Here is a 247,050-nt window from a genome sequence, read left to right on the forward strand (position 1 = left end):
TACACCTGTAGAACAGAGAAATGCATCACCAGATCCTTGTCCTCACTCTTGACCAAAGGACCTTAATAGGAATAAGTGTGGAAGATGAAAGACAACACACTTAAACATCTCTGCATCTGCAAATACACAGTGTACATTCCTAATCTTTAATGGTGATACATTCTGAGAAATTTCCGCTTCATTTTTTTTAATATCCAAAATACATTTTCCCTTCAGAATGCTTTCTTTTCAGTTGCACATTTAAATAACCTCTGTTTCTTTCATAAGTTTTGCTGCAGATAGTGAAGATTGTTTTCTTAAAAGATTTGCAAACGGTTATTGTAATCTCTGTGCCTCTGTGCGTGGAACAAAAGAAAGAACATGCAAATTTAGGGGCAGGGAAGGACCTAAAAGAAATTATAACATTATTATCTTCTTCTGTGTTACTCAGCAGTAATGCACTATCCATCAGTTCTCAGGCTAGATCAGTTCCTGTGTTTTTAAAGTATCAGATAGTTTACTAAATAGTTTATATATGAAGACATCAGGAATACTGAGGTCTTTTTGATGGTTTAAGAAAACTGCAGCCTCTATCTTCATAGGTGCAAAATATAATCAGAAATGCAAGTCATTGTGCTTCTTGGCAGAATGTATGACATGTTTCCATACATCTAAATGCACAGTGGAGAAAACAGGATGGTGATCTAGCAACAGTGATTGTGCAGGTAGAGAGATAATACAAACAGAAATTTATTTACCTGGAGGGTTCTTCTCCATGATACCTCATAGCCAGCTCCCCTGTGTTCCCTTCACTGCCCATCTGTGGCTCTGAATTTGTGAGAGTTATCCAAGCACGTAAGCCACTTCAGGATTTATTTTCTGTATTACTATCTTTCAAGGCTTGTGTTTATACGTAAGAAAATGTTATGTATGTTTTGTGACAGAACTTGAACCCTGCAATATAGTGATAGAAGTGAGGAATTTGGTCTCTCACTGTTTTTTTTTAACCTTTTAAAAAACTGAAATATCAGAACCTCTGTTATGTCCTCCAGTATGAAGGAGGAACACCTTATCTTGTAGAGTGCCCAGTTCAAACATTTAATCAGTAATGTCATTTTCTTCCAGTGTTAGGTCATGAAACATATTTCAGCATGAATTTTTAATTGGCAAGTTTTCATTGATATACTTACTGCAAACCATGAAGTATTGAAGAGACAACAGCAAGGACTGAGACAGGGGAATAGCTTTTTTCCTCCTTCTTTTCGAAACTGCTACTGGTTCTGTAAAAATTCTGTTGGAGACACTGCATTGTCCTATGCTCCCTAAATGAAATTACCTTCTTTCAGCTACTCTTTCTCAAGGAAATACTGTCTTCTAGTGTTCAGTAAGAACATGAAATTATCTTTTTTGTGTTTTACATAACATTTTCTCTGCCCCAAGTCTTGCCTACCCTACTATCCAGAAAACCCAACACTATGACATGCATATCCCCCTCAAAACAGATAAAGATCTGAGGATAAACCTTGCCGCATGCAGGGCAGTTGTTTGTCAGCATTACAAATGCTCACAGAAAGCTCTCTCTAACTCTGTGTAAGAGCAGTGAAACTATTTTCCTTAGCCTTGTCAAGAATTAGGTCATGTCTGTTGTCTTTACCAGAATCAAAAAAGGAAATGTTTCCTAACATAGGAAAATTTTCATCACAAACGATGTGACTTCCAACATCCCTAATAGACAAAGAAATACCTGAGGTAAGAGCAAATAAAAAGAAATGCAGACAGCTACCTTAGCAACTCTCTCACACATATTTGATAACACTTCAGATTTGATAATATTTCTGTCTCCTGTCAAGAGCTTAAGTCTCTGGACTCCAAGGGGGAAAAAAATGTGCATTTTACTAAATGGCTGTGATATAGTGCTGAGCATCACTGATCTAAGTGTTATAATCAGATGTATGTTTTTATAATGATATATTACTGTGTTCTAGTAGCTGATGAGGTGTTTTCAGTGATATTCAATAGAGAAGAGGCTATTTTATGCCCATCTTTTAAAAAGGCCAGAAGAACTGTCCAGGGAACTATAAGGTCCAGGGAACTATAATGTCTTGGAGACATCACCTAGATCCATGTCCAGTGATGGGTCCAAGAAGGTTGTTGACAGATTAGAGAGTGCCCAGCAGAGTGCTGTGAGGGGCCTTAAAGCACCTGACCAGAGAGGAGGGATTGACGGAGCTGGGCTCTTCTCATTTGGAGACAAGACCAAAGGAGAAGAGGAAGTGGAATTGTGTCCCTAGTTTCTTGGGGGACCAAACAAAGAAACTGGAATTTAAACTCCACAGAAAATGGATCCTGGTATTGGTAAATGACAGAACAATTGGCAGTACCCATAAATTGCAATTTGAGAGGTGCAGATTGGATACTAGGAAAATCTTCATTGCAGCACTAGAACAGGTTGCCAATGTGGCTGTAAAAATCTGTCCCTAGAGGTTTTCAGACATGGCTAGAAAAAGCCATACCTGACCTTATCTAGACTTGGACGAGTCTTTCTTCAAGAAGGATGCTGGACTTGATGACCTCCAGAAGTGTTTTCCAACCATCATTTCTATGAGAACAAAAGTGTAAGAAGGTGCAATAGGTATCTGTTGTGTTCCCAAGTTTTGTAAACAGTATCTGGTATGGTTCATGCTATTTTCTACAAGATTTGGTAGAAATTCTGCTTCAAGCACTCTGTAAACACATCAGAAGATGGTGTCTACCATAATCGGAGTGAGGAAGCATGCACAGATCAAAAGACCAGAATACTTTCAGCTTTTTCTCTAGGGATCCTGCTTTAAAAGACCATTCCCTTTAAACAGATATCCAGCCTAGATGGCATCATGTATTATAAGTAACCAGCTTGGATTTACAGTGGAGAAAGGAAGGGAGCTTTGAAAGGTTTCTACTCTGTGAGGAGTGACCTCTAAGGAACAGAGCTCAGTATAATTTGGCCTTTCCCTCTCTAATTGATGACTTTCCTACTATGAGAGAAATCTATAGCCATTAGCAAGACTGTCATGACTGATTGCAAAGATCAGCTGCTCTGTTCACTGAACCATGTTTTACTTTTAATTCACAGAGGCTATTTTGTTAATAAGAATTTGCCAGTATAATAAACTAACTCCAGCATTTCTCTTTCTAACTGCTAAGGTGTTGTGATAATGTGTTTCAAATCAGGTTCCCTGAGCTGTATTTTCTGTCTCACTGAAAGGCCCACCTTAAACATAGACAAAACCTAAGCAGAAAGTATCAAAGAACATGGTTATGACTTATTTCCAGCATAATAATCAAGACTTGACACGCTATTAAAAACTCATTAAAATAAGATGACTGTGGTAAGAGCCACCTAACAATACCACATGATCCATTTACAAGTATAATCTTAAAAGAAGAGTAAAAAAAGAGAAAATTGCAAATTAAAGTATTTGGCAGATGGATGTATACAGATGTCTTATTTCAGATATTCTTAGTCATGGCAAAAACACAGGAATGCAGCCCGAATCCACTTTTCGGTACTTGAGTAGAAAAGAGTCATCAGAGCAAGTCTCTTTCCATTTTGAGTAGAGGAGCAAATTATTCATAGCATCAACAGCATTCTAAAATAAAATGAAACTCTAAAACATATTTTCACATTGGATTGGGAAATTTCAGAAGTATACCTAATAAGTAGAAGACCGTACCAATTTCTGACAAGTGAATTTCCTTTCTTTGACAAGATAGTAATGGCATCTATCTTTGTCATCTTCAGTTCACTCCTCCAGCTCGGTCACAGATTCAGAGATGCACCTTGTCACAGTTCCTATCTCTGGTGACCCTCTCTAGCTCCTGACTGTTTTTTGTTGTTGTTTTCAGTATTCTCTTGGTACCCATCCCCCTTCTTTCATTTAGCAATCGTCGCTCTATATCTAGCACATCACAGCTTCTCCTCTTAAAACGACCTGGATCACCCCTTCTCTTCAAGCATCTGTACTACATATTTTCACTCGCTGTCTCACGGGCTGTGGTTGTTCCTCCCTCCAGGGCCCAAGACCTCTCCAGTTGCCTTCCCCTCTGCTGAAACAGACCTCACACACTCTCTAACACCTTCTTCCCAGCCAAGCCTCGCAACTGGTCATCTTCTCATATCCTCTTTGTGTCTCTCACTGTCCTCAAGACCACTGACACCTTAGCTTCCCTGGCCTTGTCCACTCCTTGTTCTCCTCTTGCTGCTCTTCCAGTACAGGAAGAACAACTTCTGTTACAAGCAGCCACTGGGTTTTGCATATTCTTTTAAACAAGGAATTTTTCTAAATTCCTAATTTTCAATTTCTTCTGTCTTAATGTTGTAGAGTTGTTTCTAACTGGTTAATGTAGATTGTCTGTTGTCATGAATGGCAGAAGGAAGAACTGAAGACTCTGGCAACAGTGGTAATTTTGCAATCAATAAAATGCATGTTTTGCTCAGCCACCAGTTTTATCTTTCATAATTTACCTTCTGTCTCAGAAAAATGCTCAGCCAGTAGCTTTCATCCAGTTTTCATTGTTTGCTCCTTAATATTCTCTGCATCATGAGTAGCATCTCTGAGGCCATTCATTTCTCTACCTGCTTCCAGGACATGATTAGAAGCTATGCACTTATCTGAACTTGATGCAGATAGGGACAGAAATTCATTCCTCTGCTTAGGTACTTTTTTCTTTTCTGTTCTCAGTGTATAGATGGGAACAGCAGTTTGTACAGACATCCCCACTGATACAGTGGGAAAGTACTGGGAAGGAGATCCTGTTGTACATGTATTTTCAGAGCCACATGTCATTCTGTCATACAAACCAGTGTCCCACGCCTGGCGATTTTTGGAATGTACCAGATGCTGCAGACGAGACCTCTCTGATGTCCCTCAGTAAGTGATATAAGACATCATGGTCCAGCTGGCAGACCCCAGGCTGAATCCTGGCTGCAGGCTGGCTCTGTCTGCAGCAGGGACGTGGAAAGGATGGCAGGTGCTGCGCCAGGAAGCCCCTTGATGGCAGTAGCAACAAGTCGTATTTTTGGGCTGCATCCATGTGGACTCCCCTTCACAAACACCTTGTTACTACTGCTGAAGTGGTGACTGAGCATCCAGAAGCTTGTTCTTCATGATAAAGGAGTAGCCTTCTGTAGCTGTGAATGAGGATACAAAAAAGTTTTACACGGCTTCTTGAAACCAGGATCAGATTTAGACTAGCCCGGACACTGGTACGGATTAAAGTAGTCTCTGGGATGGTTCAGATAATGTAGTGCTTGTTCTTCATTCTGCCACTTTCATGAGGAGTGGGATGGGGAGACATTTTTTTTTGCTCTAGAGCCAGAAGGGATCATGTTGCCTGCAACAGGGAATTTGCAGCTTCAGTACAAGGCATGTGGTGCGCCCTGTGCTACATCTGCTTACTCTCCCAGCAGCATCCTCAGGCTGGGACTGAGCCACTGGTATAAAGCTCTCGCCGTGGCAGACAGGAGGAGGTTCACCAGGGTTGTGGCAGTGGAGCCATGCTGACCTCCATCAAGGTGAACGTGGCCCTGCGGAGGTGTAGGAACTAGTATGGCTAGAATGAGGAAATATCAGCACACAAAGGGTAAATAGGAGAAATAGCAGTTCAGTGCAGAGTAATAAAGACAAACTGTATTCCATTTTCTTCTTCTGCATTTTTGGTTTGGTTTTTTTTTTTTTTTTTGCTTCTTTATGGTGTGTTTGCTGTTTAGTGATTTTATGAGCAGCCCTCAAAGGTTTATAATACTCTGTTTTTTTCCGGTGTGGGTGGATCTATTTCCACTTCATTTTGAATGTTTCCTTTTTATCACAAATGCCACTGAGCTGTGCACGAAGTTTAAGCTCTGTGCAAATCCCTCAGATATACCAGAACAACTTGTTTGTTTAAAGTGAAATCCCTGAGAACTCTGCAAGGTGGAAATCTTTGTAGAGTGAGGTCTTTGCTCTGTATTTCTTGTAGGGATGGGGAAAACACCATCAGCTCTGACTAGCAAACAGCAAATATAGAACGAATGGCCTGAGACTTATCTTTCAAACCCTAGGAACTCATGCTGACTATAAAGACACCTTGGACTGGACTCCAGGAGGAGGGTAGAGTTGCTAGGTGAAGGGAAAGAAGAAGACAAAGATGAGCACTACAAACTCCTTGTCACTGAATGTCAACTTTGTCTTTCTACCTAGAACATAGTACCCTAGGGGTACATAGAAGCTATTTCCAGAATTGAACCAGGTCTGGTTCCAGACTAGCCTTGTTCTTGTAGACCAGTTTGAGGGCTGATTCAGGTAATGTGGCTGGGAAGTTTCAGTTTCCGAAGCCAAGAGATGCTGTGCAGAGGTGGCACATATAAACTCTTTATTCATTAGTGTTGGTGTCGAGCTTGCTGCAATAAAAAGAAAAGCTGCTGAGGTAAAATTGAACACAGAAGCTTTGTTGTTGCCTTCAATACAGTCAGGATTTCATTTGGTCTGAATTGGTCATCTGTGTATTAGAGGAATATTACCAAAAAAATTCCTGTGCACAGCAACTGAGATTGCTGTTTATTGTTAGGGTGCTGATATATACCTTATTGTACAGAAGGGATACAAATCCACCTATTACACCCAACAGTATCAATAACAATTGATTGGGCAGTGCACAGTTTCATATCACAGAGTCCCTGATCTTATATACAATTGAGTGTGACATTCTTCCTCTACTTCCATCTTCAGGAAACTCCTGGAAGACTTTCAGTTCTGATGGTTAGTCTCCCTTCTCTATTTCCACCACTTTTATTTGTGACTAATTTATACCTACCCATTCTTACATTAAGACTACCTTTCAGTTTAAGTAATTCTTCCCCCCACCGTGCTACAGACATCTCCTATGCTTGTTAGGCTCGTGATCTGGCTTCTCTATCCTTCTGGTCATCCTGCCTTTTGTTCCATTCAGAGTTGCTTATTCTTGAACATGGTGGCAAATTATACGCTTTTTCCTAGTGCTTTCTATCATGATACAAATACTTGCACATACATCTAGCCTTGCACTAGATCCGTTTCAAATTAAATACCCCCATAGTTGCTCCGCTCCAGCAATTTATCCCTTACCCTGTAACACTCATTTATGTTCACACCATGGAAATCCTAAGTGGGTAGTCCTGACTACAAAGGGTTAGAGCAGGCTGGATCAAGTTGGGAGAGGGGTGCAGCAAAGTACATTATACCAGAGCAACAGTGCTGATGATAGCCAGGTTGTCCATCAATATTCAGCTGCCCCTTTCTCTCGGTAGGCATGCTGATGCATCCTGAAACTTCACTGGTACGTGTCACTCCAGTTTCTCATGGTCAGCCTGTGATTATTTGGCTTTTCCTTTCCAGTGTTTTCAAAAGGAAGAGTGTATGGATAGCAAAAAAAAAAAAAAAAAAACAAAACTTTTTTCAGTTTTGTCACACTTTATATAAGAATATTGCCAAAAACTTTATCTTCCTCCTCCCACTTCTTGTCTGGCAAGCTGGTTTCTAGCTCTTCTAATGTCAAGGACCAAAATTCTGTAGAGTATGTTTAATCAATATAATATCCTTGCATCTTACTGGCTTTTGTCTGTGAACTTCCATGTGTCTTTCATGTGTTTTTTAGAAGAATGAATTATATTATTTTTTCAACTAGTCAAAAGTATTGAAGCTGTAAGGCTTCTGCTTCTCAAGTCACAAAAGTGTAGCAGCTGATCTATAAAGCAATGCTTGCCTTTTTCCCTCTTGGCTCTTGTTTTCTGTTACTGGCAGGTCTTCTAAATCATTTTTGAAAATAAGATAAGACCTATTAAAAGATAATATTAAATATCCCTCACTTTAGCTTTCATAGTTTTTCAGTGAGAGGAAAAAGGATAACCAGATTCCTTTGTTTGTGGCCAGACCTGTTTTCCTTGACTGGGATTTCTGAAAGAAGAGGCAATAAAGCCTTTATTTTGCATCTATATCAGCTGACTGGAAATTTGACAGTGGCATCAGTTGCAAGGAGAGAAAGTGAGAACAATAACTTGTACACATTAGGAGCTGTCTCATTTCTAGACCTCCTTGAGGAACTGTCTGTGTTGGCAAGAGGTTATGAGGTCCTAATATCAATGCCATAAAGGTAACATGAGCTAGGAATGGTATGTTAAATTAGACAGGAACAAACTAGCTAGGATCACATAAATAGACTAAGGTAGAATCGATTGTATAAACAAGGAGAGATTAAGTTAGGAGTACTGAATTAGGTGGACTAGATAGCTCTGAGAGAGGTATTTCTGAGTAGTTTGGGGGATATTCAACAGTTCTTAGAAAGTTAACAAAAGAAATCTTTCACTCTGAATTGCTAAGGTGATACAGCCATTTCAAAGACTAATGAAATCCTAGAATAGGCAAGGGAAAGCATTTTCAGTAAAGGAAGACCGTTAAAGACGCTCTAGAAAGCTCTAAAGAAATCTTGTCTGATGGATACCATACTTGCCATTTTAAAAATTATTTCAGTCTGAAAAAAATGAAGAGAAAAACAAGCTTGGAGAGGAGGGAAATTCCAAGTCTTGTTTATTGGAAGCTAGAATTGCCTTTTATTCACTGTAGTAGTGGAAATAAATATCAACCAGCAGAATAAGGGAGCAGGATCTTTGAAGAAATATATGTATCTTATATAGGACAACAACACAGAGACTGTCTTAGGTCACCTGGGAGATTCAACCTAATATTTCTGATATATTTGATTAAAAAAAAAAAAAAAAAAGGACATGTTTTTCATGGAGATGAGCATTTTCCATGACCACAAAATTTGAAATAGTCATATGCTGAACTATAATGAAAACTTACTGGAGGGGGTAGTCAGGATTTGGCCCAAGTTAAACAGAAGATACTCAACACCTCACAGAGTTAGACACACCATCACAATCTAACATGGGTCATAGCTAGGTTCTTTTGCTAACATTTTTTTTTTTTCAGGAATTCACAGGTTTATTTGGTGGACATTTTCATCAGTCATACTCTTAACCAAAAGAATGTCATTTTTTATTAATATCTGAACTTTTCCCTGAAGCTAATTTCCTTGGTTCAACAATTTTGATGATTTTTTTTAATGAAGAAAAATTAAAGAACAAAGCTGGAAGAAATAAGGTAAATAAATACATTATACTAGCCATGAGTTCCTGTATTTTTTATAAACCTTGTTATGAACAAGGGTTAACACACTCAGCTCAATGCAGCATGTGTTCACCGAAATCTAACTGAATCATTGGAAGCTAGCACTTCCACGGCTGCTGATGTTGGCACTAATGCACTTTGTGTTAGTTTGCCTTTGCCACAGCTGGAAATCTTGATTCACAGACATGAAAAGAATCAAATTGATTTCCCTCCTTTTCTTCCTTTCATTCCTTCCTTCTTTCTTTCCTTCCTACTTATATGCCCATCTGCATCACAGTGTAAAATTGTAGACCAGCAGAAAAATTTTGGCTGTGGAACAGGAGACATACAGAGCATTGCACATAAAATTAGACAATCAGTTGTTAATCCATTGTGAATATGGAGGCCAGATTGAATGGTATGTCTACACAGAGGACTGAGAGACTATGCATCCAGTATTTAGAGTCTCTGGGGGTGATACCGAAACGGCTGACTTCTCAGCATCTGAATACCAGACCTCAACAAAGCATTTAAGCTTTATGCTTTTTCCTGAAATAAATTAGGCACCTAAATAAAAGTTAAGACTACAGATGTTGTATTGAATCTGGGCCATGGTGTACTTTTTTCCTTTATCCTCAGTATTGATGAGGGTGACTGAGCAGAAGGCTCTCACTGAGATCTTTTCCAGTCCCATCAAATGTTTGAAGAAACATTGAAAACTACTGTACAATAGAAAACTACTGTAGAATCAGTTCTTATTAGTCTCTGTTTGAGGATAAAATGGGGGAAGGACAGCTAGGGGAGGATGAAAGAGAAAAATAACAAACACGGAGCCTTTGCAGGTTGAATGAGATGGACATATGGAAGGATGTTTGCAATACCTATAATCAAGCTAAATACAAAATGTCAAAGGAAAAGATATTTGCTGTTCTACAGATAAAAAGACCATCTTCTTTTATTCAGGTGTGTGTAATGACAGTAATAATAATAATTTGACACACATTATGGCAAGGACATTTTCCGTACTGTGACGCCGTTATTTTGTTCACATCATATCTGTTGCCAGCCACAGAATTTAAGTGTACCTATCCTATAGTTCCAGCTCATGCTAATACTAGACAGAAGACATCTCCAGAGCAGAAAATCTATGCTTCCCTAGCTCCCTGTTTTCTGGCAGGAATCCCTTTTCCCTTCTGCGAGGACCAAAGGGGGAGAAGCTGTGGGCACCCATCTGACATCCCTTCTGATGGAGGGAGAGGGGAGCTATGCTTCCAGGATCCAGGACCAAGATTCATTTAACATCTCTCTGGCAGGCTCTGGGTAACCAGAACTCCTTCACATGAAACTACCACTTTTGCTTATTTTAAGGAATATTCAACACTGACAGTGACCTAGCCCCAAGTTTGTTACTTTTGCTTTAAAAATCTCACAGTTTACAGAGATTATAACTTCTGCTCCATTCATGATATGGATATTTGTCATACTGATGTGGCAGACAAGTGTGTGTTCTTTTTGACTTGATCAGGTAAAGATTTATCTTAGGCTTATGAGAAAGCCACAGTGTAAAGATGTATCCTAAATCTATTTCTCAGCTTTATCTTGGCCCAGCATATGGCAGTGTACTTTTAGATTGGTTAATCAGAATTCTTCAGGCATTTTGTCCTGTCTAATACCAAAATCATTAATCTTATGTCTGTAAGATACTCTGCAGATCAGTTGTCACTGGGCACACATTACCTATATGACTGTCTGAATTTAGTGAGCAATAACAGTGCATTAATTTAATTTGCAAGATCTTTTTCCAGACATATATTTATCTCATCTGATCTGTTTCTTGCTGAGCTTTTCCAATACTAGGAATTTCATAGACAATAATTATATCTCCTTTTTTTGGTAGGAAAATTTAAAGTATGAATATTAAGATCCAAATTATCCTGAAGATTGGGATCAAAGTTACACTCTGAAAAACAAAATAAAATTTCACCTTTCTGCCAAAAAAGCAGGTATTTCAATAGCCTTCTTAATTAGAAATAATTTACTAAGATAGTAAATTATGGATTAATTCACATATACATTCCTCCTGCCAAATTGGTATATGCATAGCTATGCACATTTTCACATACCTATATAAAGCATGCACCTACATGAGGGTGCAGGTGTGTGGGAGCAGTAGAATCTGGACATATTATCTAACATTTTAAGCTGAACAGAAGCAAGCTTTCTACCTTGTAAATGTCTTAAAATTTGTATTCTGTAAACATTGCATTGATCTATCAACCAGTCTGCAAATATTTCACCTAAACTTTCCCGCAGAAACCTTGAACGCCCTCCAGCAGTATCAGGTTTGATAACTGAATTTGTGGCTCACTGCTAAGGTGAATTGTGCACCTTGAAGCTCCTCCCCAGGCTCAGGGCTTCCTGATCACAGAAAGGTGCTCGTTGGAAACAAAGAGGGTAACAGCACACACACGCTCATAGCTTCTCATATTAAGTCGTTCCTCTCAATTTATTGATTTTAGGCTGACTTCTAAGGCGAGAAGCCAAATGAAGTAATCCTGTAACATTGCCTTAGCTAAAATCCAGCCAGACACAGGATAAAAAATCAAAAGTTGCTGAGATCAGCCTAATGTGTTAAATTGTGTTGGATAAACTCATGTGTCTTCCTACTTGCAGAAAGTCCATTATAATGCTGATGGGCAGGACCAGATCATAACTGTTATTATTCCCTATACATCAGGTAGGAATGAGACTGAGGAATTGTGTTTCCTGTATAGAGGACTGGAAGGATTCTGCAATGAATATGATTACTGAGTAAAAGGGTAAAGTGGCCTTTATACCTCCCCTGATCCAAAACATGCTATAAGTTCACACCTCAAGACACTTTCTAAAAGACTGTGGCCCTTTACCACAAATAGCTTATAAATGCACTTCTAGTGTCTGAATTTCAGAGTCACCACGAGTCCACTAGAAGTCAAGAGGCTCCATGGTATTCAGCTCCTCTGAAAGTCTGGGCATAGTTTTCAATGGTGCTTTGTAGAAAGGGTAGATAGGAAAACAAGTAGAAATATTACACAAATTATGATTGTACACACAAACCCACCTTTACATATCCAAGTACTTTCCTTTATATATCCAAGCATGCTCAAATTTTGTAAATTAACAAAATGGATTTCCTTTAAAAGACTGTCATACTTTCTTCAGCTTGCTAAATTAAACCCAGCCTAGTAAGAGCAAGGTAATTATCTCTATCAAAAGGTATTAAATTTAAAAAGAACTGAATCAGACACTCTTAGATTAATGTGGAAATGCTTATAATCTTTGCTTAATCATAAAGCCAAAATAAGAAGATCAGTGTTGATGTTCATCCCTCAAAGTGTATCTGTAACAATTGAAAAGCAAAGAATCGGTGTGATCTAAAACAGTTTGTATCATGTAGCTGCCATCCATCATTTGCCAAATACACTGGCAATTTAACCATCATATATTGATCCCAAATAAGTAGCTACATATAAAAAAAGATGTCCTTTCAGGGAACTCTGCAATGAACTTCAGTGAAATAGTTGTTTAGTCCTTTGCTGAAATGAATCTTGTAAAAAACAATTCAAGCATAGACTGTCTTAAAATGCCAAGTAAACAAATGTAATAGTTTAGTTTCAAAAAGATCTGTTTTGCTAAATGCAAGTTCATGATTAAGTTAAAAAATCAGGAGGGAAAACATCATGGCAAAGGAACTGTGTGTATAAAATATAGTAGGTATGTCAATGTGTGGTTAATTACATGCCAATATAATGTAGCCAGTGTATGATTAATTACATTACTTACTACAGTTCTTACATTCCTGCAATAAATTTAAGTTTCTAATTATTCTATTAGGTAAATCATTTTCAATAATCCTGACAAAAGAAGCAAATTCTTATTTTGATTACATTGTAATCAGTCTAATGATATTTCCTTTTCACATCATTAAGCAATAATTTATGGAGTGGTGCAAATAATTAAGATTAATTCTAGGAATATCAAAACCATTTACCTTTTTTGAACATGATCCACATTTTTGTGTCCTGGAAGCAGTGAAGTGAATTTCTGTCTCATCTCTTAAACATAATTTTTAATGTGATTTTCGGTTATACCTCCTTTTATGTTCCCCATACACCTCCTCCAGAGTTACGCTGACAGCAAGATTGCTGAGAATTCACCTTTATGAATGAGAACTAATGCCATGGGCTACCAAGAAAACTGGGTGAAAACAATACTCTTAGGAAACTGATCTTTACTCACAGTCTATGGACTGGAAACAAAAAACGCTTCTATCACAGCATGGGACTGAATACGTGGAGTCTGGACAAAGTAATGGGGATTGAGTCTAACCTCTGTACATGCAGCCCTGGCTGGCTGACCCATTTCAGAAGTCCAGGCTGAGGAAAGGTTACATGCAAACTAATGTTGTTTAAGGAATAATGTTCAAGGAAAACGTCAATATACACAGGGTAAAAAAATGTAAAGAAGAATCTGAAAGACCTGCAGCCACTGCAGTTTGTAATTTACATGTTTCCTCAGGGACGTTTTTCAAGGGTTGTGATGGTGTGCTCTCCCTCCTCCCCACCATGACCTTTATTTCCCATAACCCTGCTCACCTGAAAACCACCGGCGGTGGTTGTGATGGCTGTGCCTGGTTGGAATGGCTGCATCCAGCTGAGAGTGGATTCGAGGGAGACAGATAACAACACAGTAGCCAAGGGCTAGCTGAGGAGGCACCAACCAAAATACAGCTGGTATGCAAATACGACTATCAGCCCATCATCATACTCCATAAATATGATCAAGGGCCCGGGAAGCCTGTCATGTGAGGAAAGGCTGAGAGCACTGGGTTTGTTCAGCCTTGAGAAGAGAAGGCTTAGGGGAGACCTTATCACCACGTCCCAGTATTTGAAGGGTGGCTAGAAAGAAGATGGAGACTCCCTTTTTACAAGGAGTCCCATGGAAAAGATGAGGGGTAATGGGTACAAGTTACTCCTGGGGAGATTCCAGCTGGGCACAAGAGGAAAATTTTTCACAATGAGAACAATCAGCCACAGGAATAATCTCCCCAGGGAAGTGGTGGATTCCCCAACCAACATTGGACACTTTTAAGATTCAGCTGGACAGGGTGCTGGGCCATCTTGTCTAGACTGTGCTCTTGCCAAGAAAGGTTCGACCAGATGATCCTTGAGGTCCCTTACAACCTGGTATTCTATGATTCTATGATAAACAGTGGACAGCCCAGGTTCCATTGAGCTCTCCTGCATGGCAGTGGGCTGCATGCCAGGATCTCACCTTGAGTAGGGACACCTCTCAAAGTTACTCCTTGACATTGAGAGAATCTTTATTACATCAGATACTCAGTAAGTGAATTGGGAATAAGAGTGCTGAAATTTTGAAATCTTAACATATTTGATTACGCATATGTAAACCTTTAGACATAAACCGTTGACCAAGTCAGGAATGAAGTCTGGATCCATCTGCACCTAAACTCCCCTCTGAGAAGGAGTTTAGAATGCAAGGAGGTCCTTTCTAAACCTCATGACTCAACGGGAGGGTGTCCCTGACAGTTTTCTCTGACCCTGTCCTCTATGCAGTAAATACTCAAGTGTACCTTGCCATTAACTCTTGTTAAACCACTGTAGTATTTACCATTAAACTTTGTTAATTCACTGTCTTAATAAAACATATTGTTGTTTTCCTCTTGTGAGTGAAGTGCATCACTCCATCATGACAAAAGTAGAAGTAATGTCTAGAAACATTTTGACTATGTAAGGAAAAATCCCTGAAGCTGCTTGCAAGAGGAAAGATACAACATCCAGTAAGTGCAGCTCATTTCATCCCGGCAGGAGTGTAGGTTGCCCCTTTTGCTCCCGTAGGATGTTTCCCCTGCAGTGTGCTCTTCTGGTGAGCACCGTGAATCAGCAGTCGAGACATATGTGCTGGTGTGAGTTGTTATGCTCTTTTTGAGAGATACAGTTGGGTACTCCTGGAAATGCTCTTCAACACAGAATGGCAGAATGTCTGGAAGCAGAAGGGACCTCCAGAGATTGTCTGGTCCAGCTGCCCTTTTGGCTTTGCACTTTTAACAGTCACCATACACACTACTTGTATCTGTAGCACACTTCTAGTACCTATTAATAATTTAGCTATCTTTTATAAACTATTTATAAATAAAGTCCTAGTACAAAGCGTACCCAAAAATCCAGCTTTTCCCTTACTGGAAGCACAGCTCTAAGAACATGGCCCCAGAGGTAGATACAGAGCACCTGGGTCTTGGGCTCAAAGCAGGGGCAAGTGAAAGACCCTTCAACAAACCCAAATGAACTGGAAGACTCAACCACTGATCTCAGCAGGATGAAAGCCTGGCAATAGAGCACATCCACTGCACAGTCTAACTAACCCACAGTACAAGATTAATATTTTACTAGTGAATTTAACTGAATATTATGCTTAACTGACTTTACTCTACAGAAACACATTAGAGTGGTGTTTCGTGTTCACAGTTAAAATAAAGGCACTTTTAAGATTTCTAGGTTGCCTATTTTGTGCCCTGATACTGTTTGTTTAAAATTTTGGCAATACCAAAAATATATTTATTGATATTTATTGATTTAATTTCATTTTACATCACTGAAGACCCCATCTGTTACAGTCTGGTTTTAAATCTCCTGCACTTGGAGTATAGAGGAGCAGAGATATGTGATAATGGATGGCTCTGAAGACTGCAGTTTCCTAGGGTTACATATTTCATGCTTTCTATGTCCCATGGCATCTCCCCAGGGATGGTGTGGTAGAACATTGTTTCCCTAAAAGAAGCACTGCAGATGGATATTTGGACCTCATTCTGCTGGAATCATAGTTTCTATTCGTTCAAAATAAAACATTTTATTTGTTCTGATTACTACTGAAGTGTACTTTAGTGGTTTACTTACCCTTTTAATAGGCAAGAGTTTAATCTTTTAGCAAGAAAGGAAGCCTGGCATTTGTTCCAAAGTGAATGCTCATGCATTGGTACGTACAGCAAAATAAGACTCCACCGCCCTCAACTTTTCTTCCTGTTTAATCATTCTTCCACACAGGGAGTGCTAGGGTAGGATTAACTTCCAAAAGTTATAAGCTAATGAGAGAATTGACAGCAAGCATGTTTGCTATGTTTATTTGGATTTATACAGCTGTATCTGAGAATCCTATAACTTAGTGATTGCATTTTTGCAAGAGGCATAAATGATTTTTGAATTCATTTTCTGTAGCTTTCACTGAATAGGAAAAGAATATAGCACACATTTTTTTTCCCAATCTCACCAACCATTCCGTTTACTTAAATTGCACATCATAAGTATCATCTCCACTCAGACTCCACAGTTCCCTGGCATCCTTCATTCACCTTCTCACTTTGTTATCTCTTATGCAAGGCATCACGGAAATAGAAATGTCCTCCAGGCTTTGGGCTGATACATGCAGTCATTGCTCTTAGATGGATGTGTGTCAGTTTAGAGTGAGAGTCTTCCTGTCTTAACAGAGAGCGCTCCAAAATATCACAGTTTCTTGAGAGATCTTAAGTTATTCTTCCACTTACAGTTGTACAAAACAATTATGGGAGACAAAAGGGTAACCAGTTTTTTTCTCTCTGTCCACACCTGTCCCCAGACGACAATTATTCCATGGCAGGGAGAGGTCAGTTAGAGGAAAACAGGGAAACTTCAGCAGGACAAGCCACAGACCTACTCTTGGAGGTAGCATCAGTAATAGTAGTTGTAGAGATCTGTGTAATGATAATGCCCCAAAACTAACCTGGAACATGAACCATCATGCTGATAACTTTGTAACGCTCAGTGGAGACAGGCTGTGCCTCAGACCTTAAACTCAATATAGAAGATACAGTCGATGGGAGTATTATTGTGTGGGGTGCTGAGAGTCGGAGCATGCCTAATACCTTTGTTCAATATAACCAAAAATGTAAAAGATCTCCTTCCCTTCTTTCAGGAAGATAACTGATTTTAGCATGGGAACTCCTTGGAAAAAGCTGAAGGGTTTGAAAAACATGAAATAACAGTATTACTTTTTTCCTTAACAGGATGTCAATGCTAAAGCTGTAATTCTTATATTTAGTTAAGCAAGAGTCTTGCATGTGACATGGTAACAGGAGAGGCGTATTAACTCATAAAGTTGAAAGAAACAGCTACCATTTGTCATAATGTATTTTTCCTTTTTTTTTTTCACATGCCTTAAATATTAACTAAAAAAGTTTGTAGAAATCCTAGAACAGCTGTGATTAAGTTTATATATTTTACAAGCAACAGAGGCTAATTATTTCAGCCATAGTTTCTTCTCAACTGAACTAAACTAATAAATCAACTGAAATCATCCTCCCAATATATTTCTGTTCAGTATATTTTCTTTTAAAGGATGATTATTGCAGTTCCTGTGTAAGTAGAGGATGGAAGTGAGACTTCTAATATTTTATGTCTTCCAACCTCAGTTGTTAGTTTCTAACTGACTTACAAGAAAGCACTAGAGAGGTCTGTTACAGCCACACCAAAGAGATTGTTTAGACTGATGTAGCAACCAATTGAAAATTTCCATTACATCTTCAGTTTCTCTTGATTTAATTTCACTCGACACTGCTGAGGGGAAGAACTGGCTTCTTAATAAACTAACTGTGAATCTTTTCTTCTTCTACTAAGGAAACACTACTGAAGCTGCTCTGCTTTGCATAAAATATTTAAATATTCCCAAAAAAATAATTGGGACCCAAGCCTACATGGTCAATGTTAACCATTGGATCAAGGAGTCATTCTGATGCTCTCTTGCCAAATGAAGATTTATAAACTTAAATGAAGTGGCTCAGTTTTGGCAAAACAAGATGAATTCCACCTAAGAACAGCCAGTGGTTCAATGGTTAGGCGCTGCCCTGAGAGGGAAGAAACTGCACCTAGTCCTTGCTCCAGAGAGATTTGGACCCTGGTAATTAGGCATATAACCAGCTCAACACTACGCACACATGGGTTATTATACAGCTCTCTGGGGTCAAAACTTTAGGTGGTAACTGATTTAGGGTACCGACAATTACATTTTGTACTTAAAAGCATATCATCAATGCCATCTATTAGAAAGTTAAGTCCTTAGGCAAATGAATATCTCTTGTCTTAATCCTTTACATGCGATACATTGTTCAATGGATCTAACGTTTAAAATTGAGGTCACCTGCCATTTGGTTCCTGGGTCTGTTACTGGTCTGTTTTTTGAGCTTCATCCAGTAATTCAGTTTTTCAGCCAGCAGAATAGATATGGTGCTATTTTTCATATTCATCCATTTCTGAAGGCTAAAGTACATCTAAACACTAAAGATGGTGTTCATAAACTACAAACCCTCAGGCTTTTAATAAACCCTAAAGTTTCTGAAAGACATTTTGAGCATACAAAGTACAACTTTAGCTTCAATAAACACAGAATTACTATCGAAAAGTCTGCAGAGAGTGAACTTTTCATATCCATTCTCTAATCTGCACTATTTTAATTCCAAAGATGTAGAATACACCAAGCACCATGCCAAACTAATTTGTCTTGAACAAAATAGAGGCACATTGCTTGGGGAAACTTTCATTAAAATAGTTTTCATTGTACCTGCTTCTTTAGGTACCTCGTACATAATCCAACTTGGTATTTTGCAACTAAATTATTTAATGCAGTAACTTTCCTTCTTCTCTCCTCCTGTCAGTCAAACCATATTACAAAACTGTCTTCTACACTCAGCCAGACATCATGCTGTAAAGTGCTCACTTTTCTCTTAAAAAATATATATGACATGCAACCCACTGCTCTGTACAGTCTGTCATCAAATCAACTGTGTGGCATAATCCCCACCCTGCTATGTCAGAAAGGTAGCATGTATTCAGCTGTCTATCACTTCTTTATGCTCGTTAAACCTTTGATGAAGTCAGTGAGCCAAAATAGAATGTGAAAAACAGATGATCCTTTGAAAGGTTTATGAAGGGGTACTCAGACATGCAGTCATTTAAAGAAAAGTACAGTATGTAACCATGAAAGGAAGAACAGGTATCACAGAAGGCCATGTTATTTTTAGCTTCAATTCCAATTAAAATAACAATCTACAGTTTTGGTTATATGTTAATGAAAATAACTTCTCTGGTGATTCATGACAACTTTACTGTAAGCTTTATGCAGATGAATGAATTTGAAACAACTAGAACATTGTTTTTCTACTAATTCATTTAAGACTTATAGAGTAAGACAGACAACTCTGCCCTTCTTATCAGCTGGAGGAAGACAGCAACATGCCATCTTGGCTTTCGTCATTAAATTATACATATATACCATCTATTGATTACATATACAATTTTATATGTCTCTATGAATGCACCCCTTAGACCTATGTCTACAGTTATTGCACACATTCAAAAATACAAAAATACAAACCCAATATCATAACAAAGACTGATTTTCACTATTTAAGAGTCACGGCATGATGCCTTAGTGAAAATTATTTAATGTAACTGAGGGAAGTTTGATACTCCTAAATGCTGAAGAAAAATCCCCAAATCATGACATTTCTTAAACATTCAATGGCTTTTTGACTTATTTAAAATTATATATATTGTGTGCTCCTTGATTTGAGTCTCCAGATACACGTTTTACATGGCTTTAGCCATGTTTCTCTGCAGCCCTGAGGACTAGCCAATTTCCTTCCTTATAATGAAATCTGAAACGCATTAATTTCATGACTGCAATAGTTGTCATAAACATACACAGTTGGTGAGGCTGCCAACAAAATCTTGACAACTGGCCATACTGGCACAGCCCAGTTTGCTCAGAGTGGACTAATGGGCCAGCTGTGGGCCTCCTACATCTTCACAGGCAGAAGCAGCAAAACCCTCCCTTCAACCAATTCTCCCACTTGGGTTTTGTTTTGGTATCACACCTCCAGTCAACTTGTTAATCAGTGTTAGACAGTGAGTAGGAAGTGGTAGGAAGTGGTACCTTCCTTCCAGCAGGAAGTAGTTCCTTGAGATACACAGCAGCAACAGCTTTAAAAATGCTTGACATGGATACTTGCAATAAGAAGTGAGTATGGCATGTTCTCCTGATACTTGCCGAATGTCGGTATTTTAAGAAGCAGTAACTTTAAGCCACTAGAAAATTGAGACATTATGCTTTAACTATCTACAGTTACGTTTAGGATTCAGAAAAGAAGATGCAATCAAGAGTCATCTTCTGTCTTTCCTACTTAAAGAGCCTTTGCTAGTTGAGAGGAGATGTCATCGTCACCTTTTGACTTAAATATACTTTTGCCACAAAATGAATTACACACAAATTAGTGTCCATCAAAATACAAATACAGGTAACCACTTGTGAGTTGAGTATAATATACAGATTTTAAAAATAGCAGCTACATTAGGATTGAAGAAGACATAGAGATTCCATGAATACATGCATGGTTAAATCTATGTACAGTCTTTGACAATGTATCTTTGGTAGCAAGCAGGGAAGATTGGAGATTTGCTTCAAAAACACACTTCTGTTCTAAACTAAAGTGCTGGAGGAACTCCCTTTGTCTCTTTTGCATAAGGACCTCAGCAGTCCTTATCCATAAGGATTAAAGGAGGTGATCAGCATGTTAGAGAAGGAAAAAAGGAAGATGCATTTACTGCCTACCCTACTGGCTACCTTCAGGCAAGTAATAAGCAACAAGTGAAAAACAGTTTTGAAGATGGATGACACTTTCTCTGAAATAGCTGTTTCTTCCTCCAGCAATGGCTGCATTCTCATGGAGAGCTCGCTGTCACTGGTTTTCTCCTATATCAGTAATGGGTTGTTGTTCTGCAGAAGTTGTACTCCACAGATGTTACAGCAGCCAAAATATTGAATTACGTCATGTGTATTACATCTTTTTCTTAGGCAGCAGGAAGAAGACAAAAGTACCTCTTTTTATGCTGCTAATTATGTGCATGTATACAGACAGGAATAGTCAGTGGAGTATGAGGAAGATATAATAAATAAAAACAAAGAAGTGTGTCTAGTATTCTTGTCCCTCTGTTACGAGTTTGGTATGAAATCAACAACTGTACAGTCTGATATGCTATTTGTGAAAGTCATCACTATTCTACAATTCAGATAAATATAATTAATTGCTTTAGACTTTCATTTGTTTTACCTCTGTATTGCTACCACCTAATGCAATCAGAGAGATGGTTGCAGACTCACAGATGAGGAAGGTCCACCCACTGCCTCGAAGTCAGGATGAACTATCCTTATGCTATTTGTAGCACATCTGTCTGCTGAGTACTTCTCATGGTGGGGATTCCTCCACCTTCCCAGGATACCCACTCCAATGCTCTGCTATCTTTGCTAGTAGAAAGGCTTAACGTGTATGACAAGTCTTCTCTGTTGCAATTTAAGCCCATCATTTTGTGTCCTGTCCTTAGCAGACACAAAAAACTGTTTATTTTCCTCCTAATTACTGCAGATTCTTATATATTTAAAGATTGTTTTCACACCCTTTCCTCTATTTTCACTTCCATTCAATCACTCCTGACAAAAATATACTCTCTAGGCCTCTGATCAGCTTCCCAGAAAGATCTTGCCTAGATTTCATACAACTAGCCTATGGGTTTCTTGAAATTTGGACACTCAGCAATGTGTAGTGGTTTTCACTAAAATCTCAGCATGTGCTGAATAGAGTAGGATTCTTTCACATGCTACATAAATTATATCCCCAGCTATACATTACCTTGTGGTGTTTGCCTTGCTCACTACAATATGACATTGGTGATCCACGTTTGCCTGGGAGCCAGAATAAGCTGCAGATCCTTTCTCTAGAAAAATGCCATTTAATTTAGTGAATGATACTAACCTTTCACAGCAAAACTTCAGGTAATAATAAATTGAAACTGACCTCTGCTTGGACCTAAAAATTTGTATGTGGAATTTTGTATGCATATCACTTACATGTTTCCACTGACTTCTGAATGGCAGTATTTCCGAACAAACATTTCTGCTTGAAGTTTTGCTTCTACAGACCTAGAATCTGTGTTAAGGCCTTTTTGAAAACCTGAATTTCAACACTGAAAATCTTGCATGGGAAGTACCGAGCCACAAACCTGGGCCTGTGAAAGTAGGCATTTCAAAGCTGATTGCAATGAAGGTGATACATGAGGAAGGCATGAAGGCAGAGAGAAAATGGCATGCAACTAGAAGTGGATAAATGGGTTCAGTTTAAACAAAGTTGTTACTAAAAGAAAACCAAAATTAAACATGCTGAAGGCTCAGAAAAGGATCATGTGCAGCTTTCCAGCTTGTTACTCTTGTGTCAGCAGTTTTTTCTTTTGGAGAGGTCTGCTCTTCCTGCTGCCATCAGGTACCTTGTAGATACTGCAGAGATGTGCAAATAACATCAACAGCAACTTGAGCAGAAGCATTCTGAGAGCCCTACAGGTCTGGCAAGAGGGCTGATCAGAGTCATGAATGAGGGGCTCTGCTCTCAATACACTTTGCTTACAAATTATGTGCTGGTGACAGATTTGGGCCCAAACAAATTCCCCATTGACTGACTGGTGGCAATTATAACCAACGTGCAAATTTTTCTATTGATTTTCACTTCTGTGGCTTTAATACTTGAGTGTAATCCCAGGGTCATCTCAGCAAAAGGGTCTGGGTCAGATCCCAGAATCTACACCTGTTTTTTCATTCAGTCCTACTGCTTCTGTAGGAATAAAAGACTGGAAACAAACTGCATAGAAATTGAATAAGAAACTTAATGTGTGGCTTCTCGTTAGAGAAATTTTATAGCATGAAGATTCATTTGTTTCTAAAAATGTTTAGTTATTCAAATGGTAAGGGATAAATACATTAGTCTGTGGCAGCTAAGGAAATTTCTGCAAGGTATATCTCATTGATACAGGCTTTTCCTCCTGTTCTAAGTCAATACCAGTTAAAGCTAAAATACAATTATGAAAAAATATGACATGATTCTACCCTGCATTTACAGCTACATATATGGAAGGAGAACTTAACTTCAGTAGTTAATAGAAAAAATTCCTGAGCAATAATTTAATTAATTGCATTTCAGAAAAAAAGTCTGATTAATCTTTTTCTTGTGCTTGTAGAAATGATAAATAAATAATCCAAGGATTAAAGTCTGAAGACAACAGAGCTGTTTATCTGAGAATTGAGAGCATCACTGGGAATTAAGTGAATAATTCTAATAAGACCCCTGACTGCAGAACTGTTGTTATAGTGCTCCACAAATATACCATCTCTGTAAAAATACTGAATTTTTACTCTGTAAATATTCCTTATGAATGGTCCCTTCTACTAAAAATTTTCTCCAGCCTTAGCATCACACCTTCTTGTTAGCCTTACCAAGGGGCATAAAGCCCTCTAATTCAGTTCAAGCATTACCAAAAGTTGTCACACTAAAGCTTAAAGATGAAAAATGTGTTTAATTGTCACATTTTCAGGGCTGAGCTGTGCAGAGCCAGAGGCAGATAAGTCCCTGGCAGCTTTAGGGAGTACAAGAGACTGAAATTTAAATTTCCAGAAGAAATCCAGCTGAAGGCAGGCTTTCTGTACTGAGTGGGGCAGTCAGACTGCGGGAGCAAGCTGGCAGCCTGTCTCCTGTAAGCCCTGGCTGTCAGGCATCCATCTGCCCCCGCTCTGTGCCAGCTCTGCTCTCGACGTCTGCTTGTGCCAGTGGGTGGGTGTTGCAGGCTACAGCCCACAGACACTCCCGGGCATGATGCAAAGGCATGTGGCCCTGTGTGCAAAAACTAGTAGCATGTGTTGACATCTGTCAATGACCATCAAGGATAAGGAGCTTCCATGGGTCTCGCCAAATTCAGTGCAACGGGCCATAATGTGAAGCTGGAATGTCACGATTGTCAAGACCTGGCAGTAAGTAGAAGATACTGGTGTCTCACTCCAGCCCTTTAAACCTGCGTCCAAATTTCTCCATGCATTACTTCAAATACAATTTCTTTCCCCCTCTCAAAACCTTTCAGATCGTGTTCCCATCCAACCTCACATTCCTCATTTAGAGCTGAGGTGTTGATTGCCACCTCTGACCAGCCCCTGACAGGATTGCCATCTCCAACATCTCCAGTTACATTTCCATAAAAGCATTTTCACACCTTTCCCCTTGCTGCTTCTCACTTTTAGAAGGCACTCCCCCTAAACACAAACACAGATATGTCATTCTTCCCCTTTATCTCCCTATTTAAAATTTTTGTCTAGATGACAACAGGGCAGTTAGCAACAGTTACGCTACTAGCATGCTGCTGGCTATCAGGGTGGCTGATCTGAAAACATTTTTTCTCATGTCATTTCTCCTTTTTTTTTCTCCATCTGCCCAGGCACATCATGCATTGCCTGATGCTGTAGATCTCAAGCATAAGCTGCTGGAGATAGGAAACACCCCCCCTCCCTCCTTTTCTTTAGGTTTTATTCTGTGACTAACACAGTCAGATCTCTAGTCTTAACCTTTGCTACCTCCTTTGCTACCCAAATATAAATGACTGTGTTTAGAGAATCCTTAAAAATGTGCCTAATATTGAAATAGTGCTTTCCTTCACAGCAACAAAGAAATTGGCAGATCTCCTTCTCCTTTCAGATTAGCTATATTATCCCTCTCATAAGAGATGACAGTGAGGTACAAAAGAAGGTAAACCCATCAATATTTAGCCCACACACCAACACTGTAAGGGAGACTTGTCACAGTACTAAAGATTTCTGCCTTGTAGGAATTTAATTATGTCTTGCTTGTTTCATGGAAACTATAATCTAGATACAGAGCCACATAACTGATAAACATAACTCAATATTTGGCATGTTATGAACAACCATATTTCAGAGGAAATTATTTGAATTCATTTATATAGATCATAAGCCTTAAACTAAATTGCAGCCATGAATTTTGGCTCAGCAGAGTTCTCTGAACTGTTATAGCGAAGTCTGAGATAAGGTCTGGGCGGGTTTATACTTCCAGAAAACAGAGTGAAATTTCTCTTTCTTCTTATAATGTCAACCTTACCACTGTACATTTCAGCCTATTTTTAATTATAAATCTCATTTTTCTGTAGACTTGGACTAAGTGACAAAGAAAAGTACTTCAGGTTCAAAGGAATTGCCACAGGTTGGGAGCAAATGATAAACAGTTTTGTTCAGTTATTTTATTCATGTACAAGAAAACAAACAGATTAAGACTGACTTGGGAATGTCTTCACTTTCTATGTAAAATTAAAATGTAACTGCTTCACACTTTTTTTCAACCACTCAAGGTATTTTCTGATGAAGAACATCAAACTCCAATTTTCATAAGCAAATACAATGGTAACTTTTAATTGTAGAAAGTACAGCTTTCTTTTTTTTTCCAGAATCCTTACAAGGAAAGTATCCTTGAGTCTCTCTAGTTGATAAATGAATACTGAATTTAGCTTACTGTACCTCAGCAGAGAAAAACACATGATGTGAAAATCTCAAAAATAGTACTAAATTTTCAAATCAAATATAGACATAACAGTTTCCCACCAACAGATGCTCTAGATTAATATTTGAATCCCATGCTGATCTTGATTATTGACAATTTCACAAGCAAAGCAATAAAAGCCCAACCTAGATTTGAAACTGTTGCTTTTATCAAATATCTAACATCTCATGCAGCGTTAGATCACGGGAAGAAAAAGGAATTACACTGTAGAGACACAAACTAGTGCAGAAGTCAGTGCTACTTTGCTTAAAGTGACTGTACCACCAAGGAATTTACCATGTGTTTCAGTCAGTCAGTTATTTTACTTTTTAAATACTTGTGGGTTTCTCCATACCTCTGTGCAAATAAAAACCACTTTATTCTTAAATATCATATGATATTAAAATGACTTTTAAATTACAGAAATTTGCTGGATCATTTTCCCAAATTCATCTGAGCTACACTCAATTCTGAACTTTCAAGGAAACAGAAAAGTGACTTTTGTCATCTTTACTTTCTCTCCTTTGTTGCATCTCTGGCAGTTGCATGAGCGTCTTTTGAGATCCTGTTCATTTCAAGGTGCTTCAGGTTTCATCTGTGCTATCTTTGTTTGTCTCCAGCAATTATAGACTTATCAAGTTGATGAAAAATAATTAAAAGGAAGACTTTGTTCCACTCTATTAAGGAGTTTTCAACATACCTGATACAAGTTATGTAGTGAGAAAAGCTATATAATCATGCAAGTAATTGTTCCATTTCCTCGCATAAATTATACATAAATGTTTTTTTACCAAGAGAAAGGGATGGTCATCTATTCACTGAGACACAAGGCATTTAGATGTGAAAATGTATACTTAATTAGGATTACGACTTAAAATTACAAAAGCCAAGATATTCAAATAGTTGATATACAGTCTAACCCACCTGCTGGTCTTTTCTTATGTGATCAAGCCCCAAAAAAAACCATTATTAGCTTTTCGTTTCTGGCATTCATTGGTTTATTATCTCCCTGAAAAGGCAATATACATTGTTTAGCTTTAGAATTAAATTACACAGAATCACTTGTCTTCTTTCTCCACATTTTCTCATGCTAGGTCTTAAGACTGCCAGACTTGCACTCGGGAGAGAGTGGAGACTGTGGTGAGTGTCTGAATGCTGAAACTTTGAGGAGGTGGTTACCCGATGGCATCCATACTGGTCAGACACGGTGGTTATGATGGCATGGTAGAAAGGTATTCACGCCAGTGAGACCGCAAAGCTGTAACATAGGCTAGAAATCAGTTCTTGTGCTGACAGCTGCTCACCAAAATTCACCTTCTCTTGCAGAATCCTTCATTCTAGTACTTAACTATTCTGAATCCACATTTTAGAAGTTCTTGTGAATCCTCGTCCCAGTGCCTTACCTGAGAGGAAGCTAAAAAAAAAAAAAAAAGCAACTAAAAAGAAAAATAACCACAAGGAACTGCTCAGATTCCTGCCAAGAGCACACAAGTACACTTTATTTTCTACTCCATAAGACACTGCAGTTCTTTTACAGACAGAGGAATCTCATCATTTTGTACTTCATTATTCATATCTTGGGTGAGCCACACAATCCAGGCAGAAGTTAACAAGTTCTTCCCACATCCATTAAAAAAAATTAACAGCAGAAGCTAAGGGGATGGTTTATTTCCAGTAAATCGTGGGTTTTACAGAAAGAAAATCTTCTGCTTTCACTTGTCTGCAAATAATTAAAATTAAAACTGAATTGCCAGCATTAATTAAAGCTAATTCCCAGATTCCACTGTACTTCAAGATAACTATACCATTACATTGCTCAAAAATGCACTTTATTTTCAGAGGAGCAGGAGGTATAATGCCACCAATAAAATTTCTGTGAAGCTTTGAATCTTCCCCTTCCATGGGGAAGTATGCAAACAGATGAGTGAAATGGAAATTGTTATATAAAAACTGAATCAGCCAGAAAGAATAAATTGCTTTTTTTTTTTTTTTTCTAATTCATCAGCTTGAGATGATACTAATATGGAATCAAATCAAGTCTGTGCTATGAACAGAACTAAGGATCAACATGGTATCTCCTTCAGGATGGACTTATTTTCAGCACTTTCAGTTTAAATAATTCTTTCCATTCATAGAATCCAATGTTAGTATAAATCAACTTTTTTGAGTAGTAACTAAGTGGGAAAAAAATCGTGTATGGCAGATACATGATTAAATTAAATATATGAGCATTTTTTTTCAGATATTTAAATCAGGTTCTGAAGAACAGCTTCATGTTTGTTCTTGTTAATTCATTTATAACTCATAGCAGCCTTGGCCTAGACTAAGAATGCCAAAAACTGAAAATTAAACTGCATAACATTATATAAAGTAACAGATGGGAAAAGGAGTGGTTTAAACAGAAAGCTAAATCCCACTGATGGAAATTAAGCACAAGGCAAGGAACAAAGAGAAATTTATTCAAAGGACTAAGTCCAGCAACTGAATGGCAAGAAACTCATAAATATCATTCTGTACAACATTAAGGACATCTGGTTTACTATAATTGTTACAAACCTCCAGGTTTAGTGCAAGTCATTCTTTTTATGTAGAAGGCCATCATCCTAATCAACAAAGGAACAGCACTGCAAGCATGGGAGCACACCCAAAGATTTTGTGGAGTTTGAAATCTGGTGGGCTTTTTGCATGTTTGGAGAAGTTTAATCACTAATGAATATTCTGGCTGTTGCTTTTCATCCAACTGCTGCCTGTGGTCATACTTTCAAATAGCAGATTTTGTGTCAGATTCTTAGTCCTGCAACAAATGAATACAGAGATGGATCTAGGCATAAGATACTCACTTTTTATTTGTGAAAGATACTTTATGAAAACTTCTTTTAAACTGAATCTGTTGTTAAGGGTATGTTACAGGAGAGACTGACCTCTACTTTCTCATGTGATCCTTTCTTCTACCTCTACTCAGATTTCCTGGTCTGGTGCTTTCTCCCCGTGTGGTCTGCATCCAGGCAGGGTGGTCAACAGCTGAGCTGTAGCCACCTAGGAGAAAAACACAGGTTTTCCTGAAGAGAGGAGCTCCCTGCTGCATGGTGTGCGCCTTCCAATCTGCCCTTGGGGAAAGGGAGCAAGAGCCACAAGACAGCAGATCACCGCTACACAGATTCCTAATTCAGGCCCTCGAGACTGAAAACCTGACCACTGCATCCACCCGGCCCAAATGTCCAGCTTTTCCCTCCAGATACCTGTGTGGGGTAAGGATGGGGCACGCCTGGGCCAGGCCCTGGTGTGCGGTTGATATATGCACTCTGATCCAGGATCCCAAAAGCACTTCCAGATATCACAGTACAGTTTTGAAGTCAGTGGTGCCTGTTCTAGTGGTCTCTTGGCTGTTTTAGCAAACGCTGGACAGAAACACCTAGCGCAGCTGGTAGGGCCAAGCCCTGTTTTCTGCCCCCAGCACTGAGCTGACCTCCTGCACTGCAAGAATCCGGTTTAGTGAAGCGTTGAGGTATAAAAATGGGCTCACACAAAAGTCATTATTCCTGCATATTTTATGGGCACTTTACACTTTCCTGTACTTATTTTGATATATATCGTAAATTAAATCTGGCAATAAAGTGGAAAGCATAAGTGATTATCTTGCCTCCAACTGGATAAGTAGGGGAACATGAACCGAACAAGCTGTATGGAGGACATAAAGGGAAAACTGGTGATTCAGAGTAAGCCTAATTCATCACAGGCATGTGTGGAATTGTCTGCTGTTCCAGCATTTAATTAGGAATCGTGTGCAGGAAAACAAATTTTAAAATATTCTTAAGCCAATCCTTCAGAAGACAGGAATATCAATGTAAAAACGTCTTTAAATGTTTTAACATTTAACTTTAATGTGCAATTTAGGAGACAAAATGAAGCAATTTACACTGAAATTTTGTGACAGTTACACACAGTAATTCAAAATAGAACTATGGCATTAACTTTCTGGTTCTGAATAAAGTTACAATGTAGTTAGCAACCACCAGCCAGCTTCCTATCTTATTGGAAGTTCTTTGAACATATCCAGGTTAAACTATATGACACAGCTGGTCTGATAAACTTTCAAAGGCTTTCCTTAGCCTGGAATATATCAGGAAAAGTACAAGGACAGCTTCTCATCACCAAAAATCATTTATTACTTTTTGTTCCAACCAAAGGAAGATGCGACTGTTCTGAAAAAAAAAAAAAAAAAAAAGGCTGACATTTTATTTTAAAGAAGGTTTGATTTGAAAGTGTCCTTGTTTTAACTTATTTACCTAAACCAAACTAAATACCTTTTCAGCTGTTTTAAATACCTCAAGCCCTGCTTCAAATCCTTTTGCTGGCTTTCTTTCATCTGCCACTTTCAATTTTATCTCTGCAGATGAAACCCTACTCCCTCAGCACACCTCCACATGTTCTCTTCAGTGAGGACGAGAATCCACCTTTAACCCTGGCTGGGTGGCCTAATTCTTTCCACAGAGTATTTACTACTAATGTATCAACCCAGCTTCTGTACTTCTCTCACCCTATATGTGCTGACCATACTCCTCCCTCTCTTTCTAGTTTATTGTTTCTCCAACAGATGGTCTTTCCTTCGCATCTGTCCAAAGAATAAAACCAAGCAGGATTCTGATAATCACTTTTATTAGAATCACTACTGATTTTATATGGTTACATCTATTCCTTACATTTAATCTTTTTAGACTGTAAAAACGCTGAATCTCTTTGTCCACAAAGCTCTTAAACCCATGGGTCAGACAGGAGCAATTGGTTGCATTTCTCATGCTATGAGGCAGCTTTGGGCACTGATGATCCAGCCATACATCAAATATCCCAATTTCTGTTGGCATCAGCCACAGCTTCCTGATCTTTCACAGTTGCACAGTGGATTTACATCAAAAGATCATCTGCAAATTAATGCTTCCTATTTTCTATGGCAGAAGCTTGTTGAAGTCACCTTTTGACATGGAAAACAGATCCTGGACATCACTGAAAACAGTCATTGCATTTTAGGATCTCATGAAAGTATCACACCTGCCCAGGCTCAGACAGGTCCATTGAACACTGAGCACCCTGTAAGGACCCCTAAGATATGATGCTGGCAAAAGACAACCAAAACTTTCTCACATTCCAAATAACTGTAATTCAGAAGATCTTCAAGCATCAGTCCAACAGGCACATGCTACTTTGTCAACAAATGAGAATTTTCCTTGCTACTGTGCTCCAATTTTCTGACGTACTATGCAAGGTACATCAACGTTGACAGTTCTCTACTTGCTCTTCACAACATGAACTAAGCTCTTTCCAGACTTTGATCCAAAAAGTTGAGGCTGAGAGTTGAGTTCACTTATGCAAGGAACTAGTCTGCCAACACTGTTCCAGTCAAAACCAGGACTACATCAGTTATTTTACCATATCTAGTCATTTTAGCAGGTAGACACTGTTCCAGTCTATCTCAGTATTCAAAGCAATTTGACTTTGCCTACTGACAGTTTCACAGCTAATTTTAGAAAATGTGTGCTGACAGGTGATTTATTCTTGCATGCGACTGAATAACCTAACCTTTTACTTGAAAGAATTTGTAGATTGTTCATAAGGAATACATTTCCTATATCATCAGTAATAACACATTTTTCTCCTCCGTACTTGGGCTTCAACTTACAGTGAATGTGTTTCTCAGTTGAATCTTTTGTTTGTTGGTCTCTGTGAGACTTCACAGATTGAACTAGTCTTGCTATGAGGTGAGCCACTTGTCATTTCAAATACCAAACAATTGTTTTTCTAAATAACATGAGTATTTCTTGTTATTTAGCATTTTCCATTTAAGAGTAGTTAAAACCCAGTCAAAACATCACGGTTGTGTGTTATTTTTGTTCTCCTCATACTCAGTGCACAACTAGTAACACTTTTAGTGATGAACATCTTCCACAGCCACAAACTCTTTGCTCACACTGGCTGAGGTTCTTCTGCCTTTCCTTGTTAGGGCACTGTAGAGTGGTGTGGCAGCATGCAGTGCATTGCTCCTGCCCAGCTTTCTGAGGACTTTTGTCCTTTCAGGGGTTTACATGTTTCCCTCTGAAGCTATATCTCATATGAAATATCCCTCAGGAAGCTGCTGCAGGGACTCCCAGAAGTTTTTCTCTTGGTGGACATCTTGTTGCCTACCTCCTTTTCTAATGTGGTCTCCAGAAGATATCCATTGTGATCGTGCTATTGCATTAGCCATGACATTGAATCTGCGTCAAGTTAAGCCAAATCTCTGTGACAACAAAATTGGAATGTAGTTTAGATTCTGGACAGCATGTAAAGGGGCGAGGGGGGAACCAAACAAAAAGCCGTGTAAGATGTGTAGGTACATGGTGCAGCTATGCCAAGGGTGGGTGGCAGCTGAAGATGGTGGGGAAAAAAATAGTGTCAGGTGGCTTGGGTGAGGGAGTCCATTTTCATTTCTTGATTGAAAATCCTTGCAGCTGAATAAGGTCTATTCTTGAAAGTATTTCCATGTCCAGTAAAAAATGAGAAAAAAAGTATCTCTCTGTGTTATTCTGGTCCCTGTATTAACCTTCTAAAATGAGTTTTTCAAAATACCATACTTCTAAATGAGAATAAGGTGTAGCAGAATAAAAGGGCATCCTCTGTGACAGAGGGAGAATGTAATGCAAAAGAATTTATCAATGCAAATAGCAGCATTGACAGCGATTTTTTTTTTTTATAAAAAGCACATATATTCATATACATATATTAAAAAAAAAAAAAGCACAGGAAAGTTTAAAACCCTGAATACCAACAACCTTATCTAACAAATAAGTTTTATTTGCTATTCAGAGTGTCTTTTAGGGATTCTTCAAAACTGCCAGAGATAAACAGTTAGTTCTATTGGCAAGTACCATGTAAATATACGTGCAATACAAACTGTGAAAACAGCTAATCCAAATGACATCTACTTCCCATTTTTGACAAGTACCCAGATTGGCAAATACTGTAAAGACCAAGGAGGCAGATAATGTTTAAGATTATGTTGTCTCTGTGTGTGCACAGATTTTCCTCTTTGGTCCCAACAGATTTCCTACAAATCTCAATTTTAAAACATTTCTGGTAATGAATCATATGCTAAAATTCCCCTATAAATCTTAAAGCTATAAAGCAGCAAACCCAGTCTGGCACAGTGAATCATAATACTTATGTCTGAAGAGATAACTCACAAAAAGAGATATATAAAATTCAGAATCACAAAAGTTACAAAAGTAAAACTCCTGACATTTCTGCCTCCTGCTTCTCCAACTGCTCCAAGTGCAAAATGATTTAAGGTCAAGTCCTCACTAGGCAAAGCAGTGTATGATTAGTGTAGTGTGAAAACCTCTATCCTTACTACTACAGAACCCATTTAATGTGAAAAAAAACTAAAAACGTCAGTAATCCCAGTTGTACCAGAGAGAGAACAATTAATTCTAAGGAAGTTCAGTGCTGAATGGTTCTGTTATAAAGATGATAATATTTTCCACAACAGAAGCAATGCTTACCTGGATCAGTTCATTATCACCCTTATCCGCTACTTCAAACCTCTCATTATTTGCCTTCAAATATTACAATTTATTTTCAGCCAACTAGAAATTAACTTCAGACTAGTTCTTGCAGACAGTAAATACATTTTAAAAAATATATATTTGCCAATGAAAGTCTCAAAAACGTGAAAGCCATGTTTATTCTGAAGGCTCACAAAGGAACCACTTTTGCTAATTTATTCTTCCTGTATTGTTAGCTAAGATGGCTTCATTGGAATTTTGCCTTCTGTGAGCTCTGTGCCCTCTATTCTTTTGTGCTTCGTGGAGACTGAGTGGATGTAAAGAAAGTGCACAGCCCCTGGGTGAGTGCTTACATACTATAGCAGTACCTGTGAGGGAAGCAATGAACTATGTCTGCTGGCTTCCCTAGAGTCTGATACAGAAGCCATTGATTTCTTTACACCAGTAGTGAGTGGTGTTTTGGGCAGAAAAATAAATTCTTCAGCTTTGTGATTTAGGAGTGAAACAAGCTTTATGAAGGTCTTAGTCCATGCTTGAGATTTATCCTCATTTTTTTTTCCACTCTGAATTTTCTGGAACTTCAGTATTTGCGAACAAAATTCTGATCCCCTCCTGATCTGTTGTGAATTATCCATAATTTGCTGGAGTGCTACAGAGAGGATCCTGGTCATTTTTGCACCTCTGTCTCTGCCAAGAGCTGGGGAGAAGGGCTCTGGCTCCGGCTTTTCCTGGCAGATTACAACCATCTCCCTGTTCAATCACCAGTTTGAGATGCACTGGAACAACTGAGCTGTATCCTCCACCAAGTCTGCTGGCTTGCTACTTCACACACATCAACACTCAGGTGCTGCCTGAAAGACGACACACCCAAGTTTAGGACCTTCATTTACATTCTCCAAGAGTCATACGCTGTTTCAGACCTGTGCACTAGCATCTCTGGCTTTTACAAGTAAATAAAGGAATGCTGAAGCCTAGCCCCAGCAAACCCATAATACTCATAGTCCTCAGTAAAGGTACCAGCATGTTTCAAAGGACCTGCTTCTTCAAACCCTTTCCTGTCTTGTTATGGTCCACATCCTACAGTAAGAATGAGCAGCAATAACACCCTCATTTCAATCGCTGCACAGGGGATGGTCTCGTTGGCAAACCATTTTTGCAACAAAATGTGAGATAATTGGACTAAAGAAGCAGTGTAATTGAAACACTAAAAAAAAAGTGGTGTGATGCTTACACCATTAAATAATTCCATACAATTTGGAGATAATTCATTATCTCTATAATGTTTTTTCAAAGGGAATAGATGAAATGACACGTCCAGAAGCTTATTTTTCCTTATATGATCAGTAGACTCTGGGATTTTTCTTTGGTTTTTAGCTTTATAAGTGAGAAATCAGGATACTTTAATAAAACTTGACATTATATCTAAGTGAAGAATGATTTTACTTTAAAGATGAACCTGAAACCTTTTTCTACTACACAAATCACTATAGTTTAGCAAATCTATCTTTTCTGTGGAGTGATCAGAGAGTCAAGCTCATTTGTAAAATAATCCTGGGAAAAAGAGGAATCCCAGAGGCTTAAATCGTTTTTTCCTTAACTTCATGGGGAGCTGGACCAAGCCCCATCCTAGGTGAGCCGTGGAAGCAGACCCTACTTGCACACTTGTGCCTCCAGAAGCAGCTTGCGGTGACCTTCTCAATGAAACAGATTCAATACCTTGAGTATCACAGCAGTGACTTGAGCACAGAGAAATCTTGGATGTAGCTGGAGATACTTTGACAATATGTTAGTGACGGTTGTGCAAAGCACCTCTGGGGAATTGTCTTTCAGTAGGTGTTGTTTAGGTTCATGTAGTGATATTCATTAAATGCTCTGAACATTTTTAAAGGGCCAACGTTTTTCTTGTTGTTTTGTCTTGCTTTCACAAGATTAATTACTAGCTACTTGTTAGAGTATATATGCTAACCTGTTGGACTGGCAGCAGTGTACGAGGGGAGTCTGCTGTGAATGGCTAAACGAGCACTTTCCCAGACTGTAGAGTGCAAAATGGAAGTAAATTGTGTCTGCAGTAAACGTGCCCTCTGACATACCAAACACCTTCAAATTGATGAATTCTGCTTGATTTCTTTTCCTGTGCTGCCACTTCAGAAAAGGTGGATGGTAATTAAGGCAAAATCTAAGCAGAAATAGGCCTGTGCTGACTCAATACTGCTCCACTCTCAAAACCTTGTGGCTGTATGTCCTGGTTTCAGCTGGGACAGTTAGTTTTCTTCCTAATAGCTGATACAGTGCTGTCTTTTGGATTCAGTGTGAGAATAATGTTGATAACAAACTGATGCTTTAGTTGCTGCTGAGTAGTGCTTACCCTAAGTTAAGGATTTTTCAGTTTCCCGTGCTCTGCCAGCGAGCCGGTGCACAAGGAGCTGGAGGGGAGCACGGCCGGGACAGCTGGCCCGAACTGGGCAAAGGGATATTCCATACCATAGGGTGTCATGCTCAGTATAGAAACTGGGGGGAGTTGATGGGAAGGTGTCAATTGCTGCTCAGGGACTGTCTGGACATCGGTCAGCAGTGGTGAGCACTGTGTATCACTTGGTTTTCTAGGGGTTTATTTCTCTCTCTTTTTGTTGTTTTCCTTTTCATTACTATTATTATTATTATATTTTATTTCATTTCAATTACTAAACTGTTCTTATCTTAGCCCACAAGTTTTACATTTTTTTCACTGTGATTGGCACTGCCATTAAGTCATCATACTGTCTTAGAAAAGGGAAAACACCAAACTTCAGAAGAAATACAATAGATGTTACTATGAAATAATAATTTTTGCTAGAACAGAAGTTTGAAGATGTCTGAATTCAACTGAGGCTGCAGCTCATACACAGTATCCACATTTGATTATTTCAATCAGACAAAGACCTTCTGTTAGTGAACTTGCACTGGAAATAGTTAATTACCATCCTGCCACCCATATGTCCTCTTTTGCACTATTCTATATAGAAATTTTGCAAGGAGCAGGCTTTGCTTTGACCTAGAGACTGACATTTGTGTAACGTGTACACGTTACCTGTCATTTCTGTTTGCAAGGCCACAGCGGAGAGTGGAAATAAATTCCTAAGCTTCCAACATAAAGTTCTAATACAAACCTCCATGGATGCTGAAGTTCTATTCTTTACAAATTATATTTCAGAGATTAGAGCAGATATTTTACTTTATTAGAACTCGGCAGAAATAAGAAAAGAAGTAAAATGATACAATCCACTAAACAGGTTTTTTTGAGTCCTGCTTCTTTCGTAGTGTCACTAGCTTCATCTACTCCTGAGAGCCTGTGGATGCCATAAATGCTTCATAGGTACTGATAATTTCCTTCAGAATTACACAATAATCACAGTACCTTTTCTATGACTTCGAATACTTTTATCTGAATACTATTAATTGTTGTATAATTATTTTTTTTATTGACAAGGTTTTTGTCTAGGTAAGAATCAACACCTTGTATTAGTAAATAATCAGACTACTCAACTGCATTGACTAAACTAACTCTTTGACTTTTTTACTAAGTGTTTGTATGTAGAATCTTGGCCCTTTACATTCTTTGTTGTTATATTTTTTTTTAATTACTAAACTACATATGTGTGTATGTATGTGTGTATTTCTGCCCATAACTTTAACCAATTAGAATTGCCACAACTAATAGACAGTCTGCAGTGATGGCCCACACAAAGGAAACAGACATCAGTTATACATCATAAAAGCAGTCACTTGAAAAAACTTACAACAATCAAAGGACAGATCAACCACAGACCAAATTAAGCTCCTAGGAATGGTCAATCCAGGCAAACCAGTGGCATTAGCTATCCCTAACGTGGTCTTGGAAGAAGTTAGACAAACCAGAACGAAAGCTGTGGCATTCCTGGCAATGGGAAGGGGATGTTAACAATATGTCACTTCCTCCACAGGAGTCACTGGAGATGGATCGATGTGGTCCTTGCAGAGCCATCAGCAGCATCCCCGTGTGAACACGGACTTGGCAGGCACTTTCTGAAAAACAGTTTTCAGGGGAAAATCATGTAAACAGGAAAACGAGAACCAAGTAGGGCAGAAGAGATGTTTTCAAGACCCTTTGTCCTAGACCAAAATTTACTCATTTGAAATGTTTCATAAGTATTGACACCCCACTCCCCCAAGAAAAAAACAAGCACACAGCAACAACTGCCTGAACAGTGGTCTTTCTAGAAGCAGCTTAATTACAGCAACTTTTGATTAATGTCATAAATAGCAACTCTGACAGAATCAATGGTTGCTAGAGTTTCTTCTGTGTATTTTACATATAGAATAAGCTCTCTAACACAAACCTCAGTGAGAGCCTGTTGCTGAAATCAATCTTCCCAGTTAAAAAAACGTGGTCAGGTGTGAGAAGAGAAAAACAAAATGCTTACTATACCGTTGTGTTTCACCTGGTGGAGAAACTCTTTACAGACTCCACTGGCAGGCAATTTCTGGCCAAGGATTTTTACTGACAGCCAGTACATTTATCAATTGCCCCTGTGTGAAGACCAACAAAAGATATAACAGCAGACTACTCAGTACATAGCCTGGGGATCTATCTGGGTGCTTAAAATCTAGTACAGGAGTTTGGAAAGGATTTCTCAGGGCCCTTGGCTGCCTCTGGTGCCGTGGGACTGTGCCCTGCCATGGTGGCCTTGCCCGGCCCGGCCTTCCCCTGCCCGCCATGCCGTGTGCCCGGCCCGGCCTTCCCCTGCCCGCCATGCCGTGTGACCGGCCCGGCCTTCCCCTGCCCGCCATGCCGTGTGACCGGCCCGGCCTTCCCCTGCCCGCCATGCCGTGTGCCCAGCCAGGCCTTCCCGTGCCCGCCATGCCGTGTGCCCAGCCAGGCCTTCCCCTGCCCGCCATGCCGTGTGCCCAGCCCGGCCTTCCCCTGCCCGCCTGCCCTCACTTCCCGGCTCCCCTTCCCCTGGGGAGCAGCCTGGCTCTTGCTGCTCCCCAGCAGAATTGTGTATGAGATGATTTTAAAACATTCCTTTAAAAGTCAAAGCACTTTCAACCAGCTGAACATGTTACATGGTAATGCGCTATTTCTCAGCCCTTGGTTCAAGGCCAGACAGTACATTTTACGGTCACTGTGGGAAAAGGAGCAAGAATTTTTTTCCTGCTTTTTTCCTGCTCTGCTTTGCTCTGTAAGCAGAGCAATTACTGTCACACACCAGAGAAGACTTTCCAGCCATGGAAAGTCTTACAGGAGAAATGTTGAGGAAGAAAATGCCTCTAGTGTATTCTGCTGGAGGGTTGCTTTCTGCTCGCTGCACTGCCAAGGCAGATGATTGACCCTTCATGAAAGGCAATACAGCACTGAACTCCAGATGTGGCAGCTGGAAGGACACGATAACTTTCATGACATTCACATCTTATCAAATAACTTACCCTCAGAAATCAAAACCGTCCCCCTATCTCCAGTGGAAACATGATACCAGGCCTGGCCATACCTACCTCAAGGAGGTCCAAATATAGGAGGAAAAAAAGTATGGTGGTGAAATGGTGAAAAAAGTCCTAAAGATGTTTCTACGAAATCCCTTAAATGCTCAAGATATGTTAGGTTTCTGATGGCAGCTATCCACGTCCAGATGAAGTAGAAGTGCAACTGCTAGAATATCAGGACTGTGTGATTTACAAAATGGTTTCTGGGATGTTCCAGCCTTGTGCTCGATACTGGTTCGCTGCCTATTTCCTGGCCAAAGAGCAGTGCTCAGGGCAACATTTAATTTGTTTTTCTGAGGGCTTCTTACCATGGGACCATGACAACTCTTAATTAGGAGGTTTTTCAGTGGTTTTTGTTCAAAGCCACTGTCAAAATATCTCAGCATTGCTCTCTATACTAAGAATTTCAAACCGCTTAGCGAACTCTAGCAGCACCCATCCCTTCCAATAACCCAGTTTGGCAGAATCATATTTTCTCCTTCTTCTCTAACTGTGCAATTCACACATACCCACGGACTTGCCTTCCCTCAAAACCTCCTGGTGTGAAGGCTGGATTCAGTCCAGAAGCAACGGGATAAGGAAGAGCTACTGACCAAAGTGCAATTTTTCTCCAAGTTTTTCATGCCCTGTAAGTCCACACTGAGACTATGTATTCTGTTATTTTGTAAAGAACAGCACCAGAGGTAGTGGGATAACGGCAAGAGGAGAGGAAAGGCAGGCGAGGGCAGTGGTGCAACTAGGACTGATGCAATGAGTCCTAGCTCCTGCCTTCCCTTTCTGACTCCAGACACCGCCTCAAAACCTCTGAGGCAGTAGGAAAAATGAAGTCCAGCAGTAATTTGCAAGGGAAATACAATTAGTGCATAAAGATTATTTCACTAAATAATCCCTTTTGCTCCATCACAATTGTGCCTTCCCTGACTGCTGCTGAGAAGGATTGTAAACTCCACAGGAAACAGGCTGAAAACTGCCACTGAGTTACTCGATGGCTGTTTTTTCTGCACAGAAGCTCTGTTGGAGAACTGTGCCTTTGGAATAAAGTCGGGCATGCACAGCTACCACTCTTTTAACCTTTCAGAGAGGCTGTGGAGAAGGAAGGGCTACCGGTAGTACACTCAAGCACTTTTCTGCCTCCCAGAGATACTGAGGACATTTTCGGTTGGTGGTGGTGGTTTATTTTTGTTGTTCTGTTGTTTGGTTTGTTTTTTTTTTTTTTCCCAAAACTAAATTGCAGATTAATTTTAACTCCTTTATTTTGAGCTGGTAGTTTAATCACAGTTTACCTAACCTCGCCATCTAGTGCCTGAGCCCACAACACTTGCTAACAGCAACAAAAGCCTAGGGAGACCCTAGAGGGTAAGACATTTAACAAAGAAAATATTATATCAAATCTGTGTTGTTTTAAGATAAGTTTGTTCTTGAGTTTATTGGCATAACTCCCCAGTTATTCCACTAGTTTTGTTGGATCCCTTGTTCTAGAGTCAGTATTGATTTTGGAGAATTAAAATAATTGAACCTCATGTCTAGTGCAAGTAAAGTTTCAAAATTTGTATGGGAATTCAAAATGTTTTAAGGGAATGTTTCAAGAAGTGACTATGTTCTTGCAAAGAGGTTGATGATAATGGCTTTCTTCACACTACAGGTAGCAAAGACATGATTATTTTTGTGTTGATAATCCTTTTTCACAGAAACATTGGAAGAATCTTGGAAGAAGCTGTCTGAATAAGTTAATTTGCAGATATTATCATTATAAATACCTGTTCAGATGTCCCTTATAGGATGCTACATACTAACTCTTCCTGTGACTGGCGTCTGAATCTGGGTATTCTCCAGCAGCACTGCAAGTTTTCCAGTGTGGCTTTTTGAATGATCAGTTTAGCTTATAAGAACTTTCAGAGTAAGATCTGTTAAATCAGATACATGAGTATTGATTTATCATAGCTACCTACCACCTCTTCTTCTGCTGAAACACTGAAATAGATGCACTTTAGAGGAGAAAAACAGATTACAAATTCCAGCAGAAAGAACATCAAACCAGGAGATAAGTTGTCCTCAGACACAGGAGTACAACTGTGCTTGTCACAAAACCTTAGTATTTAGTATATTTTCTAATGTTTTATGTTTGCTTAAACTTTTTATTTATTTAAATCTTTGTATTTTAAAACTGTATATTTATTTAATCCTTATAATTTAGCATATTTATTTTTTGAGTGTAAGGCACAAAAACTTAGTATTTCTGAGCTGCAATGAAAACTATTCCACTTTGTTACATGTTTTCCATCACAACTAAAGTAAAACATATGATTGACCATGTAGTCCCTTCCTACAACCCAATGTCAAAGAATCCATCCATCCATCCATCCATCCATCCAGCCAGCCAGCCAGCCAGCCAGCCATCCCTCCATCCCTCCCTCCAACCATGCAATCACAGGTCCCTGGAAGAGTGAGTTAACCCTCTCACTGGTTTCATGTCCTGAATCTTTTACCTGGAAGGGCTCAGATACACTAAATTACAGGTAGTGATAAAACCATAAGGGCAAATAACATAAACGCCCCACAAAACTGCTTGAGGAAAGACTGGCAACAGTGACTATGTGAATTCATCCATTCTCACCTACAGTAAATGTGAGATTCATAAGAGGAAGAAAGAGAGAAAAAAAGAGTGAGGAGCCGGTTGCACCCTTGCGCGCTCTGCCGGGTACGGAAGCATACTCAAGCAGTTACCAGGGAACCATTAGAGTACTGTAGATCCATGTTTTAGCTTGGTTTATGGTTACTGCTCGCGTAAGCAAGCCATAAGATAAATAGACCTGGTGTTTAGTCAATGAAAATTATTTGCAACCAGTGGGAGGTAAACAAAGGGCCCTGGGCTTTGCCTATACCTTGGACTAGGACTCTAAAGCCCTTTGCTTTCTTACAGAACATGGTATCAAAAGGCTTTCCATAGGACAATTAATTCATAAGAGTTAACTTCTGTGGACCTAAAATTGCTTGAAATAAAATCCTCTCACCAAGGATGGACACCATTTGTCAACAGAAGTGTTGATTAATGACCAGTTTCAATCAAATATTTAAGCCATTCTTGTCTAAACTGCATAAAGATAGAAAAAGAATTATTAAAAAAGCTCTATGTGTTTCTTGGCAACGGATTATTTGGTTTGGCAGAGTGAAATGCATTTTCATAGGACCTCTGATGGAGCTTAGCAGGAAGGTAATACACGCAAAAGTCATTTGACTTGGCAGTATGAACTAAATGGTTGCAGAGTGATGAATGATAACACTACATTAATTTTCATATTTATATTACTTGTATAGTACCTTTTAAAAATAATAGCACTTTAAGATTTTCCACAACAGAATTCTAAGAACTTAGGGTACCTGTGGAAACACAGTCCAGTGCGGTAACAAACTGTTTAATGGGGACTTACACCTGAGAGGAGCCAGCCTTCCCCCAGACTGTAAGATACAATTTGCTTTTTAATGCCATGAAATTCTGGGAGGCTACAGGGAACAAATGTATATTGCCTCTGTATTCTCTTCTCCCAAATGGTGAATTAATAAATTGTAAATAATCTTGCAAATGTTACAAACAGTAGAGTTTAGTGCATTTACTATGGTATCGATACAGTAATTGTATGGTAGAGTATGGCAACGAATCCATGACATAATCATGGCTATAAACATTGTGTGATCACAGACACAACTATACACATGACCAAATCAGAAGATCTTTGAAAACAGAGCATTAATTATTAATATATACTCCAAATAAGTAATTTTCAGGTATTTTAATATAAATATTGGTGGTGCTATAAGGCTAACGATCGCCCACATTTATCAGCAGCTCATTCCAAGAGCATGGAACTTTGGAAAAAATCAAATTTTTCATTACAGAGGGAGACTCAACACTAGAGGCTCCTCATGTCTCCCCCCAAAAATGTACCTTAACAAATAGATATCACACATTACAAGGACAGACAACAGCTGAAACTATATGCTATATCAGTTTTTCAGATTTTGTAAATTTTGACTGGAGATGTTCACTGAACAGAACCTCTGTGCAAACAGTTCTTGTGAACTACACAAATGAGAGATGCATGCTGAACAGATAAGAATAAAAGACACTACAGATTAAAAAAGAAAAATGAAACAAAAACAAACTTAAAAAAAAAAAAAAAAAAAAGGATACCTCTCATCTGACTTCAGGAATCTGCTTATTAGATCAGCTAGACAGTTCTAGCAATGAAAAGCCAAAAAACCATAAGCAACTTCTCTGGTTGCTGAAATTTTAGGCTCAGGTCTGCTGCTGAGGTCAATTTGCCTCAACTGGGTGACTCAAGTGAGGAACTGCCTCCTATCAGACCAGCCAGTCTCTTCCACTTAATAACAGCTCTGCTGCCAAAGTATTTTGTATTCTTAAACCCATCAGCAATTTTTGCAGAGGAGAGGTCAGACCCCCTGGATTCCAGCAACCCCTCCAGTGTGATTTTAACAGTGCATACAGGGTGCAGGAGCACAGCCCAAGGAGAGGGGAGGCAGCAGGTGCTGTGCTGAGACACAGAGCACTGCAACTCCTCGGCAGAGCTCTGGCAGGAGAAATCGATTCTGGGCTCCTAGGGCAAACTGAAAATGGCCAGAAATACATTTGGGGTCAATCCCAGTGTTTCCCTCTGACTGAAAACAAGTATTTCACAACATCCTTTATACTTCGTGTTTCACTATTCCCTCATTTTTCTTTACATATTTGAATAAAGCAGACAAATTTGGTCTCCAAACAGTTTTTTACATAAAAAATTTTTATAGATAAAATGTCTAAAGAAATATTTTTATGTCCTCTTTTTGGTCTTATTGCATATTGGTTTGAAGGAGCTCAGAATTGCATTTTGGTAATGGGTTGACCTTGGCTGGATGCCAGGTGCCCACCAAAGCTGCTCTATCACTCCCCTCCTCAGCTGGACTGGAGAGGAAAAATATAACGAAAACTCATGGGTGTCAGGATGAGGGCAGGGAGAGATTGCTCACCAATTACTGTCACAGGCAAAACACTTGACTTGGGGAAATTAATTTAATTTATTACCAATCAAAGCAGAGTAGGTTAACGAGAAATAAAAACTAAATCTAAAACCATCTTTCCCTCAAACCCTCTCTTCTTCCCAGGCTTAAGTTCTCTCCCAATTTTCTGTACCTCCTCCCCCCAAGCAGTGCAGGAGGGACGGGGAATGGGGGTTTTGGTTAGTTCACCACATGTTGTTTCAGCCACTCCTTCCTCCTCAGGGGGAGGACTCCTCACGCTCCTCCCCTGGTCCAGCGTGGGGTTCCTCCTTCAGGACACAGTCCTCCGTGAACTTTTCCAATCTGAGCACTTCCCATGGGCTGCAGTTTTTCACAAACTGCTCCAGTGGGGTTTCCCATGGGATCACAAGCCCTGGCAGCAAACCAGCTCCAGCGTGGGCTCCATTCTCCACAGATCCTGCCAGGAGCCTGCTCCAGCGTGGGCTTCCCACGGGGTCACAGCCTCCTTCGGGCACCCACCTGCTCTGGTGTGGGGTCCTCCATGGGCCGCGGGTGGGGATCTGCCCCACCGTTAACCTCCACGGGCCGCAGGTGGGGATCTGCCCCACCGTTAACCTCCGTGGGCCGCAGGGGCACAGCCTGCCTCACCGTGGGCTTCCCCACGGGCTGCAGGGGAACCTCTGCTCTGGCGCCTGGAGCACCTCCTGCCCCTCCTCCTTCACTGGCCTTGGGGCTGCAGAGCTGTTGCTCTCACATATTCTCACTTCTCTCTCCCGGCTGCTGTTGTGCAATGTTTTGGGTTTTTTTCCCTTTCTTAAATATGTTATCCCAGAGGCGCTACCACTGTCGCTGATGGGCTTGTCCTCGGCCAGTGGTGGGTCTGTCTCGGAGCCGGCTGGCACTGACTCTGTCAGACATGGGAGAAGTTTCTGGCATCTTCTCACAGAAGCCACCTCTGTGGTCCCTCTGATACCAAAGCCATGCCATGCAAACCTAATACAGTTAATCTTTACATCTAAAACTTTTTCACCAAGCTTGTGAAAACTAGTCTAATTTGTGCAATAATGTTGATTTTCTATAAACACATAATTTAAAATTTAAACTTTAAAAATTTAGATTATTTTCTACTATGTAAAAGAGGATAGTGATGCTTTCTCCACCAGAGAAACCAAAATACAGTTTGTGTATTATTTAAATTAATAACAAATTACATAACTAGTAGAAATCATATTATGTTACAGTTTGGGAAGAAAGCAGGAAATACTGAAACCTCGGGGGAAATACGGATTGCAGAATGTAATTAGTCATATTAGTTTCTGGCCAAAAGATTAGATTTTATATCTATACACTTATTAAAAGTTTTATTAAGTGATAGCAACTGGCAAAGACTTTATAATTGTATCCAAAAGACAGCAATAAAGATGTTTGATTGTTGCATAATATTTTATACCATGCACTGCATTTTCTGAAGTGCTGATGAGACTTTATGATGGGTCTCAAGTCAGGTCTCAGAAGATAAAGCATCTTTTGAAAATCCAGGATCCTTGATCCACTCTGTTCTCCAGCAATAGTCTGACTGATTTGTAGTATTTAATGTGGATATGTGACTAACTCACAGCAAGAAAACAGGAGCCTTGTCCTTAAAAAAAAAAAAAAAAAAAAAAAAAAAAAAAAAAAAGAAAGAAAAAGGAATATTGTTCAAAACTGGCTTTCAGTGAAGATGGACAAGACTCTACAACTGTTTATACTCAGTGCCACTCACTGCTTCTCCAAGAACTTCATTCCAGCTGAGTGTAACAAACCACCGGAGAAGAAAACCTTGCAGATAGTATTTAGATATCGCCTGTACTGAAGTTGTACTGAAGTGCAGCCCTCTTCTCCTGAAGGGAAACTTTCACACCTGTGCCTGGGCAGACTGCATCAGGCAACATGCATTCACAATCCAGCTGCACAGGGCAGCAGGAATTTCTTGTCTTGTGCTGGAAGGGCGTTCAGACACAGCACAGAGCTACCAAAACCCCTTGGCCGCCGGTGGAGGTGCAAAGGTCCTGGACACATCTTGGAAATATTTCTCAGTCTGCTCCCCCAAGCAGGGATGGGGAGCACTGGGAGAGTTCACAACAGAGCTGGCAAACAGCTTACACTCACAGAAGTTTATCAGAATTCATTTTTTTCTGAATTTTGCACTGATAGATTTCTCAATTTTCATTTATCCTAGTAGATTAAGACCTAGTCTCAAGCAAATGTTTTCTGCTGGAACAGATTCTGGGAAGATAAACTCACTGTATGAGTACTGGTAGGCATGCCCTGCACAGCAAAGGACTCTCGTTTTTTCCTTATCCAACGACTACGGTTCCATTTATCTGCTGAATCTTCATTAGACCTGGATGAGACTGCTTTACAGACTTTTATTTGTTTGGAAACATAGATGTTGATACATCTAACCAGCTTTATTTTTCTTCCAGTATTTGCTCCTGATTCTTTTACAAATTTTTCTTCAAACTAAATTAAATGTATTAAATGCAAAGGCAAACTGTGTAACCGATGTAATTGCTATTTTTAGCTGTACTATGAAGAAATACACACTGTCAGTGTTGTCAATATTAAAAACATACATACGATTGTGTCTATTGAAAAGAAATCCATTGCAAACATATTAATGGTGTTTTAAGTTTCGCAGGGCTAAACACCAAAATGTATAAGACTAGTTTAGATATTTAGACACTGATGCATTGTCTTGTCTTTTTTTTTTTTTTTCAAAAATAAAATGAAAAGAACAGCCAGCCTGAATAAATGCAAAATAATGAGCGTCCCACCAGAATTTCTTAAGAAGCTCTTCTATAGAATAATCAGATTTTCTTCATCTATTTGAAGAAAGTAAAATTCTCCCCATGTGAGCAGAATATTAGGGGGATTTTAGTCAGTATTAGAGTTTCCAAAGAAATTACCCAGACCAGCTATCCCTGATGAATAACTCCAACTTTTCCATAAATTTGGACCAAAATCCACAGTTAATTGTCACCACTTCCCCAACTCATAGCTCTGGGCAGCTGTACTTAAATGTACTAATTTGAGCAAACTCCACTACAGTATTTTAAGAAGAAAGGTGTGGGGTTTTTCCCTCCGTTGACAGGTTATTTTAAGGTGTCAATTCAAATTTTTGGCACTGACATCAAATCTTTCTGCAGAAAAGCTGTTCCTATTCTCCACAGGGCTGTTAAATGTAGAAACAATAGACTTCATTCTCCACTAACTGTAATTTTTCCACTACCCTATTACTATAATTTTCCACCATACTCTTGACAGCCTTGTTAGCTCTGCCTTACCAGAGGAAAGGGGTCTATTTATTTGTTTTGTCTTGATGACATTTTCATCACGAAGGAGGAGGCTGCCTTTGGTACCCACAGCTTGCTTTGCAGCAGAAAGGAGAGGAGCAGTAGCCATGGCTGTGCTGTGAACACATATATAGCTCACAGCTGTATATTTCATGGAAAGAATAAATCTAATAACAGTAGTAATAATAATAATAATGACCATGATGTGTGCAGTGACATTTTACAATGCAGGAAGTTTTTCAGACCGACTTGGACTCTAAGCATGCCCATGTGACACTAAAAAATGCCCCTGAATGGTCCCTATCAGATAAAGTCTTATGAAGATGAATAAGGACCCGTACCTCTTTTCATAAAGACTGCTGTCTCACTGCCACAAATTCCTCTATTTCAGTGTGTCTCTTTGTACAATAAGGTGCTGCTAAATGGCCGTCACGCTTCATAGGCTCAGAAAAGTGAGAGTAATGTATCAGTATAAAGCAATTCACTAGGAAAACGCACACCGCAACAAACCTGTCCTTCATCTGTCAGTGCCTCTCTCCTTCTTAGTCCCTCACCCCAAGGACTGAACTGCAGTGGTATTTCAGGTAATCCCAGCCGGAGCAAAGCACTTGGGGAAGGTGAATACTTCTGACTTGAGCTGCACAGTGTCCAGGCTCTATGTCCAGCAACATTTCCTGTGCAGTCTAAATTATTCCTATCATGTCAGCTCAGGACATTGTGAGAGCAAAATATTTAGAAACGGGGTGTCATGTCAAGCTTACCATCATAAACATTTGGGAGGAGGGAGCCAACTCTGCTTTGTTTAGTCAGGAATGAACCTGCCATTTGGGATTTTAAAACCAGTTAATCATGGCTCAAATCAGTTTTGATCAGTAAGCAAATGTTTATTTCTGTTCCATCCCTTGTATTACTTCTATAAAAGCAGGAGGCAGATTTTTAAGGTGATTTTTGTCGGTTGGATGTTTGGTTTCTAGAGCTATTGCCTTCCAAAGACAGCTGTCTTAGAGGTCCACGTGTGCTGACAAAGGAGAGCACAGTGAAACCCCCAGGCTGTGAACTGCTACGTCTGTCCCAGGGAGGTGGTTGCTCTCGTAATGGAGCAGAAGATCATTCTACCATTGTTTTCCCCAGATTTCCAGTCTCAGCGAAAGCTTTGAAATGCAGCCCTAAAAGAGGAGATCCCTCAGCGGAACGCATTGAGAGATATTACAAGAGAGGCTGGACTGTTTTAGCCTTAGATCCCTCAGCACAGCAGTTTGAAGGGTATTTGCTGAACTTTCTACAACCAGGAGCTCACAGCTAGTTCTTGTGGAAGGAGAAGGTTTTAATGTGCTTTCTTGCCCTTACAAATGCATAGGATTCGGAGCAGCTGGTAGGATTAAACACTTACCATTCCTTTCCTGCTACACCAACAGTTTTTGCCATCTGTATGTGAGCTGCCTTAGCTTTATAACATTCAGTATTATAATTGTTTCTGGGACATGAAAGATGAGTGAAATGTTAGGCTTTATAAATGAGCACTTTCCAAATCACAGTGCCATGAAGCAGTTACATTAGCTAACTGGAAGAAAAAAAAAAAAAAAAAAAAAAAAAAAGAAAAAAAAAAAAAAGGAATGGAAGAGATACCAGTTCAGAAGTTCAGGTGAACTTAAAAATGAGAGTAAATGAGTGAAAACCAGATCATACATTTATGCTGCAAATGTGTCATTATGTTCTGTTGAACCAGCACTTCAGTGGGACAAAAGGCTCAAAACAGTGCTAAAAAGCCCCAGAAGAACCCCAAATCTGTTCCAGACTCAGTTTATACCCATCCTGAGCCTCATGAGTTTCCCTGAACAACTAGTGCAGGACCTCATTGAGTGGGCAGCTGCTTTGGAGGTCCTGCAATGGTGAAAGCCTGTTAGCCCACCTTGCAAATCAGCTGTCACTGGAAATAGCTGTGTGGAGGGGCCAACGGGTGACAGCTCCACAGAAACAGGTTTGCAGTGCTAGGGGAGGATGGGAGTACTCAGTTTTGACTTGCATTTATAGTTTGGCACCACTGGCTTGAAGTCAGTCAGCTCCCTGACTCCTAGGGCTTTGAAAAAAACATGCAAAATTGTGGGGTAGTTAGTAAGACTGCTGGGAGAAGTCATGCTGTCAGAACCTTTGAACAGGTTCATCTGTTTTTCTTTTCTCACTCTTCTTCCTGCTTTAAAAAGGTTTATGACAAACGGAGGATGATACTCTTTTGCCTACTGTGGGATCCCACGCATTGAAGCTGCAACTCAATTATCTGTGAAGCTTTTCAGAAATCTTCAGCGCTGCAGCAAAATTTAGCATGGATTAGCTTCCAACTGGGCAAATAATAGAAGTTTTGTTCCTTTATATATGGGAGAACAAATACATGGATATTTCTACATAAAATAGTAGCAATTTCTTTTCTGTGTATAAATAATTGGTGATAACTTGATGTAGGGGAAGGAGCTAATGATTCTGCAACTTAGCACTGTACCTACAGCACTATGCCTAATCTTTTGGCTTCGTTCGTGTATTTAGCCTTACTCCTTCAACCTTGAACCCCTTCTGTTTGTGGAGAACACGGTCTAGAAGAGCAGCAAAGTGACTACAGTGAGCATTTTCATCTGGACTCTCATTTCTAGGTTGCTGCAACATTTGCAGCACCGTAATGTTAAAGAGAAAAACAAAGGCCTGAGGTTAAATTCCATGGCCTGTTTCAGTCTTTTTAAATTACTGCAGATCAAAAACCCTACATAACCACTCTGAATTACACTGGAAGTGTGAAAAAACAGCTACTGCCTTCCCCAGAAGTTTAAAGTAATGCCTGTAATGGTTTCACAGCTTTTTGGCTTAGGCTGAACATGTTTAAAATGACAATTATGCAGCTCTAGCCCAGCAGCCATCTTGCACAGAGCCCTTCTGGGAACTTCATGGTAACCTTGAGGGCATGCTCCTTTTCTGAGAGAAAAAGACCACCATTCCAGGTCCTGAGTACCAAAGCATTTTTATCTCCCTGAGGATCCTAGAGGACAAATTGCCCATTGCAGTCAGCTGGGTCTTGGAGTAGATCAGGATCTGGGCAGGGGCCTGGCAGGTCCAACAGCTTACAGCTGAGCAAGGAGGTGAGCAGGACCCTGCACTGAGCTGCTTTGCTCCTCAAGAAAAAGAAGTCACAGAAGTGTATTTCTTATTGCACTTGGGGGATATATGATGGATGTAAGCTGTTGAAAGCTCTGTCAGGTAAGGGAATACCATATTTATGTGACCTTTTTTTTTGAGTTAGCTTTGGCAATCCTTGTTGTATACTAATATACTTTAAGTATCCTTGACTTCTTGTGATGACTGGGTTTTACTGGTGCTCTAATTTCTGCATGTATTGCTTTACCAGCATTTCAGTTCTCATTAATATTGCCAGTGAAGAGCATTTTAAGTGATGTTTTGGTTCATGATATGGTCAAACTGGTGGTTAAATTCTGCTTGCAGAAATCTTGTCGATGAAGGTGATGAGGGAGGGGAGAAAAACAGAGCTTGTTTGTAATTGAGTCGTTTGAGCATAAGGTACTGGTAGTTTACTTGCTATGTAAACTGAGAAATATGAATGTAGCTGAGAAAGATGGAATGGCCGTGCTCTCATTTTTTTTTTCTTTCACGGTTGTACTTTTTAAGCTGTTTTCCTGAGATTTTATGCTTGCACCTGAAAGGCTGGGCTCTGGTGTGAGAGGTAGCTATAGGGAGAAATAAGTCTGAAATAGTCCCATACTATCCTCCTCTGTCAACATCTAGGGGTTCTTTCAGTAGGTGCAGAGAGTTCTACTGCTGGGAAGGAGAGCAGAAGAGAAAATGGTCCACTCTGATTTTTTGTCTTAAGGGGGAGAAATGCTGTGGAAAAACAAAGCACCTGTGCAGAGACGGGGGGGAGAAGGAGGGGAAAGTAGGGAGTGAAACAATTCATATATTTAGATTCTGAGATATGGAAATGAATGATATTCCCTGACACCCTAGTTGATACTAACACAGTGGTAGCTGATTAGAAGAGGAAGCGTTTATGTTAATGATCTTATTTTGTGATTCAATTTTCTTTCAACTTCTACCATCTGTTCTAAAATACATGTTTCTGTTAGGACACTAATAAGTACACACAGTTTAATGCTGTGTGCTAGTCATCAGTAGCTCTCACTGATTTAAATGCAAATTGTCTTTTGCCTGAATCTGGTCTGCTAGATCTGGTCTCTGAATTACTGTTTCTAGGAAATGCTGAAGAGGGGGAAATTCTAATGGAAGGATATGTCCACATGTGCCTTGTGCTCCATTTGGAAATGGTCTGTCAAAATGTAGCTGAACTTTGTAATGTTTGGAAATGTGTTTTGGGCTGGGAGACCCATTTATAGCAGGTAAATGTCTGACTTTCTTCATTAGCTGCTGTATTGCAGCCTTCATGATTAAAGGTGGCACTGTTTGGGCATTTCCTTTGGCTATAAGGGAAATTCATCTGGCTATAACTAAATACAAGTCTTCCAAAATGGGAAGTTAATTTGTTGGTGTAGTGTGAAGTTTCGTCCCAAGCAAGGAAGAAAATCAGTGGTTTTGAACAGTTTAATGAAGCTCTTATTAAAGGGGTGATGGTGAATGCTTTGCATTAAGGAACTGTGTGAAACTTTTAATCCCTAAAACCTCCAAGGCCTAGTCTGATAGTGGAAGTTTTCAGCAACATCACACCCCTTCCTTCAAACCTGGGTGTTTAGTATTTCGTGTAAGACTTTTCTGCTCCTCAATAAAAGAGCTTGTGTGAATGTGTTTGTGTGTGTAAAGCATTTATTTATGCAGCTGTTCAGACTGATGGCATGAAATAGGCAGAGGAAAGGAGAAAGTGTGGGATCCTCAGCTCAGCCACAAAATGAAAAAATATATTTTTTTTGTAGCCATGTGGATCACCATCGATTTCCTGCCAGAGCCCATGAAAAGCACAAACACAGTCAAAAGTTGAATTTGGCTGGCTCTTAGGGATCTGTATGACTCATGTCTGCTAAAATTAGCTAAGCTTAATTTATAACTTGTTGCTCAGTAAACACAAAAAAAAAAAAAAAAAAAGACCAATCAGGCGCTAAGGGATGGTGTTGGTTTTGTTTTCTCCAAGACAAACTTGAAAATTAATACCAATTACTGGTATTTCCAATAATGTCACAAGATGAACTGCGGACAAGTGAGCTGCAGTATTTTGTATCTCTCTCATAGCCTCACTGCTGCTAAGCAATGTGTGAAAACATACAAATCTTAAATAGAAGTTAGTGCTGCAGATTGGACTCCCACTAGAAAACATCTTTTTGTTTTCTACAGATGCTGGCCAGTGTAAAAATGGGAGTTAATGTCAACCTTGCCATTTAAGCTTTGTCTTAGTGCCAGAGATGCTATAATTATGATTAGTTTAACCAACTTTAACAAATGTCAATAAATATATATTTTTAATGTTAGGATCTTTATTGTAGTTGTTTTCACGTGCAGCCTTTCTTTCTTTGAAGATGGCCATTGAGATGATAGTTTTTTCATCTGAAAAGGCTGCTGCACTAGCCAGGAATGCTAGAACAATTTTGTGCTGCTGAAAAGTAGACACATCTTCGCAAAATGGGAATTCTTTTTCTAAAAACGTGACCCTCAACTCAATTTTAACTTATTTGATTTCGTAGATGGACATTAATACTAAGTAGATGAAGAATCCCTCTGGATTTGCATTTTTATATCTTTTTAGCACCAAAACATTCATCATGACTAAGTTCATTTTTAGTGTAGTAATAAAACTTAATCATAAATGACTGGTTTTAATTCTGAATGTTATAAATCATATATAAGTTTTACGTCTTAAAAAATCTTATTTGTGAAGAGGATTAGATGGGCTCTTCTAATCCTCATTCCATTTCATCTGTTTTATTAATAAACTATAAATACTCATTCTTATTATTCACGCTTCCCATGGGCCTGACCCCAAGAGATGCTGAGTACCTGGGCCCACATGAACCACCATTGACGTCCTGCTCCAGCGTCACTCCCGCTTTCTCAGCAGCCCACTTCAGCCAAAGCTGTTCTGTCCTCTCTTGTCCTGGCTTTGGATATATGCAATTGTTTTTTTTTCCAAGCAGGCTACCAGCACTTGGCAGCTCTTTAGATGTCTGTGCATGAAAAGGATGGTGTAGCTGCAGCAGATTCCACAGGACATCAAGCTTGCAGAGGCATGCCTGTACTTAAATTTCTGTGTTGTGTATCCCAGTGGGCCTGACGTGTGCAAGTAATTGTGTGGCTCAGGAGGTATTATATTACATGAAGTAAGATAAAAAATGCAGGTGTTTGTGTTTTGCTGCAGTTTATGCTGGTGGTCACAGGTGGGGAGGAGGGAATGCTTGCGTGCAGGAGAGAATGGGGCACATTAACACCAGTTACGTGCAGTGTAACTACAGCTAAAATTTGTCCACTTGAGGTGTCATCAGGCCCCTACTATTTGATAATATCCGAAGTTGGTGAAATTGGTGAGAATTCTGCACTTGCATTTGGCATAGTCAGGGTTTTTAAATCATTACTAATAATGGCACTATGAGGTAAGAGAGACTTGAAATGGATTCAGGGGGAGGAATAGAGGAACAGGACAATATATTGGGGGCACCTAGTGCAAATGGGACGGTGATGGCATAAAATTACTACTACTGCCTCTGCAATACGTTCATGCAGTCAACAGGAGGACAGAAACAAGCTGAACAGCATATTTCAGGTAACTCCATCCAAGCAGTTTTCCTTTTACTGCTTTTTACAGTCCTACAGTGCAGTGCTATGCCGATAATTGAGATTGGTAGCAGGTCTCCTGGAACAGAGGTGCCTCAGCAGTTATCCTGGACAGCTCAGCAGTTTTCCTGGGGCCTGCAAGGAGCAGGCTATGAGCCAGATGTGACTCCTTTGGTAGCAGCAGTATACCCCAGACCCTGGGGAGTTTCTGACTGTAAAGACGAGGGCACATCCAGTCGTAGAGTGGGGAAGTTTGAGGAAGTCCTGGAGGAAGAGGATGGCTGGACACTGTTTGCACTGAAGAGTAGTTTGCCTAATATACCGTTATCCCTGGTCTGTTCTCTAGTTGTCCCTGAGAAAGTGGGAGCCATTGCTTGAGATGAGATGGACAGCATTGCATGAGATGTTCTGGTGATGGCCGACTGCTCTTTCTTGGGAATAAACTGGAGATAGTCATAGGCTTGGTAAGTCTGAAGCGGTGCCCTTATTGACCGAGGCAGGTCAAGTGAGATGGGACAGGGACAATCTGTTCATGGGTCTCTGCTGCTACGTTTGACAGATGGCTCTACTCAGACAACTCGTAAAGACAAATACAGGTGGTCTTGGGGAGGTGGGAGGAAGACTAAATGGTTGAAAAACACTCAGCGAGTCCTGTGTTCATCAAACCATGCGATTTTTAACTTTTAACAACCATCTGAAAGAAAACACTGAAACTTGCAGAAACCCTAAAAATCATGGACTTATGGCAATATCACCAAACTCCTGAGACAGACCCCTCAAATAGCACTAAAACAATATACAGCATGCTTTGTAGGTCTTGTTAAAAATTTGTTTGTCTTCTGATTTTTGAGACACCAGAGTTCCCCTGAGCCATGCTTACGAGTTTGTCTTTCTATCTAGTATCAGTAGAAAAACATCACTTAATCAGTGATACTTTTTTTTTTTTAGCTCCAGCAGCTGGAGCTCAAAGTGAACCCCACAACAAAAAGTTTCAACAAACTGATGCAAGCTGGTGGTGTTGGGGTTTGAAAAAGTGATAAATGCATTGGATAATACAAAGGTTCGTTCTTTCTTTTACTAAAGTGTGTGTGTGTGTGTGTGTTGGGGGGGGAGAGAGATTATTTCCTGTGAACTTCAGTGAATAATCCACTGTGTAACTCAGAGAGTGGTGTCAGGAAAAGCACAGGAGTAAAATAGGCCATGAGTAAACATTGGTTGAAAAATGCGAGGAAGGCCCTAACTCAGATGAGCAAAGCTCTGAGACAAGCCTTTGTCACCGAAACAGGAGCAGCGGTGGTCTTCTAAGAGGAAGGTGATTTGGCTTAATGGAGGGAACGGAGTTGGGGGTTCCACATCCTCCATGAATGTCTTAAGAGGGTTCCTGGTCTTCTTAAAAAGAGAAACTTCTACTGTGGCAAGCTCCCCAGTGGTGCTTATTTGAAAAGAGCAAAGCGTTTCTAAAGCACGTCCAAAATGTTTTAACTTTAAATATCTCATTTTAACTCCACAGTAAGAGACTGTGAAATTTTATTTGAGATGTAAACCAATAATGATGAATACAGTGCTTAAATATGTAACCAATAAAAAGACCTAATTATCTGTGTTAGATTGAGTCTTTTCTTAGAGTTTCACAGACCACGCTGGGATGCTGGCCAGGCATGATTTCAGGAGATGTAAAAAGGACCAAAGAAAAGTAATTTGAACTTGTTTAATTCTAGCTTGTGGCTTTGTTCTGTGTTTAAAACATTAAACACTTCACAGTTTTGTTTTGTTTTTTTTTTTCTTTTTTCCTCTTTTATGGACATCTCAAATATTCTTTGATATAACTAGTGAGAGAAGAAACAGCGTTTGAACCATGCCCTCTAAATGTAGACTTATGCAATAGTTTCCTACAAATTGTAGTGTAGTAAAACACAATTAATATTTTGGTGTGACTCACAGGTGACCTTTCCCAGTCTCCAGCAGCAGGTTTGCTCTCACAGATGTTCTGCTCTGAAAAGCTGATGTGTGTACTGGGTGTACTAAAATGAAAAATACAAGCCGATTTCTCCCCTACCCCCAGTTCTCACTGAGCCAGTTATTATGAAAAATGGTACAGGTCTTCAGACACTCAGGGTTGAGGTGTGCTGCTTGCTGGTGTGCCAGCCTACTTGCACCTTTCTACTTTTCTGCATCATGTCCTTTGCTGGAAACCAGTCTCTTCCAACACAGACACCACTACCACTGTATTACCTTCTCACCCCTCCCCGAGCTATAAGATAGGCATGCAATTGGTAACTTTTGGGATACGTTAATTTGGAGGAGTACATAGATGTGATTTTACATGCTGTCTTGATTTTAAGGATCATGAGCCTTGTTTTAATTCAAGCCAGGTTAAGGTTAAAGCAAACAAAAATATGTTTTAAGTGGAATTCAGACAGAAAGAGCTTACAAAGGTTTCTGAAGACACAGGATAGAAGGGAGGGGAAAATGCATGCAGTCAAGATGTTACACAATTAAATCTTTAAAGGCTTCTCTTCCCGCATCCCAGTGAGGGGCAGACTTACCTGACATGAATTGCTGGGACTCCCACTGTGCTCTTTTCCCTTAGGCAGCACCCACGGGAGGTGTGCTTGGATGGGGAGCAGGGGGATGCCTGATAGTTTCCCATTCTTTAGGTTCACGGCTTGATGGGCGTGTAAGGGTGTCCTTCAATATCAGGCCTTTCTGTTCTCACAAATGTTATATTTCCCAAAGGAGTTACCCCCTGGAAATGCTGGTGACACTGGGCATGGTGAGGCATTACCATCTTCCCCCCAGGCACCTAATGGATTTCGTTTGGCTTACCCCATGTGCTTTCTAGTTCCATGGCCTCATTCGAGTTGGATGGGACCTCTGCAGGTCTGTAGTCCAACCCTTGCTCCAGCAAGATCAATATCGAAGTCAGATCAGGCACTGGGGATCTTGTCCAGGAAGGGTTTGAGTATCTGCAGGGGCAGAGATTTGACATCCTCTCCAGGCATCCTTTTGTACTGCTTAATCACCTGCATTTGGGGGGGCGGAAGGGAAAGAAATAAAAGTTAGTTGGAATTTCCTTTGCTCCTACCCATGACCGTTGTTTCTTGCACTTTCAAGTGTGCACCCCCAAGAAGGATCTGTCTGTCTTCCATCCAGCCCTCCCCGTTCCAGGGACAGTGGTCACCAGCCATCAGATCCTCCCTCCGCCCGCACTCCTGGGCGCGCTCGGCCCCTCTGCGCTCCTCGTGCCTCGTGTGCTCCAGCTCTCGACCGTCACGGTAGCCCTCCACTGAGCTCGCTCTCTCCTGCGCTGCTGAAAGTAGCCAGACCCTGTTCCAGGTGGGACTTTGAGTGACGTGTCGCAGGGAAAAAATACTTCACTTAACCTGATGGTTAAATCTTACATAAGCCTATACCTGGCTAGCCTTCCTCACCCCGAGGATGCACCGCTGACCTGTCTGCCTGCCTGCGCTCTTCTGCGGAGCAGGTCCCCAGCAAATCCTGTGCTGAAAGCACAGCCAGCATGCTGCAGCTGCCCATTAGGACACCGTTTGCCTTCCAGTTTGTCACATAATCCTGTTCCCCACGTGCTGAATTCTATTTTGCATGAACCACGTTTTCATCAGTCACGTACTATGTTGCTGTGTAGATAAGATTAGTGCCTACCTCTTGCGAAGGATGACACTTGACAGTAAAAAAGTACTCCAGCATGATACTGGATGACTGAGCTCCTCCATCCTCTTACTGGTGTGCTATGTGTAAATAATATGCATTTGACATAGTATTCTTGTATACACTGGTTTGATTACATTCCCTCAGTAGATCAAAAAGCTGTGACTTAATCCTTTTCCTAATGTAGCAAACACTTGACATTGCTGAAGCCGAGTACTATTTATAGGTTGTTTAACTATTTAATTCTGAACCCATGGTGACTAATGATAACAAAAAATGATACTGTACAACCGTCAAGTATTTTTAAATACTCTCTGGTAGGTCTCTCCTAACACCTTACTTGGGTTACTTTTTTTCATGAAATAAGGAGGGGGAAAAGTTTTACATTCTTTCCCTTCTTTTTGTGTGTGGGTGTGTGTGTGTGGGGGGGGGGGGGGGTGTAGCAGAAACCACCAAAGACCATATTTCTAATGCAATGCCTCTTTAAAAAAATATTGCATAATAAAATTTCAACATTGAATCATCAGCTCACTGAAGTCAATGGGATCTTTGCCAGCAATTTTCTTGCTGAGCTTCATTTACACCTTTTTTCCACTGAGGGAAGAAGGTTGAATGTTGAATCAGTCAGAAATGTGATCATGTTGTCTGTAGGGAATTCAGTTTGTTATAATTCAGTGAAATTCTTCCCTGAGCCAGAACCAAGTCTCTGTCTGTCTCACCTCCTGTTTTCAACCCTATCTTTAGCCTATTTGAATTGCATAAATAGATGGAAGTTGTGCAGGTGTAATACCAGGGAACACCTCCACAGTGGCAATATTACTTACACTACAAGATGCTTTAACCAGCAAATGTGGTGGTCACCACTGGGATGTAGCCACCAGGCTGGAAGGACCTTTTTCAATTTCCTTAAGAAGTTAGTGAGGGGCAGGAGGTAGAGAAATACCACAGGATGGACCCAGCCACAGAAAGCAATGTTACCTCCCTTCGTTGCCCCTTGCATCCAATGAGTAAACTCCTCCACGCCATGGTGACAGCTGTCCTCTTCCACAGCCAGAGGTACTTCAAGCCTGAGAAGTGGGGAAAGGAAAAGAAGTAGGGATGGGCTTTACACCTTAGGGTGCAACAGCTTGGTTAGGTCTCCAGTAAATCCATTTATGGCAGACTAAACATGTAGGAGGAGGGGAGGCAAATTATTAAGGGCACAGAGCTAGAACTTGCCAACATTACTCGCCTCAAAAGGCTGAATTTGCAGTACCTACGCTAAAACTTCTCAATCAAAATTTCTGGGCTTGTTTAAGCATTCAGGCTGAAATTTGAGGAGCAAGAGAAGTGGGAGATGGTGCCGTTGGGAGCTGCTTCATTCTCCTTGCCCGGCACAAGCTGGGACTCTGAGCCCAAGTGTGCCCCACGTCACCCACACCTGCCTTGTTTTTCACATCACAGGCTACTGCAGGATTATAGTTCATCTGTCTGGGCCAATTAAGCCAGATAATTAAAATGGCCTTTTTTTTTTTTTTTTTTTTTTCCTCTGTCAGATTAATCTTTTTAGCCATAGAATTATGACTTTTTTAAATCATCTTTTGAAAACTCATTTTCTGTGCCTGTGTTTTGAGACCCCAGTTCAAAATAACAGCAGTGTAACCCAAAAAAAAAAAAAAAAAAAAAGCCAAGCTGTTCCTGCTGGAGAGAAGACAGATAGACAGATAAGTTATTCAAAACATAGTAAGAACTGATAGGATCTGGCTGCCTTAGTGACTTCAAAGGCAGTCTTAATTTCTTTTAAAACTGGCAGTTAGCCAAATCCCTACCTTTTGAGTGTGCTGAAATTATTGTATGGCTGGAAGGGGAGGTTTCGCATATTTACAGCCCATTGTTTGCCCTTGGCTGCCTCGGGGGACCTGGCAACGTCAGCACGCCCTGGTCAGGGAGCAGCATCCCTTCTCCGTGCCCGGGTTTCATCTGTGAAGGTTAGGATATTGCTGGCACTGTCCTGTTCCTCAGCTTTCTCTATTAAACTTGTCTTCAACAGCAGCAAAAAAAAATTCTTGCTTCTTTCCCCTTTGCCTGTTCTCTAGCCTGCCTGGATATTTCAGGGTATGAAAACATAAGCATATGTCTGAGGTTTATTAGGCGTGAGCACCTTTCAAATCAGCTGTTATTTTAAACATTGGATGCTGATTTTTGGCTGTGGAGGTATTACAGTGAACACAGGCTCTGGTCCATCACAGCTGAACAAAGCCAAAGCAGACTCGAGGCTGATTTTGTCGTCCTTCTGTGATACACATTCACTTGTAAAAACCGATGAATTAGTTGCAGTACAGAGGCTTCATCTAGTGAAAATCTATTCTGAAAAGTTGTTATCGCAGTGAGTGTCTTTGATTATGATAGCATGAATAAGTGCTTTGGGGAGAAAAAAAAAAAAGGAATATTAAATAAGAAACTCATATTCACATGAGGATCAGTTTCTTGAAAGCCTCAAATTCTTCAGTTATTATCAGGTATTGCAAAGTTGGAGATAAAAGATAAAAGTAATCAACTTTAAAAACATTAGAATATCTTTCATTCCATGAGGCTGAAAGTTAATTTAATAATCAGAGACTTCATTGTCTTGGTAATTTAAATTAATATTAGTTGTCTTGTCATCATAGGCTGATATGAATAATGACTGTTACATATTGTTCTCAGCCTGGTACCTTGCATGTACAAGGATTCATTGTGATACCACCACATTTCATCTTTCATGTAACTGCTGCTATTAGTGCTATTGCTGAGCTCAGCTGCCTTCAAAGCCTAACTTGAGTTACTGACTTTATTTCCCTGATTTCCACTGGGGTTTAGTCCAATAGGGATAGAGCAGTCATATCAGAAATTCAGTTTAATAATAACAACATCTTGAAAGCAGTGTTGGATGAGAAGTAGAAGATGGGGTTTTCCCTTGTCAGGCTTGCGCTTGTGTTCCTTCCAGCCGAGGTGTAACGTGCCTTTCCAGTGCAAGTCAGCATGTGGTGTGAAACCTCTAGCATCAGAAAAAACAGGACTAGAAATTTCTAGAAGAACCTACCACAGAAATCACAACCAAGCCTCTCTTTTTTTTTTTTTTTTTTTTCCACCGTGTTGCAGTTTAATTGTTCAAGACTTTAAGATCTGATTCAGATAGGATTTGGTTAAGAACTGGCTTTAACGTTTTGATGGAATGTTTAAGAAATCAGTGTCTTCATTTTGCTCTCCAAAATTTTGATATGTATCTACCAGAAAATAAACTTGTCAGTGCTTTAAAAAAAAAAAAAAAAAAAAAAAAAAAGGCAATCTCCTTCACCAGTTAATCAACATTCTGTGAATTAAAAAGTTTTTATCAAGATTTATCTCTTGATGCCTTATTAAATTAGTGATTAGCCAAATATTCGTATTTAGCTTTCATGATTTTTCCTCAAACATTTGTCCCTCCAGAACCACAATCCCTTTGATGCTTTTATCTGAGCTTCATGTAAATGTCTTTGTTTTGGATTATTTTTCCCCAGAAGTAATAGATTTCATATTTTAAAGCCAAAAAATGATGTTACTGTTTGTCCTGGAACTGTACGTTTTTCTCATCGATGACTGGAAAGTTTCCAGGTTGAGGACACTTTGTAACTCTAACAATCCATTTGTTTTCTCAAGTAGGTTAGGACTTTAGACGTGTGCTGGCAAATACATGCACCAAATATTTATTTCTGGTTTGGGTTGGTGTTTGCTTTAAATGTTACTTGTTTACAGACCTTTTTGTTCTCCGCTCCTAACTTAGCAGAACAATTACAGAGGCTGATTTTCCTTGAGGGCTGGTAAGGGCTTTGCAGGCCCTTTGCTATCTCCTTCAGGAGGGGATCTGGGATTATCCCAGCTCCACAGCACCCTGCCTTTCCTGTAGTCAGATGTTTGAAATGTCTCTCTTCCCTTCTTTGAACTTGGTCCATCAGGGACTGTGTCTAACCAGGGCCTAACCTAAGGCTTCCAGGCATTGGGGGGCATCAGACAAGTCCAAAAAGATCGGAAGCTAAAGATGAGTGAAAACGTCGAGGCAAACAAATGCGTGTCTTAATATGTATTGACTTGTTAATTTGTACATTAAAAATGGAAGTCCAATTCTGACTAATTGAACATCATGCAGGAATGTACATAAATTAACGTGGAGATAGATAGCTCTGCTGCTCTTCCCTGGGCTAATCGAGAGACTGGCAGAGGCATTTACAATGTGGCGGGGATAACTCAGGCATGTGAAACTGCGGGTTGGAAGGGACATCCGCTGGGAAGGAAGGGAAAGCTTGCCCTCTTCCACAAACAAGAAAGATCCTGCCCTACTGTCATAACCCTGTGTCTGCTTTTGAAAAACTTCGATTGAATGCCTCTTAGGCTCTGATCATACAGGAACGAAGTTTACAACAGCAAAACTAAACCGGTTTATCCTGTTACAAATTCTGTTAGGATAGATGACCCTTCATAAAAATAGTTCTCTGGAGAAGGGATTCCCAATGTGCTGCAAGAGCTTTTTGATGAGAGCAGCTACCATGGGTACTGTGGAAATCCGGGGTTAGCGGATGCAGCCTGGCAGCGTTAGCAGTGACCTGGGCTTGTGCAGTTTGTGTCTTTCTCCATCTCTAGCTTGAAATCTCATTTCAGAAAGTTGTTCTTTGCTTTGGGGATTTTTACCCCATATACCTCTGTCACCTGGAGACCAACTTAACTATGAACTTCCTCTGTACTTTGCTTCTAATTTCCTCTTGCGGTCCCCTAGTTAATTTTCAGTAGAAATTCTGGCTGCCGTGGTCTGAGTTCATTTTATATATCCTCCTCTCCCTCTATCTCCAAGAACTGACAAGATAATGAACAATGCAAGTTCATCAGGTGCTTAGTGAATTGTGTTTGCACACTTGAAATGATTCTACAATGATACTGTACTACCACAGTACCTGTTTATGAGATATTTTAACATAAAATACATGCAATGATCATTTGGGACCATTTTTCCACTGAGTAGGTATCTTCTTGACAAAGAATTAGAGATGTGGTGGATGCATCGAACTCTCCCTTTGTAAAACATTATCTGTAGAAGATTAATCATCATGAAAAGAACCGATATTATACTTGATACTTAACAGAAGTCTGTAATATAAGCTTTCAACAGCATTCTGTTGCAGGCTCTGTTAAGGCTATGAGAAAACATAACCAGTGACAGACTCAGCTGAGCTGGCAGGAGCCTGTGTGCTAGTGATGCTGAATCCATACTCAAAGGGATATTCTGGTACCTTATCTGAAAAGCACCCTTGAAGATGGACATAGTCTGTTTGGAAATAGCCTGGAAACACACAAGAGGAGAATATTTTGATACTAAACAGTGTAACTCAGAGCCGTCAGCGTTGTTCTAAGTAAAAGAATCAGAACAGATATGCTTGAGCGGTGTGCTGGATTTTGGATTTCTTTTTAAGGAAAAAACAATGTAGAGCTGATGAGGAAAAAGCAGCAAACAGCTTTCACTTAAATACAGTAGTAGACTAAAGCCTATTGTGGAAGGATAACCGATGACCAAGGTCGGGTTCGGTGGGGCTCTGAGCAATCTGATGCAGTTGAAGATGTCCCTGCTCATTGAAGGGGAGCTGGACTAGGTGACCTTTAAAGGTCCCTTCCAAGCCAAAGTATTTTACGACATAGAAAAATATTTGAGGAAGGAAAAACACCAAGCAACATTCACAAACTTATGAAGTAGCAATGAAGCGATGAGAATCTAAAGAGAGCTGATGAGAAAGGCAGAACGCTTTGAGATACAGCTTGCTGAACTGTCTTGGAAATTAGGCCAAAAAGAGCAAATATACAGTGAAAATGCTGATCGTAATTCACTTTCAGGAGCTGTAAAACATTTGAGTCTTATCTGTGCTGACTAAGATTGTTTGGGTAGGATATTCTCATTTATAGTCAAACATCTGCTTATCCTAGCATTACAAATCCTAATAATCCAACAAGTTTTAGAAAAGTTATGGAACAGTTATCCATGTAATGCAATTAAAAATGTCTACTGATACTTAGATCTTTATCCCTACTTTTCTCAGCTCTTCAACTCCCTCCCATGCAACAGTAATTAAAATTGCCTCTTTTTTTTTTTTTTAATGAACTGTTAAACTGCCAAGAATAAATTTAATTTAAAGTGGAATTTTAAAAATGTTTCCCAAAAATCTTTTATAAATTGTTTCATAAACTTTCAAACAAGGTATGGACATGAAGCTTCCTTGAGTTATGCTGGTTCTCCTCTTCAGGCTGCTAGTACATTCTTCCTTGGTTAAATGCCTCTCCTCTCTCTGCTGGCTCCTGTTTGACAAACGGTGCACTAGGATGTGAGCACAGAAAACAGGAATCTCTACTCTGGCTGGCAAAAAGAAGAAAAGGGAAAGAAAAAAAAAAATAAAAACCAAAAAGCTTTTAAATTACTGCTGGCTAGCTTGTAATAATAAGGGTGTTGAAAGCCTGGGGGAGTGTCCAATCAGGTTGTCCTCTGCATTGAAGGCTACCACTGTGCAGAAATTTCTAACATCTTGACAGTTCAACAGGTATGCACTTCTTCCTGAAGCAGAAAAGCTGCAGAACTAGTACAGAGCAAGGAAGGGACGTGGAAGGCTTAGCACCAAAGTATGCAAAATTGGTTTTTAAATTTTTCTTCCCCTAATACAGTATTCTCCCTGTCCCAGTGGATTGCTGAAAATTTAAGGAAGAATAGCTTAGAAAAAGTCAAGTCATACTTACACAGGAGAACAGCTTCTTTCCATCATGAAATACTGATAAATCATGCAATTGAAATAGATTTAACAAACACAAATCCAATATGAAATGGAAAAACTGGCTTTTCTGTCAAATTTTATTGGGGTTTGAAATATGGGGGAAGAATGCAGGAAGCTGAGCTTCCAAAAGACCATAGCATTAATCCATTAGCTAGCTTTGTACAGAAGCATTTGAGAGCTCACTAAATGCCTGCCCTAACTGGTGCAGTATGCACTACACATCCCTTACCCCTAGCACTGGAAGAGCCTAAAGCAGCATGAGTAGAATTGTGTACAAAAATGACAAGATCTGTTGCTCTTAAAGAATTCCTGTTCTACTTTAGGATGAAAATATTTCACGTGAGGTTAGATTTTTAAAATACATGTATGAGCCCAGATGATCTCTGGAAGACTTTCCCCGACAGACAGACATACCGTGTGTGCTTCTGTGAACGCTTGTACCCGTATTTGCCCCTGCACCCTCCAAGGAGAGAACTGAGCTCCAGCTCCTCTCCGGAGCTCGAGATCTGCAGGGCACCAGCAGCCCAGCTCTGGGGGGGCCCTGTGAACTGGGGGCCGTGTCCCCCCTCCAGGTCAGATAAACCAAAACCCGGGGAGTGAGCTCTGCTGACGCACAGCTCTCACCGTTTCAGCTGTGGAACAGGACCAGCTCGTGAGCTCTGTTGTGCAGGTTCACCAGAGCTAAACAGAGCTGAACCCCACACGCCTCACAGCTCGCTGGAGTCCTCCTGTAGCATTAGTCAGTTGTTAGTGAAATATTAGGCAAGCTTCACATGGGATTGTGAAAGAGAAGCTGGAAAATACATCTGATAGTTATTAATAGAGACAAGCTGTTACCAGTGTGTAAAGCTGGTAGCTAGCTTTGAAAATTTCTTGAGCTCAAAGCAAGAGAAGATATCAAGAGCTTAGGAAACACCCTCCGTATGTGGGAGAAATCAAGTATTTTTGCAATAAAGTACCATATCTGTTTAAGGTTAGGAAACCCCGATCCAATTTATGTTGCAAGATTTGGTACCTTGTGGACTTTGATGCCTTTGGGGAAGATGTGCTTTCATCTGCTGTTATTTGGGCTTGCTCCAGGGGCATGTAATGAAATTGAGTGATATGTTTGGACTGTTAGACAAACTGGGTGATATGACTCTTTCCTCTGGTCTTAATCTTCCACTTTCGTAGCTTAAATCCTTGATGAGGATGAATGGATAAAATAAATGTGATTTCATGGTAGCTGAAACCCATGTGCTTTTTTTAAGGGAAATATGTAGTGACAGTTTCAACAAAATATATGCCTCGGTGTTAAGAGTTCAGGTAGCTTTCTCTCACGTATGTTGCTTTAGATAATGGAGGTGGGCTTTTGGGGGGTAGGGGTTGCCTTTTTTACCTTTCTGTTTCAGTTAAAAAACCACAAACAAACCTTTACTCACTGTTTCTATGATCATAGTTTTCACTGTAAGACTTCATGTGTGAAAGCTGCTCACCACCCCTCCTTAGAAAGCTAGTGCTACAAATGAGCTGTCATCCATTCTCTGATGTATCTCTATTCCATGTATAAAAATAGTATATTAGAAACCAAACATCTCCTTGGATTCCATGAAGAATGTGAGCTTTAGCTGCAGCTGTCTACGACAGAACTGAAATTGGGCACTCAGACCTTGTCATGTTGTCCTCAAAATATGTGTCATCCTGTAGGCATCTTGAGTTTTTTGTTGTTTTGGGTTGCTGTTTTAACGCACTCAAGCCCTCCTTTGCTATTTATGTTTCTGAGGCATCTCCTCAGACAGAACCACTTAATTCCTGAAAGATCATGACAGCTTCCTGCCCTGAGCTCAGACAGACCTTCCCAATAGATGTTATTCTGCCTAATCTTTCTGAGCCTGTTTATGCTACAGGTGCATATATTAAAGTACATACCCACAACCAGCACAATGATCCTTCTCACTGAGGGGGGGGGGCGGGGGGGGGAAAGAGAAGCCTTTTCTCTCATTACTCTGAATCCAACCTACTACTCTGTCTTCTCTAGGAGTGTGTTGCAAATACTAAGTTTTGCCTGTGAAAAGCTCCTGGGAAATGGGAAGAATCATTCTTCCCCTCCCTTGCTGTTCAATCTATCGAGCAGAGCGAGGGAGGCATCAGGATTTGGGCTGGAAGGGCCCTGTTGCTGCAGGGACCGGGCGAGGCACTCAGCACAGGGAGAGAGGGGAGGGAGGGTCCCACGTGCTGCCTCGGGAATGGTTGCCCACCTCGGGACAGCCCAGGATCCAGGAGCTAAGTCCTCAAACATGAGAGACAGTAATCCGTTTTGGCAGGAAGGAATGAAGGACTGAGATGGAAGCACACATCCAGGGAAAAATAGGAACTTCCAGGACCATTCTTTTTTAACTAGTGATTTGTTTTCGTCTTCTTTAGAGTAACATCATCAGTATTGCAGCCCAGAGGTAGGCTCCTAAATCATAAAGGGGTAATACTTAAGATGCCTCATTCTGTTGTATTTCCTGTTGATTTGATAAGCTTCCTTTGCTCAGAGCTATTTTATCACTTGAAATGTTTTGACTTCTCCTAAACAACTGTGTAACTCCGTGAATACCATTCTTGACATTCTGGTCTTTTTCTCTTTGCTTACACATAGCCATTTCTAGCTTGGACAAGGATGCTTTGACTCAGTATTTGGTTTTCATACACTAGCGAATACTTCCCTCTGCAGGAAACTCTAAGTCAATAGCAGCCCTAGCCTCTGGCAATGTGAAAAAAATGTTCAGGGCCTGAAGTGGGGTAGCTCAGATACAGAAATGGGTACTTGTTTCTTGGCAAGCTGCCCCTAGGATTATGTTAATGTTTTATGCTAAGTTTTCCATCAAGGTATTTCCATTGACTTTCACATTGATTCTGTTTTTCTTTTTCCCCAGTGGATTTTGACAGCACATAAATAATCTTCCATTATCCATGCAGAATATTCTAACACTGGTGCTTACATATATTACCCTCCTTGGATTGTCAAAGGAGAGAGGGTCATCTTTCATGTCAGTCATACCCTGCCCTGGCTTTCTAAATGAATTTGACTTCCTACCTATCCTGAACTGGAGCAAACAGACCAGCCGCCGTGAGCTACCCTCTGCCTTTGCCAATGCCTCTGGTTCCTGCACTGCTTAACTTCAATTTCTGATTGTGCCAATTATTGCGTGACAGTCAAACTTTCCCCTCCCCATCTAAAAATCACAATATTATGTCTTCTTTCTGAAGCACCACAGGTTTTAAAATGCAGAGTACAATCACTACTGTTTGATCTCCAAGCCAGTACTGCACTCCGTGGTTATTACCCTGGATTATTCACCTCTTTCAAGTCTAAAGCTTTTGCCTGTTGGCTTAGTTAAAAGCATTGCTGCATTCTCACAACAACACAAGACTGGAACAATCTTGGTTTTGCAGGATTCTTTTTGAAGGTATTTAAGCGTCCTTGTACTTCAAGCAGTACGTAAGATTTTCTTTCAATTCCCATGAGCAGGTATTTGCATTCTAAAGTCCTAACAATTTCACCTGGTTCAACAGTGGCCGCATCATTTGATTGTTCTATGGCTGTTATTTACATTTTTGGAGACAGAAAAGCTCCTTTTCAAGTAAAGGACCAGCCTCACAGAAATTAAGCCCTTCTGCAGGAAGGCCAGAGCTGCGTCAGATGGCTGGAACACCATTTAAACAAAAATGAAGCCATTACTCAGGTACATTTAAATAATTCTTGTCAATTAATGCTTCCCCCCCCGTAGTTTGTCAGTGCCTGGAAAAGGCCTGCCCTCAGCCCCTGCCTGGTGGCCTGAGTGCTGCTTTCACGTGGCAACCAGGCTCTGCCCCTGGAGCAGGGTGTTAGTCCTGCGGTGCGGAGGGCAAGGCTTCTTACCCTTCCCAACTCCCAAACGGAGTCGTTTTACCCTTCCCGACTCCCAGGCGGAGGAGCTCAGCCCCAGACGCTGCGGCACAATGCTGTCGCATCGTGGCGCCTCGGAACAGCTTCGTTAGCATGGTGGGAAAACTCTGAGGGGTCAAGGAGCTTTGACTGACTGCTTTAAACCTTTTCTTAGCAGTTCTGGGGCCTATTAGGGCTCTCTCTAACTGCAGGAAAAGTTATATTTAAGACTGCTGGATCTTTACCTGTTTTCCTTCCTCTGGTTAGACCATGAAGAGATGCTAAACTGATCATTCTGTTAGCACAGCTGCTGTGCATAAGAAATTAACTTGAAAGGCTTCTTGGGGATTGCTTTTACCTCAAGAGTATATGTTAACCTAGTAACTCCCAGCAGGTTTGCTTTTTAATACCATTTCCTATTTCAAAAAAATTCCCATTAATTTAGTAACTCTTGTTAGTCATCTTACACAGGACACAAGGTCTCCATGATAAACAGCTTTAGTTCTCCCTATCCCATCTACTGGGGTTTTTTTCCCTGAAAAAACAGGGGTTGGAAGCCCACAGCATGCTTGCTCAGTAACACTGCCTTTACCATCTGTCACCAACCACAAGTTGTAACATTTAAACAAAAATAAAAACAAGCAAGCAGATAACAAAAGGTAACTAAGAATAAGGACCACCTTTTCTTATTTAGGGAAAGTTTTTAATGCAGTGAGTTTAACACAAAGGAACAAAACTTTGTTTCACTAAAGTCAGTGACTTCTACTTTCAGCACTTTTAGTTTCTACAGCAATTATAGAACAGGATGGCATACGGATTCACCTTTTTCAGTTATACAACAGTACTGTCAAAAATATGCAACACCATGTTCTCCCTTTGACACAACATTTTTAGAAGAAATACACGTTTCATTTTTAGAAGAAATACACGTTTCAGGGTTTTTTAAAAGGTTAATAAGCTCCAGTGAGACTTTTATAAGTATGAAAAATATGCTTGCAATCCTGCAGATTGATTAGAGATTTCTAATGATGTGTTCTAAATAAACTTCAAAACCCCTGAATTATAGCTACTGAGTGCTACTGCTGCTTCAGCTGCTTATTCCTCACATCTTTGTTCTTACCTGCAAAACAAAGACCCCATCCTGTCTGAGGGTTGTATTTGTATTTAGCTTACCTCCACCCAGCACTCCTTATATCCCAATGTTTGATCAAGGATTTGTACAGTCACACTTGTTGGGAATGCTGAAAATAACTGCCAAGGTACATGCTCATGATAATAATGATGGGAGTTGCTACTTTGCAGCAAAACTGCTTTTTGCACAAGACTGCTTCAAAGATGGGAGCACAGTCAGAAATCTGAACAAGAAGGATGTTACATACCTGAAAAATACAATCCCATGGCTTTCTCCAGCACTGGTCAGTACCGCCCTTTGCCTGCTGGGTAAGTCAGCTCTCCTACAGGTATTCACCTTAATGCTATGCACTCTGTCTGCCACAGTTCCCTTAAGTGGCTAGCAATAGCAGTTCTACCTTGGTTTGCTAGGCCCAGATTTCCATCAGAAGTATGACAGAATATTATTTTATCAAATTGTTCTTGCACGTGCAAAGTCTACCGTATTTTCAAGGCGTCATTAAAGGTGTCTACATAAAAAACTTGTAATAAGTAAGTCTTAATTGTGACACCTGGAAAATAAAAATAAAGCTCACTTCAGCAGTCTGTAGACTAGAATTCTCAGGCTGCCAAGCACAAATACCTTTAAATTAAATGCCCCATACCTTATCAGCATTCTACTGTATTATTCCATCTCAAACACCAATTTTTGTCTTGGCTTCAGGGACCACTTAGTTTACCCATGAAGTAAAGCAAGCCTCCCCTTTCCTCCCAACAGAGTTTCTTCAGAAATCCTAACAGTCTAACAATTTTCAAATGTGATAGAGGCTACTAAGCAAACTTGCTTTTTAAAGATGTGTCTTGGTTTGGGCTGAAATAGAGTTAATATTCCCTTTCAGGGACTAGATGAGTGCTGTGTTTTGGATTTAGCTTTGGGTTTGGTATGGGAAGAATGCTGGTAGCACACTGGTGTTTTCAGCTGCTGCCGAGACTTCAAGGACTCTCCGACTGCCCGTGTCCTGCCCGTGCGCCAGGGCACAGGGAGCAGGGAGGGAGCACGGCCACAGCACCCGACCCAAATTGGCCAGTGAAATATTCCATAGCATGGAACGTCATGCTCACTGTACAGAGGAGGGGTGGCTGGGGAGGGGCTCTCTCTCTCTCTCTCTCTCTCTCTCTCTCTCTCTCACTTCTGGGATTGCGACTGTGGGATCTTGGTATCTCGGGGTCGCCGGCCGGGAACGGGCTGGGGGTTGCTCAGCGGGTGGGGAGCAGTTACGCTGTACATTGCCTGTTTATATATTTCTTTTTGTTTTCCCCCCATCATCGTTATTGGTCTCGTTTTATTGCCATTATTAAACTGTTCTTATCTCAGCCTGCGAGTCTCCCCTCCCCCCTCTGCTCCCCTCCCCCATTCCCAGGTGGGGGGGGAAGGGAGGGTGACCACCTGGGGGGGTTGGCTGCCCACCAGGCCCAAACCACAAGATGACCTTTCCTTTTTCAAGGTTTCACTGAGCCACTTAATTACCCTTCCTCTTGTTCACCAAAGCACCTGCAAGGCGCCTCTGGCCAAAGCTTCCTACTAGAGAAAGCAAAGTGAATCCTGCAAGGTAAGTTTGTGAAGGTACCATGTGTAAAGTAAGTACTTTTTTTTTTTTTTTAAAACACACACCCAATACTAACAGCATAAATTTAATGTAAATGTTAATTCAAGTACAGAAGTGAAACACATGATTTCAACATTAAAAATTACAACACTTAGAACTACTAGGTAGCTAATATCAAATGCAAATAAAATTAAACTGCTGTAACTACATCTGAATTAACAGCAAAAAAGACAATTTAATATGGTGATGAAACACATTGAACTAAAAATATATGATGGATCACAAGAGCTGACCGCTTTTAAGAAAAATTATTCAACTTTCTATCTTTCCATTATATTGTTTTCTGTCTACATAATATTCCTTTTTCACAAGCATTTTTCAGACAAAACAGCTTACAAGCACTACTTGCATAGGTGAGGCCCTTATATTCTTAATATATGCCACGTGTCCTATTCCTTGACCAGGAACGGAAACTATATACCAAATTGAAAAGGAAGATGATCTACTGTATTATTTTCAGATTTTTAAAATGAAAAAAAGGCCTTTATTTTTTGTCATTCAATAAATAAAGCACTTTACGGAATAATGCTAAATACTCACAATAAAAACAAAGATGTCTCATTCAAAACGAATTACATACACCCAATTTAAAAAATTTAAAACTATTTTCAGTTTAATGCTAAACAATGTTTTTTAAGAAGAAGATGGCCTGAGTAGAAAGTGAGCAAGCTGCTGGATAGCTACCCCAGGCAAGACGTGCTGCTTACAGGGACAGTCTGGATTAGAGCAAGGCCTCTGAACTTGGAAGCACGCATGTCCCAACAGAGAGGTGCTAGCAACAAGAAACACAACTGAGCGAGCTGTACATAAAAGTACATGCAGTTTGTATGTGTCAAAACAATTTTTTCCCCTTTTTTCTTCTCAAAGAAGTGTCTGAAGTACTTAACCTCAATGTTATGACTGCAGCCACGCATCTCGTGTAGCCTGATGGTACTCTGACATAGAGCCCTTCCAAATACCACTCCTCCACCGATGTAATGCTATCCCAGAAGCAAAGATTTCATTGGGCATCTTCTTCCTATAAAATTCTGCATCAGGTTACATAAACAAATCTGAGCGTGGTATTTAAATTCCACATTATGGATGTTTATGTATGAAAAGGCAGGGTTTCTAGGGGGGGGTGTTTTCGGGTTTTTGTTGGTTTGTTTATTTCTTTAATGCTTGCTTAAGATTTATTACTTACAACAGAAGCTATAAAAATTCTGCACGAAGCTCAAAATACGAGAGTAGGAATTGTAGCAAATTATTTCAACACTAAAAATAAGCTACTGTTGTATAAACTATTACAGGTAATAAAACTTTTAAACAAAATATCTTTTCAAAACAAATTTAATCACGCTAACCTCAACCATTTAACATTTAATTTCACTAATCTTTAAAGTGACATGTTTAATACACACATGTGCTTTGAATAATTATTCATCAATAAACATGTAATGTGAATTTCCAGTAATTATGTATCCATGTGGTGTTCTTTTTTCCCTTTTGTGGCAAGATCCAAAGCAACAAATTCCAAACTTCTTCAGGGAAATTCAAGCCAAATAGGGTATACAGTTGGCTGCAGAAAAAGAGGGGGAAGGGGGGAAGAAACAGACTTTTGATTTCAGCAAACATACTGCATTACCTATTCCAACACAGACTTAACTATTAACAGAATTTAAGATAATGATGTAATGAAAGCAATCACAGTCTTATGCCAATGCTGCATTCATCCCTTTCCTCTGCACTCCTAATACTAACTTAAATCATTAAGGAATTTAGTCAACACTTCAAGCAACATCAGAAAGGACCTACTAAAAAAAGAGAAATTAAAAATTAGAACTTAATCTCAAGAGATTTTTCCTAAGAGCCTTATACTTTTTAAAAAAGCATTCTTCAGTACTGAACATATATATATAGGCTGAGAAAATATTTATTTTTAACCAAAATTTAATAGTTTGTGTTCAGTGGAAGTAAAACAAAGGGTCATTATTGTAGAGATGACAGCTTTAATGTGATTATTAGATCACTGTTCTGAGTTGTTGTTATATATAACAACTTAATACATCATACATATCATAGTAGCAGCCTTTCATATTGCATACTTAACACTTTAGATCCCAGTGTACTATTAACCAAGTTCTGTCCCACATACACTGCATGAACAAAATCCAACTTCATTGCTGTCATCAATGGACTAGAAATGGGCCCTAAATTCAGACCTGTTCTGAAGTGACCGACTCTACTCAAGTCAGCCAAGTTACTTCATGGATAAACACAGTCCAACATTTCTTACTTATTTTTCTCCAATTTCTCCTACACAGATCCAGATTTACAAATTTATGTTCCCTGTTTGTAAGCAACAGCAACAGAAAAGTAACTGAATCCTCAGAACAAATCCTGGCTAACTCAGATTAGAAACTTCCAGCAGTAAGGTTAACACTGAGTATAGATTTAATGCTATTTTCAAACTGCCTTATAAACTTTTAAAAATCAATCTCATAACATTCAGAGAAGATGGTAATCCCCATTTTAAAAAAATGAGGCCTCAGAAGTGACAGACATCCACACTTAAATTCATCCACAATAGCATATTTGAAAAAAGAGAACATTTACCCTTGTAGAATAAAATGCAGAAATTAAAAATAACGCTTTTTTGCAAATCAGAGGAGACATTACTCTTTTACATGAAACTAACTACCCAAAGAAACAGCCCACGTCACTAGTGTAGTAACTACTCCACTGCTGAACATAAATTTAACACCAAGTTGGAAATGCAAGTAATTCAGAAATGACTGAATGTCTCAGTCATTTTCAGAGTGAAAAACATAACCTTCCCTTGTGCTGCACAATCCACATGAACTGGGTGATTCACCAGCTGGTCTACAGCAGTAGAGCTATGGTGGTCTTTGGAATAAATAAATAAAATAATAATAATAAAAAAAAAAAAAGACTGGACATACTATTTTTACAAGCCTTCTCAGAGGTGTGGATGTGGGCAAATGACTTTGAGACCAATTTTTCCAAGAAACAGCACAGCGAAGATAACGTCTTTGAGGGGGTAAAAACCTACACCAAATACAAACCCAGGAGGTTTACTTACCTCTACTATCCCACTATGCTGCATTCAGGGACAGCAAAGTTATATATGCTTGCTCGGGGGCTGTGATAAAAACCATTATGTGTAAGTCATCAGATAAATATTTAAGATTTCTAAATTCATAGTATTAAGGAACATCTTATACTACATTCTGAGCTCTTCTAAAAATCACTAAAAAACCAACACACACTCAATCACAAGTTATCATCTGTACTTGCTAAACAAAGCCAGCAATTTCTGTATTTATTTAAATTTCTTACATTTTGTACCTGGCTGTTGCTTGTTCCAACAGCAATATAGTTAATTTTGATAAATCAAACCAAGGCAGTGTTGAAGTAAAGAAAACCCTAAAACGAAACAGTAAAATAAAAACATTTCAACTGAACTTTGAGTTTAATGTCTGAAGTCTAAGACAGCAGTCCACTCATACATGTGTTCCAAATCCGAGACGCTGAGTACACACTCTTGTACTACTTTATGTAAGTTTTACCCTTGACTTGTAAATTGCTACTGTATGCAGTACTTAAGCAGCTCAAACAAGTGAATGCATAGTAGTAGGATACAATAATTGCTCTGCCTGTTTCAGTAGTTTACTATAAACATTCTACGTGGGTAAACTGGAATTAATTTGTTACATGCTATAGTTAGTTCTTAAAATGTTTTTCCTTGTTTCAGAAATTTATTGGTCTATTTTCTTCTAAATTCTTTCTGCTAAATACTTTTAAATACTCTCTTCTACCTAAAAATTAATTTCTTAAATTGTGTCTCAATGAGATGCCACATGGAATAGCATGTGTGAGTGAACAAAGAATACCCTGTTGTGGAATACATGTCTAAAACCTGGCAGATCCCCAAAACTGAGGAAACTTCACCAAAACTTCTTCCTCATCACCCTTAAGTCAGACTCAGGAGGGAGAGAACTCCCTAGGACTCAGCCTTTGCTACAGAGGGTGTTATCTTAAGGCCTAGAAAAAGGTTCTGACATCTTCTGTTACCTCCTTAAACCAGTGGAATTCCACCTGCAGTAACTGAAAACAAAACAAAAACCCAAAACCCCAACCATTCTCTGAATGGTTCCCTTTTCTAAGCTTCAGATGTTTACTCTTACTGAAGAAAGGAAGGTGGAAGTTCTCCTACAATTCAGCACACATCTATGCAACTTCGAGTTCTCTTCTGCCTACGCTTTGAAGTCATCTGGATGAGCCAGCTTGATTCCATAAGCTACAAAGCTACACTACTGATGCAAACGACCTGAATGATAAATAATGCCTCCTATTGTGGGATTGACTAGGCACTAACACTGCTTCTGGACCAGAGGTGGAACGTAGAGCCTGTGTTAATTAGCACAACTCTACAGTCTCCAAACGGGAGCTGCCTCGCATCTAGTCAGCATCAAGGACAGGCAATATGTTTTTTTAACTGGATACCACATTTAACAGCCAAGCATCATTTTGCAAACAGCACTAAGGTGTTGTGTAACTTCTAAAGACACAGACTTATTTGTGTCAAAATGAGATTCAAATTAATGGAAAAGGTACTGATTTTTTCTATGGGATATTCAGGTTTTTTCCTATTCTGGATCCCTACCCCCAGCTCCCATCCCCCAGTATTCACATTCTGTAACTTCAACATGTAGCTCTGCCCCTTCTCACAAAACATACCAACATGCAACATCCATGTATTTAAACAAGCCTGAATTTTTTCAATCCCTTGACACATTCATGATTTATCTAATAAGATTAAAATGTAGCTTATTCATCTTTTAGTGAAGTCATAGCTTTCTGTATTTCCTCCAAGCATCATTTTCAAAATATTCAGGTGACACCAAGTGGTTAATTGTTGTACTGCTGTCTGTTCAGGACTACTGACTGTATGCAGTAGCAACCAAGTATTCTGTTATGTGAAAGTAAATACAGAAATATGTATCACCAAAAAAAAGCCAGCAGAGTGCTTTGATATTATTAACTGTAACAGTCCAATTTTAAAATTCTATCAAAGCAGCCCTTTCTCACTTACCTTAGTCTGCTTATATGCTTTAAAAATACTTACGCACATAATCAAAAATTAAATAGGCAAAAAAATTAAGTTACTGTAAGAAAAGCTACTTACCAGAAGGAATTATTCCCTGTGTCATCTTTAAATACTCATGCTTATAGTAAGTTGCTTCCAAGAAGAAACACAGACTTTTCTCAAAATCACCGCTGCTTATTAAAAAACCAAAACAAACCAACAAAAAAAACACAAATCCCACAACACATGCATCCATACAGCATCATTAAACAAACCATACAAAAGACACTTCAGTGAGAAGGAGGGATTCTCTGGCACAACTAGCAACTCTTCTTTAGTTGTAGATGCCTCTTTCAACATAGTGTTGGAACAAAAATAACTTCTGTAGATAGGGAAAAGAAAATCTGGTTCTAGGCTCCTTATGGCTATGCTTCAGTATCACAATACCAACACCAAAAAGAGGGTGTTTATCAACATGAAGGAGGTGTATCTTTCAAAAGTCTGCCATGTATGTGTGCCTTGAAAGAGGGTTTTGCACGCGCTGTACAGGGCCAAATCCTCAGAAACAAGAATCCACAGAAGCCATCAAAAGTTTTATAGTTCAAAGACAACAAGACAATATTACTAGCACCAGGCCATTAGGTGGACAGCTTTTAAAAAAACAAACCTGGGATTTAGGAATTCTGCTAAGAATTCACATTAATTGTAATCATATGGCACACAGCGTGCTAGAAAGCTTTAAAACACTGTTAATTTAAATTTACCTTAAAATGTTTTCCATAGAGCACTCTTAACTATAACTGGAGAGATAATCTCAACACATACTTTCTTAATATTTTTTAAACTTATTTGCATTCTGCACTTGACCACAGATGTGAATAATCATTCTTAGTCTATTTTTTTCTAATTGTTTTGGCAATTATTTCCCATAGAAGTATAGGAGAAAAAATATTATCACTAGATAATTCTATCTCTTAGCCACAAAAGGGGCAGGTATGCATGGTCAGGTATAGAACTTGAAGCTGTCTTCATTCTTTAAAGGAGAGCCTCACACCACTATTTCGAGTTTAACATCCTTTTTATCTTTTGTGTTCAAGAAGACATGGGTTATAAAGGTAGGGCCCTAATTTTTATAGCTAGAAAAATTGGAAACCGACGCTCAACCAGCAAAACGCTGCCCATTGTGTGTACAAAACCAGGCATAGATAAAATAAATAAATCTCATCACTTTGAACACCTGAAAATATCACCTTCTGGAGATGACCTACTAATGCAAACCAAACATCACTGCTAAAGTGGAGACAATGTATAAGGCTTTTCATTTTGGAGAGTCTTCTTCCTCTAAGACCTCTTGGTCATGCAAAATCAAAACAAAGGAGAAGCAAGATTCGAAGCAAGAAGAAAAAGCTTGTTTACATTTCAGTCATGCATTTAAAAAAAAGGCATCATAGTCCAAGCCTGAAATAAGTCTGCTACAAACTCATCCAAAAGAAAAATCTCACCACAGCCTAAGTATCAAGAAACTTCCAGAACAAATGCTAAGTATCAGTATGAGGAAGAGAAGGATGGGAACGCTATTTTAACAATTTTCTATCAGCAGTAGCTTTTCCAATCCACCAAAACTAGAATAGGTGAGGGAAAAAAAAAAAAAAAATAGAAGGGGAAAAAAAAATAAAGAAGGGAATATAATGGAACAGAAAATTCTTTTTTAAAGCATTTCTCAGGAACAGAAGCAGTCATCACTAACACAGGACTCCAATTACCTTTCAGTTACTATTTCTGCTTCTATTTCCCTGAAAATTTAGTTTCACTGAGCCAAAATTAAGAAGTAAAAGCATTTTAATAAACACTTCTTTATCTGTTCTCATTTCTCCTCCTTACATTCCTGAAGCAGAATCAAGCTCTAAATCTTGTGGATGCAGTCCTGAGCTCTGTATGCATGCACTGCTAACCAGAAGAGGATTATTTACTGTATTATACGATCTCACTGTGCTTGTATCCAGAGCTGACTCTACTGCATCACCAAGTCTGATGCCTCAGACACTGCCTGGCTCAAACACAGTAGGCACTATCCCCAGAGAATGCCACTCCTCTCATGCCTCAAAGCCCATCGCTTAAGGAGGCTGATATTCTAAACTAGAATGTGAAAAAACACAGTAGTCTATTAATAAACAGAAATAACATTAATTGAAGCACCACCTGTTTGAATTTCCTAGACATTATAAGAAACTTGGAAAGAACTTGCCTACCACCACTCCAAAAACAAAAATACTCCCTCCCAAACAACTTTGGCATTGCTCCCATTATTAATAAAAACCAAAAAACCCCACAAACCAAACAAGAAGAAAACCCACAAGCCAAAAAACCCCCAACTGTCTACACACAATCAGATAAGAAATTAGTTTGTACTATCTGAACAAGCCTATCCTCCCCAATGTAATTCTTCACAGGAAGAAAAATTAAGAAAAAAACCCCTAAACCTCTGGCTCTAAGACTCATTAGAAACATTTTTTGTAGTGACAGAAAGATATTTATGATGTTCTACAAAAGACTAGGAAGAATTCATTTCATGATACAGCATCTACTAATCTAGTCATGCTGAAAGAAACCATGCAACAAACACACAAGAACATTACTCAGCAGAACAGAGAAATTATGTGATCGTTCATAATACTTGCAAAATTATAAAGATCAGTCCTATCTCAATCTTCAAATACACCAGGATGTAAAGACCAGAAAAAGAGCTAACCAAGCAGAAAAGAAATCGTTCAAAAGAACAAGTGGAATAGATTATACAAAGCTTTCCCTGTAAGTATGAACAGTTTTCAAACCATCATGGTACAGCTCTGTAACAGCCTTCACATCTGAGTACCAAAGAGCCAAAATTCTGATTTCTTTAAGGATGAAGTTTGATCTGATGATGAACAACCTGGCACTAGAAATCAGTTCTGTGTTCTGAATGTTCTGAAAAATGCTGGGCAGGAACTAGATGGCAAAAGTGCTACGCTTTGTATTATTTAAGTATTTCACATTATAAAGCAACAGGGATAACACAGAACTGCAGTGATCTGTCATCTTAGTTATAAAAATATTTTACCATAGCTTTTTATAATATAATAACTTCCATTTTCTAGTAGTTGCATTATAATTTTAAGAAATGGAGTATATATAAGTGAATATGCTACACTCAGAAAGTAATTAATAACTGTATCCGTATTTTCTCCCATTTTCTGGTTAAGAAAAATGACAGCACTCTTTAACTAAAGAGAATACATGTAGAATCATGTAATGACACTCTGATATAGCCTTCAGAATATCTATAAAGAGGAATAAAAAAAGCTTCCCGAACCCACTTATTTATCTGAACATGGATCTACCACTTCTTTTTCTCTGACAATAAATCAAGAACACAGCCTTTCAAATAAATTTTCAGCACCATAATCATTATGCAGATGACCTTATACATAAGTCAATTTACACATCATCTAGTTGTTCTTCATAAATCACTACAGTAGATAAACCTAATAAAAAATAGCTCTAGCACTGCACTGTATAGATGCTCACAGTGTTTCATCAGTGCTCTCACCTGATCATCCAGATGCAGATGACTATACAAGAAACAATCCTTCTGTAGACTAACTTACACTTTATATAAAGATAACACACAGAAACCAAGATATATACACAAAGCACAATCTTAAACTTTTCTAGCTTCAGTTCTTAAGAACTAATTGAAAGTGTTTATGCTTACCTAGATGCAGAAGTGTGAACTGTGCTGCCAACTCCTTTGCACCTTCTACTGTTGTACAGAGTTTGTCTGGCATGAAATAACTCTGGGAACCATCTGCAATACTAGGAATGAGCACCTTGTACACCAAAAGTATTTTCCCATCCTGACTTGTGGTTGAATATAAATAGTATTCTGGCGGTGCCCAGTTATTTTTATTGCAAAAATAATCCAGGTGCATTGCTGCAGAACTGAAGTGACTGGATTTTAAAGAATACATGCTAATTGGAGTAAGCTTTATTCCTGGGAAAAACGGGTATGTGCACCTTTCAACTTCAGGGGGGCCTGGGCTGTGCTGACCATTAAGACGAACCGAAAGGCTTGCTGGTTTCCCTAAAGATTTTTGATGGCCATCTCCTTTGTTGGGGAACCCTAGCAGATTTTCAGAACCAGGACTTAAGTAACCATTAAAATGTTGCTTCCAAGCACTTTCTTTGTTAACTGGCTTAGCCAGTGTTACCTCAATACTGGCTCCATCAATGCACTTTCCATTCATTATAGACATAGCAGTAACTGCATCTTCGCGGTGGAAAAAATGAACGAAAGCATAGTCTCTCAGCTTCTTTACACGTTCAACTACTCCTGGCTTGAACTTGTTGAATTCAGCTTTAATTGTGTCCTCTGTAGTAGATATCATTAAATTTCTTACATATAATACTTTAACTCTCTGCATTGTTTCTTCATCAACTTCTTTCTCAGGATCTGCCCAGTCTACCTGAATAGTATGACCCCAGAGCTGGAATGTTCCTACAGCAAAGAAGCATTACATCAATAAGAAATATGCAAAGGAAGACAAAATCATTCTTACTGACTACCTCTACAAAAAGCAAATATGATGCATGTCACGTGAAATGGGGTTTTGTTGCCTGCATCTACTCAAGCAAAATATGTAAAATACTGCTACCCAAAATTATTACAGAAGACTCTGAAAAAATGCAAAGATTCAAAATCTGTACCCTTAGACTTCACTGAGCACCATAAGCTGCCAAAAGACTTCATGGGACATGCATATATAAAGCAACCATAAGCAACACAGTATTTTACTACTTAGTAAACACAGCCTTTTTAGCACTACCACTTTAAAAAGTAAGGTCACCACCTGGAAAAAGTCATCTGAATGTATATGCACTAGCCCAAGCCTTACTTTACATTGCAGCAGACACCAAAATCATAAACTAAAAAAAAAAAAAAAACAAAAAACACCACCTTGTTACTCATTTCAAGCCGATATTTTGCATGTCACCCGACTAGTCTATTTTACATTCAGTGATGTGGCCATCTTTCTCCCATTACTTTGCAAGGCCTATGTAAGTCTTAGGTAACATTCCTTCCTAACACTCTAGCAGCAATTAATGTGAGACTTGCCTACATCTTAGCCTTAATAAATACACAGTTTTGTCATTCATTTCAGTAATGCCCATGCTATATTACCTATTTTAATGACTTTGCTCCTCCAACTATATTATTTAATTTCTTCCCTATTTAATTTCTCTTCTAGAATTTCCCTTTTAAACTGTACTTATTCCCTCCTCTTTCAGTTTCTTTAACCCCTTCTACTTTCCCTCCCTCAAAATATATAAAATAAGGTGCAAAGAAAAAGTAATCTTCTACTTAAGCTCTTAAAATTATTTTCTAGTAAAAGATCAAGGAACTACTTTCAAACATTTTTAAAATATGAAACATCAATAACATCACTCATGACACTCAAAATAAGGAACGCATTCCAAGTGTCATGTTTTTCAAGCTCAGCTTTAAGAGATTTCATGTGCAGGGACCAGTGCATGCCAATGAAAACTGGATGTGTGCCCAAGCAAACACATATGTTTATTAAAAAGATGTCTGCTCTTTCCTTCTCAGAACTGCTTAAATTTCAGCTTAAAACAAAAAAACAAAACCAAAATTAAAAACAAACAAACGAACAAACAAAAAATCCCAATTCATGAACTTCACACACACACCCACCCCCCACAAATCCTCTTCAGCTGAAAGGCACTACTGCAGTTTTCTAACTCTCAAAATACCTTAAAGAAAGGAAAATAGGGACAATCCACCACCCCACTTCCTGCAAAATGGAGAAAGACACTCCCCAAAAAACTCAATTTAATTACAAATAGGTTTACCTGGGATTAGCCGCCTTCTAGCCATCGCAGCTGCTCTGTGAGATTCATATTCTACAAAAGCAAAGCCACGATTTTTAGTTTTATCAGTGGCATTTGGATAAACAATGACATCCACCACTCCTTCTGTAACTTTTTTCATTTCATTTAGTATTTCTTCTTTCTTCTTTTCTTTTGGAATTGCTCCAATAAATAGTCTGCAGTTGTCCAAGCTTACGCAGACACCAATAAATTTCCCTGGACGAATTTCGTAATTATTAAGAATCTTGATGGCTAGCTGGGCTTCCTCTTTGGTAGTATACATCACAAAAGCATAGCCTCGATTCTCACCACTGAATTCCATCATCAGCCTGAACTCATAGATCTTCCCGGCTCTCTCGAAAACGGGAACTAACTCATCTTCATACATATCACGAGGAATCTTACCCACAAAAACTTCACATCCACGAGGTGGTGGAGGACCTTCCCAACCTGAAAATAAATTATCCAACAACAATCTTAGTACAAATGCCAGACAGGCACACTCCTCTCCCCAACATAATTTGGAGGTGGGAGTTATTTATTTTTAGTCTTAATTTAAAACTAGCATATTGTCATCCAGTAATTAGTTCTTATTTTTGTTATGTTTAAATAAAAAAATACCATAATCATGTTTTGCCCCTTATAATTATATGTCAGCAATTAATACAACTGATAAGTGATAACTGAGAAACAACATAAGCTGTATTTTTTACTCTACCATTTTAAAGTTGCAAATGTTTCTCTGCATTTCTTGCCCATATTTTAGAAAATTTGGTCAGGGTCTCAGTGCAGATTTATTTTCTTCCTTGACATCATTCAAAAGGTCCAAACATTTTGCTTCCACCTTCTCCATTCATCCACTAAAATAGGACTCCCTGTGGAAGGTGGGATATGGAGTCATCCTATCCTCAACAGTCAAAAAGACTAAACTTTTCCTCTAAAAACAGACCACAGGTTTCATGGACTGGAGCTGGATTGTAGGAAAAAAAGAAATTAAAAAAAAAAAAATTCCACAGAACAGGTGAGTCCCTAGTTCCTATCTGAAAGTTACAGGAAGATCCATGCTTCTGTCCTTAAGCAAAGGACATTCATACACTCTTTTATATCTCTGCCAGATACGCTGAAAGGTATGTTCAACATGTAAAAATCCATATATGCATTTAAAAATATGGAGTTATGGTCTGCACTACATTTTCCCAAAATATGCTTTAAAAAAAAAAAAAAAAAAAAAAAAACAACAACAAAAAAAAACCCACACCACAACCAAACAAGTCAGACAAATCAGGCAGAAGTTTTAAAGGCCGACAACCAGTTAAATCGTAACTAACAGCTTTTTCTAAAGCTTTGACATGAAAGGTTGTCTGCAGGAGAGCGAGCAAGGAATACAAAGCTGGTAGAAAAAAATAATACAAAATATGGTAAGTACTAGTATGAAATGACAAAGTATAAGGAGACAAGGTGAAAAAAAATTGCTATTGACAAGTTAAAACAAGAACATAAATATTTTACTTTGGCTTCAAGTTCAGAATAAATTATATTTAGGTGATTTTGTAATTAACGTAATTTTTTTTCCTTCATGTAAGTATCAAAGGGCACGTAATCTACTTGTGAAAAAACCTTTAACAGAATTGGGAAATTTTTGCCTTCTCACAGAATTGATTTTCATCTGTGAACTGTACACTAAGAACTACATGGTACACATGGAAGCTACCAAGGGATCAGAATTGACATGCATTTGAAGCCACATTGCCATGGCTTAACTAGGAAAAAGTCTGGCTCTGTTCCACAAAGCATTCAACATCTTCACCATTCTCAGCTTTATAAACATTTATGACTACTTCAGCTGAGATCTGACAGGACATGGCAATAACACAGTTTGCACGCTAGCGCTGCCGTCACTCACACTGTGGCAGTCAGTTGCCCACATAAAAAAGCACAGACCAACAGTACACCATTGAGGAGCTCAAAGACAAAAGCAACTGCACAGGACAAGAAGGGAAGAGGGACTGGTAACTGATTAAAGTGACTCTCAGTAAGTAAACGCCACCTACCATGCAAAAAGCCACCCTTCTAATTTTAAAACTGCATACTAACTTATCATTACAGCACATCACTGCCAACTGCAAGTAAGTTATGACTCCTGATTTAGAGAAAACCTGGTCTGGGCCACATTTGCCAATGAGCGACATGTATTTAATAGAGCAAACATGGAAACAGTTAACCAAAAGCACCATCCCTCAAGTAGTTACCAAGTGACCACAGAGTTTCCTTGACTGGGTACTTGATTTATCATCTAAGGTCTAGTCAAGCGGTCCGTGCAGCGGGTGGGAACTGGCTGACAGGCACCACCCAGAGGGTGGTAGGAAATAGCTCCTTTTCAAACTGGCACCCTGTCCCATGCGGGGTCCCCCAAGGATCCACGTTGAACCCAACACCGGTTAATATCTCCATAAGTGATCTGGAAGATGGGATCAAGTGTGCCCTGGTGGGGTTTGCTGACGCTACCAAACTGAGTGGGGGAGTGGACACTTTGGAAGGGAGAGCCACCCTGCAGGAAGACCTGGATGGGCTGGAACACTGGGCTAACGAGAACCTTATAAAGTCCAAGGACAAGTGTAAGGTCTTGCACCTGGGAAAACATAATCCAGGAGCGCAGCACAGGCTGGGATCTGCCTGGCCGGGGAGCAGCTCTGTGGAAAGGGACAACGAGCTCAACATGAGTGACCAGCACGCTGCAGCGGCAAAGCCAGCCAACGGGATGCTGGGCTGTATCAACAAGGGCATCACCAGCAGAGATAAGAAACCATCAACCCACTGCACTCAGAGCTTGTCAGGCCACCCCTGGAATCCTGTGTTCGGTTTGGTCCCTGCTACACAAAAAAGCCGAGGACAGGCCAGAGAGGGCCAGAGGAGGATCACAAAGATGACCAAGGGCCCGGGAAGCCTGTCATGTGAGGAAAGGCTGAGAGCACTGGGTTTGTTCAGCCTTGAGAAGAGAAGGCTTAGGGGAGACCTTATCACCACGTCCCAGTATTTGAAGGGTGGCTAGAAAGAAGATGGAGACTCCTTCTTTACAAGGAGTCCCATGGAAAAGATGAGGGGTAATGGCTACAAGTTATTCCTGGGGAAATTCCGATTGGACCCAAGAGGAAAATTTTTCACAATGAGAACAATCAGCCACAGGAATAATCTCCCCAGGGAAGTGGTGGATTCCCCAGCGCTGGACAGGGTGCTGGGCCATCTTGTATTCTACGATTGATTCTATGATCACTGGATGATAGATTATAGGATTATTTTTTTGCAGCAGTTCAAGGAATGAAACTTCAATTCACATTATAGTTAAAATCCTCTCACTGTTAGTGAGGTCTATGCCATCTCAAATTTTCTTCCCTGTAATTCTAATGACTTACATGCCTAATGACATCATTATGTCTGCAGCAATATAAGCAAAGGACCCAAACAAAGCACTGAAAATTCTTTTTTTTGACTTTTTTTTTTTTTCCACACTACACTCTACAGATACATTTCCCTCAAGTGGCATAAACTCAACAAAAACTGTGCCACTGCCAATTGAGGTGGAAAAAAAAAAAAAAGTCAATTCTCAGGGTAATTTTGAGCCTTGCTCTGGATAACGTGCCAGTCAGGTAAACACGATGGTAACAGTAAAACAGAGCTGACAGTAAGACTCACTTGGCAGCAACACAAGTTTATAGAAACCACATCTTAAACAAGCAAAACTGGCAGTGAAACTCTTAATTTACAAACAGTTATTGCAATTTCTTTCAAGACATCTCAAATATTCAAGTCTCACCTGGCCTAGAAAACCATTTATAGTAGTAACTTTGGGTAATTTCCAGCCTAAGCAAGTATGAAAATACATGAAGATTTAAAGGAGAGGTATATAATTAATGTCAGTAAACAGATTTATGGAAGATACACCTTGTCAAACACATCCAGTTTCAGAAAAAATTAACAAATTTCATTAATGAAAGTAATTTTACCAGTACACTTAATCCTGCCTAATGTTCTAATTAGAAATCATAACAGAAAAAAAATATTAAATAATTTCAGAACTGGCTGAGCCCTCAGGAAGGTCAGTGACACCCTGCAGTTCTTTTTCCAGTTCCACTTTCAAAGTAATTTCACAGGGCTTCCTCTGGCTGTTTTACATAGGCTAGTAAAAGTATGTACAGAATTTTAGACAGTAAAAACTTCTGAAGTAATTTTGATGCAGCTGTATCTTAAACTACCTGTAACAATAAGCAATACAGTTCATGCTTACGAGCCTGACTTAAAGATACAGGATCACAGGCCACAAGTGAGAACAAACTGAAAAAGCAGCACAAAGATCTTTCCTTCTTTCCGTTTGTGTAAGTGCATAATCTGACTCAAAAAGAAGAGTTACTGTACTCCATGTGATACAACCAGGCCTAATGGCAAAATTCTTCTACACTGCTGATGTCAACAACACTGGAAAAACTATTCAAAAATAAAAGAAATGCTCATAAAGATTTAAGGCATTTGATTCATTTCATCAGAATAACAAGAAACGTTAAAATAGAGATAACCGACACAGCATTATTACAAGAATTAAAGGTATTAGATCTTTCCTCAAGAAAACTAAAAAAAAACCTACTTCAGACTGGAAATAAAGCCCAAACTCAGCAGGAAAGATGCTAACTATTTTAACAAGCTAAGTGTAGGAGTAGATAATCCCACCTTTTAAAGTTCTCAAAACCAAACCCACATACTTTTCTGAAAATGTGCTTTCATCAAAAAAAGTCATCAGGCTCAACACAATAATAACTGAGCATGAAGTAAATGCGTAAGATGCACAGAAGTTCAAACTAAATGATCTAGAAGCCACTTATTAAAATATTATTGAGGAGAACAAAATGACATTTTGGTAGGGAAAAAACCCCAACATAAAAGTTAACTCTTGAATAGGGGAATAACGACAAGACAATTAGGAAGAAAAGTATGTATCTACTGAAATATTCTTCCTCTGTTCAAGCATCTTCACTCAAAACAATAATGAATTCCAATCATTTGGGTTTTATCCATTTATTTCATAAATTTTTGGCCTTTGCAGCACAAGACAAACCCACTAGTTTCCAGCATTTGTATAAGCATGGATTAAAGTCAAATGATCTTGCAATATCTGTCCTACTTAAAACTAAGTCATTTAAATTTATTTTGGAAAGCAGATTTGAAGTGCTGAACAAAGGCTTTTCCTGCCACTACCTGTGAGAATTACTCGTTTTCTATAAACTAAATCTGCACCAGTTTCAGCAAAAGTATTGTAGCAGGGGATAGGGCTATTTCAAGAGATTTATTATTGCTAAGTTACTTAATCATGGTATCAGACTTGGTTTTGAAATAGTATTTAATACACAATAAAAAATTAAGTCTTACAACGTAGTAACATCCTGAAAAATGCTTACTAAATCAAATAGTCACTGCTTCCAAATTGCAATGTACATATTCCATATGCCGCAGGACTTAATTATACTTTTTTTTGTCATTAACTGTAGTGAAAATATAATTGGGCATATAGAAAAACATTTCAGTGACAAAGTAGTTTTCACTGCAGCTATAACTTCCCAGTTCAAGTGTGCAAGTCTCCCATTTACACTGTGACAATACATCCCAAACCACCATAAATTAAGCAAGATGATGACTGTAGTTTTTATAGCATCAATACAATCTGTCATTCTCTGAGATTTTTATCAACTGTTATTTTCTGTTTACACATGGATGCATACTCAACAATTTCTGTTTGAAAGAACAGTAACACATGAATAATAAACTCTGACTGTTGTACTTTACTGTTAAAAACATATCCAGTGGATGAGCTCCAGTAGCTCATCATTTATCAATTTTTATTCTCTGAATAGTTGGGGCGGGTATGTTAGATATGAAGTACAGATTAGTCAACTCTGAAAACAAAATGAGTTTGATTACCTTCACTGGTGCTATCTCAGAGGCCAGAGGTGTGTTAAAAAAAAAAACAAAAACAAAACAAAAAAAAAAAAAAAAAAAAAAAAACTTAGCCAATGCATGCAGCAAGACAAGAAATAAAGCAGGTTACACCTGCTGTTACCAATTTGGTTTTCCCTTCTGTGCCACTACATGTTTTCAAGAGTGTTCTCAGTCATACGGAACACACTCAGTATTTTCAGCTCCACATTTGTTTTGCTGCTTTTAGAGCTGCGACTTCTTAAACCCACCAAGAGTAAATGTTCAATGTAGTCCAGCACAAGAGACCTTAAACTGCTGGAAACTGTAAAGCGTATCAGGACCCTGTATATGTTCATTTTTCTTACACTCTTTCCCTAAGCATCTCCTACTGGTCACTGTCAAGATACAGGATATGAGACTACACAGACTTTCAGTCTGATCCAATATAGCTCTCCTTACAGAAAAAAAACTCCAACTTCATAATCTCAAAAGAAAACCTTACCTGGTGGAGGACCACCAAATTTTCTTTGCCCATTTTCTTGAACCATGCTGTATCCAGTCTTCTCCATCAGGGCCAGTAAAGCAGCCTCATTCTGAGTGCCACTTCGCATTTTGCCACATCCGTTTGCTGCAGCTTTATTTTCCTCGTGCATGTCTGCAATAGCTTCAACAAAACATGACAGATATTTCAAGATAATTCTAAGTTGTTACACATATACAGAAGCTACCAAAACACTGAAAAGCAACTTACTGAAGCGTAAAGCTTCAATCCTACATCCAACTACTATCATCTACATATTTGTCTTCAGAACAGTCTGTAGCTGTGATAATCTTGAACTTCAACCAGCAACTGTATATTCTATATTCAAACTTTCATAAGCAGTATCACAACTATTTTCTAAGTATGCTGCCCTTCAAATACAATAATGAATTCTTTCATAAACCACATTATCACAGTAGTGCAGAGACCTATATGCTACTTGAAGTGACAAATTCTACTTCCTTATTACTACATTTGATAGAAATAGCAGTGATTTTAAAACTGCATTTTAGTACAAAAATCTTAAGAAATACATTAAATCCATGCCTAATTAACAGAAAAAATTCCAATAATTCATGAACAAAAGTAACTTAATTAAAACCAATATGTAATATATCTAGGCAGAACTGTCTGGCAAAACTACAGGGTTGAAATAATCCCACCTCCGGGGTCCTTATTTTCATTATTTTATCCATTTTCACAATCTCCAAAACTAAAAAGGTTTATCAGTATGACTCTTGATGCTACTTCCCTGGCATGCCAAGATCTCATACAACAGCTTTATGTTTCTGTCATCCAGATGATGGGAAATAATCATACCAAGGAACACATCTGGCAATTACCAACTTTACTAGTCAAACCCCTAAAAAAATTAACTTTCACATCAGATTTTTTTCACTGCCTCTTTTTCCTTCCCCAATTTATGTCTTCTTTCCCCAAGATGTTATGTCTGCAATACTTAGACAAGAAATCCTCTTCAACATTTAAATACTCTGTCCAAATGGTACGTTCAATGTGCTGTAACACTCATTCTCCAAAAGAAACGCTGCCAAAAAAATCACCACCAGAAAAATAAGCTACAACTCCTGTTTGTTCTTTAATGTCCCCTATATTTTCAGCTTGCTTTATCTTCAGGATCAGGCGCCAATAAATAAAGTCCTGAGACATCAGCAGTTTATTTTTTCCAAATACAAGTTAAAACCAGCTTAAATTTCACACAAATGTTTCTTGTTAACCCACTATTATTTGCTGAACAATGAGGCTTCCCAGTTAAGGCTTCAATTAATAAAGTATCTGGAAAGCAGAGAATAAAGGAAACTAAGTCAAGGACAGTAAAGAGTGCATAAGCATTCATGTGTCTGTCTCTTCATCAGACTTCCACTACTCAAGGTACCAAGAAACCAATTATCTCAAGGAAAAAAAAAAAAAAATCTGTAAAACTCAAACTTGGTTGCACTGAACTGAACAATGCCAAAAGGGAGGGAAGAAGAGTTCAAAATCAGTTACAATTGCATCCTTTTTCTACAGTCTGAAGCTTCTCCTCTTCAGTTTGTCATTTCTGGTGCTTTTGTACTAACTAAATTATTACTTCTAGTTTGACTATCCAAATGAGCACCATTACATGTACAATATTTTACCCGACATTATTTACATTTATCTACATTATATTTTTTACCTGACAGTTGACTATGCAACCCTCCACCACTAGCAGAAACAATTAGCAAAAAAAAGCCATACATAGTAATGTATCAAATGTTACCCCACCTTTCTTTATATATGAAGGTTTTTAGATGATTGCTGGTCACACTAAGCAAGTTTTTGTCTCCATGCTATCCCCATGGTTGCTAGCCCTTTTATTCTTCACTTACACATTCCACTGAACACTACCCCATTATCTCTAACTAAAATGACTCTGTATAAATTGAAGTTTTTTAGAGGATTATACAGCGTATTTATGGAGCGATTAAGCCTCTTACACTGCCACATTTAGGCATGTTAAGCAATTATATTACTGTCCAGAGGTGGACTTCCTCCCCCTCTCCCGTAACAGCTTAGTCATTTCAAATGTGCTTTGAATCAAAGTAATAATTAAACTATTCTTCAGTGCATTCTTTTCACAACAGCCTTCATGCGACATTATAACAGACACTACACATCCCTTGATTAGAATGGTGATCGAATAAATACAACTGCAATTTCTTCCATCCCAGAAAAATACTTTTGGTGGAGATACATATGTATTTTTTCTATCAAGTTGGTGTTCATTTTGGAGCAGAAATCCGTGCAAGCAACCACTCCGGGGAATTTTATGTAATACCCATCACTGATTGTTAAAAAAACAACCCCTAAACAACTGCTGGCTTCATCAAAATGGGATTCCATAAAAGAAGCAGAGTAAAGCAGAAAAAAAATCCCCCCACAGGCAACAGCAGTAACAGCATGACCCCCCTCTGCTACAAATGGTGTTCCATCTCCTTTCAGCAAGGTTTCATGGCCTACAAACTACACGGAGATTATGTTATCAGGAAAACTCTCGGCAGTTTCAGGCCTAACAAGGTGTGGAAAGGCAACAATGAAGTTGGGGCAAGGGAGAGATAAATGAATTTTCCCTTTGTCTCACTGAGTTCGACCATCCAGCCGAGACGAACGGCATCTTTAAGCGCAGGAAGGGGACACGAGATGAAAATCGTGGGTTGATGAGGGCGCCCGCAGTGCTCCCAGAGGTGAGAAAGCACCGAGGAGCTAGGACAAGCGGCCAGCAGAGGAAGCAAGTGCACCAGGGTCAGGCCTCGGGGCGAAAACGCCACCTGAGGAGACCAGACGTCATGTAGGGCAGGGAAAGGAAAGAGAGAAGTACAGCAGTCCCAGAAATACCCTGCGCTACTCCCGCCGACTTGCGCGCTGAGGGCGGCTGCCGCGGACCCCTCTCCTCGCGGCTCCTTCCCCACACGCCCTCGTCCTCGACGCCGCCTCCGCTCTTCCCCACGGCACGGCGAGGGCCCGGGCCCGGCCCCGAACCCGAACCCGCTGCCGCTCCCAGGGAGGCGAAGGCCGCAGCAAAACCCCCCGCGAAGACCCCGTGGCCCGCAAGGAACAGTCACGGCCGGCCCCGCAGCCACAGTTTTCCCTCGCTCTGCCCCCGCCTAGCCAATCACGGAGCGGGCAGGGCGGGCACGGGCATAATCGACAGGCGGCGACAGCCAATCACAGCGAGGAAAAGGGCGGTGCCCGGCACGCGAGCGCTTTTAAAGCAGGCGACCGTTAGGTGGAAGGATACCGTCGGCGCGCGCGCGCGTCTGCGAGGGACGGCGGCAGGGCGCGTGCTGGCGGCGCCGCGTGGTCGCCCTGAGGGGGCCGAGAGCGGGGCCCCTTGCGCTTCGCCCTTACCTTGTGAGGGCCTAGCTGGTATCTTTAGTGACTTTCGGCTGCGGCTCGCTCTTACGTGGAGCGTTTGGGCCTCTGAGGCTGTGTGCCGGTCGGTCGGCGCGCGCTTGTGCTTTGGGGAGCGTTTGGTGTCGTGCAGGCCCTTGTTGGTCAGCAATAGCGAAGTGAAATACGCCTGTTTTCAATCCCTGTTATTATAATTACTATTTCAGTCTCCTGGAAATGAATCGCGTTAGCTGAACAGCTACATGCGCTTCTGATGCTTTTGGGCTTCAGGCCGTGCAGTTCCAAGCACTGCTCCTGATCTCCACCCTGAACTCCTCGGGGGTCACGGCGGCGCAGCTGCAGCATGGCACTCCGATAGGCACGTGTCAAATGTACCAGGGTCAGTACAGAGTATGGGACTAGGTTGCAAGTTCTGCAATTTGTTGTTAACGAAATGGTGTGGCCCATCTAGCAAATGATAGTCTCTCAAAGCCAAAATACTTTCACCAAATACTTTCCCTCCCTTTTCCTAAGACTTAAATGCTCAACTGTACTTATTAATAAAGCAGAGAATCAAGAAATTTTAACCAGGGGGCATGCAAATTCATCTTCCTCATATATTCCAGACCTTTTATCAATATAGTTTTAAATACATACTGCCATAAAATTGTCACGAGGTCATATTAGGCATTTACCTATTCAAGTTTGCTTGACTAATGGTGTATTTTACAAATGGTGTTTCCATTTGAAAATTCTGAATACCAAAGCTATTGCTTTCAAAATTAAATGTCACTACCTTTTCAGGTATCTGCTTGTTTTTACACCACATCTAAATCAGTCACAAAACTCTAGTAGGAATGGATTTGAGGTGTATCAAGTTCAATAAAGTTTGGGGCATTCTGACTGCAGCTCCGTGGCGCTGTTACCTTGGAGACTGCTCACTCTCTGGCAGAAAACTCCATGTGTCAGTTGTTACTGCTGGTGAAAAGTGCTGAAAGAACGCAGACAATCTCTTCTAAGTGGAAAAGAAAAACAAAACAAAACAACACAAACATAAACAAACAAAAAAACACCAAAACCCACAAACCACGACTCCTCAACATTTTCTTTGTATTGTATGCAAGTGACATCTTACTAGACGGGTTACTGTGTACAGCCATTTCTGGAGTACAAATGACTGCTTGCTGCTCTAGGATAGAGGGGCTGAACAGCTGCTCAGCTGGAAATGTTAACCAGTTCCAGCACTTAATAGCAGGAGGTCTCAAGGAAAACATACAAATTTGCCATCAGGTTTTTCACTCTATGGTATGACATAAATAAAAGAGAAAATCAAAATAACCAAAAAGTATTTAATGTATACATTATTATCTCTTATTCAACATCAGAGTCAGACATAGGAACTAAAGACTTAATTTGTTTTCTCGCTGACCTCTGCCTCTCTAAAAGAAATTTAATGATCCTTTCCTTCCTTTGTTTCCCCACATGCTAACTGGGTATCAGAGTTCTCACTACCCCCTTGCCCACAGCTGCTAGCTGCTGTTTTTTGACAGTCTTAATTGTTCAGTATAATTAGGTTTTACTAAGAACAACTGTTTCTAACCAGCATTTGTCTTGGATTTTGCTGGGGCTCGTGATAAAGTCTGAGCTGAATAGTTTGATTTCTTTTCTAATAAGGCAAGATTTACATCTGTTAACTTCAGGTCTTCAAAAAAGAGTTTGCACACCTGAAAGCTTCTCATGGCTAAATCAGAACTAGTTATTCACCTTGGCACTCTCTGAAATGTTACTTTTCTTTTATTATAACAAGCAGAATCCTCACCGAGCAAACCCTTCTGCCATTTTGAAAAGTTAGGTTTAGTTCCTTTTAACCTTTAAAGCAACGTGTAATTCTATCAAGTTGTAACAGTTGTAGGGGGGGAGCTGCCTCTCCCCTCCTCCAGGTAGGCGCTGCTCCCAGTGAATTCCACCTTGTTTTACTTTCTTCCCCTTTCTCTCACATAGTACGTGATGGCATTGTGCATTCAGAAGACAGAGCTCACTCATCTATCAGTAGCCATCGGTAAGCGTGGTAGAAGGGCAATTAACATTTTAATTCCCATTTCTAGTAGTGACAACCATTCACAGCAAAGGGACAGTTTCTCACAACTGTGATTTCTTTCTCTCTCCCCATACATATATAAATACCACTCATCCAAATCAATGCCATGTTTTAATACACTTATTTTTAATGAAGATTTATGAAAGGATGTGAAAGAAGACTAGGCCCAGAACAATGTTATTTATCAGAGTATTTAGTTTCTTGATGCTTTATTGAATCAGTACGTTAGTACGTAACTGTTTAACTTTAAAACCTGATAAATAGAAACGTATTTTAGAACTATTTTACAAGAGGTACAGCCTAATTTACAAAAAGCATTTGGCACAAATTCTGGTTAGAAAATTACTTTAAATTGCAAATAATATGCTGTTTGCCCTAAAGCTTTATACAGTTCCTATTAACACTGAGTTAGTTTTCTCACGAATGTCTTTTTGAAACTGTCACAAATCTGATGGATGAGGAATGAGGGCAGAGTCCTGCCAAGATTATAACATTTATTCCTTCAGCTAAATTTAAAAATGTGAAAGAGGTCTTTTTCTTACGCATTTTATTTTATAGCACTGCACCAGACGGTTGCTTTTCCTTTCCTTCTACTTTATTTTAGGTAGCTCTAACACAGAAGCCCTTGATGTTTTTAAACTTCTGTTTCGTTGGAATGCTAGCAAGCCCCAGCATATATATTCCTGGAGTGGGCTATTACCGCGGTTGTAATATACTTTTAATAGAAGCATAAGCTTTTTTTGTCAGTGTAAAGTTTACTATGGCCTGGAGGGGGAAAAGAGGGTATGTAATATTTCTGCACTCTGACAAGTTGATATGTAGGTAGTGGAAATACTTTAAAAGGAAGCAGACATCCTTTGAAGTTTAGACAAAGGTCTCTGTAGAAAACCTAGACATAATGTGATTGTAAATCTAATTATAGTAAGCTGTTTAGAAAGACTTTATTTCGGTCAATCAGTCCATTTTATTTTGAGTTTCATTTTATGAATTAGCTGCAATGCCTGTTCAGTAAGATCCTCCTGACAAGGCATCCTAGTGCCTAAAGGGTCTTTTTTCTTGAGTGGTGCCATTCGCTCTCGTTCAGCTTTCTGCCTTAAAAGAGTAGGAATTTTTTTTAATTATAAGATTACAAAATCTGATATTGCAAGAATAAGCACTTGGGGGAACAGGATATTAATTGTATAGAAAACATACAGAATTGCTTCATTTTTTTTGTAAACCACTTTGAGACACACGTGCCACGTGATTTTAACATGAAGATAGGCAATGAATATGAGAAAATGGATCCTGAAGCACGTTCTGTCTTCACTTAGATGAGTACGAATATCAGCAATTTCACTTATATAAATTGAATTAAATCCACTTTAAACCAATATTGCTGAGTGCAGAGTGATGTAAAGTGCACATAACGAATTGTATCTCTTCGCTTGGTTTTCCCCTCATTACCTCCAGAACTATTACTTTCTGCTCCAAGTCTCACTCTAAAAACCGGGACCCCTTGGGACAGAGCCGTACCTTTAATCACTGAGCGAAACGTTTTTTTTTCTGTCAATCCAGCTAACCCCCAGAGGGAAGGCGCAGATGGGGACGGCTGAAAATAAGTAACACTGCAGAGGGTTGGTGGAAGAAGAAGTGAATGTCAGGAAATAGAAGGGAAGAAAGGACGGGAAGGAGGGAAGGGCCAGTGAATTCCACCTTGTTTTACTTTCTTCCCCTTTCTCTCACATAGTACTTGGTGGCATTGTGCATTCAGAAGACAGAGCTCACTCATCTATCAGTAGCCATCGGTAAGCGTGGTAGAAGGGCAATTAACATTTTAATGTGAAGGGTCCTGCCCTGCAGTATTGCGGCCTTTTGGTGCTCCGCTGTTACAGAACGTTCTCCTGTCTGCTTTTTAGGCAGACGTTTTAAATGAACCCTGAAATGGCAGTATATCCTCCGCGCATCTGTGCAGCAGCAACTGAAGAGGTGTGGTGGTTTTGGTGCTTCTGAAAGTGGCTGCTGCCCCAACAACCTCGAAACCAAAGTTTTCTTTCCACAAGGATGTGAAGCACAAAGAACTTCCTTTCGTCACACCGCTGGTGTCTCAGTCCTCTCCGGAGGGCTCAGAAAGATCGGAGACCGTCCCCTCTCAATCACTGCTGAGTTTTATTTCTCTGCAAACATCGTCAGAAAATACCTGAATTGATGGTAGCTTCTCTGAAAGTCTTAGAGCATTTTTCAGTATTGGAACCAAACGGGCATCAGACATCAAACTGTAAAATCTTTGGTCATACATGAACTGACCTAGACATTAACTGGAAGTTTCCCAGGGAGGCTAACGATTTTTATATCACATTACCTTTTGAATATTTATTCATTCTGAAAATAAATTACATTGAGTGCAGCAGTGTAGAACAAGATAAGATTTTTACTTTATCTAGATTTAAATATTTAAAAGAGTCCTTTCTTTAGGCTGTTTGTACTTGGCTTTGAATTCCAGCTTATTCTGAGAATCCTAAAAGGCATCAATTTATCAAGCTCACGTCCTTCTAATTTACAACCCAGCTGCTCTGAGCTGCTAACTAGCTTTTAAGTCAAGAAACTCTGGACTGCCAATGCCAATTATGGTTAAGCAACTTACGATGCTTCCGTGTAGTTTTCTTTATATTTTCCCTGAGGCTTTAAGGATATAGTGCTATGCTTGGAGACACAATGAAGAAAGTCTGAAGCAATTTAACCTGTGTTTTTGTGAGGATTTTTTTTCTTTATTTCTCTCTATATACATATATATATGTGTGTATATTACACACACATAGAATGCCATGACATCTTTGGGGGGGTTTATGGTATTCATTAAGTACGGCTAACAGAACGGTTTTTAAATGCTTTTGTGTATCTAGATATTGTCTTTCCTACAAAGCCCAGTGACAACTAAAACTGCGATGAAACTAAACCAAGAACCACTACATTATGGGCAACTGTAAACAAAATCAGTTACACAGTTTAACTGTTCCTTCTTGATTTCTGGTTAGATGTTACAACAGTGAAACAGGAATTCAGAATCAACATTTCTAAACCTTCTGAGAAGTTATGTCAACTTAGTAAATATCAGATTTACCCATTCTTTAAATTCAAGTTTCACAGTTAACTTCCCCATTTGCTGGAGATGCTGCTTTTCCTAATATGAGAGAGCCACTAGGTGGGAGTATGTTATCTTAAAACAAGGTTTGTCAACCCCAGCTGTTTTTATTTTGAAGGCGCTCTGCACCTCCCTTTTCCCAGCACCCAGGAGATGCAGCAACACCATCCACACCATGTCAGGTTGGTGATCGATTTGGGATTTTTCGATGCTCGTGTCCACACTGGACACTGGAGAGACGCTGCCCGCCTTCCTGCTCCTTTAGCCCTGGAGGACTCAAGCTGGGGCAAGCAAAGGCAAAGGCTTACCAGAATTTCCACCCTTCAAAAAGTGGATCTGTTACCCAAACAAGGAGCACAAGCACTCTGCATAAGCTAGTTACATAAATAAGCCCCAAGAACCCAGGCTAAAATAGATTAAATATATTCAGATGATCACTTTGCTAACAGAAGAGCTAATAATTGGAACATCAACAAAAAAAAAGTCTTGTTAAAATACATCAAAAGCCAGGCATTTGCCAGAGAGAGAACTGGCAGATGATACAGAAATGGCCTCTTCAGGAATTAGGCTATAGAAAAAAAAAATATCTTTTTGTAGCAATATTCAACATGAAAGTGATACAGAAGTTTTCAATGCTAATTCTTTTTTACAGGCAACAGAGCCTTACAGTAGTCATAACCTGAGGGGTCAATAAAAGGCATTTTAGGACAGATGAATAAACTCAAAGTAACAAACTGACAAGACTGGGTGTATTCAAGTCTAAAGAAATTCCAGGATATTATTGGACTTGGAGGTGTAATGTGTAATAAATTTCTGAGGGCAGCATGGTAGTAGAAAGATGGTGCCAAATGGAGCCACTTTCCAAAGAATTTCTGTGCAAATTTGTGGAGACTGAAAAAACTCTGACTTCTCCATCAGGAATATCTGAGTTGTAAGACAGTTAAGTGGAAAAAATGAACACAAAATGATTATTCATTGTTCCCTGTAGTACAAGAAGGGGAGGGACAGCTAATGTAATCATCAGGCAGCCAATTTAAAATAAAGTGCTTTTTCATATGTCATAATTAATCTTGCCATAGAACCTTTCAGACAGATAAGGCCAGACAGATAAGCTAAAAAAGGAGCAAGACAAGTTCATGTAGGGTAAGGGCATTAAACATGATGAAATGAATGCAGGCTTTAAAGCTGGAAGTTTGTGAATTGTTGCTTACAGAAATTTTTGGGAACGTATCCAGACTCTGTCTGTACCTGTCCCCTGTCCCCAAGTGCTCACTGTTGCTCAGTGATGGAGAATGATACGGAGCTAAACTGACCTTTGTATATTGCCAGGTTCATTCCTGGGTTCCTGTGATGCTGAAAAATTTGGCTCTAGTCTATAAGCTGAAGGCTCTCAAAGGTAGTTAGGTTGTTAACAGCGTCTGGTTGTCTTGCTGCAGCTCTGGATTGAGAGTCCAGTTTTTCTAAAGATTAATTGGAGTAGTTGTGTTCAGAGAAAAATCTCTCAGAAGCCAGCTGAAGAGTGCATTGCCTAGACCAGCAAAAAAACTAGGTGGAAGCACTGGTATCAGTGCAGAAGCCACCATCTGTAAGCAGCTGTCTGAATAGATTTGAAAAACTACCAAAAAAAAAAAAAAAAAAAGCTACACAATTTATGACCTGTAAGATTCTGCAAGTTGTAATTTTGTGTAAAGTTCATAGTCATCAGGGGTTTGTTTCTGAACATTGTTATTAAATTTCCACAGGTACAAGATTTTGGTGTGGTCAGGGAATGGGTGGGAATACTTCATGCCTAATCTTGCTCTCTATGAAGACAGTGACAAAGCTCCTGTTGATTTTAGTTGGAAGAAACATACCCAATGATGCTCTTGCAATAAAGAAGACTGGAGTACTATGTACTCAACAGTAGATCTGGTGAATTACTGAGAACCTGTCCTAATGGGGTAATTTTAAAATATGCAGTACTAGTAAAGTGATTTTTTTTAAAAAAGTAACTTCTCTTACTATTTTTTTTTATTAGGATCAAATGTTTTTTTATATAGACAGATGTCTTGCTCACATCCCGTGTTCTCTTCCTGCTCAATTATATGGTGAGCTCACAATTTATGTCACAAATCCAGTGTCTTTCCCATAAGAACAGACTCCTGTTGCAAGCACAAATTTGTATTTAATTGCAGGATTGAGTACTGTCTGTAAGAGAGCTTTTAACACAAACGTTCCCCAAATGCAAACTAGAAAGTTACTGAGGGAAAGTAACTGGTTTGGGTGGATATTTTCAGTTTGCTTGTTAAAAAAACTCTTTGCAAGTCATAAAAACCTCATTATAATTTTGAAACACATTACATGACTATGCATCAGGTCTACTGCCTGTGTAACTCTCAATGTTTTAATAGTATTAGAGTTACTGGAATTGCTCAAAGACATCAGAAATAGAAACACTCTGTTCCTCACTGGAATTTCAGTTCATTGGCCAAGCAGAATTGCGGCTTTCTCCAGGCAAGGTTTTGAAAAGACATTATTCCCAGTCTACACCCTGTCTGTCAATACATGATCAAATTGTCATTCTAAAATAGTTAGAACAGAGTAGTTCTTTCTTACAGTGTGACCCAACCTACTTGCTGTCAGAAATTGTGAGTAATAACTAAAGGAAAATAAAAAGCTGTCTACCGTGCGACTGTCAGTGCTAAATGGCTGATGTACTGGGCGAAGAGGTGTTACTTTTGCCTCCATTTGTCGAGGCCACGTCCTAGCTTATCACACATTTGGGTTTCCAGAGGAGCTGAGTTTTGTGCACGTTCCGAGCCTGATGGAAGACTGAGGAATGGGACGTGGAGACATGACCGTGGACATCATGGGCCACATCTTCGTGTATACTTGAGGCATTGCAGCCTTACGCACTTGCCAGCCGGAGGTGATTCTCAGCCCTGAGCGAGGCCTTCAGGCTTCTTTCTCTTCCAAAGCTTGGCGAGAGTTAGGTACTTGGCACAGACCCCTTACGAACTGGCAAAGCTGGAACCTGTGTAAAGTAACCCATGAATAAAACGAGGCTTGGGATGGAATTTAAACAGTCTGGGGTATATCTGCCTGATTCAGAGCTCTTGCTCCGGGTTCTTGGTATGACTGCAAACCCGGACGGGATCACGAGGTGCTACCTGTTCAGGCTCCAGAAGCAGCAGAGCCGGGATAGCATGATGCTGAACCCAACAGCCTTCCTCCCCTAGGGCTAAACGCGGGTCTGCGTTTGTCACAGCTGTGCTGCTTCTGGTTCTGGAAGCAACCAAGTCAGGGCTGGCTCCAGGCTACTGACACAGTGCACCACCACCTTGTTCAGACAGACTCCGAATGAACGTGGTTGAAACCCGGTGCCTCCCTCCTCCTGAGCGTTCACTCCGTGCAATCTTGTCTGCAAACAAAAATAGCAAAGCTTTGTTTAGGATCTACCGCTAATCTTTCTGCCAGGGTGGCAGGAGACCTCTCGTTATCTTCACACCCACATTTCTTCACTTCTGATGAGAATTAATTACTAACTTTTTACCTACTGGGCAGCCGTAGCAGACCCTCCCCTCCCTGCGTTTCTGTGCAGTACTAAATGGAAATGTGCGGGTGCTTTCTGCAAAATTGCAAGGAACGCAGGTGTGAATCTGAGGCAGGCCTAAGACTGTACAGAAGCAGAAGATAAGGTGGCTTGGCAAGTTTGGCAGAGCAAAACCCTTCATTTGCATGGATCCTTAATTATGTAAAACAGTATACCTCCTTGCTCTCACAGAAAACTCTGGTTTCACAGGCAGGGAAGTTCCCTTCTGGTGAGGAACCGTGCATTTTATTTATTTTGGATTTCCAATGCAAGGAACCCACAACCTTATGCAAATATTAACCAAGTCTTGCAGCTGGCCAGAAAATGTGATTATTGTCACAGTTATAGAAATGGGAATTAAAAAAGAGAATCTGTAGGCAGTAGTTAGAGAGGCACAGCAGGTACCTGCTTTAAGCAAGTTTTTGCTTTAACTAAAACGACATTGCAGCAAAGAAGCAAACCTTTGATCTAAACTGGTAGTCTCTCCCTTATTTTTACCAGAAAGTTTCCTGAATGGCTGCACTTTGTGTTGTGTCAAAGTCAGAAATGTTCCCCTGTTAGCATTTCTAGCTGCATCTAGGGATCTGGTTCCCACTCAGAACCTCGCTGGGCCCATAGACCATCAAAAGTGACACCCCGCTTGGAGGGGGAAAATACATGGAGCCCAGAGAGAGCCTGTTCCAACACAGAGTGGCCAGAGAGCCATTTTATCCTTCTAACTCAAAGCCATGGGTGTTGCCCAACTTGATAAAAAAAATTCAATAATCTGTCCTAACCATGAGATAAAATTAGAAAAGGTGAAGGGTAGCTACCTCAGCCTTACCCAAAGCCTGGTGAGTCTTCTGCAGGACGCACTGAGAAGGTGCTAGGAACAGGTCTCCCAAATGCTGTAACCATCACATTTTTGTACTCTTTATAAATGGTATTGCTGTTTCCATTCAAAGCGCTGCTCAATCAGGAAGGGATTCGAGGTTCTGGGTAACAAACGGGGATGTCTGCCTTAAAATTCTGGCCAGGTTAATCAGCTAAACAAGGTCACAGATGGGATCTGCGCGTTTGCACGTGGTCTGGCTGGCTGCTGTTTGCGGGGTGCCCCTTGCAGCCCCTGGTAGCCAGTGCTCCCTCGGAGCGTGCCTTGGGGCAGGGCAGCGGGAGCGGGAGGGGTAGCCACCAGAGGAGAACCTGCGTGGTAGTGGTCAGGTTGTTCAGCTGTATACGCAGTCAGAAGATGGCCCCCAGCCCATTTTATTGACCAGGTTAGATTACAGCCTGTGGCATTAATGGCATACCTCTCAATTTAAGGGAAGGCAAGTTAATGCATTTAATCTCAGCCCTAATATGCAACCCCGTCTCAAGCCCCCTAAACTCCAGCCAGGGACAGGAGAGCAGACACATTCCTGTGCCCAGTGTGCCCAACTAAGCAGCATCTGAGTCTTCACGGGCACACACCTCTGTGTTCACTGACCGGTCCTTCAGCACACTTAGTGTGCCCTGCCCTTGCCAGTAAAATAAACCTATGTTATCCGCCTCCGGCACTTTCACTGCCTCATTCAGACCAAGCACCTAGTTATAGACGTCGTGATGTAGTTGTAGGGGACTCAGCAGCTGATTTGCTCCAAGTCACACTGTCACAGAGCAGCTACTGACTGTTTTCCAATTCACAAACACGCTACAGAGAAGAGGCAGCTACTAAAATAAGGTCACAGGGCCAAAGTTCCCTAATAAACAGGGAAAACATTCAAAAGCTACAGAACATCTTACAGAAAGTTTTCTACCCTGTGAGACACAGAAACAGTAAACATAAATCACCAGTTTTGTCACAGACAGAACTGCAGTACTGCAATCAATGTAATTCTGATCTCCTAAAGGCCACTTCCCCGCCCCCCCCCCCCTTTCCCACAGCCTCTGAGCACTCAGGACCATAGCCTAAAAGCTCCCTCGACCACAAAACACAGCACAGAATCGATTCTTAAAAAAATACACCAAAAATAGCCCTCAAATACTTGTAGTGATCTATTCCTGCAGCAGAGGAGATCATAGTTTAATTTTACCAGCACAGAGTTCTGACAGGTTTCTGTAAGGCTTACAGCAGAGTGCAGTGCGCTACGGCAAAGAGCCTCGAAACTATGAAGCTTTTGTATCTTCATTTCCCATCAGTAAGCCCATTCATGACAGGTCAGTGCTCAGAGGAATCAGGTCCTAAGTTAGGACAAAGCATAAGCAGCAAATGGCTCCTAGAGGCACCTGAGAACTTTAATTTTTGTTTTACTTCAGGGATAAAGGAGGTGCTAACTAATGACTGTCCTAACACAGTTCTGTATCATTCAGTGGTGTGTGACGCTTTATTTAAAGTGAGAACATGCAATAAATAATACACCACCATATCATTTCTAGACATCACAGTTCTAATGTTTCTTGTTGCTGCAGCTTGCTTTCTAAAACCTGTCTGGACGACGTCAAGTCACACACAAGTTTAATTCCCTCTCCCCCACCCCCTCAGACTTTAACAAGTATTGCTATGATTTTGTTTTCATTAAAAGCCTTAATGGTATTTATATGTAGCATTCTCCTTCAACACAGGAGGACCCAAAGGTGAAATCAAGCAGCAGATGACTATTCACCACAAAATGAGTAATCATTTATGTTCCAAGATAAAATAAATACAAACAGAAAGCTCACTGTTCTAATGTCTTCATTTAGCCACTTTTTTTTTTTTTTTTTTCTCCTTTTAAATACAGGTTTTGTAAAAACATTTCGAGCCTTGTGAATGTTCATTTTATTTTTGTTTTCTTTGGAAAGCCTGAAGTGAAACATCCATCCTTTCAACTTGATGTCTTCGCTACTTGCCTTTCCCGGTGTCAGACGGGTGATGGTTATACTCCTCCATTACATATGCTGGTTTAACCACACATCTTTTCAGAACAGCCCCACCACTAAAACGAGCTGCAGCTCTAGATTTACACTCCCCATCACCATCACTTACAGCTACCGATGAACAATTTCACTTCTAAGCACATACGCTTCCAAACAGCTGAACTGCTCCACAGTTTTCTGTGTTTTTCTTATTATAACTAGCTCCTTCAATTCAATGGCATCACAGTTGAGCTCAAGTCTGAAATGCAATGCTCCACCTAGGGCAAGTGCTTATTTTTACTCAAGTAATTACAGAAAAAAAAAAAAGTCGACACTGACATTTACCAAAATATTTCAGAGCACAACCACCACCCGCTGAGCTGAACATGAGAATTCATGCCTGCTAGTCTTGTTTTTCCCCTCTGACTGATTTGACTCATGCCTGACTTTAACAAAATTTCCAGATCTCTGCTAGAATTATAGTTGGTAGGAAAAACTCCTGAACATGTAGCTGAATTTCTGTTCCCATGCCCACATTATTGCTGGTCTGTGATGGAAGGATACAGCAGGACGTTCTAGACCATTCCATAGTATTTCATAAGCTTAAAACCTCACATGTTGAAGGAAAATTCTATACGAATACAGCCAGACGTCTGCAAGGGACTGATTTTGTTTCTTTCATAGACACCTATGAAAATCCCAGTTTAGGTCCCCCAGTCTAACCTGGATGCTTCTTGCTCAGCAGCATTAGCGAGGCGGGAGCACTGCTCCTTTGATACTGAAGCTAGAGCGGGAACATTTCTCTGCCTTCCAACAATCCCGCTTATGATTTGGTTACTGGTCATGACCCCATTGTTTATTGTATAAGCGAATCGTAAGAATTACTGGAATTCTTATAAATCCCCAGTAAATAAAGGGGAAAAGAAAAGCCCACCTGTAATCAGACACCGCGTAACTGCATGTTAATGGACTGTTCAGTGCCCTACTGGGATATGTTAGAGAAATGCTATAGCATTATACTCAATTTCAAGAGGCCCGTAGATGTTTTTAAATGAATAAATTCTATTTATATAATTACAGTAATGACTACAGTTCATACCTTACACACAGCAAGTAAAAAAACCACACTGGAATTTATGTAAATATTACTAACGCATACACTATGAAAAAGCAATTCATGTTAATTAAAAAACACCTTAATTTTAAAAGTTTACCAGAAACAGTTACACCGAGCGTTGCAATCTTTGAAGGCCGAACAGAAGTTGTTTACAAGGATCCAACAGTAATGGATATCCAGCTGCTTGGAGCTGGGCTGCGGACTGAACGTGTACTGAACGCGGGGCTGAAATCCCCTCTCAGCCGGTGGCAGCAAGAGTCATGCCGCGGTTTCCTACGAGCCTGGAATTTCACCCCAGTCTTTACATTCTTCATCGGTTATAGTGGAGCAGCCAGAAGAAGAAAGATGATTAGAGAGCAGCCAAGGAGACTCACAGTTCAAGAATTCAGTCTTGAAGCAGCTGTAAGGTCTAGGTGAAGGAGAAGGGGGGTTATAGCACAGTTAAAATGAGTCTCTCTGAAAATGAGGAAAGTGGCCACTTCAGTAGCAGAGCAGGTGACAAGATACTGAACACTGCTCGTAGAAAGTTGTAAATCTGAGGTTCAGTCCTTAGCGAAGACACCATCGTATTCGCCTTTGACTAGAAAGGAAAGCAAGCGTAGCACGTGAACCTGCAAGTGCACGTATCATGTGCAAGGCATTCCAGGAGCTGAACAATTTCTCTGCACATATCAAGACATAGCTAAGAAAAAAAAAAAAAAAAAAACAAAAAAAAAAACAACAACAAAAAAAAAAAAAAAAAAAAAAAAAAACAACACAAAACAGCAAAGGTTTTTAGCACTTAAACAATTAGCTAGGTGAACTCGATTTCAAATCCAACTTTTCACGTTCTTGATAAACAGAAAGGCCTCGACATCAAAGATGAAACATTTTTAGCACCAACTGCTGGCTTGCAAGTGAATAATTATTTGCAAGAGATGAATATAGAAAGACATGTCGTCTTTCACCGAGAGGCACCTTGTTTTAAGGCAATATTCAAAACGACAATACAGCCATCACAGAAATTGCTCCAGTGGTCCCTGATGCTTTATGGCATCCACACAGGTCCCGTTGCTGCGGGAAGGTAGGTGCTAAATTGATATCTCTCCTCCTCCCTGCCACATGCCCTAGAATGCTGGAAATTTCCGATGTTTGTATGTCACTAGTTGTCCTAAAGCAAGCTAGTTTCTTCCTGTATCCCCCGAAACCCTCTGTAGCCATTTATATTAGCCATACTAACCGCTATCAGTAGAAGGGAAAACGCTGAGGAACTGCCATCTTGCCTTACCACTAACCCGATGAAAAACTTGTTCAATATGGTAGCAAGTGTTTACACAATTAATACAAACGGCGAGATTTGTGAACGTTTCCCAGAAGGGGAGTGACTGTAGCTTATCCGGCCAGATGAGCTCCTGCAGCACACAGCGCCCAGCCTAGGGTTGGTTTTTCTTCTTTGCTACCAAAAAGAGTCAGCTTGCTTACTCGTGTCTCCACTAAAGAATATTTTAGGAGCAGAGACAGTAACTTCTGAATATACACTATATCTATCAAAGAAAGAGGTTAAGTAGTTTGTTCTCAGTGTCCATCGGTTTGGGGAACTCCATCATCCATTTTTATTAGTAATTACGGCACCTGGGTACGCAGCTAAGAAATTGAAGAACGTGAAGGATATTACCAGGATCACTTAATGGCTAAAGGCAAGGAGCAGAACTGCATCACAACCCTACTTTTTCATGATTTAAAGGCGTGTTAAAATGTACCAACTGAGATTTTCAGGAAATCTGTTATTTGGCTTACACAGTAAGCTACGCCTTATGCGCTGTGTTCTAGACAGAGTTGTATTTAAAAACGGCACACAAGGTTAAGGAGCTGTACACGACGCCGATGAGTAACCTGTGCTTTCATAAATAGAGCAGTGTACATCCTATATACAGACGCCGGCCGCGAGCCTCCGGGGAGGCTGTCAGCCGGCCATCCACAGAAAGAAGGGGATAAAGATAGTGGGGAGCGTGGTGGAGGGTGCCAAGCCGAGGCAGACTATGGACGCTAATCCCACCAGCACTGAAGCAAGAACGCTCCTCTGGTCCCGAATAATCATCTTCACAGTCTCACAGAACTGAAAGAGAAAAGAAAGAAAAGGGAAAAAAAAAAAAAAAAAAAAAAAAAAAAAAAAAAAAAAGGAAGAGGTGAGGGTTGAAGAGGAAGGGTGTAACGAGCCAGGAGGAGCCCGCGCTCTCCGTTCCAGCCCAGCGGTTCCCACCCGGGCCCCCCCGCAGGTGAGGAGCGGAGCGGCTCCGGCCCGCAGCCCCGGCCCCGCCAGCACCCCGGGCCCGCTGGGGGGGGGGGGGGGGGGTGTTGGTTTAGGATCCTATTAACCCCCTTGCGAAGGGAGCTTCGCTCGCCTCGCCACTCGAAGCCAACCGCGGCCGGGCCACCCGCCCCGTCCGCGCAGCTCCGCGGCGGCGGCGGCTGACCTAGTTTCGGGGAGCGGAGCGGAGCGCCCGCCGGGGCCCCGGGGCACGGGGGGGGGGGGGGGGGGGCAGCACCGGCGGCCCGCCCGTACCTTGTCGGTCTGGAAGCTGACGGGGGCTCCGTAGCGGCAGTAGGTGACGAAGTGCTCGCAGTTGTTCCAGAGCAGGCTGTAGGCCGTGGCGCCCACCAGCTTCTCCGCCCGGCGGGCCGCCTCCTCGCTGCCCAGCACCTGGTCCTCGAAGAGCCGGTCCAGGTGGTTGACCAGGATGCTGCCGCCGTAGGCGAAGTCCTCCACCGTGTCCACGCGGATGCTGGCCGTCTTGGTGATGACGCCCAGGATGAGCCGCTTGTTGGTCACCACTCGCTGGATCTGCCGGCGGTCGCCGGTGAGGGCGGGCAGGATGTCGGGCATCAGGTGGGCGACGCGGTTGTCGCCCAGGTAGATGCCGAAGTGGATGAAGAGGGTGCGGGGCACCTCCAGCAGGTCGCCCCGCTTGAAGCAGCTGGTGTCGTAGCAGCCGGGGGCCGGCGGTTCCCCGCCGGAGCCCGCGGGCAGGGGCCGGACGTGGACCAGGAGCAGCAGCTTCTCCAGCAGCAGCGAGGCCGCCTGCGGCACCGGGTTCTTCATGGCGGGAGGGGGTGAAGGGGAGGGGGGGAAGGGGAAGGGAAAGGGGAGGGGGGGGGGAAGCCCTGGCTGCCGCCGAGCTGCCCCCGCCGCCCCGGCTCCGCTTTTCTAGGCTACCGGGCGGGGCGGGGCGGGGCGGGCCCCCGGGCCGGCCCACCGGCTGAGCGGCGTGCGGGGAGCGCCCGCCCCGAGCCGGCCCGGCTGCCCTCCGCCCGGGTAGAAAAAAAAAAGCAAGAAGAAGTGCGTTCGGAGCCCTCCGTCTGCCCCGGGGAGATATATGTGTGTGTGGGGGTGTGTGTTCCCGGGACAGCAGCCCCCTCCGTTCGCCTTCCCCAGCCCGCCCCGCAAACCGCGAAGCGGGGAAGGGGCGCCCGGCTCGGAGCCCGGGAGGGGTTGGGGGGGTTGGGGGGGCTGCCGGGGGGCTCGCTCGGCGGCGGGAGAGGAGAGGGGAGCGGAGCGGTGGCCCTTGAGCGCACCTGCCTTCCGCGGGAGAGAACGGGTCGCCGGGGGAGAGAGGGGAGTCACATCTCTAAATTAACTCGCCCGAAAGGTCCGCCGGCTAAGAAAGAGCGGGAAAAGGCGGAGATGCATTCCCCTGCGTTGTGTCTCATGCTAATCCATTATGTAAATGCGTAAAGCCTGGCAACGGAGCCCACAAAAGAGCAGCCCTGTCAGGTTAACAAAGCCGCCCCGTCTGCGGCTAGTAATTTTCAGTAGCCGAGCAAATTCCTGCGGGACGGCGGGATGATGGATGGGACAGACATTCATTTTACCTGGAAGATGACAGGGCCCGCTGAGTGGCAGGGGAGGAGGTCGCCCGCCTGTCCCTTCCCCCCCCCCCCCCCCCCGGTCCCCGCCTCGCCCCGACTTTTGTTCGCGCCGCTCCCGCGCCCGCTGCGGGGGAGGGACACGGCCCGACTTTCGCTTCTGTGAGAAACTCCGAGTGGGCAGGGGAGGTGGGAGAAGGAAGCAATGCTGGAGGAGCAGCAGTTTGTTAGAGCATCTTCCCCCCAGCCCCAGGCGCTAAAGGTGCCAGTTTGCCTGAGGTATTCTGGAGGTTGGGGACATGCAGGCAAACGCTGCAACCTACGCGCTGCCAAGCACAAAAAAAAAAAAAAAAAAAAAAAAAAAAGGAAAGAGGAGGAGCGCTACTATCCTTGGTGCCTCTCCCCAAGCAAACAGTGTTGAAACAGCAAGTTATTTTTTCCTCCTCAGTCACTTCAAACCCGAGAGCCTGTGGATCAAGAATAAAATCCCTAGCAGGCCACCCTCGAGCTGTGGAACCCCTGTGGTCACACCAGCAAAAAAAGAGAAAAGGTTCACCATCCCTTTTTGTTCCATCAAGGAACAGCTCTGATATGAGTAAAGGCAAAGGGGAGGTGAAGGACGCAGCAGGTGACCACCACACATACCAAACCGAAGTTCAGGCAGGTTTTTGTGCACAGGAAAGTTGAGGTTTCGAGGGCCCAAAGGAAGTTTTCCGCTCCTCAGTGAAGAAAATACTTCAGGGGAGCGGATTACCTCACTGCTTGCCAACAAAAAATGATGCTTGGTGTTGCCCTCCTGCTTCCTCCGGCTCAGGGCAGAGCGCAGCTTCCTGGGGAACTGAAGCTTGTCCTCATCTTGCTTCATCTGCAAAGAGAGAGGCCCACCATACCCTCGTGCTTGGTCACTGATTGCAGGCCAGAGCCCCAGAACTTCTTACCAGAACGATCAGGCATTTGGGATTTTCTCTGGAGAGTTTCAGCCAAATTTTTACACAACAGAGGCTTAGCCCTCTCGTGCCCCCTACTTCAAATCGAGTCGCTTACAAAAGAGAAAATACCTTCTGCACGTGGCTTATGATGCTGGCAGGAACCTTGTGTATTAGCCACCAGCCACACAATTACATAATTTTCAAATCCAGGTGTTTAAATGTGTTTGGAATGTTTGAAGCTTTTGCTACTAGTAAATAAAAATGGGGGGGGGAGGAGGGGGAGCTTTTCTCATTTCTAACTGGTGCATTATTTTTAAGGGACAGGAGACAAAGAAAAGATTAAAACCCCTCATGATGATACAGGGTCTCACCTGTTCAGCGATTATCACAGCAGCTGGGCCAGAGCTGGAGCACTGTGCCGCAGTCCGATGACTTTATCAGTCTCCACAGAAAGTCCTGGCACAGAAATGTTCCCGTCTCCCTCCTGTGAGGGTCAGCACTGGTCCTGCCCTCTGCTGCCATCTCACAACTCCCCCGCCCCTTCCCCTGGGCTGTCAAGGGAGCGTCTGGATGGTCTTTGTTGAAATAAGGTGAGAGAGATGCTTCAGTCCTACAGTTCAGATTTCTTTCCCCTGCCCAAAAGGAGAGAGATTCAGCTGAACTCCCTGGCAGAAACATTTCCCAACAGGATCTTTTACTTGGAGGCATCCCTTGTTTGCTTTCTTAATGCCAGTTAGCTTTAATCCCAAAATCACCAGGGTCCATTTCAAGTAAATCCAGAAAGGAAACCAGGATGAAACCGAAGAAGAGGAAAACTCAAAAGTCTTAACTGCTTGAGAGGGTTTCAAAGAAACAAGGTGAGAGGTGTGACATTTCTGCAGTGTAATTTCCTCATACCTGAGGCAGTAGCGAGCCTCCTCTCTCCCTGCCCCCCCAAACCGCTCGCTCACTCTCAGGCCCGCAAACCCCAACCCCACCAAGCACCGAACAGCAGCCAGGTCTGCGAAACAGCTTTGCTCCTCCAGCCAGCACTCACACCCAGCTGCAGCGAGTGGAATCCACCCAGGTAATGCATCGCCACTACCTTGCAACTGCCGGGAGCAGTACTGTGTGCAAAGCGCTTCATACAACCTATCAAAGTAATTTCTGAATGAAACCATTCAGATTCTTGCAAGGCAACCCACAACCTAACATTTTCTGCTTTCAAACCCTAAAGGCTGCACTCCTATTACTTTCAAATTGCTGTGATGCAAAACAAATTTAAAGGTATACTTAATTTTACCTGATCCGAAGGGGGAAAAAAAAAACCCCGTGTTTCAGTGGAAAAATGGCTTCTTTGGAGATGACCAAACTGAAAATACACTTTGTGCCTCAAAAACTCTGGCACATCCTTTATCTTGGGTCGCTTCTGTAGAGTAGCTTTTGAACCTTTAATACAAATAATGCAGTGGGAAGATCACTTTGAAATATTGGCAAAGTATTTGTTTGGATTGTTAGCTGCTATAGAATAAATGTTAAACCCCATGTTTTATTTTTCAAGAGCTAGGGGAGATGCAGTAAGAAAGCTGTGAGAGGTAAGATAATACAGCCTTTGTTTTGTAGGGCAGAGGAGCCACAGCACAAAAACTTCCCAGGTAAGAGGTGTGAGCCAGTTTCCCTTACACTGGAACTCATATATTAGATGGAACCTTATTTTATATCCCAGGCTTTACTATTTCCATCCCGCCCTCACAGCTAACACAGCAGGGAAAAAGCAGGAAAGGAAGGGTAAATTCTTGCCTCTATGAGGAACAGCCTTGGTTTAACAAGCAGGCAAAATGCATTTTTTAACTGACTGAAGTTACACCAGTGCTGACTGCATATACGTTCACCTTCGAATACAATTTACATTTTGCCAAACCTTTCTCAATTACTCCAGTCTCGATGAAGAAACAAATGCAGCTTTTAACAAGCTTTCATGTCAGCTGGGATTGCTAGAATAACTACAGGTTCCTGAATTCAAAACATGTTAAGGAGGTCAAGGACAATGAAGTCTTTGGATAGAGATTTTTGGAGGCTATAATTCACAAGAAAAGTATCTGAAAAGCAATGCCACTCGGTTTAAGCTGGTGTACTGAAAGAAATAATGGACAGAAAACATGTTTTGGAAGGATGGTTTTACAGCATCCAAAAGGGCAATTCCAGATTTAAAAAATAATGCCTTTGTATTCCCATATCCAATCCCTTTGAACACTGTACCATTCTTTTCAGCAGATTACAGCTTCCATTGTAGAGCTGTAACTGACCAGCTCTCTAGAAAACAGTATCGTTTACTTTTTCAGTTTTTGTATTTAACAAAGAGTAGGGACAGAACAGACAAAATCTGAAGGAAGAAGGGAACCAGCAAGACAATGCACAAAACTGCAGACAACCAAAACAACCCCAAAACAAAGAACCTCTGAACTAAGTATCACCCTCTTACAGAAGAAGAGAGAACATAAATGACTAAAACGCATTTATAAATGTTCACTTTTATTCAAAAATTATTGCATACACATTTACAGAGTTGCTTAAGCAGCATATTGAGTGAACTGCAAGTATTTACTGTAGCCTTTTTATTCTTGTAGGTTTGCAACTGGAGTCTATCACTTTTTTGTTTATTTCCTTTCAATACCTTTGTTTTGCTAAACTAATAGGCTTCAAAATTATTAACAAGAGTTTTCTAATGAACAATGACTGTAAACATAATAAAATCAGCATGCCGTTTTCCCTTTGAAGTTATTAAGTTGGAATATTTTTCTGCAATGAAGTAATGACTCATTTTTTACAACTAGACTGAATCATGCTGTATACACAGGTAGTACTTACGATGGATAGATGGATAAAGCATTCACTTATGATACCTTCAATTCAAATGAACAAAACCACAGAAAAGCAATTCATTGTATAGTCCTTATTAGCAAACAAGAGGCTAGGAAATTAGTAACAGTGGGAGCACAGACTTCAACTTAGGAACAACTAACAGTTTCAGTGACAATTAAAAAAACCCTTATCATTTTATCTGGTGTTAGTAATGTGTCATTTTGTCAGCACTAAACAATGCAGTCTCCCCAAAATAAAGGAAAATATTAATTTCTGAATATAAAATGCCTGAACATGCAGAAAGTTATTTCTGTGGCTTCTGCAGAGGAAATACAGACAGTTACTGGGCCAGAATTTCTGCCTTGATATTGTCCCAGGAAGTATGATATGGATTTATGAGTCTCTGCTTAATCAGGTGAAGAAGTTTAGGAGTATCCTAATTTGAACATGCTAGTCATATTGTGCAGGACGGGAGATGGGCAGGTGGTAGCTGGGAGTCAGAAGAGAGATGGAGCAAACTGCATTCACCATGGTATTCCTTCACAGCAGGAGACAGACCTTTCTGTGGCAAGTTTGTGGACCCTTCTGTGGGAAGGGCAATGCAAACAACAGTCAAATGAACTTAATCCAAGAGGGACTCTGCTGCACAAAATGAGGACGTAACAGCCCTGAGACAGACTGAGGTATCTCTCCCACCATCCAGCCCCGCTTCGTCCCTGCCAGGTCTGCACCCCCACAGGAGAGTGAGCAGGCAGACTAGCTCACAGCACTCTCCTTTCCTCATCTTCAAATTTATTCCCATGCCAAGATCTGCAATGTGCTATTAGCCAGTGCTCTCAACCAATGGATTAATTAGTAAGAGATGTTGGAAACTGTAATAATAAAATCTGTCATTAACTGGACAAAGTGCTGGAGGTTTGGTGGACCACCACCAAAGGTCAACATTTACAACCAGTCATTCTGTAACAGCAACAATTATTACTTTTCTTTATTGCCCAACAGGGAAAGCAGTTCCCCAGTACCAGGCAGTGCTGAGTTCACAGCAATGCACAGCAGGTTACCCAGCCTCACTCCATGCACAGGACAAACACAGCTGACTGGAGCTCTACTGTATCGGTCCATTGAATTTTCAAATAAAGACTGAGAGAAGGTAAAGCTAGATGGACTGAATGGGAGGTTAATTTCCATCTTGAAACAAAGATTATCTTGTCTCATAATTAAATGTTAGGTTGCAATTTGATTAATTCTATTTTACAGGAAATAAATTAATTCTTCATCCAATGTATTATCTAAACAGGAAATGTTATCAGTCACAGGCAAAGCTATTAGTCTGGTATTACTCAAAACATTTGCTTATCTGTGCCATATAGCTAAGCCTCAGAGATAACCGTCACTAATTTCTACTCTGACTTTAAAAAAAAAAAAAAAAAAAAGACCTCACTCAAGAAGCCAGTTCTTGTTTACAACATGTTTTTATACCACTCAGTGTTAAAAGCATATGTATTAAACACCTGTTACTCTATCAGTGATTTTAAGTCGGGAACATTTTTAATCTGGAAATCCAACAGCATCTGTCCAAGTGCTTTGCCCTGTAAGAAAAAAAAAAAAAAAAAAAAAGCAACAAACCAACATTTCATTTTACTACCTAAACATACCACCTTTATAAATTAAGTTCTTAAAAATGGTTTGAGGGTACTTTTCCTATAACCAGTGTAAAAACTCAGTATGCTTTGTAAGTTTTATGAGTATTTATCTCTACATATAAAGTTTAGGTGAGTTTTATCAAGCCTTGGATTGTAGGTAATCCAAAATTGTATTTACCTTTTCCAGCTATTTGGCTTTCTCACTTGTGAATGTATATAAATAAGTAAAACTACACAGTTCAGTTTCAGCTGCTTGAAAACTCAACAGATTGAAGAGGTTCTTTAATTTAGTATCTAGTGCTGAAATTATTTTATTTTTTGTTAAATTCTGCTGATTAATACATAGCATCTCATTTTGTGAACAGTCTTCCTGACTATGCTGAGATTATTTGTACACATATGCATTTCTCAGCCTGTGGTGGCAGAACTGTGCTTTGCTGTAGCCATAGAATTGCCACATTAAGGGATCTCATCTTCAGGTTTAGATGTTTCAAATACTCAAATGGTAGACTTGCAAAAAAATGTAAACGTTAGTTTCAGATTCATCAAATCAAAATATCTCATATCCATCTATTTTTCTCTTTCAGATTTATATCAATTATCAGTATTTTAACTATAGGAGTCATAGGCTAAGATAGAGGAGTTGTACAGTTAATGGTTCATGTACATACCAGGAAACACTTAATCAGAATTGTCTGCTAAATCTGCATTCTCCAAAACACTGACAGCCTTTCTGAGACGTTAATTTTGCTAGTGCATCTAGAAACACAGGTAGCACATCATAAAGACCATAACTGTTTTGAAGACTCTCTTAATAGTTTCTTGTACACATCTTTTTCACCAAATATTCTAACTCAACTTTCTACTTCCCTATATTGTTTTCAAACGTTAGAACAATTAATTTGCTAATGTATATTAACAGGAAATGAAGAGGAACTAAAGAATCAAAACCAAACGCTTACACTTCCAGCCCAAAAGCTGGTTATAGAGAGACTGTGTAATACAAAGTTATAAGAGATAACTACATAAAATTCAATGCTTTGACACATGCCTGTGGGTCACTTCTTAGGGATGCTATGCCACCACCACCAAGGGAATTCTTCAGAACAAAATTTAATCCATGGATTCCTGGCAACTCGTATCTGTAAAACAAAATCTACTCATAGTTTCTCAGGACATTTTGCAAGAAACACTTGCACAGAACATCAAGCAAAAGACAGTGTGCAAAAATGTCATGCTTCTGACGGCATCCCAGTGCTGAGTCAAGCCTAAAAGTTAACTGAACATTAACCCACAGCCTTCCCTGCCTTCTTGTTCCTTCTCCTTGTTCTGAGTCAACAGTCCTTAATAGTTTTAAAGTAGGAGCATGAAGTAATCATTCACCTCTTACTCAACTTCAAAACTCACTCAATTTCTAGTAAGGTTGTTTTCTACATTTTTTTTTTTCCCTAAGAGTTAAAGCCCATATAGAAAGCTCTGTAGGCAAGAGGTTCAAGATCCAATACGAACTCAGGAGAACACAGTGGACAGAGGAAGGCATTTTTAATATCTCCTAGTTCTGATACTGAAAAATACAATCACTTAATTCCTGGAAGTCACTTTTACTAACAAGGGCTGCCAGCTAATTGGGAAGGCATCCTCTTTATTGCTGAGAAATAACTATGAGTCACTAGGTCAAACTTATAACCAAGTACTGATAATTCTATAACACATCAAAAGTAGAGCTACATTTCAACGTGTTCTTGGAGTCATGTACTTTGTTCAGATAAAATTTTATTTTAGTCTGACAGGCCTATTTTTCTGTTCCATTGCCACTGTAAGCATTTTTCCATCCTTGCTTTTGACTGCTGCAGTTCCAATTTGGAAACTTTTGTAGAAGTTTGGCAAATGGCTCTGTGGTTTCCTAACAAAGTTGTTTCAAATTCCATAAATAGGTCTACAGTGTATTTCCATGTGCCACTCCTTGCACAGTTTTTCAGTGTTTTGTCATCATCCTTGTATTATTCTTTTCTTTGTTTTTGCTTTCTTCCAATCTTTTCCTTAGTCTAAGGACTCAATAGCTTTCCTTTTTTTTTTTTTCCATAGGAAAGGATTTAATCAGAACATCAGTAAGACACGAGGAATAACAGAGAAAGACAACATCCAGTTCTTGTTCTGTCTCCAGATATCTGACTGCTTTAATTTAAATCACATTCCCTCCAACACCACCTATTTTTCTTTAGTCACCTATCTGATCTTCCTGTGTTTGGGACATTCTTCAAATCTGTCCTCTGAAATTACTGGAAGTTCTTGTAGTGCTCTTCTACTGCTGATTTTGTCACTCTGAGGTTTGTCTTTTTCAGCTCCTTTTTAGCATTGTGAAAGTTATGGCTGTTGATGATATTCACAGCTCTGTATGCCCTTGTATCTTGGGTATATGATTCAAACCCTTCATGGAAGGAGATGATACTGCTGAGTTGCCTGGTGAACACTTTAGTTCTTGTTATGCTCTTGCAAGTAGTAGTGATGGAGTATCTGCGCCTGTCTCCCAGGCAAAGAGTTCTCACTCTTTCATTACCACACTCTGCTTTAGTATTATCAGTTGTTATTAAGAAAACTGGTGGTAGCATTCTGTTGACCTCCCTTGAAAACCAGGTGCCAGGTAACATTATAATGCTTAAAGGCAAATTCATTGGGAAGGCAGGAAAATTTGATCAATCCAATAGTGCTCTACTAGACAAGAGAAATATGAAGAATAAAGCAATTTCCACAGTAAGTCATCTACATAATCTACTAATTTTCACAACATAATCAACTACATAACAGGATCAGAGGACCCCACAAAATTTTAAACTAAAAAACTCTTTATAAATTACCAATAACCATACACCATGAGAGCTAGAGGTCTACCAAAACAATACATTGTAAATTTTACTCTGAAAAACTGGCAGAGACTTCCAGGCAGCAAGCGATTTCACTACTGGCAGATCTCTCCACAAGAACTAGACTAATGGAATATGTATTCCAGAAACTAATACTTCAGCTCTCAAAAGAACTTTCATGAAAATCAATCATTTAAACAAATCAGGAGAGAAATTGAAGACAGTACAAAAGCAGAAGCAAATGACAAAAGGAGTGGAAGAATTTAATTTCATTTTCTGCAGTAATTTTGGCAGAGGGAATACGTAATACAAGCAACAGATTTTAATTTGGAACAGTACAGAATGGCACATTCGCTTCAAGTACTTTGAGGAAATATTTACAGTGAGATACTCTAGCTAAAACTAGGATTACGAAACAATATACAAAGGTCAGCATTTTCAATATTTGAAGGCCTGTTTGAAGCATCTGAGCATCCAAAATATTTCCATACAAAAAAATGCACTCCCACAATAAAAAAAAGAAAAACCACTATAACCATCATAATAGTCTTAAGCAGTAACAATACATTAACCAAAACATTGGCATGCATTTACCCAGCATAATTAAACAATTTAATTAACTCAGATCTAAAGGAAGAAAATATTATCCAATTGTACAATTCAATCTCAAGTTTTAAAAGTTGCTTTTAAAAAGCACAGAAAACAAATAAACCCTTCAAAGAATATTAAGTCTGTGACAGAAACCAGTAAAACAAGGAAAATTCACTGTTCTAGCTGAACCCTTATGTTTATGCACAATGGGGTGCCTGCTTAACTACTTCCTTTAAAGTGCTGTCCGTACATATTCAAAGAAGTCAGGTTTCCCTGTGAATTTCCTATTAAAATGCAGGAAAATTATAATGGTGCAAAAGACATTTAATGCATTTAAATCAAAAAGAGGATTCCTCCTATCAGAGGAAAGCAGGAACCGAGTCCATAGGCTTAAAGAAGTGTTCGCATAGGAGATACACTATAGAGAAGTAATTTTGCTTCCCCTATAATAAAAAGACATACAAAAAAAAAAAACCAACACAATTTAAAAGCATCAGTATCCACATGTCTTTTTCTTCAGCTCTTCGTGAAAATATCCCACAAGAAGAAATCAGCTGTCAGTTTTATTTCTGAGAATTGGGATACTCAAAACATAAAGAAGATAACCGTATTTCAGAAGATGAAAACAGCAAATTCTCACAGGTTAATTTCACTATCCTACTTAAATGACTGACCTAATAGTACTAAATGAAAAGTTTCTTATTCCACGTTTTAAGATTATCAGATGTGTTAAGAATGTACTCTACATAAAGGGGGAAACAATCACACAGGTTTGGGGTTTTGGGATATGGAGGGGATGGGTGTGAAAGACCATCATTTGTTACTATGTTACTTGAAAGTCTGGAAGTCTGAGTTTTCAGTGTTCTCTATCAAAATAATCCCACCTTTTATCTGTTTAGTACACCTATTTAATAGCTTTAATGAAGAAGAACAAACAGCAACTGGCTGACAATCTCTGTTCTGTACTGAAGCAGAGCCATAGTTGGTGTGATTTCTGTAGCAAGTATAATACATATCTTTTAATCACTTATAATTTAAATAAAGGAAATGGAGAAGAACAAGAGTAAGACAGCTCTTTTTATGACAGTTAAAACAACAAAAAAAAGTAATTTAAAAAGAAATGTTACCGTCTGAAGCACATGAGCATAACCCTTATAATCCTAAGTATTTCCACAAAAGGATTTCTTCTTTGTCCCCAGTAGTTTTTCAATTCACTCAGAGCTCCATTATCACATCATTAAAGGAAGCCAAACTCAGGAACAGATAATCTAATTAATCAAAATAAATTGGCTTCATCCAGACACAGCAAATTTCAACTTGTATTTATGAATATAAACAGGATTAAGGAACAACAATCAATCAGTTTCCAGAAGTATCATTAGGAGGCATGACATTTTTGATTTCTTCCCTTCTCTGCTCTGTTTCAGAGGAAATTCAATTACATTTCTTGTTATCATAGTTTTAGATTCACAGATTTGTTAGCACTTACAAAACAGTGGGTGAGATCTGTACTGAGCTGCTTATGAAGACAAAGAACAGCACTTAAAACTCAAAGATCAGGGGTTAAAATAACTCCAAGCTCTGAGTTTTGAGCAGCACCTTTCTGACTCAAGGTCTTTGAACTAGCAAAAAGACACTTAACAGTTTATCCATTACCTATGGAAATACATCATGAATTTGGCAGTATCTCCATGCTTGAAGAATTATTGACTTTGTATCAAAACAAGTTTTAGAAGACTGAATGGTTTGTTGCAATATTAAGTTTTTGTTTTTACGGCGAGAAAAAGGTTTAAAAATCTGTTGACTGTTTTATTGGACATCCTTAGGAGAATAAGCCCTACTACCTCAAGCTACAAGAAGAGTCTATATCTCACTTGTCAATCCCCAGGAAACACCCTGAGCATCAGCCAAAGATACCATGAAAACAAAAACATTACATATGCTGCCTGCTGGCAGAGGATATTCTTTTGTAGATGAAAACCAGGTAAAAGTGTCCTGTTTAGGATGTATTCTCTTTCCCGTTTTAATAAAAAGAGAAATTAGCTGTTTTTTTTTTTTTCTTTAAATTCTGGCTTGGTATATGTGGCAAAAAAAAGTGGGTGAGAGTGGGGTACTCCAAGGAATACTCTCACTAAAATGAGTGAGCTTCCTAAAGATTAAAATGTTTTGCAGAGCTAGGGATAGGATGAGGCATATTTCTCATAGCTGACCAGGTAAGTTTGGGCTCCAGTCTGTACTGGCTGCATGAATGTCTTTCAGGTGTTGTTATAAAGATTTCAAACTCCCAGTCCTGCCGTGGCTCTGAGGCCTGGGAAGCTTCAGTTGCTAAGGCTCCTGCAGTCTCCAGATGGTTCAAAACCAAAGTAAAGATACATTTCTCAAACGACATTAGTAGTTATTTCTATTCTGTAGTGACATTCTGTACTGGGACAAAACAAAGAAACAGCTCCAACACTAATATGCTAATTTGGGGAATTTAAATGCCTCCACTAAAAGGATTCACTGCCTTTGTCCAGCTTCAGGAGAGGCCCAAGCTCATTTTCTTTCTCAAAGGCTATTGCTTAGGTTGTTATTTAAAAAGGGAAAGAAAGATACGTAAAAATTATTCGAAGGCAATACACACAGGTTTGCAATATTTATGTAAACATACTCTAAGATAACTTCTGATACCATCATGTATCTACCATACAACTGTGGACTGAGCAGCAAGCTACTCACCTTGTTACTAGTTCTTCTTCAGGTTTTTCTTGCTCTAAAAGGTGTTGGAAGTACTTCTCCAGGGCTTGAGCAGTTAAAGTTTTCTTTAGGTATGGATAGTAGAGGGGATGCCGTGCTATCACACCTGTTAGGTATAACTGGTGTTAGTTAGAATAGGAGCTGTTAAAAACAATTTGTACTTATCCTTTCAAAACTGATTGGAGATCCTCCTAACTGAAACTGTACACATGGATCCTCTTTAATGAGCTCCTGAATAAAAAAACCATAGCATAACAGCTTTCCCTCTGTCAGTAGAGAGGGAGTGTGGAGCATGGCATGAAAGAATGCTCCCAGACTAAGTGATTATTGGACTTTTTTTGGCTGTAAACAGTCCCTGCCACTGAAAGACACCTGAAGAACAGCAATGTTGCAACAAACAACCCACAGGCAGTTCTCTTCCCTCTAAATGGTTTGCAAGACTCAGACAAGTAACCGTAATTGACCATAACAAGGCATGATCAGTGACCGAAGGTTTGGTCCTTGCTCCACTCCTTGCATGAGATTCTGACCTAAGTGTGAGAAATCACAATTACATTTTTATTGCTGTAAATATGCTTTCATAAGCTTCAGATAACTTTATGCTGAAGCTGTGGTTCCACAGCAGGATCAGGAAAGCATATTTGTGTCACAGGCATCTTTTTATCTCTGGACTTCAAAGCTAAATTAACCTTAGAGGTCAAGTTTGTTGCTGTTATTGTTGTTCCTTAATACAGCAGTAGTGTCTTTGTAATTAAGGAACTCTATTAGCTGTGCATCATTCATGATTTGGCAATGCAACGTTGCAAGGGTGGTCAACCACGGGGGAAGGGGGGTGGGAAGAAAAGAAACAAGAAAAAAGGAAAAAGAGACAAAAAAAAAAAATAAAAAAAAAAAAAAAATCAGCATTCCTTCATTCTTCAACCCCCAAAACAATTTCTCAAACAGAACAAGAAAACTATATTCCTAAATATAAATGAACAAAATTCACATCAGTTTTAGCATGACAGCTAATAGCAAATCAAATCCCAAACGCACCTTTAATTCATACTGAGCTTTGAACACCACACGCTCTCATCTTCCAACAAGTAAGAGAGCCAATTGTTGCATGCAGAAGTAAGGAATAGAAGGAATTATTCAACAATGCAAGAAGCAGCACAATCAATGTAAAGAGACTGCAGACTGAAATACACCATTGGGATAAACAATATAATAAAAACACTCTTACATGCAAGAACAACTTCAGTATTTCCTAACGCTGTCAATGTTTTAGGCATATACATGTTACAAAATTCACGTATGGAAATATTATACATGATCAGACAACTAAGAGATTATATTACACAACACATACACATGAAGGAATAGTGACTAATGTGCAAAGGAAACCTTAAAAAAAGCATTTCTTAACTTTGGGGAGCTCGACTTTGCAACCCTAAGCAAAGACCTTTTTTAGTAATATGACATGCAAGTATTTTTTTAAATACCTCAGATTTCAACAGCTGCTAAACAGAAAACTACAGATATTTAATTAGTAAAAATCCTTGGTTTATATGCATTATTTTTTGTTTCAGCACAAAGACAAAAAAAAAATAAATCAAGTGATGTGAGAAATTTTAAAAAAAATTAAGAAGAACACTTGACAAGTAATTCTTATGTAAAAATCTTACATCATTTCAGAAAGCAAGAAAAAGAAAAATACCTATGTTTGCAGAGTTGCCCTTGTCTCCACTTCTAGTATAGGCAAGATCTTCTAAGCGGTACGTATGTGGACCACTTGGCAGATCTATACAATATGAAAATTAATACATTTTAATGATAGCTACAAATAAAAGTGTATTTTGAAGAAGGAAACGTCATCTTAGGTGTATACTTTCTGCATTGTTTGTAGTACCCCTGAACACATTTCCCAAGCTTTCTTCCCACAGGAACACCTAGAGAACTAGAGGTGAGGCTGGGGGCCAAAATTACCAAGTTGACCCCTCCTGCTCCATCTCCCAAATCCCCCTTAACTTTTCACAGCCAAATGCTGTGCCAGGCATCCCTTCTTCCACCACCCCTGAATATGAAAATTCATCTTGGTCTTAGCAATGTGGTATCTCTGGAGGAGGCATAGCAGCTAATTGTAACTTCTTGACTAGCTGACAACTTTTGTCCCCTTAACACAGAGATCTCTCAGCTTCCAGTGCAGGTGGAAAATACATGCAGTTGCTACTGTCCTGATAATTCTGTAATGTCTCTTTATTCTGATAATGTCTACAGAAAACAGCCACAATTTAAAATTCCTTTTCAAGACAACACGTGTCTCACTTTCACATGCACTGTTAAAACAGCTACTTATTCAGCTGCATAGAAGAAACCTAGTATTTCTTTTTCAAACTGCCAACGTTGTAAATACCTTAGTACTGTACACGAAAAGGTTATAAATGATCATAAAAGCATACCCTACAGGAAGTCAATCTCAATTTAACTTGTCGATGTCTGAGTATTGAACTTTCAAGCCTTTAGGAACATAAAGACTTGCGCTTTGTTGAACAAAGTTCATATTATTTTTATCCACTTACATATCAAAAAAAGCAAACCCACTTCTGCCCAACTCCAGAAATACAATCTTGTGGGATCCACACAGTTTATACATGAGGTCTGATGGTTGTTACGCAGCACAGACCTCTTGCAGTCGTTGATTACTAAGAGGAGTAGGCTGCCACCACCTAGTTTCTGTTCCCCAAAGCAAGAGATGAAGCACTCGCTATGCCACCGAGTTTCAGCTACTTGCTGATAGCAGTATAATACTGAAACTTGAAATGCAGGTTATCTCCCAGTCCTTAGGCAGGGAGAATTTAGTAATTTCCAGCCAGTTTTGCTTCTGATCCAACTTCCTTACTGCCACACCAGCTCTCCTGACATGCCTGGGCTTTCAGTCCCAGCATCTCTAACAGACTCAACTACACTCCTGACTGGCCGTAGACTTCTCACCTCTCAGTTGCCCTCTCTCCTCTGTCCCCTTGCTGTCCTTTTCTCATCCTCCCACACACAAGCAGCAGCTCTCCCCCTCTCCCTGGACACCAGCAGGGGGAACAGTCAGAGCAGGGAAGCGACAGCCAGCCTGCCTTCTGTCACAGCTCCTGGGGTCGCGGCGGCCGGTGGCAGCCACAGGGAGAGAGCAACCCACAGATGCCCAAAACATTTTTATTTTTGTTAGTGTAAACACCAAACAATTCAGCCCTGGGCACATGCTTGTCACAGAAAATTTCTGTCTAGAGCGTTAAAAACTGCCAAATTTAAAGGAATTGAAGAGAGGGTCTTGTAAATCAATGATGTTGGACAAACTTCACATTGCAAGACACAATGCAATTTGAATATGCATCAGTCTACTTCTTCTGTATTTTCAGCAGATTGCTTCTGCTGAGCATGTCAAACTATTGTGTTGTTTTTGGGGAGGGTGGGGGGGTTGTTTGTTTGGTTTTTTTTGTGTTTGGTGGGGGTTTTTTTGTTGTTGTAGTTTTGTTTGGTTGGTTGGTTTTTTGTTTTTTTTTTTTAGTTTCAGGGAATAAGAGACCCAATACTAAATACAAGAGATGTTATGCTCTAAATGCTAGACAAAGGCAGACTGTATTAGGAAGTGTAACAATACAGATTTAAGTTCATTTGTAAAGGTACATTTAATTTGTAAATTCATTTGTAAAGATACAAATGAATACTTAAGTTATACTTAAAACAAAAATCAACACCGTGCTAAGTTCAAGTATGATTTCAATTAAAGTGCACCTACTATTAAGGCATGGGTAGATACGCACCCAGTGAACTGTGTCAGGCGATCAAGTAAACCCAGCCCTATCAAATCATCATTACCTTTAACTCCTTCCCACCTGCAGAGAATGACTGACTCCTCACACATGAGCCAGGCTGACCTAAAGAGCTTTAGCACAGCTGGGTAAGAAATAAACTTATGTCTAAATCCTATCAGCTGCAGTTTTCACTGTGCCTATCAGAAAGGGAGGCTGCAAGCCTATGGCAGCAGCAGCTAGACAGATCCCAAAAGTTCATTTGGGTATGGGATGGGAGATACGGTGGGCAACAAATATGCCTCACTACAACATGACACATCATTTGTATAGTGTATCTTAGTCCATGGTACTTATTTGGTTGAAACACAGAGCACTTAACAAGAGTAGCCTTGCTGGCACTTCTGAGTGGTAATAACAGGGAAAACAGCAACAAAGGACGGGGGGCTCACCTCAGCAACCACTGCTACTGGCACAGCTGGGTCAGCGTGAGAACATCTACCCACACCCCAAACAACAACCTATCAACATTAAACTACTTTAAGACCTAAAGTTTTATAGCATATATTGGGTCACTGCCAAAAATGAGTTGAAAGAGTGAGTATAGTTTAGTCTGGCACAATGGTTCATCATTGGTAGTACATCATGGCAGCATGACATTTGGAATGGTGAAAGCATACAACTAAAGAGCTGACACAGGGAGTTTCTTTTGAGCTTGATGCTCACAGTCCTTTCCATGTTTAATTCCATGAAAAATGCAAGCAGAAATGTGCCGTGAAACTTGGCAGAAAATTTTAAAGGGTCTATTTATTTAATTGGGGAATATAATTTTTAATTAAACATCTCCAGTGAGAGAGGATCTGAAAAAGTCCAGATAACGGTCATTGTTCATTTTGGACAAGACTACCACACTTCATACACCACAGAATTATTTTTAATAATTTAATTCAATATCCAACTTAAGAAAAAATGCATTGCTTCTTTGAAGGCTAAAGTATGGCAATATTTAAACCATAGAAGCTGTAGAAGTCTTTTCTCCATCAAACATTTTACACAGACAGTCTTTGACACTCTCCCTTTAAACAAAACCAGTTCAAGACAGTGTTCTGGTGTTCTCATTTATTATTACCCTAATTGATTTATCTTTCACGATCTGTTTATCAGGAAATTGTTTTCATTTAATAAACATCTTAAACAAATCTACAGAAGAATTCCCTCCAAAGCTAGGACAAATGGTAAATTCAAATTCCACCCTCCCAGAACCACATCTAGCAGCATTTTTGAAATCCATTTTCACATATTTCTCTTATCTATTCAAAGACAACTAACAGCTCCTCACCCTTGAGATAACCATGAAACTAAGAAAAATAATTCCCTCCTTACTAAATGCTGACAGAAAATGTTTTAGCAGAAGTTACTCCTCTTACAGTCTAACCCATTTGTCCATTTCTCATCCATGCTGTCCATGTGTTAAGCCGCAGAAGTAGGTAAGTATTTAATCACATACAGAAAACAGTTTTATTTACAACTAAGGGCAAAAGTTTAGGGATCCTTCTCAGGGGCAACAGCCAGAGGAGCTCTGCTGTCCCTCAAAAATGGGGTTTTGGCTGAATAAACCCTGAAGAATTCAGTACTTAAATGCTGATGTCAGGCACCTCAAAGTTTTCTCAAGTGATAAGAAGGCAAGAGGGAGTCTAATAGCTTTTTCTTTCTCCAATACTAAGCATTATAATCATCTTGGAAAACAAAACAAAAACAAAACAGGACCTTTGCTAACCTCTTTATTAAATAGAACAATTACTTCCTATTCCTTAACTCACCCAGTTTGATGGTGCAGATTCCCCCCTGTCCTCCTGGGAACTTCCAGGTATCAGAGAGATTCTGGTATGACATTAGATTTGCAACAGACATAAGAGCTGAAAACATACCTAAGAGTTTAACCTGTTTCTGCACAACACACAAATCATTGCATTGAAGCAATAGTTGAGTAGATGGGGAAAATGAATTCACGCATGGCAGTCAGGCATCCAGTATCAGTGACTTTCAAAGGGCAGTAAGCATACAGTTGTATGTGTGTTCCAGAATTTCTATACGTGATACAGAACATTCCCTACTAACTTATCATTAGTTGTTACACTATTCCAATGCCAGTTTTGAGAAATACTACTCACCTCGATCTGGAATCCAGAATAAATCTTAACATAGTGGTGCCTTCACAGAATTAATTTTTTTGAGTACACACAGACTTAAATACCTGAATTACTCATTCAGTATTATTTTTAGAAATATTTCTAACAGGTAATCTTTAGGTACAGTCACATGATTTACATTTGAAAATATCTATCCACAGCTTTAAATTAATTCTCTCATTTCTCTGGTGAGCAGGAGTAAAGTAATAAAGATTCTGTTTGGACCAGAAGGGAATTATGAAGTGTGCCATACGTTAAGAAATACTGCATATAGTCCTGCCATTAGAAAGACTATAAAAACTTTTAAGTGCCTAGCACTTTCAATAATCTGTAACCTAGTACCTAGCTCGTATGACCAACTCTGAACACTTGCTTGTCACTGCAGACACCCTGACCTGCTCCATTCAGCTCACTGGTTTGCCTTTCTCAAGTTTTTTCTTTTATTTTTGCAGATAATTTGGTTAGACAAGTCTAACAGCAACAAAGGAATTATCATGCTGGATCACTGACCTAGTGGGCTTTCTTTAAAAGTCACCAGTTCTGGGTTGATCCCATTCTTGTTCATTTTGTGAAGGCTGCCGTATGAAATAAGGACAAACTTTAATTATCTAAATGCTAAGCATTCTGTAAGTCTGTCCTCCATTCTGAACACAACTATTTTGATGTAAGGTAAAACCAACTATTTCCAGGATTAATGAAGTAAGACTGCAATATACTTTGAAACCATGTTTCAATTTCAAGCCAGTGTTCAATTGTCTTCAGTTGCATCTAAAGCTTTGGTTTTTTTGAATATCAATTTACTTGCATATTTGTTATAGTCTCAAGCACATTTCATATTGTGTGATGCTAGCCTCCTTCCTTCCAAGAAAAGTAGCTTAAATATTTTGCAACAGACGTAAAAACATATAAAGAGGTAAAATGTATTTCACAGACAAAACCTAGTACATGATTTTCCAGCACAAAGACAGCAAATGATACATTCACAAATAAAAAGATGAACATACCGTTCAATTCACTGCTAATCTTAGGCGGATCAAATGAAACAACCTCATCTGATGTAAACGTAAGATCTTCCTCAAATGTCTCAACATGCTGCCCATTTAAAAATAGGTTGACCTGGAAGAAAAAAAAAAACAACAAACATTTTCCAACTGTCAAATTAGAAATCCAGTGTGACATGAATAAGTAAAGCATATTTTTAATTAAGTATTGATTTGGCACATTTTCAGTAACAACATTATGGATAAGGTTCTGTTGTTCCCTTTTAAAAAAGTCACAATAACAATAATGATCCATTATAAACCTAGAAGAAATTCTTTGAATTTCATGCTTTTTCCCCTACACAAGAAAAGCTCTATCCAGTTGTGTATGTTTTAAACTGAGACAAATCTCTCTCTTTCCATGCCCCTCTATGTACAGCAGCACTACAGGCAATTTTGTCACAACTCTTGACAGTTGGATCCCAAAATGTGAAAGCTTCCAGCTCTTCCATGACATAACCCCCTTTTCTTCTTAATGTCACTGTCTGTATTAATGACAAACTTCTCTTTGGATCCTATATTCATCTTCAAATAAATTTAGTGAAAGCAACTTATAAAAAACAAATACTGGATCTTTTGGGTTTATGTTGAGATGAAAATATGAAATAAAAAAAGGCCATGTTCATCTTGCATGATGAGTTCTCCCTACCCACCCCCCACCAAAGAAATCTGAAAAAATACATAGTCAAGTATGCTATTTCATTAGCTGACTGGGCTATTCACTTAAGATCTAAGGAAAGGTTTCTCTGGTTAAAGCATATAGCACAGTCATGTAGAAAAATTAACTGCATCCATTTCATCTGTATTGGAGGACTTCCAGTACTAAAGATTAAAGACATAGAACCAGGTTACACTATCACAACAAAACAAGACACACCAACTTAGCTGCAGCAGTTATCAGTGCTCAGCTGTTAACAAATGCAAAATAATTCTATCCAGCCCTCTTTCTTAAGATTGTTCTTTGAGAACAGCCAATAGCGACAAAGGCCTCCAATACTTATGCAAGAGGAAGATTTAAAAAAAAAAAAAAAATTTCAGAAAGCTGTTCTTGTCTTCAGTAGGTTTGCTGGGATTTTTCTCCTTAGGGAAAGCTTTAGGTTACTTTTTAAACATGAAAAAGTACACATGGAAAGTAACTACTGTTTGCCCTGTAAAACCACTGGTGATCTATGACAAAATCAGGACAATTGCATAAGAGCTGTGGAAACAACAAATGAGATATTGAATCCAAACTGACACCCATAAAGGCGTTATCAAACACAAAACAAAAGAACCCACTGTGGCAATATTAATGTATCTGAAAATCTCCTTAGGGAATTCTTTTGGTTTTAGGTCAAATGCTGTACTAGGGCAACCAGACTCTTTGTAACTGAACTTCCAATCTAGAAAAGCAGTTAATTCAGACCTTACTTTGTAATCTCTAGCTAGACCACTGTTGTTAATACATGGCTGAAGCCTGAATCAAGAACTTGAATCATTTACACCATGTTTTTATGTAACCTTTAATATTACTGCAGTACAGTAGTGATAGGTCACATTTTGTTACAGGCATATCACTGCATTCAGCAGATTAGTTACACAGAACAAGGATTTTCATTTTCTGTACTGAAAAGGGTAGATGAGACACTGCTTTTTTTCCCTGCTAAATTAGGTTACTATTTAATCTCAACAGCATTTTACCAAGTCAGGAACACAGTGCTAATTAGTAAGTTTACCTTTAATTTGACAAACGGAACAGTGGTTGGCCAAACTTCCATAAAGATAAAAATTTCCTATTAAACTTGGCAAAGACAAGCCATTTGTATAAAGCAAAATGTAAGTGACAATAAAAATAAGCATTTAAACCTCTTCAAATGACAAGAAGAGTGTGGGGTTTTTTAATATTTTTCCACTATGAAGAGTTTATAAACTTGTTTTTAGTAAGTAGCATCTCCTCTGTAAAATTAATCTTAAACTATTTCCCACTAATGTGGAATACTACTCAAAATGTAATATCTGGTCTTATTTATGCTAAGCACTGTACACATGTTAAAAAATTAAAGTCCTTTTCTGAAATGCTTAGAACACTTAAACTGATTGCTGATAATTGTTCTACAAAGTTGCTTTTTTAATCAGTTGTTTTTTTCTGTTTGTGTCGTCCGCCTGTCCCTGCCTTTTCACTTGCTGCCTGTGCTCCTCCTCTTCACCACCCTAAGCAGAAGCCTGTCAATACCTGTCACCTAAAACAGACCAATGTTCCAGCCTTCGGCCACTTTCTTGATGGTGAATGAGTGAGAAAGCTCTCACTGAGTGAGAAGCATCATTATCAGGATGCTTTGGCATGAGAGGCATGCAACAGCTACAAAGAAGGGCATATATAGCTTTGTCTGCAGTCTCCAAAGGATATATTAAGTATCTGATGGCATTCAGAAAAGCAGAAACCCACATTTACAAATCCAAACATTTTATGTTTTCAGTAAAACCAGCTTCTTCGAGTTAATCTTGAAGACTTCAATCTAGACAGAGGTGCATGTGTAACAGAAAAGAAGTAGGGCTCTAGCTCAACATTTCATCTTACACTGTGATTTCTCACCCAGGACTGCCTAGTCATCTGAACTGACACTTCTCAGACTGAAAGAAACTATTGTTATGAACTGAATAGGGCCACAGAGATAGACCTCATTCACAGGCTCCTTCGTGATACTCATCACAATAGTCACACAGGCTTTCATAATTTTACAGTTTTTGCGATACAGGCAAGAGCAGAAATCACTCCTCCTATTTTTATAGACAGGGTATTTGGAAGAAAAAGGCCCAACTCTCTGCTAAGGTGAAACCTGTGTGAATCAGAGGAATTTCAATGATTTTAATAATTAATTCCAGTAGCATATACAAAATGCAGATGACCAAAGAAGTCAGAAGATGTGTCCAGGTTCACAAGACTGATGTTCAACTCTCTGAATACCCCACTGCCTCCTCTTAAAGAGAGACCATTAACTTTCAAAAAATATATAATTTTCATAAGAACTCTTTGAAAATGCAGTAAAAGTAATTCAAACCTACAATTCTAGGAACCTGAAAAGAGAAGTTCAGTTTTGATGCAAGATATTTCAAAATTCACAATAATTAAAATGCAAGGGTGGCAAGCTCCACTGTCGTGGAGTTCTGTTGAAATAACATTAGTCCCTGGAAAAGTATTTTTTAATCAGTTACCAGAATACTTTGAAGTTTTAGGACTCAAAGTAACTGAAAAATGCAGTCAGCAAAATTTTTCAAATTATTTCAAAGAGAACAGAGCAAGTTTTAAGCAGTAAGTCTTACCTGAACATTGCTTTTGGGATAATGGAAGAAAAATGGCTTCAGAACTGGAGATCTAAACACACAAAACAACAATCATAAATGCATTTAACCAGAAATTAATTAAAAAGTCAGATCCTACACCTTTAGACTATTCACACACCAGACAAACACTTAGGAAATTAAAAGCTATTTAGCCATGATTAGCAATGGTTTTCCAAACAATTTTGGAAAGCCTGAGAAGTGTAGAAATTTATTAAATTTCATTACTAAGAAAATAATTATTTAAAAAAAATTTAAAAAGGGAAGAAAATTTAAGGGGGCGAGTAGCCAAATTAACGAAAGTATCTTCTTGACAAAGGATGCACTTCATGACATTGAAGCCTACTGCACTGGCATTATCTCCACACTGACACCTAGGCTAGTCACACAGAGCTACTGGAAATATATCTATATTTTCTTCCCCCATCTCCATGTACAAGACAGACATATCGAAGTATCTGCTTAGGGATAGGAAAGTTCTAGATGCTGTCATGAATAAGTATTGAAAGGTGAGCATATAATCACCAGCAGATTTTAGCCATATCTAGAAAAATACTGAAGCAAACTACATTTTTTTTTTTTCTTAATATGCTCAACATTATTCTGTTCAGCTCGCTAATGTAATGGGTTCATGCTAACATTCTGTGGGATGTCCTGGGACATCTGACCTCACATTTCTAGGTGAAGTGGGCTGGTACAGACATAAATTTGCTGTGCCCATATTCCAAACTAACAGGTACAAGAGAAATCTGGTCCAGATATCTGCATGTATTAGCACATGCTTGAGCTATTGCCCTGCCATAAAGTCAGATTTAAAGTTCTCCCTACAGTTCATTAAGCAAAGACATTGTTATGAGCTGATCAGAGGCTTACACAACTCTTATTCAGTAATTCATAAAGAATTTTACTATCTGCATACATATCTTGGAGCACTCACTATTATCTTTTTAATGAGTTATTAAGCATAGTATACAAGGGAAATACTTTAGCTGCTTTTGTGGTTGCTGTTTCAAGGTGGGGAGGCTTGTGATGGTGAGCAGTAGTAACATGACCATCACACATTATAACAAGTTAATGATCAGGAGTTAACTTACACTCTGGGGCGCCCTCCAACAATTCCAGTGAGGCCGGGTGCTGGAAATGGAAATTAAATTCACAAAAGAGCTGTTAAAGCCATCTTCAAAACACTAGAACTCATAGCTTATTGTAGCTTGAATTGTTCCTATAATGCACATTTAATAAATACTGAGAAATATCTAGCAAATTACCTACATTCTCAAAAATTAATAAAGCTGAACATTTTATACAACTGTTAAAAAGGCAAAACATGTAAAAGGTATTGTAACTTTTAACAAAAAAATTAATTTGTTTTGAAATGTGCAAAGTATAAACTAAATCTTTAGGTTCTTCTTCTGAGTATTTTATATATCAATGCCAGTCAGGCAATACATTTGCTAGAAAAAGAACTTAGCTTAGAGGTTTTTGTTGCTGCTGTTTTATTTACTTTTAAAGACAGAAGAGAAACAATTCTGACCTGAACCATGACTTGTTTTAATACTTGTTTAATATGACTTTGCTTATTAGATTAACTGTTTCAGATTAACTTGCATCTTTAGCATTTTCACTAGCTAACTTCCCTTTTTTTAAGGTGCTGGGTACTGCAGATCCCATTCTCTCTCCTTGATACCTAGGCAATTTAGGGGCTTAAGTCACTAGCATGATCCCAGATTTGCAGTAAATCAGCACTGTGATTAGACTCTTGTTTATTCTCAGTATCAGGGTTGCCAGGCTTTACTACCATTAAACCCGTCTTCCCAGCTCAGTATTCCTGAAAGAAACAGTTCTGCTCTCCTCATCCTGAGCACAGCTTCTCACCCTTCTTTCTGGCATGGATAAGACACATACATGACACATCAGAGCTCCATATAGTATTGCAGTGGAAAGAAACGGTTAAGTGAAAACATTAAATCTGTCTAGGAATTAACAAGTGTGTTAAGCAGTCCCTTAAAAACTAAGGCTGTGGAAAACTGTCCACATGGTATATTTACCCTAATTAATCCTGGCTGAAGTGGACTTCATGCTTCCTCCAGGTGTGAATTCTCTCTGTTTGTGCTCCAAACAGACTAAAAGCCATGTAACCGTGCTGTTGTGGTACTCAGCTCGCCCTGATAACCTCTACTTCCCAGCTGGCTGGTTTAGGTTGGGTTCAGTGCCTTGGTAATGTGGACACATACCAGTGACAGCATAGATGGTACAACATAGCATAAATTACAGAGTCTTGCCACATCCACATTCATTGGAAGTGACTTCCCTGAAACAGTGGTTAACAAGGTGTTTTAATGAAGTTTTTGAAGAGGGATGCTGTTACATAGTCCTTATCTTGATCACACTGCTCTATAATTGGAGACACATATGTAATCAAGAAAACTAAAATTCAGTGCACATCAGAATGACTGATTCAGAGATGGTAATTACAGTAAATAAACCTAAAGTTATGGAAGAGGTCTTTTGCCTAAGGCTAGTCCATAATCACTCTGCCAGTTTGGCCAGTGTGCTAGTGCAGCACTCGCACGTTATAACTAATTCACAAGATAAACAGACTTCACTGACTATTTCTAGCCAGAGGCTGAAGGAATGACCAAACCAACCAGCCTCAAAACACAGCAACCTTTAGAAGGTGGTACAGTTGAGAAATACCGGAAGGGATTAGCAGTGTTACTAATAACTCTCCCTTTTTTCCAAAAAATCCCTGTGATGTTTTTTAGTACAGGAAAAAAAGAATGCCTTCAACAAAAATCAGTCATGAATAACTACCTCCCTACCCAGGAATTTCTGCTGCAAAAAATGTGGTAGTAGATAGAATGTGAAAGTATCCCTCATGTTAGTGTTACACAATTTTAAATGATCCAGTGAAGATTCAGTTTTACACATATTGCCAGTGCACTCGTTCAAGCAGAAAACTGACTTTCAACTTTAAAACCAGCGGTAGTTATTTTACTGAATTATGTGCCTAGTTTGTTTATTTAGGTTGTTGGGGGAGGAGGCTGGATATGGTAAGGTCATGTTGAAAATATAGGTTCATAAAGTTAGTTAATTTAAATTATCTGTGGATTGTCACATGGCTCACTTCCTGCTAGGCAGCTGAACTGCTCATTAAGGATACCAGATTTTGCTCCGACATCAATTTCAACTTCCTGAAAGCTCTCAAAGAAAGCTCTTCACTTGCCTGCTCTCACACAATGGAACTTGGCTCCTACAACAAAGCAGCTCTCTAAATGACAAGAAAACAATTCCGTCTAAAAGCAACCACTGCTCACACCTGTAGGCTACCACAGCCTTCTACTGCTGCTTGCTACTACTAGTCTTGCAAAGTTCTCCAGCACAAGCTATTGTAGCAGCAGATCTGCTTCTGGAGATATTACAGCTACCTCTGCACATAAATGCAGTAACAGAGCAAAGCTACACCAATATCCCAGTTGCAACATTATTAATTTCTATCTTATGATTATCCAATCCGTTGGTTATTGTAAGTAAGATGAGAGCGCTTGTATGTGCAATATAATTTTATCTATATGCAATTCCTATTTAGACTTCAGGCAGAGAAGATGAAGCAAATCTTAAATGCATTATGGCTTATAATCAGTGATTTGCTATTTGTGTAAACAGCACTAGAGCACATCATCACACCTCAATCCAGGGCTCAGATTCCCACTACGTTTCTCCAGTAAAATTGAAAAGAGGCAATGGAAGGTGAAGCATGACCAGGTAACAGTGGGCTTGTCACTGTGGCCAGACCTACTTCTGCTAAATTAATTGTGAACTCCTGAGATCAACTGTTCTCCCAAAACACCTTCTTCAAAAAGATCTACTCATGCTGTACTTTATATGCTTACTTTACACTGCTTTCTTAAATACCTGCGCAGATGCTCTCCCTCTCTCCTTTCTGGAAGGCGATTTATCTTTTTTTTCATGAATACTTTGTCATACTTGTAGAGTACCAATCAGGCTGCAGTATCAAGTCAACAAGATTATCAGCTGATTTGTATCTGTTGATCTCCTTTCCCAGAAAAACTTTACATGACTACTTTTTGTTATCAGAGCTCCACTCATTAGTTCCTTGAGGGCAATGAAGTATCACTACGCACAGTGCCATCCTATCTGCCACCAGTCACCCTCTTCAACATGATGCTTCAAGCTGACAAAGAACTCACCACCACTATCTGCCAGCTTCTGTGCCTTGGGACGGCACAAAACTGATGCACTGCAAAATGAACTGAACGCCTTTAAGTTGGAGACCTTCCTTTCAATCTCTTTATATTCTGTTCATCTGTAGGCACAGTATTTGTCTGTCATAATCATCACACTGAATATCATGATATTTATTTTCCTTCACGTGTATATGATCCAAAAGTCCACCATTTCTGAGAACATTTTCCCTCACAGTGCCTGAGGACCTAGCCTGATAACTACAAATTCTCCAGGCAGTCGGGCATTTTAAAACACAATGAGTCAGTACTGGGGATTACACCACTTGATTTCCACTGATTTCATTAGCTCCCAAATACATGGCATGATTGGAGAAATGTCAGGCACTAAATCCACTAAATTTACTTCTTTCTAGGTGACTAAGCACTGGTATAGACCCCTCCTTTAGATTCTGTACTTGATGTAGATTGAATTCTTTAAATCTACACAATAAAGACTCAATTATTTAGCAAGTGCTTCTCTGGTTAATCCACACAACTCTTCAAACAGTCTTAACCTGTCTTTTCATTTTACAACTCTTCTCTAGCCTAGGTTTCAAATCTCATGCATTTTCATCCCAACTACATTAGGAAAAACAAGCCATCATCCTCTGTGACTACATGTAAACATAATTGTATTTTTTCTTTTGTGTTCATGATTCTTCCAGCACACATGCAAGACCCCAAATTTTGGGTCCAATGGCAAATTTCACCCAAATCTAAAGGATGGAGAGGAATCTCAAGAATATCAAAGCACGCCTACAACCCACAACTACCACCACCCTGTGATTTGGCAGTAGTGTAGTGACAGATGTGCATGTAGCTAATGCAAAGTGAAATCCACTCAAGATTCACTCCTTGATACAGTTCCACTGTTTCTGATCCTCCATGTATGCTTTCTCTCTCCAGCTGCCTCTCAATCTTTTTTTCCCCCTCATTCTGTGAAACTCATCTGAGGCTGGACTTGCAAATACCAGTACTTTTAAAGCTCATATATGATATGCTGGAAAAGACAGTAAGTTTCTGATGAATTTCATGAACAGTGGTAGCAGGCAAACAAAAGAGTACTGGGAAAACCAATGTTGCTCTCAGTCAGGGCTGTCACAGCTCCCCATCCTCATCCTTTGTCACTCATTCTTCCCTCCTCCCCTGCACCAGCTCCAGTGTTCACACAAGCATTTCAGGGAGTGGATTCACTGAAAACCAGCCCTGGCAAAAACAATGCTTAAAATCAGCCCACACAAGCACCTATTTCAACATGTAGAACCACCGTGTTCTAATACATTATAATCTATGCCATAGATGTGTCACCCTGTAAAATGCCCCGCGGCAGAAAAAGCTCTGGTTGGAACCTGCAATTAACCCATGACATGCAAATTACCAGCAAAACAAGATTCACTCCTTCCAGCTCTTGTAATTCCCCATTGGATTTTCAAATGGTAGGAGAGCCTTATGTCTCATCTCCTTAATAGTTCCTCTATCTCATTCAAATCCTACTTTAATGGACACACCCAATTATGGCTTATTATTTCTTATTCTTTAATCTGCTTCTGTCAAAAAATAGGAAATATTTCTGTACAAATCTGTGTATTTGTCAACAGAATAAAAAATTATGCAATATATGAAAGAACGATGCTAAACTGCACGAAGCGTTGTGTAAAATGTTTTAGAGTAAAAAAGCATGACAATGATTTGACTAGTGGAATTCTAAGAAGCTTTAAGTACTTTAAATTCAACTTCTTTGTTTGCAACTTCACTGAGTTCCAAAAGACAATGATGTATCTTGCTCACCAACTTAAGTTTTTGACCCTAAATGGCTTGTCCCTTATATTTCTGGTGACTGAATTAGCTCAACCAAGAGGTTATTCATCTGTTAACCACATATTCTAAGGAATGATATATATGATCTATTCATGTTAAAAACAAAGATATCAAAGGAGTCTTCTTTTAGCGCACTATTTTTTTTAAGTGATCCTGACAAATCTGAAATTCAAGGTCTTATACTCAACAGTTCCTACAATATAGTTGAGTAGAAGTACAGAATACATACAATCTTTGCTTACAGGGGTCAATTATACGATCTTAATTGCTATATCTATGTCCTGTGAATACAGCAGATAAACTATCTTCTGCAATACTATTCTCAAAAAATGGGGACTGCAGTAAACTATCAGAAGAAGGACATTTCTGGAAGTATCTTCCAACACGCTTAGGAGATCAGTCATAATATTTACATATACTCAAGCACTTTAAAATCTCAAGTTGTATTAACCAGCTGTCATCTTAGTGTCAAACTCCGGTCATTTTAATGTGAAATAAGGGTCAGCACATGATTTCAGCTATTAGTAAAACATTTCTTAGCTACTGAACTCATATTAAACTATAAATGTCAGTTTCCCACAGAAAGGCTCTTCTTGAGCCTCTTCTACACTGCATTTTATTCAGAACAAAATTTCTGAATTAAGGAAGACAAAATAAATACACTTCATCAACACAAATTATTTAAAATGCTAATCACATGGTTGACTGGACTGTATAGAATGAAGTCATTTTCACTGAGTAGTACATACCTGGTTTGTGATTGCTACCTCTTATGAAGTGAGGGTGAATTTCTATAGACTGGGTAATGCAGAACTGCATGTAACTCCCACAGGCTACTACAGATTTAAAAATCTGAGCCTGTGTGCCTAGGATTCTTCACTGCCAAGTATAGGAAAGCTCACTTTATAGAACAGGAAAATAGCGCCACAGACCCTGCTATTGAGACTGAACATTACAGACACATTTAAAGTTTTTATTTTTCTCAGAAGACCATACATGCACAAAAGCAAACAAAACTTGACAGTTACTATTAAAACCCCTGGCTATTATCAACTTTCAAATATTGAGAAATAAACAGAAAACATATTTTTACCAATTGAAAGCTTAAAAAACCTCAGGTGCTAATTGTAAAAAAAAGCAAAAAGAATGGATTAGGTGTGTTTGTATTTTTCTTTTTTAAAAACAGCTTGTATCCCTTAAAACCCATCAGAAGAGCATAATCCAAATGAAAACTGCTTAAGTGTTCGTACATGCAAACTGAATACCATGCTCAACAGAAGTTTACAGTAAAAGCCTTCCATTCTAAACAGAAAATAAACAACAAATGACTCTTTAATGTATGGCATGTCTATATACAGTAACTTCAAATTCTTCTCTGGGCTCAAGAACCTCATCTGCAATTTTAATAACACTTTAAAATTTATGTGCAAGTATCCTCATGTGCTCCACTGGTCTTCAACAAAAACAATGGGAATTAAAAAAGCATTAAAAAAAAATGTTAAGGAATAGCTATGAAAATCTGTCTTTCACTCTTGATTGTGAAAGTTCTTTAAAAGATGCCACCTTCCCAAACTTATCTCCTGCAGGTCTAACTCCTTGTCTATATTGCAGAGCACAAACACACATATGCTTCAGCCGATTCCAACATATAGGTAGCATTCCTTTATCTTTTCTTTCTGACAGAGAGGATGAGTTCTCATAAGAAATAAGGAATTTCTAATCAGCACAATGCCTTGAGATGGTTGTCTTTCTACTGACTTTTAGTAGTAAAAACCTACCATAAATGGGTTGGTGGTAGGGAATCAGCACTCTCAAATTGATCAGAAATTATACAGTGCTCTCCTTTTATGATGCCTAAGTTTTATTATGCTTTACATATACAAATACACAAAAAATGCATCATATCCAAAAATGTGTTGAAGTAATCAAAGCTGCAAAATGAGTCAAAAGTTAAGACGTACTGACATTAAGACTTTAAATTCACTAGAAGAGCTAAGAAGTACGTCTCTGACACTCAAGACATAACACCCTAAGTTTTAAGTCTCTGCTGAGAAGCATTAGGAAGACCAGTCCTCAACAAAATTGTTGTCACATGCTTCTTAATCACAGGAAGAAAAATAAGTTCTTTTTGTCTTACTGTTGCTTACTGCAAAGCCTGAAAAACTGTAACTGAAAACTCCCTCAGAAAGTTTATCAGGCAAATAGCTCAAAAAATTCAGACTCAAGTCATTTAAATTTAGTCTAAGTGAAAGCCACCAGAAACTAGGCTTTTAGTACTGGCTATTAAATAAATTAATACCTCTTTTACCTACACAATTTATAATTCTCATATTATGATACTATTACTAAAGTAAAACTGCCTACCAAATCTAGCTCAGGGCTCCAGAAGTAGTGACTAGCAGGCTGAAGGAACCTGATGAAAGACCAAGAGTGGCAGTGCTCCTCGATTTCATCTCAAAAGATGTACCTGATAAACACAGGTAAATCTAAAAGCCTAAATTCAGGGCTGCCTCCCAGATATACCAGTACTGGAAAATCCCATGGACGAGAGCAGGAGCTCTTAGGACTCCCCACCCTTACTCTGAATCATCAGATGTCCTTTCTCTATCCCTCTTCCCTATACTCACCATTCCTAAATTTTAGCCAGCTTGGTCTCTTAAATATTGGTGGAGTCCCTCTCTAGCATTTCTTACAAGGAAAGTAGAACCAAGGACTCTGATTCAAATTGTTTTGTGGTTATGCTTCCTTCCACTATCTCAGGAAACCGTCTGTAAAGCAGGTAGAATACTTTCCAGTGTTACTAGATGTTGGAAAGCTTAGTTGATGATGTTTATACATCTTGCTAAAGTTTCTTGGATGAAAGGTATGAAAATCATTATCTGTACAACTGTCCACACATCACTTAGAGTAATAAACACCAAAATGCTACTGAGGTGAAAGAAGAATGGCTAAAAACAGTACTTCACAATTACTAGATAGAGTCCAAGCAGAAGAGCAAAATTTTTCCTTTTTTTCATTTTTGTCTGGTACAGATCGAATAAGTGTCGTTTCTTAAAGGTCACTCTCAAAATGTCCAAAAAAAATAATGGAATGAAGTGTTCAGGTGACATCACCTTGCGACTCAGCAACTCCTCCTTTCTCCTTGTTGCTGGTTATGAAGAATTTATAATTTGTTTCTGCTTTTCCTCAATTTTTCATTAAAAGAATATACAAAATAAGAAAGAAGGGTTATTTGCAATCACTCTCAGTCACTACCTCTCCTGGAAAAGAACTAACACAGGAGAGCCGGGAGGGAGCCAGGACCAAGCTGGAAATCCTTGAAACACAGGACTTTATTGCTTAAAGGGTGCCTGTATTTTCATCAGGAAAAGCCACAGATGAGTAAAACCTCACTTTGTGTGCATCCCCACAACTGCCATAATTTTGGCAGAACAAAGCCACACAAGGTTACACCACACAGACCCGCACGGGATGTGCAAAACCCCATCTGGTAGGCATGCTCCATTCACAGAAGTGACAGCAGCCACAGCTCTTTTTGCTCAACACCCAGAGAGAAGAAGTGGTGCCGCACTGTACAAAAAGGGACCTCAGGTGCTCACTGCACAGAGCACTTACTCAGGGCATGGGAGGTTCAAGTTTTGGGTTCTTTGCTGCCTGTGGACACACCAGTCCCGTAAGAGTGACCAAAACCCCATGGGGCATTCTCTGCTTCTCTCTGAAGCTGTTACACTTTGGAGAAGAGCAATCATTTGCAAAACTGGCCCAGAGAAAGAGAGGGGAAGGAAAAAGCTGAGGGAGAAAGGGGCAGGAAACAAACATTAGGTGCTGTAATTAGAGAATTCACCCTGGACAACAGTCATCTTGGTTCTGGCTTCTGTTCCCAAGATCTCTTACACATCAATCTGACTGACAAGAGTTTTAATTTAAATCTTATCCATGGAGTTGCTTAAGACAATTAAGCAGCAGGCATCCCTTGTTCTGCTCTTCACAGTAAGTTTGGGCGGCCTACACCACTGTCGGAAACTAAGCATCATTAAGCTGATTCAGTTATTAGTACACTGCTAATTATTGTTTGGCAGTATTGCACTTATTTTTTTGCTAACTTTACTTTTGCACTGAAGAAAATAAGAAAAAAGACTTCATAACCACTGCCTTAAAAGTATTCCACATCAAAAAGAAGCCTACTAAGCATTTTGATCCAATATCTGACTGTTCTCTGCATAGACAGAGTTTATACGTGCAGGTATTATGGAAATTACCACACAACAGCAACTGAAAGAAGTGACTGGATGAAGCAGTCTCAATATATCTTCAGCAAATTAAAAAAATTACTATTTATGGGGTTGTTCAAGCACTTGGAAACATGTCAGTAAACAGCTCTGATACCCTCTGACACTACTAATTTACATCACAGAGGCCAAAAACCTTGTTGCAGTCCCATACCTGGCAAGCAAAAGTGCTATTTATCACCGGATGCCCCAGATGTTTCCATAAATATGCTATTTCCCATTGCCTCTCATTAGCAGCAGTTCTATGAATTGAAACAGATTTTATTTTTTTTTTTTTTTGAGAATAAATGCCACAGGATGTTCTTAAAAATTTAAGCTGTTGCTTTAGGAAACAAAACCAGCACCCCCACCATTGTCCATGCAGACTGCCTAACCTGATTCTACACAGGAACACATCTGTTTGACCATAAAGAGTCCTGATAACAGGCACGGAAAGCTTGCCAATCACCTTAAGACCCAGATGTTTACATATTCTGGTAACTCAATTTCAATACTGCGCATACTCCACTCAACCCAAGTAGAACAGATTTTTTGCTGTTTTCATTCTGTGAAGAACAATGGTGAAAGGAAAAAACCGAAACCTTAATAAACATAGCATTTTCAGACTACAAGCAAGGTTTATAAAGACAGCAGTTGCTTTATGAAAGAAGAGGCACAGATTGAGAATTTGGAGAGGCAAATGTATGTCCATTAGCTTCAGATCTTACAAATAAGTAATTGTCTTAAAATCCACCCAGCTTTCCTTTGTTCAAAAAGATATTTTCTACAGGATTATTTATTTTATATACGCATAGACAAGAAGTATAGATCTTTCCTTTCAGGTATGTTACATACTCTACTTGAATAATGAAAAAGGAGAAACTACTTCAATTATGAATCCTTAACTAACTATAGAAATGGTAGTTTGGTCCAACTGTGAAAATACCATCTTTCATTCATTAGAAAAAACAGTCTTTAAAAGCAACTTACAACTATGCTAAACACTGACCTACTAACCAGCCTTCAGAATTGCAAAATCTTTATAAATTATCTCAATTAATATTCCAAATTAGTTCTACACAATCATATTGTAGCTTATATGGGGGGCGAGGGGAGGTGGAAGATGACCATGCACTGACCTCGCCTCTATAAACACAACTTCAAAAAAAAAAAAAAAATCAAAACCAAACCTACTCTGCATTAACTATATTTCTGCTTCCAGTGAAAAGATTACAACACAGAATGTGCAGACTTCCATATAATTTTGAATCCACTGAATATGAAATGTTTATTAGTTCAACTGCAAGACAACACTTATCACCTCTGCCTCAATCAAGATTCTAGATGCACTACGGAAGTTGAGAGATTCAGGTTAAGCTCATGTAATTTAATTTTGAAGATCTACATAAATCTTTGATGTATTCTTCCGTAAGACACATAGAAGCCATTACAAAGTATCTGAGCTCTAGTCTTCAAAATAAGAAGTCTGAATTTCAAATGGATAAAGAAGTGGGATGAGTATCTGTTACATAAGTAGCAACTCAACATATGAATGTGCTACATACAATTGAAATGGATACAGTAGATACAATTAAGTAACTTGGCAGGAGAACAGAAAGAAAAAAAAGAAAAAAGAAGAGTTTGCTCAAAATAATCAAACAGTAAGTCCTCCTACAAAGTGAAGAGAATCCAGTGGCACTTACAATGAACAAATGTGAAGGGTTTTTTGAACAAACATTTGGTAAACAATATAAGCACAAATCATTTCACACTAGGTAACCCTTATGCAAATACTTAAAATAGACACTCAAATATAAGACAGCATAATTAAATCCCAGCATTTTGCCTTTACCTCACAAGTCATTTAAACAATAAATCTTGCAATAGTCACAGTACACCAGAAAATCATACAAAATCAAATGTTAAAGACAGATTAATTTGACATTAGACTTAATAATGCAGGATCAGGATTTAAGTTGGCTAGTTAATATACAGTGTGAATAAAGAATTAGATGCAGGTTGTTAGCATTCTCTCTGCAGTATCATATTTAAAAGTTGTGAATTCTATATGAAAGTTATAATTACCTACACAAGCAGCTACACGTTAAACAGGTTAGAAGTACAGTAGTACCTATAAAAATCCCTTGCAGTACCATCAGATAAAGTACTGAAGAGTCCTTTCAAAACCCTCATACTGGCACAGCTCTTCATAAACTGCAATGTTATAGCCAGACACTGTGATAAATTTTTGCCAGCTGAATAAAATTCTTAATGTTTACTGCCAGTGAGATTTAATAGCATTACAGAGTTTTAATAACACAGTAAAACAGAATAATACACTGTTGCACATCAGTGTAACCGTGGGTAGGAAAACAAAGACAAATGTGGAAAAGGAAAAAAGGCAGGAAGGGACAGAAGCAGCAACAGAAGGATAGAGTCTCAAAGAAACAAAAAGGTGGACTTCCAGAACTTTCCTTCTATCATTTTGCTAATGTCTGCTGGTCCCATTTCTACACCAGACATAAATGCCTTTAAAAAAAAAAAAATATTACAATTTCACTATTCACAGTGCAATGAAACTAAACACAACTAAGTCTCTGGGTGCTAGTTATGCTCAGGAAAAAAAAGAAAGCAACTTTAAGATTCTTATAAGATGATGTGAATATTTACCCATGCCAGTTCCAGCTGGTGCAATCTCTCTGGAGAAGATCTCCACAGCTTCTTTTTGCTTATGGTGTACAGCAAGCCAAATAACAGCTTCCCGAGGACCCTGCTTCAAAAAAGTAGAAATTAGATTAGCTTAGATGCAGAACATCATCTAAATTTACCAAACAAACATAAATGTAGCTCAGCATTCAAGTTAAATCTAATGGAAGTGTTTAGCACTCAGTGCTACAAACTACAATTTTCATTCAGTGACTTTTTATCCATCATCACTATCATTTTCTGTTAATGTTTCATTATATTCTTTATTTTGCTATCACAAAATCAACTACTGAGTATTTCAGACTGCTAGGACACTGTGCTTCTCGTCCAGCATTCTCAAAAGACCAAGTACTACAACTACTACTACTTTATAAGAAACTAAATACTTGGCTTCACTCTCAGTGAAACTGGCAAACAAACTTTGTTCTTATTTTAGGTGCACTGAGAATACTTCGGGGCCAAGTTAGAGAGCCAGGTTTACTTCTCTTATCATCAAGAAGTAAGCAGATCTTCTCATAGAAAATAATTCAGACCTAATCCTTAGGAATTAAATAGGAGAATGGAACTTGTAAAAGCCACCACGTTTCCAGAGAAAAGAGACGACACTCCTCTAAAGGCAAACCCAAGCAGTACTTTGCTCCCTACACTATAGCCAACTAACACACCCACCCTTGCAGATATGCACACTCTCTCACTTATTTTACCTCTCTAAGAATCTTTTCTGCCCCTGAAAGATCTACCACTGGAATCAATACACTGACAAAAGCCTTACAGTGAACATTAGGTCTCGCTGAGGGCAAAGACTGTAATTATTCAGGAATCTGTATCCATCAGTAAGAACCACCTTTGGTCTACCTTTGAATCTCTAAAAATGTGAATTCTGCTCAAAATACAAGTCTGTCCCTAAGTGTCTCTTACCTGTCCCAAAGCACAAGCACAACCATTTCCATCCTACATACGAAATGGAACTGCACAAGGTCTTAAAATCTACTGGTCAGGAGTTTCTCACACAGCACTACTTCAAGTATGAAGTTCTGCAGCAAGGTATTTCTTTGCTCTGGTAGTCAGGTCTATGGAACTCAGCTGTTTTTGTTAATGAGCATTAACATACACGACTAAATAACCCATTTTTAGTTTATTCCAACCTTTTTCTTTACATATAATGATTTCTGAAGCATTTAATAGCTTCCCAATTGTGCATAAAATCATGAAGAATATTATTTTAAAATAACATTTTTCCTCCTAGGTAACAATTTTTAGCAGAGTTTATCAAAAAGCTAATTTCTTTACAAATACAGAAATCAGTGGCATCAGAGACTAAGTACTCATAAGACAGGAAGGATACAGATGCTGCTAGAATTCAACAGCCCCAACTTCAAAATACAGGGGTTGAGGTGCGGAACAGAGGGGACATGTTTCTGTGCTCAGATGAAAAAAAATGGAGCCATGACTCCTTAAAGGAGTCCCCCCTCCTCTGGGCTAAGGAACAGCATCATCCTACACAGCACCAGGTTTTTTATTACTTAACACTGAAGAGGCAGAGCTTTTTTCATGCTAACAGCATCTTTCCTCTAATACACAGAACAGGAGAGAAAAGATAAACACCTTGAAATTATTATATGCAGGCAGTTGTTAGATGAACTGAATTAAATTTGTAATCAAACAAAACCGCGTCTCATCCTTCTTGCTGTGTGTTTTGATGTTTATTCACTACCCGAGGTTGAATGGGTGTGTCTGATTTCAAGAGCTAGATATCATTTCAAAAACAATTCTAAAATTACTTGAAGCAATGGCCAATTTACACAGCTGACAGTAAAAAAATGCTAGACTATTACACCTAACAAAACAAAATTACTCATGAGAATTCTAGTAAATTTAACAGTATCGTAATAAAACTACCTGACTTCACGCATCCCCACCCCCCAAATTTTAAGACTTGACTAAACATTTTAAACTACAAAAGAAAAAATTTTTTTTTCCTCTTCAAAATAACCTGAGAAACTATATGCTGGATCTCAACTCCTGAACTGCCCATCTTTTCACACGTACCTCCTAACTCTAGTGCTACTTATTGCTCACATTTCTGTAAAGCTGAATTCTTTCAAAACATTACATAAATCAGCAAATCAAATACTAGCTTTATGAAATACTGTTATCTTCTATATTAGTATAATTTTCCTGTATGTATAGGGTACGTTCTCCCAAAAGCACTACTGTTGGTCATGTCAACATCTGAAAATCTCAAGTCAGTTTCAGGAATTTAAGTAACTTCAGCAATGTAGGAACATGGATGTACTTCCTAGTGGCAGCTGCTGAAATGGTGTTTATCATAAATGTTGTAATATGCTGCACAAAGCATTCTGGCTACTGTAAGAGTATCCCAAAGAGACCGTTATGTTAACAGACTACTAAATCCTCTATTCCAACTCAAATACATAACAGAACCCCAACAAAAACAAGCTCACTTATACCAAGCTTATACCACGGGAGGAAAACTTCCTGACTTCATAAGCTGGTGATCAGCTGAAACCCAGTAACGAAGGGCCTTTTTGTTTTAGTATGTTTAAACCCCAGTCCTAAATATTCATGAAGTTGAAAGATGATTTTTCTCTACTTCCTATTCTAATGGTATATCCACACAGAGGTACCGTAATGATAAATACAATTGCTTTCATCTTTCTTAAGTACTCCTATGTAGACATACTCACAGGGAGACACACACAGTTCATTTCAGCCTCCAAGCTCCCAGCTTGGAGAACACTTGCTGCAATATTACCATGCAGGAAATCCTGCAAACTTGATTTACATTTTTATTATTTTATCTCAATATTCATGTATAAAAGTTTAGCAGAGCCACGGTAGGAGAGGTTATACTATTCCAGGAGATTGTGTATCCCTGAAAGAATAGAAACTTCTTTCTATGAGTACAGAAACAGATGTCCTGATCAAGATAATATAAATAAGAAACCAGTCAGTTTTCCAATTTAAAGTTTCACTACATTGCTGTAAAAAATTGTTGCTACACAGAAAATAAGCAGCCACGCCACAAACTCAACAAACGCATTTTTTTTTTTTTAACATTCAGTGCTCTCAAAGCGACCACGTGATTAATTAAATTACTACAAATGATAATTAATAGGAAACACTCTTGCAGGAAACATACGTATGCATTCACATCTGCCTCCTGGTTCCAAACTGTACCATGTCTTCAACATTCCATTTAAGTTCTAGGTTTACTTCCTTGCCCACACATGCAAGATACAATGCACTATAAAAATAACAAGCTGAATCCTGTTCCGAGTGGGTGAATCCACCATTAAACCTGGATATATAGAGTATTCTAAAGTCATTTATCTTACAGTATCGTAATTAAAGCAAAAAATAGCAAAACAAAGTTATATTTTATCAAGTTTTAACAATGTGTTGTAAATTGGTTAACAAAGGGTTAGTAGAAAACTAACAGACACAGCACACACAGTTTTTATATAGTGAAATAATACCTGAGGTATTAACAGATACCTGTCACGTGACACATACCCAGTATTTCTAAACCATGAACTCACTGACAGTGTGCCACTGCCTAACTCCTTCTTCCACCTCAACAGAAATCCACACAGCACGAGATATTAAAAATTAAACATCACTAGGGTTACTCAGTGCTGATTCAGGCCCCTTTCTTGGTCGTGCTGGGCTGCTGCTGACAAAGCAAGCTATCAGTGTGGCAACCAACCACCATATAACAGCTGGGAAAGACTGAGAAAGGACAGGAGGAAAGCATTTCTTGATTTCTCAGGGATACTTTGTGCTGTCAGGATCAGTTAATACTCCATGCAGCAGCTCAGACTACAGTATACAAGGCCTAAAGAAGCCTGGGATATACAGTGATTTCACAGATGCAAAGGCAAACCTTTGCACTCAGTTTGACAGACCTGTGTGAGAATTAGTCCAGACACACAAGACATCTACACTGAGCTCCAAATATTGTTCAGTTTTTCCTGCCTTGGTATTCTTATACATATTTGCTTCTCTTTAAATGTAGATGGTAGAATCTTCAAAGCAGAAACTGTTTTCCTTGTGTGTTAATATACTGCCTAAGATAACAAGGCTCTGGTTTTGAGCACTGTTATTTGCAACCCAAATAACCATGTCTAATTTTGTATGGAAAGACATGGTAGGAAAGAGCATTTAAGAGACTGCATTCTTCCTACCTGAAGCCCCAATAGGCAGATGTTTTCCTCAGGATTCCATGACTTTATATTTTAAATGGAAAAGCAAACCCCACTCCCCACCCCTTGTTCTCAAGCTATCATGGCTCCTTTCCAGATTAAAACTCCTCCAGTTAGCTTCTTCTGAACTGTAGGAGCAACTGGGTGAAGGGGGAAGGCCATAGAGCGATTTCCTGTATTTCAGCCTTAGCTCTCACATCCGTTTTCAGGCATGTATGGAAAGCACATACAAGGGAGATAACACTCTATTTACTTTTAATATAAGATCTGGAAGTTGAGGCTGGAAATACAGAAAATACTACAAAGACTCAATGTAATTTGGAAAATTATTTAACGTACCGTAAGCAAGGCAAGCTGAACAATAAGGAAGGAGAAACTTCTCTTTTTCAAATCACTATTCACTCTATACTAGAAGACAGAAAACTTTCTATGTAACAATTTAAAGAACGTATTACAACGCATAATCGTAAGGAGCTGGTATGAACAAAACACAGACAAGTTCAACATCTGGAACATTTGTTCGTATGTTTCAGAATTTTGATTCTGCAATCTTGGTAACACACTGGACATTGCAGGATTTATGGTCCTAGAAGGGAAAAGACCACATTATAAAGCTCATTTCTCAGGAACCAATTCTTGCTGCTGTGCAGAATCAAATTGAAGCTCAAGCACCAAAATGAACCACTGCAGATATAACTCGCCCGATTTTCAAGAACACTTAATGCCTATAATAAGAAGTTCGCTGTCTTTCTCCACATTACGTTCTTGTTTCCTACACACATACATTGTTGGCTATTTGAAGTGTTGTCACTCCTAAGATCAAACTCAGAGCTGAGTTTTGCCACGTGTACCTTAAGAGTTTTGCAAGACTGCCACTGACAAAGAAGAATTAAATGCTACTGTTTTGGAACAAACTCAACTGTCTAAATATTTAAAGTGCATGTAAGTGAGGACAAGATTTACAGTCTTTCCTTTAAAAAGGACTTTTATATTCTAGATCATGAAAACAGACCATGGATATCACAGCTGCAATGGCTATGGCCATCATTCACATTCTTACATATGAATTTAAGTCACAAAAAGCAAAGCAGAACTGTATCGTTGAAAACTGTTTCACAAATAGTACTCACAGACAGTTTTAAAGTTGCACAGGCAACAATAATTCTTCCCTTTCCTGACTGCAATCTTTATAATGTGGTCTTTTACAGTTACAACTAATGCAATTTAAGTCTACGTCACAAGAACTTTTATAAGAAGGTATTTCTTTATACGAACAACATTAGAACAGACTACAACAACATTTTTGTAAGGTTTCGTATCAGTGCTTCTGGAAAACCCAATGCTACAAAGACCTTGTCAGTGTTAATTTTGTACACTAAGTAGTGACACTGAATTCTTTGCAAGATGATGGGGTGAAATTCCCAAGATGATAGTGACTTCCTTAAAGTTGCAGAAAAGATAACAATATAGAGAGATTACAAGAGGTCAGTAAAAGTTTAAGAACACTCCACTGAATACTTACACCATCTATACTCCTTCTAGCATGAGGTCCATATGTATCTTCAGACCCTAAAACCTGTATGTTAACTGCACTGTAATCTTCATAACCAAGCTGACTGAAAATAAGACGAGTCCTGCAACAAATGATTTTTATTAGTAAACTGCCTCAATATTATTATCTGAAGTACCCCTGTGTGGTCCACAGGAGTTAGCTGTCATGTAAACTGGACTATGAATACTTTACACTAAACAAATACATCTGAATACTGCAAATGAAGCAATTACTGACAAGGAATTTATGCCCCTGAATTTATCCCTAGGTTTCAAACTGAGCCTTTTGTTTATTCAAATTATTTGGAAGATGACAGGCAAAGACAAATAAACAGATTTAAACTCTTAATTTTATCTTTAAAACAAAGACAGCTTGAAATGTAATGACAGTATATGCAATCTTCCTGGTTTTCATACTGGTAATTAAGGTCTTAATTCTGTTTCTACTATAAGGCATTATGAACTACCAATAAATACATGAAACTACCTCACTATATCACATGCACCAATGAAGAAAAAAAAAAAAAATCAAACTGAAGAAGGAACTTTTATTCAAACCTTAGAGGTATTTATTTGGGATTAAGGAACATATGACTAAAATACCAAAAAGTATATAAAGTTTTTAAAGGGAATATTTCTTCATTACTTGTGCCTTTCCAGTCTGGCACTGAAATCCCTCAAGATCCTATAATTACATTTCCACCAAAAGCACATTATGTCAAGAGTGCCAAGTTTATCCAATCACAATTAATAATGGGGATGAACATTACCTTCTTTTTATATACCATGAAAACATATACAGCTTTAAGAGCCAGGAATTAATACTGTTTCTTGACAAATATTAAGTATGGATTAAATAAGACTGCTTTTGACAACTCTTAGAATAAACAACCCAACTCTCAAGAACTAGAACTGAAAATGATCACTATAGTTTTAAAAAAATAACATGAAGTCCAAAACAAACAAACAAAAAAAACAAACAAACAAAAAACAACAAACAAAACCACACAAGCAAAGTAAAAAAAAGTTTTAAAATAATCCAACTGTTAAAAATAGTCCAAATTATTAACATGTTGCAGATTGGAAAAATAACTTAAATTCTGAAGCACCTAAACCAGTTTCCCAATAATCTTGGAATACAATCTTGGAATATGTTCCAGTAACATTGGAATTATGCTAGGATGAGAAAAGTATTCTGCATCAGTGGAAAATTTTGAAGACACTGTTAATACACCATTGTTGTAAATATTCGCATGGTACATGGAAAATAAAGTAGTGTACAGGAATTTAAATACAAAATGCAATTTTCTAATTGTTGTAAAGAGATGAATGTGGTCCACAAATGAGGCCACCTTTATTTTGATGACCACAGAACGACAGATATTTGATTTAAGCTACCTGAATTTGCAAACCATATCTGTAATAAGTTATTTTGAATTATTTATCTACAAACATTACAGTTAGAGATACTAGAGTTCAAAATACATTTGGTGGCTAATTTTCAGCCCTTTCATGGGTCTTCTTGGTAATGCAACAAAGAACCATCAAAAATGAAAGGACACTGAAGACTACTCCAAAGAGACTTCACACACATACTGCCAAATCTCTCTTGCTTTCAAAAATGAATAAACAAATAAAGGAAAAGCATGCAAGAAAGAAGTGAAAGAAGTCATATTACAATCTGCCAAAGCTGAATAATGTCTTAGGCTGTCAATTAATTTGACCTGTATAATTGAAGCACCTTAAATTTGTACACCTTATTCTGTACTTGTTGCCATTAGACTACTGATTAGAATTTAGCCTAGAATGGACTGGAAGCTGGCTAGCTGGAAGATCATGTCCTCCTGACATTCCCTTGAAATAGAAATTGGTGGAAAGGCTGAAGTCAGAGCTTCCTCAAGAGATACAGTTGCTGGTAGAGCATTCTCTGACAGCTGTCGAAACAGTTTCATTCTTGTTCTGTATTTGGGTTGACATACACCAATATTCTGAACATGCTGAATAAACAATTCAACACATTAAACTGTTCAAGATGGAGAATATATTGATGGGCAATACTGTATATTGTGATTTTTGATGCAGAGAACAAGCCACAGCTGCTCCAGGAATGCCTCATGGGCTAGAGACCACTTATTAAGCCATTTAACCAGCCTTTGGCTACCTCCCATCAGCCCTCCTCTGAGGATTACTCAGGACAGCACAGTAAGAAGGCTGAATTAGTTTTCTAGTGGTCAGAGAGGCAGCAGCACCACAAGCTGTTTCTATCAGACAAAAGATTCACATAGTTCAATACGAAATAATGTCCAAGAGCAAACATGAAAAATATACCATTCTGGGTTTTTTTTTCCAAAAAAATCCTCTAGGTTCCAGACAGATTGCTTTTTGGAGACTTCTGAGTCCCCAAGTCTTTGTATTTAACAGGCCTTGAAGGGCTTTTTTCTTTGTTGATTTTCCCAGTAGCTCTTGAACACATACACTTTTAGCATTTGCAGCACTCTGAAGAAAGGGATTCCATATCTTAATTATACATCCCCTATCAGCTCGCTCTCATATCTGCAGTGCCTCCTGAAGGAGGTCACACAGCTCTTCCTTCATCACAGCGCAGCACGTGGACACATGAGCAGTAAGTCACTCTAAGTCCACAATAAACCTTGCATTTCTGACAGGTGTCTATCCTAGTGTACCTGCTGCATAGGTTTATAATGGGAAGTTATACATAAAGCACAGCACAAAGAGATATATCTCATAACTAGAAAGATTGAGGCTATTGGAGCAAATGCTCCAAAACTTTCATGAGGATATGGAATTATATTTAAGAGGAATCCCTCCTCACCCAAATATACTGGCATGACAATTTGACTAAAGGCTTATCACTCTGTCTTACGATGGTAAAATGATTCTAGCAAACAAAATCCTTAGTCACATTTTACAAGGTACTAAGATAATTTTGTTTAAAACACAAACTTGGTAAACTGCCTACATTTCATACCACTAAGATTTTTGATAAAAATCAGTTATGTGAAAATCAGTGAAAACTAGTTTCACATGGGTTTCTCTCTGGCACCTAATAAATTTTTATCTAAATCACAATTTTTCCCTCATTAATTTGGGTTTCTCTCCACTATCTAGACATTTATTTTCAACAATATTTAAGACCTTTCCCACTCTGTCAAATGTAGCTGAAGTGTAGTTATATGTTCAAGGCAGGCTTCTTAAACAGGCTAGTTAAATCTTGAAATGTCCTGCCAATTGGAAGATTATAATCTTCTGGGGTTCTTACAAGGTTAATATGGTTGCCATCATATGTCACAGTTCTATTTTCATCATCTCTGAAAAGAAAGAAGCCAAAACCCCTTCCAAGACTCACATACTAACCTCTGCAGAATACTTTCTGCAGTGCGCTTTCCTTTTTGTACTGCCTTTGGACCTCCCACTGGACAGACAGCAGTAGCTCGAAAGCCATCAAGGTAAGTGGCATTTACCTAAAGATAAAGGGATTATGAATTACATGGGATTCAATACTGATATGCTATAAATGCTCTCTGACAATAATTATCCATACATAAAGCAGAACAGCAAGAAAACATCATCATCATCACAAAAATTTACTACATTATTTAAAATTCAAAATGCTGTTAGAGGAAGATTCATGTCTGCAAAACTGTGAAACTCTGAATCCCTTCTCATTGTCATCCTTAAATTCTCCTGTACTTAACTATTTTGGTACATAGGACACATTCAGATGTTGAAAAGCTGAATAATCTATCACAATGAAACAGATCAGACATAAGCTTTCCAGAAGTATTAAAGTAAATGTGGCAAAGTATCACAAACATACACACAAAAGAACAGGCTACACATTGCAAACATTTAACTAGTAGGCATTTTACTAGATTTCCACTGCTACAGCTGCTTAACAGAGCTCTAATACAGTGAAAGTAATGATCATAATGCACGGCCATAAATGGTAGAAAAACTTTAATAGATATATCTAAACTAAGCATGATGAGCATTTTCAACATTTGTTACTTAACCGAAAAACAAAAACTGAACAACCTGGTAAGACATCCAGCATAACTCTCTACAACCAGAAATGTTTTTCCTACAGTAAATTTTCTGACACTTTACCCGGTCTATTTTAAATGTCCCAGAAAACAGTGTTTCAGCTATTTCTTTTGAGAAGCTATTTCACAGGTAATGTATTTCTCATTATTTTCCCTGAAACTTACCTTGTATCTCACTTTCTCTTACCATTGTTTTACTAACTACAATTCATCTTTAATGCAGCAATTAAATAATTTTCCTCTACACTTACTATAAAGTTACTGAAAGATGTAACACACCCTTAAAATATTTCGAGCTTGTTATAATGCCCATTCAGTCACTTTCCCAGCCAAGCTGAACATATTAAGTTAATTTCCTAAAAGCTACTTTTAAAACAGGTATGCAAAAGCCTATGTCAATTTATGACTGACAGCCAACTAAACAGTTTCAAAAAATATAAATATTTCACAGGATGTCTAACTTACATATTTTAGAGTATCATTACACTGCTTAATATACAAAACAAGATATATTTAAAAAAATAATCCCATAGATTTCAAATGTCTCACTTAAAACATAATACTAAATAAGAAATAAATTAAAACTTATTTTTATTTTGCTGCTATGTAAAAAACAGTCATTCTGTTTCGTTTATTCCATTTCATGGTTCATCAACTGAAAATCTCAAATCTCAATTATTTCCTTAAGATATACAGAAGTATGGAAATGTAACGTCGAGAACAAAAACTGCAGGAAGACAAGGCTGCTGAACAGAACAGTCACTGAAAGTTACTGAGAAGCAGCAAAACATATTCTGCTTCAAACCGCACATTCAGATCAGGGAAGGAAAAGTATTTCCTTCTCTGTACATTCAGTGCCTTCTGTATTTGCCTGTATCAAATTCCACTATTTACTAAAGGAATAATAAGAGCATTAGCATAGCTGTCATTTGATTGATGGAATTTTTTGTTTTGTACAAAAGCATACTCTTCATTCTGACATTTTTAGGAATTATTTCTAAACTGACTTCTCCATCAGTTATACAATGGCATTGTAAGCCGCATTTCTGAAACTAAACATTTTAGAAATGTGCTTATAATTTATGTTTTAAGACTTTTTTGTTGATGTTTCAAACAACAAAAACATATTTTCAGATTGAAAAGACAGTTATTCCCAGATACAGATAATGCAGACACAGATCACTCTGAGAAAGGAAATTTGCTGTTCCAGCATTACGTAATTAGAACTCTTGAACTAACAATTACTGACAAGACAATACCATACTGAAATTGTAGGCTGACTATAAAATAAATAAAGAAATAAATAAATGAATGCTTCATTATATTAGGTGAAAGTTTAGAAAAATTAATGTTCAGATTACACTCCCACAATATTTTTAAAATATCAAACCCCTTTTTCATAAAGATGATACAACTGTGATTACCAGAAAGCTGACTAACTAAGGGCATGAGAAAAGTGACCTGTGGTATATTACTCGATTCTAAAAATGCTTTGTCAGTATGCTTCAATTATGAAGCCTTTAGAGAGCTCTTCTATTTCCTGCTTTGGTGATATTATTATTTGTATTTGAAATACTGTCTTCTAAAAATTGAAATTCTATCTTACATAAAACTGGTTTCAAAAAATGTCAGAAATATTTTTAAAATAAAATAAAAAGTTTCAAAGAAAAATTATGCTCAGACATATATTATTTAAACAGAAATATTAGCACAATTCACTGCTCATTTTTGATATGGCTGTGCTAAGCAGTTCATTTCTGATCTTGACCTTGCTTCTGTAAAAGTCAGTTTTGACACTAGTTTAAACAAGAAAAGGATCCAGCCCTACTGGTACTTCACCAGAACTGAATTACCCTAGCATTCATTCAAGGAATGGAGACCACTAGAAGACTACAGTAGCAAACATAAAACTCCACAGTTTTACTAGAAGTGCAGGCTCCTTTCAATAGAGTATGTCAGGAGAGTATCAGTCTCATTTTTATTTGCTCTCTTTACAGATGTAGTTACTCATTACTTACCTTTTGCGAACTACTTGGCAGATAAATTTCACATGGAAAAAGAACAAAATTAACATGCCAGTATAAAAATCAAGTATAAAGATGTTAGTGAGCTAAGATGTTTTAAAAATTATTATTACTATAAAAGAACCATCCCAGCCTTCTCTGGAGGTTTGTGAATAAGCCTGTTATACAAATTAACATATTTTTATGTACCATATAAGGTTTATCTTTTTTTTCTTTTTCCCCCTCTTTCTTTTACTCTCAGGACTGGGAGAATAAGGATTTTAAAGTGGTAACAGTTTTTGGTAGAAAATATTTAGTACTTCTCCAAAATATAAAATTTTATAACTAAAAAATACCTTGCACTCCACAGAAAGAGATAATACCTTATAAAACGTTGAAGGAGGTGATCCTTTTGCTCCACGAACTTTCACTGCCCCACCATCAAAACCTATAGTGGTTAAGAATCAATATTTAAGCTTCTTCAATATAACTTTGAAGACATTTTTTTGTAATACATATTAATCAAATCCACTTAATTAAAAAGCAAATCATTGGTAGCTGTACTGCCATGAAAGAGAGAACCTTTCATGAAACAGTCCTCCCTGCCTTAGAAACACAAGCAGCAAATTGGTGACTAAATTTATGACTTCAATAAGCCTTTTATCAGAATGCTTAGCATGTTTATTCATGTACTTAAAAAATACTTAACACAGAAAGCAGCCTTAGGACTTCAGACCCAGTAGTTACTTTCCACTTAACAGCTAGTTATTGCACACACACACAGAGCATACAATTTACTGTAGTTGGCTGGAGTGGACTGCAGTCCACTTGGTAACAGAACAAAACAAGATGAGAAACCAGTGAGAAGACATTTGCTGGCAGCTTAGTAAGTGAAGGGATAACTTAACTTTAGCCTTCTTGTCAGTATCAGAAACAGAACAGTCTGAATGTATGTTCCAGGGCAACTACCACGTTCAGTATTAGGAATACTAATGCCAAAAAGAAACGAGATAAAATTGCTGTCATGGCATCAGGTTCAGGCTTGAACTGGAGAAAAATCAATAGATGCAACTCCTTGAAAATTAGTAGAGCACGATCAGCACCTCATGTCAGACAGAATTATACTGTAGTTCACCTGTACCTGACCTGTGCTTGCAAATATTTAGGAAGCCATTCAAAGCTTTACACAAATACTCTGAAGAGACCAAATCAGAACATATTTGAAAAAGTGAATGTGACCAGGAGAAATTTTACATGTCACTCAAGTAGCATCATCACTCTCTGCAAGACTGGCATAATGATAATTTAACTCTCCTAAAACAGAATGCTATCCCTACAGTCAGGGTGAAAATCTGGAAGTTTAATGTTCCAGGTGAAGTAGTAATACAGAGAAAAACCTGGAAAACAAAATGCAAAGCACCCATTGACAAAAAGAAAACAGAAGCACCTCTGAGTTCAAACACTAAGTAATTCAGTAGGACAATAAAATCAGAAATGTAAACAGCAAAAATAGATAGCTTGCCTGTTTTTACTGGTGTACGTGTCAAAGCACTTCAAACTAAAAATATTTAAGAAATCTGACCATTTTCCATCTGTTATATTTCTAAGAGGGCTAACTAAAAGTTCATGTGAAAGTTCATTTTAAGTTCAAACATGTCATATTGGGTCATTTGCAAGCTAAAAGTTCATAGGAAGGTTAGGGTTTTTTTTTTTTCTCCCCAAAGACTAGTGGCTAAGAGCAGCAAGCTAGCCCTATCAGACTGCTATTTGGTTATGTTGCATGAGCAGAAGATTCACTGTACAATTTTACAGTACTTTTATTATTGAAGCAAAGTATTTTTGATGCTACAGTGTTTTGAGTTTTATCACAGTAAATTTTTAATTTGGGATTGCAGTTGTTCTAAGTTTTATAAAGACACTCAGTGTACTGTCATAGGTAAGTTCCATTAGAATGAAAAAGGATATATCAGTACAGATGCAATAAAAAACAAACTTCAAATGACTGTAGCTAAACATTTTTTTCAAGCTGTCTTATCCAAACTACGTATCTTCAAATCTGTTAAGCCTGAGGGTTTTTTTGTTTGTTTTGCTTTTAAAACTAAATCCAGAACATACACTATATCCATCTTTAGTCTACTGGATGTTGAGAGTTTTGAAGACAGCAAATGGACTTTTTCGAACAAAGATTCTTTGGTGGAAATCCGCTAACCTAACCATGTTTCTACCACTCAAGATGACCCACCTAAATGTCTAAGAAAAACACCATTACTACATAGTGCTTTGAAAGACCCAGCTTTCCATTGTTCCTAATGTTTCAAATGCCGTGTGAGAAAACATGTACAAAACATGTTTTTGAGCAAAGAAACTGAGCTGCAGTTTAGAAAAAAAACCTGAAATCATAGTGGAGCTGACTCAGTGTTGCTCACACAGAACACATAGTTTAAGGACTTGGTAGGTACAAGGTGTGCATTAAAAACTAAAGCAATGATCAAAGACTGAAATTAGTCAGCCAGCACGATAAGTAAGAGTATGGTTAAAATTTCTAAAGGAATTTCTAGCAGAAGTCCTTGTAAAAAAAAAAAAAAAAAAAAAAAAATCAGCTTAATACAGTATCACCCTCAAAGGAACTGATTTAACAAGAAATATGCAGAGAAAACATGGAAATTAAAGTAACTGCTTTAGTTTGATAACCCAGATCACTGACACAGATCTCTTAACATGTAAGAGGACTAACCTGGAATTTCAGTGATGGAAACTCTGGAAAAGTCACATGTGACATCTGGTAAAAGATAGCACTGAGGATTGCCCAATTCATACACCAGCTGTTCAGCTACAGTGCCAAAAGAGATCAGTCCCCCTGTGTCTGGTGGTTTGGAAAGAATAAAGTCTCCTTCAGAGGAACATTCTACAATGGGAAAGCCTATGTTGTGCCTAGAATATGAAAAACATTGAAAAAACCCTATAAATACAAAGAGAAAGGGAAAAAAAAAAACTATTAACAATATACTAGAATTTTATGGTAAGGAGTGATTAAATAAAACTGATCAAAAACTGTAACATATCTGGTTGTTTCTGCAGAAACATACACACAAAAAAAAAAACACCGAACAAACTGCTCAACCAAAATAATACGAGGATGTATTTTATTGACTGGCAAAAGAGTGCAGATACAATAATTGATACCAACAGTAAACAGGTAGAAGTGGAACAGGGAATGGAGGACACTAACAGAAATGGTTAAAGTGAAAAGAGACCAAAAGAATTACAGGACTGCGATTAAAGTGGAAAATTCAGGAGAAAACCCATGATTGCTAATTCTAGCTTCGTTTAGCTACAGCAGTACACACAGCATGAAATTGAAGACATGTAAATACATCCTGCACTCTGGATTTGTAAAAGGCAAAGCAGGAAGAACAGACTGTGCTGGAAGCCTCAGAGATGAAGGGAAGTAAGAAACAGGAATAATCACACCCATTAAGGATAATTTCACATGTTAATAATAAATTATATGCAGAAAAGTTGTAATCAGAAAACAGAAAGATGTATTAAAATTATTATTGTTGTTCTGGACTGAAGATCTTAAAAGACAGAATGAACAGAAAACTATCAGGCATAGCAAAAAGAAAAGCAGTAAAACAGAAATTTATAGACATGTTGGTAAATGAAAATATTCCTCCTCTTCATATTCTCACAAGAGTAATATACAGAAAGTGACCAAAGAACTTATAGTAAGAGGCACATGCCAGTCATTACAGTAGCAGGGCAAAATTTTCAGGGTTATGTGAACGAGATCTAGGTATCTGCTTTCCCGGCTAAAAGGCTTTTATTTTTTTTACAGATAGTTTGTGCAAAAGTAAGGACTTAAAAAAACCATTTAAAAAAAGTAAAATGTCAGAAGTACCTAAAAATTAAACCAGAGCCTTAATACTCTTCTAAAAAGGCTACCTGGCTCACTCCTCTGTCATAGGAAGTTGGAAATTTGTGCAAGTGTCCCAGAGACATAGAAAGAACACAAAAAAAGGAGCTAAGGAGATACAGACCCTTGCAAAAGCAAAACTGTTCTAAAAAAGTCCCAATAAGGAAAGGTAGTGAACATTACCATTCTCATTTAAGTCAATGACCTTCAGGTCCTTCGTACATACTTAAAAATCAGCCCATTCCCAAAATTAGTAGGTTTTGGGTGCTAGTGGTAACAATGTGCTGAACACACAACCAAATTGGTTATCAGCAAAGGTTAGATGAACCTAGTTTGTGTAACAAATCCACAAAGTTTTGAAGGAAGTAAGCAAAGAAACCAGTGAACTCTTAAGTGACATTTGTAAAAGTTCATGGGAGTTTGAACAGATTCCTTATCATTGGGAAGCTTCAAACATAACCCCACTATTTAAAAAAAAGGATTAAGAGACGAGTTCTGTTACCAGAGATCAGCAACTTTAATACTGACAGTGTACAAAACCTGGGAAGTATGGTAGCTGGAAGACACCTAGAAAAGCCCACATGGAACCAGTAAAGATTATACTTCATTAAATCACTAAACAGATAAAGGGAAACAAATAAACCCCACGCTGGTGAATACAAAGATTTGCATGGAACCAACGATTTTTAAGACAAATTATTCTGGGGTTCTTGGGTTTTTTTGAGGGGAAGAAGAGAGAGAAAAAAGGGTGACATAAAAAAAAAAAAAAAACACCACCACAAAAACTGTTCTCAATTCTTGGTCTTGAACATCAACGCAGGGTAATAGACTAACATACGTATCCCAGTTCTACAGGTAAGGAGACAAATACAGGAAGCATCATGATTTGCACAGGTTATACAGCAGAATCAGTGACTGAACAAAGCTAGAATTAAGGAGCTGTTACCCTCTTGGTGCCATCCTCTGTGCTTTGACCCTACCATCTATCTGTCTTGTCTTAAGGCAGTGCACCAGGTGCCTTGCTAGAAGGCTCAACACAGCGTATTAAAATCACCTACCCAAAAGTGAAATCACTTCCATCAAGACAGAGTACCCGGTGCAGCCGATCCCACTGCAGTGACAACTGGTATTCTCACTGCTGCCCACTTTGATCAAAGTCATCAGCACATGCAACTCTTACAACACACTCCTGCACCTACTCCCCAGGGATCTTTGTTTTCAAGGAAGAAGAGGTAAACTGCAGACACGCAACCTTCTACTCTGAACTGAGTCTGCTAACACCAATTAAACTGCAGTTTGCCCAAGCTCCACTCTCAGAAGACCCAAACCATTAAGAAACAAAGACCAAAAATGAAATAGTGAGGCAAAGGGAGAAATTTCACCTCCTAAAATGGTTAAAATCTGGCAAATGCGTCAGCCATTCAAAGCAGACCAATCATGGAAGACAGCAGATAAACAGTATCAGTACAAACAGCACTATTATTCAGGTCACTTATTATGCACTAGGAAGGACAGACCGATTTTCCCATTATCTTGGGGCCATCAAAATCAGAGGACTTTTACGGTGGAATTCTTTATTGTGCCAGAGTAGCTGGCAAGAGGCCATATAGGTACAAAAGTACTTTTTGGAACAGTTTCTAAATAGCCTCAAAGGTTGAGACATATTTGCTATATAAATAGGACACTCAGCGCTCACCACTTACAAGCTTTGGGTCAACACTTTGCTGCAAGAAAAGTGCGTGAAGAAGACATTCTAACACCAAACAAAAAAAAAAAAAAAAAAAAAAAAAAAAAAAGCAAAGAAAAAAAAACAAACACCACCCCCACAACATCCCCCTAAAAAAACCCAAACGGGAAAACCAAGTCATCTTAGGAAAGGCATGCTGATACAATACACCAGCACGTCCTAGCATGATGAGAATTTTTAGCCATATTTAAACCATTCAGAAATCCACGAGCCTAAATGTTCATGAAAAGAACATTACCATCAGTGACTTACTCTTTGGTCATCTCTTTCACTGCTACTCTCTTTCAACAGTTAGTGAAGGTATCAAGGAAGACTTTTTGCCTTCTTCTGAGATAAGCATGAGGGATATTTCCTCCTCAAGGTACACCACCATTCAATGAACTTCCTTGAATACTCAGTTAGTTGCAGATGTGTATTCTTTCAGAGCTGATATAACCTGGGAGTTTTCCTCACTTTTTAACAATTTAGAACAGAGATGTAATGAATTGAGCAAGAAGCCCCTGGATTCCATCTGTATTGTAACTGGATAACTGGGAAAATACATACATCCTATACTACCTCACAGCAGATGCCAATAATAACCTATGTTAATATACGCATGTTTAAGAGAAAAATATATTTTGTATACGGTTAAAAGACATTACTTAAAACTAGTTTTCAGCTTGGAAATAAACTGGGCTAATTCACTGCTATGGTATGATTCAGTCAAGTGACAGCTACTTAAACCTGGCACGAGAGCTCCCTAGCAGCAATAGGTACCTGCATGGGGTATTCTAGTACTTACCACAGGTACCACGATCACACCATCACCCTGATCAGCACTTCCACTGCAAGAAATAACTCTTTGCCCTATTCACTAGTAAGTTTTGCTGAATGACTACACACCATATGACATTTGCTCTATAACATGCCAACTTTATGCTCACCTTAACCTACAGCCAAGTAGCAATTTTGTACAGTGTAGCAGGGAAGTTAAACCACAGAACTATGAAGATGAACATCAGCAGCAACTACTCATGGCATCCAAAGTGGCACAGTGGCCAAGTGGCACCCTTCAATAATAAAGAATTGCATCAATTTAGTGATAAAATCCCCTGGTAGAATGGGGCAGTATCAAGCAATGTAAACAATTCTGAAAGAAAATTACTAGAATTAATTCTAATTAAACTATATGATCATGTAATTGATAAAATACAATACTAAAGCAAAATATGAAAGTGCTACTTTTAAAACTTTTTGAGCAGTTCTTCTGCCACAGTTAAAATACAGGAGTAATATACATCAGCTTGTGAAAGGAGATGACAACTACCTTTTTTTAAATCCAAATGTCTGGTTTGGATTGTGTGTTTGGTATTTAACAACTAAATAAATTATATGCATTAGTAAACCAGAGTACTGACTAAATCCAAGCTAAGATTAAACCTCAGCAACCCCTTTCCAAGGTGGGGTTGGGTGAGGAGTTAACAGTTAAAGCAGGTCTTCACTGACTAAAGCACAGGGATAATGAATTTCCAAAACCATTTTTGCTGCTGAAGCCACCTTCTCATCAACCACCGGCAGCTGCCGTCCTACTCTTAATAGGAATCAGGGCTCTGCAATTAAGTATCCTGTCAGTTCTCTGCCTGCCAACAACTTACTCTTGGATTAATTTTTTCCATGTAAAATGCTGGGTTTTCTTCAGTTTTGGCTCTCAGAATTGTTACAGTTTATGGGCATGTCACAGATGATAACATGCAAAGCATAGATCTCTCTGTCTACTCTGGGAAAATGCACTATTCAACCTCTGTGTAGCTATGGAGATAGCTTTCCCTCTTGTTTTGCCATATATTTTACACCATTTGCATTACAAAGTAAAATCCATGATCAGTTCTGTTTGGCTCAGGGAGAAAGACATTGAGATAAAATGGGTAATTCTTCCCTCGTAAGGTGCCAAATCCCTCAAGTATCTCATTCTGGCCACTACTGGTAGACTGAGGAGATTATTGGCAACAAAAGATGGGACAGCTAGTGCAGCACATTTATTTGCAGGGGAAGATGCTGCAAGAGAGAAAACAAAAAACAAAAAAGCCACAGCAAATCAGGTGACATGGAAGTGAACCAGGGTTCAAGTAGGCTACGTTATGAAATTTTAGCTTTATAGCAAATGCAGTCTCTTGTGATGTGACTTGATGAATGACATACTGAGGAGAGATCCAAGTCAAACTTCTCAGCTCCCCTGGGCATGTATTTTAACTGCAATGCTATTAGGCAAAAAGTAGAAACTGCTACCACTTCTGTCACCATTTTTTACAAGCAATTCAAAACTGCTAATGTGTCGGGAAAGATCAGCACAAACTTATGGGTAAGGTATATGCATCTTTACACGTAGGTATCAACACATTTCCAAACTTCCACTGCGATTCCCGTTTAATGCAATCAATAATTTTTGCCTGTGTCCTCTGACTTGGGCATTTCAGAGTATGCCTTGTATGTAAACTCATAATGCCTAGAGAATTTCAGGCCAATCAGACAAGCTGTCTGGTGTTTTCAGCTGCCTGGAATAGATAGTGCTACAGAAAAAAAGGCATTCCATATTGCTGATTGGGACTCCCATGCTGGATTCTGTTCAAGTCCCAATTTAAGCAATCTGGATCCAGCCCTTAAGAGACTACAACCATTGACTTACCCTTTTGGTCATCCCAGGCCAGAGGATTATGCAGTCTCACCCATTGTACACTCTTGGCTTAGGGCAAAATGTCAGTGTTTATCATCTCCTCAAAATGATTACTCTACTGATCAGCATTAGTTTATTCTCTCCTGCATTTCAAAACAAAACAAAACAATGTACTAATCACCCACTGGCACTAAATAATAGTAAGAGACAGCAATGTCTGGGGTTAAATAAAAATTAAATACAGATCTGTGCATTATCAATATAGTTTTGTCATCACGGTTTGTTTTGACACATTGCCTGAATTCCCTATTGAGTACTGTGCACTAGACATTAATTAGGGAGCAGTGATGTATTACCACTTCTTCTGACCATCTGCTGACGTATTACTACACAAATAACAGAAAATAGCTAAGTGCCTTTAGAACATTTACTTAAAATCAGTCATTCAAGAATGCTCATCAGTCTTCTGTAAACCGTGAACTAGTGGTTTCTTGCATTTTCTCCACTAAACATCAGAGAATCCACACAAGGGGTGAGTCAAGCAGCCTTCCTCTCACTGGAAAAGTAAACAGCAGCTATCCCTTCTACCTGTCTGCCCATTTTCATGAAAACTGGGCAAAACTTTACAGCTTCAAGATTCCTGCGTTAAAGTTAAATACATTATCGGGATACACTCAGCACAATTAAAGAAATCGCAGTGCCTTAGGTCAGCAGACAGAAATCAACTAACTCTACCTTCTATTAACTCAAGTAATTTGAGACTCATGAGTTGGAACACACACTTTACTTATTTTACATTAAAAACTTACGTTACTGAGACAACAAAGAAAATTAAAGAATAGCTTAGGTTTTCATAGCTAACCATTCAACTGCCACAATATACTCGCATGAACGTTCCTGAGACTTAAAGCACCCTTTTGCAGTGGAACTGAGTTCCCAGAAGTGGTCTACATCAAACATTTCAAGAAAATTATAAGAAAAAAAACCAACCAACACTAAAAATCTACAGTAGATGAATGACGTGGGTCCAATCCAGTGCCTCAATAATCAGAGACATGATAATATACGCAAGGAATATATGGTCTGACTTGCCTGGCTTTCCTTAGTTTAATTTAAGGTGCTCTTGTTTATATAGTTAATTATTTTTACTTATGCGTAAACTACAGACAGATAAAGTTTGTAAGTCTAAAACTTGATCAGTTCTTCCCTTCTTTGTTTATAAGTTAGAAAAACTCATACCCACAAGTCCTTCTTAGCAGTACACTTTCACCTTTTTCAGTAGCCAAAGACAGCAGAGCAATACGGACTACTGTTCTCATGGAGAAAATGAAACCCAAAGACAGGCAAAAAATTATCTAAGTCTAATCATAACTAACCCTACCCTCCCCAACAAGATGTGAGGAAAAGAGAGAGATTGCCCTCTAGTGTTTAGTCACCAGAAGACAGTATAAAACTCTGTGAAAGGTTTTCTTAAATTCTAGCACTAAGGTCCAGTAAATGTTTGCAGAGCTGAATGGTAAGTGGTCTCAGCTGCATGAACACACTCGTGGAAGTAAGAAATTCACATGTGAAAGGCACTTTAATGACAAACACAGATTTGACTTGGCTTCTTCCCCCCACATTTACTGACCTTGTTGGGCTGGCTTGGATTTAACATTATGCATCACACCGACACCATGATTTATTGAGATCTAAATTACACACGCTTACTTTCAGGAGACTGCTATAAACCCATCTGTTTCTAAATGTGGGAGAAATCATTAATGGACTACAGCCAAGTAACTTCTGCAAATGCTGTCAGAGCTCTTTTGACCTACTGGCAACGTAACTAATGTTGGTTTCAGTAAGTATTGCATGTTTTGTTATTGAGACTATGAATTATCATATTATTGTTCTGCGCATTATGCAATGCATTATCTGCATGCATTGAAAACTGATTCAGACTGTCTAAGTAACAAAAACCCCACGCCACTGACTTTCTTTAAGGAGTCAACAGGTTACTACTAAGCTATCAAATGGAAAATGCATTTTTCTGCAGCCCAGAAGCTTTCATATTTTTTCCCCTTCATGCATTTGGACCTATAGTAAACAACTATTCTGGGGGGAGGGAGCAGCAAAGCTTTCTAACGAACCTCCTCCCCTCCTTCCTTTCCCCATATCCTAAAATGGATACGCTGGACCACAAGTCCACTTTAGTCAGTCTTCTACCCTGACTCTCCAAATTTAAGCTCAGGTGTTATTTTAGTTTGAACAGTTTTAGGAGTTTATCATACAGGCTGACATGTAATATACTTTTATTTCAAGAATTTAATTAATTAAATGTATAAGATTTCTTGAATTTTCAAGCAAAAACACTAGTTCTATGGCACCGTGATGAATTCTTTAACATACTTAACCTGAAGGTACATAAATTATTGTTATATTAGCACAGATACAATCATGCCTGGTTCAGAAGTATAAGTGCAGATCAATGGGGACAAGGTAACAGAGCAACACTGGATGCTAACTTTCTATGTTCTTTAGTAGTGGTTCAGGTCAGCACCTAAGCCACAACGCCACTGCGATTTTAGACACAGTTATATGACTTATATATATATTCACACACACAAGTATGAGCTATGCATGTATAATGTACATAAACTTGTCTGTAAAATTAGCTACTCCCACTCCAGTAGCTCATAGCTAAATATACTCAAACTACCTTTTTTTTGAAACCAGACTGCCATTTCTCACAGAAAAATCCTTAAAAAATAAAGAACTACCACACATTTTAATAAGAAAACTAGTATTCTGGGTTTTTTTTCTTTCAGTCTTTTATAAAGTGAAGTCTTTTGCAGTCACAGTTACAGAAGATTTTAAGAAGTTTTATGATACAGCATAATAAAATCATCAGGAGATACTTCAGAATATGAATAAGATTAGCAGTTATAAAATTCCAAACTGAACAGAGTGTCTCATTACTATAAACCCTCTCATTTGATTTCCCATTGAACAAAACAGTGAAGAGTGAGGGTAGTCTGTTCAGGGCTAGCAGACTTCTAATAGGTGAAAGAAATGTCTGACCGTTTCTTTCAATGCCTTATGTGCCTTCTGGTGTAAATGAGTAGTGTTCAGGTACTCAGAAAAGCAGAATACAGTTTTCAGGATTCACTGAATCAGAAACAGTCGCTAGAAGGAGGAGAAAAAAGCTTGACAGCCCTACGGAACTAACTCAGGACAGTGTCTCTTCAGATCGCAGGGCACAGCGTCCTGCTGGCTCATCCACCTGGACTACAGGCTGCCCCGGTGGCCTCCAACCCAGGCTTAGCCTGGGAGCAGGAACGTGCCCAGCAAAAACCACCCTTCTCTCCTGCCTCCTTCCCACTGCTCTTTTGCCCTTTCCTCCATCAGGTAAAGGAAGTACTGCCTTCCTCATGACACAGGAACAGGACGAGATTCCTCCCTTTCATCCCAAGGAAAACAGGAATAAACTGCAGCCAGAATCACTCACCCTATGCAAAACACATTCCCTGACTACTTTTAAAACAAGTTGGTCAAAAGCAGGTGTGCTGGGTTTGCAAGGCAGGGGTTTCGATAGCTACAGTCATGGCTCCTGTGAAAAGCTTCTCAAAAGCTCCCCTGGCTCCAAGTCAGACCCACCTCTGGCCAGGGCTGAGCCACTCAGCAACAGTGGTTGTGCCTCTGCAATAACATATTTAAGAAAAGGAACCTAAGAGGGGGTTGGGGACTTGTGAGGAGGAGTTGTAAGGAGGACACCTAGACAAACACTGAGGTCAGTGGAAGGAAGGAGGAGGAAGCAGGGGAGGTGCACTGGAGCAGAGACCCCCTGTACCCTGTGGCGAGATACCAGGGCTACCCCCTCTACCACCCACAGAGTTCCACAGTGTCAACCACAGAGGTCAACCTGCAGCCTATGGAGGAGCCCACACTGGAACAGGTGACTATACTCAAAGGAGACCAGGACTCTGTGGGAAGAAGCTGTTGTAGTTTGGTGTTTGGGGGACTGCAACACATGAGGTTGACCCATGCTGGATCAGCATGGGAACAGCTGCATCCCATGGGAAGGATTCATGTTGGAGAAGGTTCATGGAGTCTCTCATGAGAGTGGAACCACATGGAACAGGGGAAGAATGTGTGGCATCTACCCTCCTAAGGAGAAGGAAGGAGTAGTGGACTGACCACACACCACTAATCCTTGCCCACCGTGCCGCTGGAGGGGAAGACATAGAGAGATCAGTAGCAGAGCCGAGCCTGGGAAGAAGGGAAAGGTAGCAGGGAGGTGCGTTTGGATGTGGTGATGCTTCTCATTGTGCCATTCTGTCTGTCAAGTGGTGGTGGTGTTGTTTGAATTAAAGTGATGTTCTTTTTTTCCTTCCCCTAAGGAGTCTGTCTTTTGTTGGTGACCATAATGGGTGAGTCACCCCTTCCGGTCCTTATCTTGATTCCTGAGACTTTTGCTTCATTTTTATCCTTCCAGTGCTGGGAAGGGGGTGGGGGGTGGGAGTGAATGGCTGCATGGTGCTCAGTTGCCCTCTGGGCTCAAACCACAACAGCAGGCTTGTGGTACTTCTCCGCAGGCAGAAGGACCTACCTATGTGAAAGTCTAACTCAGTAAGCTTGAACACAAGAAACATACATAACTTTTTAAAAGCACTGACAGCTCAACACATCTGCAGAGATCAGGTCATACAGCAGGAAAGGACTGTGGCATACATTCATCCCTATCAAAGCAAATCACATAAAATTTGTGACTGAATGGTAGGCAACTCTGATCTAACTGAGGACTGATGAAACAGTATCCAGAACATGCATATTGTCTTCTTCATTGCAGTCATACATGAAAGCCAATAACAGATCTTTCCAAAAAGCATATGATAAAAAAGGAAACAAAAAATAATCTAAAAGGAAAAAAAAAAAAAGAGAAAAAAAAAAAAAAATCAAAGGGCTACTTTTTTTTTTTTATATATATTTTTTTCAAATCATCTGCTTCGTAAGTTAACAAAGCAAGCCCCCAGCTGACCAGAATGGAAAACTGCAATAGGGAGAACAGATCTTGCAGAAGAGTAGCAGTAAGGCTGAAAAATATCAAGAGGCCCATATTGACTCCCCTAAAATAAATTCTGTTTTCACAACACAGATATAGTAATAAACATCATCTTTGGCTCCCTACACAGACATAGATGCTGATGTCACAGTTACCTACCAGTCTGGCACTGCATGCCAATCGGTGAATATTCCACCTGTACATTGAGCACCACATTCAATGAGGTGACCTGCAAGGCTGGGAAAACAGCATTCCAATAACTAAACATTCAGTAAAATCATTTCACAATTCCAGCTTTGAAATATAATAGTAGAGTGGTAATAAAGCTAAATAACAGAACATGCTATTTATTTTCCTCCATAGGCATCCAATACATTTATAAATTAAGCATTAAACATAACAAGGAATTCTGAAAGATGAATGTAAGAAGAGCTGAAAGGAGTAACTTTTACCTGAAGAACCAAATTAAACTCCTGAAAAAAAAATGGACACCTAAAAGATTATCTGACACCAAAAAACAAGATTCATTGGTCACTTCAAGAAGTCTTGAGCTAAATTCAGTATCTTAAGTGTCTGCACTGTGTGTAACTAAATATGCAAAGACCATTTTCAAACCAAGAGATACAAGATCTCACTTCCAATATGAAGGACAGAATGTATTATGATTATGTATTCCGATTTTCAAATCTTTGCTTCTGATAGTCCACAAACACACAGCAGAAATACAAATAAAATCCTTATCTATCATCCCAAATTCAGTGGAGCCAGAGTTTCTCTCCACATTTATTCTCAAGCAACAGAAGATCCAAGTGTACTACTACTAGGTGTGCTTGGGTTACCTATGTAGTCACTCATTTTTATGGACTTCAATACAGTCAGATGATGCAGACAGTTAAATTAGGTGACAGAATTTTACCCTATGCTTTCTGTATCAGATCCCGAACCTTAGGACTTACAACTAGAGTTCGCAAACGGGAGTACTGATACTGAGCTTCTGCAAAACCACACAAGGATGCTGACCTCCAACTGAATCTCCTCCTGCACATCTTTGAGGATAAGACCCGCTACCATCTCAGCTATCAACACTGATGGCCAAACAGAAAAAGCTGGGAATCACTGGTCTGTATTGTAGGATTTCATCTCTTGGCACAAAATGGACAGGAAGAGAAAGTTACGCTGTTAAATAAAATAATGCACTCTTTCCTTATTTCATTATTTTAAGCTGGCTCCAGAATGAAGTTTCTATAATTTCAATTGTGAGTATTAAATGAGTCTTAAAAAAGAACCCAAACCCTAACAGAGACATTCAAATAAATTAATTCAATAATATGCAAAATTACTAACTGCTTAAAAAGTTCTGTTATCCTGAAATTGTAGGATATGAAATATAAATTTACCCAATACTTCTTATATCATTTACCTTCCTGCAGCTAGCAAGTCAAATTCATCTCTGTTCCAGCCAAACTAGAAGAAAAAAATACAAATATGTTAAACATATAAAAGTTTCATACAGTACAGTAAACGACATAGTATGTTTTAAGTAAAAATATATCCAATACATTGTTACTCAACTGCAGGAATCTAAAGAACAGTAACAGACAGGCACTGTGTGTGGATTTGAGTTCCTATACAGTAAATTAGGAGAACTCCAATGTATTTCAGCTTCCCTCTTACTAATACATCCAAACAAATATAAATTTTCAAAGTCACATCCTCTTCAAAAAATTGGAAGCACAATATTTGTATTTTTCAAAATTTGCATAATCCAAGGGTTTAAAAGTCTAGCACCTGTTTTGTGTCATGTAAACGAATCATTATGTTTTTTCAACTTTTGAAAATTATCACCAGTCATCCTTAAAACCTGGAAGTATGTTTTCTAACTAGAAATAATTTTTCCGAAGTTCAACACAATATATTGTTTCTTATTTGAACTTAGCAGAAAACTCCCTAAAACCTTTCAATAAATTAAATAAGGCCTCTCTGGAGAAAATAATACACACTGAAAACTACTTTAAGAATGTAAGCAGTTAGGACTACAATAATAAGTCATAATGGCAATCATAAATGGGAAAGTTTAATTCTAGATTAGGCAGTATTTGACATGAATGAAGTCAGAGGAGTATGAAGTTTTATAGAGGGTGTTTGTAACTAGACACTTATTCATACCCTCTTTGTTTTTTGTTTTTTTGGTTTTTTTTTTGTTTGTTTGTTTTAAATGCACCAAAAAAAAGCTTCCGTATTTCACAGTGTGTGGTCATCCACAGAAATGTATAACCTATTCAAAATACTTCAGAAAACCACATATCCTGCTTGTATAATTTGTTGAAATTCAAGGAATTTGAAAAATTCAGCTACTTAAAATAAAACTGCTTACCCATTGAAAAAGACCAGTGTTTTAGACCACATCATGTGCCTCCCCACCCCCGCAAAACCAAAGCGAGCTCTACTATCACTACCTTGTGGCACAGAAAAAAAATACTTGTTTTTTAACATTACACACCACATTTTAAAGAGGGGAAGGAAAAAAGGAAGAGTAAAATACTGGTGAAACATGGTAAGACTTCCTTAAATTCACTGAAACACTTTCCAGCTTCATGATACACACATTCATAAATATCCCTGCTATAGGCTTAGGAGAAATCAAAGATGGCAACTTTTCACGTGTGTAAGGAAAAAAAAAATTAGGGTGCTCATTAATTTGGTATCTACATTTTCATAAGGAACAAAAATTGTGTCACAATGACTGCTGAATATTCTTTCACGCATCTTCATTATCATATGGAAATTAACTTGTACTTACAGAATGAATGAGTGGTCCTAACACAATCCCACTGTCAACGCATCTACCTGTCACAACAATATCGGCTCCAAGGTCAAGAGCCCTGCTTATTGGCCTTGCGCTAAAGATGAAAAAACACAACAGTAAGTACTTTTACTTTTTAAAGCATCAATTAAAAAAAAAAAAAAATCAGTTCTCTGCCACACACAGGATAAAAATCACTTTAAAATCCCATAGGAAATCAACAAAATCAACTATGAGAGAATCATCATCATCGAATCACAGAATGGTTTGGGTTGGAAGGGACCTTAAAGACCATCTAGTTCCAACCCCCCTGCCCCGGGCAGGGCCCCCTTCCCCCAGCCCAGGGGGCTCCCAGCCCCGTCCAACCTGGCCTTGAACCCTTCCAGCTTCTCTGGGCAACCTGCTCCAGTGTCTCACCACGCTCACAGTGAGGAACTTCTTCCTTACATCTAATCTAAATCTACCCTCTTTCAGTTTAAAGTAATTATCCCTCATCCTATCCCTACAGACCCTTGTAAAAAGTTCCTCTCCAGCTTTCTTGTAGGCCCCCTTTAGGTACTGGAAGGCTGCTGTAAGGTCTCCTTCTTCTCAAGGCTGAATCACCACAACTCTCTCAGCCTGGCCTCACAGGGGAGGTGCTCTGGCCCCCTGAGCATCTTCGCGGCCCTTCTCTGGACTCACTCCAACAGGTCCATGTCCTTCTTACGTTGGGAGCCCCAGAGCCCAACACAGTACTCCTGGTGGGGTCTCGCAAGAGCAGAGTAGAGGGGAGAATCCCCTCCCTGGCCCTGCTGCCCACGCTGCTCTTGATGCAGCCCAGGACACGGGTGGTTTCTGGGCTGCAAGCGCCCATTGCTGGCTCACAGTCAGTTTTCCATCCACCAACACCCCCAGGTGCTTCTCCACAGGGCTGCTCTCCATCCACTCATCACCCAGCCTGGATTTGTGCTTAGGATTTCCCTGACCCATGGGCAGGACCTCGCACTTGGCCTTGCTGAACTTCATGACGTTCATATGTGCTCACCTCTGAAGCTTGTCAAGGTCCCTTCCCACCGCACAGCTTGGTGTTATCAGCAAAATTCCTGAGGGAGAACTCAATCCCACTGTCCATGTTGCCAACAAAGATGTTAAACAGTGCCAGTCCCAATACTGACCCCCGAGGAAAGCCACTTGGCCACTGCTCTCCATCCAGACACGAAGCCATTGACCACAACTCTGAGTGTGAATATCCCGACAATTCCTTATCCATCAAGTGATTCATCTGTCAAATCCACATCTCTCCAGTTTAGAGACAAGGATGTCATGCAGGACAGTGGCAAATGCTTTGCACAAGTCCAGGCAGATGACAGCAGTCGGTCTTCCCTTATCCACCAGCACTGTATCCCTGTCATAGAAGGCCATCGAATTTGTCAGGCACAATTTGCCCTGAGTAAAGCCATGTTGGCTGCCACCAGTAACCTCCTTATTTTCCATGTGCCCTAGCATAGTTTCCAGGAAGATCTGCTCTATGATTTTGCCAGGCACAGAGGGGAGACTGACTGGCTTGTAGTTCTCCGGGTCTTCTTTTTTTCCCCTTTTTAAAAATAGGGGTTATGTTTCTCCTTTTGCAGTCAGCAGGAACTTTACCGGACTGCCATGACTTCTTAAATATGATGGATAGCAGCTCAGTCACCTCATCTGCCAGTTCCATCAAGACCTGTGGATGCATCTCATCAGGTCCCCTAGACTTCTGCACATTCAGGTTCCTTAGATGATCTCAAACGTGACCTTCTCCTACAGTGGGCAATTATTCATTCTCCCAGACCCTGCCTTTGTGTTCTGCGACTTGGGCAATGTGGCTGGAGCACTTGCTGGTAAAGACTGAAGCAAAGACGTCACTGAGTACCTCATCCTTCTCCACATCCTGGGTAACCAGGTCTCCCATTTCCTTCCAGAGAGGGCCCACATTCCCCTAGTCTTCCTTTTATCACTGATGAAAAGCTTCTATAGGTACTTGTTGCCCTTGACACCCCTGGCCAGATTTAATTCTAACAGGGCTTTGGCTTTCCTAACCTGATCCCTGGCTGCTTGGACAATTTCTCTGCATTCCTCACAGGCTACCTGTCCTTGCTTCCACCTTTGGTAGGCTTTCTTTTTGTGTTTGAGTTTGTCCAGGAGCTCCTTGTTGTTAAACAACTTTAAAAAACAATTTGTCATTTTGTACATACAACAAGAATATTTTTAAAAACAATCATCAGAACAGCCTATCAAATTCAGGTACCTAAATGACATAATTGAAGCACTTCTCTTGATGCTCACAGAAACTGTCTTGAACATAGAGGGTCACTTCTATTACAAGTAACAGAAAATAACAAGTGTTTTTCAGAGATTCGTTACTCTTACTTCATCTGTAGATGAGTGTATAGAGACCATCTCCCCAGAGAAAACTGAATGACTTTGATCTCCAATTTTAAACCTCTCAGGTCAATTTCTGTAAGTGTTTTTATAATTTGCAACATCAACCAACTTCAAGAGCAGCATTGTGCAGTCATTATTTTCAAAGAAACTCAGGTTGGTCCAGGTAAGAGTTGGCCCAGTCAAAATTAGTCAAACTTGAAAATATTCACCCAGGTAAACTGCTCAAGTTGATACACTTTAGTGAGCAAGCTTTGACCAGTGTCACTCCTGGACTCTAAACCCATGCTGTCTCCTGGATCCTTCTATTCTTCATGAAATAAACAGCTTGAAAACACAAACGATGTAAACCATGTGCCTTGAAGAACAAAATTAAAAGCAGTGTTTTTCTACAGTTCCTATAGACTTAGCCCTGGTTTTGACAAGAGATGTTAGAAGACGTGGAAGTTCTCTGGGTGATGTAAGCATAAAATGTAAGCATGTTGGTTTTCTTCCCAATGTTACATGAACCAAAGGATACTAGTTAGGACAACAAGCAAATATATAGCATACAGAAACAATTTACATCTATGGGCATGGTGTTAAGTAAAAGTGACAGGTAAAAAGCACAAATGGGGTTTCTGCATACATACGTACAGGATACTGATATAAAAAACTGTCTAACTACCTTTAAAATGTAGTAAAGCAAGCCATTGGGCTCTTACTATTAAAAATGCACATGAACTAAGTCCACAGAACTCCTAATAGTCCAAATCAGGAGGGACCAAAGAAACACTTCAGGATTGAGCTCCCAGTGCAAATTTTTCACACTTGAATTTCTACACACTTGAATCAAACTGTAAACACCATCATCTTTAGGGAATTAAAAGTGAACTATCTACAGAATTTACAGATTTTACCCAATACACTCTGACATTGACTTGCTTTACAGGTGTATATGAATTTATCATTTGCTTTACAAATAACCATCCACTGCTGATGCTGTCAAAGAAATATTTAACTTACAAAACAACTAATTTGAGAGGCTGATAACAGCTTTATGTTTCAATACAACTGAGATTAACGAGCCCATAAAGAAATACCGCTTTTATTAGAAAACAAATAGTAGAGTCCACTGTTCTAGCATCTGTTAATGAAGCAGAGAAAGGGATAACAGGCTTTTAGAATGCCTCATCCTCATACTAGCCTGCTTTTGTCCTCTCTGCTTTGATTTCCATTGCTTTTTAAATTCATGAATAAATCATGAAGCACCAAAACACTTTCTCACAATTACCAACCTTAAAATACTATTTCTTAATTTCATTTACAGTTACTCGTGATATGCAAACGTTGCAAGTCAAAGTCTAACAAACAGAAAATCCGGTAGCAACAGAAAACACTAAAGACAAATTTTAAAAGACTCCTCTACTAAAAGATTATTATTTTACAGAGAAAAAATACATGCTGTCTTAGGTATAGCCACACGCTGCTATCTGCCAGTGATGCATTTTCAGAAAGTGCAATGATAATGATAAAAGACAGAGCACAGCAGTTCTCCCATAAAGATTAACGTAAAAGAGGGGAGACTCTGTGCACAGACTTTCGAAATACACCAAACAGAAATACAGGAGGGATGACATACATGACATGGAGGATGGAAACGCAAAACCAGGATCACCAACTGGAAAAGATGCTAGCTTTTGGGAACACCTGACCATTGTCCCATTTCTCAGTCCTTCCCCTTTGATAGACTTGACTGAAGTCTGAAGTTGATAGTTACGATGAAAATGCAACATTTCACAGTTACCTAGAACATCCGCATTTCGAGATTTATGGGAGGCCTTTAGTATCATAAAGGAGGCAAGGGAAATCTTTCAAAACAGTGATCCATGCTGGAAAGCCAGCTTCCAAAATTCCAACAGTACAAAGCCTGACACACAATTCAACACTGCCTAACGAAACCTCCTACAGCACTCAGAGCATGTCCCCGTAACTTTAATTCCTCAGTTGAACTTCTCTAGTGACATCATCCTAAACAGCTGCTCCATCCAGCAACAAGATACTCTGCATATGAAAAAGGGTTTTTATGATTGTTATAATTAAAATAAAACTATTTTGGCCTGAATTAAAACATGAGGATTCACAGGAGATGTAACATTATGGAGTCACATCTAGCAAGGTTCTAATTAAAAGTTTATTTACAAGTTGCAAAAAAAATTTTTGGTTTTGGTTGCCTGCATAATGCAAAGGTGAACCTCACACACTAGGTAGTTCTACTTGCAAAACAAACCAATTTCATCTAGTCACTATGCTAAAGTTATTTTTCCATAATAAAAAAAAACTTGTTAAAATAACTCACCCAAGATACACATTCATGCTATGAACACTCTCTGGAAATTGTTTGCCAGTCTCTAAATCAGTGATACCAGCTCCTTTTAAGTTCTCCTTCTGTTACAAAACAAACAAAACACCAGATCTATGAGTATTTTTCAGTCAGACAACAGATCCACTTCATAGCAAGTCTAAGTATAATCATTAAAATTAGCAACAATACAGATCAGTTGAATGGCCAAAAAGCCCTAGCCACGCTTTTAACCATTGTTTTCCAGCACACAAAAAAAAAGTCAGTCTTTAAAGAATGCTAGTTCATTCACAAATGATCCAACTACAACAAATTGGTATATTCCCCAGGCTTTTAAACTGTCTTTAATTGCTGTAGGACGGAATAAATCAAACCCTGCGAACAGAAATCTGCCTGCCATAATGACAACGGTGGCGTAGCCAGAAAGCAAGGCTAATTCTGCAGATCCAGGTGATACTCAGGATACATTATGTTTCCAAATAGGTAGGTAGAGGGGTGGGCATTTCTGACAGTGCATTGGGGAATGCTTGGGAAACCAGTGGATCCAGGGACCAGTCACTGCACAGACTCAATGTCCAATGCTAATTACAAGGGGGATCTAGAGTGTGGGAAAAAACCTTCCACTTTGAATTAACTTGGTATTTTGTGGCAAGGATTAAAATCCTCCAAACCACAAACAATATTTACTGGTGATAGCAAACATCATAAATTACACTAGGAAATGTTGTCTGTAGACAGTGAAAACTGTCTCTTTTTTGTTCCTAGAAGTTATGTACTGACAACAGCACAGAAAATAATCCATTTCAGATCAGTAACTTCTAAGCCAAGCTCAAATAAGACCATTTCACTGTCGTACCATTAATTAAATTCTGAACCACTGATACTAAAGTAATTTCAGTAGGACAGAAGTTTCTTGAAAGGAAGTCCAAGCACTGCACATGATTTGCAAGTAAAGAATCTTACTTGACCACCTTCCACATCCAATAGCATGCAAGGAGTAACAGAGCCTATACAGATAAGTAATTTTCCAAGTTACAGGCAGAGATTTAACCACAGTGCAAACCTATCCCCTCTTAACCGATATCTATGTATAAAATGTTTTCACAGCATCTTTTCAGATATGGCCAACACTTTTTGTGGAAACAGACTTCACACATAAAGCGCCATCCTTTAAGTCAAAAAAAGACACACATTTAATCTTTAGATTTCAAGGGGTTTTTTAATAATTACAACTGAAATCCATAAACTAATTACTTAAAATCAGAAAAACAGCTACCTGTAAAAAAAATAACAGGAAATGCCTATGAACCACTAAAAACAGCTAGAGGGGATGAATATTTGAACACGCGGTTATACCACATTTAAATTTAAGAGATTTAACATTCAGGATTATTTAGTTTAGACAGAAACAGTAAGTAACAGCACATCCTAGCTTCTCCTGGACAGCAAACAGACCTTAGATCAGATTCACAGTTTGCTTCAAAAAGATAAACAGCAGATCCACAGTCTTATAAAACTCACCATCATACACGAAACATAAGATTAGCCAAAAATTGTTTTCATGCATAAAAAAACCCAAGAAAAATAAAGCAGTAGTTTTTAGACGCTTTGACGGTAGAAGGCTACCACATAACGATACACAAAATAAGTTCCTATAGGATAGTAAATGCCACCTTCATGCTATACAGACTGAAAAAAATGTCACAGTGCTACTAAGCCTTAAGACAAAGTAAAATACCTCACTCATTAGGTCATCTCCAGTAACAACAGCTATTTTCAAATCAACGTCTGCTTTCTTTGCCACCTCCTCAAGGGCAGCTGCACAAGCAAGTGGATTAATTCCACCAGCATTACTGATGACACGAACACCTAAGCAAAAAAGACAAATTAAGTTCAGCAGCATCAACAGTCACTTGTGTTTTAAAAACATAAAAGTGTACTGAAACACAAGCAAGATACCATCTTTGCAAGGTGTCTGGCATCTGCTGAAGTGAAGTACTAAAATCACATTAATATATGAACACTATTTAACCTGTGAAAGATTAAATGTTGCATTGGAATAAGCCAACACAAATTGTTCACAGAAAAGTAATTGTTACAGACAATTCTCATCTTTCCCTTATGTAGGAGAAGAGAAAGTGACGAAAAAGACATACATGAGGCAGGCAGACAGTACGGAAACAACTCCTACAGGTACAGTATCTGACACCAGTCATTCAAGCATCCATGCTCTCCAAACAACTGCATTTTAACAGAAATACACATCTATCTATAAATTCCAGACTGTGTTAGGAAGGTACTGGTTACTTAGAAGTAATTCCCTTTCTCCTCTCAAGCTCAGAAAGCTGCAAAGTTATACTAATTTAAACAGGAAAAAGCTATCAGAAAACAAGTGATATTCTAGAACTATATGGGAATGTTGAAAAGCTTTTAGATCGCATTGAAAATGTCTGGATCTCACGTTTTAAAAAAGATCTGTAAAGCGATCTTCCATTCACGAATTAAAGCTGCAATAAGAAATACACGAAGATATACGTATATATTTATAATTATAGCAAACATTTCAAATTAAGCCAATTTAAACATCATCATCGGACCTGCACTTCCCATCTCTTATGACAGGATTTTTGCTGATGTTTAAAACATTATTCCTACAGGACAGCAAAATGCTGGGGTAAAAAACAGCTGTTTATAGCAAGAGAAGCCACAAAACTCATCTAAGCAAGTGAACTTAATTAACATAGAAAGTCATGCAAAGCGTAGCATACCTTTCCTGTGAATGTCTTTTATATAGGGAGCCATAGCAGCGGAGACAAAATCCGGAGTGTAACCTAAACCCTGAAATAATTAGAATCTGTCAACATTTGCTACAGTTAAGTCAATCAAATCCCTTTTCTCGGTTAACAGAAGAAACAGGGAAGAACAACTAGCTCTCAAAACGTTTGGATAACTCTACAGAAAAAGGACGTGAACGCTTCTACTAGATGAAACTGAAAATGATAAAATAAATATATACACGCAAGTAAGAGGCATAGACAAGCAAGCGCGTCTCCATAGCCTGACATGTCTTAAGCCGGCTCCGAGCGCGATGCGGGTGGGAGCAAGGCCCGGGACCTGCGCGCCCCCCGCCCCGGCCCTCTCGCCTCAGCCACGCCGGGCAGAGGCTCCCGGCGGCTACTTACGGGAGAGCGGGCTTTGGCGGCCGTCAGCAACGACATGGTGATCTCGGAGAGATAGTCGAAGACGAGGAAATCCAGCTTCCCCCCGTACAGCAGCTGCGGCACTGGCGGGCAGGGAAGAACCCGCCGTCAGCGCCGCCGTTCCCCGCCCGGCCGCGGGTGACCGACCGCCCCCCCCGCCCCGCCCCGCCCGGGCGTGCGGCGGCAGCCCCGGCCCGGCCGCTTGCGCAACGGGGCTGTTTGCGGCCTTTCCAGGCCTCGGCGCTCCGGTGCCCCAAGCCGGGGGCCCCCCGCCACCCCGCCGGGGCTCCCCGCGGGCGGCAGCCGCCGCCGCCGCCGCCGCCGCCTACCTGCGGCCGCCGTGTCACCCCAGAAGCCTGAGGCGCAGCCGATGCGGACGGCGGCCCCCGCCGGGGGCTCGCAGCCGGCGCTGCGCCGCCTGCTCCAGCGGGGCGGGCGGGCGGCGACCCGCAGCAGCCGCGGCCCCCGGCGCCCCAGCAGCGCGGCGCAGCTCATGGTGGCGGCGGGCGGGCTCCTCGGCGCCGCCCCTGGCCGAGGCCCCGGCCCGCCCCGCCCCGCCCCGGCCCGGCCCAACCCGCCTTCGGGGCCCCGCGGAGGCGGCTGCGGGGAGCGGCGGGAGGAAGTTTATAAACCCCGCGTTTGCCGGGGGAAATGGCGGGCGTGCTCGGGGGTCTCCGCTCGGCGCTAGGCCGCGGCTGCGCTCCAGGACGCGCCGAAACGGGGCGTCTGGGTTGATTGCGGCCCGCGCTGGACGTGGGTCAGTGGCCCGGCGGGTTTGGGGCTTCCGTCATCCCTGAGGTGCCGCGGGCTGGGCGAGGGCAGCCGTGTCACGGCTGGAGCGCCACGCGTGGGGTGGTGGGGTTAGCCTGGAAAGCGGAGACCTCGCTCAGGGTTGTGGTAACGTCAAAAGCGTGTCAGGTAGGCTGGTTGTGAATTTCTTACGAAACCTTCTCCTCCTCCCCTTAAAAAATAAATAAATAAATAAATTATTAAAAAATAAGGCTTTCTGTGGGAATACGTGTCTCAGTTCTGGCAGGAAGGGTTTATCGGGTCCCAGACTGAATTCCTAGTCGGTGGACATGAGGTAAATGCCACCAAACCAGCAAATTCCCTAGTATGTAGAGTTTCCCGGTGCTGAAGCCTGCACTGGGGGGCTGTCTTTGAACCTCTCCTCAGAGACCTCATCACGTAAGGGGGGGCTTCAGGATGAATCCTTGTCTAGAGAGTATCCAAGTCATTTGACTGATACGACAGGGACTGTGACTGAAGCAGTCTTGCATGCTGATCCGATGCAGTAACTGCTAGGTCTGCCGTAACACACACTTGGATTCTAGATGGGTTTGAATAACCGCTTGCAAATGAAACATTTCTAAAATGTGGGGTCTTTGCAGGAAGGCTGAAAAAATAAAATGCTCAGTGTGACATGATGCTAAGTATATGATGAGGAGAGGTGGTTTTACTGATGTAAAAAGTAGCCATGTTGAAAGTATTTAAGTACTTTTGAAAATTGTTGATAAAGCATCCAATTAGACTAATTTCTAATTGCAGTTAGAAATTATGCAGCTGAGAGAAAATAGAAAATAGCCATGCTGTGATCTTTGAATTTGGTTCTTTATTTAGGGAAGTGAAATGTTTTTGTGTTGCAAGGAAGTCACAAAGCACCATCTTCTAACCTTCCAAGTCCCTAAGAAATTGCAATTACTGTACTAAGTTATGAAACAGGCAGAACCAAGGAGGTCACAGAGAAACAAAAGCTGGTTCCCTATGCATAGAGAGGACCAAAATTTTGATCGTTAAATTAATAAAGGATTTATTTATTATGTTGAAAACTTACAGGTTTTGAGTCCCTATAAACTAGTAAACATCCAAATAATAACAGTGGGGGGGAAAAAACCCCACATGTTATGTATACTTAGCTGACTCCAGATAGCTTTGTCCTAAATGTACCAATGTGTATTTATTGTCGCTCCTTAAAGTAAATTTTGAATCAAGAACTAGAAGGAGCACTGTGTGGTACAACATACACAGCTATCAGTATAGCCATAAAAACAAACGCTTTCTGTAGTTAAATTTTCAAGTGCCTTCCATGTGCATTGCAATATGTAAGATTCCAGCATACTGTAACGTAGCAGCAAAGGTGGCTAATCCTCAGCAAGTCTCACATCCCATGGTGAAATTCAAATGCAGTTTAACTTGGCTGAGACTCCATAATCAACATCCTGCAGCCCTCACTCACTTCTATGCTTAAACGTATCCAAAATAATTGTCAGTCACTAGCAAACATAATCGTTTATAACCCATGAATTTAAGTAAAACTCCCGCTGAAATGGGTTGGGCCAAGATTTCATGCTGCAAAACTGAATTTCTGACATGAAAAGACAAGGCTGCTCAAACAAAGCGAGCCCGAGGCCAGCAGATGGCTGTGTTTCACCACCGTTCACACTCGCCTCGCATGAGAAACGATCCCCGGCCCAAAAAGTGTCACCTACTCCTGCCAGCATCCCCTGTGCTGTCTGCACTACCCAGAGGTGCAAATGTCTGCATTTTGCCTGGGGTGAACAAATGCATTTCGTCCATATTGATACAGAAATCTTCACGTGCACGTGCGAACATTCGTAGAACAGTCTTGGAATCTAGAAAGTGCTTTGTTCTTTTAACTTCTTTCAAATATTTTCATAGCATGGATTTTGGCAGCAACTGCTCATGGTTCTGTGATGGGCTGGATCCCACTTTGTCAGAAACCACTGTAAAGCTCTTATGGAACGTGAATATAAGTTTAACAAATTTGCATATGGATGTTTACATGTGTGATAGGATTAATATCCAACATGTGTAAGATACTAGGACAGCGTTGCAGTAATGATTAGTTCAGAGCCCATTCTTGCATCTTTGAGGTTAGGATTGTTTTGATGAAAACAGAGGCATGTTATTTAGAGGCTGTTTTCCAGGTAGGCTTGGGAAGCAATGTTCTATGATGGTCAAGTTGTAATTTTGAGATGTTGTCCTTTATGTGATTTAAGAGATTATAGAAGCAGTTTATTTCTCTTTGAGGACATCAGGTGGCACTGTGTGGTTACTAGTGAAGCCCAGAAGAAGCTACAGTCAGTAACAAGTCTATGTGAAATTAATACATGGAGTCGCTAGTAGAAAACTTGACTCCATTTGTGGCCTAGATAGGGGATACAGGTCAACAATAATAGACACCATAATTCTGTCGCGTGGCACAAATCCACATCCATTGGCTCTTAAGAGTAAACCAGATTTTTAATTCCTCTCAAGTTGTGAGAAGGAAGGGGGGAAAAGTCTTCTGGTGTTAATTTTTATGCTGGAGAAAGAAAGAGGTTACAGAGTAGAAAAATAAAAGAATATAATTTTTTTTTCTTACTCATGGTTCACATGTTGGTCGGTCTGAGATTTGGTTTCTTTCAGTCACCCTAAATACTTAGATTTACTGTTATTTTGCTAGTGCCATTAATTTTTCAAATGTAGGCCTGCGCTTCCCTTCCTGTAAACAGATTGGTGCACCACCATGGAGCACAGAAGATGTATAAAGGAAATGTGAAATTCATTCTTCTACTACCATCATCCTGAGTTAACAGCATTCAGAGCTAATCTTGGAAGTCAAGGAGGACAATGCAGAGTACATTTTTTCAAAGCAAGTACATGTTCCATTATTTTTCTAGGATTTTTTCTGACAGTCAGGCTTCCTCTGATTGCTTAAAAAAGTACAGGCAAAATGTTTCACAGACCTGGGTTTTATTGTGAAATACATTACATTTTTCCTGTGTTTCCTTTAATATCACTGTAAATAAGTTCCTGTCCTAACCAATAGTATCAGCAAATACCAGCAAATATTTTAGTTTATTGAGTAGGCTCTGTTTAGTTTATTGAGGCTCTGTCCTCTCAACTAATTACAAAATATTCAGCAAATATTTGAATTTATTACTTATTCCCACAAATAAGTGCATCTCTTTGTTTAACAAATGTAGTTCACTGCTCTTGCCCTCAAGGTAAAGCATACACTGCAATCTCTCTTTTGCAGGCAGTCGGAAAACCAACCTTTCCTAAGTGAATCAACAGTTGAAAATGATCTCTGTAAATCAGTAAAGGAAGAGAATTTGCCGTGTTGCATCTAATACCCCTATATAAGGCACAAATAACTCAAAGCTCAATAATGACGTTTAACCGATCCCAACACATGGTTTGGGGGTTTGCAGTATTATAGTAGATTTTTAGCATGTTTAGATTTTTAGCATGGGACTCAAAAACGTCAGCTGTGACAAAGCAATAAAATGTCTCATCTTCTAAACTATATTGATTTTGTTCCTTTATATTCCATTTCTGTTGGTTTTAGAGGTATGTTCTCTCTTAATTTCTTAAGACTTGAGTAAAGTTTAAATAATTAATTTTATTTAAATAAAGTTTAATGTATGAAAATAAGTAAACACTGAACAGACACACTACAGGATTTCTTAAAAATAAGAGAATAGCTCATTAAGACTATCAAACCATCATTCTTATGGACATGAGGTATTTTCAGAAGTACTTTAATGATGAGGTGTTCTGATTTTTGGCCTTTTTAGGTGTTAAATACTTTTGAAAAGATGTGTGTAATAATATTTGAAGTCAAAATAAGAACAATATTTTAAAAGTGATGCATTAGCTACATTAAAAAGAAAAACCCTAACCCTTGGTTATTCTTTGCAGAAATCAGAGTGTCTTTTACATTGCTGTATTCTGTAGAAAAAATGCTGGAAAAAATGACCAACAGAACATGAGTCACAAGCCAATTTACTTATAGCAGTCATCGGTGCTATACTGATGCAGTACACATCAGTGTACTTATGGGAGTATACATAAGTGTAGTTTCCCTGCTTAGATTTAACACAATATAATGTCCCATCATTAGTTAAGACTACATTCTAAAGGAGGTGAAAGGATCTCTTCTGTATTCACAGTGTGCACGCAGCAAAATATCCCATGAATTCTTTCCAAAATGGAAAGCCGTAGCTGATAAGAAATACATACATTCCATACTTTTCCTCAGAAACAGAACAATTTACAGCCTGAAGCATAGTGAATGTCTGTCCTGGTTTCATAAGTGACAAGAAACAAAAGCCTCTCCCATGCAGAGCAATTGAGAACTGATTTTGCTGACTCACAAATCCTCCAGGCATTTCACTTCAGGAAGGGTGAGGAAGAAGACTGTTGCACAGGGTGGACTATTGGATTGGCAAAAACGTTGCCATTTACCTTTTGCCCAAGTTTTGAATATTGAAAGAGAAAGAGAAAGATGAGTTACAAAACAAAGTAAAGTAGGCGATTTATTCAATATTTACTTTTTTGGGGTTTTCCACATTTACTTTTGGTATTTATTTTTACATAAGAAAATCAACTTCTGAAGTATCAAAAAAAAAATCTCAAGTTCAACACAAGTACACTGAACACTTTCTGTTAATAACAAAACACCATTGGAATTGTTAAGAAGGATCACTCTAGCATTTCTGAAATGGTATAGACTGATTCTTCAAGTTAGTTTCTTAACACATGCAAGTATGAGTCGTAAGTTTAAAAAACAGTTGTTTTTCCAAGAGAGCCATAAGAATACTCTGGTATTCAGGAACTAATTTACAAACACAAGCACATTTCTTCTGATTTGTTTTTCTGAGGGAAGATTTACTATGAATAATGGGAAGGTGTTGGATAGTCTCCCAGTGGCTGTTTGACAAAAATACTAATCAAAATGGAGTTGAAGAAAGCTCTTTTAAACAAATAAGGATTCACCTTGACTATCTACTGAAAAATAAATTGCAATTAAAAAGTAAACTGACTTTGAGAACTCTTTCTTCTGCCTGTGCTACACGAATCGTTCCTCATTTGTTGCCAAATCAGCAAATAGACTTACTGGAAAGAAAAAACTGTCCTCAGCACAGTAAAATGATGTTGGACATGTCTCAGGGTACAACTAGGTCTCTAGCACATTTGTTTGGTAAATGGGTCAGCTATTTTGCAGCCAGAACCAACCAAGCCAAAATGGGATGTGAGGGAGGAAAAATACTATATAGCCATTTCACTAAGAATACATGTTTTCAACTTAATGAAAAGCAGGAATAATTTATTTCTAAGGTGAAACCATAGAAGAAAAGGAAGTGAAGATATGAAAGGATTAATTATTCAGGGCTAAATCATGACCATGTAATCAGTAGAGCAAACAAAAAAGTTGTGAGTTTTAAATATTTCCATCTTCTGCTAAGAACTATAAGAGGTTGTAACCAGAAATACAGCTAGGCAACACTTAAAAATGCAGCGTACAGATATTTGGTAATCATCAACACCATGTTTAATATCAATTCCTTTGTGAATGTAAATCTCTACAGTGATAATTTTCCGTTAAAGGTGTTAACTCTGAAAGAGTTTCAAATCTGTATGTACTACTATTAGTGATAAAAGGGAAGGGTAAGTTCTTTACTCTGTTAAAGGATGAGGGATATCTGGATTGTGTTATGTGGTTCACCTATCATGTCATGAACACTGCATGCCCATCTGTGGTTGAAGCCAGGCCAGTTATTTTACACAGTTCATACCAGCAGCCTACTCACACTATGTAATTGTATCTAAGGGAATCCTGGTGGTGCACAGCCACTGAAATTGTACCTCCAGGATGGTCTGGACCCCGTCTCATTCTCACCCCAACAAATAAGCTGCAGCCAGTGAAGCAGCAAAACACACTCAAGCAATGTGTGGGCAGCAGTGGCAAGGAGATTCACTGGTAGTTTCCTGAGTCCGTGTTAACAGCACTAATGAAGCAGCAGTAGAAAACACAAGAGCAGGTAGACTTTTACCCAGTTTTGTTGACTTTATTTTCTCTCTTTAGGAAACAGAACTAACCATGTAAAAGGTGGATCCATGTCCTAATGTATGCGTAAGGGCAACAGAAGCACGTTCAGCACATGACTCTTGAAGGCAATGAATGCCAGATTTGGAAGGGCAAACTTCTAGCACTGGTCGTCCTTTGGAAAGAACTTCTGGCAGCTAACTCACTGGTCATCAGTACAGTTTCTGGAAAGCTGAGTCTCCCATGAACGGTGCTTCAGCTTCACATAAGTGTCCCATAAATTTGATTTTTAGCATCATAAATGCTCAGATTTCCTTCTGGCAATATGTGGCTGGATCCTCAAACATGGTGGAAACCTCCTGTTTGACCAGATGTGACCAGATGTGGCCAGCAGGCTTTCCCTGGAGAAGCCACAACCTGAAGATCACATGCAAGGTGTGAGTAGAAAGCTGTCAGTGCTATTAATACAGAGAGCAAGCAGAAGCACATACGTAAAATCATTTGACTGGGTATAAAGCCCGTAGCAGAAGAGGTTGGTCTTGTAGCTGTCTACGGGTCTGGTAGGTGTATTGAACAAGGCAGATACCGACAACATTAGTTCCCCACCAAGGAAGCTTTGACCAAAGTCATTCAAATAGACTCCTTGAGTTGAAGGATAGGGAAGATTCGTGCTTTCATTGCCTGTGAGAAATACCACAGGCTTCTTCTCCAGATAAGACACTTCCCAACATGACTTGATACCTTCCTCTGCCTCAGTTTTGTCACCTGCAGAATAAGGAAAATTATTTTGATTCTCTTTGCAAAGCCCATTGAGATCTGTGGTGGGAAAGTACTGTGTAACCACCAAATAGTATTTATTGTTAGGCTATTGGTAGTTGTTACGCATAACTCAGATAGCTACTGTGACTTTTTACTGTGCTCTTTGAGTGAAACTTCTGCCAGCTCCATCCCAAAGCCACATGTGAATTTCCTTACGTTCATGTTACTAGAAGTAGCATCTCCATGTCTTGTCTCACCTTCCAGCCCCACCTGAGACCTCCTGGCCGGAGCAGAGATCAAGTGGGAAGCAGGTTCTGAAAATGGGAGGAGTAACAGATGTGTGCAAATTCTGGGAATCCACCTCAAACCCTCACCCCACCTCTTCCCGCCACCTCCCGGTGCCCGCCCCCAGTTGCAGCCTGCTCCCTTAAACCGCTGCCGCCCTGCGCTGGCCTGAACATTTTGGGCTGCTGACTGCGCGACGGCACCGAGCAGTTGGGACAGACATGATGGTGCTGAGGTTACGCAGCTGGGCTCCCCTGGGGCCTCTCCTCTCCCTGCTCTTCTCCACCAGCATGGCGGTAAGTGAGGAGACAGTGTTAGAACACACATCGGCGTGGAAAGCGCTGTGACAGAGAATTCACTGAAAACGGTCTTCTTTCTTCTCTTCAGTACATTGCTACCAGAGAAAACTGCTGCATATTAGATGAACGATTTGTAAGTACCTGAACAATGTTCTTTTATCCTAAGAGTCTAATTAAAGCTTTCCTATGCTGATTATTAACTACCACTATCACTTGATCCTCATTGTTATTTTCGATACTTGTTAAATGCATTGTGCTTAAACCTGTTACTTATTAATAGTGGTATACACTTGGTAAAAATGTACGGGAGGCGGCACTGTTGATGAAAGCATATATTCAGAAGATTGCTACAATAACAGCATGAACTGTTTTCTTGCTATGTGTGCACACGGTCTGAAAGTAACTGCTTCTGTAAATTCAAATACAGCAGACAAAGTGGCAAATGCCTGCCCTTTTTTATCCACAATCGTTGGTATAAGTGGTGCCTGAAAGTTCCCCTGCCCAAATACTCTGCCTTCCTTTTTTGCTCCTGAAACATTGCCAATTATTATTCTTTCCTCTTTAGGGTAGCTACTGCCCAACAACCTGTGGCATTGCAGATTTCTTTAATAAATACCATCTCATTTTGGATAGTGAAATTCGGGAAATGGACAGAATTTTGCAGCAAATTACTAACTCCACAGGAACAACAGAACATTTGATTCAACACATCCAAAGCCTCTATCCTCCAGAGAAGCAGACGCTACCAAGTGAGTATATAAAAGTAACTACGCAAGGTAAAAATATAATTTATGTCGTTTTCTTGGGTTTTAATTTGCCTAATTGCAATAACTTTATACCTTTGTCTGTTTTACAGATTCAATTGATGATTTTACTAAAAAGTCCAAGAAAATAATTGAAGAAATTATCAGATATGAAAGCACTATTTTGTCTCATGAAAGTATCATACAGTAGGTATCTTCTACTGACAATCCAAATAGTTTTCTTTCTATTCTTTTATTAAGTGCAGCTAAAGCTCCCTCAGAAAGGCTTTTTGTGCTTATGTGGAACATTGTGCCCATGCTGTCATTAGTAGCTGCCTAATCTGATCACAGAATGATCATGACGGTCTGATACTGCATTCTCTGCTCACCTGCATAAGCCATTATTTGTGCAAGAAGTGAAAGATAAGAATGTCACAAAGCCTGGCAATATTATTATTTATGTTTCTTTCGCTGTGCCAGCTACTCCTAAAATTTTCTTCATGACCTTTGGAGATTTTATTAATGTGAGTTTGTGCTTTAATGCAGTGTGTGTGGAATATTTGTACAATCATTCACTCTTGCTAGTTTTGCTGCATATATCCATGAAAGTTATCTCAGTTACATTGATATAAATCATAAGTAACTATAAACTCAGCGGTAGTCTTTTGTAAATTGACACTGAAAATAAAATTGAAAACATCATTAACTTTTCTGAATCTTTAGGATAGGTTTTTTGACTCGAATGTAGAAGAATCTCCACGTCTATAACATGATTTCAAAGATGATTTAGGCGTTCTGACACTTGCAGAAGTTTATTTACAGCATGTATGTTTTCCAAATGCATCCATAATCAAAGAGGAATAATTTATCATTTATTTCAGGAGAACAAAGAACTTTCCAGAGAGTTGAATTCATACATTAATTACTGGTTTGAGTTTTGCTGATTAGAGTCAAGTTTTGCATAAGGTTAAGTTTTGCATATGGTTCAGTGTGTGCTTTCCTATTTTGTCTAGTTTCCTCAACTTTAAATATCAGTGCTAATAGAGGCACCCCCTTTTACAGGGGTGTATATAGCAGCATGCTACATGGGTGAGGCATGTGTGCAGGGAAATGTGTGTTACATATTCAGAAACAGCTGAAACAATAAACCATTTTTATGCTTCTCTGTCCAGACAGTTGACAGATACACATATACTGAACAGCAACAGGATCACACAGCTGAGACAGAAGATTGCCCAGCTGGAGTCACACTGTCAGGAGCCATGCACAGACAGAGCTGAAATACAGGAGACAACTGGAAGAGGTGCGCAAAATGCTTCTTGTAGGGTGGACAGTTAATTCAGCCACAAGTATCGCCAGTTGGCATCACAGCAGTGAGTTATAATCTTACGGGCCATAGACTTCTGCAAAGATATATAAGATTGCAAGTTATGAAACCAATGCTTGGATCAATACAATTGCTAGGTAGACAGTCTGCAAACAGGGCATTCAGGTGGAGCAGAGGTCTCTCTTGCTTCTTTGGCCTTTTGGGCCAAAATACGATTATCCCAAAATGTATGCTAAACATGAGGGACATGAGTAGAGTTTCCATCGACATAGGACAAACAGAAGGTGACATTTCTACTGAGTCACCTGAAAAAAAGTTAAGTATTCCATTAGCTCCAAAAGTGTCTTTTTTGTTCCGCAGAAATTCATGCAATGACTATATTTTATATTTACACTTTACTAAATTCCTCCTCATCCTACCCAAGTCCTGTGACCTTCAGTAGGATTTTTTATGGCAATGACATTAAAGTATGGGGACTAGGTAGCTAACTTTGCAACAGTGACATTTAGATGAATTGTATCTCCTGCACTAATAAAGTTACACTATCAAATAAATGTGGAGATAGAACTGTAGCTAGATTAATAATGATCGTTTAATTATCTTTACTTCAGATTGTCAAGACATTGCAAATAAAGGTGCCAGACAAAGTGGCCTTTACCTTATAAAGCCTCAAAAAGCCAAGCAGTCATTCCTGGTCTACTGTGAGATTGACTCGTTTGGCAACGGCTGGACAGTATTACAGAGGGTATGCCACTTATGTATTATTACCATCAGCAAGCTTACTGCATCAGCACTGCTTTTATTTAACTACATAAGATACATATCTTTTTGTCTGAGGTTTTGGGTTTGTTTTTTTTTTTTTTTGTTTTTTTTTTTTTCCTTCCCAGAGACTGGATGGGAGTGAGGACTTCAAAAAAAATTGGGTTCAGTACAAGGAAGGATTTGGACATCTGTCTCCGGATGACACCACTGAGTTCTGGCTGGGCAATGAAAAGATTCATTTAATAACTACGCAGTCCACACTTCCTTACACCTTACGAATAGAACTGGAGGACTGGAGTGGCAAAAAAGGGTATTTGCTCATGATGTTTCTGAAAATGACAGCTTAATACCTACTGCTCCCACTGCTGCGTCAGTTTGTGCAGCACTCTGAAAAAATGATGAGCCCTTAGACCTGCTAACATTCATAGGACACTGCTTTGGCTCCAGAACTCACAGCTGTGACAGCAGTCACCATGTGTGACTTGTTGCCAGGCACACGTGCGTGTCTGAAGACCACATGCTGGCAGCCCTAGTTTATTTGGCAGAAGGAATCTGTTTCTTCTCTTCTAGTTTCTTCACATCTTAGGCATCCTATGGACTACATGATCATTGTAGGTCCCTTCCAACTGAACTACTCTATTCTATTCTTTTCTGTGTATTCCATTCTCCAGGAAGACTTACTATCTTTGCTATTTCTTGAGACATCTCCTCCTTCCTCCCACCAAGAATTTCCTCATGACCTAATCAAGCCTCAGCGTTATCAACCTGGGAGATGTGTATACATGTGTGTTTATATAACATAGATCTTTCATGCATCACTGAGGACAAGTAGTCAGAAAACACATCTGATACTGGAGCACAAAAGTTGGTTGGATGTGTCCTTGAACTCAGGCACACGATCACGCAAAACTAATTCCTTTTCAAATGCTAGGATGCCATAAATGCCTTTTCTGCAGTTTTAACACCTATGTATTTTTCATTTGTGCATGTCCTGGTAATGCAGCATGCTCATCTTCACCATTCTGCTTTGTTAACAGCACTGCTGATTATGCTGTATTCAAAGTGGGAAGTGAAGAAGACAAGTATCGACTGACTTATGCCTACTTTATTGGTGGGGAAGCCGGGGATGCCTTTGATGGCTTTGATTTTGGAGATGATCCAAGTGACAAATCCTTCACCTATCATAATGGCATGCGGTTCAGTACCTATGATAACGACAATGATAACTTTGCTGGTAACTGTGCTGAGCAAGATGGATCTGGATGGTGGATGAACAGATGTCATGCTGGCCACCTCAATGGCAAATATTATATAGGTAAAGTATCTTCTAAATACCTATAACCCAGGACACCATGTTTCAGTGACAAAAATATGAGTCACTTTCATTGAGTATGTTTTGCCCTCGGGATTTCCCAAAGCTGGTGTAGCCCATTCCCTGCAATAACGGTTAACACCAGCAGTAGGAACTTATGGCTGCTCTTCAGCCCAAAGTGGGAGAATCAGTCCTGCGAGAAGCAAACTAAGGGTAGAAGGGCAGTGAATGGGGCCTGTCAGCATGCCCAGGGATCCCATAGAGGTGTTAGCACCAGAAAAATGTATGGGCACGTTAACTGTTTTAGAAAGCAACTAACTGGTTTGTTCCAACTGATATTTCTTAGATGGTGTGTACACATCGAAAGATGCTGGTCCATCTGGATATGACAATGGCATTATCTGGGCAACCTGGCGTGACCGGTGGTACTCCATGAAGAAATCGGCAATGAAAATCATCCCATTCAACAGACTGTCCATAGACGGACAGCAGCACAACTTAGGCAGCGCCAAACAGGTTTGACCACAGGCCTGAGGAGATATTTGAAATGACAACAGGACATAGTTACAGTTTCAAACATTGAGCATGGACAGCTCAAGTGTTCAGCCCACTGCATCTTAGAGAAGTTGGCTTTGTTTACCATTTTGTCACAGAAATATTTGTATTTTGATTTTAGCATACCTTCCACATTACTGTTTCTTTTAGCAGATAAATGCTAAAATCCCTTACCTTCATGCATTTTAAATGCTATATTTTTAATTTCCAACTAGTATAACTATGTATGAACACTATGAACCTGTCATCATAGCCTTATGTACTTTTTTCTTTAGAAGAACATTAAAATGCTCTCTTTTTTTTCTGTTGCAGGTTGGAGACTCGTAAAGGGACAATTTCACAAAGACTGGTCTGAACAGGGAAAAAAAATCTTTTATCTCTTGGACGCTGAACTTACCTAACATTACACAGTTCAGTTCTGACTATAAAACAACACTGTTGACTGTAAAATGCCCAAGCCTCTTCCCTGAGCAGTGCTTACCTCTGTACATGGTTATTTTTTTCTGTACAAATTCTCAATAAATTTTTGATTAGTACAAAAAATCTGAACTTGTTATCTGTGCTCTGCTGTTGGCCAAACAAAACAAAGTAAACTTTATGATGGTTGGAAGGTTACTCTGGTCAAGCCTGTCTGATTCAGTCATTCCTGAACTGCATGCCAGTAGTTTCTGCTCTTCGTTTAGAAGCGAGTGTTGGAGCTATTTCTCCATAAAATGTGGCTTGTTTCCAAAAGTTTTCATTATGTTTTCTGATGAAATTGATTTGTGACACAGATCAAAGTACATAGCAACTTGAAAGAAGCCTAGTTTATTGCTGAAGGTTACTTAACTGAACTTACCATGCAGTAATGAATACATTTTCAATCCGGATGTGTTAGGAAGTATACTATCAATGACCAAAACCTGATATTTTACTCCAGAGCATACATGTTAACAAGTTTCTCAAATATTACTCAGAATAAAACTTTTATTTGCTATATAGCACATAGTAGTATGCGGCACAACTATTACACCTGAATACCCCCTTTTTATTTATAAATATTTAAAAATCAATCTAACGTATCTAGTGCCATTATCTGACCAAAAAATTTTAAAATTTGCAGCAGAAATTATTTGTATTTTACTTGCATTTTCTTCTAGATCTGGTAATAATTTTGCATGTAATCCACATAAACAAACACACAGCACAGATCAAGAACAGCAAAGGGTTTGTGATGCTGTCTGAATATACTCACTCAGAATATCTGATGAGTGCATTTGAGGGGTGCACTAGCAAACCAGATTAGGTTTGTGGATAAATTGCTCAACAAAAAACACGCTCAGAGCTAGAATATCCTTCTCTCTCTCTCTCTCTCTCCCTATCTATATCTGTATTTATCTCTATCTCGGGTTGATACATTAAGAAGTGAAACATGAATTGTTTCCTGGTCTCTATTTTTAGCTACTAGTGAGAGGCCAGAAGTTGTCCTGGTATTTCTGAGTAGCACACTCAAATGCTTTACTTTAAAGACAGGGAGACACTACACTGACAAGACAGATCTTAAAGGCAGTTTACGCTGCCTCAACAGTTTTCCAGTTTCAGTGCCCAGGTCCCTAGTGAGGCTGCTGCTGAGCCTCTTCCCCTGGATCTGAGTCTCCATAGAATAATAAGCAGCTGTCACCCTGTCATTTTTACTGAGGTTGTTTTGACTTAGTTCAGGTTTTACCCTTGGACCAAAATCTAAAAGGAAGGCAGGTTTCTCAGGAGCAGGTGAGAAGAAGCCATTGTTAGCATAGGGTCAGCATGGGGTTAACAACTGTTTGGGATGAGGGACAACCACTCCACAGCACTGAACTGGTATATTTGCACAGCTCTGTTGCACCCATGCAATCTGCCACGCTGCATGGATCACCACCAGCCTTGACACCCTCACCAAGAAAAGCAGTTTTTCTGAACATTTTGAGCCATGAGGCCTCTCCCCTGGTTCCTTGTGGCTGAAGCAGTATGTTTAGAGAGGCCTGGGGGAAGGATGTGAGCTGGGGGTTGGCAAGCTCAGTATGATCCCGGTTCTGCAAACAGCCACTTGAGTGGCACTGGACAAGTCCCTTCCACTTTCTGTTTTCAGTCTACCCCACCTATGACATGACTTCAAGGTTGTTATTCTTTATATATTTGTAACACTGAATTAAAAAATATCCCTTTCCCCTCTGTCACTTTGACTTCTGTGTCCACACTGCTAGGTCTGAACTGTACCTCTCCCAGTTTAGCTTTTGGCCACAACGATTTATTTGATGACTGTCTGCTGTAACTAAATACATTTCACAGGTGTGAGCTCGCATTTTATGGGTTTCTAACCAGAACAAAGATTGGCTTATTATCTCAGTTGATTTGTTGATTTGTGTCCTAAGTTTTCACAAATAAGTTTAACCTCTTTGGAGAGGACCATCTGCTGCAATGGTCAGGAGGGTCAGAGCTATTGAATCCAAGAAGCCTGATCTTTCAAAGGAGCCCTATGCCAAAGTTCATCAAGGAGTCTGCAGGACCCAAGCCCACAGCGATACTCCTTTGGCCCCAAAAGAAAACTGGCAAAACTTGTGCCTTTTGGAGCTGCTTTCTACTGTTCCCAACCCTCTGACTCTCAGAACAGGGCCTGAAACGATCTATTTCTTCTGACTCTTAGAGAGAACATAATACTCTTGGTATTACTTTTTGCAAGCAAATACACTGCAATTTAACTTAATGTCTCTATTTTGTATACTGAGAGGTCATATTTATCTTTTCTAAATAATTTTTGATTTAGAAAATCTTTATTGTACATGACCCTCAGACCATAGGCTATAGTGAAAGTCATCTGTATTTAAGCAAGCCTGTGCCCCTCTGAGTTTATAAACGTTCGTTATAGGATTTGGTGGCTACAGCGAGTTTGCCTTTCTTTCATACCTTGTGCTTGCAGTCACTCCAAAGACCATTGTAGCACAAAACAGACGACTTGGGAACAGAAATACTTTCTCTTTTGCATACTCATGCCAAAGCAAGAAAAAAAAAAAAAATTATGTAGAGGAGGAATGGATAGAGGTAGAAAGAAGCAAATAAGGTGGATGGACTGGAGGACTTATTGGGTCTCAGTCCCTGGGACATTGCATGGGAAAAATGTGGGACCAGATGCTGGAACTGGTTAGTAACAAATTCAAGAGTTAAATAGTCTGAGGAGCATATGAAGAGAAAGTGGAGCTGAGAACTGGGGCTGAAGGAGAATGGAGTCTAAGACAAGGTATCTGGAGGAGGGACATGAATGAGCAGGTAAGAGGAGGAGAAGGCACTGCTTGGAAAATGGTATTGGGGTCTGGTGGTAGGATAGGAGACAGGGGCAGTGCTGGGCTAACAAGGGCTGGATCACATCTAGGGCACACGAACCAGAGTTAGACCCCAGAGTCCCCGACTATTACTGTGGCAACCTGCCAAGAGCAGGGCAGCTGAAGTAGTGAACTGCACTTCTGTCCTTTGATCATGAATTAAAGTTAAATCCTAAGTTTATCTAGCTCTTGGCCTTTAGCCTTTCAAACAAACACAGGGAGAAGTGACTGGATGATTGCAACATGAAAGCAAATGTACAGGCTGAAGGTCAGGCACAGATTCAGCCCTCAACTGGAAAGCCTGAGGAGATACTCCATCAATCCACACGAAGCAGGAAGCCTTTCTTAGCTTACCTAATGTTTATGATCAGTTATCAGCTTTTTCCAGTCCCTCTAGCCTTGGTGGCTGAGTTTTACTTGGACCAGAGCTTAAGTTTTCTGCATTTGAAGGTCACCAGAGAGCTGTGCCCTCCATCAGGGCCAGAGGAGGCCTGACACATTCTATTGCCGTGTCCAGTGTTACACTGGTAGCCGGTACCTGGGACACCACCTAGAAAATTGTCACTTCCTCTGTTAGGATGGTTTCATGGCTGAAAAGGCAGAAATTCTTCTGCTTGATGTGCTTTTGCTACTCTTGGTTTTTGATTCCTATTAAATTGCAAAAATAATGTTCAGAGATTACTGAAGATCACAAAATGAAGCTCTTACAAATTGAGATAAGCCAGAACTAAGGTGGCATGTCACATCACATCTGAATTATGAGGGATGCTTTAGTTGATGCATAGGTTGTAATGCATGTAGTAAGTAAGACCAGGTGGGGCACAGTTGTCTCTTACTTATAGCTGACACCCTGCAGAATTAGACCCAGTTCCTGTGGGACCAGAGGCAAGATACTCAAGTGTCTCAGAGCTGGCTGTTGGATGCTCCTCCTGAGCCTTGCTGCAGGCACAGAGCTAGAGCTGCCGTCAGAGGGATCTGCACATATGGTGAGCTCTTAAGACTTAGACTGTCAAAATTGATGACAAAAATTAATAGCTACTTTTTAACTTAACCTTCTCACCTGGCTTCTGCAGCTGTGAAAAGGGGAAAGTTGTTCCCAGGGAATGAATGTTTATAAACCACTGGGGTAGCTGAGTGATGAGCACCATAGGAAAATCCTTGAAGCTTTGAACAGTCTGCAGAACATCATCATACAATGAGGAGTGTACAGCTTTGGGCAGCTGCTTGCCTGCAGAGCACCATCCATGCTCAATGTGCAGAGGAAGGTGTTTGGTGGAAGAAACATGACACATGATCCTGAGGTAAAGCAGTGTCCACGAGTCTATTCACAAGGAGAGCACATGAAGGTTGTACCTGCAATTCTTGTGTTCCTGAGCATGGAGGTCCCAAGGTTGTGATCTTTGAGCAGAGTTTTGTATCTATTGTGGAGGCTAAATTAAAGCTTGTTAGTCTCAGTAGGGGCCTCTCTCCATGGACCCCAGTATATTTTGGATGAAGCCCATTTTACTCGGTTCTGTAAAATAATTGACTTCCTCTTATTGTGGTTTTCCTTTCCGTTAAGCATTTTATTGTCCTCTGAGCTTTTTATAATTCTCTCACAGAACTGCTGCAACAGAATGAACAAAACTGTGTAGGACTTGAAGTGGGGAAGCATCACCAGTATTCCTCCTGCTGAAGTTAGCAGCTGAGCATTTTGGTGTGTAAGTGTATTGATTATCTGCTTGAAGTTCAGGAGCTGCCTTATGGGCATTTATCAACCAAACAAAACAGCCATGGCTGGCTGATCTTCAAACTGTGCAAAGGTAGTATGAGGTCTGTTTGGACACTTTGCTGAAGTTAGTTGGGCTGCCTTTTTGATGAAATGAGAACTGGCACTGCATGAGATTCAACAGACAACTTTACAAAGCATGTTGTAGGGAATTGAAATACACAAAACATCTTGTTTCAGAATGTACATAGATAAGATTAAGCCTTAAATATAATATAGACACGTTGTCATGCAAAACCAGATCCTGATTGTGTGGTTGTTAATCAATGTAGCACTACCTTACTGAGCTCTTCTGCTACCTGATGATATGACTCGCTATTAGTGATTCTGGTATAAATTGTTAGGTTTAAGAGGGTTTTCTTAGATGACCACAGCATGAAATGCAAGGCCAGAAATGGGAGAAAACAAAGGATCCAGTTCAACTGCAGAGAACTTTATGTGGAGAGGGTTAAAGCCTCCTGAAGGCAGAAAACAAGACGAATTGTGGATAAGACAAAACCCGAGAGGCTGCTGGAATGGATCCAAAGCTAAAATCAGCTCTTTTGAATTAAATATGTTGCACAATGCCAGAGTCAAGCTTAAACATGTCCCTCAACACTGGAACAGGGTGCCCAGAGCAGCTGTGGCTGCCCCCTCCCTGGAAGGGTTCAAGGCCAGGTTGGACGGGGCTGGGAGCACCCTGGGCTGGGGGAAGGGGTCCCTGCCCGGGGCAGGGGGGTTGGAAGTAGACAACCTTTAAGGTCCCTTCCAACCCCAAACCATTCTATGATTCTATGATATGGTATGTTGCAACCTGTAGATGATGGAGAGTTTTCTGAATGTCAGGTGGTTTTATAAAGCCAAGAAAGAATTTTGTTCTTTCAGCTGATTAGGCCCAAATTTGCTCTGGCAAAGGTTTTCTCACTCATTCCTGCTCACTGCAGTGGCCACTTTTGAGATGGGCAGCATCTCTCAAGTGTCTTGACAGCCATGTACAACACTGCCCAGTAACAGTAAGGCTTGTTATAGAGCTCACGGCAGCAGAACATTATCATCAATCGCCACACACAGACTATACCCATTATACAAACACTTATGGAAACATGATTCTTTAGGAAGATTTAATTATTCTTAACATCTGTTCTGGGACATTTTCAAGTACCACTCTACTGTGCTCTTCATGAAAACGTGTTCCTTTCAAACAAATCCTGCTTGATGAAAATTTATAATATACCAACTGTGTATATCGTTAAAAACATATATATGTTAAAAACATCATGCATTATACAAATACCAGTAAGGTCCAGCTATAAAAACTGATGTAAACTGGTCTCTGCACTCCTCAGGAACTAATTTTGATGACCAAATAGTCACAGATAGACTGGATCAACCTTTCTTAGACTAGTATTTGCTTTGGAAAGGCCAGTGGGTTTCATGACAGTGGAACACAGACACACAGAAAGGGCAAACCAATGACCTCCCTTTTCAAATATCAACTCCTTGATTATGCTGGCTAAATTCCCATCACAGAGTGTGTGTCTTCCAGTAGGTAAGAATTTCTAGATCATGCTAGGTCCTGCATACATCTTAGTTGAATGTCCAGTTACGAGAAACTAAGCTTTAGACAGATTTTTTCCTGGAATACATGGTGTTGCCTGCATGTTGGTGTTGTACAAACTTATCTGGAGCAAATAACAGTAGAAACTTGTGCAAGAGGCCTTAAGTAATCACCTAAGAGGGAGGGGGGCATTTGGCATGTTTTGTCTCCAAACAGAAGGGAGCATTAATGATTAATCTCAGCTTTGCATTGAAGTTTAAATTGTACTGAAAGACGGGTGAAGAGCATCCTTTCAGTCAGAGTTCTGCTTGCTCTGCTCCTGAAGATGATATCAGTGAGGATCCTCTCTGTGTTGCTGTGCCTCAATTTAGCCTGGGTATGAGTTTGCTTACTTGATTCTTTTTATACCTTTCTGTTTTGAAGAGCAAGCTTTTATTTAATGTTCATTAATTAGATAGATACATTTTGGCTGTCACGTAGCTCCTAAAATTCAATGCACACACATATGCACAAACTTACTGTAACCACTTCACTGATGGACTTTCATCAGTAGTTCTTGAGTATCCAGCTCTCTAGTTTTGCTTAATTCATATTTGCTGATTCTGCCTGGCTTCAGGAGCAGCAAATCATGTACATTAACATGAATTCATAGATTCATAGGTGATGCCGTAAGTCTTAAACCTAACTGATTGGATGCTAGTGGCTCCAGCCAGTCAGGAATTTTCCTGTTTATTAGGGTAAATTTTACTCTCCTTTGGATGGTGCTTCAGCAGGGTTTTTCACCTATAAATGTCACACAATACCTTTATTATAAAATACAAGGATTCCTGTGGCAGCAACACTGGGTTAAACTACAGCTAAGAAAGAATCAATTTTTAGATAAGAGAAGAGATAGACTTGATTTTCAACTGTGCTAGTATAACCTTGCTGTTTTCTCATTGAGGTTTCAGGCCATAATCTTATGTTAGACTCTATGTTTCTCTTTGTGACTGTTTTTTGAGGAATGTGCATGTTTTAACAAATGACAGAAATTATAGGAAGCAAATGGGACAAAACATCTGAAGCTGTACTTGAGCTGTCACTGCTGAAAAGGCACAGACCACCTAAAAGTAAAGTTTTCGTTTGTTACTTTTAAGAGGCGCTTGGGCCAGATCCTCAGTATGAATCAAACCAGCATGAATATGCTGATTTTAATAATGACATTCCAGTTTCACAGGTCTGAAGTTCTGGCCCTGGAGGCTAGAATTAGGAAAACTTACTCTGCCTCAGAATTAATCATTAATTATAATAATAATTAATCGTTAATATTTTCAAGCATTAATTATGCTGCTTGAAAAGAACATAAGGTATGCAGAGGAATGCAATCAGACCTAATTACATCTCAAGACCAAAAACAGGGCTTTCTTATGAAAAGTAATTATTTTCCAGTCTTTCACTAAGTGATAACACAGTAGCAATTCTTACAGTGTTTTGGCTTAGAATTAGCTTATATATATGCACTTTTTCTTCTCAGGTTTGAAGAAAATACCAGTATATTTATTCCTCTTCTTTCCATTGCCATGATGGAATCCATCCATCACTGTCATTAGCTTTCTTGCTTTTTATGACAGGCGAAACAGTGCTACAAGCTTATGGTTATCAACTATGATTAAAATCAGAAACACTAATGGGAAAACTCTCTTCAGATATATCATTCAGCCACTGAAGGTGGTAGAATGAAAATAGAAATTTAGAAATACTGCAGGAAATGGAAATAGAAGATAGGATTTTTTAAGTATTTGTTTTAACTTAACCAGTTTCAATCTAATTTCTAGTTGATCTTACATTTACACACAGAACACAAGATTTCTGTGGAATGATATTATCATAATATATCCTGAGCATCACCAGCTCCATTAATACCTAGCAAAAACAGCCGTCCCCCCCAAAGCAACATTAATTTTAAGAGATTAAAAGCTTTATTCTGACAAAACAAACAAAATCATATCTTACAAGAAATGTCAGGAATAAAATCCTTGCACTGTGTGATGTGGTGCCTTCCAGATAGCTGTAAGTGCCACGTGTCAGCTTTGCCACCGAGTGTATGGGGACGTCAGCACTATGTTTTTGTTCTCTTGGCAGCTGGTTAGTTAACTTCGGTTTTGCTCTCCTCCCTTTTTCTCCTGGCAGGCACAAGATGGAGAGAGCACCTTTGAGAAGGACGGTGGGGGAGTGCGTGGCCCCAGGATTGTGGAGCACATGCACCAGTCCACCTGCCAGTACGAGAAGAACTGGCCCATCTGTGCGGACGATGACTGGGTGAGCAACGGGCCCTGGGGGCGAAAGCAAGCGGGGCCTGTGGGCCGGGGCCGAAAGCAAGCGGGGCCTGTGGGCCGGGGGCTGGCGGGCCTCAGCCGGGCCTCAGCCGGGCCTCAGCCGGGCCTCAGCGGGCCTCAGCTGGGCCTCAGCCGGGCCTCATCCAGGCCTCAGCGGGCCTCAGCCGGGCCTCAGCCGGGCCTCAGCCAGGCCTCAGCCGGGCCTCAGCCAGGCCTCAGCGGGCCTCAGCCGGGCCTCAGCCGGGCCTCAGCCGGGCCTCAGCCAGGCCTCAGCGGGCCTCAGCCGGGCCTCAGCCGGGCCTCAGCGGGCCTCAGCCGGGCCTCAGCCAGGCCTCAGCCGGGCCTCGGCAGCGGCGGCGGCGGGTGCCAGGCAGCCAGCACGCGCTTGGGCCGGTGGTCTGAGGGAGGGCAGGCAGCGCTGCACGTCGGGGCAGCCTGGAGAGACCTCCTGCAGGGAAGAAAGGCAGGGAAAAAAAAAAAATGAGGCGAAAGAGGGAGCAGCAAAGATTGCAGGGGCACAGAATCAGAAAAGAAAGTAAGTCTGGAAAAGAAAGACACAATAAAAGGAGGCTATTCCTAGAAAAAAAAAAAATAAGAAGGATTTATTTTCAGAATTTTGATATCGACACTTTCGGAGTTGGTAAGAGAAAGGCACCGGAAAGAAAGATGTGTGACAACGAAAAGAAAGAGCTAGAAATAATTTGCACTTCACTAGTTACTTTTTAGGAAGTCAGATGACAAAACGTTCAGTAAAAGATTCATAGTGATTGACTGGATGTCTTTGTGTAGAAGCTGTTAATTTGTCTCTCTCTTGACTCTTGCATCTCAGCCCATCTCTATGCTACAGTTATTTGATGAAATCTTGGCAAAGAGCTTTAGTCTTTAAGAACATTTGGCTTTTCTGAGGAAAGTTTTGCTTAAATAAGTTGGCCTCTAACATCCATGTTCAAACTGGACAACAGACTTCTTACAGCAGCCCTTTGGGGAATATATGTGTGTGAATATATATGTGCATGTCTTATTTCACCCCTAAGGAACAGAGGAGAGAGAAAATTAAGGATTTACTTGTTCCTCACCCCCCTTTTATGGCAAGTTTCTGAGGTGTTTCACTGATTCCATCACACCAGTGCAAGAGACATAGGATGTGCAGGATCAGCCCTCAGGTGGCTTGCTCAGAAACACACAAGTCCTTGGGAAAATCATTGGATGAATACAACAGGACATCTGAAGCGAACTTGCAAAATCCTGCCCCGATTTTTTAAAATGTTTTTTCCGTGTTGGCCAAAAGTCTGCAAATGTAATGTTAAAAAATGTTTACTCATGAAGATTTTAACACGATTATTTCCCTCTTTCAATTTTAGGGTATGAAATGTCCATCAGGCTGCAGAATTCAAGGACTGATGGATGAAACGGACCGGGATTATAGTCACAGAATAGACAAAATCAAGAAGCTGCTTGCAGAAAATCAAAACAGCTATAAAAAATCCAATCGGATAATTGTGGAAACCATAAATGTAGTAAAACCAAACCTGGACAGTGCTCAGCGTGAGTATCTCACACCCAGTTTTATTATCCATTGCTGAATTATTTTTTTTTTTTTTGTGCATGAGCAACATGTAGTGAAGATATATGCTGCACTGGACCTTATTATGAAGAGCCAGAATAAACATAATAATACAAGACTCTTAACTGCTAACTAGTAAAAACTAATGTAATTTTTCCTATGATAAATACGTTCTTAATTACATGTTTTAATTATGTATTTTAAAATACGCTACTCTTTTAGGAAAGAAAATCACCTACGTATAGCTGACTGTGAGGCATTTCTGTTTCAGAGATTGATGAGAATTATGGTCATGTGTCAGGAGAACTGAGGAGGAGGATTGTGACGTTAAAGCAGAGAGTTGTCACTCAAGTAAACAGAATTAAAGCTTTGCAGAGCAGCATCCAGGAACAGGTGATGGAGATGAAGCGCTTGGAGGTAGGTAGCTGCTACGGAATTTCCATTCTTTCCAGGTCTATCCATTACACCATACATGGTGAGCAGTGCTTCCTCTGGAAGAAAACAGGATGCAACTCTCACAGGATCTGACTTGCTGAGGCAAATCCCCAAATGAGTTGCTTTCCGTGCAGCTTGGTTTTCTTTTCCTGCTGTGTGGGAATCAGCACGAGTTTGGGAGGACTCCCGGTCCCATCTGCTGCTTCTGCTTTCAGACAGGCAGCAAGGATGTTGTATCTGCTGATGACTGGCTCTATATGAGGTGTTTCTCCTCCTGTAAGGAGTTGCTGGACAGCTAGGGTGAGGGGGATGTGTCCTGTCCTTCCCCAGTGCTGCCACTGCTGCCCGTAGCCAGTGCTGGCATCAGAGCCTGTGTTCCCAGGTTGCAGCCAATTCTTCTGATGGTAATGCAAGGAAAAGTCCTGGCACAAACACAGGTTTTGCTCAAAATCCTGTTTGGATCCCTGGATGAGAAACCCAGCTTTTGGATCATCTGAGAAAGCAGTGGTAACCCCAGCATGGCAGGCCTCACAGCAGGGCCATGCCAGTCTCTGAGACAAGTTCAGTGTCTTCCCCTCTCCTTGGAGGACCTGTTTCTGCCCCGGTCCCCAGAGACTGTGTGCCCAGCTCTGCAGCACTCCTTCCAAACCCCAATGTCCTGAGAATAAAGGCAGCAGAGATTAGGAACCTGCTACAACATACTTCTCCATGGAGCTCATGTGCACTGTGCTATTACACGCGTCATATTTACAGTGGAAGTAAACCCAGGGATGATTTCAAAACTGAGCTTTGGAAAAGCTCAGCTGTAGGTGAGAGGCACCAGGGGCAGCTCCCACCTTTCCCCGATCCAGTTAAAGGATATATTTGTTTGAGAAAGTCAGGAAAGCTCCATAACCACATTATTTCTCTCTGTTTATGTAGGTGGACATTGATATTAAGATACGAGCTTGCAAAGGTACCTGTGCTAGAAGTTTTAATTACCAGGTGGACAAAGAAAGCTACGACAACATCCAGAAGCAGCTTACCCAAGCCAACTCCATCAACTTGCACCCAGAGCTTCAAACAACCACCCTGAGCACACTGAAAATGAGGCCACTTAAGGACTCAAATGTTCCTGAGCATTTTAAGCATAAGCCTCTGCCAGAAATGCAAGCTCTGAACATAGTTAATAACATTAGGCAGATGCAAGTGGTATTAGAAAGACCAGAAACAGACACGAACCCTTCCCGAGGTGACAGCTTGTATCACACAGCAGAATCCAGGGGGGATGGACCTTCACACACCAGCAAACTAGTTACTCCTACTCATGGGAAAGAAACCCTAAACCTGGGAGACAAAACCTCCTCCAGTGTTCGTAGATGTACCAAAACTACCACCACAAGATTTGTCACTGGCCCTGATGGCCCTAGAGAAGAAGTAGTTGAAAAAATGGTTTCTTCTGATGGCTCAGACTGCTCCTATTTACAAGCAGCAGGAAGTGTTGGAGAAGGGACCATGTACCATGTTGGTGGGACAGATGAATTCCACAAACTAGAGAGGTTATTCCCTGAGCTAGAGTCATTTTTTGGCCCTGACTCTTCAACCACTGGTAGTAGGCACTTAGGTGGATCTAGCAGCATTTCAACTAGTAGCCGTGTAACTGGCACAGGCAGTAGCCACATAGGTATGGGAGCAGCCAGTCATTCAGGGACTTATGCGGGGAAAGGCAAATTTACAGACTTAGGTGATGAAGAAGAAGATGACTTTGGAGTAATTGACCTTCATCCATCTGGATTTCCATCTGGCAGTGCAAGTCACTCCAAGACTGTAGTGACCAGCGCCTCTTCTAGTTTCAACAAGGGAGGCTCCACTTTTGAAACCAAATCACTAAAGACCCGTGAAATAACTGAACAGCTAGGTGGGGTGCAACATGATCAGAGTGCAGAGGATACCCCAGACTTTCAGGCACGCAGCTTCAGATCGTCAGGAGTGAAGCAAAGGAGAAACAACACTGGGAAAGGTACACAGGCATCACAGAAGTAGTTATTGAGGTAGTGGAGCCCAACTCCATCCATAACCAAACTGACACGTTGATTTTAGATACTGCAGTACAACAGTGTGATCATAAAATGCAAGCACTGTGTCTCCTTGTTGCCACATCAGAAAAAAAAGGGAAAATATTTTATTAATACTTGGGTATTACATAGACAACTCACAATTTAAGAAGTAGGTACTAAGTTTTCTTTTCTGAATTCTTTTTAATGTTGCCTGTCAGTATACCTAGTGTAGTCCAAGACATGTTTAACAGTTTTCCTCAGAACTATTGGTACTTGGATTCCTCTGAACCTTTTATTAAATTTTGCTGATAACTCCTGTCAAACCAGATCAACTTTTTTTTTTAGACTGTGATGATATCCGCCAGAAACACACTTTTGGTGCCAAAAGTGGCATTTTCAAAATCAAGCCAGCGGGATCCAATAAGGTTTTATCAGTTTATTGCGACCAAGAGACCACTTTGGGAGGATGGCTATTGATCCAACAGAGAATGGATGGATCAGTGAATTTTAACCGCACCTGGCAAGACTACAAGAGAGGTTTCGGCAGCGTGGATGGCAGAGGGCGAGGAGAGTTCTGGCTGGGCAATGAAAACATACACTTGCTGACTCAGAACAACACTCTCCTTCGGGTAGAGTTAGAGGACTGGGATGGAAATGCTGTGTATGCAGAGTATATTGTACAGGTAGGGTCCGAAGCAGAAGGGTACGCCCTTGCCGTGTCCTCCTACGAGGGGACTGCCGGGGACGCGCTGATCGCCGGCTGGCTGGAAGAGGGCGCCGAATACACGTCCCATGCCCGGATGCGGTTCAGTACCTTCGACCGGGACCAGGACCTCTGGGAGGAGAGCTGTGCAGAGATGTACGGGGGGGGCTGGTGGTACAACAGCTGCCAGGCGGCCAACCTCAATGGCATTTACTACCTGGGGGGCCACTACGACCCCAGGTACAACATTCCATATGAGATTGAAAACGGCGTAGTCTGGCTGCCATTTAGAGCATCTGACTATTCCCTCAAAATTGTTAGAATGAAAATCAGGCCCATAGATACCCTGTAGAAAGACAGACTTTTAATATGTATGTCACAACTACAAGTTGAAGAGATTTTTTATATATATATGTGCATGATGTACATTTACTCTGTGAATTTGAAGGCAACTGGGCATATCTGTGGCTTAAAAAATAAACACTGATTAATTATCAACAAAATTGTTCTTCCACCTTATTTATAACCAACAAAACTGAACAAGTTGCCCAGAGCAGCTGTGGCTGCCCCCTCCCTGGAAGGGTTCAAGGCCAGGTTGGACGGGGCTGGGAGCACCCTGGGCTGGGGGAAGGGGGCCCTGACCGGGGCAGGGGGAGTGGAACTAGATGATCTTTAAGGTTCCTTCCAACCCAAACCATTCTATGATTCTATGAAACCTTTTCATGGAAATAATGATTTTTAAACCCTTGTTATGTAATCTTTGTCTACGTCTTTGACTGTCTTTGTCTATGTCTGTGTCTTTGGCAGCTCACACCTTGACTGGAGATAATATTTGTAATTTGAATTATTTACTTTGTTTAAGTGTTAAAGAAGTAAAAGAATTTAGAAGTATGTTCACTGCAAACTCCTGTCTCCACTAACATGAACCATGAAAGTCTGATCAAGTTCGACAGTCATCCTTCTGGGCCATCTCCTCTCATTTCCATTTTGAGGGGAGCAAAATAGCAGCAGGAGTCAGTTCTCAGGCAGAGCTGTGGGTGGTTTGGGTTCTCACTTTTGCCACACCCCTAACATGGATTACATTTTGATAAATGATGCACGCATTTTAGGTGTGACTTTTAAGGATCTCCTAAGCTTTTGTTTTACAAATACGGAGACAGACCTTCTGTCCCATTGATGAATTCTAGGCAGTTTACCATGCATACCGTAGCTTCAAAATAAGACAGCTCATAGAAAACTTACCAGAATACAGCTCCCCAAAGAGGATATTATTTTCTAGTGACCACTAAAAGGTTACAGTTCTAACCAGCACAAGCAAGACAAGGAGCACCTGTATGGCTATAGTATATATCTCCTTGGTTTAGAATGTTTCTTGGCACATGAGTCAAGCAAGGATTCTTCTACAGATAAGAGGCTTAAATTGGCAACTTGCTGACAGTGTGTGGTAAGGATTTTTTAGCTGTCTTCATGGAAAAGCAGTTATATTGGTTACACAATTACACAAGAGCATGCTGTATTTACCTTTATATCTTACGACATAAAATTACACAAGTATTTACCCTGTCTAATATTTCTGTGCTTCTATTGAGAAATAAGCATGAGCAAACTTCCTTGCCTCCAGTCTCACTGGCCAGCATGTTTCATAGCATTTAACAATTTCATAAAATACTGGCAAAGCATCTCACTTTCAGCCTTTTTTCAGTGCTTCTCAAATAGAGCCACTGTCTAATCCTTTTGGAGAGTTTGCTGAAGAGCAAAGACATCTTTACAGCCATGTGTGGAGAAGTGTCTGTGCTTCTGGAAAAGGGTCTTCTGCTTTACACCTCATGTTTTTGTTCTCTAGCCTCACAGTAAACCTGCCTGTGGGGATGCTGAACACTTGCACTCATGTAGTGAGAAGCTGCCATGTGTCCGCCTTGTCCTCCTGGGCTTCACCGATCAAATCAACATGAGAGGTTTCAGACAGGATCCATCTACTGCTAGTGACCTGGGTGCCTTCCTTTGTGGAGGAAGGCAGACACCTCTGAGTGATGTTTGATCCTGCCTACCAGGGTTGGGAAGTCCTGTCTTTGGGACAACCTCTGCTCTTGGCTACAGAGGGAGCCTAGACCACTAGCTTCAATGAAGTACCCAACCTCCACCTGCCCTATGATTGGAGTCACTAATTGCTCTAGTCCCACAACAGCAATTGTGTGAAAGACATACCTGCCAGGTCTTCTAATACTCTATTTTATTCCACGATAAAAGGATGTGGGATGGTGGAAAGGATATTAAGAGGCACAGTTTTTGAACCAGATCCCAGGAAAGGGCCTATTTTATCCAGCATACGAGATTTGAACTAAATGACTGGTGACCTACCAATTTGTTAGATACTATTTTTTCACATTCTTCCTTCTCAACTTGTTACACAGGTAGTTACCGTTACCTTTATAATATAAAAGAAAATGACTGTCCCTTATTTAGTGGAATGTGTTAGCTTGTACCCAGATAATGAATAAATAGTTAGGAAACATGTGAAGAAAGCTTTAGTTTTAAGGCTTTATTGAATTTTTAGAAAACATTTAAAAATAATCCTCTTCAAATGTGGTATGGAAGTCCTTTGTAAAAGAGTGCAAAAGGCTGGGTTTGCGGGGTTTTCTATCAGCCTTATTCTATACTAGTTACTGTGAACTAGTATACTAGTGAACAAATAAAAAGTGGAACAAAATACATTTGTGAGTTGTTTACATCGGTCAGATTTTGATTACAGTTGACATAGCTTTTCACTTAGGTCCCAATCTGCTCATACATAGATACTTGGTTCTCATATGTAAAGGCAAGCCTGAATACTGTGGCTAAAAAGATAACCATGTACAAATATTAAAAGAAAATCCCTGATTCTGTGCATTTTGATAATGGTTAATGTGGAAAGTATGGCCTGATTTTCATGCTCATCTTCTTCATTGAATACCATGACCCTTTCCAGTTCATCCATACAACACCATCATCTGTACCATGTTTTGCCATATCCCAGCTGTAGGTCCCTCCCCAGTAGTATCTGCCGTTGGGGTTGGCTGAGTGGCAGCGGTTGTACCACCATCCACCACCGTCTTCCTTGGAGCACTGTTTTCTTGGATCTGCAGTTAACCTGGTGAGGAAAATGAAGTGTTGAGAGTTACAGATGAGCTGTAAGCAAACAGATCGACAGAGTACATACACCTGCCCCTGTACTGAAATTTTCAAACCATAATAAACATTTAAAATCCTATCTGAACTTTCCGTAAAAGATTGACCAGCCCAAGTGTGTGCTACACTGTGCATTTGGAAGGTGAAACAGCCAAGAAAAACAAGTAAAATTTTAGCTGCATCTCTTTGGGACTGTAATTTTAGTTTACCGATTGATAACTACAACTACTTGCAGTTCATAATGATAATTGCAATATCAATGCAATTTGAAGATATAAAACTAATGAGAAATGTATATCTTCCCCACTCTAAACAATTGCATTATTCATTAATATGTAATCAGGTATTAAGATAAAGACACAGCACATATCTTAGAGATACAGTGCTAAATTATGTACTTTACAACTGAGCTCCTGTCTTCTGAGTAGGCAGAACTTTGCTTTTTAAATAGGACATGCTACATGTCTCTTTCCTCAGGACCCCTATGTGTTACTCGAGTGAGTACCAATATTCTTACTTAAGCAAGACAGTGTTCTTCAGCACTGCCACCGTCAGTCTCTGACAATGAATATATTGCATCCAGATTTGCCAATTTGTCCATGGCAACCTCATTCATAAAACCAATAAAATTCAGCATGCTTGCTTCTTACTTGGTTGTGGAGCCGCATCAACCTAATTATAGTTTTACCTTTTCTTGGCTATGCCAAGAGAACTGTAGGGACTTTTGGCTGGTAACTTGCAGGGATAAAACATAACTTGTAGGGATAAAATGTATTTTAAGGCACTACGAAATGCTGTGAAAACTAACAGCAAATTAGAGAAATACTCTATATTTAGCTCTATTTTAAACCCTATTTTTATTTTGAATGTCTAATGCAAGTACATACCATCCATCATTGTCTCTGTCATAAGTACTGAAGAACATGCCGTTGTGAATTGTCATTGTCCTGTTTTCTCCATGCACTTGTGAAGCTCCCTCCATTAGCGCATTGCCTGCATTGCCTTTGTAGTTACTAACTGAAAGTTGATAATTGTTTCCTTCATTCTTTATAGTGAAGCCTCCATAATGAGCTGATACTTTATCACCATTCCAGTCCTCCATTTCAATTAAAACTTCAGTGGGCCCTATTTTGGTAAGTTGGCTGATCTTGTCATTTCCAAGCCAATATTCACCTGAGAAGCAACAAGTGAGAAACAGACTTCACAATATACTTCAAGACAACTTTATGATTTGCCTATAGGTCTGACAAAGTGGATTAGCTAATTTTAAAAAATCAAAGAGCTTGAAGAAATATGAGTAAACAATTTCATTAAGAAGAGCTCTTTGTGTTTCAGTGTTTTACCTGGTGTATCACAGTAGTTCTTCCCTCCACTCTTCGCAACATTTCCAAATCCTTTTTTATATTGATCCCATACTCTTCCAAAATTAACACTGCCATCCTGGCGGTTCTGAATCAAAGTCCATCCTGCAGGAGCAACAGTATTTACATGAAACTGTCATTAAGAAAGGAGCACGAAACATTAAGATACGGCCCTTTTATCTTCATCTCAAGACAAACAGAGCATACGGCTTCCTTGCAGGAGGCCTGAGATTTCACTCTTACAAGCTCAGCCTTGCAATTTTTACTCACGCTTAAGTAGCGCTTTGCTTCATAGGGAAAGGTAGAAAAAGCAGAACTTGAAGGCCTGCCCCTGTCTTTTGTCTAGTGCATAGTAGCAAAGTACCAAATGAGCCAGGCTGTCCTTGTCTGCCCATACATTGTCCATTCTAGTCATAGTAAGATACATTTTTATTTACCAACCCTCTCCCAGCAATTTATTTCCAGTTTCATTATAGAAGTGTCCTACCATGCACCTGAAGATGACCAACAAGACTTTTCTGAAGAAGTCAGACTTAATTCTCAAGTAATTACAAAAGTTATAACTCCATATTAGTTTGTGTAAAATGCAAGTTATTAATATGATTTTTGTAGCATCCATATATTAATATTTTAAGTAAAGATTAAATTATATTATATAATATGAATTATTACTGAAGTGTTAATTATGACAAATTATTGTCATTATAATTATTAAATATTACATTAAAATGATACATATATTAATATTTTAACAACATAGTTATTTCACACTAACCTCCATTATCTGTTTCCATGTCACAGTACACTCTGTATGGTTTGGTGAAAGGATCTGGCTGTATAAGGTACATTTCAGATGTCTCACCTCCCTTTCTGATAATATCCTCACATTCTGCAAGAATAAACCAGAGACTCTGTTACTGAAAGAGCTGTGAACTTCTTCAGCAAACTTCTTATCCTTTGGTTTTCTGATTATAAAGGAACAATTTTTTAAAAAAATATATAATCCTACTTTTATTTTGACTTCTGTGGTACCTCATGTGAAAGAATCAAGGGAGAAAGAATGGTGCACCGGCATTATTCTACTTTTCCAAATCGGAATTTCTGAAACTTCAAACTGAGTGATGGAAGACTGTATACTTTCCAATGACTTTTTGAACTAGACAAGCTTGTGAAAGAATAACATTTCTTGACTTAAAACATTAAGGGTACAACTATGATAGTCAGAAATTTATCATCTCCGCCTTACAAAGACCCTGACGCATGTATTTCTTTAAAAAGCTACTAGTCACTAATGAAGACTGATATTGGGTAAGAGATCTTTGATCTGACCAGTAGAGGTATCCGTAAAAGATTTTTTTCATTTAGGATCACTTTCCATCTTTTCTGCTATCCTAATCAATGACACAGGCTTCAGAGGCATATTCAAACCAATTGAATGATGTGTCTATCAATTTGCACAGGGATATAAATGGGAGAAGAGATGTCATTATAATTGAATGAGTACCTTTGCCTGAAACCACCGGAATATTACAGGAAACAGTACATGGGGAATGGCAGTAGTCCATCTGGGTTGCAATAGCATTTTCCAGTTTTTGTATCTTTTTGTGCAAAGAATCCACTACAGCACGAAGGACTCTGAGGCTAGATGGGATGTTATTGTCCAGATTATCCTTTATGTAATTATACTGCAATTCCACTTCTGTGTTGTACTGAGAAAGTATATTATCGTTGTCTGGAAAAGCAAAAAGATGAAAAGCAGATTATTTTTCAACATGTTTTCCAGTTATGGAATAACGAAGAGCAACCTGTAAGCACAATTTGAAAAGCCACTTCTTTCCTTAGTGGGGAGGAAGGAAAGGCATTTCTATTGTTTACTCTTCCACAATGCAAAAACTATGAAGAGATTCTCAGGGAAGTGGTACATGCGTATTGTTATTTCTCTGCTAGCTAGTAGATTTATCAGCGGTGCTATATTCTGCCAAAGAACTATAATTAGATTTTTTCCAGGGAGCCATGGTGTCAATCCAGGATCTGGGTATAAAGGGATTGGATGGACATAGGAAAGCAGGTAAGGGAGGAACATATGGCCCTTATGTTTAGGGACCTCACACGAGCCTTGACTTAGTATGAGATCCATTCCTTTGCCTCTCTCAAGTGATTTTTTTTAAGATTTAAGAGGACATGGCCATGGAACCCTACTTTGCTAGATATTCCCCTGTATTTTTAATTTTTTTAAGAAGTACCATTAACAAGTAACAATAGCAATCCCAATAGAACTGCAACACTGTTTACACTAGTATTTAATAGAAATAGCACACCTTTTCTTTGTTTTTGCGTCTTTACCAATTTATCATCTAGAACAGTCACATATTCATGGAAAGTTGTAGAGGTTTCAGACAGTTTGTTCACTTTCTCTTTTAGATCACGAACAACTGATTTCATATTTTTTTCCTGTTTTACCAGTGCAGTTTGCAGCTCACATCCAGTTGGGCACATCACTCCCTCAAAACAAACAAACAAACAAAGGCAGTGAATAAAAGTCAGTATAAAAAGTTTCTAATCCCACCAGTGAATGACCATACTTTTGAACACACTGAGTAGTTAGTAATGTGAGACCAGATATTTGAGCATCTAGGCAATGACATTCAACTTTTACAAAGAAGCTGCAGTCTGAAGGTCAGGAACAAGCCTCGAGTCCCTCAGGGGGACTCTTCTGTTGAAGCTCTTGAGAAACACCCTCTCTCTTTGCACTTTTTTGGTTCACTATCTGCTTTTCACTTTTTTGCGCTGTTAAATGTTCATGGTGTTAAGCCACCTGAACTATGACTAAAGCCTGTCAGGAGCTACCTGGTGCCAGTTCATGTTTACGTCCACCCCCTTCCTCTTTCACTAGCCTCAGAGAATCAACTATGTTCTCTACACCTTGTTATCTGTATCTCTCATTAAATGGTTAAACAATTCATTAAAACATTATCATCTAAAGAACCTGAGCACCTGAGCTTCTTCAACAAGCGCTGCACCATCAAGGACAGCAGTGTTTTAAAAAGGGGTGGGAAATCCTGAAGTCCCATGAGAACTAAAATACACAGGCAGCAGTGGGACTCTACCACAACCGTGTATTCATTAAGCTTTAACAGACTTCCTTTGTTGGAAATGTCCTCACTTGGATTTGCTCTCAGACACTAAGATGCCTCCCAGCACCATTACAGCTTGCATTTTCCGTCAGAGAGCACAGCAGGGACAGTGTGATAGACTCCTGCAAGGCAGTGAGGAGTATGCTAGGTCTCAGCATGCTTGTATGTTCTTCTGTAAGAGCTGGGGCAGTGACTGAGGGCAGGCTAAAATTACAGTTTGAAACAAATTTTAAGGAAGCCATGGGAAGTAATTTTTTTTTTTTTTGATCCCTAGAGTTCCTTCAGACTATCTGAAATTCAAGACAGTGATTCCGCAGAGCTTTTTTCTGTCCTTCTTAATATTTACCTATATAAAGCCACATGGAAAGTGCAGGTGAACCCACAGGTACTTCCTTCCCCACCCCCCCCCCCCCCCCCCCCCCCCCCCCCCGTTCAAATCTCATCTCCCCATCTTTGCCACAGGCTGTCTGGCTCTGTGACTAATCACATGGACTCTGTGGCATTCCTCTTCTGAATGCAGTCCTACCAAACTCAAGCAAAATGAAGCCAAGTTGGCCCGCTTTAAACGAACGACCCTCCCTTATTTGCTGAAGAAAACTCTGTGTCGGGTGCGTTAGAAGAAAACGACAGTCTGCCACCAGCTGCCTCAACAGGCAGACACCTACCAGCTCCTCCAGAGGATGCTTGCAGCCACCGGCGTCGGGGTAGATGATACGTTCCTTCTTGTCCCCCGGCTTCCCCGGCTTTGAGGGCCGGGGCTGGTATCCTCCTCCGCTGATTGGGGGTGCCACCGGGCGGAGAGTGGGGGCCGCTTCCCGCCTTTTGTCCAGGGGTCGGTGGCTTCGAGCCCCGGGCTGAGCGCTGCCGTCCTGCAAAGCCGGGGGGAGAGGAAACTCTCTAAATCTGGGATTGCGATTGTAAACCGCGATGCACGGGGAGGAGGCATCCATTCAGCACTCTTTGGTATTTTAAACAGCAAGGAAAGCCATGGAATGGAATGAAAAAAGCAATAATGGAAATACCATACTGACATTATGTAAAAGTCATCGTTATGTAAGACTAGTTACACTCCCTCCACCTAGATATGAACCAACTAAAAGGCGTTCAAACCAAAGCAAAACAATATTTCAACAGCTCATTCTGACCAAGGAATAAAGTTTATGTACTTCAGAGGAACTAAGCACCATGAAACTTGAATTAGTAGGATACAAAAAAAAAAAAAAAAAAAAAAAAAAGTAATTAGACAGTCTTGGGGCTCTAAGAAGAATATTCAGCATCATGTTATCAGTGTCCCAATTTTTCACTGGGCTACAGGAAAATTTGTAAGGTCTCAGAAAATCAGGTCACAGACAAATACATCACCAAGTCTCGGGCCACATGCCGACTATTAACTGATGAAATTATGAAAAGCATTCAGTAACATTCTTGGGGTAGGTTTTTCGAGTTCCCTCTGCTATATATGTTCCCCGTCTCTGCCAGAAATGGGAAACTCTAAGAGGCTGAGCAAGCAGGCCTGGTCCCTGAGCACTTGTTGAAGCTAAACCATTTGAATTAATAGTTGTCTGAAGTACTGAATCAAAATCTTTGACCATCTCCAATCCCACTCAGAGCTAGCTACAAATAACAAATATCTGTAAGGATCCAGGATCAGAGACTTCATGTGGTTTCAAAAGTAGGCAGCATACAAATCACAAAATTGCTGAAAATGATTTAGCATAGTAGTGTTATCAGTAGTCAATGTACAGACACAAATACTTAGATTGTGCAACAGAAAATAATCTAATTTATCATTACCCTGACATGTTTCATTTTTTGCAGGGATTTTCAAAATTTAAAAAATGTACTGAGATTCTAAATTGACTTTCCCATTAAAATATTTTACTTAAACAAAACTAAATACAGGTCAAACTGTTATTTTAGATTGATCCTCACTGCTTGCCTTTTTGTTTTACAATTGTTACCTCTCCATTTCCGACGTAAAGCTATATGAACTGGCAGATAATTATTTTTTTCAATGTCTACTGAATCCGTAGAAAAGTTTTGACTGTCTTTCAGAAAGGACATGATTAAATACACTTTTCTACTCCTTTGCACCTGATACTAATGTCTGTAGCATCATACGTCAGCATTGCTAGGTTAATATCCTTAAAGAAATTCAGCTAAATAACTGATCTTACCATCGGACATTCTTCATTCCCTACAGAAAAATAAAAGAAATAAGAAGACTATATATCCAAACTCAGAAAATAACTGTTGTGCAGTCACATATACACAAAGAAATAATATAAAGGTTATTTCATTGAACACTTCAGTCAGAAAAAGAACATGCACTGGATCATTTTTTTCCCACAGTTTCTGATTTAGTTAATTCATATAAGATGCATAAATCATGCATACAATTAATTGAAATTAGTATTTTTTACTATTATTATTAATTATGATCAGTATTACAACCTCGTCATATTCGGTAAAGCCCTGGGATTTAACGGAGGAAACACAGAGCAGGAACAGCAGGAACAGTTTCATGGTGCTGACGTGCTTGAGCAGCTCAGTGACCTTCTCCCACCGGCAGCTCTGACAGGGAGAGGTCCTCTCTGTTCCTATATATATATAGGCAGCCACCCTCATTTCCCAGCTGGACAGTGGTGGGACCAACCCTTCTGAGCAATCACTGTATCTCTGTTAATGTTCAACCCTTCTCTTCACCGTGTGCCTGAATACATTTGTTGTTGAGCAATTTCTCCGGACGACTCTTATCTACGTGCCCCAGAGACCTCTGTTGGTGCTGGCATCAAAAAGATGTTTAAATTCTTAAAGTACCTCCCGCTCAGATTACACAAGGTTACCATTTTCTCAAAAATCACAAGTCTTTTAAAGCAGCTGAAAAGGTGAACATCCAAAGAAAAGAAACATCATCAGATGTCACACTGTGACGTATCTTTTTGGTTTTTTTTTCCCCTGCTGAAAATTTGAATGTTTCAGAAATATCATATTAAATTTGAATTAAACTCACATCATGCAGATTGCTATGTTCTTCTAAATAATTCTGATAAGTACCTGGATAGGTATGCAAGTCTTCGGGTCTCTTTAAAGTACAAGATCAAAAAGGATTAGATTATGTTTACTACATTAATAATTTTGAATAAAAACATTGTGTTGATCTGATTAAAGGTCAGATTAATATTTGAAGCATAAAACAATGGTATTCCATTACTTTAGCAATATGATACTGTAAATGAACTAAAATAATTAAATTTTACATATTAATTTGATGGTTTCCTTTTTTAATACAAAAATTATATCTGTCAAACATTATTTAAATATTTTTAATAATCTTTTCAAAGAATGCAGTGTGAAGTTATTTGTTATCATAGTGGAATACTCAAACATGCTTTCTGATGTTTTATGAGTATGGCATATCACTGCTCTCATATTAGCAGTTTCAACATTTCAGTGACATTATATCCTGTGATTTTCTCAGGTATTATAAATTATCTTAATATACTGAATTAAATAAAATACGCTGAGTGAGGGCCAGCAGACTTTTCTGAAGTCATTCATATCGATGTCTGAAGACATGAAGAGATGCAAACCACGGGCCGAGATTCCATTTCAAAGACCACCTTGATGGAGCAGGAGATTTTATGGTAAGCAAAGATGAGAACAGCTAAAATTGCTTGGCTTAGGCCATTTTCCTGTATTCGTGCTGTTGTCAGAATTCTTGTAAACTATGGAGATTCCTGAAATATGAGAACAGTTTAACCTGACTGGTTTAATTATTAAACAGCTTGGACCAAAATCAGCTGTGGCTCATGGAGCTCTAACTACATTGAATTTGATCCCTTGCATGAGGACATCACCAATACTATTAGATTTGGAAGAATACGAACTTCTCCCTACAGGCATTAAAGAAATCTGCCTAAGGCCAAAACTGACATCATTAGCATGTTATTTCCACCTAAAGATGCTAGCCAAGATATTATCACTGATTCTGGGCATCTCCCAGCCTCGAATGCAGTTTTCCCCCCAATGTACCTCTGAGGCAAGTTCAGTCACCCTCATCTTACATATAAGAAAGGGACATAGCGATGTTGAACCCTTTGCCCAGGGCTTACAGGTACCTTGTGGTACAACGGAACTACAACAAGGTCTCACTAGTCCTGAGATAGAAACTTACTCTTAAATTATCCTGGCTCGGTCCAAACAAATCTTAAACGTACGGTATTTGTCCTAAACCCATTCTGAAACCATCATCGCGTTCTGCAGTAACTTATGGTGCCCTTCTTCAGCCTCTACCTACTCTTCACCCCTCTATGAAGAAGCATGGTGTCGGGGACTGGATGATGGGGGGTGGTACGGGAGCCCCCAAGCCCGCTGCAGAGTCCCAGCACAGGAAACCCCCAGGCTTCATCTGCCTTCAGACGGGATTTCGCCTTTGCAACTCAGCCTTTGACCCTCCCGGCTCCAGTACTTTTCACTGGCTTCCCCAAGGGAGTCGGGTGGCTGTGTCTCCCTGGGGATTTACCATGAACAACACGTGTGTGTCGCACCACTGGGGGTTTGCGGCTTTCCGTCAAATCCCCCAGGACGGGGATTGTGTGATCGCTCACCTGGTGAGTGGAGGCCTTGTCTACCCTGCAAAGGCTTTTCCTGGAGAGTTTTATCAGTAAAAACCAGTCCAAATCTGGAACGGCATACAGAGCAATCTATACTGGCAAACATACGCGCAAATAGAAAAACATTTTGGCAGCAGAACTTAACCTATGTTACCATGCTGGTTATGAGATTTGATTTTTCTCTCATGTTTGCAACCATTACAGTTAGGCTGACACTTTCTTAGGATTGAATGAAGTCTTATGAGCAGCCTAAACTATGGCTTAAATTACTTCTAAAAATGGTATCAAAAAGGCCTTCTCTTCAAAACAGGACACCTAATCTTTTTTTACTTCATGTTCCCTCCTTCAACTCATATAGTTAATAAGAAGATGTTCCTGGACTTAACATGGGAGTGACACCACAGCACCCATGCTATTAGGACCTGGAGTAATACAACATGGACAGGATGGTGTTCCAGGACATCCCTTTGTACAGTACTTTTGTACTGAAAAGGCACTTACTGGCAGAGGCGTACGTGTGTGTTTTTAGGAATGACTATTTGCTTGCTGCCCCTTGTGTTTGTTGTGCCGACGAGTCTGCCAGTGGTGCAACCCTCTTTACACAAACCCCCATCAGACGAGTCACGGTTGCTGGATCACAGCTCCTCTGAGCTGAATGTGCCCCCCGGGGTGGTCTTGGGGTGAGGGAACAGAACCTTCTTGGGTCATGATGAGCTACAGTGTTTACTAAATAAAATTTTAAAATAGCAGTTGATTTAGAAATGTCCTTTCAAACAGCTAGTGGTGTCATAGTGTCATACTATGAGAAGAATACCGTAAACTTAAATGTTATCGCTGATGAGATGAACATCCTCATTTTTTGCTTTTACTGGTAACAAATATTACTTCAAAGGTTTCTCATAAATGAGAACTGTTATCTTCATGTTCTGAGAGCAAGCAAGTTCTTCAACATTAATGAGTGGGGCTGCTCACGTTGGCCTTAAAGCTGCGCTAAAAGCACATGCAACTTACTAGTCACCTTCTTCTAAGTAGTGATTTATAAAAAATTACAGTTTGTTATTTTCAGTATTGCAGCTGTAGCTGGCATGCAAGAATACATCAAGTAGTTGCATATAACAAAAAAACCCCAAAACAACCAAACAAAAAATCCCAAACAAACAAAAAGAATTAAGTGAATATCCTAATTAATATTGCTATCATGATTTATTGAAGTTCTAGGACTAAATTCCACCTTAGGTTAAATCTTCTGGAAAAAAAATGACATTATTAGAGAGATTAATTTGTCCTCTGATTTTCTAAATCATTACAAGGACACCAGGAAATAAGATGAGATTAGAAATTTGTCAGGGGAATGTTTAGTTGTAAAAAAAAATAAAACAACTACAGGGCCAGGGTGAACACTAATAATAATAGTAACACACAGCACATACGAGTGAAGTTTTCTTATGAATACAAATGGATAAATTTTTTTCTTGGACTGCTACAAGCATCTGTATTTCAAATTTGCTTTCTTTTAAAAAGGGAGTAAAAATAAGCCCGATTTCTTTCAACAAACAATAGAAATGCAACAACTGTATCATGATACTTTATATGTTGCCAGAGATTAGCCTTTAAACCATTTCCACACATCAAATCTGCCAATCAGTCAACCAACCAGTCACCAGGCACACATTAATCTGTCTGTAAACTTAGAAAACAAAAACTGTTTGAAATCCCTTGCCCTCAATATCTCCTTTTAAGCCTTGCGTATCTTCAATCTAACCTCACCAGCCTTGGGAGGACGCAACAGAATTACCCCATTTTGACACACTGCCCCATGGAGTTTGCACTCTAGGTTGCAATTTAAACAAGGACAGACGATGCTCCTGCTCCTTGAAGTGCCGTGATGACCTTTACTGGAGGCTTCAAAATCCATTGGGGGTTCCCAGCATCACCGGGGGGACTAGCAGTATAGGTCCTCATGTTAAACATGAAAGCTGGCTGGCTTGGCATCAAAGTGAGCTGGCAGAGCTCCTCTGGCACTGGTGGCACAGGGTAGCAGACACCTCTTCCCCACCTTGACCCCAAACCAGGAACTGGGGGGCGAAGCCACTTGGAGCATATTTCTATCTATCACTGTATCTCAAATAACTAAATATAAACCACCTGTGCAGCTGCCAGAAATGATCCATCAGCTCCGGAAAAGAGAAGAGGTGGTCATTATGTCAAGCAGGCAATTTGCGTGCCAGAAATATTCCCGGGCTAATGCCATTCTGTGGGTAATAGAGAGGACAGGTTTGAATCAACAGATGTTGCACGGGACGATTTTCACCCCAAATCAGTTTGCAAACTGTTCACAGTGCAGACCGACAGACAGACATGGACAAGTGGCTGGCAGAGTGGGAAAGATGAGCGACATGATGTCGGGGCTGCGAAAGGTCCACTCACCAAATCCTAGCTTTAGGCTCCGGAGGACAAGATTTCCTGAATGTATTTGCAGATGAGTATACGCGAAGAATGTAGGTGCACATATACATTTGGTTATCCTGCTGTCGTGGTTAGAGCCTGGTCGGCAGCCAACCCCCGCAGGTGGTCACCCTCCCTTCCCCCTCCCCACCTGGGAATGGGGGAGGGGATCAGAGGGGGGAAGGGAGACTCGCAGGCTGAGATAGGAACAGTTTAATAATGGCAATAAAACGAGAACAATAACGATGATGATAGAAAAAAAAGAAATATATAACCAGGCAATGCACAGCGTAACTGCTCCCCACCCGCTGACCAACCCCCAGCCCGTTCCCGGCCGGCGACCCCGAGATACCAAGATCCCACAGTCGCAATCCTGGAAGCGAGAGAGAGAGAGAGAGAGAGAGAGCTCCTTCCCAGCCACCCCTCCTCTGTACAGTGAGCATGACGTTCCATGCTATGGAATATTTCACTGGCCAGTTTGGGTCGGGTGCTGTGGCCGTGCTCCCTCCCTGCTCCCTGTGCCCTGGCGCACGGGCAGGACACGGGCAGTCGGAGAGTCCTTGAACTCTCGGCAGCAGCTGAAAACACCAGTGTGCTACCAGCATTCTTCCCATACCAAACCCAAAGCTAAATCCAAACCACAGCACTCATCTAGTCCCTGAAAAGGAATATTAACTCTATTTCAGCCCAAACCAGGCCACTTGCATATGAAGGCAAGTGAAAAATCTGCTGGAGCATGAAGATACACCTCTGCCCTTTCACAAGCTTGCCATGAGGCGTGGGGGCTGCCAGCTCATTCACGCACAACTTCAGCCTTCATCGAAGGGAGGTCCTGCGGACCTAAACTAAAGATAGTATTTCCAGAAGACAGTTACGAAGTGTAATGGCTAGCGTCCCATACCACACCGGTTTCTCCTGCTTAGACTTTGCATTTTGGTCCTGGGACTATCTTGCCCCATCTCCCTCATTTTGTGTGGTTCCCCGAACAGGCTTTGTCCCCGAGAACTCACGAAGAAAACAGCACTTAAAAACTGTAGCTGCACGACTCGAGACGATCGCAAAGGCCGAGGATTTCTACAAAATGAGGCTGCCCGGAGCGTATTCAACCCGTCACCGTGGGGAACCACTGCGCGGACGTCACCCACGGCCCCATCACCCTTAGTAAAACACCGGGCGCCCTTCAGACGGCTGAATGTTGCGCTCTTCTGGTCGGCACCCGTCACTGCAGCCCTCTCGTCGCTGGGGGCTGGCGTGGCGGGGGTCGCCCCCAAGTGCCCCGCGTGGGCGCCGCCCCCGCAGTCGGGCCTCACGCCCCAGCAAAGCCCGCCGGGGCTCGAACCCGCCACCTCCCTGCCGGCCCCACCAGTGCTGGCAAGCCCCGCCCCGCCGGGCGCTCGGCCCCGCCCCCAGCTAGCCCTGTCGGCGCGTCACTTCCGGTGCGGCGCGAAGCAGGCGCCGGAAGCGCCTCCATAGCGGTCGGCGGAACGCTGCAGCGCTGGGGGAGCGCCGGCACCATGGTGGAGGTGAGGGGCGGCCGGCCCATCGTGACCTCCCTGTCCCGCCGTTGGGGCGCCCGGGGCGAGACGGGAGAGCCCTGCGTGGGTAGCGGGGCGGGGTGGGCCCGTGAGGGGAGGGAAGCCGCGGGCGGCCCCCCCCCCGCGCCCCGCCCCGCCCCGGGCACGGAAGCGCCGCGGTGGCGATGGGCCGCGGCGGTCCCTCCGCCCTCCCAGCCCCGGCCCGGGGGGCGGCGAGTGGCGCGCAGGAGGCGGGAGGGTGTTTCGCGGGGGCCGTGGGCTCTGTGGGGCTGGGAAAGCAGCAGGTTTGCTTTGCCAGGCGTCCGCCCGGTGCGGAGTCGGTGCTGAGCTCTGGGGAAGCGGTGCTGTGGCGCCCAGGCGGCGGTGACTTACTGGTGTTGTCAGCCAGCCGAGGAAACAGTAGTTTTTTCTGTGAGGGCTGGGAAGTAAAGCTGGGGGGAAGGCCGCTGGTTTCATAGGCCGTGGACTAGTTACTTTGGGGTGAACGTCGTGCACTTCTAAAAGCGAATAGTATTGTCAGGAGTGTATAAGAAGGTGCGAAGGCAGCTGCCCCATGCAACACTATTAGCTGTTTGTTTTTTTTTTTACAGACAAGCGTCTGTCAAAAAATATTTGTAGATGTTTGTTCGTTATTGGGAAGTCATCGTCTTACCTACTACTCATGTGGTGATTTTAACAGCTGCTGTTGTTGAATAGCAATTAGCTGCTGTAATTCTTATCTCTTTCTAAAGATGTATGAAATTCCTAATCCAATTCTGGGTGTTGTTTGTTTAGTTGGTTGGTTTTTTTTTTATTTCATACCTGGAGTTTGTAGGAGCTCACTGAGCCAGAGCAAAAACCTCTGTGTAGGTGCTACTGAGTTAGGAGGGTAACAGGCACTGCAAAATGGTTTTGTGAGTAGACTAACAACTTCCAGGACAGGAAAACAGAACCTACAGGGAGCTTAGTAGGGAAGAAGCACCTGTGTAATGAATTTTGAAGGGTGGTCTGTTGACTGATACCCAATACCCAATGCCTGTAGTTTTCAGTTTGTTGCCATTATTTGTGTGACATACAGAACATACAGTCATGCAGAGAGTTTTGGCTTTGTAAGTAAGCAGGCTCAGATTTGTAATTTTTTTTTTTTTGTCTATTGGGAAGAAAATATTCATTTAAAAAATGAATTGTGCTGTTGATAAGAAAATATTCTGTATAAGTTAATAGCTTTTTAATTCTGCTTCTTAGATCCTGATTGGGATGTTTTGCTCATCGTAACAAAAAAAAAAAAAACTATAAAAGGAAAATAAGTTTTTCAGGTTTGATCCCTAGTTTTCACTCAGTAAACTGCTGTGCTTAAGTAAAGTGGCACTGTGCACAGAAACTGGTCAGTGCTCTTGTTCTTTTTATGGTGGTAGTGAAATAGAATTTATGGAAGTGTTTTCAGAATTGGTTACTTTATCACCTACATGTAAAAACAGAGCTGGGAAGGATGAGGGGAAAAAGCTTTCATGCTCATGGGTTTGGCATGTAGATGCCAGTGCAAAAAGTTTGATCACAGTTTTTGGCTTGCTTTTTAAAGTTTTGGCAGTTTCCAAGAAAAGGAGTGTTATTTTGAGTAAACACTGAATTAAAGCATTTAACAGATTTAGTTCCCAAAAGGAGTGGTGTTTTTTGTGAAATAAGCAGTGCTATGTCATCTGACAGTACTGAAGTCTGAAATTGCTACTCAGTTCAATTTATGTTTCAGTTTTCAATTTTTCATTTAATTATGTCCCAAATGTATTTGAATGTTCTTTCCTTTATTTTAGGAAGTCCAAAAGCATTCTGTACACACGCTTGTGTTCAGATCTTTGAAGAGAACCCATGATATGTTTGTAGCTGATAATGCCAAGCCTATCCCGTTAGATGAAGAAAGGTAAGTGCTGCCATCAGTGAAGTTAGTGAACTATGTTGGTGATCGCTCCATCCAGGCCAGGAGTTCAGGTGTTTCTTTAGAGTTAACGGTGTAGTCCTGAGGGAAGAAAAATTTTAGAATTGTAAAGTAAGCTGTATAATATCTTCTCTAAAATACTTCAAAACTTAGTAACAACTCAAAAATCGGAGTTTAATCAGGTTTATGCTTTACTTTTCCAACAGTCACAAAGTAAAGATGGCAGTCAAGCTGCGTACGGAGTATGGCTCAGTGTTACACATGCCTACTCTTAAAGAAAACTTGAGGGAGAAAGGAGGCCCAAACACGGGGGATCCTTATGGACACAAACAGTATTCTGGAAATCAAGGTTAGTTTGCTCTTAGTGGTATATTTGTCCTCACTGATGTGAAATCTGAAGAATGCAGTCCAGTGTTAAATCTATTAGGGATAAATATGGAAATCAAAATGCATTTTTTTGATTGTTTGGTATTTTTCTTGCTAGGGTCCACAGGAGGTAAGTAGTTCAGAACAAGGAAGAAGTTTGTTTTAACAGAGGAGTAATAGGATGTTCTGAAATTTTTACAGTAATTCATTAGTAAAGAGTAATTTTTATGGTAACATTAGTGTGTGCTGTACTTAGGTGTTGGAAGGAGAAAGATGAGTAATACATTTCTCCTTTTTTACAAATTTGTGGTGGTCAAAGACATGCTCTTGTTGTTTTGGATTTTTTATTTTGTTTCACAGTTATTTTTTTTTTTTTCAGACTTCGTTTAGCTGTCTAACTATTAAACCAGAAGACTTTTTATTTTAAATCTGCAGTTTTTTCAGTCTATGTTTGGTTATGTATAAAAAGTGTGTGTATTAGGTAGATCCCATATGAAAACTTCATTTCTGAAGAGTGCCAAATGCTGCCTTATTTCAGCTGAGATTTTTTTTTTTCGCCAACATACTTTATGTGGAAGTATTCTGAAAGTGAAAAATTTTGAGAGATAATGAAAAATCTTTTTAAGAGAAGAACCCTTTATCTTTTCTGTTACCACAAACAATCATGTCTTGACTAGCTTACATTTCAGACACCCGTGCTATTTGTGTACTTGAATCCTTTTCCATCATACCTACTTTTGACAGTATGAAGATTTTTTTCTTGAGAGTCCCTCCTGATAACAGGTTGCCTCACCATTTTAAAAGTGTTTTTTACTATTGAGTTTTAGAAAACTGAGATAACCAGAACAAATGAAATTAATGAAAATAATAAATGTCTAAGTATAGTACACTGGAAGTGATTGCTGGTTTCTCCTGCTATATATGACCTGCTCTGTGTTCCTGTATTTCCTGTCTGAGTGCATCATTTGCAGTGCAATATAAAATGTCATTATTAATATGACACTTTATTGCTCTTTAGGACAAGAACTTGAGTATTTGATAACGGGTACCCATCCATACCCACCTGGGCCTGGTAAGTAAAATTCTGTGAGGGTTTGCCTGGGTTTTTTGCCTTCCTGTAAGAACTAGGTATCCTGCATCCTAGCAGGAGCAGGCTTCCTCTTTCTGTGAATCCGTATGTGATAGTAGTGGGAAGTGCCATTCAGGTCTTTCATAGTATTGATGCAGAGAATTTTGTGGCTGATACATGGCCTGGCATAGAAGGTAGGAGGAGGATGTAGATACAGATGCAGTGTCTTCTCACTAAGCCTCAATCAATGTGAGCTTGCTGCGAGATGGTCACCCATTGCTGTAAGATTTATTTCACCTCCTGTGGTAATATCATCACAAAAATGTTCTGGGAATCTCTGCTCTGATATTGTGGTCTCCGTTCTCTTGGAGAGCTTGCTGAGACCCAGAGATCACTGGTGTCTCCACTGTTGTGGTAGAGCTGCTCTTAGAATTTTGTTGTGAATAAGGCGGGGAGGTTCCAGCTAGAAGGAAGTTGAATGACGAGGGAATGTATCCTGCTTTTCAGCACCAGAGCAGAAAGGTGTAGGTATCACTGCCTTACTCTGAGAAAGAGACATTAGGGTCTAATAATTTTAGTGACATTTGGTTTTGACTGTGCTTGGGAGGGTTACATTGCCCATTGCTAATTGTCACTGTTATTGATCAGTCCTGCTCTGCCCTCGTGGCAGTTTAGTTTTAGCTGTTGATCTTTTACTGTTAGTTCTTAAGTTGATTACAACTGTGGTGGAAAATCAGCTGTGGCTTGTTTTTTAAGTTAACAAATGTGAGTGTTCAGTGGACCCTCAGCCATTAAAGAAATGCACATAGTTGCCTGTAACTGTGGGGTCAAGACTTGCTCACAGAGGTTTCCTCAAGTTCAGTGTTCCTTTAATAGAATCAGATATGTCAGGGTTAAAAATTAAATTTCTTTTGTTGTTGTTTCTTGTCTTAACCTGGACATCTCACCTAAATACTGTTTTTGTTGTCAACTGCCAGAACTTTGGTTAGGAAAAGAAATAGAGAAGTGGGATAAATTAACCGGTCTGCACTAAAACTACACTTTGTAAAGCGTTTTAAATTTTTTTTTAAAAAGTGATCTGTTTGTAGGATGAGGTTATAAAATGTAAGTTGTAGTCTGAAATTCTCACTTTAGTAGTAGTAAACCATTTGTAGTTCTAGCGCCACTGCATGATGCCAACCACCACATAGGGATGGCATAATAAACTGCACTGAAGGACCTAATTTAGCAAATACTTCTCAAGATTGTGTTTATTTCTGTGATACTTGGTTTTCCATAAGAGTTGAAGCTGGATAAAAAGATGGACGCTGTTCCTAGTTAGACTTTTTTTTGTTTCTAGTGACTGGATCATACTGTTTCCTACTCTAGAAATTGTGTACCTGCATATGTAGTAGAATCAAGATGGAAAGAATTTGGGGCAAAATAAAAATTCAGGTAGATTTGGCTTGCATGTGAAAAACAATGTCATTGAATGATGGGATTTAATATTACAGGGGTGTGACAAGCCCTTGTTTGCAGATGTATGTGTATATATAGGTGTTTGTATAATATACTTTTCTGGATTTTCTTTTTAATAGAGTTGTCCTTGTTTTTTCCATGTGGTTATTTTGTGGGGTTCTTTTTTCAAGGTGTGGCTCTGACAGCAGATACTAAGGTCCAGAGGATGCCCAGTGAATCTGCAGCACAGTCCTTAGCTGTAGCACTTCCTGCTTCTCAGTCCAGGTACTGCTGTGTTACTTCATTAACCCTTGGTATCTATGGGAATTTCAAGGCAAAATACATCAGTCAGGATAAGAGCTACTTTGACTGTTTCGAATGTTCTAATTTATTAAATGTTTTAAAAAAACTACTTTTAGTGTGGCCAGGCATCGTTTTTTTGTACAGTTGGTTTTTTTCCTTACATGTCATGAGAAGCAATGGGCAGGAACTGGAACAAGGGAAATTCTGTTTAGACAGAGGAGAAAAAAGTGAGGCTTTGTTTGTTAGTGTCTTTTATCTTGAGGTGGTCAGGCACTGGAACAGCTTGCTGAGAGATGTTATGGAGTCTCCATCCTTGGAGGTGTACTACATTGACTGGATGCAGCCCTGTGATACCTTATCACAATAAAAGCAGGTTGATTCCAATTCATCAACCCTTTTCATTCAACCTAGGTTGGATGCAAATCGGACAGCCGCTGGCGTGGGTGATATTTACAGGCATGCTGGAATATCTGAGCGTTCGCAGCCTCCTGGGATGTCAGCGGTGAGTTTGTTGCACATCTAATGTGAATCGTATGTAGTGTTCACCAGATCACTTCTGGATTTGTGTGTTGTGTGGAGATCTCCTGACTGACTAATCAGCGTTGAGAGGTCAGAGCAAGAAAGCTTTAGGTTTTAGGCAAAGATGTAAGTTATAAAGCATAAGAGTAACCTTCCTTTTAACATACAGGCTATGGTGGAAGCTGGTGGAAACAAAAATTCTGCATTAATGGCAAAGAAGGCTCCAACCATGCCCAAACCTCAGTGGCATCCACCTTGGAAACTGTACAGAGTAAGTTAAAAATGTATGACGTAAACGTGCATCTAAAAGTAAGTTAATATTTTGGTCTATAAAGACTTCAAAGCGTAATTTTTCTTGTCATTCACAAAAATGAAATCAAACGAAAAGTGATTGCAACTAAGTTATATATGCACACTCTCTCCTTAAATAACAAAGAGGTTAGTTTACAAAACATTTTTCATTTTATTTAGTAAATTATTTTGTGAATATTATTAATTTTACCCTTTTTTTTCTATAGGCATAGCTGTATTATGATAAATCTGTTACAGAATTTGTTATTTCTAGTCAGATTTTTGGTAGAGGAACTCAAAGACAAGGTGCAAAATTTGAAACTAATAACGTGTTAAAGAAATACTCTAGCACTGTTAACAAGATGAAATTATCTCCAGAAACACTTAAAGGCAGTCAGTATCTGAGTCAGCCAGACTTCTTTTACTTGCTATGAAAGTGGGGGAAAAAGGTTGAATACTTTAATCACAAATTATCTCTGCAGTTTAGTTTGCATGACTTCTAGTCTTGTTTTTTAATTAGTCTAATTTGCCTTTTAATTTTTTTAGGGAGTAATAATAGCCATTCCCCCAAAATCTCCTATCATCTTTAAACATTTTGATGATAACATGTGGCAGGGTAGTGGAGTTGAAAGGAAAATATCTAATGATATGTATTGGTTCAAGTATTTTTTACTTTTCAGGTGCATCTGCTTGAATGTGCACTTTTTTTTTCCCTAAGGGGCTGATTCTTACTATGAAATTTAAGCAGTTTCATATTTTGTCTAAGAAAGTGTGACTATTATTTTAGGAATGCTAGGATTTCCTGATATTTAAAAATCTCATGGTCTCATATCAGAATTGTCTTGTTTTAGTACTGTTCACCTAAATATAGCAACATATGTAGGCATTTAGATCTTTAGAAGAGTCCTGAATGCTGTATTAGTCATAAATTTCAAGGCTAATCTCAGGAGGTAATTTTTTGAAAAACACTTGTGCTCAAAGGGATATATAGGTTTTCTAAATACAGCAGTATTGGAACATACTCTCTATAAAAAATAAGACAAATACCATTTGAAAAAAAAAATGGCACCAAAATAAGTCCATGAAAGTTTTAAGGTAAACAAATGAAAAATGCCTACTTGTTAGGACCACTTTATTTTCAGTGAGAGACTGTAAATACAATTCAAGTCACTGTTGATTCTACATATGAACAGTTTCAGAGAAGGTTTGCTGTCAAAATCCTTGCTCAACAGGACAAAAGCTTGTTCAAGCAACTCAGAAATGGAAACACAGCTGGAACACCAAATGTGGGTTTCATCTGTTGTTTAGGAAAAGACCAGTTAAAATGTAGATCTTAAGCTTGGTGTGAACTCATTTGTGAAATATGGGGACTTAAAATAGGTCACACTAATTATTTCTTAGATTTCTCCTCTGGAAATGCCAATTTCTATTTGTAGACTATGAAGAAATCTGGACAGCTATCTCATATGTATGTGGCTGTGGTCTCATCTGATCAGAAGAATCCACTTTAGCTTTCCAAAATATTTCTCCCTAAGAATTTTTGTTGTGCTTTAGATCTTTTGAAATGAGCTGTATAACAGTATATTAAATACGACATCCAGTGAAACCAAATACGGGGTTTTATTTTATCTGTCTGACTTTGGAGAAATTAGAGAAACAGAAAGGCCGCTGTAAGCAGGCCATTTGTTGGTAGAGCTTTTCTTGTGAGATCCATCTTCTGGTTTTTGTTACCAGAAAGTTTCCAACATACTCATAATTGCCCCTTATTTGGGGAAAAGGAGGTGGTGGTGTGCTTTAAGAGGTTATTGTATGGCAATGTGATTTAATAGCCAATGTTTTATATAATTTTTCTTTTTATTTTTGTATAAGGGCACCATACAGCAACATAAGGAACTCGTGCTTAAATACAGTCTTTCTCTGCAACACTTCAAGCGTTGAGCCGTGGTGTTACAGACTCAAAGGATTTGAAAAAGTTGCTTATAGGAACAGGGTCTTTCCTTATTGCAAGTTCCCTAAGTTTGGTATAGGACATGTAAATTTCTAGTAGTCTCTTCATTTAACTAAAGTAGAAGTCAAGCTCTCTTCAGATCTAATTTCACATTTGACTTTTTGGGGAGTGTGCGTTTCTTAGTTAATACTAACAAATTTCAGTGTTGGAGAATGGAAATGATATTGACTGATGTATGTCTATTATTTCTGACTTAGAAAAATTTCTGTTTTTTTTTCTTAAGGTTATCAGTGGTCACCTGGGCTGGGTGAGATGTATCGCAGTAGAACCAGGAAATCAGTGGTTTGTTACTGGCTCTGCTGACAGAACCATAAAGGTAAGAGGTTGTAAGAAATTGCTGACAAAGTTTGCGGGGGGGGGGGGGGAGGAGGGAAGCAGCAGCAGTACAGTTTTGTTCTCTTGTTATTTGAAAATGTCTCCAGCCCTTGGAATCAATTTCTTGATTGCTGCTTGCAGAATAATGAACTGCAGAACGTTTTTTCTTGTATTACCTAGTCTTAAAGGATTTGTGGAGTATTACTACTACTTGAGATTTCATTTTTACTTGGTGGTTGCTGGAGAGCAAATGTTTATTTTAATTTTTAACTTTAAATGCAACAGGATCAGTTACATCTGGGCTATTTACCCGGACTATCACTGTGTAGCTTTTACCTGTCTGCTTAAAAATACCTATTTTGATGCAGATTTGGGACCTTGCTAGTGGCAAATTGAAATTGTCTTTGACGGGACACATCAGTACTGTACGAGGGGTAATAGTAAGTGCAAGAAGTCCGTACCTCTTTTCTTGTGGAGAAGACAAACAAGTGAAATGCTGGGATCTGGAATACAATAAGGTACGCTGTAGTTCCTTTAATTGGAATTAACTGGTGGTGGCAGATATAAAAATCAAAACATTTAGAATATTCTTTCAAATATCCAGTTAGTATGTGTGTGGTTTTTTATTCATCTAGGTTATCAGGCATTACCATGGTCATCTCAGTGCTGTCTATGGTTTAGACTTGCATCCAACAATAGATGTACTGGTAACATGTAGCAGAGATTCAACAGCACGAGTAAGTATAGCATTGTCATGTTTTAACCTCTTGATATGTCGGTGTGTTTCAACATTGTCAGTCTGTGAAGGTGAATACTTATCGAAAGTTAGCATGAATCAAAATGAGGATACTAAGATGATTTATGTTGTCTTTGTCTTCCATTGTCAATGAATCTGGAGCCTGAGTACATAAAAACGCAGTTTCACTTCATGATGTTTTATTTCTTAATTTACTAGGTAGACTATCTCATATATGTATAGGATCACATAGGATTTAGGAGATGGTATGGTTCTATGGTGACTTTGTTATCTGTATGTCTAGAAGTTCAGTGGCAGGCTCCCTGCTCCCCTTGAAATTTGCTAGCTGAGGCAGTTGTGTAGTGAATCGTTGGATGAAAAATACAACTTAAGTACCATTTTTTAATTTATAGAACTATGGGAAGGAATTAATGTTATCAATGGCAGTGCCTAAAATACATTGAATATGACTTATTTACTGTGAATTCATAGATTTGGGATGTAAGGACGAAAGCTAGTGTGCACACACTGTCGGGACACACAAATGCGGTAGCGACGGTGAAGTGCCAAGCTGCAGAACCACAAATTATTACAGGTATAGTGGGCATGGTGTCACAAGTAACACGATTGAAAAACCTGATCATTAATGTATTTGTTCAGTAACTATGTAAGGGTCATAATGTTATCTTTGTTAATTCACTCAATTTCTTTTATTAGTTTTCTGTTGAAAATGGGCCACACAGGTTATTTCATGCTATTAATGGTATGTTTAAGCAAATAGAGCTATGCATTGTTTGAACATTTTTCTGCACTTGCTTTGTTTCTGGTGTTTACATTTTTGTTATAATACGTATTGAGATTTGCATTTTTCTGTGATGTTTCACAGTTCTCCCCAACTCAGCTAAGAAGTGTCCAGTACCATGGTTAAATATAAAGTTCATCATCTTTCCCGTTATGTCAAAGTCTAGCTTTGCTGTGTAACTACTTAGTTCTTGAATTTCAAACTGCATAAAAAAGACTATTACAACCCAGCATCTTTCTTGTCTGAGGTGGTATTAATATTTTTCCGTAACAAGCATAGTATTTTTCTCTTTCACATATAATATTTTGGCTGTCTTATCAAAGTAGTAATGAAGATAGAATCAATATGATGGTTTCTGATATTTTTTTATTTTCATTGCAGGCAGTCATGATACTACCATACGGCTCTGGGATTTAGTGGCAGGAAAAACTCGTGTTACTTTAACAAATCACAAGAAATCTGTAAGAGCAGTAGTGCTACATCCAAGGCAGTAAGTTTTCCTCGTTGTTTTATACTTTCACGGTTCATAACATTGTGCGGTGGCAGAAAGGCAGTGCCAGTAATGATTTAGAATGGTGGGACATAATAATGTGAAAAACTAATGAGCTTAGAATGCTGTAACAATGTACATAGCTGCTCTCAGATATCATTTACTACACTGACTGTGCTCCCCACGTACTGGCATTGGTGTACGTTAGCAATCCTGTGAATGTCTTATGTGTGTGCCTTTGCAGTCCTTGAGAAATCAGTGACACTAGGCTTGTAAGGCTAATAATAAATATGTAACTGAATGATTGTTATCAGAAAGTGAAGTAGTTTTGTAAAATGACACGTGTGGCTAATGTTAAAGGAGACAGTGATTAATACAAAGGGATTTTTTTGAATATGTGGTTCACTGCACAAGACATTTAAAACTAACTGGCCTTAAAAAGAAATTTCTTATGAGTATTTAATCTTTGAAGCAAGTGTTGTTGGAAGTGCTCTGAATTTAGATGCTCTATATTGTTGCCTATTCGGGTAAATCCCCATTAAAACAATGGAGAAAATGAATTCACATAGAACTGCAGTACTTCTGCACCTTCAGTATTTTAAAGTGAAATACTGTCAGTGCAGAAATTCAGCATCTTTGATAGGAATAAATTCTGATCCCATCTGTGTGCCTGAAAAATTGTAAAAATCTTACGATGGGCCTTTGAGCTGTAGCAGAGAAACCCCCTAGTTTTACTTGGATTCTGGAAAAAAAAAAAAAAAATCTGGTTTCAAATTCAACCATCATACCTCTGAAAATAAATTTGGAGTGTTTTTATCAAGCAGTAGCAGCTGTCAGCCTAGCATTTTTTTTATCTCAATATTTCTATATTTTTTAATACTCCTTTATCTTTTCCTAATAATCTATTTTTTTTTTAACTGAAGGATCTATTAAATAGACAGCAAATCACTTAGATATTGTGGCAATTGAAAATATTCCTACAGGCTTTTGTATGTGCTACCCAAATAACCTTGTAACTGCTTGCACATGTTAAAATGAGGGAATTGAATAGTTTAGGGTAAGTCAGTAAAACAAATTATCTTTCACAATTCACTTTTTTGCAGTGCTTTATCCTTGGTTCTGTAGTTTTGGAAGACTAGTTAATACTGGGTTTTTTTGTTTGGGGGTTCCTGCTTTTTTTTTTTTTTTTTTTTTTTTTTGCAACTAGCATTTAACAGTAGTTTCAGTGAAGGACATTTGTTATCCCTACAGCTATTTTGAACTTTCATATACTGTGCTTATTTTCTTTCAGTTACACATTTGCATCTGGTTCTCCAGATAATATTAAGCAGTGGAAATTCCCGGATGGAAACTTCATTCAGAACCTCTCTGGTCACAATGCTATTATCAACACACTGGCTGTAAATTCTGATGGTGTTCTGGTCTCTGGAGGTAAAATGAAATAACATGTTTATATTTCCCCTCTCCACTCCCCCATGTATATATGGCTGGAGGTCCTTAGACAAAGATGCTCACTGAGCTCTCCTTTATCTGGACCTGTAAGTCTGCTGGAGCATAGAACTTAATTTCATAGTGAGTAGGGCCACTTTTATCTTCTTGGATGTTACTGAGCTGTATGCACAAAAGCATATTTGAAAGGACATTTAACCCGCTATAGGGAAGAGGTTTCCGCTCCTTATTTGGCTGCTGCCCCAAGGCTGCAGGGTCCATCCTCTGTGATCTCCCGATCGTTATTGTCCCCTCAGGAGTGGTGTGGAAACTGGAAGCTGCCTGGGAGACATCTGGTTCTTTGTTGGCTGCTCCCTGTTAGTAACATGCTGATGCCATGAGAACGGATGGAGCATACAGAAACATCTTGATAAAGCTTGCTGTGCCATTTACATACGAGCTCTTCTGTTTTTCATGCAGCACAGATGCACTGCCTCTATTGTCTCCAAGTTTCTTGCACGCATTTGCTGATGTTATTTTTGTGTCATTTAAAAGGTGGATAGCTAATCTCCAAATTTTATTTGGCTCTGTGAATCAAACCCGTGTTTACTCAGCAGTATTGTATGTTCAAATGTTCTGAAATTAAGAAACTAGCCACTTGGCTCCAGTGCCTGTGGGAGGATTTTGTATCTTGTGACACATCAATTTAATTCTTTCACTCAGAAGCTTCAAGAATTTAGCAATCATCTGATACATTAGAGTATTGTTAGTGGTCTGTGAGCCCCCAAAGTCTTGGAACTATATTAGTTTGTATTTGTGTGTCTGTTGTGGGGGTAGGAAGGGAATAATCCTGAATTCTTACTGTATCATATTGTGAGTAATTTGATGTAAGAACATTTATCTCCTATTGCAGGTAGCATTTTTCTGTAGATTAATTATGCAAGTGCTCTAATAAAAATATTTTAATTGTAAGTATGTGTTACTAAAACCTTAATCTGTGATGTTTCAGGGAGTTTTATGTTTGTACAAGACAAAGTACATATGTAGACCTTTTTTAGTGACAAGCTTTTTTGAACATAGCTTCTGGAAATCCCAACTGGATTCAGATCTTTGTGTTAAGGCATTGTGCCTACATAGCAGGGAGATGGTGTGTTTTTAGTGTAGATGCTGTTATAAACAGGAAATGAGTAAACAGTGTGGCAAAGGGAAGTGCTAATTTTACAGCTTGAGAGCTGAGATCTAAAGGAACAGTCCAAGTTTGTATGGGAGAACAGAGTGAAAGCAGGAGGTTAAACCCAAATCTCTAAGGTCCTAGACCGGTTGCTTAATCATGAGATTGTCCTGGGAAAGCTCTAGCAGTCAGAGGAAAGTGAATTAAGATGCTAGACTGTATTGCTTCACGTAAGTGGGAGAGCCTGAGCTTTCATCTCTTGGTTTTGCTTGTCTAATCTTTTGGGTAGTTGTAAACAAGGGTGAGACTTAATTCACAGCATCACATGTGAGAAGACAGTTTAAGTCAGGTTCCATGAGTTTGTAGAAGCAGATACTTACGAAAAACATTATTGTGTTTGTAACCAGAGCATAACAAAAAAAAAGTAACAGTTAAGTTACACTTTGGAACAGTGAAATGTGTTTGGTCCCATTTGATACAGTATGTCCTGCAGGCTGGGGATGTGGGGTAAGATGGAAGTGTGTTGGAAGGAGTTGGAAGGTAGCTAATTATTTTGTCAACTTAGCCTGGTTATGTTTTCAAGACTGTATAAAGGGGACCTTGGTTTTAAAATTCGGATAAAGCTCTATTTGACAACTGGCGTGTTCATAGTGAGAGCAAGAACTTGACAGAATACTGGACTGGGCTCATGTTTCATTCTTCATTATTTTGAAGACACTTCTAGAAGGTGTTTGTAGGACTGGTTTTGTGTTAGTGGTAATTGAGGCTTTAGAAAAACTTTGTTCCTTCTCCACAGCAAAAACCGTATCATTTAATCATCTTATTTGTGACTGACTTGAAAATCAAAATTTGAATATTGATACCCCACCCTTTACATTTTTATCCTATCTACAACAACTTCAAAGAAGTTGATGCTGAATTAAAATAAGTTGAGGTTACCTTAGAGTATTTTACTATAGAAACACCTTTTTGAAACTTATGGATTTTGTGTCTAGCTGAAAGCTGTAGAGAAATTTTTAATAGATCTGTTTCGGCTAGAGAATGCTTTGGGAAGGGGGGCTGGTTTTTGTAACTGAAAAATTGCTTTGGGAGCATCGTTTTGAATACAGAGTTCAGATTGCTGTGAACATGCAGTAGCTGATGCCAGTAGCAGTAATACTGGCAGTGGGTTAAACTGTATTTGTAGCAGAACCTTTGCAGATATTAAGCCTGTTCCCCATTACAGGCTCCTTAACGTCTGGAATCTGTTTGACAGGATGATGCCTCTTTTGTTCAGCTGTAGTGGAGCCACTGAGCAGGGCGCTTGATGTTCAGGATGCTTCCAGAGCAACTTGCTGCAGTTGCCTTGTGATGTAGGGGATCATCTCTCTGGGTTATCTGATGCAAAACAGGATGAGATGCTGAGGAAGCTTCCATCAGCCTTCTTAAATAAGAACAACCTTTCTTAATTAAGAAGGAAACCAGTAGAAAATAGGTAACCTTGTAGGGTGTACTGAGCTATTCTACGTGAATATTATAGTTGATGTATTCCTGATATATTAATTGTTCATGATACTGTTTTTAGAAAACAGATAGAAATTAACTGGTTAAAATACTGAGTATGTTTGTTTGTTTGTTTTAGCTGATAATGGCACTATGCATCTTTGGGACTGGAGAACTGGATACAATTTCCAGAGAGTACATGCAGCTGTACAGCCAGGCTCTTTGGACAGTGAATCGGGAATATTTGCTTGTGTTTTTGACCAGTCAGAAAGCAGATTGCTAACTGCTGAAGCTGATAAAACCATAAAAGTATACAAAGAAGATGATACTGCGGTATGTCAACATGTCTTTTGAATGTATTTTCCAGAAATCAAAAAATTTCAAACAAATGTTACATGCATCAATAAGGGGCATGCACAGATTTGTGTAATCCACTTTTTATTGAAGTTTGAAAACAATGTGTGTGTAATAGTGTTAAGAGGACAGTAGCTAGTTTCTGCATTCCTAATTTCTTATTATATGCCATAGTACAAACAAGTGCCAGGTCTGTCAACTTTTCTGCAAAAGTCTTTGGTGATAAAGCTTGGAGAAATCTTAATACAAGGACATTGTGTTTTGAAGTCAGTAGGGGACTGTGGTTGGCTATATTGATTAAAACCTGGGAATTAACAAAAAGATTACATTTAAAAGATGTATTGTACTTCTGTATATGATCTAGATTAGTCATTGGCCATGACAGTTTTTAGGATTCAAAGTAAATAGCTTGTTTTCAAACTGTTAATCTCAAATCTGAATCCATTTACTAATGGAGAAAACAATAGATTATTTTACAGTCTATTGGAGTACGTTTTAAATGTAAAGAACATAAGGATTATTCATATTAAACCTTGGAAATTTTGCATTGAAATAGACTTGGAGCAACCCTTAGATGTAAAGGAGTAAGGAATGTTTTACCCATTTTGCAATTGGACAAACTGTACAAACTGTAGACACAGTGGCATCTGCTAATACTGATGTAGATACCGCTGGAAGGACTGCCTGGAATTCCTTGCTCTTGTGCTTTGATCACTACAGTGTTGCTTCTGAAATGCCATTGGCAACCTGATTTTTGTCTGTGTTGAAAAAAACAAAAGAAAACAAAAAACCAAACAAACAAACAAACAAAAAAAAAAACCAAAAAAACAAAACAAAACAAAAAAACCCAAAACAAACAAAAAAAAAAACCAGAACAAGTCTTGTGATGTCCTTCAGACAGTGGGATGATAGTAAATGAGGTAATTATTATATATGAGAGTACATTGTGTGAGTAATATTTTTAAACTAAACCCTAATTACAGGTGAATTTCAAATTAAAAATCATCCTTATGAGATTTTTAATTTTTCTCTTTAGACCGAAGAAACGCATCCTGTCAGCTGGAAACCAGAAATTATCAAGAGAAAGCGGTTTTAGTGCAGCAACATATTTACGCTGTAATTTTGTTTCGGCTTTCCTGAGAGCATTCAGTCACATTTTGTTCTGCTTAGAACAGCAGAGCAGGAAGTCAGCTAAGTCATTGCTATTTCAACATGTTTTATAATAAATTTTATTTCTCTTTCCTTTTGTCTTTTTTTGGTGTGATCCCAGCAAACCAGTTGCAGCTGTTAACTTTCTCTTTGTGGAGCATGTATAGTTCATGAAAAGGATAGATGTGCAGGTGGTGACTCTTTTATAGGAATCTATTGAGTGTGAGTCTAAAAATATTTTGATGAGCCAGGTTTTCTGAAAGACCGCTGCTTGACTCCAAAAGTTAATTGCAAATTTATGCATAGAAGCCATCTACTCGAAATTTCTTGAGTGACATTTTTAGATTTTAGACCAATATTGTTTACCGTACATATTCTAAGTATATACTGTAATGGAACAGTATATATACTAAATTACAGAGTCATAGGTTAATCAGGAAAGAAACAGGACAATACAAAAATAATGTAGTTTGCTTTATAAGCACAGCCACTGAGCATTGCCAGTGCTGTGTTGTTGAATGAAATGTTTCCTCAGAGTGTTTCTTTCCTTGGGAAAGCTTTCATATGCGACTACTCGTCTTCACTCAGTTCATTTCAGAGCAGACCTTCTACAGCAAGGACCTCTGTCAAATCGTATTGGTCACACTCACCACAGGGTAGGACCGGTTGACTTGCTTTGTAAATCATCTAGGGTCTCTTTCCATTTATCCAAAGCATGTATGACATTAGAGAACAGCAAACTTTTAAAACTAAGCTCTAAGAGGAAAAGCTCTTAAGTCATTCCAGCCTTAATTTCACATGTTGCTGTCTCCCCATGATCTTCTGAAGGAATTTCAAATAAAAGAAATTACTGAAAGATGAATTTGTTGTGTGGCACAGCACTGATAGTAAGCAGTTCACAACGATTACTTCTATTCTCTGCCAGTCTGACTTCTTTCAAATCTGGGATTTATGTTAGAGAAATGACAGTTACTTGCAACAAAACTTACAAAAAGATAGTAAAACTAAGTGTTGCTTATGTTATGAGAATTTTTGTCTTGTCTTTTGTGATGCACAGGAGGACTTGTATTTATAATTTGAATGTTTGACAGTGTCGTTTTAAGGGAGTTCATGCTGCATAAATAACTGAATTTTGGTTGACGGCTGTTGTCTGAAGCATCTTCACAAAAAAGAAAGGGGAGTATTTGGTATTTACAAGTTGTATTAAACGTCTTTTATTTGGATGATAATTTGAATTTTTCCAGATCTTTATTACAGCTGTTTTCATTTTAACTAACATAACAGGGAAAAATACAGGTTGTAGCTTATGCATATTTCATACTGCTGCCAATGCTTCAGTCCCAAAATCAATGAAGTATTGCTGTTACACGGAATTTTCTTGCTCACAGTGAAATCCTCTGTAGGAAACGAGAGTGGAGAGGAATAACTTACTTGACAAGGGGTGGGATTGTTGTGGGTTTTTTGGTTTGGTTTGTTTTGGTCGTTTCAGTTTTTGTTTTTTAGAAGTATCTGTTTATTTTAATCATTTAAAATTAGGAAGGGAAAATCAGAGGCTTTGGCTCACAGTTCTAGCACATCTTCACTGTACTAGCACTTTCCTTTAAACAGTGGAATAAATGCTTTTTTTTTTTTTATCGCTTTGAAGAGAGATCAGAAAGTCTGCAGAACCTGTGTTTCTTCCCTGAACTTCTGCAGGAATCTGCTGGCATGGGGCAGTGGTTGCCAGGGCATTCTTCTTGTGCTCTGGGTAAAGAATTGGTTTGCAAATTAAAGGCTACACACTATTATTTGGGATAATACTTCTCCCTTTTGCTTCTGTAATATGCTGTCACAGTTCTAAGTGTCATTTAAAAAAAAAAAAAAAGTATTCTTTAACATTTGATTTGCATGTTCATTTCCTTCCCAGCAGTTTTGTTCTTCCACTTGACAGTAATGTGAATATCATCATGTATACTTCTGTAAGTATTTATGACATATCAAGTTTATCAGTTTTCATTTAAGTTCCTTCTCTAGTGCAGAGTAAGCCTAGATAGTGAGTTGTGATACAGGTGTATCTGATCATGTAGGATACACAGTGACATTAGATTTGTCCGTGTAAGTTGTAAGGTGAAGCAAAAGAGGAGGATCTGGTCCATTGGGTGTATTTTTCATGCTTCTGGAAGGTGTCACACTGCAATGTCAGTTAAAGTAATCTTGAATGTGAGTCTAATCTCAGAAAATAATTGTCGTTTATTTCATAAAATTTGATGTTGTCTTCTGGATATGATCAAATCATACATGTTTCTACCACAAACCTTGGGTTTTGTTTTATACTGTACATAATTGCACAGAAGTAAGAAAATGTTTTTTGTTTGTAACATAATTCCAAAAAGTGTAACTGGTAAAAGTGATAAATCTTAAGATCACACTTTGCTGTGTACTAGAGCATATGGTATAAGCTATGCAGCTAGGATGCTGTTATTTGCTGGCAGCATGAAAGTTGTGCAGAACAGTGTGTCTTTGGCAACTTAAAGGCTTACAGGAGTAAATCTTTAATAGCCAGTTTCTTTTTAGTCCTGTTAGATAAGAATTGAAGTGCTATGCCTGATTTAAATGACAGCAATTTAGCCATCAATAAAACCTTCAATACAATATGATTTCATGTCTTTTTTTTTCCATTTGGGGTTATATAGTAAAAAGAACAAAAAATAACTAAATATATATTGAAAGTTAAAATAATTTAGGATTTAAATTGATTACTCTTTTCCATAGTGCAGTGAGAAATTGTTTTGCAGGTCAGCTGTAATGGAGAGGGAAAGTAGTGATGGCTGTTCTATGAAGCTTTTCCTATCTGCGTGAAGGGATTAGCAAATTAAATGCAAATTGTTCATTAATTTCTCTAGCATGTTTAAATAAAACATTGAAACCTCTCTGGAGTATGAGGTGTAGGACAGGTTCTTGGATGGGAGCTGTGTGGGTGGAAAAAAGCTTAAACTAATTTTGGTGTGTCTTACTGGGAGCAAATTAAAGGGCTATTTCAGTCCATGGCACATAACTGAAAATATGCTCATAATGAAGTCAAGGGGAGTTTTACAGTTGATTTTAAAGTCAAGGTTTTACTCAGTGGGGTGTTGTGTTTCTGTTTTTTTTTTTTTTTTTTTCCTCCAAGTGAGTTGGAAAAACTATCAGTCTGGCACATCATGTGTGCAAGTATCCACACAAGGTGCATTTTTTTGTGCCCAGGGTGCATCTTGCATTGTTTAGATGAGGCTTCTCAATTTTTATTGGTGCACCTAAGGAAATGATGAGGATTTGAAAATTAATAAGTGTCAGTAAGCCTGAAGAGCTGAAAAAGGTCAGCCTGAAATTTTGTTCTATAAAATTTAGCACTAGAGTAGCAGGACTTGAAACTAGCATAAATACAACTTTCTGTGGAAGCTGTTCCATAAGCAGAACACGCAGCTGGTGAATCGCTTCATCCTTTTGAAAGCAAACAAGTTGTAGGCTGAAATGAGCTTGAAGGCTGCATGAGGAGAGGGGAAGCTTTTCAACTTGTTTTCTGTCTGCAGTTCAAAAACTTGGCAGACAGGGAACCACAGGTTTCGCTGCTTGTCATTTGGGTAGAGCTTGTCACTTTGGGATGCTTCTTTAGCATCTGATGATGCTTTAATCTCAGCAGCTAAGAATCAGGTTTCTGGCTTTTACATCTTGAAGCCTTCTAAATTTAGTTCTGTGCTTAGTAGGTCAGAAGTTCACTGAAAACTGGCAAAAAAGTTCGTTGAAAAAGGAATGACCATCCCTGTATTAAAGATGATCCTTCCCAGAATTTCAATGCACAGAAAGGAATCTGTATTTCTTGCTTTGATTTTCAGCAAACTTCTGTGGGCAAGCTGATTGCAGGACTGGCAAAACGTAATTGCTTCTGTGAGCACTTTATTGCATGCACTTTTCCTATGCTTCCTTATCTTAAAAAAAAACCCAAAACCCAACAAAACAAAAACAACAAAAAAAATGCAAACCAACAAAACAACCCACAGAAGTTTATCAGGAGTCATTCAGTGTTGTAATTTCATCTAGGATGTTTCAGTAACCTGAAATGTATCAGGATAAGCATTCACAAATTTTGATGTTGGAAATTATTTGAGAGATTTTTCAGAGAAATGACTAAATCTATATAATTTATGAATTTATATAGATTTAGATAATTATATAAATTTATATAAAATTTTATATCTATATATAAAATTTTCTCAATTATTATGTATTCTACCAATTGCTGTAAAGCAGCAGTCAGATATTTTTAAAGATGTATAAGAAAACTACAGCTTTGCTTTAGATGGAAACCGTGGAGTTTCTAGATGTGGACTTGTTTTTTTTCCAAATGTTCCCTTAAATCTTTTTAAAGATTTTGACTTCATGGATTTACAGGATCAACCCTTAATGTTACTGTTTTCCCCTTGCTGCTTGGATTGAAACTGTGTTGTATCAGCTTTGTAATGTTGCTGACTTAAAGGTTCACAACTGAACATGTTAACTTCCTTCAGGTGCATGTAATCACCAGGCTTTTGTTAACCTTTCATTAGGGTTTTTGTTTTGAATATAATGAGTACATAAGCCCCAAATGTGTGTCTAAAGCATGGATTCCTTGGGCACTTGCCTGCAAATTAGCTCTCAACAGTACAAACAATAATTGAGTTAAATTATTGTCTCCAGGTAAGGAAAACGGAATTCACTGACAAGAAAACTACAGTTGAAATAGGAAATCCTAAGTTTGCACAGACTTGGGAAAACTTTGTGCTGCATTTTTTTTTTCCTTTTCTTAAAAAAACCCTGTACATCACATTTGTGTTTGAGAAGTGCAGATAATGTGTGTGAAACACTTGTTTCTGTCAACATTTTTTTGCAACCTTTCTGCTTTATTTTTAGGGAGAGCATGTGTCCTTGCAAGGCATATCACCTTTACTCTTTCTGCTGCAGTAATAGCTCTTGGGCTTTTGAATGCTGCATATTGTTAGGGGGGATTTTTTGTGTGTGTTTTTTGTTGTTGTTTTTTCTTCCAGCTGATGCATCGCTAAGAGGAGGGCTGAAGGGTTAAGTACTCCAGAGGAAGAGAGAGTCTGCAACATCAGTATGAATTATGAATACCTAGAGAAGAGAGAGACTTCCTGGAGACCAGATAAGAAAGCTGTAATTAACTGAGATCTCTCAGGGAGGTGAAAAGGACAGTAAAAAAGCACTGGAAGAGACAAGAGCTATGACAGCTGAAAGGAAATACTTGAAAACATGCTAGATTTACCTGGCAGGCTGGGGGAGAGGAGTTATTTCTAGATTAGATGAATGCTGCATGGGTCTAAAGGGAGGGATGGAGACGAACAGTGTGCTAATGTGGGTGCAGTCAGTGGTGAAAATAAAAACATGGGCATCCTGATGCAAATTCTTTTGACAGCAACCTATAAATGCATCTCTGAGAAGTGCAGGTATTGTGTGTATCTACATGCTCTGGTACCCTTGTGCTCTGATGTATAACTCAAGATACTTCAGAAAATTCTTTGGCACATGAAGAACTGCAGAGCAATGTGGAGTGAGTTGTCTGGAGGGCTTTGCTGCTGCAGTGGGATTTTTATGGAGGAAGCACTTGCAAGTACAATTCTAAACAAGGCTTAAGAGTAAAGCATGAAAAGTGAAGCCAAAGTTTGTGTTGTGAATAGCTTAAAAAGACAGTGAGGCTGATTTTACAATTGATTGAATTGTAAGGATTAGCTTACAACACTTGAGTTTGCTTCTTTTTGACAGGCAAATGGTGAGCTGTAGAATGAGACATGAATTCATAGCCCCAGAGTATCATGCTGACAGGATGCATTGCTGTTGAGAGACTATCATGTGATAAATAAGGGTGTGGCTTGTGCAGTCAGGAAAACTTCTGTGCTCCATCCAACAGCATTTTTTTTTTTTTTCACTAGGAAAAGACCACAAATCTTAACATGACTTAACTATTTCCAAGTAAATCCCCTTGTCAAGCAAGCTTCCTGCATTGACAACTGGAGATCTGCTCTCAATAAAGCAGCAATATAGAATATGAATAGAAAAATTCCATACAAAAATTTGAGCATGGCTTCAGCTGCCAGATGAGTTAAATTTCATGTCCTGTAAGTATATTAATACTTTCCTGCTCATTCAATTTCTTTTCTTCCCATGCAACATGGTAATGAACATGCTTCTTTCAAAGAAAGCTTGGCAATGCAAACCTACCAGAATCGATCAGTTCTGTTAATGACTTTGTTCTGTTCTGAAACTGAGAATTCCAGTGAATGAGTTTTATTATCCCATGTTGGTCTAAATCAATGTTTAGCAGGAAATTCAAAAGTAACGAGTGAGTCAAACTCACCATGGTAGCTAAATGAAATTATAGATAAAAATGCTTGCTGTTAATTAAAATGAATGTAGGGAAATGCAGTGTACTTCTGTCCCTGAGCAAACCATTTTTTAAATTTGTAAGTGAGGCTGTAAATGTTCTTTAGTTACCCAAGGGGAAAGCAAACTACTCCTGCTGTTATCCAGTTTCTTAGTGGTGTTGGTACTTGCGGTTGCCAGGTCAATAATGCAGTTTTTCTCCAGCCATTAAAATTGGGTGACTGCTTGAAATGGCACAGTGTGTTTCAAACTTTCACACCCTGAAGAAAATGTCCACATGCTTTCCAGTAACATAGCCCTGTGGTCTACGGCAGAGCGTTTTTTAAAGTAATATTCTCTCACACAGATTTCAATTTCCCCTTGATTTTTTTAGGCAACCGTAACGTTTAATGGGGAAAACACTGCTAAGAAATTGGAAGCTATCTCTAGCCTGTATCTTCAGCCTGATTAATTACGACCGGGTAACTCCTTTCTTTTCTTCCTTTCTCCCAAACTTGTTCTGGCTTTCTTTCCATCAGCATCGTCCCCATGGAGCCTGTGAGATCCTCAGCTGTTCTGGAGAGCTTCACGTTGTCCAGGCGCAGTGTGCCGTGCTGTGGATTGCTCTCCCAGGTCCCCCCACAGCGCTGCCTCGCAGCACCAAACACAGTGACTGAACCCCGTGGTGGGAAGTCGTTCTTGGAGATGGGAAAATACTGACTGGATGAAATCTTATTTTCTCTCCTGATAGGCAACCTGATGTTGACAGATGACTGTTCTCCCTCCATCCTCCCAGTTGATTTGTCTTGAGTCATCCTTCTGGTTATACAGCACACTCTATATAAAATGCTCTGGTGGTTGCTAGCAATGTCTCATACTGGTTTTAATAACAAAATCTGACAACAATTTTCACATTCTTGGCAGAATAAAGGCAAGTGGTAAAGACTGAATGAGAGAAACACCAAGGAAACCTAAACCAAAGTCAGAAAGAAGTTCAAGTAAATCAGGTCTGTGGGCTTTTTAACCTCCTGTTCTGCTCAGCATCAAGATCAGTAACAGTTTATTAGCCTCAGCTTACTGTAGGATAAGTTGAGACTGACCCAGTTGAGACTGTCCTGGCAAATGCTTTGAAGCTGAACAGGGGAAGTACTCAGGAATGCCAAAATCCATCTGCTAGTGAAAGGCTGTCCCCTTTCTGATGGGAAAATATCTAGCTTCTCTCGTGTTTCACATAATGCTCTTTACTGTTCTTAATTTCTTAAACCCCATAAATATTTCCTATGAATAGTGTAGTAAAGAGATCTAGTATTGCAGGTAATACAGGTCTTAAAATTATGGACTGAACTTCTAAACTCTGTTAAAATTGTGTCCTTGGGAATATCTCAAGACATAAAAGCTTGCAATAACGTGGTATCTTACTATTAAAAAATCACAGATAGCCACTCTCCATATTGGGCACAATGAGGAAATGGGAGAACTTTCTGCTCCTTGGAATATTGCATCTCTACCTCATCTTTAAAAAAAAAAAAAAAAAAAAAAAGCATCCTGAATATTGTTGTTCAGTTCGAAGAGAAAAAAGAAGCAGAGGGAGGTGGTGGTGTAGAAAATGAATGACCAGAGCACAAATGCCCACGTGCTGTTCTGTAAGTCTATGCCTTACATCCTGTTAGTATGGAGGCAGTTTATCTGAAATTACTATGATGATGATAACTGATAACTAGGGAGAGGGGCACCTTGGATGTGAAAAACAAAGCTGGTGATTAGCTCTGGGAGGCACCTTAAAATTAACCACCAGGAGCCAGCACATTTTAAAATAACACAGCTGTTGTCATTCATACCTCAGGGCAATACTGTGTTTTCACACTGTCCTAGTTTTAAGACATGTCAATTCACACATTTTTTTTTTTTTTAACATGGTGCGTTTCTCTGGTGTAAACAGAGCTGAAGTAATATGTGGTGGAATTTAGAAATCTTCCTGTATGAACATGCTTTGCCAAGAACAGGAAACCTCATACTCTTTCATCTCCTCTCCTGTGGTTTTTGTTGAAAGGTTTTCCTGCACATTCTCACATGCAGTTCATGTAAAATCACTTCTCTCCCTCAGTAGAAGGAGAACAAAATTAGTACTAAGCAAGAGAGAGCAGAAGTAATTTTCCCTGATATATTTTACCTAGGAAAGACTAAAAAGCATTAGCTCCATTTTTTGTTGGTAAGCAGATAGAGAATCATAGGATGGTTTGAGTTGGAAAGGGCCATAAAGACCATCTAGTTCCACCCCCCTGCCCCGGGCAGGGCCCCCTTCCCCCAGCCCAGGGGGCTCCCAGCCCCGTCCAAGCTGGCCTTGAACCCTTCCAGGGAGGGGGCAGCCACAGCTGCTCTGGGCACCCTGGGCCAGCGCCTCACCCCCCGCACAGGGGAGAATTACTTCTTTATAGCTAATTTAAATGTACCCTCTTTCAGTTTAAAACTGTTACCCCTCATCCCATCCCTACATTTCCTGACAAAGAGTCCCTCCCCAGCTTTCCTGTCCCCCCTTTAAGCCCTGGAAGGCCACTATAATATCTCCCCGGAGCCTTCTCTTCTCCAGGCTGAACCCCCCCAACTCTCTCAGCCCGGCCTCCCAGGGGAGCTGCTCCAGCCCCCCCAGCATCCTCGTGTCCCTCCTCTGGTCCTGCTCGAGCAGGTCCATGTCCTTCTGATGCTGGGG

At 39.6% G+C, this 247,050-nt stretch overlaps 7 protein-coding genes across 10 annotated transcripts; 3 read left to right on the forward strand and 4 right to left on the reverse strand.

The window, feature by feature from the left end:
• Positions 1–71,019: 71,019 nt before the first annotated feature.
• RBM46 (RNA binding motif protein 46) lies at positions 71,020–91,513 on the reverse strand. 2 transcript variants are annotated; one of them, XM_033007259.2, is made up of 6 exons: positions 91,314–91,513; positions 88,401–88,562; positions 81,920–82,387; positions 79,764–80,546; positions 74,006–74,065; positions 71,020–72,481 (listed from the first exon to the last, which is right to left on the reverse strand). In XM_033007259.2, exons 2-5 carry the CDS (start codon positions 88,549–88,551, stop codon positions 74,019–74,021), a joined length of 1,449 nt encoding a protein of 482 aa, XP_032863150.1. In that variant the 5' UTR covers positions 88,552–88,562; positions 91,314–91,513; the 3' UTR covers positions 71,020–72,481; positions 74,006–74,018. The 2 variants fall into 2 exon arrangements, with proteins under 2 accessions (XP_032863150.1, XP_032863151.1); XM_033007260.2 differs by lacking the exon at positions 91,314–91,513 and adding an exon at positions 90,204–90,284.
• Positions 91,514–102,598: 11,085 nt separating this feature from the next.
• On the reverse strand, positions 102,599–107,698 carry LRAT (lecithin retinol acyltransferase). The gene is made up of 2 exons (XM_042808406.1): positions 107,111–107,698; positions 102,599–106,663 (listed from the first exon to the last, which is right to left on the reverse strand). The coding sequence occupies exons 1-2, from the start codon at positions 107,645–107,647 to the stop codon at positions 106,511–106,513; spliced, it is 690 nt and encodes a 229-aa protein (XP_042664340.1). The 5' UTR covers positions 107,648–107,698; the 3' UTR covers positions 102,599–106,510.
• Positions 107,699–111,834: 4,136 nt separating this feature from the next.
• On the reverse strand, positions 111,835–179,841 carry LOC104360062. Of its 3 annotated transcripts, none has more exons than XM_042808266.1 (20): positions 179,652–179,841; positions 179,305–179,405; positions 178,891–178,960; positions 177,861–177,991; positions 176,120–176,208; positions 171,385–171,484; positions 170,005–170,048; positions 168,744–168,821; positions 157,959–158,155; positions 155,608–155,672; positions 152,533–152,639; positions 149,129–149,240; positions 143,345–143,444; positions 131,436–131,475; positions 130,324–130,375; positions 126,988–127,099; positions 121,712–121,795; positions 119,995–120,118; positions 114,876–114,966; positions 111,835–113,770 (listed from the first exon to the last, which is right to left on the reverse strand). In XM_042808266.1, exons 1-20 carry the CDS (start codon positions 179,815–179,817, stop codon positions 113,696–113,698), a joined length of 1,938 nt encoding a protein of 645 aa, XP_042664200.1. In that variant the 5' UTR covers positions 179,818–179,841; the 3' UTR covers positions 111,835–113,695. The 3 variants fall into 3 exon arrangements, with proteins under 3 accessions (XP_042664200.1, XP_042664199.1, XP_042664201.1); XM_042808265.1 differs by having other exon boundaries at positions 143,345–143,447; XM_042808267.1 differs by lacking the exons at positions 111,835–113,770; positions 114,876–114,966 and adding an exon at positions 121,048–121,087 and having other exon boundaries at positions 120,014–120,118; positions 143,345–143,447.
• Positions 179,842–187,252: 7,411 nt separating this feature from the next.
• On the forward strand, positions 187,253–192,742 carry FGG (fibrinogen gamma chain). The gene is made up of 10 exons (XM_009974496.3): positions 187,253–187,497; positions 187,589–187,633; positions 188,066–188,249; positions 188,357–188,450; positions 189,416–189,546; positions 190,182–190,315; positions 190,458–190,642; positions 191,370–191,647; positions 191,991–192,160; positions 192,512–192,742. Exons 1-10 carry the CDS (start codon positions 187,423–187,425, stop codon positions 192,524–192,526), a joined length of 1,311 nt encoding a protein of 436 aa, XP_009972798.2. The 5' UTR covers positions 187,253–187,422; the 3' UTR covers positions 192,527–192,742.
• A 6,386-nt stretch (positions 192,743–199,128) lies between these two features.
• On the forward strand, positions 199,129–206,378 carry FGA (fibrinogen alpha chain). The gene is made up of 6 exons (XM_033007265.2): positions 199,129–199,212; positions 201,006–201,134; positions 202,513–202,696; positions 202,987–203,132; positions 204,072–205,149; positions 205,532–206,378. Exons 1-6 carry the CDS (start codon positions 199,162–199,164, stop codon positions 206,239–206,241), a joined length of 2,298 nt encoding a protein of 765 aa, XP_032863156.2. The 5' UTR covers positions 199,129–199,161; the 3' UTR covers positions 206,242–206,378.
• A 2,040-nt stretch (positions 206,379–208,418) lies between these two features.
• Positions 208,419–216,075, reverse strand: FGB (fibrinogen beta chain). The gene is made up of 8 exons (XM_033007258.2): positions 216,001–216,075; positions 214,215–214,418; positions 212,734–212,917; positions 211,920–212,147; positions 211,191–211,304; positions 210,398–210,520; positions 209,942–210,227; positions 208,419–209,016 (listed from the first exon to the last, which is right to left on the reverse strand). Exons 1-8 carry the CDS (start codon positions 216,073–216,075, stop codon positions 208,788–208,790), a joined length of 1,443 nt encoding a protein of 480 aa, XP_032863149.1. The 3' UTR covers positions 208,419–208,787.
• A 5,979-nt stretch (positions 216,076–222,054) lies between these two features.
• Positions 222,055–240,605, forward strand: PLRG1 (pleiotropic regulator 1). Its single transcript, XM_042808184.1, has 15 exons — positions 222,055–222,133; positions 223,933–224,039; positions 224,261–224,403; positions 225,439–225,492; positions 227,118–227,211; positions 227,641–227,731; positions 227,918–228,019; positions 230,271–230,363; positions 230,731–230,880; positions 230,998–231,099; positions 231,591–231,693; positions 232,282–232,390; positions 233,682–233,821; positions 236,611–236,804; positions 237,862–240,605. The coding sequence occupies exons 1-15, from the start codon at positions 222,125–222,127 to the stop codon at positions 237,919–237,921; spliced, it is 1,551 nt and encodes a 516-aa protein (XP_042664118.1). The 5' UTR covers positions 222,055–222,124; the 3' UTR covers positions 237,922–240,605.
• The last annotated feature ends 6,445 nt before the right edge of the window (positions 240,606–247,050 follow it).

The sequence above is a fragment of the Tyto alba genome, unplaced genomic scaffold, assembly GCF_018691265.1.
Source record: "Tyto alba isolate M040663 unplaced genomic scaffold, T.alba_DEE_v4.0 Super-Scaffold_6, whole genome shotgun sequence".
In the NCBI taxonomy this organism is placed as follows: Eukaryota; Metazoa; Chordata; class Aves; order Strigiformes; family Tytonidae; genus Tyto; species Tyto alba.

Excerpts from the sequence above, each read along its gene's own strand:
- RBM46 (XM_033007259.2), bottom strand. The coding sequence starts at position 88,551 with ATGCACGAGGAAAATAAAGCTGCAGCAAACGGATGTGGCAAAATGCGA. Across the intron at positions 82,388-88,400 it reads ATTTGGTGGTCCTCCACCAG|GTTGGGAAGGTCCTCCACCA; the intron begins GTAAGGTTTTCT and ends ATTTATTTTCAG. Across the intron at positions 74,066-79,763 it reads GTTCACACTTCTGCATCTAG|CCCCCGAGCAAGCATATATA; the intron begins GTAAGCATAAAC and ends TTTTTATCACAG.
- LRAT (XM_042808406.1), bottom strand. The coding sequence starts at position 107,647 with ATGAAGAACCCGGTGCCGCAGGCGGCCTCGCTGCTGCTGGAGAAGCTG. Across the intron at positions 106,664-107,110 it reads TCAGCTTCCAGACCGACAAG|TTCTGTGAGACTGTGAAGAT; the intron begins GTACGGGCGGGC and ends TTTCTCTTTCAG.
- LOC104360062 (XM_042808265.1), bottom strand. The coding sequence starts at position 179,817 with ATGAGCTGCGCCGCGCTGCTGGGGCGCCGGGGGCCGCGGCTGCTGCGG. Across the intron at positions 158,156-168,743 it reads TGGCATGCAGTGCCAGACTG|GCACAACATAGGCTTTCCCA; the intron begins GTAGGTAACTGT and ends TTCATATTCTAG. Across the intron at positions 120,119-121,711 it reads GGGCAACTCTGCAAACATAG|GTGTGATAGCACGGCATCCC; the intron begins GTATTTTTCTTT and ends TATACCTAACAG.
- FGG (XM_009974496.3), top strand. The coding sequence starts at position 187,423 with ATGATGGTGCTGAGGTTACGCAGCTGGGCTCCCCTGGGGCCTCTCCTC. Across the intron at positions 190,316-190,457 it reads GCTGGACAGTATTACAGAGG|AGACTGGATGGGAGTGAGGA; the intron begins GTATGCCACTTA and ends TTTCCTTCCCAG. Across the intron at positions 191,648-191,990 it reads CAATGGCAAATATTATATAG|ATGGTGTGTACACATCGAAA; the intron begins GTAAAGTATCTT and ends GATATTTCTTAG.
- FGA (XM_033007265.2), top strand. The coding sequence starts at position 199,162 with ATGATATCAGTGAGGATCCTCTCTGTGTTGCTGTGCCTCAATTTAGCC. Across the intron at positions 201,135-202,512 it reads TCTGTGCGGACGATGACTGG|GGTATGAAATGTCCATCAGG; the intron begins GTGAGCAACGGG and ends TTTCAATTTTAG. Across the intron at positions 202,697-202,986 it reads AAACCTGGACAGTGCTCAGC|AGATTGATGAGAATTATGGT; the intron begins GTGAGTATCTCA and ends TTTCTGTTTCAG.
- FGB (XM_033007258.2), bottom strand. The coding sequence starts at position 216,075 with ATGAAACTGTTCCTGCTGTTCCTGCTCTGTGTTTCCTCCGTTAAATCC. Across the intron at positions 211,305-211,919 it reads TCCGGTGGTTTCAGGCAAAG|AATGTGAGGATATTATCAGA; the intron begins GTACTCATTCAA and ends TTATTCTTGCAG. Across the intron at positions 210,521-211,190 it reads CATGGAAACAGATAATGGAG|GATGGACTTTGATTCAGAAC; the intron begins GTTAGTGTGAAA and ends TTGCTCCTGCAG.
- PLRG1 (XM_042808184.1), top strand. Across the intron at positions 231,100-231,590 it reads GCAGAGATTCAACAGCACGA|ATTTGGGATGTAAGGACGAA; the intron begins GTAAGTATAGCA and ends GTGAATTCATAG. Across the intron at positions 231,694-232,281 it reads AGAACCACAAATTATTACAG|GCAGTCATGATACTACCATA; the intron begins GTATAGTGGGCA and ends TTTTCATTGCAG.